The sequence below is a fragment of the Leucopleurus acutus genome, assembly GCF_964270905.1.
Source record: "Leucopleurus acutus genome assembly, chromosome: 5".
Taxonomy (NCBI): Eukaryota; Metazoa; Chordata; class Mammalia; order Artiodactyla; family Delphinidae; genus Leucopleurus; species Leucopleurus acutus.
The window spans coordinates 73,494,166-73,782,523 of record NC_139147.1 but is presented as its reverse complement, the minus strand read 5'-3'; the positions used below and the strand labels follow the sequence as shown (position 1 = coordinate 73,782,523).

At 46.3% G+C, this 288,358-nt stretch overlaps 2 protein-coding genes and 1 pseudogene across 3 annotated transcripts; 1 reads left to right on the top strand and 2 right to left on the bottom strand.

The window, feature by feature from the left end:
* Positions 1 to 92,529: 92,529 nt before the first annotated feature.
* On the bottom strand, positions 92,530 to 282,898 carry XXYLT1 (xyloside xylosyltransferase 1; the record flags this gene model as incomplete). Its single annotated transcript, XM_082839794.1, has 4 exons — positions 92,530 to 94,137; positions 167,383 to 167,515; positions 250,179 to 250,326; positions 282,395 to 282,898. 4 exons carry the CDS (start codon positions 282,896 to 282,898, stop codon positions 93,741 to 93,743), a joined length of 1,182 nt encoding a protein of 393 aa, XP_082695920.1. The 3' UTR covers positions 92,530 to 93,740.
* Positions 169,641 to 170,425, bottom strand: LOC309962018 (NADH dehydrogenase [ubiquinone] flavoprotein 2, mitochondrial-like; annotated as a pseudogene). Its single transcript has one exon. The product of its transcript is annotated as an NADH dehydrogenase [ubiquinone] flavoprotein 2, mitochondrial-like (transcript).
* Positions 282,899 to 285,023: 2,125 nt separating the features above from the next.
* LOC309961989 (heterogeneous nuclear ribonucleoprotein D-like) lies at positions 285,024 to 285,832 on the top strand (the record flags this gene model as incomplete). The annotated part of the gene is given in 3 exon segments (XM_082839499.1): positions 285,024 to 285,249; positions 285,252 to 285,733; positions 285,738 to 285,832. Coding segments are annotated over 3 exon segments (801 nt in total). The 3' UTR covers positions 285,831 to 285,832.
* Between the last annotated feature and the right edge of the window lie 2,526 nt (positions 285,833 to 288,358).

The following is a 288,358-nucleotide window of genomic DNA, read 5'->3' as shown; positions in this document are numbered from 1 at the left end:
GGGCCCAGCCGCTCCACGGCATGTGGGATCTTCCCGGACCGGGGCACGAACCCGTGTCCCCTGCATCAGCAGGCAGACTCTCAACCACTGCGCCACCAGGGAAGCCCTTGCTGGTATATTCTTTTGGCTAATACTTCATTTTGGATTTCTATGCATTGATAATCAAAAGTGAAACGGGTTTGCAGTTTTCTTTTTTGTGTGTGCTTTTTTGGGTTTTGGTATCAATGTTATGTGTCATAAAAAGAATTTCCCTGTGCTCTGGAATAACAAGTAGCATTACTGCTATCTATCCTTTTAGATTTTCATGGAATTCTCCTGTGAAACTATCTGAGTCTCCTGATATTTTTAGTAGCTGTTTGACAATATTTTCTCTCTGTTCTTTATTAATTTTTCCATTTACATGTTCTGTTTGGGGGTAAGTTTGGGCAATATATACTCTCTTATAAAATAATCTATTTCATCCAGATTTTCAAAATGATTTGCATAGAGTGGAACAAAGTAACATCATACAACCCTCTTAGTTTGCTCTGTATCTGAGAATATTACCCTCTTATCAAGAAATAAGTCAATAACTAAATACATTAAAGATTTTCTAATCTTTAGATTAGAAAAATAATAAAAATTAATAAATCTGAGAACTGCTTCTTTAAGGTAAAAAGAAGATGAACTATTGGCCAACCTGATTAACCACTAATCTTTTTACTATCTCCATAGTTTTGCTCTTTCCAGAATGTCATATAGTTAGAATCATTTGGTTGTGTAGCCTTTACAGGTTGACTTCTTTCACTTAGTGAGATGCATTTAAGATTTATGTGTCTTTTAGTGACTTGATATCTCATTTCTTTTTAGCACTGAATAATATTCTATTGTGTGGATGTACCACAGTTTATTTATCCATTCACCTACTGGAGGACATCTTTGTTGTTTCCACGTTTTAGCAATTATGAATAAAACTGCTATAAACTCTTGTTTGTAGATCTTCATGTGGACATCTTAGTCAGCTAGGGCTGATGTAACAAGATACCATAGACTGGGTGGTTTAAAAAACAGATATTGATTTCTCACAGTTCTGGAGGCTGGAATTCCACGGTCAGGGTGCTAGCATGGTCAGGTTCTGGTGAGAGCCCCCTTCCTGGCTTGTAGACAGCTGCCTTCTTCCTGAATCCTCACCAGTGGAGATCTGGTCTCTTCTTAAAAGGACACTAATCCCATCATGAGGACCCCACCATCATGACCACCTCTAAAACTAATCACCTCCCAAAAGTCGCATCTCAAAATACTGTCACATTGGGGATTAGGGCTTCAATACATGAATTTTTAAAGGACACAAATATTCAGTCCTTAACAGTAGACATCTGCTTTCAACTTATGTGGGTAAGTAGCAAGTAGTGTCATGCTGGCAAGAGTGTATTAGCCTGGTAAGAAACCCCCAAACTGTCTTCCAAGGTGGCTGTACCATTTTCCATTCCCACCAGCAATGAATGAGAGCTCCTGTTACACCACATCCTCACCAGCATGTGGTGTTGTCAGTGTTCTGGAGTTTGGCCATTCTAACTGGTATGTAGTGGTATCTCATTGTTGTTTCAGTTTGCTTTTCCCTAATGGTATATGGTGTGGAACATTTTTTCATATGCTTATTTACCATCTGTATATCTTTTTTTTTTTTTTTTTTTTTGGTGAGGTGTCTGTTTAGGTCTTTTGCCCACTTTTTAATCAAGTTGTTTGTTTCCTTATCATTGAGTTTTAAGAGTTCTTTGCATACTTTGGATAGCAGTCCTTTATGAGATATAATTTTTGCAAATATTTTTTCCCAGTCTATGTGTTGTCTTCTCATTCTCTTGTATCTTTCACAGAGTGGAAGTTTCTAACTCACAGAGTTGTCCACACTTAAGCCTTCAGCAATCGTTGATTACAATTCAGGTTTTCCTAACTTGGTACTGGTTCCCATGGAGGGTTCTGCTCTACTAAGTTGTGATTCTCTGTCTCTTCAGTTTTGGGGGCAGTGGTTTGCCCTGTGATCTCCCTTCTCTGACTGATCTAAGAAGAGTTGTTGATTTTTCAGTTTGTTCAGATTTTTACTTGTTATTAGGATCAATTGGCAAGTTCCAAGCTCTTACATGCTAGGCCAGGACCCAAAAGAACAAAATTTGGTTTTATTTTTTTAAATTTAAATAATAGGGATTTTTGCTTCTAGTTTTATCCATTTTTATTTGTATTGCATTGAGATCAAAGAAAGTCTATAGTAGTTCTACTTCCTGGAACTTACTGAGCTTGCCCTTGTGGGTAGCAATAAGGTTTGATCATAGCCATCATATTTTATGTTGATTTTTGTTTCAGCACAGTCTGGAGGAAGGCCTGAGTCAAGGTGGTGGGGAAATGTAAGGAGAGGTCTGGGTATAGTAACAATTCTGTTCTATTTAGCTGTGGAGAAGACAGTGCCAGCTATAATTTTTGTTTGCCCTGAGCCCTTTCACTTTCTCTTTTCTTCTGCTAATAGAACCCTTCCTTAAAAGTGGGAGCCCATGGAATTCCCTGGTGGCACAGTGGTTAAGAACCCGCTTGCCAATACAGGGACATGGGTTTGAGCCCTGGTCCAGGAAGATCCCACATGACACTGAGCAACTAAGCCTGTGTGCCACAACTACTGAGCATGCACTCTAGAGCCTGCGAGCCATACTGAGCCCATGTGACACAACTACTGAAGCCCACGCACCTAGAGCCCATACTCCACAAGAGAAGCCACCACGATAAGAAGCCCATGAACCACAACAAAGAGTAGCCCCTGCTCACCACAGCTAGAGAAAGACCACATGCAGCAACAAAGACCCAACACAGCCAAAAATTTTTAAATAACATAAAATAAATATTTTTTTTTAAAATGTAGCCTCATCCACCAGAAGGCAGACAGCAGAAGCAAGAAGAACAAAAATCCTGCAGCCTGTGGAATGAAAACCACATTCACAGAAAGACAGAGGAAATGAAAAGGCAGAGGACTATGATGAAGGAATGATGGAATAAGATAAAACCCCAGAAAAACAACTACATGAAGTGGAGACAGGGAACTTCCAGAAAAATAATTCATAATAATGATAGTGAAGATGATCCAGGACCTCGGAAAAGAATGGAGGTAAAGACTGAGAAGATGCAAGAAATGTTTAACAAAGACCTAGAAGAATTAAAGAACAAACAAATAGAGATCAACAATACAGTAACTGAAATGAAGAATACACTAGAAGGAAAAAATAGCAGAATAACTGAGGCAGAAGAATGGGTAAGTGACATGGAAGACAGAATGGTGGAATTCACTGCTGTCATAAAGAACAGAATAAAGACAAAAGAATGAAAAGAAATGAAGACAGCCTAAGAGACCTCTGGGACAATATTAAATGCACCAACATTCACATTATAAGGGTTCCAGAAGGTGAAGAGAGAGAGAGAAAGGACCCAAGAAAATATCTGAAGAGATTATAGTCAAAAACTTCCCTAACATGGGAAGGGAAACAGTCACCCAAGTCCAGGAAGTGCAGAGAGTCCCAGGCAGGATAAACCCAAGGAGAAACATGCCAAGACACAGAGTAATCAAATTGACAAAAGTTAAAGAGAAAGAAAAATTATTAAAAGCAACAAGGGAAAAATGACAACATACAAGGGAACTCCCGTAAGTTTAACAGCTGATTTCTCAGAAGAAACTCTACAAGCCAGAAGGGAGTGGCATGATATATTTAAAGTGATGAAAGGGAAGAATCTACAACCAAGATTACTCTACCCAGCAAGGTTCTCATTCAGATTCGACAGAGAAATCAAAAGCTTTACAAACAAGCAAAAGCTAAGAGAATTCAGAAGCACCAAACCAGCTCTACAACAAATGCTAAAGGAACTTCTCTAAGTGGGAAACACAACAGAAGAAAAGGACCTACAAAAACAAACCCAAAACAGTTAAGAAAATGGTAATAGGAACATACATATTGATAATTACCTTAAATGGGAATGGATTAAATGCTCCAATCAAAAGACACAGGCTCACTGAATGGATACAAAAACAAGACCTATATACATGCAGTCTACCAGAGACCAACTTCACACCGAGGGACACATACAGACTGAAAGTGAGGGGCTGGAAAAGAATTTTCCACACAAACTGAAATCAAAAGAAACCTGGAGTAGCAATACTCATATCAGATAAAATAGACTTTAAAATAAAGAATGTTACAAGAGACAGAGAAGGACACTACATAATGATCAATTGATCAGTCTGAGAAGAAGATATAAAAATTATAAATATATACACACCCAACGTAGGAGCACCTCAATATATAAAGCAAATGCTAACAGCTATAAAAGAGGAAATCAACAGTAACACAATAATAGTGGGGGACTTTAACACCTCACTTAAACCAATGGAAAGGTCAAGCAGACAGAAAATTAATAAGGAAACACAAGCTTTAAAGTACACAATAGACCAGATAGATTTAATTGATATTTATACAACATACCATCCAAAAACAGCAGATTACACTTTCTTCTCAAGAGCACAAAGAATATTCTCCAGGATAGATCACATCTTGGGTCACAAATCAAGTCTCAATAAATTTAAGAAAATTGAAATCATTTCAAGCATCGTTTCTGACCATGATGCTATGAGATTAGAAATAAATTACAGGAAAAAAACATAAAAAATACAAATACATGGAGGCTAAACCTTACATTACTAAATAACCAACAGATCACTGAAGAAATCAAAGAGGAAATCAAAAAATACCTAGAGACAAATGACAACAAAAACAAGACGATCCAAAACTTTTGGGATGTAGCAAAAGCAGTTCTAAGAGGGAAGTTTATAGCAATACAATCCTACCTCAAGAAACAAGAAAAATCTCAAAATGAACAATCTAACATTACACCTAAAGGAACTAGAGAAAGAAGAACAAACAAAACCCAAAGTTAGTAGAAGGAAAGAAATCATAAAGATCAGAGCAGAGATAAATGAAATAGAAACAAACAAAATAATAGCAAAGATCAATAAAACTAAAAGCTGGTTCTTTGAGAGATAAAATTGATAAAACTTTACCCAGACTCATCAAGAAAAAGAAGGCAATGACTGAAATCAATAAAATTAGAAATGAAAAAGGAGAAGTTACAACGGACACGGCAGAAATACAAAGCATCCTAAAAGACTACAACAAGCAACTCTATGCCAATCAAATGGACAACCTGGAAGAAATGGACAAAATATAGAAAGATATAGCCTTCCAAGATTGAACCAGGAAGAAATAGAAAATAGGAACAGACCAATCCCAAGTGATTAAATTGAAACTGTGATTAAATTGAAACTGTGATTAAAAAATCTTCTAACAAACAGAAGGCCAGGAACAGATGGTTTCACAGGTGAATTCTATCAAACATTTAGAGAAGAGCTAACACCCATCCTTCTCAAACTTTTCCAAAAAACTGCAGAGGAAGGAACACTCCCAAACTCGTTCTACGAGGCCACCATCACCCTTATACGAAAACCAGACAAGATACTACAAAAAAAATTACAGACCAATATCATTGATGAATATAGATACAAAAATCCTCAACAAAACATTATCAAACAGAATCCAGCAGCACATTAAAAGGATTATACACCATGATCAAGTGGGATTTATCCCAGGGATGCAAGGATTCTTCAATATATGCAAATCAATCAATGTGATACACCATATTAACAAATTGAAGAATAAAAACCATATGATCATCTCAGTAGATGCAGGACAAGCTTTTGACAAAATTCAACACCCATTTATGATAAAAACTCTCCAGAAAGTGGGCATTGAGGGAACCAACCTCAACATAATAAGAGCCATATACGACAAACCCACAGCAAACATCATTCTCAATGGTGAAAAAATTGAAAGCATTTCCTCTAAGATCAGGAACAAGACAAAGATGTCCACTCTTGCCACTATTATCCAACATAGTTTTGGAAGTCCTAGCCATCGCAATCAGAGAAGAAAAATAAATAAAAGGAATCCAAATCAGAAAAGAAGAAGTAAAACTGTCACTGTTTGCAGGTGACATGATACTATACATAGATAATCCTAAAGATGCGACCAGAAAACTACCAGAGCTAATGGATGAATTTGGTAAAGTTGCAGGATATAAAATTAATGCACAGAAATCTCTTGCATTTCTATATACTAACAATGAAAGATCAGAAAGAGAAATTAAGGAAACAATCCCATTGCAACAAAAAGAATAAAATACCCAGGAATAAACCTACCTAAGGAGGTAAAAGACCTGTACTCAGAAAACTATAAGACACTGATGAAAGAAATCAAAGATGACACAAACAGATGGAGAGATATACCATGTTCTTGGACTGGAAGAATCAATGTTGTGAAAATGAATATACTAAATCAATCTACAGATTCAATGAAGCCCTATCAAATTACCAATGGCATTTTTTACAGAACTAGAACAAAAAAAAGTCTTAAAATTTGTATGGAGACACAAAAGACCCTGAATACCATAAGGAAACTTGAGGGAAAAAACATAGCTGGAGAAATCAGACTCCCTGACTTCAGACTATACTACAAAGCTACAGTAATCAAGACAATCTGGTACTGGCATAAAAACAGAAATATAGATCAATGGAACATGATAGAAAGGCCAGAGATAAACCCACACACATGTGGTCACCTAATCTATGTCAAAGGAGGCAAGGGTATGCAATGGAGAAAACACGGCCTCTTCAATAAGTGGTGCTGGGAAAACTGGACAGCTACAAGTAAAAGAATGAAACTAGAACACTTCCTAACACCATACACAAAAATAAACTCAAAATGGATTAAAGACCTAAATGTAAGGCCAGACACTATCAAAGTCTTAGAGGAAAACATAGGAAGAACACTCTTTGACATAAATCACAGCAAGATCTTTTCTGACCCACCTTCTAGAGTAATGGAATTAAAAACAAAAATAAATAAATGGGACCTAATGAAACTTAAAAGCTTTTGCACAGCAAAGGAAACTATAAACAAGATGAAAAGACAACCCTCAGAATGGGAGAAAATATTTACCAATGAACCAACGGACAAAAGAGTAATCTCCAAAATATACAAACAGCTCATGCAGCTCAATATTAAAAAAGAAAAAAACCCAATCAAAAAAATAAACAGAAGACATAAATAGACATTTATCCAAAGAAGACATACAAATGGCCAAGTGGCACATAAAAAATGCTCAACATCACTAATTATTAGAGAAATGCAAATAAAAACTACAATTAGGTATCACCTCACACTGATCAGAATGGGCATCATAAGAAAATCTACAAACAGTAAATGCTGGAGAGGGTATGGAGAAAAGGGAACCCTCTTGCATTGTTGGTGGGAATGGAAATTGATACAGCCATTATGGAGAACAGTATGGAGGTTCCTTAAAAAACTAAAAATAGAATTATCATATGACCCAGCAATCCCACTGCTGGGCATATACTATGAGAAAACCATAATTCAAAAAGACACATGCACCACAATGTTCATGGCAGCAGTATTTACAATAGTCAGGACATGGAATCAACCTAAATGCCTATCGACAGACTAATGGATAAAGAAGATGTAGTACATATATACCAAGGAGTATTACTGAGCCATACAAAGGAAAGATATTGGGTCATTTGTATAGATGTGGATGGACCTAGAGACTGTCATACAGAGTGAAGTAAGTAAGAACAAGAAAAACAAATATTGTATATTAACGCATATATGTGGAATCTAGATAAATGGTACAGATGAACTGGTTTGCAAAGCAGAAGTAGAGACACAGATGTAGAGAACATATGTATGGACACCAAAAGGGAAAAGTGGGGTGGGGGTGGGGGTGTTATGAATTGGGAGATTGGAATTGACATATATGCACTGATACGTATGAAATAGATAACTAATAAGAACCAGCTGTATAAAAAAATAAATAAAATTTTTAACAAAAGCTATACATAAAAAAAGGAATAATTTCTATAGCCCTTGGGAGGAACTAAAGTTCCTTGACTTTGTTTAATAGCTAAATTATTATTTTTTTCTTTATTTTAAACATCTTTATTGGCCTATATTTGCTTTACAATGGTGTGTTAGTTTCTGCTTTATAACAAAGTAAATCAGTTATACATATACATATGTTCCCATATCTCTTCACTCTTGCATCTCCCTCCCTCCCACCCTCCCTATCCCACCCTTCTAGGTGGTCACAAACCACTGAGCTGATCTCCCTGTGCTATGCGGCTACTTCCCACTAGCTATCTATTTTACTTTGGTAGTGTATATATGTCCATGCCACTCTCTCACTTTGTCACAGCTTACCCTTCCCCCTCCCCATATCCTCAAGTCCATGCTCTAGTAGGTCTGTGTCTTTATTCCCATCTTACCCCTAGGTTTTTCATTTTTTTCACTTTTCATTTTTATATTTTCTTACATTCCATATAAATGTGTTAGCATACGGTATTTGTTTTTCTCTTTCTGACTTACTTCACTCTGTATGGCAGACTCTAGGTCCATCCACCTCACTACAAATAACTCAATTTCGTTTCTTTTTATGGCTGAGTAATATTCCATTGTATATATGTGCCACATCTTCTTTATCCATTCATCTGTTGATGGACACTTAGGTGGCTTCCATGTCTTGGCTGTTGTAAATAGAGCTACAATGACCATTTTGGTACATGACTTTTTTAATTTTTATTTTTGCTGTACGTGGGCCTCTCACTGCCGTGGCCCCTCCCGTTGTGGAGCACAGGCTCCGGACACGCAGGCTCAGCGGCCATGGCTAATGGGCCCAGCCACTCCGTGGCAGGTGGGGTCTACCCAGACCAGGGCACAAACCCGTGTCCCCTGCATCAGCAGGCGGACTCTCAACCACTGCTCCACCAGGGCAGTGACTCTTTTTGAATTATGGTTTTCTCAGGGTATATGCCCAGGAGTTGGTTTGCTGGGTCGTATGGTAGTTCTATTGGTAGTTTTCTAAGGAACCTCTATACTGTTATCCATAGTGGCTGTATCAATTTACATTCCCACCAACAGTGTAAGAGGGTTGGTTCCCTTATCTCCACACCCTCTCCGGCATTTATTGTTTCTAGATTTTTTGATGATGGCCATTCTGACCTGTGTGAGATGATATCTCATTGTAGTTTTGATTTCCATTTCTCTAATGATTAATGATGCTGAGCATTCTTTCATGTGTTTGTTGGCAATCTGTATATCTTCTTTGTAGAAATGTCTATTTAGGTCTTCTGCCCATTTTTGGATTGAGTTGTTTGTTTTTTTGTTATTGAGCTGCATGAGCTGCTTGTAAATCTTGGCGATTAATCCTTTGTCCATTGATTCATTGGCAAATATTTTCTCCCATTCTGAGGGTTGTCTTTTCATCTTGTGTATGGTTTCCTTTGCTGTGCAAAAGCTTTGAAGTTTCATTAGGTCCCATTTGTTTATTTTTGTTTTTATTTCCATTTCTCTAGGAGGTGAGTCAAAAAGAATCTTGCTGTGATTTATGTCATAGACTGTTCTACCTATGTTTTCCTCTAAGAGTTTGATAGTGTCTGGCCTTACATTTAGGTCTTTAATCCATTTTGAGTTTAGTTTTGTGTATGGTGTTAGGGAGTGTTCTAATTTCATACTTTTACATGTACCTGTCCAGTTTTCCCAGCACCACTTATTGAAGAGGCTGTCTTTTCTCCACTGTATATTCTTGCCTCCTTTATCAAAGATAATGTGACCATATGTGCGTGGGTTTATCTCTGGGCTTTCTATCATGTTCCATTGATCTATCTTTCTGTTTGTGTGTCAGTACCATACTGTCTTGATTCCTGTAGCTTTGTAGTATAGTCTGAAGTCAGGGAGCCTGATTCTTCCAGCCCCATTTTTCGTTCTGAAGATTGCTTTGGCTATTCGGGGTCTTTTGTGTTTCCATACAAATTGTGAAATTTTTTGTTCTAGTTCTGTGAAAAATGCCAGTGGTAGTTTGACAGGGATTGCATTGAATCTGTAGATTGCTTTGGGTAGTAGAGTCATTTTCACAATGTTGATTCTTCCAATGCAACAACATGGTATATCTCTCCATCTATTTGTATCATTCTTAATTTCTTTCATCAGTGTCATAATTTTCTGCATACATGTCTTTTGTCTCCTTAGGTAGGTTTATTCCTAGATATATTATTATTTTTCTTGCAGTGGTAAATGGAAGTGTTTTCTTAATTTCATTTTCAGATATTTCAGCATTAGTGTATAGGAAGGTCAGAGATTTCTGTGCATTAATTTTGTATCCTGCTACTTTACCAAATTCATTGATTAGCTCTAGTAGTTTTCTGGTAGCATCTTTAGGATTCTCTATGTATAGTATCATGTCATTGGCAAACAGTAACAGCTTTACTTCTTCTTTTCCAATTTGGATTTCTTTTATTTCTTTTTCTTCTCAGATTGCTGTGGCTAAAACTTCCAAAACTATGTTGCATAATAGTGGTGAGAGTGGGCAACCTTGTCTTGTTCCTGATCTTCGTGGAAATGCTTTCAGTTTTTCACCAGTAAGCATGATGTTGGCTGTGGGTTTGTCATATATGGCCTTTATTATGTTGAGGAAAGTTCCCTCTATGCCTACTTTCAGCAGGGTTTTTATCATAAATGGGTGTTGAATTTTGTCAAAAGCTTTCTCTGCATCTATTGAGATGATCATATGGTTTTTCTTCTTCAGTTTGTTAATATGGTGTATCACGTTGATTGATGTGTGTACATTGAAGAATCCTTGCATTCCTGGAATAAACCCCACTTGATCATGGTGTATGATCCTTTCAATGTGCTGTTGGATTCTGTTTGCTAGTATTTTGTTGAGGATTTTTGCATCTATGTTCATCAGAGACATTGGCCTGTAGTTTTCTTTCTTTGTGACATCCTTGTCTGGTTTTGGTATCAGGGTGATGGTGGCCTCGTAGAATGCATTTGGGAGTGTTCCTCCCTCTGCTATATTTTGGAAGAGTTTGAGAAGGATAGGTGTTAGCTCTTCTCTAAATGTTTGATAGAATTTGCCTGTGAAGCCATCTGGGCCTGGGCTTTTGTTTGTCAGAAGATTTTTAATCACAGTTTCAATTTCAGTGCTTGTGATTGGTCTGTTCATATTTTCTATTTCTTCCTGGTTCAGTCTCAGCAAGTTGTGCATTTCTAAGAATTTGTCCATTTCTTCTAGGTTGCCCATTTTATTGGCGTAGAGTTGCTTGTAGTAATCTCTCATGATCTTTTGTATTTCTGCAGTGTCAGTTGTTACTTCTCCTTTTTCATTTCTAATTCTATTGATTTGAGTCTTCTCCCTTTTTTTCTTGATGAGTTTGGCTAATGGTTTATCCATTTTGTTTATCTTCTCAAAGAACCAGCTTTTAGTTTTATTGATCTTTGCTATCATTTCCTTCATTTATTTCTGATCTGATCTTTATGATTTCTTTCCTTCTGCTCACTTTGGGGTTTTTTTGTTCTTCTTTCTCTAATTGCTTTACGTGCAAGGTTAGGTTGTTTATTTAACATGCTTCCAGTTTCTTAAGGTAGGATTGTATTGCTGTAAACTTCCCTCTTAGAACTGTTTTTGCTGCATCCCATAGGTTTTGGGTCGCCATGTCTCCATTGTCATTTGTTTCTAGGTATTTTTTGATTTCCTCTTTGATTTCTTCAGTGATCACTTCGTTATTAAGTAGTGTATTGTTTAGCCTCCATGTGTTTGTATTTTTGACAGATCTTTTCCTGTATTTGATATCTAGTCTCATAGTGTTGTGGTCGGAAAAGATACTTGATACGATTTCAATTTGCTTAAATTTACCAAGGCTAGATTTGTGACCCAAGATATGATCTATCCTGGAGAATGTTCCATGAGCACTTGAGAAAAATGTGTATTCTGTTGTTTTTGGATAGAATGTCCTATAAATATCAGTTAAGTCCACCTTGTTTAATGTATCATTTAAAGCTTGTGTTTCCTTATTTATTTTCATTTTGGATGATCTGTCCATTGGTGACAGTGGGGTGTTAAAGTCCCCTACTATGATTGTGTTACTGTCGATTTCCCCTTTTATGGCTGTTAGTATTTGCCTTATGTATTGAGGTGCTCCTATGTTGGGTGCATAAATATTTACAATTGTTATATCTTCTTGGATGGATCCCTTGATCATTAAGTAGTTTCCTTCTTTGTCTCTTTTAATAGTCTTTATTTTAAAGTCTCTTTTGTCTGATATGAGAATTGCTACTCCAGCTTTCTTCTGATTTCCGTTTGCATGGAATATCTTTTTCCATCCCCTCACTTTCAGTCTGTATGTGTCTCTAGGTCTGAAGTGGGTGTCTTGTAGACAGCATATATACGGGTCTTGTTTTTGTATCCATTCATCCAGTCTGTGTCTTTTGGTGGGAGCATTTAATCCTTTTACATTTAAGGTAATTATCGATATGTATTTTCCTATTCCCATTGTCTTAATTGTTTTGAGTTTGTTGTTATAGGTCTTTTCCTTCTCTTGTGTTTCTCGCCTAGAGAAGTTCCTTTAGCATTTGTTGTAAAGCTGGTTTGGTGGTGCTGAACTCTCTCAGCTTTTGCTTGTCTGTAAAGGTTTTAATTTCTCCATCAAATCTGAATGAGATGCTCGCTGAGTAGAGTAATCTTGGTTGCAGGTTTTTCTCCTTCATCACTTTATATATGTCCTGCCACTCCCTTCTTGCTTGCAGAGTTTCTGCTGAAAGATCAGCTGTTAACCTTGTGGGGATTCCCTTGTGTGTTATTTGTTGTTTTTCCCTTACTGCTTTTAATATGTTTTCTTTGTATTTAATTTTTGGCAGTTTGAATAATATGTGTCTTGGCATGTTTCTCCTTGGATTTATCCTGTATGGGACTCTCTGTGCTTCCTGGACTTGATTAAGTATTTCCTTTCCCATATTAGGGAAGTTTTCAACTATAATCTCTTTAAATATTTTCTCAGTCCCTTTCTTTTTCTCTTCTTCTTCTGGGACCCCTGTAATTTGAATGTTGGTGCATTTAATGTTGTCCCAGACGTCTCTGAGATTGTCCTCAGTTCTCTTCATTCTTTTTTCTTTATTCTGCTCTGCAGTAGTTATTTCCACTATTTTATCTTCCAGATCACTTATCCGTTCTTCTGCCTCAGTTATTCTGCTATTGATCCCTTCTAGAGTATTTTTCATTGCATTTATTGTGTTGTTCATCATTGCTTGCTTCCTCTTTAGTTCTTCTAGGTCCTTGTTAAATGTTTCTTGCATTTTGTCTATTCTATTTCCAAGATTTTGGATCATCTTTACTATCATTATTCTGAATTCTTTTTCAGGCAGACTGCCTATTTCCTCTTCATTTGTTAGGTCTGGTGGGTTTTTATCTTGCTCCTTCATCTGCTGTGTGTTTTTCTGTCTTCTCATTTTGCTTATCTTACTGTGTTTGGGGTCTCCTTTCTGCTGGCTGCAGGTTCGTAGCTCCTGTTGTTTTTGGTGTCTGTCCCCAGTGGCTTAGGTTGTTTCAGTGGGTTGTGTAGGTTTCCTGGTGGAGGGGACTAGTGCCTGTGTTCTGGTGGATGAGGCTGGACCTTGCCTTTCTGTGGGCACGTCCACGTCTAGTGGTGTGTTTTGGGGTGTCTTGGCCTTATTATGATTTTAGGCAGCCTCTCTGCTAATGGATGGGGCTGTGTTCCTGTCTTGCTACTTGTTTGGCATAGGGTATCCCACACTGTATGTTGCTGGTCATTGAGTGAAGCTGGGTCTTGGTGTTGAGATGGAGATCTCTGGGAGATTTTTGCTGTTTGATATTACATGGAGCTGGGAGATCTCTTGTGGACCAGTGTCCTGAAGTTGGCTCTCCCACCTCAGTGGCACATCCCTGATGCCTGGCTGGAGCACCAAGAGCCTCTCCTCCACACAGCATTTAGGGCAGTTCCTGTGGCAATATGCTGTGGAGTTACTAAATGTCAGCAATTCCCCTAAATATGTTATTCATCTCAAGTTCAACTGCATATCACCTGAGCACCTAAGCGCGGAGCCCGCTACAGCTTCGGGTGCGGCACCAGCACAGTCCGATTGTCCCAGTGTAGTGGCAAAAGGTTCCTACTTGCAACCAATCCTGGTGTTGAAGCCAGTGCTATGTCTCTATTACTTTTTCTTGCTTGAGTTTTTCCTTTGTTTCTTCATTTTTTCATTTCTCTGATTAAATTTGTCTTTTGGAACTCGAGGAAGGCCTAGGAGGCTAAAGTTTTCCTACGAACAAGAGGCAGGTGGAGGACATGGGGCATGGGGCTGTGGACCTTTGCACTGGGAAGGCCGCATAGGGTCCTGCTCAGTTACGCAAGTGCATCTGAGAGCAGGTGGTTGGGAGTACAGGAAAGAGAGGTGGTAGGTGTGCCACCCTGGCATTAAAAGACTGCTTATGCACCAGTAGAACACAGTTGTTTTGCAGAGAAACTTCCCTCCCTTCCAACCAGGAAGTGTGTTGATACTGTAGGCCTAACAACAAGAGCTAATGTTAAATGACTGTATGTGAGGGACCAGGCACAGTGCTAAGCACTTTGTATGCATGCACTGACTCATTTAACCCTCCCAATCCTGTGGGGTATGTGCTCTCATTATCCTCATTTTACAGATGAGGAAATTGAAGCACAGAGAGGTCATATAATATGCCCTGGGTCACGCAGCTGGGAAGCAATGGAGCTTCAGTTAACCCAAGAACTTTGCTTCCAGACACTATGTGATCAATTACTATTTTCAAAGGAGAGGCTGTTCAGTGGAGACAGTCACTCAACACTTGGTTTACAGTCATGTATAGGAGGATTTGGTGGGAGGAGACCATATTGGGAGCTGGGTGCTGCCTCCGCCATCTTCTCTCACAGGAGTTATGAGTTGGGAGTTGGCCCTTCTCCTGTCCTGCTCTCCATGACAGCTGGGTGAGTGGCTGGGAGAGATTACCCCTTCTATCCCCGTTTCCTTCCAGACCAGCACAGACTAGGTGGCCCCCAGATCTTTGCTCAACTGAAACTTGACTTTAATTTGCCAAAAATATGCAAAACCATGGGCAATTCATGCTCCTCCCTAGAAAGTTTCTTGACTTGGCAAACATAACCAATCCCATCCACTGACCTCAATGTTTTTTCTCCCTTTCCCTCCAGCTCAGGAGTCCCCAATCCTAGCTGTTTATTAAAGCCATTTGTGGCACTTTTAGAAATATCCATGTCTGGGCTCTCAAATCAGTTAGATCCCAATGTGGGTGGAGGGGCATCAGGTGATTCTACTGCAGAGCCAGGCTGAGAATCACTGCTCCCATCTCCTTACAACATCCCAATCAAAGCCACAGGCCAGGGTCATTTCTTTCTCTCCTCAAACAAGATAAATCAAGGGCACTATACTGAGAATGATTTTGGAAGCAATTGCTTCTCCAAAGGCCATTTTTACACAGACCAACACTACATAAGATATTCCAGGTTGGGCAGGCTGATCCTCAGGCCCCTGAGTGGTCTGTCAGGCTGGGGGGAGGCGTAGCACATGTTCTGGGGAAATTGCATGGCAATATGGCCCATTAAACTCAGTTGAACACCTGCCTCATCTGAGAGAGACCCAGGCTTTCCAGAAGAACTGGAGCAAAGCCCTTATCAGCCAGGAATGCCAGCTGGGACAGGGTCCAGGATTCGGTTGGAAGTAGGTCCAGAATTTATAAATTAAACAAGATAATTGCATTCTGTGAAGTGTTAGAACCCATCTCTTATAAGTAATGGAAAATGAGAAATTTTCCTCAGCAGAAACAGAGGGAGTTACAAGGAACCACGATTTAAGTTCTGGGCTCTCTTCAGCCCAGAGACAAGTTCCCCTTACACAGACATCTAATTCTCTAGTACCAGGACAAACGTGAAGTAACAGGATGGGCCCTAAATTTTCAGATAAAAAAAAAAAAACTGGATTTGAAGGCCAGTGCTGCCCTCCACTCACTCCTGGCTGGTGTGACCTGGCTTCCCCATTTCTCTGGCCTTTGTTCTCCCAATCTTTGCAAAGAGCGCATCAGACCCAAGAACACTCAGATTCCCCTAGCTCAAAGGCTCTGGGGTTTCTCCCTTCCTGTGGAAAGGACTTTTCCTCTCCTACTCTCTCATTCTGGAATAGCCAGCAAGCTTCATGGATAGTTCTTACTCCTGAGAAATTTACCCTGTGGACTTCAAGGGACAAGTTCTCTGGAGAATATGAACTTTGTTTAACATCTTTTAATTGCCAGTAGCCTGTGATCCTGAAGGAAAGGGTATGACTCCTCTGAGGTCCCTCCCCCATAGGAGTTCTGGGGTTCTGACCTTTATGATTGCTTTCTTTCTACTAACTTTGGGTTTTGCTTGTTCTTCTTTATGGAATTCCTTTAGGTGTAAGGTTAGGTTGGTTACTTGAGATTTTTCTTGTTTCCCAAGGTAAGCTTATACCACTATAAACTTCCCTCTTAGAACTGCTTTTGCTGCAGCCGATAGGTTTTGGATTGTTGTCTTTTTGTTTTCATTTGTCTCTAGGTAATTTTTAATTTACTGTTTGATTTCTTCAGTGATCCATTGGTTGTTCAGTAGCATATTGTTTAGCCTCCATGTGTTTGTGTTTTTTGCAGTTTTTTTCTTGTAGTTGATTTCTAGCCTCATAGCCTTGTGGTCAGGAAAGATGCCTGATATGATTTCAGTTTTCTTAAATTGACTCAGGCTTTCTTTGTTGTCCAGCATGTGATCTGTTTTGGACAATATTCCATGCGCACTTGAAAAGACTGTGTATTCTGCTGCTTTCAGATGGAATGCTCTATACGTATCACTTAAGTTCATCTGATCTAATGTGTCATTTAAGGTCAGTGTTTCCTTACTGATTTTCTGTCTGGATGATCTGTCCATTGATGTAAGTGGGGTGTTAAAGTCCCCCACAATTATTGTTACTGTCAATTTCTCCTTTTATGTCTTCTAACATTTGCCTTATATATTGAGATGCTCCTGTGTTGGGTGTATATATATTTACAATTGTTACATCTTCTTCTTGAATTGATTCCTTGATCATTATGTAGTGTCCTTTTTTGTCTCTTGTGACAGTCTTTACTTTAAAGTCTACTCTGTCTGATATAAGTATTGCTACTCCAGCTTTCATTTGATTTCCATTCACATGGAATACCTTTTTCCATCCCCTCACTTCCAGTGTGTAGGTGTCTCTAGGTCCGAAGTGAGTCTCTTGTAGCCAGCAAATATACAGGTCTTATTTTCGTATCCATTAAGCCAGTCTCTGTCTCTTGGTTGGAGCATTTAGTCCATTTACATTTAAGGTAATTATCAATATGTATGTTCCTCTTGCCATTTTGTTCATTGTTTTGGATTTGGTTTTGTAGGTCTTTTTTCTCCTTTCTTCTTTTGTTCTCTTCTCTTGTGATGTGATGAATATCTTTAATTTTATGTGTGGATTCCTTTATCTTTTTTATGTGTATAGCTGTTATAGATTTTTGTTTTGTGCTTACCATGAGGTTTTTGTATAGGAGTCTGTATTTATATATGCTTGTTTTAAGTTGCTGATCTCTTAATTTCAAACGCATTTTAATGACCCTGCATTTGTACTCTTCTCTTCTCACAATTGCTGTTTTTAATATTATATTTTACATCTAATTGTTTTATGTATCCCTTAACTGCTTATTGTGGACAAAAATGATTTTACTACTTTTGTCTTTTAACCTCCCTACTAGCTTTGTGGGTGGATGATTTCCTACCTTTATTGTATGTTTGCTTTTACCAGTGAGATTTTCCATTTTGTAATTTTCTTGTTTCTTGTTGTGGCCTTTTCTTTTCTATCTAGAGAAGTTCTTTTAGCATTTGCGTAAAGCTGGTTTGGTAGTGCCAAATTCTTTTAGCTTTTGCTTGCCTATATAGCTTTTTTTTTATTCACTCAGTAAACTGCAAGTTTTATTTCTAAGGAAGTAGGGAGAATAGCTATTGGCATCTATGCTCTGTTGGGATTTTGGGTAGTTCATGGAACTGAAGGTCAGGAACATCTCAGGGATTCACAGAAAGTCTCTTTAGGAAGCTGTTGTGGGATAATTTTCCCCTGCTTCTTCAATCCCTGGGAGCCCACTCAAGATTCAAATTCCCAGGAGAAAGAGTCTAAATTTAAGTTTGCCTTAGCTGCTCGCTGGGGGATCAGAAAAGTGGACCTCCGTTGTTGACTCTCCACCAATTATAAGGACTGGGCCAGGATCCTTCCTCAAAAGAAGGGATTCTGGGCAGAAAAATGTCACAAGTGTCTCCCAGGCTTCATTTGTTGTCTCATTTTGTTCTCTCTCTTCCAGCCCCAGATTCTTCTTAGCAGAGAGAAGGCATGGTAGGGTGTGGAGTGGAAACAACAGTGCTTTTGAAATTAACACACCTGGGTTTACTCACAGTTCTGCATTTACCAGGTGTATGACATTGGACCCGTATTACTTCACTTGGCTGAGCCTCAGTTTCCCCAGCTATTGGAAAGGGGATAATCTTACGTGCCTTAAAATTGGTTGTGAGTATTAACATAGTGGAATTGCCACAGTCTCAGTATCACTAGTCTTGAGGATGAATAGGGCCACTTTGACAGTGGTAATCTAAGTTTCACTGATTCTCCATGACCTGTGAACCCCCACTTTCGCTGCTTCAAGTATTTGTGAGGGCAGTTAGGGAATGCCCTACACTACATAGCTTTTGATATCTCCATCAAAACTGAACAAGAGTCTTCCTGGGTAGAGTATTCTTGGTTGTGGGTTTTTCTCTTCCATCACTTTAAGTATATCATTCCACTCCCTTCTGGCCTGCAGAGTTTCTGCTGAAAAATCAGCTGATAGCCTTATGGGAGTTCCCTTGTATGTTATTTGTTGCTTTTCCCTTGTTGCTGTTAATATCCTTTCTTTAACTTCCATTTTTATCATTTTGATTACAATGTGTCATGGTGTATTCCTCTGTGGGTTAATCCTGTATGGGATTCTGCATTTCCTGGACTCGAGTGACTGTTTCCTTCCATGGGATAAGGCAGTTTTCAGCTATTATGTCTTCAAATATGTTCTCAGGCCCTTTGTCTCTCTCTTCTCCTCTGGGACCCCTATAATATTAGCATGCTTGGTGTTGTCCCAAAGGTCTCTTAAACCGGCCTCATTTCTTTTCGTTCTTTTTTCTTTTTTCTGTTCAGTGGCGATTTCCTCTACTCTGTCTTCCAGCTCACTGATCCATTCTTCTGTATCACTAAGTCTACTACTGATTCCTTTACTGTATTTTTCATTTCAATTATTGTATTTTCATCTCTGTTTGGTTGTTCTTTACATTTTCTGACTCTTTGTTCAAAACTTCTAGCTTCTTCCTTTGTGCATCCATTCTTATCCCGAGTTCTTTGATCATCTTTATGATCCTCACTCTGAACTCTTCTTTGGATAGATTGCCTATTTCCTCTTCACTTAGTTCTTCTTCTGGGGTTTATCTTTTTCCTTCATCTGGAACATGTCCCTCTGACCCCTCATTTTGCCAAAGTTGCTGTTTGCATTTTTATGTATCTGGTATGTTAGTTAGAGTTCCTGACCTTGGAGAAGTGGCCTTTTATAGGAGATGTCCCATGTGCCCCATTAGAGCACTCCCCTCTCATCACCCAAGCTATGTGCCCTAGGGGTTCCCCCAATGAGGGCTTCATGTGTCCTTATGTTGTGGCAGGCTGACTATGTGGGTGATCTGGTATGCTTGTTTGGCCCCTAGTCCAGTTGGTTGCCAGACCCAGCCTTGTGCAGAGGCTGCCAGCTGCTGGTTGGCAGGGCCTGGTCATGAGACAGCTGACTGCAGAACCCCAGGGCTAGTGCTGTTCTCTGATTGGTGGAGTCAGGGTCCAGAAAACTCCAGGGCAGTTGCCTGCCCACTGGTGAGTGAAGCTTGGTTCTGGAGTTAGGACCAGACTACTGGCAAACAGAGCCAGAACCTGGAGGATGGCTAGAGAGCCCAAGGATCCCAGAGCTGGTGTCAGGTCGATTGGGGGCAGGGGGAGGTTTCTGACACATTTGGGTGAGAGGTATGGTGTGTTCCAATGCTTGTGTTGGTCTGCTAGTGGGCAGGGCCAGGGCCCAGCTGGTAATAGGGCAGGGCTGGTCCTACTGTGGGCAAGCTCAGTCCACATGCTGCTGGATTGTGGTTTTCTTGCATCTGTTGCTTGCCCACTAGTGGGTCAAGTTCAGTCCTGGCCCTCTGGTGGGCAGGGTCATGTCAAGAGGCAAGTCTAGGTAGCTGTGGGCTCAGGAAGACATTAGGCAGCCTGTCTTCTGATGGGTGGGGTTATATCCCCATTGAGTTACTTGCCCAGTCTGAGATGTCTAGCATTGGTGCCTACAGGCTGTTGGGTGGGGCCAGGCCTTTGTGATAATGAGCTACAGGGAGAACCACAATGGCATCCGCCAGTACCAGTGTCCATGCAGCAGAAGCAGCTCCCAAAAGTAGTTGCCACTAGTGTTTATGTCCCCAGGGTCAGCCACAGCTGCCCCCCACTTCTCTGGGAGACTCTCCAAGACCAGGAGGTAAGTCTGGCTTAGGCTCCTATCAAATTACTACTTTTACCCTGGGTTCTGGAGTGTGAGATTGTTTGTGTGCCCTTTAAGAGTAAGTCTTTATTTCTCCCAGTCCTTTGGGGCTCCTGAAATTAAGCCCCACTGGTCATCAAGGTCAAATACTCTGGGGAATCACCTTCTGGGTTCAGGACCCACAGGCTGGGGAGCCCAACATGGGACTCAGAACTCTCACTTCTCTGGAGAATCACTGCAATATAATAATTTTCCAGGTTGTGGGTCACCCACCCAGGGTTATGGGACTTGATTATATTGCAAGTCTGCTCCTCCTACCTGTCTCATTGTGGTTTGTTCTTTATGTCTTTAGTTATAGAAGATCTTTTCTGGTACGTTCTGTTCTTTTTCATTGATGGTTGTTCTGCAGATAATTGTGATTTTGGTATGTTTGTGAGAGGAGGTGAGCTCAGGATCTTTCTACTCTGTCACCTTAGCCAATTACCAAAAGATATTTTTGGTTGTTAACATATATTTGATTTACAATGTTGTATTAGTTTCAGGTGTACAGAAAAGTGATTTATTTATATATGTATTTTCAGATTTTTTTCATTATAGGTTATTACAAAATATAGAATACAGTACCCTGTGCTATACAGTAAATTGTTGATTATTTTATATATAGTATTTTGTATAATCCCAAACTCCTATTTATCCCTTGCCCACCCACCACTTTCCATTTCAGTAACCATAAGTTTGTTTTCTATGTCTGAGTCTGTTTCTGTTTCTGTAAATAAATACATGTATATTATTTCTTAGATTCTACATATAAGTGATATCATATATTTGTCTTTCTCTGTATGACTTATTTCACTTAATATGATAATCTCTAGGTCCAACCATGTTGCTGCAAATGGCAGTATTTCATTCTTTTCATAATGGAGAAGTATTCCATTGTATATATGTACCACATATTCTTTATCTATTCATCTGTTGATGCACACTTATATTGCTTCCATGTCTTGGCTATTGTAAAGATTGCTGCTATGAACATTGTGGTACATGTATCTTTTTGAATTAAAGTTTTCATTTTTTCTAGATATATGCCTAGGAGTGGGATTGCTGGATCATATGGTAGTTCTATTTTTAGTTTCTTTTTAAAGAACCTTGATACTGTTTTCCATAGTGGCTGCACCAATTTACATTCTCACCACCAGTGTAGTAGGGTTCCCTTCTCTCCACACCCTCTCCAGCATTTATTATTTGTAGACTTTTTAATGATAGTTATTCTAATTGGTGTGAGGTGATACCTCATTGTAGTTTTGATTTGCATTTCTCTAATAACTAGGAATTTTGAGCATCTTTTCAGGTGCCTGTTGGCCATCTGTATATCTTCTTTGGAGAAATGTCTATTTAGGACTTCTTCCCATTTCTTGGTTGGATTGTGGGGGTTTTTGATATTGAATTGCATGAGCTCTTTGTATATTTTAGAAATTAACCCTTTGTCAGCCATGTAGCTTGCAAATATTTTCTACCCCTTTTGTAGGTTGTCTTTTTGTTTTGTTTCCTTTGCTGTGCAAAAGTTTTTAAGTTTGATTAGATCCCATTTGGGTTTTCTTGCTTTTATTTCTTTTGCCTTGCCTGATCTAAGAAAATATTGCTACAATTTAGTCTGAAAATGTTTTACCTAAGTTTTCTTCTAGGAGTTTTCTGGTGTCATGGCTTTGATTTTTAAACCTAAATTTTGAGTTTATTTTTGTATATGGTATGAGGGAGTGTTCTAATTTCATTGATTTACATGTGGCTGTCCAGCTTTCCCAACACCACTTGTTCTCAGTTGTATACTCTTGCCTCCTTTGTCAAAGATTAACTGACCGTAGGTGTGTGGGTTGATTCTGGGCTCTCTATTCTCTTCCATAGATCTATATGTCTGTTTTTTGCCAATATCACATTGTTTTGATAACTGTAGATTTGTAGTATTGTCTGAAGTCTGGGAGTATTATGCCTCTAGTTTTGTTCTTTTTTCTCAGGATTGCTTTGGCAATTCTGGGTCTTCTGTGATTCTATATAAATTTTATGATTATTTGTTCTAGTTCTGTGAAAATATCATGGGTAATTTGATAGGGACAGTATTTCTGTAGATTGCTCTAGGTAGCTTGGCCATTTTAGCAATATTACTTCTTCCAATCCAAGAACATGGGATATCTTTCCATTGCAGTGAATCATTTTCAACTTCCTTTATCAGTGTTTTATAATTCTCACTATAAAGATCTTTCACTGCCTTGGTTAGTTTTATTCCTAGGTATTTTATTTTTTGATGCAATTTTAGATGGGATTTTTTTTTTACTTTCTCTTTCTGATATTTCATGGCTAATGTAAGTAAATGCAACAGATTTCTGTATATTAATCTTGTATCCTGCTATATTACTGAATTCATTTGTTACTTCTAATAGTTTTTGTGTGGCATCTTTAAGGTTTTCTATATAGAGTGTCTTGTCATCTACATATAATGACAATTTTACCTCTTCCTTCCAATTTGGATACATTTTATTTCTTTTTCTTATGTGATTGCTGTGGCTAGGACTTCCAATACTGCATTGAATAGAAGTGGTGAGAATGAGCATCCTTGTCTTGGAATCGTGAATTTAGTAAGACAGCTTTCAGTTTTTCACCATTTAGTATTATGTTGGCTATGATTTTGTCATAAAATAGCTTTTATTATGTTGAGAAATGTTCCACCTATACCCACTTTGGTGAGAGTTTTTATCATAAATGGATGTTGAATTTTATCAGATGCTCTTTCTTCACCTATTGATATGACCATGAGTTTTTGTTTTTCCTTTTGTTAATGTGGTGTATCACATTAATTGATTTGTGTATGTTGAATCACCCTGGATTGAATCCAACTTCATCATGGTGTATAATCCTTTTTATGTATTGTTGGCTTCAGTTTGCTCATATTTTGTTGAGGATTTTTGCATCTATATCCATCAAAGATATTGGCCTGTAATTTTCTTTTTTTCTTTTTTTTTGTAGGGTCTCTGTCTGGTTTTGTATCAAGTTGATGGTGGCTTCATAGAATGAATTTGGGAGTGTTCCCTCCTCTTCAGTCTTTTGGAAGAGTTTGAGAAGGATTGGTATAAGTTCTTCTTTGTATGTTTGATAGAATTCCCCAGTGAAGCCATCCCATCATGGACTTTTGTTTGCAGGGAGTTTTTTTTTTTTATTACAGATTCTATTTCACTTCTAGCAGTCAGTCTGTTCAAATTATCTGTTTCTTCTTGGCTCAGTTGTGGTTGGCTGTATTTTTCTAGAAACTTGTCCATTGCTTCTACATTGTCCAATTTTTTTGGCATATAACTATTTGTAGTATTTTCTTATTTTTTTTTTGTATTTCTGTGGTATCAGTTGTTGTTTCTCCTCTTTAATTTCTTATTTTGTTTATTTGGGTCCTCTCTTCTTTTTGGTGAGCCTGGTCAGAGGTTTGTTGATTTTGTTTATCCTTTCAAACAAACAGCTCTGGGATTTATTGATTTTTCTATGTTTTTATTTCTCTTTTATTTATTTCCTCTCCGATTTTATTGTTTTCTTCCTACTGTTGACTTTGGGTTTTGTTTGTTCTTCATTTTCTAATTCTTTTAGGTGTTAGGTTAGGTTGTTTATTTGAAATTTTTCTTGTTTCTCAATGAAGGCCTGTATCACTATGAACTTTCCTCTTAGAACTACTTTTGCTGTAACCCATAGATGTTGTAAGGTGGTGTTTTCATTATCTTTTTGTCTCAAGGTATATCTGATTTCCTCTTTGATTCCATCATTGACCCATTGTGTTTTTAGAAGCATGTTGTTTAGTCTTCATGTGTTCTTTTTTCCCCCATTTTTCTTTCTGTGGTTGATTTATAGTTTCATACCATTGTGGTCAGAAAAGATGCTTGAAACAATTTCTAGTCTCTTAAATTTGTTGAGGTTTGTTTTATGTCCTAGTATGTGGTCTATCCTAGAGAATGTTCCATGCATGCTTGAAAAGAATGTGCATTCTGTGTTTTTGTTTTTTGTTTTTGCTTGTTTGTTTGTTTGGGGTATATATTGTCCTGTAGATATCAATTATGTCCAACTGTTTTATTGTGTCATTTAGGATCTCTGTTACTTATTGATTTTCTGTCTGGAAGATCTGTCCTTTGATGTCAGGGGCTGTTAAAGTCTCCTACTATTGTGTTCTTGTCAACTTCTCACTTTATGTCTGTTAGTATTTGTTTTATGTATTTAGGTACTCCTATATTGGGTGCATATATGTTAACAAGTGTAATATCCTCTTCTTTTAATGCCTCCTTTATCATTATTTAGTGTCCTTCTTTGTCTTTCTTTATGGGCTTTTTAAAAAGTCTCTTTTGTCTGATATGAGTATTGTCTACCCCGACTTTCATGTCCTTTCCATTTGCATGAAATATCTATTTCCATCCCTTAACTTTCAATCTATATGTTTCTTTCAGCCTAAAGTGAGACTCTTGTAGGCAGCATGCTGTAGGTTCTTATTTTTTTATCCAATCGCCACTCAATGTCTTTTGATTGGGGCATTTAGTCCATTGATATTTAAAGTAATTATTGATAAGTATGTATTTATTGTCATTTTAAACCTTGTTTTCCAGTTGATTTTGTAGTTCTTTTTTCTTTCTTCTTCTTTTTTTTTTTTTACTTTTCTGGTTTTATAGTTTTCTTTTGTATTATAGTTGTGTTCCTTTCTTTTTGGTTTTTGTGACTCTTTTATTTTTTTGATTTGTGGTTATGCTGGTTTTCATGTATGTTAACCCATAACTATATCTACTTTTTGTAAACTGATAGTCATACAAGTTCAAACACATTCTAAAAGATCTACTTTTTTTACTCCCCTCCCCCCACTTTGTGACTTTGATATCCTATTTTACATCTTTATGTTTGTCCATTTGCTATTATTATAGTTACAATTGCTTTTACAAAAAATTTTAATTGGTTTTTAATCTATGTACTGGCTTAAGTTATCTTCAATTCTTTTACATATTTGCCTTTCCTATTATGTTTTTTCCTTTCCTATGGATTCTCTTTTCTGTTTAGAGAAGACCTTACAATATTTCTTTTAGGGTAGGTTTAGCACTGCTGCATTGTTTTGTTGTTCTTTGTTTCCCCTCCTATTCTAAATGATAATCTTGCTGGGTAGAGTATTCTAGGTTGCAGGCTTTTCCCTTTCAGAGCTTCAAATATATCATGCCACTCTCTTCTGGATGGCAAAGTTTCTGTACAGAAATTAGCTGATAGCCTTATTGGGACTCTCTTGTAAATGACTCTGATTTTTCTCTCACTGCCTTTAGAATACTCTCTTTTTCTTTAACTTTTTCCAATTTAATTATATGTTTTGCTGTGGGTCTGTTTGGGTTCATCTTCTTTGGGACCCTCTGTGCTTCCTATACCTAAATATCTGTTTCCTTCTTTAGGTTTGGGAAGTTTTTAGCCATAATTTCTTCAAATACATTTTTGATCCCCCTTTCTCTTTCTTTTCCTTCTGGAACCCCTATAGTTTGGTGTGCTTTATATTATCCCATAGATCTTGTATGTTGCTTTCATTTTTTTCATTTGTCTTTCTGTCTGCTGATTGGGTTATTTCCATTATTCCATCTTCCAGATCACTTATTCATTCTTCTGTACTATTTAGTCTGCTATTCATTGCTTCTAGATTGGTTTCTATCTCAGCAATTGTATTGTCTAATTTTGATTGGTTCCTCTTTATAGTTTCTAGTACCTTGTTACAGTGATCTGCACTTCTTTTGATAATCTTTCTTAATTCCTTTAGTATTTTTAGTACTTCCTTTTTGGACCTGGGGTCTGGTAGAATGGAGAGGTCTGTTTCATTGTTTGTTCTTTCAGGGGATTTCTCTTGCTCTTTTAATTGGCAGTAGTTCCTGTGCTTTTTCATTTTACTTAAGTTTCTCTGACTCTGTATTTAGGAGAAAAAGTTATCTACTGTAGTCTTGAAGGCTGTTTTTCTGTGGCAGCATCCCTGTGTAGACTGTGTGCATCCAAAATTTTTGGTGTGAGGACTGTTTTCGGTATGGATGCCAGCTATGTCTTTCCTCAGAGTGTGCTGGTCATTGTCCCCTTGGTAGGAGGTGTATTTTTTGTTGTGATGATTAGAGCCTGCACTGGTTGTTGGGCAAATCCTCCTCTTTGCTCTATGGCTGTCACAGCCCTGTCAGGGGCAGGGTCTGGTCCCCAGTTGTTGGAGTAGAAGCCCCCAGATCTGGCTGTAAGCTGTGGTGTGAGGTAGGTGGGACTGGAGCCCTCCCACTGGGAAATGAATCGCTGCATATTCCTCCCACAGGGCTTTTTACCATGAACATGAGATTCTGTTACACTGCCCACCACCCTCTGTGTGGATCAACAAAGTCCACTGCTCGTGGACCCGCCTCCAGACTTGGCTCCAATACCCTGCCTCCCATGAGTGAGCCCTCACAAAGCCTGCCATGGCCAGAGCTACATGCTACTATAAGAACAGTGACAGTGGGTATCTTATGGCAGACCCACATCCCACCCTGCATGTGCTGATAATGGGGCTCCTATGGCAGACCTGTACCATTTTGCACATGTTAACAATGGTGGCCTGGACCACACCCTAGGCCCTTCAGGCTGTCTCTGCACAGCTAAACTGAGTCTTCTCTCAGGGTCTGTACTCTGAAACCCGAGTTTCAGTACCTAGCCACTGCACGTACTAGCAGGCACGTGTTTCGGGCTGGGAGGTGTGGTGACCATGGCAGCCATTACTGCCAGTCTCTCTTTGCCCTGATTGCTAGCAAACCAGCACCTGCACACTCCTCTTGAGCAAAGTACAGGTGACTCCACCACCATATATGCCCAGGTGGACCTCCCTGCAAGTGAAGGTGATTCCCAGGGCAAGGGAACTTTTCCTCTTTCACAGCTTCCTCCCAGGGGCACAGGTTCCATTCCAATTCCTTCCTTTTTTTTTTTTTTCTTTTTTCATTCTACCTGGTTATGTGGGGATCTTTCTTGCAACTTTGGTTGTATAAAAGATCTTCTGCCAGCTTTCAGGTGGTTTTCTGTGAGAATTGTTCCACATGTAAATGTATTATTATGTGTTTGTGGAAGGAGGTGAGCTCCACGTCCTACTCCACCATCTTGATCTCTGCCCCTGAAAGATTTTTTTTAAGCTGGCAAGAGTTAAAATATCACCAAGACAATTATCCAAGGTATGTAGTGCTTTTTTATTTTGCAATATCTTAGATTCACAGAAAAGTTGTAGAGATAGTACAGAAAGTCTCCCTACACCCTTCACCCAGCTTCCCTCATGTTCATGTCTTACATAATAGATACATTTATCAAAACTGAGAGGTTAACGTTGGTACAATTAAATTATAGACTTTATTTGGATTTTACTAATGTCCTTTTTTTGTTCCAGCATCCAATCCAGGAGACCACATCATTATGTTTCCTCAGTGTCTTACCGTCTGTGACAATTTTTCAGAGCCTGCTGCTGTAAATCAGGGGTTCTCAGCCCTGACGGTCCACTAGAATCACTTAGGAAGCCTTTGAAGAGCACCAAGGCCAGAGCCACTCACCAATTACACCAGAGTTGCTGGGTGTGGCGGGGACCAGTATCAGTTTTTCTGTAGCTCCAGGTGATTCTGATGTGCAGCCAGCCAGAGTTAACATATCAGAATTCCTACTCATCCAGCCAAAGTTCTTCTTAGCATGAGCCAATGACTATTTATAACTTAATTTTTAATGACACATGAATATTTAAATACATTTCTTACATAGTGCTTACTAGTGCTTTATAACTATTTTATCACATCAGAACATTGCAGACAAAGGTTGTCTCTTTTAATTACCCCTCAGTTATAGGGATAATTAAAAGAGACTTCCCCTTCTCCAGAAACACAGACACTCACCCTTATGACTTTGGTTTGTATCTTTACTGACTTTTTTCTATGATTTTTCATCAAAACATTAGGAAACAAGATGGCACTGTGTGTTTATGGTTTTAAATGTGTTTATGGTTTTAAATGGTATCATATGTAACATTCTACAGTATGATTTTTCACTTGATATGTCTCAGAGATTTATCCACATTGTGATGTATAAGTCTAGCTCATTCATTTTAATAGTTTCATAGTATTTCATAGTATGAAAATACACTAACTTGTTTATTTATGGACATTTAACTTATATCTCTGTGTTTGCTCTTGCAAGCCCTGCTGCCATGTGCATCCTTTGGTATGTCACAGAATGCTCCTTACAGTATAGCATTTATGTCAATAAATACAACACCATCTGGTTTCCAGCATGTTTCTATGTAAAAGAATGAATATCTAGAAATAGAAGTGTTAGACCTCAAAGGGTGTGGAGTCTGCATGTTTTGTTTTAGTTGATATTATCTTATTCCCATCCTTACCAGCTTTCCCAATTGATTCTCACTTTATTCTCCCAGAAGCAGTGTATGAGAGTACCAGTTATCCCGACATCTTTGCCAACACTTAATTTATCAAACTTTTTAATGCTTGCCAACAAACTGGTAATAAATGTTATCTCATTCTTTTAATTTGCATTCAGTGACTATTTTAATAGAACTGTAAAACACCAGTGTTGAAAGAGACCTCATTGATCTTATAGTCCAACCCCTCTGTTTAAAGAAGAATTTTTTAAATTGCATGTAAGTAATACATGAACACATTATCATGATGAAAGTCTAAAATGAAAATTGCAATGTATTGAATAAAAATGAAAGTCCTATTTTGCATCTTCCTCTGACCCCCTTACTGAGAAGTAAACTACTGTTGATTTGTTGGTATATTATGATGGCTCATTTACTACATATGTATCAATACCTGCATATGTAAATGCACAAAAAATATAGCAGGTGGTGATGGTGTTTTATGTAAAAGGAATATAGCTCTGTGTATTTTTCTGTGGTTATCATTTTCTCAAAACAACATATCTTAGAAACCTTTCCATATCAGCACACAAAGTTTAGTCTATTTTTAAACTGTTGCATAAAATTCTATAGTATGGTGTGTATTAGCTATTTATTGCTGTGTAACAAATTATCCCCCAATTTAGCACTTTAAAACAACACACATTTATTATCTACTCAGTTCCTGAGACCAGGAATCTGGGAACAACTTATCCTGGTGGTTCTGGATCAGAGTCTCTCATGAGGTTGCAGTTGAGCTGTGGGCCAGGGCTACAGTCAACTGAAGACTTGGCTGGGAGTAAAACATTGGCGTATAAGGTATAAGCCATCACTTACATGGGTATTGGCAAGAAGACTCAGTCTTTCTGTGCATGGGGCTTTCTATAAGGCTGCTTACAGCAAGGCAGCTTCCTTAGTGATGAGAAAGAGGGAGAGAACCCAAGATGGAAGCTGATGTCTTTTTATAGCCTAAGTTCAAGAATGGCATGCCATCACTCTGCCATGTGCTATTGGCTATTGGTCATGCATAACAACCCTGGTTCAATGGGAGAGGACTACACCTGGGGCAATACCAGGAGGCGGGGTCATTGAGGGCCAACTTGGATGTTGGCTACCACATGAGGTTACTGTGGTGGTTTTCAGGTTTTCACAATCACATGCAGCGCTGCCATGAACATACTTGGGCATGCTTCTTGATGCACCTGTACTTCTCTCCAAGTCTTAAAGTAGAATTGTGTTCTTTTTCATTTTCAAATAGGGAAATTGAAACTAGAGAAAAGCGACTTCTCCAAGGTTACACTGCTAGTCCCCTGCTAGTCCAGGATTACAACTTCAATCACCTGACTTTCAGTCCATTCCACCTCCAGAGCCTTTCTGTGGGCAAGGTAAATATGGGCTGAGATTTCAAAACATAACCTGAGATAAAGCCTCGCTGGTAATTGTCAACAGTCAGTTCCCAGAATACCAGCAAACGTGTAATGGCGAATGTTGCTTTGTAGGTGCTAAATATACGTCACTGCACTCAAAGGCTAGCTTAGCCAATGTGTGAATCCCTGGTCTGCCTTGATTAAAAAGAAGCTGGTGGAAACAAGAAATCCTTTCTGTGCCATAATCAACAGAAACACTGGAGTCAGACAGACCTGTATTTGAATTCCAGCTCTAGCTCTATGACTGTGAGCCAGCCACATAATTCCTCTGATCCTGTTTTTTCACCTATAAAATGGGAATGTGCAGAGTACCTATTGCACAGGGTCGTGCTGAGGATTACTCGTGCTGATATATGTGATGCGCCAGCTCAGGGGCTGGCCTGCTCCATGGAGGAGCACCATGGGGCTGCTATTCTCTGTACTTTTCCTGATGGACCCACTTTAGCTATCCATCAAGCTTCCTGAATGAACTACAATTTTCTAACAATAAGTGATGCAGACAGAGCCTAGTTTATACCCTTTTCACATCTCCTGATTCTCTGCTGTTTACACTGACCACTATATTGTGGCCTGTGTTTCCTGTTGCAAGCGATCCAGATATTTGGTGAATGGGTGTGCAGTAAGCATGGAGCCCACTGAGGGCTGCCCCTCCAGCTCAGTACACAGTGCTCTTGCTGGCCCAGGTGTGGGTGGTAGTTGTCTATGCTACTCTCCCGTCAGGCCTAACCTGAATCTTCCTCACCTCTGCGACTCTAGCTCCAGCAGAGGGCCCCAGAACCTTAGAAGTGTCTGGAATGAATGAATGAATAATTGAATGAATGAAAAGAGATCAATTTAACCAAATCAAGTGAAATAGGGGTTGTCACAATGGACATCTTTGGGACATCAGATAATCACCTGGATTCTGATTTAAGATGTTAAGAGGTTTGGGGGATGTGGAATAACTTTGAGCTCTCAGATGTCCAGCAGAAGGAAGGAGGGTAGAGTAGGACAAGAAGATGGAAGAGGGGCAGGTGGGGAGCTAGTTTCTATGTGGTCATTTTATGGTGCCCTTGGGACTTACAGAATAGACATCATCTACTGGGTGGAGCTTGAGAGAGACACCATGACTTTTCACCAGCTGATAAGCAAATGGACTTTTGACCATAGGTCACTGGATTTCCTTGAGCTTCAGGAAAGGATTTCTGGGACCCCAACTGTTCTTTAGCATGTAAAGGACACACAGGGTTTCTGGCCAGTGCCAGACAAGGACAGGGATGTATAGATATAAAGGGGAAGTGACAAATGTCACAGGCAAGTGATTCCCAAGGCCATTACCAGAAGGACACAAGCATTCTCTCTCTTTTAGGATCCTGGAAGGTCCAATGACACCCCCACAGGGAACATGTGAGTTTGGCTTCCCAACCCTACCCCTCGCCCCAGCATTTCCTCCACAGCCCCGAAGAAGACCCAGCTCCTGGAGGGAGGCTGGCTCACTGGCTTCAGTGGCAAAGACTCATTTCCTCCTCTGCTTGGGAAGCTGCAGGGAGCCAGACTGGGCCCATCAGCTGCCCTCGCTGGCTCAGAGGGAGGTGCACCCCCGGAGGGGCCTAGGTGGGAAGGGCAGGGGCTCCAGGGTACCCATGCAGCGCTAGCGCTCAGCGCAGCCACAATGCCGCTCCTGGCGAGGCTCCGTGGGGCACGCCAGGCACTAACCCTGACAGGCAAAGGCCTGCACAGGCCAAGTCTCACACAGTGCTCTCGCTCCAAACCCCTCCACTGTTCTTCCTCGGGAAGCTTCCTGTTGAAAGATAAATGTTTTGCCCGTGACCAAATGGATTGATATTTATTTATTTTCCTTTCCTTCCAGGCCTGTGCCAGCCCAGACAGGCCAAAGGGCAGGATTCCAAGCAGCTGAGATGATCTTAGAGAAACCTGGAACTTCCCTGTGACACAAGTGTGGCAGAAAGAGGCAGGCCCAGGGGTTGCCAGCACCCCACGATCCCTTGGCAAGTGGGGCACCCCTCAGGGTGGGAAGGGGCCCCTACCTGTTTGGTGAACCTGGCCACTGGTTCCTGAATCTCTGCTTTCAAGGGCCTTGAGTGGCTTATGTCCCAGGAACATGGAGTCATCACAGAGCACTTACATCCAAACTCCATTTTCCTTCAAAAGAGTGCCCTGGTCAGAGTAAGTAAAGGCAACCCTGTACACTTTGGTAAATCAGTGATTGGTCCATACTGTAACTGGGCCTTTAGAACTGACAGTGAGCTTCCCGATGTGATTCTCACAGGAGAGCGCTACAGAGTTCCTGGAAAATCCCCTATCGACCCTGCCAGGAAACAGGTGTTCCACAGAGGTGACCGTGGCCGACAAGTAAAGACAATTCCAAAGTGTAAACATATTTTTTATAATTTAGATATAAAACGTCAGAAGAACACTGTACTCACCTTATACTCTGAAATAAATTGAACAAAACAGTGAAGTCAGACAAAGACAAATATTGTATGATACCACTTATGTGTGGAATCTAAAAAATAATACAATTGAATCTATGTACAAAACAAAAACAGACTCATGGACAGAAAACAAACTTATGGTTACCAAAGGGGAAAGAGGGCGGGGCAGGGATAAATTAGGAGTATGGGACTGACAGATACACACTACTAAACATAAAATAGATAAGCAACAAGGACTTGCTGTAATATGGCAACACAGGGAACTATATTCAATATCTTATAATAACCTGTAATGGAAAATAATCTGGAAATATATATATAACTGAAGCACTTTGCTGTCCACCTGAAACTAACACAATATTATAAATCAACTCTACTTCAGTTTTTTAAATTGAGCATAATTTGATAGCTCAGGCCCACTGGGGAGGGTGGAGCACGTGCCCCTACACAGGTGGCCCCCGCGAGTCCTGCATTTGAGTCCCTGCTGTTGTTGGCTTATTATAATTTTGTGACCTGCCCCTTTGTCAAGCTGTCAGCATGTGACCCTCAGCAGCTTCTCTACCTCCCTGAAGTTACTGCTTCCAGGATTGGAGCCAAAATGTGGTACATGGGGAGGGGCCGAGGGGGCAGGGGAGGGGGCGAGGAAGTGTGGTTCTGCCTTCGTCCTCCATCCTGGAGTGTGTAACTTCTCTGCTGTGGACCCCAGGCTCCCCATCTGAAATACAGGGAATTAGAAAAAGTGACTCCGTAAGGCTCTAAGCTTGGTAATTCCCATGAAGATGCTCTAAAGTGATCTCAAACTCAGCGTATCAACCCAAATGAGATTAAACTGTGGTTGTCTGTGTAGCTGCCTCACTCCTCCTGTAATCGGTGCCCTCCTATGGGCAGGGACCATCTTATAGTCATCCTCCAGCGCCTGGCAGGTAGCAGGGCTGTGATACACAAGGGTGGACAAGCAAATGGACCGACCAGCGGAGACCGAAGCACTGATTCTCTCCAGCTGTGAACCTCTCACCTGTCTCCTCAGCTCAGTCACAAGCTCTCTGGGAGCGAAGAATAGATCTTTTCTTCACGAGGTCTCCAAGCAGGGCTGATGGGCACTCAGGGTGCACTTGTGTGTCCAGGTCAGTTGTTAAAATACTGAAAAACTTCCGTACAGTTGCTGCCTGAGCCCTAGAGTGCCCCCCACCCCTAGATGCCCAGCACCTCATCCAATGCCCCCAGCCCCCTGTCTGGCTGCTAAAGGGTGATGTCTGGCCTAGCAGGGCCTCCAGGACTCTGCTCCAGCTCTATGGCTGCATCCTTCTCACTGGTCAGTGTATTGCCGTGCTATTGTTAAATGTCCGAGTGATGGACCAGCCCGATGCAGATGATGGGGATGCAGCAGATGCCTGGTAAATGCTACTTGTTACCTGAGAATCGATATATGTGGGCTGTGGTCTCCCAGTGGACTGACGGAGTTCTCAGCAAGGAAGTGGGCAGTGTGCTGCCTGATGCCCAAAGACAAGTTTACAGGTCCCTGGCTGGACAACATAAGGCCCTCCAAGGACACCCGCAGGGGAAGGAAAGTATAGACTTGCTGTCCTTGCCACTCTCATCCCTGTCAATCCATCCGTCCATCCATCCATCTGTCCACCCATCCACTGTTTGGGGCCCACACTTCAGGCACATCAGCTCCAGGAAGACCAGAGAGCAGGTCATGCCGTACAGTGAGCTGGGCCAGACGGGCAGGGGCAGTAGGAAGAGGTCAGACTTGGTGCTGGGGGTCGGAGTCGGGGTCGCTGGTCTGAGCCCCAGCCCTCTGACCAGCCTGGCGGCCAGACTCTCGGAGCCTGTATTTCCTCTTCTGCACAAGTAACAGAGTTAAACCTACTTTTAGCTTGTTGTGAGGCCTGGTGAGTCTAACAAAGGCTCTGATCTGGGCCCACAGTTGGGGCTTCTCCTCTAGATGGAATCTTATTTGGAGAAATCAGGACTTGAAAAATGACAGAGTGGTTACACAGGTATGTCTCGTTTGCAAAGACGCATCGAGCTGTACACTTATGTATGCCCTTCTATACGCAAAGTAGATACAGTAAAAAGCGAAAACACCAAACGTTCTCAGACATCGAAAATATTATCAGTAAAAAAGTTGAGATGCTAAAACAGATAGCTGAGAAAAATCTAGGATTTTAGTCGGTTTTAGTCGATTTAGTCGATTTTAGCCAGGGGGTCGGTACATTCCAGGCCAGGGATCATTATAAACAAAGGTAGGACAGGCTTTTTCACAAGGCTGTGGGAGGACAGGGGTAAGGCGGGCACGGGGCCAGGACAAGGCCCTGAGCTATGTGAGGAGGTCTGTGTAAGAAGCCATGCAGCAGTGGGCAGGGGAAATGAACGCCAAGAGCCTCTCAGGACCTCCCATGTTCCTGAAGCCTGGATGCCCCAAGGCAGGCAGAGATGGAATCCTCCGGACAACTTCTCTCTGCAACTCATCCAGCTCCTCTCCAGGCTTTCTCCTCTGCAGGTGGAGGGGCCCAGGGCCTGGCGAGGCCACCCCTGTCCACGTGGGAAAAGTGGAGGTAGGTCCAAGAGACAGAATCTCCTTCCTCACTGTGGGGAGAGGAGGGGTGTGTGTCTCCTTCAGCTCCTGGGTCAGCCTTCCCACCTGGGGCCTCAGAGAAGCCTCAGAGACAGGACCCCTCCTGTCCGGGGCCAAATCTTCAGATCAATGGGTTCATGCCACCGAGGTTGTGCAGACAATCCCCCACTACACCCCTCTGCTCCTGGAAGAGCTCTTTCTGGAGCAGCTGAAATGGTGTAGGTAACTTTCTGTGCTTTCCCAGGGAAGTCAGAAGTCAGAGACAGCCGGCCAAGCTCTTGTGGGTTCATTCATCTGGATACCAGATGGGAGGGGCAGAAAGAGGGCTCCTTAAAGCAAAAGGAAATGAGAGCTGAAGACAAAGTCTGCAAGCAGCCAGAGGCCCGCCCACCTGTAGCAGCCGAGGCTTTTTGGTCCCAAAATCTGTTCTCCACTGTTCCATGGGATATTCAGCTGAGAATATGGCCACTCAGAAGGAAGACTACATTTCCCAGCATTTCTTACAGTAGATATGGCCATGTGACTAACATCTAGTTAACAGGTAAGTGCCATTTCAGGGACGTTTATTTAAAGGGAAGAGATAGACCTTTCTCCTTTTCCTCCTTGGTGTCTGGAATGTGGGTTTAATGGCTGGAACTGGAGCAGCCATTTTGGACCATGAGGTAATCTTGGGACTGAAGCAATATATAGAAAAGCAACAAGGCAGAAGGATACTGTGGGTTCTTGATCTCATGGAGCTGCTATACTAGCACTAGGCCACCTACCTCTGGCTAGTTCTGTGAAAAGAAAGAGCCTTGTATTTTGCTTAAGTCATTTGCTATTTTGGATTTCTCTGGTACTAACAGTCAAACTTAATATTACACCATTTTTCAAGGTGCAAATCCAGCCTCCTCCAAGAAACGCTGCCAGATGGTGTGTTGCTACTTGCAAAGTCCTTTCACATGCATTTAAAAAAAATCCATTTCCTGTTTTCTGCACAATCACCTCTAGGTAAGTATTATTGCCAGCATACCACAGGTAAGGAGGAGGCAGCTCAGAGGGGTAAACGGTTTTCTGGTTTGGCAACTCTCTTCAGCTTAAATATGAATTACTAATGCCTGTGTTGATCTCCCCTCCTGCCCGTGATCTTCTCCGTGGCCCAGAGGGGGCTGATTCAACTCTGATTCCCTCCAGGGCTGAGGGCTCCACCCACAGCTGGTGCTCTGTAAATTTGTGCCAAATTGATTTACTGTGTATGCAGCAAGTTCTCCTCCATCCAAAGACATTGATTTCTTCTAAACTCCATTTCTCTCTTTGACATTCTCTAAGAAAGGGAGAAAAACTCCAAGGAGAGAAGAGCTTGGTCCTTTTGGGTGAATCTTTGGCCTGTAGAGGGCCAGGTGGCCAAGGCTTGGTAGTGTATGAAGGGACCTGCTCTGGGGTGTCAGAGGACCCAGGACAAAGTACCAGGGACCCGGAGCTGGGGCTGCAAGAGGAAAGTGTGGGGAGGAGGGGGGCCTCTGAAGCTGGGGGCCTGGCAAGGGTTCCACCCAGCTCCCTTTCTGGGGGCAGGGAGGTGGGCATGCAGAGCCCAGGGAAAGCAATGAAAGGAGCTGGTTTCATAGCCAGATGGTTTTTGCAAGTATTACTTCATTGAACCTCACAGCACTCCTCTGGAGTTGGGTGGCAGGCAATTTCATCTTTTGAAGGGGATGGAGAGCTGAAGGAGGAGAAAGAAAACGAAATCTGGTGACCCGGCTATGAGGAAAAAACACTGCCCCAGATTTGCAAATCTCCTGCGGGGAGGGAGGGACCCAAGGATTCTACCTCATGATGAAAATAACTGTTCTCCCCCCATATTCAACCAATGGCTCTTTACTGGGTTCATAGGCCAGCAACTTTGATCTGCCCAACAATTCTTGGAGGACAGAGGCAGGCATTGCCCCTTTCAACAGATGAGGAACCTGAAACCCAGAAAGGGAAAGTGACTTGCCCAAGGTCACACAGCAAGGGCAGGGGCAAAACCAGGACTGCAGTCACTTCTTGGTCTTAGCAATGGAGAAGGGGCCTTGTGTGCCACAGGCTCCCATAACCATGCACAGATGTAACCTGGGACTTCAGACTCCTTCTTCTGGCACCTTCTGTTGACAAGGGCTTATCTAGGAGACTGGCTTCCCTGGAGAGACAGTACTGCTTGTCCTAAGCATCCCAAGACCCTACTTGGATGCTACTTTCTTCATTCATTCATTCATTCATTCATTCATTCATTTATGGTTGCATTGGGTCTTCGTTGCTGTGCATGGGCTTTCTCTAGTTGCGGCGAGCGGGGGCTGCTCTTCATTGCGGTGCACGGGCTTCTCATTGTGGTGACTTCTTTTGTGGAGCACGGGCTCTAGGAGTGCAGGCTTCAGTAGTTGTGGCACGCGGGCTCAGTAGTTGTGGTGCACAGGCTTAGTTGCTCTGCACCACGTGGGATCTTCCCAGACCAGGGCTCGAACCCGTGTCCCCTGCACTGGCAGGCGGATTCTTAACCACTGTGCCACCAGGGAAGCCCCTCGGATGCTACTTTCTTCAAGGAGTTGTCATTCATCTTCCCCCACGGTCCTCCAATACTTGTGACGCACTGTCTGTGCCCTGTCACTCGTGTCACATATAATCCTTGACCCAGGTCTTGGCTGAATACTGGGTGCCCCCAGGGCGTGACCGCCATGCCTGGGTACCCCTCACGCTCCTTGGGTATGAGAGACAAGTTGGAGTGACCTCCTGATGGAATGAAGTCAGCTGTGGCTGTGAGACGCTGGGCTGGAGGATGCCGCTAAGTGCCTGTGGTATACACTGGGCCCTGGGAGGGCAGTCTCGAAGGCTGGGGGTATGCGAAGGAATGGCAGCCTCTCAGCAGTGCTCTAGGCCAGGCCTTTCCCTGAGGGGTGTGCAGAGCTAAGGAGGAGGATCCATGAAACAGCCCAGGGTCCGTCTCCCAGTGATTGTAGCTGCAGTCCTTTAAGAAACCTGCTAGTGGAGACTGTTTCAGATGCCCAGGAAGGGCCCCTTCTGCAAAGGAGAGGCGCCAAGCCAGACCCCTTCACCCAGATGGGCCTTCCTGAGCTGCCCTGGAGTCTGTCTGTCCGGGGGCGATGGGCTCAGCCCCGGCAGCCACAGTCCCATCACACTCTGCCGGGGCGCTGAGCAGTGTAACACCCTCCCCCAAATCCTGGGCTCCCACCTCCACACCGTGGTTGATAGCTGTAAGTGTAATTTAAATAAATAGCAGCATAAGGCCAACCACAACCAGTAATCTTATTTTATTTTTTTTTTGTGGTACACGGGCCTCTCACTGTTGTGGCCTCTCCTGTTGCGGAGCACAGGCTCCGGACGCGCAGGCTCAGCGGCCATGGCTCACGGGCCCAGCCGCTCCGCGGCATGTGGGATCTTCCCGGACCGGGGCACGAACCCGCGTCCCTGTATCAGCAGGCAGACTCTCAACCACTGCGCCACCAGGGAAGCCCCACAATGAGTAATCTTAAAACTAATAAGAACCTTAAGCCAAAAGGATCGTTTTCCCTCTTGTGTCTTAATGCTGCTTTCCGGGGTGGGGGCAGATGGCTGGCTGCTCAGGGGCTGGAGAGCAAACGAGGTGAGGGCACACGCCTCACCCTCACCCTTGGTCCTTCTCTGTCTTCCCAGACGTTTCTAAGTGTGATTTTTTTGTTTGTTTGTTTGTTTTTTAACATCTTTATTGGAGTATAATTGCTTTACAATGGTGTGTTAGTTTCTGCTTTATATCAAAGTGAATCAATTATACATATACATATGTTCCCATTATCTCTTCCCTCTTGCATCTCCCTCCCTCCCACCCTCCCTATCCCACCCATCTGGGTCACAAAGCACCGAGCTGATCTCCCTGTGCCATGCGGCTTCTTCCCACTAGCTATCTATTTTACGTTTGGTAGTTTTGAGGAACGCAAAAACGCTAGACACGCAGGCCCAGTCACATATATGAAAGAGATTATCTCTTCATTTCTTAGTAACTTCAGCCCACAACTTCCTCAAAGACATCTCCCAGGGCTGCAGCATCTAAATGCTTCTGCACATGAACTTTACCCCTTTGATTTCCCCTTCATGGTGTTTCAGCAGGATTTTGCAGCAGCATCCTCACTCTGCTCGGCTCCCTGCCCCCAGCCCTCCTTGGAGGGCCCCTCCTAAAACTCCAACAGGGTCTTCGCTCTCCTGCATCAAATTCTTCTATGGCTCTCCAATACCCAGAGCAGGCTCTCAGCCTACACAGCAGAATCACCTGGGAGCTTTAAAAAAAAATTGATGCTTAAGCCCCAACCAGACCAATTAAATCAGAATTTGGAGGGCAGGCACTAATCATTTCTTTTTTTTTAACATCTTTATTGGAGTGTAATTGCTTTACAATGGTGTGTTAGTTTCTGCTGTATAACAGTGAATCGGATATACATATACATATACATATATCCCTATATTTCCTCCCTCTTGCGTCTTCCTCCCACCCTCCCTATCCCACCCCTCTAGGTGGTCACAAAGTACTGAGCTGATCTCCCTGTGCTGTGCAGCTGCTTCCCACTAGCAATCTATTTTACATTTGGGAGTGTATATATGTCCATGCCACTCTCTCGCTTCAGCCCAGCTTACCCTTCCCCCTCCCTGTGTCCTCAAGTCCATTCTCTACGTCTGCATCTTTATTCCTGTCCTGCCCGTAGGTTCATCAGAACCATTTTTATTTTTTTTGATTCCATATATATGTGTTAGCATATGGTATTTGTTTTTCTCTTTCTGACTTACTTCACTCTGCATGACAGACTCTAGGTCCATCCACCTCACTACAAATAACTCAATTTCATTTCTTTTTATGGCTCAGTAATATTCCATTGTATATATGCAGGCACTAATCATTTTTAAAAGCTCGCAGGTAATTCAAATACAGAGCCATTGGTCTAAATGGTAAAGTAAAGAGAGAGAAAGCTCCTCTAATCCAGAAGGAATTAGAGAATTAGCAAAGCACCATTTGCAACCACTGATAGAATAATGGACACCTGCAAGTCAATAGATGCTAAAACCATTGGGTGAGAGGTCTTTGAGGAGCAGGATATTCACACAGTCCCCAAATAATACTCTGTGTGCCGGCTATAAAAAGATGACACTAGAACAGTGTGCTCAGAATGTGGTCCCCTGGGGTGGCAGCAGCATCACCACCTGGGAGCAAATTCTCGGGGCCACCTGGGACCCGCTGAATCAGCAACTCTAGCACTTGGGGCTCCAGTGATGGTTTAACACAGCCTCCAGGTGATGTGAGTTTGAGAACCACTTCGCTCAAGGACCTCTGGGGCGGGCATCACCAGGAGCTGCTCAGACCCCCTTAGGAAAGAAGGATTCATCATCCCTGGTGCCAAGAGCATGGTCAGACAGCAGCCTGCACGCGGCCCGTGAGGCTGGGCTGAGCTGAAGAAACCTGCCTGGAGCAAGATCTCCCCTCCCTCCGGGGCCGTCCCACAGTGGGTGAGTGATCAACTTAGTGGTATAAATGTCTGGGCCCTCCCCGCAACACAGGACAACACCGAAGCATCCCCGCCCCCAGCCCCTGGAGTCAGCTGAAGCCTCCACTTCTTCCCTTATGCAATCCTGCGTCCACCCTTCCCCCGCCCCCGCACAGGTGTGGCTCCTAACAGCTCTCGGCTGTACGACCCCGAGAGGCTGCTCTTCATCTCAGAGTCCATTTCCGAGGGAGGCTGTGCTGCAGCAGCTCCGGAGGGCTCTGCCCCGAGTCGTCATCGGCAGCGCCGTCTGCTTCCTCCTCACCACGCGTATCACTCGCTCACTGTGTGCAGAGCCGGCAGCGGAGAACGCTAAGAGCATTTTTCCGTTCAGTTCTCAGGCCCACCCTCGGTCTCCGTCTCACAGGTGAGGCTCAGAGAGGTGAAGGTGGAGGGCCAGGGCTGGTCTCTCTGACGCCAGTATCACTCTTCTATCTACCAAGCTTCCATCTACTTACTCTCCTGTCTCCCAGGGGTGCCCACACTCATGAGGGTCTGTGGGGTCAGGGTGGGGTGTAGAGGGGCCGGGAACAGGGTCCCAGAAGCTTGATACACTCGGGGAAGTGCTGGGCTGACCCCAGGCTTTCCACGGTAACCCCTGAGCCAGCAGCCAGGGCTCTTGAACCACTCAAACAAACAGTCCTGAGGGGGGGGCTTCCCTGGTGGCGCAGTGGTTGGGAGTCCACCTGCCGATGCAGGGGACACGGGTTCGTGCCCCGGTCCGGGAGGATCCCACGTGCCGCGGAGCGGCTGGGCCCGTGGGCCATGGCTGCTGGGCCTGCGCGTCTGGAGCCTGTGGTCCACAACAGGAGAGGCCACAACAGTGAGAGGCCCGCGTACCGCAAAAAAAAAAAAACCCAAAAAAACCAGTCGGGAGGGGAAGCAAGCACATGTATGTCTCTAATATAAAGCCGACTATGACGGGCACCAGGAATGAGAACGGGGAGGGGGTACAGAGAGGGCAACGGGAGAACTGGGGGAGACTTCCTGCGGCGGGTGAGGTGCTGGACACCAAGCAGAAACCCAGGAAGACCAAATACTTGGTGAGCCTGGGGTGTGGGGTGGCAGCCAGGCCACAGAGCAGCTGTGGCACAGAGACGGGGCCAGGGCCCAAACAGCTCTGCAGGGGCAGCTGCCCTGGGGGGCTGAGTGGAGGAGCTCCATGCGTGGGGAGGGCTTGCCCGGGCCCAGAAGGCGATGGGAACAGCTGCAGCTCATGCCCAGAAAGGGAGAAAGAACACAAGCCGATCCCAGGCCTCTCTACCCTCCTGGGAGATACACGGTGGGGAGGGAAGGGCAGGGGACTCAGAATCAGATGCTCTGGCCACATCTCAGCTCCGCCACTTGCTGACTGTGAAGCTTTGAGTCAGTAATTTAATATCAGTAAGCCTCATATTCCTCATCTGTTAAATTGGTGCAGTATGCCCTCCTCTCAGAGTTTTTCATTAGGTTTAAATAACATGAGAGATGTAAAAAGCGCCTGGAACACAGGAGGCCCATAATGTTTTTTCCATCCTGTTTTACTTTACCCTGTGGCCAGTGACTTGGAAATAAACATGAAATGACCACAATTATCCCTGGAATCAGCCAGGTCATACTGAATGGTCCCTATCTGCAAAAGGTTCTTACCCATCCTTGAAGATACTCTAAAACAGCAATTCTTTAAAAAGGATTCTGTGATGAAATAAAGTTGACACATCTTAGAATAAAAATAGACATAGTTCTCTCCTGCAGGACTTCTCAGAGCCTTTAATATGTACACAGAAACACTGCAAATCTCTGAGAAAGGGATCCAGTGTGGGGCTAGGGTTTTCCGAACATTTGTCCAAGAAACCTTCTGACTTCTGACCACAAATTTTTTTTTTTTTTTAAATAACCATTAACATGTTCTGCGAGATGCTGATCTAAGCTCATTCCATTCCTTTACAGATGGAAAATTGAGGCCCAGAGGGATGAATTAACGTACTCAGGGTCACAGAGAAACAGAGCTGGGATGAGAACCCAGCCCTCCACCATTTCCAGGAGCCCGGAAAACGGTAGGAGGTGTTTCCTGACATTCTTGAGCAAGATGGGGTGGGGGCGGGGGCAGGTACTGGGGGGTTAAGGGTGCCGTGCTTGGTTTCTCCAGTGGAAGCAGGTCACACAACAGCCCGCTGCCATTCACACCTGTCATTATTAGGGAGTTCCTGATTACGCCGGTCCCTTCATATTCTGTTGCACCAGTGACTGCCTGAGTTTACCAGCAATTTCTGTATAATCTGAGCTGTGTACCTAGCTCTTCACTTGCCTAGCTGCCAGCAAGGCTCCATGAAAGTAAGGAGTATGTCAGTGAGGCGTGGTGCTGTCAGCCTCCAGTGCTGCGTGTGTGGTGGGCAGCGAAACGGGCAGGGGACAGCTTGACACCAAGGCCACTTACAGGCATGAAGAGACTAAAAGGCAGCCTCTTCCCTCTGCATGGAAGGCTTTCCTTCTCCTAGCAATATGGGTGGAGATATCCCACTTCTCCAAGCAAGCTGCCACTTCTCCGTGTTTAGGCAAGACTGAGCCGACTGATGATACTTTTAGCTAAGAACAGACATTTGGCAGCTGGAGTCAGGCCCTCATGTTGCTCTGCTGTTCATGCACTGGGAATGTGGTCTTTAGGCTCCAGGGACTGTCAGAAAGGGAGGGGCCTTCCAATCGCACTGCCAGGTAGTGAACCAGCCACATAACCAACCAACCAACCAGCAATCGGCCCATTCATCCAACTGTATATCCAAGAGGAATATGCAAAGAATTGTATAAGTAGTGATATACTGGTATATGCTTAACCACTGGCAATCTGGGGGAAAAAGCCCTGGTTTGTGCTGTTTGCCACTTTCTGCAGTGTAAATATTCTCACTGTGGTCGAATTCAAACTACCAATGTGATGTCATCAATGCAGAGTCAAGAAAGATGCCCAGTAGCCTGATTTTATTTTTTTATTATTATTATTATTTTTTGCGATACGCGGGCCTCTCACTGTTGTGGCCTCTCCCGTTGCGGAGCACAGGCTCCAGATGCGCAGGCTCAGCGGCCATGGTTCACAGGCCCAGCTGCTCCGCAGCATGTGGGATCTTCCCGGACCGGGGCACTTTCTCGCGTCCCCTGCATCGGCAGGCAGACTCTCAACCACTGCGCCACCAGGGAAGCCCCCAGTAGCCTGATTTTAGATGGTATTTCCACCATACAGATACAGATAACTTCAAGAGCATAGATAATTATAAAATGGTGTAAAATCATTAGGAAGTGATGTTTTGAGTATCCGTTATTTTTGCTGTTAAGATAATTTAATTGAAAGTTTATATAGTGATGGTTGTATTTAACAACCTAAAAGGTAGTTCTGATCACTAATTCCAATGTATGGGTGTATGTGCATGGGGGTGGGGGACAGTTGTCCTGACACCAACCAGAAATTCTTAAGACACAACCTGACCATTCTACAGTTTAACTCAATTCTGACACTGTCTACCCAGAGACAGCATCAGATCCCCCAGGTTAAGGGCTCAGCACTACAAAACTGCCCCCTCCCCAACTTCAGATACCAGTCACAAGTCTAGACTGTCACCTGTGCTTGAGACTGACCAGCCATAGATCAGAGGTTCCCATGACCCCATTCTTGGGTTCAGTTAATTTGCTAGAGCAATTCAGGGAATTCAGAGAAATATTTTACTTACTAGATTACCAGGTTATATAAAAAGATATAACTTAGGACCAACAGATGGACGAGATGCATAGGGTGAGGTATGTGGGAGGGACTCCCATGTCCTCTCCAGGTGTGCCATTCTACCTGAATCTCTATGTGTTCAACCAGGAAACTCTCCAAATTCCATCCTTTTGGGGTTTTGTGGAGGCTTCATACATAGGCATGGTTCATTAAATCATTGGCCATTGGTGACTGATCCAACCTTCAGCCCCTCTCCCCTCCCCAGGGGTCAAAGGGTGGACAGGTGGCATTGAAAGTTCCAACCCCAGTCACAGGGTTGTTTCCTCTGGCAACCAGCCTCCATCCTTAGGTGACCTAGGGACATCCCGAAAGTCACCTCATTAACATAACAAAAGACACCTTTATCCCTCTGCCACTTAAGGGATTTAGAAGCTCTGTGCTAGTATTGTTATAAATCACAATATCACACAACCACATTGCAAAATTCCTGGCAAATTATCAGCTCTTGTAAGCTGATATGAGCCAGCCCCAGCACAAAGTAGATTTAGGGCACAGGGGAGAAAGTTGTTCGCTACTGGGGACAGGCATTGAAAAGGGATCGCTAGTGATATGACAGCCAAAAGTTTTAAATCTATACTGGAGGGAGAAGACCAGTCTGATTTAGCTGAGTCTGAGTTCATGTTGATTGCACTGATATAGTCCTTCTGGCATTCTTTGGATTGGGCATTATGTCCTCCAGTTCTGGGAACTTTTCTTATGTTATTTCTTCTATTTTCTTACATGTCTGTTATTATTCCTCTGGTAATGTCCTCCCAATTACTTTCTCTGATTTCTCTTTCTAGAGCTCCTATTGGACCTTCTGAAATTATATTCTAATTTATTATTTTTTATTGATGTATAGTTGATTTACAATGTTGTGTTAGTTTCTGCTGTACAGTAAAGTAATTCAGTTATACATATGTACACACTTTTTTATATTTTTTCCATTATGGTTTATCACAGGATATTGAATATAGTTCCCTGTGCTATACAGCAGGACCTTGTTGTTTATCCATTCTATATATAATAGTTTGCATCTGCTAACCCCAAACTCCCAATCCATCCCACTCCCATCCCTCCTCCCCCTTGGCAACCACAAGTCTGTTGGCTATGTCTGTGAGTCTGTTTCTGTTTTATAAATAAGTTCATTTATGTCATATTTTACATTCCACATATAAGTGATATCATATGGTATTTCTCTTTCTCTGTCTGACTTACTTCATTTAGTATGATAATATCTAGGTCTATCCATGTTGTTGCAAATGGAGTTATTTCATTCTTTTTTATGGCTGAGTAGTATTCCATTGTATGTATGTACCACATCTTTATCCATTCATCTGTTGATGGACATCCAGGTTGTTTCCATGTCTTGGCTATTGTGAATAGTGCTGCTATGAACATAGGGATACACGTATCTTTTTGAGTTATAGTTTTGTCTGGACATATGCTCAGAGGTAGGACTGCTGGATCATATGACAACTCTATTTTTAGTTTTTTGAGGAACCTCCATATTGCTTTTGCACCAATTTACATTCCCAAAAACAGTGTAGGAGGGTTCCCCTTTTTTGAACCCTCTCCATCATTTGTTATTTGTAGATTTTTAAATGATGGCCATTCTGACTGGTGTGAGGTGGTACCTCACTGTGGTTTTGATTTGCATTTCTCTAATAATTAATGATGTTGAGCATCCTTTCATGTAGTGGGATTGCTGGATCATATGGTAATTCTATTTTTAGTTTTCTAAGGACCCTCCATACTGTTCTCCATAGTGACTGTATCGATTTACATTCCCACCAACAGTGTAGGAGGGTTCCTTTTTCTCTACACCCTCTCCAGTAATAAACACCCTTTATTATTTGTAGACTTTTTGATGATGGCCATTCTGACTGGTGTGAGGTGATACCTCATTGTAGTTTTGATTTGCATTTATTTCTCTAATAATTAGTGATATTGAGCATTTCTTTTCAAGGGCCTTTTGGCCATCTGTCTTCTTTGGAGAAATGTCTATCTAGATCTTCTGCCCATTTTTTGAGTGGGTTGTTTGTCTTTTTGATATTGAGCTGCATGAGCTGTTTGTATATTTTGGAGATTAATCCCTGGTTGGCTGCATCATTTGCAAATATTTTCTCCCATAGGTGGTCTTTTTGTCGTGTTTATGGTTTCCTAGGCTGTGCAAAAACTTTTAAGTTTAATTAGGTCCCGATGATTAGGTTTTCAAGTATGTTAACCCATAACTAAATCTACCTGCTTTAGACTGGTAGTCATATAGGCTCAAACACATTATAAGAGGTCTACATTTTGTTACTCCCCTGCCCCACCCACATTCTGTGCTTTTGATGTCCTATTTTACATCTTCACATTTATCCTTTTGCTGCTAATGTAGTAGTTATAGCTTTTACAGTTTTTTGATTGTTTTTTAACATATGTACTGGCTTATTTAAGTGATCTTCAATCCTTTTATTTATTTGCCTTTCCTATTGTGATTTTCCCTTTCCTATAGATTCTTGTTTGTTTTCTATTTAGAAAAGATCTTTCAATATTTCTTCTAGGGTTGGTTTAGTATTGCTGTATTCTTTTAGTTTTTGCTTGTCTGAGAAATTCTTTATCTCTATGACTATTCTTCTTTTTTCTTTTTTTTTTTTGCGGTACGCGGGCCTCTCACTGTTGTGGCCTCTCCTGTTGTGGAGCAGAGGCTGCAGACGCGCAGGCTCAGCGGCCATGGCTCACGGGTCTAGCCGCTCTGCAGCATGTGGGATCTTCCCGGACCGGAGCACGAACCCGTGTCCGCTGCATTGGCAGGCGGACTGTCAACCACTGCGCCACCAGGGAAGCCCGTCTATGACCATTCTAAATGATAATCTTGCCGGGTAGAGTATCCCAGGTTGCCTTTTTGCCTTTCAGGATTTTGGATATACAGTGCCACTCCCTTCTGGCCTACAAAGTTTCTGTAGAGAAGTCATCTGATAGTTTTTTGGAGGATCCCTTGTAACTGATTCTTTGGTTTTCTCTTGCTGCCTTTAGAATCCACTCTTTAATTTTTGCCATTTTAAGTGTCCTGGTGTGGGTCTGTTTGGTTTCATCTTGTTTGGGACCCTCTGTACTTCCTTGATATCTCTTTCCTTCTTTAGCTTTGGGAGATTTTCAGCCATAATTTCTTCAAATACATTTTTGATCCCCCTTTCTCTTTTTTCCCCTTCTGGAACCCCTATTATATGTAGGTAGGCACTGCTTATATTATCCCATAGATCTCATATGTTGCTTTCACTTTTTTTTCCATTTGTCTTTCTGTCTGCTCTTCTGATTGGGTGATTTCCAGTATTCTATCTTCCAGATCACTTATTTGTTCTTCTGCATTATTTAGTGTGCTATTCATTGCTTCTCGATTGGTTTTTTTTTTTTTAACATCTTTATTGGAGTATAATTGCTTTACAATGGTGTGTTAGTTTCTGCTTTATAACAAAGTGAATCAGTTATACATATACATATGTTCCCATATCTCTTCCCTCTTGTGTCTCCTTCCCTCCCACCCTCCCTATCCCACCCCCCCAGGCGGTCACAAAGCACCCAGATGATCTCCCTGTGCTATGTGGCTGCTTCCCACTAGCTATCTACCTTACGTTTGGTAGTGTATATATGTCCATGCCTCTCTCTCGCTTTGGCACACTTTACCCTTCCCCCTCCCCATATCCTCAAGTCCATTCTCTAGTAGGTCTAGTAGGACACAGTCTTTATTCCTGTCTTACCCCTAGGTTCTTCATGACAATTTTTTTTCTTAAATTCCATATATATGTGTTAGCATACAGTATTTGTCTCTCTCTTTCTGACTTATTTCACTCTGTATGAAAGACTCTAGGTCTATCCATCTCATTACAAATAGCTCAATTTCATTTCTTTTTATGGCTGAGTAATATTCCATTGTATATATGTGCCACATCTTCTTTATCCATTCATCCAATGATAGACACTTAGGTTATTTCCATCTCCAGGCTATTGTAAATAGAGCGGCAATGAACATTGTAGTGTATGTCTCTTTTTGAATTATGGTTTTCTCAGGGTATATGCCCAGTAGTGGGATTGCTGGGTCATATGGTAGTTCTATTTGTAGTTTTTTAAGGAACCTCCATACTGTTCTCCACAGTGGCTGTATCAATTTACATTCCCACCAACAGTGCAAGAGGGTTCCCTTTTCTCCACACCCTCTCCAGCATTTATTGTTTCTAGATTTTTTGATGATGGCCATTCTGACCGGTGTGAGATGATATCCCATTGTACTTTTGATTTGCATTTCTCTAAATATTAGTGTTGTTGAGCATTCTTTCATGTGTTTGTTGGCAGTCTGTATATCTTCTTTGGAGAAATGTCTATTGAGGTCTTCTGCCCATTTTTGGTTTGGGTTGTTTGTTTTTTTGTTATTGAGCTGCATGAGCTGCTTATAAATTTTGGAGATTAATCCTTTGTCAGTTGCTTCATTTGCAAATATTTTTTCCCATTCTGAGGGTTGTCTTTTGATCTTGTTTATGGTTTCCTTTGCTGTGCAAAAGCTTTGAAGTTTCATTAGGTCCCATTTGTTTATTTTTGTTTTTATTTCCATTTCTCTAGGAGGTGGGTCAAAAAGGATCTTGCTGTGATTTATGTCATAGAGTGTGCTGCCTGTGTTTTCCTCTAAGAGTTTGATAGTTTCTGGCCTTACATTTAGGTCTTTAACCCATTTTGAGCTTATTTTTGTGTATGGTGTTAGGGAGTGATCTAATTTCATACTTTTACATGTACCTGTCCAGTTTTCCCAGCACCACTTATTGAAGAGGCTGTCCTTTCTCCACTGTACATTCCTGCCTCCGTTATCAAAGATAAGGTGACCATATGTGTGTGAGTTTATCTTTGGGCTTTCTATCCTGTTCCATTGATCTATCTTTCTGTTTTTGTGCCAGTACCACACTGTCTTGATTACTGTAGTTTTGTAGTATAGTCTGAAGTCAGGGAGCCTGATTCCTCCAGCTCCGTTTTTCATTCTCAAGATTGCTTTGGCTATTCGGGGTCTTTTGTGTTTCCATACACATTGTGAAATTTTTTGTTCTACTTCTGTGAAAAATGCCAGTGGTAGTTTGATAGGGATTGCATTGAATCTGTAGATTGCTTTGGGTAGTAGAGTCATTTTCACAATGTTGCTTCTTCCAATCCAAGAACATGGTATATCTCTCCATCTATTTGTATCATCTTTAATTTCTTTCATCAGTGTCTTATAATTTTCTGCATACAGTTCTTTTGTCTCCTTAGGTAGATTTATTCCTAGATATTTTATTCTCTTTGTTGCAGTGGTAAATGGGAGTGTTTTCTTGATTTCACTTTCAGATTTTTCTTCATTAGTGTATAGGAATGCCAGAGATTTCAGTGCATTAATTTTGTATCCTGCTACTTTACCAAATTCATTGATTAGCTCTAGTAGTTTTGTGGTAGCATCTTTAGGATTCTCTATGTATACTATCATGTCATCTGCAAACAGTGACAGCTTTACTTCTTCTTTTACCATTTGGATTCCTTTTCTTCTCTGATTGCTGTGGCTAAAACTTCCAAAACTATGTTGAATAAGAGTAGTGAGAGTCGGCAACCTTGTCTTGTTCCTGATCTTAGTGGAAATGCTTTCAGTTTTTCACCATTGACGACGATGTTGGCTGTGGGTTTGTCATATATGGCCTTTATTATGTTGAGGAAAGTTCCCTCTATACCTACTTTCTGCAGGGTTTTTATCATAAATGGGTGTTGAATTTTATCAAAAGCTTTTCTGCATCTATTGAGATGATCATATGGTTTTTCTCCTTCAGTTTGTTAATATGGTGTATCACGTTGATTGATATGCGTATATTGAAGAATCCTTGCATTCCTAAAGTAAACCACACTTGATCATGGTGTATGATCCTTTTTATGTGCTGTTGGATTCTGTTTGCTAGTATTTTTTTGTGTGTGTGTGTGCTGTACGCGGGCCTCTCACTGTTGTGGCCTCTACCGTTGAGGAACACAGGCTCCAGACGCGCAGGCTCAGCGGCCATGGCTCACGGGCCCAGCCTCTCCGCAGCATGTGGGTTCTTCCTGGACCGGGGCACGAACTTGTGTCCCCTGCATCGGCAGGCGGACTCCCAACCACTGCACCACCAGGGAAGCCCTGTTTGCTAGTATTTTGTTGAAGATTTTTGCATCTTTGTTCATCAGAGATATTGGCCTGTAGTTTTCTTTCTTTGTGACATCCTTGTCTGGTTTTGGTATCAGGGTGATGGTGGCCTCGTAGAATGAGTATGGAAGTGTTCCTCCCTCTGCTATATTTTGGAAGAGTTTGAGAAGGATACGTGTTAGCTCTTCTCTAAATGTTTGATAGAATTTGCCTGTGAAGCCATCTGGTCCTGGGCTTTTGTTTGTCGGAAGATTTTTAATCACAGTTTCAGTTTCAGTGCTTGTGATTGGTCTGTTCATATTTTCTATTTCTTCCTGGTTCAGTCTTGGCTTGTTGTGCATTTCTAAGAATTTGTCCGTTTCTTCCAGGTTGTCCATTTTATTGGCATAGCGTTGCTTGTAGTAATCTCTCATGATCTTTTGTATTTCTGCAGTGTCAGTTGTTACTTCTCCTTTTTCATTTCTAAATCTATTGATTTGAGTCTTCTCCCTTTTTTTCTTGATGAGTCTGGCTAATGGTTTATCCATTTTGTTTATCTTCTCAAAGAACCAGCTTTTAGTTTTATTGATCTTTGCTATTGTTTCCTTCATTTCTTTTTCATTTATTTCTGATCTGATTTTTATGATTTCTTTCCTTCTGCTAACTTTGGGGTTTTTTTGTTCTTCTTTCTCTAATTGCCTTAGGTGCAAGGTTAGGTTGTTTATTTGAGATGTTTCCTGTTTCTTAAGGTAGGATTGTATTGCTATAAACTTCCCTCTTAGAACTGCTTTTGCTGCATCCCATAAATTTTGGGTTGTCGTGTCTCCATTGTCATTTGTTTATAGGTATTTTTTAATTTCCTCTTTGATTTCTTCAGCGATCACTTCGTTATTAAGTAGTGTATTGTTTAGCCTCCATGTATTTGTATTTTTGACAGATCTTTTCCTGTAATTGATATCTAGTCTCATAGCGTTGTGGTCGGAAAAGATATTGATACAATTTCAATTTTCTTAAATTTACCAAGGCTTGATTTGTGACCCAAGATATGATCTATCCTGGAGAATGTTCCATGAGCACTTGAGAAAAATGTGTATTCTGTTGTTTTTGGATGGAATGTCCTATAAATATCAGTTAAGTCCGTCTTGTTTAATGTATCATTTAAAGCTTGTGTTTCCTTATTTATTTTCATTTTGGATGATCTGTCCATTGGTGAAAGTGGGGTGTTAAAGTCCCCTACTATGAATGTGTTACTGTCGATTTCCCCTTTTATGGCTGTTAGTATTTGCCTTATGTATTGAGGTGCTCCTATGTTGGGTGCATAAATATTTACAATTGTTATATCTTCTTCTTGGATCGATCCCTTGATCATTATGTAGTGTCCTTCTTTGTCTCTTCTAATAGTCTTTATTTTAAAGTCTATTTTGTGTGATATGAGGATTGCTACTCCAGCTTTCTTTTGGTTTCCATTTGCATGGAATATCTTTTTCCATCCCCTTACTTTCAGTCTGTATGTGTCTCTAGGTCTGAAGTGGGTCTCTTGTAGACAGCAAATATATGGGTCTTGATTTGTATCCATTCAGCCAATCTGTGTCTTTTGGTGGGAGCATTTAGTCCATTTACACTTAAGGTAATTATCGATATGTATGTTCCTATTCCCATTTTCTTAATTGTTTTGGGTTTGTTATTGTAGGTCTTTTCCTTCTCTTGTGTTTCTTGCCTAGAGAAGTCCTTTAGCAGTTGTTGTAGAGCTGGTTTGGTGGTGCTGAACTCTCTCAGCTTTTGCTTGTCTGTAAAGGTTTTAATTTCTCCATCAAATCTGAATGAGATCCTTGATGGGTAGAGTAATCTTGGTTGCAGATTTTTCTCCTTCATCACTTTAAATATGTCCTGCCAGTCTCTTCTGGCTTGCAGGGTTTCTGCTGAAAGATCAGCTGTTAACCTTATGGGGATTCCCTTGTGTGTTATTTGTTGTTTTTCCCTTGCTGCTTTTAATATGTTTTCTTTGTATTTAATTTTTGACAGTTTGATAACTATGTGTCTTGGCGTATTTCTCCTTGAATTTGTCCTGTATGGGACTCTCTGTGCTTCCTGGACTTGATTAACTATTTTCTTTCCCATATTAGGGAAGTTTTCAACTATAATCTCTTCAAATATTTTCTCAGTCCCTTTCTTTTTCTCTTCTTCTTCTGGGACCCCTAAAATTTGAATGTTCGTGTGTTTAATGTTGTCCCAGAGGTCTCTGAGACTGTCCTCAGTTCTTTTCATTCTTTTTTCTTTATTCTGCTCTGCAGTAGTTATTTCCACTATTTTATCTTCCAGGTCACTTATCCATTCTTCTGCCTCAGTTATTCTGCTATTGATCGCATCTAGAGTATTTTTCATTTCATTTATTGTGTTGTTCATCATTGTTTGTTTCATCTTTAGTTCTTCTAGGTCCTTGTTAAATGTTTCTTGCATTTTCTTTATTGTATTTCCTAGATTTGGATCATCTTTACTGTCATTATTCTGAATTCTTTTGCAGGTAGACTGCCTATTTCCTCTTCATTTGTTATGTCTGTTGGGTTTTTATGTTGCTCCTTCACCTGCTGTGTGTTTTTCTGTCTTCTCATTTTGCTTATCTTACTGTGTTTGGGGTCTCCTTTTTGCAGGCTGCGGGTTCATGGTTCCTGTTGTTTTTGGTGTCCCCAGTGGCTAAGGTTGGTTCAGTGGGTTTTGTAGGCTTCCTGGTCGAGGGGACTAGTGCCTGTGTTCTGGTGGATGAGGCTGGATCTTGTCTTTCTGGTGGGCAGGTCCACATCTGGTGGAGTGTTTTGGGGTGTCTGTGGACTTATTATGATTTTAGGCAGCTTCTCTGCTAATGGGTGGGGTTGTGTTCCTGTCTTGCTAGTTGTTTGGCATAGGATGTTCAGCACTGTAGCTTGCTGGTCGTTGAGTGAAGCTGGGTGCTGGTGTTGAGATGGAGATCTCTAGGAGATTTTCGCCATTTGATATTATGTGGAGCTGGGAGGTCTCTTGTGGACCAGTGTCCTGAAGTTGGCTCTCCCACCTCAGAGGCACAGCACTGACTCCTGGCTGCAGCACCATGAGCCTCTCTTTCTAGCAAAGATCCAGGCTTCTCCATGTGGGAATCTCCCTCTGGCTGTCCATGCACAGGGGTAGGGTGGGTGTGACCACCCACCGGTCCAATGTGGCAACCATGCTGGAGATGCTGGCTGGTCTCTTCTGCCTTTCCAGCCACGACCAGGGAGTGGACTGGGTCTCCTCCTCCAGCCCTCCCAAAGGGAAGGACCTCTCAGGTTTCTGGAAGGAAAGGGTGCAGGGGAGCTGGGTGGGTGTCTCTGGTCTTACTCTCTTCAGAGGGATGGTTCCCCAGGAAGTTCATGCCCCCTTTTAACCCCCAGCTTTAGACGGTTTCAACAGCATAGCTTTCTTGAGAAAATGCTTGTCATGGCAACAGCTCCAGCCAACTCAGGCAGACTCTGGCTCACCAGCCCAGCCGGAGTGGGAGGAGAAAGGGAAGGCTATTTTCTCTCATTCTGAGGGTTGTCTTTTCATCTTGTTTATATTTTCCTTTGCTGTGCAAAAGCTTTTAAGTTTCATTAGGTCCCATTTTTTAATTTTTGTTTTTATTTTCATTACTCTAGGAGATGGATCAAAAAAGATCTTGCTGTGATTTATGTCTAAGTGTGTTCTTCCTATGTTTTCCTCTAATAGTTTTATAGTGTCCAGTCTTACATTTAGGTCTTTAATCCATTTTGAGTTTATTTTTGTGCATGGTGTTAGGGAGTGTTCTAATTTCATTCTTTTACATGTAGCTGTCCAGTTTTCCCAGCACCACTCATTGAAGAGGCTGTCTTTTCTCCATTGTAAGTTCTTACATCCTTTGTCATAAATTAGGTGACCATATGTGTGTGAGTTTATCTCTGGGCTTTCTATCCTGTACCATTGATCTATATTTCTGTTTTTGTGCTAGCACCATACTGTCTTGATTATTGTAGACTTGTAGTATAATATGAAGTCAGGGAGCCTGATTCCTCCAGCTCTAATTTTCTTTCTCAAGATTGCTTTGGCTTTTCAGAGTCTTTGTGTTTCCATACAAATTGTAAAATATTTTTTTCTAATTCTGTAAAGAGTGCCATTGGTAATTTTATAGAGATTGCATTGAATCTGTAGTATAATACCCAACTGCTTTGGGTAGTATATTCATTTTCACAATATTGATTCTTCAATCCAAAAATGTGGTATGTCTCTCCATCTGTTTGTCATCTTTGATTTCTTTCATCAGTGTCTGATAGTTTTCTGAGTACAGGTGTTTTGCCTCCTTAGGTAGGTTTATTCCTAGGTATTTTATTCTTTTTGTTGTGATGGTAAACAGAATTGTTTCCTTAAGTTCTCTTTCTGATCTTTTGTTGTTAGTGTATAGGAATGCAAGAGATTTCTGTGCATTAGTTTTGTATCCTGCAACTTTTCCAAATTCATTAATTAGCTCTAGTAGTTTTCTGGTGGCATCTTTAGGATTTTCTATGTATAGAATCATGTTATATGCAAACAGTGACAGTTTTACTTCCTCTTTTCCAATTTGTATTTTTTATTTCCTTTTCTTCTCTGATTGCCGAGGCTAGGACTTCCATAACTATGTTGAGTAAGAGTGGTGATAGTGGACATCCTTCTCTTGTTCCTGATCTTAGTCGAAATGCTTTCAATTCTTCACCATTGAGAATGATGTTTGCTGTGGGTTTGTCATATATGGCCTTTATTACGTTGAGGTAGGTTCCCTCTATGCCCACTTTCTGGAGAGTTTTTATCACAACTGGGTGTTGAATTTTGTAAAAAGCTTTTTCTGCATCTATTGAGATGATCATACGGTTTTTATTCCTTAATTTGTTAATATGGTGTATCACATTGATTGATTTGCATATATTGAAGAATCCTTGCATTCCTGGAACAAATCCCACTTGATCATGGGGTATGATCCTTTTAATGTGTTGTTGGATTCTGTTTGCTAGTATTTTGTTGAGGATCTTTGCATCTATATTCATCAGTGATATTGGTCTGTAAGTTTCTTTTTTTGTGATATCTTTGTCTGGTTTTGGTATAATAGTGATGGTGGCCTCGTAGAACAAATTTGGGAGTGTTCCTCCCTCTGCAATTTTTTGGAAGATTTTGAGAAGGATGGGTGTTAGCTCTTCTCTAAATGTTTGATAGAATTCACCTGTGAAGCCATCTGGTCCTGGACTTTTGTTTGTTGGAAGATTTTTAATTACAGTTTCAATTTCATTACCTGTGATAGGTCTGTTTATATTTTCCAGTTCTTCTTGGTTCAGTCTTGGAAAATTGTACCTTTCCAAGAATTTGTCCATTTCTTCATTTTATTGGCGTATAGTTCCTTGTAGTAGTCTCTTATAATCCTTTGTATTTCTGCAGTGTCAGTTGTAATTTCTCCTTTTTCATGTCTAATTTTATTGAGTTAAGTCCCCTCCCTTTTTTTCTTGATGAGTCTGGCTAAAAGTTTATCAAATTTGTTTAACATCTCAATGAACCAGCTTTTAGTTTTATTGATCTTTGCTATCATCTTCTTCATTTCTATTTCATTTATTTCTGCTCTGATCTTTATGCTTTCTTTCCTACTACTGACTTTGGGTTTTCTTTGTTCTTCTTTCTCTAGTTGCTTTAGGTGTAAGGTTAGATTGTTTATTTGAGATTTTTCTTGTTTATTAAGGTGAGATTGAATTGCTATAAATTTCCCTCCTAGGACTGCTTTTGCAGGTTTTGGGTCATTGTGTTTCCACTGTCATTTGTTTCTATGTATTTTTTAAAATTTCCTCTTGGATTTCTCCAGTGATCTCTTGGTTATTTAGTAGCACACTATTTAGCCTCCATGTATTTGTGTTTTTTACTATTTTTTTTCCTGTAATTCATTTCTAATCTCATAGCATTGTGGTCAGAAAAGGTGCTTGATATGATTTCAATTTTCTTAAATTTTCTGAGGCTTTATTTGTGACCCAAGATGTGATCTATCCTGCACAATGTTCTGTGTGCACTTGAGAAGAAAGTGTATTCTGCCACTTGTGGGTGGAATGTCCTATAAATGTCAATCAAATCTATCTGGTCTATTGTGTCATTTAAAGCTTGTGTTTCCTTATTCATTTTGTTTGGATCTGTCCATTCGTGTAAGTGGGGTGTTAAAGTACCCCACTATTACTGTGTTGCTGTTGATTTCTCCTTTTATGGTTGTTGGTATTTGCCTTATGTATTGAGGTGCTCCTATGTTGGGTGCATAAATATTATAATTATTATATCTTCTCAGATTGATCCCTTGATCATTATGTAGTGTCCTTCCTTATCTCTCACAACAGTCTTTATTTTAACATCTATTTTATCTGATATGAGTATTGCTACTCCAGCTTTCTTTTGATTTCCATTTGCATGGAATATCTTTTTCCATCCTCTCACTTTCAGTCTGTATGTGTCCCTAGCACTGAAGTGGTCTCTTGTAGACAGCATATATATGGGTCTTGTTTTTGTATCCATTCAGCCAGTCTGAGTCTTTTGGTTGGAGCATTTAATCCATTTATATTTAAGGTAATTATCGATATGTATGTTCCTATTACCATTTTGTTAATTATTTTAGGTTTGTTTTTGTGTGTCTTTTTCTTCTCTGTGTTTCCCACCTAGAGAAGTTCCTTTAGCATTTGTTGTAAAGCTGGTTTGGGGATGCTGAATTCTCTTAGCTTTTTCTTGTCTGTAAAGCATTTGATTTCTCCATCAAATCTGAATGAGATCTTTGTTGGGTAGAGTAATCTTGGTTGCAGGTTCTTCTCTTTCATCACTTTGAATATATCCTGCCACTCCCTTCTGGCCTGCAGAGTTTCTGTTGAAAAATCAGCTGATAACCTTATGGGGATTCCCTTGTATGTTATTCTTTTGCTTTTCCCTTGCTGCTTTTAATATTTTTTCCTTGAATTTAATGTTTGTTAGTTTGATTAATATGTTTCTTGTTGTGTTTCTCCTTGGGTTTATCCTGTATGGGACTCTCTGCACTTCCTGGACTTGGGTGGCTATTTCCTTTCCCATGTTAGGGATGTTTTTGACTATAATCCCTTCAAATATTTTCTCAGACCCTTTCTTTTTCTCTTCTCCTTCTGGGACCCCTATAATTTGAATGTTGGTGTGTTTAGTGTTGTCCCAGAGGTCTCTGAGACTGTCTTCAATTCTTTTCATTCTTTTTACTTTATTCTGCTCCTCGGCAGTTATTTCCACCATTCTATCTGCCAGCTCACTTATTCATTCTTCTGCCTCAGTTATTCTCCTGTTGATTCCTTCTAGTGTATTTTTCATTTCAGTTATTGTGTTGTTCACCTCTGTTTGTTTGTTCTTTAGTTCTTCTAGGTCTTTGTTAAACATTTCTTGTATTTTCTCGATCTGTGCCTCCATTCTATTTCCAAGATTCTGGATCATCTTTATTATCATTACTCTGAATTCTTTTTCAGGTAGATTGCCTATTTCCTCTTCATTGGCTATTGTGAATAGGAAAGCAAGGCTTAGAGAGGTAGTGAATTTCCCAATTCAATAATGAATTTCCCATTCATTATTGGTTTTTACTTTGCTCCTTCATCTGTAACATATTTTTTTTGTCAGCTGTCTTTTTTTTTTTGATGGATGGGACTGTGTTGCTGTCTTACTGGTTGTTTGGCCTGAGGCTTTCAGCACTGGAGTTTGTAGGCTATTGGGTAGAGCTGGGTCTTGGTGCCAAGATGAGGACCTCTGGGAGACCTCACTCTGATTGATATTTCCTGGGGTTTGAGGTTCTCTGCAAGTCCAGTGGTTCAGACTCGGTGCTCCTACCACAGGAGCTCAGGCCCAGCCCCCAGCCCGTGAACCAAGATCCTTCAAGCTGTGCAGCGTGGCAATAAAAAAAAGGGCAGAACGATAACAGAGAGTAAAAAATAAAATAAGATTAGAAAACTAACAGATATGTTAGAAAAAATAAAATATAAATAAACAACAACCAGAAGGTAAACAGAACCACTTTAGCAAAAAAACAGAAGGAAAAAAAAAGCCAGAAAAGGCCTTGGCTGTGGGGGGCAGGGCTTAGGTGGGGGTGGGGCTTAGGCAGGGGTGGGAACTAGGCTTAGGACCCAGGTGCCAGAAAAGGCCTTGCGGGGTGGGGGTGGGCTGGGCTTAGGCTCAGCGTGGCCAGAGGGCCTCCGGAGTGCCTCTGGACTTGGAGTGCGAATGATCAGGCCCGGGACCTCAGCAGGGTCCCCGTTCACCTCTGCTCTTCTTACCCCCCTGCCATGCCCCTAGGACCCACATGGCGGAGGGGGCCACAGAGGGCAGAGGACCATGTCCAGGACACCAGCAGGCTCCCCGGGGCCCGAGTGGGCAGGGGAAATGCAAGCTGCATTCCCTCCCTGATCCTCCGATCCCCAAGGTTCCCTCCCCATTCATCTCTACTGTTCTTACCCCATCTCCCTCCCACACCCCTAGGACCCATGTGGCAGGAGGGGGCCCCTGAGGGTGGAGGACCTGGCCCAGGACCCCAGCAGGCTTCCCGGGGCCTCAGTGAGCAGGGGAAAGGCCAGCCGTGTTCCCACCCCCCACCCCTCCCCCATCCTCCAAACCTCCGAGGGTCCCTCCAGGCACGGGAACCCCTCCCCTCCCACGGCCACCCCTCAGGGGCACTGGTCCCATCTGACCTCCACTTCTCCTCCCCCCTTGCTTCCCCCCACATCCTACCTGGTCACTCTGTGGTTCCTCCCATCCCCTTGGGTGTCGAGGTTCCCCACCAGCATCTGGTAGGTGCCCTAGTTGTGGGGAGATGCTAACTCAGCATCAGCATTTCTCTAATAAATAGCAATGTTGAGCATCTTTTCCTGTGCCTGTTGGTCATCTGTATGTCTTCTTTGAAGAAATGTCTATTTAGGTCTTCTGCCCATTTTTTAATCAGGTTGTTTTTTGTTGTTGTTGAGTTGTATGAGCTCAACATACATGTTTTTATATTTTGGAAACTAAGCCCTTGTCAGTCACAACATTTGTAAATATTTTCTCCCAGTCTGTAGGTTGTCTTTTGATTTTATTTATGGTTTCCTTTGCTGTACAGAAGCTTGTAAATTTGATTAGGTCCCATTTGTTTATTTTTGCTTTTGTTTCTATTGCCTTGGGAGACTGACCTAAGAAAACATTGGTACAATTTATGTCAGAGAATGTTTTGCCTGAGTTTTTCTTCTAGGAGTTTCATGGTGTCATGTCTTATATTTAAGTCTTTAAACCATTTTGAGTTTATTTTTGTGTATGATGTGAGGGTGTGTTCTAACTTCATTGATATACATGCAGCTGTCCAACTATCCCAATACTACTTGTTGAAGAGACTCTTTTTTCCATTGTATACTGCCTCCTTTGTCTAGGATTAATTGACTGTAGGTGTGTGGGTTTATTTCTGGGCTCTCTGTTCTCTTGCATTGGTCAATATGTCTGTTTTTTGCCAATATCATGTTGTTTTGATAACTGTAGCCTTGTAGTGTTGTTTGAAGTCTGGGAGTCTTATGCCTCTAGTTTTGTTCTTTTTTCTCAGGATTACTTTGGCAATTCTGGGTCTTCTGGTTCTATATTAGGATTATTGGTTCTAGTTCTGTTAAAATTGTCATAGGTAATTTGATAGGAATCACATTAAATCTGTAGATTGCTCTGGGTAGCTTGGCCATTTTAACAATATTAATTCTTCCAATCCAACAGCATGGGGTATCTTTCCATTTCTGTGAATCATCTTCAATTTCAATTTCCTAAATATTTTATAGTTCTCACTGTATAGGTCTTTCACTGCCTTGGTTAAGTTTATTCCTAGGTATTTTATTTTTTGATGCAATTTTAAATGAGATTGTTTTCTTACTTTCTGATATTTCATGGCTAGTGTAAAGAAATGCAACAGTTTTCTGTATATTAATCTTGTATCCTGTTACATTACTGAATTCATTTATTACTTCTAATAGTTTTTGTGTGGAGTCTTTAGGGTTTTCGATATATAGTATCATGTCATCTGCATAGACCTTCTAATTAAAAAAAACTTTACTGCTTTCCACCTTTGTCCTCCACCCCGTTTTCCGGTGATCTTTCCCAAATTTATCATTCAACCCTATTATTAAATTTTTATTTAGTATCATTTCTAATTTCCAAGAATATGTTATGATCTCTGGCTGTTCCTTTTTTTAATAGCTTCTATTTGTGTCTCATGAATTTAATACCGTCTCTTCTTAGGATATTATCATTTATTTTGACATTTTCTTTATCTCTGGGTATTATCTACTTCTTCTGGGTGCCTTTTTTTGATTGTCTTGATCTGTGTTCTGTTGGAGGTTTTCCTCAAATATTTGATGGAACTTGACTGTGCCTTTGTGTCCAAATGTTATGGGAAACTAAGGCACTGGTGGGATGTAGGAGACTGGCGAGCTGCCTTGTGGGGTGAGCAGGTCCATGATATTTTCACTTGGGGTCCCAAAGTCAGTAGCTGTGGGTACTGGGCACTTCAGTTTCTCTAGAGAATAGAAAGCTCCTCCTCCTCCTGCCTGCCCAAGGATAGATGCCTAGCTTCTAGGGAAGAGGCTGGGGCAGGCTCATCTGTCAGGTTACAAATTCTTGTTTAGTCTGTTGTACTTAGGGCTTCGTCACTGCCCTCCCACTCTCAGGCCTCCCTGGTTCATTATTCAGAAACCAAAGTTCCAGTTTCCTGCCAGATTGGGGAAAGGGTACTCATTGGTGAGTATCTGGGCAAGGACTACTTTTCCTCACATGGATTTTCAAAATCCTCTCCCTGTTTTCAGCCCCCATTTCCCTGGCATCACCCCCATCTTTCTCATCTAGTGCCCCCTACTCCTGTGCTTCACAGGGGTTCTGCAAGGTGGACCAGATTCCTTCCTGCTGGTACCCCCTGACATCAGGTGCTTAGATTTGGGCTTTCTCCTCTCTGCTAAATCATTTCTCATCCCTCTGTCTACTTCCCATCTTCATATATTGTGGTTTGAAGTTACAGACTTCTCCTCACTTCATCAGACTTGGAGTTTTATTTTAGGTTTTTGTTTTATATTGTTTTGGAGGTGATTTTCAAGAGGATAAGGAGGCGGGTACAATATGGCCTCACTTAACCATCCTGAAACCACAAATCTGACTCTCAGATGGATAGCCCATAACCAATCTCTCCCCTGAACTCTGACAGTATGTTTGAAACTTCTACTTGGTTGTTTTTTTTTTTTTTAAAAATCTCACATTTGTTTTCAACAAGACACGATTTCTTCTCCCCTTTAAAAAAAAAAGGGGGGGGGCTGCTTCTCTCTAAGCCTTCTCTATCTTAATAAAGGCATGCATCAAATTGCTCGAGCTGAAAACACAGGAGAAAGCTGTAATCCCCCTCTTTTATTCATACCAGCCTGCCTGCAGCCCTTTTCCTTGGCAAGGCCTGGCTGCTACCCCTTCAAAATATATCCCGTTCTTTCATTTCTTATTCCACCTTAACTGGTCACCAGTTCAAGCCTACATCTTTCTATCACCTTTTGCCTAAACTGTTTTATCACCTCCTAACTAGTCTTCCTCCTGACACACTTGCCCACCTATACTCTACTTTCTATACAATGACCAGATCATGTCACTTCCCTAATTCAAATTCTCCAGTGTCTTCCCATCACACTTTGGATAAAGCCCCATTCCTTCCTGTGGAAGATGAGGCCCTCCTGATATGACCTCTCATTCTAACCCCACCTCCCTCCCTGGCCTTCCTCTCTGTCCTCAGGTACCCTGGCCCTCTGACAGTCTTTTTCTTTCCTTGGTGCCTTTGCTGTTGCTGTTCCCTCTGCCTGGCATCCTCTTCCCCCAGGGTTTCACAGGGCTGTCTCCTCCTTGTTCAGTTCTTGGTTCAAATGTCACCTACTTCCCTGACCATTAGTTCTAAAGCAGCACCTCCCACTCCAGTCACTATGAAATCACCTTTATACCACTCATCACTGTGTAAGATGATCTTGCTTGTTTATTGGTTTATTTCTTTGTTACCTGTCTCTTTTCATTAGAAGAGAGGGCAGGGGCCATGTCTCTCCTGATCACTGTTATATCTCTAGTGCCTTGAATAGTGTTTGATACACAGCAGGAACCAAATAAAGACTTGTTGAATGATAGAAAAGTTGGAAGCCAGGAGTCCTTTGCTATCGTACCAGTTCTACAACTTTCAGGCTAGGCAAGCTTAAGCAAAGAACTTGACCTCTGTGAGCTTCAGTTTATCTTATATGTACCATGGGGATAATGGTCCTTTCCTTTCCATCTTTGATGGCGGGGGGAGGTGGTTGGTACACTGTTGTAAGGCTAAATGAGGTTGTGAAAGTGAAGACCCTCTGCAAGAGCTTGTTTATGAGCTGTGAAGTCCTCTGAACATGTACAGGAAGGCTCCCATTTGCATACTTCCCCTGCCACTCCATTTATCCTAAGAGGGAGTGGAAGTGAAAGGAGGGCTGGAAAGGGAAGAGGGTAACTGGGTTTAATATTTAATACCCTTATTTCAGAGAGAAAGGCCCCACTGCCATTTGTACAGCAGGAAGCAGCTGGATGGTGTGTCTATAGTTGTTATACACTCCAGACCTGAGGCTAGTGGGGCTCCTGTGCTTCCCTGCAAGCTGAACCCAGAGAGGGCTTAAGCCAACCTGGTGTCAATCTGTGACCAGAGACTTCTTGGATTACACTCACTCAGCTGTAGTCCAGAGCATCTATAGTGTTTGTTGATGACCTCTATTTTTTTTCTTTTCTTTTTTTTTTTTGCGTTATGCGGGCCTCTCACTGTTGTGGCCTCTTCCGTTGCGGAGCACAGGCTCCGGACGCGCAGTCTCAGCGGCCATGGCTCACGGGCCTAGCCGCTCCACGGCATGTGGGATCCTCCCGGACCGGGGCACAAATTCGCGTCCCCTGCATTGGCAGGCGGACTCTCAACCACTGCGCCACCAGGGAAGCCCCCTTTTTCTTTTTTTTTTAAGAAAAAGAAATCACAGCAAGCACTGTCTGGTGCTGGTAAATGTTACCTTGGTTGGGTCAGGATGGTTCTTTCTCCATTTTGCTAAGATCATTAACCTTATTTTTAATGTTGGCTGTAATTTTTTTAAAGGATTTTTTTGCTTTCTGATGCAGCTTTAATTAATCCCCCTCCCTTCTCAGGGTTTTAGCCCACGTGTGTGGCTTGAACTGGGAGCTGAGCAGCACATGGGCTAGAACTACAAATCAAATCCCTGTGGCAGCATGAGTTTCCATCAAGCCCCTTTTCACCAACTTTCAAGCCAGACCCAGCCTGATTCCCCTTCCCCAAACCATCTCCTTCCCTTCCGGATCTCTGTTTGCCTGTGGGATGCCTAGTGTGACTTTCTGTAGTACTTCTTACAAGAAGTTAAGATTACCACATGGAAAGGGGGGAAGGGAGAGTGATGAGAGTATGGAAGGGATTTTCATAGGATCCTGGTCCTGTAGTTTTTAGACAGGAGTCTCCTTTCTAGAAGTAGGCAGAGCCTCTAGAACTGGAACCTGAAAATGCTCAGGTGTAGAGGGTAAATGTTTCTTAATGAGGTTAATTGTGGAGAAAAGGGCAGGGAATAGGCTTGGAAATCGAGAATCTCAGGGTCATCAGGAACACCAAGGTCAGGCCATTCGAGCTCCCATCTGTTGCTGAACATTCATCTCATGTTCTCTCACAAGAGGCTGTGCAGCCTCTGCTGGCATACCTTCAGTGACGTGGAGCTCACTACCTCTCTAAGCCTCTCTTTCCCACTCTACCTGCACCTCAGGATTATCCTCCTCGGTCCCACTGAGCAGGGCTAAGGGAACATTTGAGGGCATCCTCTAATCAGATACTGGAAATTTTATGGGCAAAACAATTGCCACAGGGACTGTCAAGTCCCAGGAATTAATTTAGCTTGAAGAAAGGACCAATGTGAGTGCAGAATATTCATTAAATGGGGACACAGAGGGAGCTTTCCTGGCATGAGTGTTGACTTCTGGGCCTCCACCCATCTCCCCCAATTTGGCTCTAATGCTACATCCTCCCAGTTACCCAGTGCTCTTCCATTGCCGCTCCTTTGGCCCTTACTGGGATTCTATGATGTGGGCAACTCTGGGCCTCTCTCCACTCTTCCCTCTTGCTCCGAAACCCACTGGTACCATTTCTCTTCTCTACTCAAGTTGTGAGCATGGTTTCCACTTATTCATGCAATCAAAATGACAAAGATTGAATGAGTGCCCACCATGTGTCAGGGTGCTGGGGGCACAAGGATGCAGGGGTTCCTGCCTTCGAGCTGTGCAGAGATTACCAGCAGAGTTGGAAGATTGGCAAGGCAGCAAGGTTACAGTGGTGTCTGGCCAACAAACCCGTGGGTTCCACGTGACCCAGTCCCAGCCTTCTGTGGCATCCAACATCATGTAGTCCAGCAGCCAAAGTTAAATGCAACAGCCATGTCAATCTCTATTTATGTTTTGTGAAAAAGGGGAAAGGTGATCTCATTCATAATGCCCTGCCACCAGTGTCATCATCTCTTATACTTCCTGGAAAACTCCTCATGTCTCCACATGCCCCCCATAGTCTGGATCCCTCACTCATGACTCTTTTCTTAAAGCAGGCCCTAGCACTTCTCTGTCCTTTCCCTCTGATGGTCCAGGCCTCACAGCCGCCTGTCAAGGGGCCCCTGGATTCCTGCTTCCCTCTGCAGGCCAGGCCGGAGACTATAGGATGCTACGAGTCAGAGGGTCCTGGACCTCCTAAATGCCTGCTGCGCAGGAGATGGAGCCTTTGCTCAGTGTGACTGCTTTCTCTTACAAGAAACCCTTGACACACGAAATTCTCCACACTGTTACAGAGGGATGCACAAGTGTTGTGGGTGACAGAGCAGGGATATCTAACCTCAGGTGGGAGTTCAGAGAAGGCTTCCTCTGGCCCTGAGCTGAGCAGTCATGGAGGAACAGGACCGGGCCATTTGTTCCTTCATCTTCAAAGGCTACTGACTAGAAAGACTGGATGTGGATCAAAGCGAGCTCTTCCCCTGAAGGCAGAGCCACAGATGTGAGGCAGCAGCCACTCTCTGCACTTCATACATTTTCCACTTTCTTGCCATTTGGTACCAAGTGACAGCAAGCACAGGTTTCAGACTCCCCCACTGAGTAGGTAGGTCAAGGGCAGTCATCCAGACTCCACTTGCCTCACCCAGACTATGTCTGGGGGGCTTCCCCACCCCATTGGTGACTCCCTAGAATACGAAGATGTCAGGTTGGATTTTATTTTTATTTAGTTATTTATTAAAGTATTGTTGATTTAAAATATTGTGTTAGTTTCAGGTGTACAGCAAAGTGATTCAGATATATATATTTCAGATTATTTTCTATTATAGGTTATTGCAAGACTGAATATAGTTCCCTGTGCTATACACTAAATCTTTGTTGCATATCTATTTTATGTATAGTATTTTGTATCTGTTAATCCCACACTCCTAATTTATTCCTCCCCCCTCCTTTTCCCTTTGGTAACCATAAGTTTGTTTTCTGTGTCTGTGTGTCTATTTCTGTTTTGTATATAAGTTCATTTCTATCATTGTCTTTTAGATTCCATGTATAAGTGATATCATATATTTGTCTTTCTCTGTCTGGCTTACTTCACTTAGTATGATAATCTCTAGGTTCATCCATGTTGCTGCAAACAGCAGTATTTCATTCTTTTTTATGGCTGAGTAATATTCCATTGTGTATATATATACCACATCTTTACATCTTTATCCATTCATCTGCTGATGGACATCTGAGTTGCTTGCATGTCTTGGCTATTGTAAATAGTACTTCTATGAACATTGGGGTGTATGTATCTTTTCAAATTAGAGTTTTCGTCTTTGCCAGACATATGCCCAGAAGTGGGATTGCTGGATCATGTGGTAGTTCAATTTTTAGCGTTTTAAGGAACTTCCATACTGTTTTCCATAGTGGCTGCACCAATTTACATTCCCACCAATAGTGTAGGAGGGTTTCCTTTTCTCCACACCCTCTCCAGCATTTATTATTTGTAGACTTTTTGACAATGGCCATTCTGACTGGTGTGAGATGATGCTTCATTGTGGTTTTTATTTGCATTTCTCTAATAATTAGTGATGTGAAACATCTCTTCATGTGCCTGTTGGCCACCTGTATGTCTTTGAAGAAATATCTATTTGAGTCTTCTGCCCATTTTTTGACTGTTTTTTGATACTGAGTTGTACGAGCTGTTTGTGTGTGTGTGTGTGTGTGTGTGTGTGTGTGTGTGTATGCATATATATGTATATACTTTTTTTTTGGCCATGCCACACAGCATGTGGGATCTTAGCTCCCCAACTAGGGATAGAACCTGAGCCCCCTGCATTGGAAGCATGGAGTCTTAACCACTGGAACACCAGAAAAGTCCCTGTATATCTTGGATATTAACCCCTTGTTGGTCATATCATTTACAAATATTTTCTCCCATTCCATAAGTGGTCTTTTCATTTTGTTGATGGTTTCTTTTGCTGTGCAAAAGCTTGTAAGTTTAATTAGGTCCCATTTGTTTATTATTGCTTTTAACTCTTTTTGTCTTGGGACACTGACCTATGAAAATATTGCTACAATTTATGTCTGAGAATGTTTTGCCTATGTTCTCTTCTAGGAGTTTTCTGGTGTCATGTCTTATATTTAGGTCTTATACCTAAATTTTGAGTTTACTTTTGTATATGGTGTGAGGGTGTGTTCTAATTTCATTGATTTACATGTAGCTGTCCAGGTTTCCCAACACCACTTGCTAAAGAGACTCTTTTCTCCATTGTATATTCTTGCCTATTTGTCAAAGATTAATTGACCATGGGTGTGTGGGTTTATTTCTGGGCTCTCTATTTCATTGATCTGTATGTCTGTTTTGGTCCAATACCATGCTGTTTTGATTACTGTAGCTTTGTAGTATTGTCTGAAGTCTGGGAGGAATATGCCTCCAGCTTTTTTCTCTTTCCTCAGGATTGCCTTAGCAATTTGAAGTCTTTTTGTGGTTCCATACACATTTTAGGATTATTTGTTCTAGTTCTGTGAAAAATGTCATGGGTATTTTGATAGGGATCACATTAAATCTGTAGATTGCTTTGGGTAGTATGGACATTTTAACAATATTAATTCTTCTAATCCAAGACCAAAGGATATCTCTCCATTTCTTTTCATCAACTTCAGTTTCCTTTATCAATGTTTTATAGTTTTCAGCAGATAGGTCTTTCACTTCCTTGGTTAAATGTATTCCTAGATATTTTATTGTTTTTTTCTGACATGATTTTGAATGGGATTGTTTTTTTACTTTCTCTTTCTGATATTATTTCATTGTTAGCATAAAGAAATGCAACAAATTTCTGTATATTAATCTTGTATCCTGCTACCTTGCTGAATTCATTTATTTCTTCTAATAGTTTTTGTGTGGCGCCTTTAGGGTTTTCTGTGTATAGAGGAGTATCATGTCATCTGCAAAGAGTGACTGTTTTACCTCTTCCCTTCCAATTTGAATAATTTTTTATTTATTTTTATTGTCTGATTGCTGTGGCTAGGACTTCCAATACTATGTGGGATAGAAGTGGTGAGAGTGGGATCCTTGTCTTGGAATCCTGAATTTAGCAGAATGGCTTTTAGCTTTTCACCACTGAGTACTATGTTGGCTATGGGTTCATCATAAATGGCCTTTATTATGTTGACATATGTTCCATCTATACCCACTCTGGTGAGAGTTTTTATCATGAATACATTTCATCAAATGCTTTTTCTGCATTGATCATATTGTTTTTGTCTTTCCTTTTATTGCTGTGGTGTATCAAATTGATTGATTTGTATATGATGAACAATCCTTGCAACCCTGGAATGAATCCAACTTTATCATGGTGTATGATCCTTTTTATATATTGTCGGATTTGGTTTGCTCATATTTTGTTGAGGATTTTTGCATCTATATTCATCAAAGATATTGGCCTGTAATTTTGGTTTTTTTGTAGTGTCTCTGGTCTTGTATCAGGGTGATGGTGGCTTCATAGAATGACTTTGGGAGTGTTTCCTCCTCTTCAATCTTTTGGAAGTGTTTGAGAAGGATCAGTATAAGTTTTTTGTATGTTTGATAGAATTCCCCAGTGAAGCCATCTGGTCCCGGACTTTTGTTTGCAGGGATTTTTTTTTTTTTTTAAACAGATTCTATTCACTTCTAGTGATTGGTCTGTTCAAATTACCTGTTTCTTCCTGACTCAGTTTTGGAAGACTGTATATTTCTAGAAACTTGTCCGTTTCTTCTAGGTTGTCCGATTTGTTGGTACATAACTGTTTGTCGTATTTTCTTATGGTTTTTTGTATTTCTGCGGTACTGATTGTTATTTCTCCTCTTTCATTTCTTATTTTGTTTATTTGTGTTCTCTTTCTTTTCTTTTTGGTGAGCCTAGCTAGAGTTTTATCAATTTTGTTTAAATTTTCAAAAATGACAGCTCTTGGTGTTATTGATCTTTCCTATTTTTTTTGATCTCTCTTTTATGTATTTCCTCTCTGATCTTCTTTCTTTCTTTCTGCTGACTTTGAGTTTTATTTGTTCTTCTTTTTACAATTATTTTAGGTAGTAGGTTAGGTTGTTTGAGATTTTTCTTGTGTTTTGAGGAAGGCATGTATCACTATGAACTTCCCTCTTAGAACCACTTTTGCTGCATCCCATAGATGCTGTGAGGTTCATTGTTATTTGTCTCGAGGTATTTTCTGATTTCCTCTTTGATTGTATTGTTGACCCACTTGATTTTTAGTAACATGCTGTTTAGTCTCCATGTGATCATTTTATTCCTGTTTTTCTCTCTGTGGTTGATGTCTAGTCTCATACCTTTGTGGTCAGAAAAGATGTTTGAAATGATTTCAGTCCTCTTAAATCTGTTGAGGATTGTTTTGTGTCTGAGTATGTGGTCAGTCCTAGAGAATGTTCCATGTGCACTTGAACAGAATGTGTATTCTGGGTTTTTTGGGATGTAGTGTCCTGTAGATACAATTAAGTCCAACTGTTCTATTATGTCATTTATGATCTCTGTTGTCTTACTGATTTTTCTGTCTGGAAGATATGTCCATTGATGTCAAAGGGATATTAAAATCTCCTGTTATAATTGTATTCCTGTTATTTCTCCCTTTATATCTGCTTGTATTTGTTCTGTGTATTTAAGTGTTCCTATATTGGGTGCATATATGTTAACCAGTGTAATATCCTCTTGTACTGATCCCTGTATCATTATATAGTGTCCTTCTTTGTCTTTCTTTATGGACTTTGTTTCAGAGTCTATTGTGTCTGATATGAGTATTGCCTCCCCTCACTTTCTTTTCATTTCCATTTGCATGAAATACCTTTTTCCATGCCCTCCCTTTCAATCTATGTGTGTCCTTCACCATAAAGTGGGTCTCTTACAGGCTGCGTATTGAAGGTCCATTTTTTTAAATCCAATCTGCCACTCAATGTCTTTTGATTGGGGCATGTAGGCCATTGACATTTAAAGTAATTACTGATAAGTATGTATTTATTGTCATTTTAAACCTTTTTTTTCCAGTTGACTTTGTAGTTCTTCTTTGTTCCTTTCTCCTTCTTTTTGTTTTTCCTTCTGTGGTTTGATGGGAGTGTTTTTGGTATTATGCTTGAGTCCCCTTTTTTTTTTTTCCGGTTTCTGTGAATCTATTTTAAGTTTCTGATTTGTGGTTACCCTGGTTTTCAAGTACATTAACCGATAACTGTATCTATTTGCATTAGACTGGTAGTCATATAGGTTCAAACACACTCTAAGAGGTCTACATTATTTTACCCCCCTCCCCCACATTCTATGATTTTGGTGTCCTATTTTACATCTTTTTTTCCCATTTTTTAAAAAATTATACTTGATTTACAATGTGTATTAGTTTCAGTTGTGTTAGTTTCAGGTGTATAGCAAAGTGATTCTGTTCTAAACACACATATATATCTATTTTTTTCAGATTCTTTTCCCTTCTAGGTTATTACAAAATATTGAGTATAGTTCCCTGTGCTATACAGGAGGTCCTTGTTGATGATCTACTTTATATATAATAGTGTATGTGTTAATCCCAAACTCCTAATTTATTCCTCCCCCCTCCTTTCCCCTTTGGTAACCATAAGTTTGTTTTCTGTGTCTGTGTGTCTATTTCTGTTTTGTATATAAGTTCATTTCTATCACTGTTTTTTAGATTCCATGTATAAGTGATATCATATATTTGTCTTTCTCTGGCTTACTTCACTTAGTATGATAATCTCTAGGTTCATCCATGTTGCTGCAAACAGCAGTATTTCATTCTTTTTTATGGCTGAGTAATATTCCATTGTATATATATATACCACATCTTTACATCTTCATCCATTCATCTGCTGATGGACATCTGAGTTGCTTCCATGTCTTGGCTATTGTAAATAGTGCTGCTATGAACACTAGGGTGCATGTATCTTTTCGAATTATGGTGTTCTCCAGATATATGCCCAGTAGTGGGACTGCTGGATCATATGGTAATTCTATTTTTAGTTTTCTAAGGACCCTCCATACTGTTCTCCATAGTGACTGTATCAATTTACATTCCCACCAACAGTGTAGGAGGATTCCTTTTTCTCTACACCCTCTCCAGTATTTATTATTTGTAGACTTTTTGATGATGGCCATTCTGACTGGTGTGAGGTGATACCTCATTGTAGTTTTGATTTGCATTTATTTCTCTAATAGTTAGTGATATTGAGCATTTCTTTTCAAGGGCCTTTTGGCCATCTGTTTGTCTTCTTTGGAGAAATGTCTATCTAGATCTTCTGCCCATTTTTTGAGTGGGTTGTTTGTCTTTTTGATATTGAGCTGCATGAGCTGTTTGTATATTTTGGAGATTAATCCCTGGTTGGCTGCATCATTTGCAAATATTTTCTCCCATAGGTGGTCTTTTTGTCGTGTTTATGGTTTTCTTTGCTGTGCAAAAACTTTTAAGTTTAATTAGGTCCCGATGATTAGGTTTTCAAGTATGTTAACCCATAACTAAATCTACCTGCTTTAGACTGGTAGTCATATAGGCTCAAACACATTATAAGAGGTCTACATTTTGTTACTCCCCTGCCCCACCCACATTCTGTGCTTTTGATGTTCTATTTTACATCTTCACATTTATCCTTTTGCTACTAATGTAGTAGTTATAGCTTTTACAGTTTTTTGATTTTTTTTAACATATATACTGGCTTATTTAAGTGATCTTCAATCCTTTTATTTATTTGCCTTTCCTATTGTGATTTTCCCTTTCCTATAGATTCTTGTTTGTTTTCTATTTAGAAAAGATCTTTCAATATTTCTTCTAGGGTTGGTTTAGTATTGCTGTATTCTTTTAGTTTTTGCTTGTCTGAGAAATTCTTTATCTCTATGACTATTCTTTTTTTTTTTTTTTTTTTTTTTTTTTGCGGTATGTGGGCCTCTCACTGTTGTGGCCTCTCCTGTTGCGGAGCAGAGGCTCCGGACGCGCAGGCTCAGCGGCCATGGCTTACGGGTCTAGCCGCTCTGCAGCATGTGGGATCTTCCCGGACCGGAGCACGAACCCGTGTCCCCTGCATCGGCAGGCAGACTGTCAACCACTGCGCCACCAGGGAAGCCCATCTATGATTATTCTAAATGATAATCTTGCTGGGTAGAGTACCGCAGTTGCCTTTTTGCCTTTCAAGATTTTGGATATACAGTGCCACTCCCTTCTGGCCTACAAAGTTTCTGTAGAGAAGTCATCTGATAGTTTTTTGGAGGATCCCTTGTAACTGATTCTTTGGTTTTCTCTTGCTGCCTTTAGAATCCCCTCTTTAATAGTGTCCTGGTGTGGGTCTGTTTGGTTTCATCTTGTTTGGGACCCTCTGTGCTTCCTTAATATCTCTTTCCTTCTATAGCTTTGGGAGATTTTCAGCCATAATTTCTTCAAATACATTTTTGATCCCCCTTTCTCTTTTTTCCCCTTCTGGAACCCCTATTATATGTAGGTTGGCACCGCTTATATTATCCCATAGATCTCATATGTTGCTTTCATTTTTTTTTTCCATTTGTCTTCTGTCTGCTTTTCTGATTGGGTGATTTCCAGTATTCTACCTTCCAGATCACTTATTTGTTCTTCTGCATTATTTAGTGTGCTATTCATTGCTTCTAGATTGGTTTTTTTTTTTTTACATCTTTTTTGGAGTATAATTGCTTTACAATGGTGTGTTAGTTTCTGCTTTATAACAAAGTGAATCAGTTATACATATACATATGTTCCCATATCTCTTCCCTCTTGTGTCTCCTTCCCTCCCACCCTCCCTATCCCACCCCCCCAGGCGGTCACAAAGCACCCAGATGATCTCCCTGTGCTATGTGGCTGCTTCCCACTAGCTATCTACCTTACGTTTGGTAGTGTATATATGTCCATGCCTCTCTCGCGCTTTGGCACACTTTACCCTTCCCCCTCCCCATATCCTCAAGTCCATTCTCTAGTAGGTCTAGTAGGACACAGTCTTTATTCCTGTCTTACCCCTAGGTTCTTCATGACAGTTTCTTTTTTCTTAAATTCCATATATATGTGTTAGCATACAGTATTTGTCTCTCTCTTTCTGACTGACTTCACTCTGTATGAAAGACTTAGATCTATCCACCTCATTACAAAAAGCTCAATTTCATTTCTTTTTATGGCTGAGTAATATTCCATTGTATACATGTGCCACATCTTCTTTATCCATTCATCTGATGATGGACACTTAGGTTGTTTCCATCTCCAGGCTATTGTAAATAGAGCTGCAATGAACATTTTGGTACATGACTCTTTTTGAATTATGATTTTCTCAGGGTATATGCCCAGTAGTGGGATTGCTGGGTCATATGGTAGTTCTATTTGTAGTTTTTTTAAGGAACCTCCATACTGTTCTCCACAGTGGCTGTATCAATTTACATTCCCACCAACAGTGCAAGAGGGTTCCCTTTTCTCCACACCCTCTCCAGCATTTCTTGTTTCTAGATTTTTTGATGATTACCATTCTGACTGGTGTGAGATGATAGCTCACTGTAGTTTTGATTTGCATTTCTCTAATGATTAGTGTTGTTGAGCATTCTTTCATGTGTTTGTTGGCAGTCTGTATATCTTCTTTGGAGAAATGTCTATTGAGGTCTTCTGCACATTTTTGGATTGGGTTGTTTGTTTTTTTTGTTATTAAGCTGCATGAGCTGCTTATAAATTTTGGAGATTAATCCTTTGTTAGTTGCTTCATTTGTAAATATTTACTCCCATTCTGAGGGTTGTCTTTTGATCTTGTTTATGGTTTCCTTTGCTGTGCAAAAGCTTTGAAGTTTCATTAGGTTCCATTTGTTTATTTTTGTTTTTATTTCTATTTCTCTAGGAGGTGGGTCAAAAATGATCTTGCTGTGATTTATGTCATAGAGTGTCCTGCCTATGTTTTCCTCTAAGAGTTTGATAGTTTCTGGCCTTACATTTAGGTCTTTAATACATTTTGAGCTTATTTTTGTGTATGGTGTTAGGGAGTGATGTAATTTCATACTTTTACGTGGACCTGTCCAGTTTTCCCAGCACCACTTATTGAAGAGGCTGTCCTTTCTCCACTGTACATTCCTGCCTCCTTTATCAAAGATAAGGTTACCATATGTGTGTGGGTTTATCTCTGGACTTTTTATCCTGTTCCACTGATCTATCTTTCTGTTTTTGTGCCAGTACCATACTGTCTTGATTACGGTAGCTTTGTAGTATAGTCTGAAGTCAGGGAGCCTGATTCCTCCAGCTCCGTTTTTCATTCTCAAGATTGCTTTGGCTATTCGGGGTTTTTTGTGTTTCCATAAAAATTGTGAAATTTTTTGTTCTAGTTCTGTGAAAAATGCCAGTGGTAGTTTGATAGGGATTACATTGAATCTGTAGATCGCTTTGGGTAGTAGAGACATTTTCACAATGTTGATTCTTCCAATCCAAGAACGTGGTGTATCTTTCGATCTATTTGTATCATCTTTAATTTCTTTCATCAGTGTCTTATAATTTTCTGCATACAGGTCTTTTGTCTCCTTAGGTAGGTTTATTCCTAGATATTTTATTCTTTTAGTTGCAGTGGTAAATGGGAGTGTTTTCTTGGTTTCACTTTCAGATTTTTCATCATTAGTGTATAGAAATGCCAGAGATTTCTGTGCATTAATTTTGTATCCTGCTACTTTACCAAATTCATTGATTAGCTCTAGTAGTTTTGTGGTAGCATCTTTAGGATTCTCTATGTATACTATCATGTCATCTGCAAACAGTGACAGCTTTACCTCCTCTTTTCCGATTTGGATTCCTTTTATTTCCTTTTCTTCTCTGATTGCTGTGGCTAAAACTTCCAAAACTATGTTGAATAAAAGTGGTGAGAGTCGGCAACCTTGTCTTGTTCCTGATCTTAGTGGAAATGCTTTCGGTTTTTCACCATTGAGGACGATGTTGGCTGTGGGTTGTGCATAATGGCCTTTATTATGTTGAGGAAAGTTCCCTCTATGCCTACTTTCTGCAGGGTTTTTATCATAAATGGGTGTTGAATTCTGTCGAAAGCTTTCTCTGCATCTATTGAGATGATCATATGGTTATAATCCTTCAATTTTTTAGTATGGTGTATTACGTTGATTGATTTGCGTGTATTGAAGAATCCTTGCATTCCTGGGATAAACCTCACTTGATCATGGTGTATGATCCTTTTAATGTGCTGTTGGATTCTGTTTGCTAGTATTTTGTTGAATATTTTTGCATCCATGTTCATCAGTGATATTGGCCTGTAGTTTTCTTTCTTTGTGACATCCTTGTCTGGTTTTGGTATCAGGGTGATGGTGGCCTCGTAGAATGAGTTTGGGAGTGTTCCTCCCTCTGCTATATTTTGGAAGAGTTTGAGAAGGATAGGTGTTAGCTCTTCTCTAAATGTTTGATAGAATTAGCCTGTGAAGCCGTCTGGGCCTGGGCTTTTGTTTGTCAGAAGATTTTTAATCACAGTTTCAATTTCAGTGCTTGTGATTGGTCTGTTCATATTTTCTATTTCTTCCTGGTTCAGTCTCAGCAGGTTGTGCATTTCTAAGAATTTGTCCATTTCTTCCAGGTTGTCCATATTATTGGCATAGAGTTGCTTGTAGTAATCTCTCATGATCTTGTGTCTTTCTGCAGTGTCAGTTGTTACTTCTCCTTTTTCATTTCTAATTCTGTTGATTTGAGTCTTCTCCCCTTTTTTTCTTGATGAGTCTGGCTAATGGTTTATCCATTTTGTTTATCTTCTCAAAGAACCACGTTTTAGTTTTATTGATCTTTGCTATCGTTTCCTTCATTTCTTTTTCATTTATTTCTGATCTGATCCTTATGCTTTCTTTCCTTCTGCTAACTTTGGGTTTTTTTTTGTTCTTTCTCTAATTGCTTTAGGTGCAAGGTTAGGTTGTTTATTCGAGATGTTTCCTGTTTCTTAAGGTAGGATTGTATTGCTATAAACTTCCCTCTTAGAACTGCTTTTGCTGCATCCCATAGATTTTGGGTCGTTGTGTCTCCATTGTCATTTGTTTCTAGGTATTTTTTGATTTCCTCTTTGATTCCTTCAGTGATCACTTCGTTATTAAGTAGTGTATTGTTTAGCCTCCATGTGTTTGTATTTTTGACATATCTTTTCCTGTAATTGATATCTAGTCTCATAGCGTTGTGGTCGGAAAAGATATTGATACAATTTCAATTTTCTTAAATTTACCAAGGCTTGATTTGTGACCCAAGATATGATCTATCCTGGAGAATGTTCCATGAGCACTTGAGAAAAATGTGTATTCTGTTGTTTTTGGATGGAATGTCCTATAAATATCAATTAAGTCCATCTTGTTTAATGTATCATTTAAAGCCTGTGTTTCCTTAGTTTCATTTTGGATGATCTGTCCATTGGTGAAAGTGGGGTGTTAAAGTCCCCTACTATGAATGTGTTACTGTCGATTTCCCCTTTTATGGCTGTTAGTATTTGCCTTATGTATTGAGGTGCTCCTTTGTTGGGTGCATATATATTTAGAATTGTTATATATTCTTCTTGGATCGATCCCTTGATCATTATGTAGTGTCCTTCTTTGTCTCTTCTAATAGTCTTTATTTTAAAGTCTATTTTGTCTGATATGAGAATTGCTCCTCCAGCTTTCTTTTGGTTTCCATTGCATGAAATATCTTTTTCCATCCCCTTACTTTCAGTCTGTATGTGTCTCTAGGTCTGAAGTGGGTCTCTTGTAGACAACAAATATATGGGTGTTGTTTTTGTATCCATTCAGCCAATCCTGTCTTTTGGTGGCAGCATTTTTATCTTGGCAGTTGAGTTAACTGATTTTGATTGGTTCTTCTTTATAGTTTCTAGTTTCTTGTTGCAGTGATCTGCATTTGTATCAGTAATCTTTCTTAATTCCGTCAGTATTTTTACTGCCTCCTTTTTGAACTTGGGGACTAGTAGATTGGTGACGTCTGTTTCCTTGTTCTTTCAAAGGATTTCTCTTGCTCTTTTAGTTGGGAGTAGTTCCTGTACTTTTCCATTTTACTTAGCTTTCTCTATCTCTATGAATTTAGGAGAAACTGTTATCTACTGTGGTCTTGAAGGGCTCTTTATGTGAGAGCATCCCTGTGTAGATGGTGTGAGTCCAATATTTTTGGTGCAAGGGCTGTTTTCGGTATGGATGCCATCTAGATCTTTCCTCAGAGTGTGTGGGCCATTATCCCCTTAATAGGGGGTGTGATTAGTGTTGTGGTGACCAGAGCCTGTACTGGATGTTGGGCAGAGCCTCCTCTGTGTTTTGGGGCTGTCATAGCACTGTCAGGAGTGAGGTCTGCTCCCCAGTTGTTGGAGTAGAAGCCTTGGGGGTCAGGTTTCATAAGCCTCCATTGCCCTTGAGTGCATGCTCTGTCCCAAAGGAGGTGATCACTGAAGCAAGTGAGGCTTGTGTGGTCACGGAGAACCTAGATGCTTGCACAGGTGGCGCATGTGTTTCTGCCCAGAAGTAGCCCAAGGTCATGTCAGTTTCTCTGTTGTGTTTGTCCCAAACCTCGTGCTAGGCTGTGGTGTGTGTGGGTCAGCACTGGGGGCCAGGAACTGTGGCTACAGGAATTGAAGTGGTTGTGCTACTGCCTGGGACCCGGGTTGCCTCTTTGGCAGGCTTCTCTCAGGACTTGTGAGCCCCAGATCTGGCTCCAAGCTGAGGTGTGGGGTGGGCAGAGCTGGAGCGCACTGAACCACTGTGTACTCCTCCCCAAGGGCTGTCCACCCGAGACGTGAGTTTCTGTGGCACCACCTGGTGTTCGCTCCGACAAAGTCAGATGTGGCCTGACCCGCCTTCACTGTGCACGCCAACGAAGTCTGTCCAGAGGACCTGCCCTGCCGTGCACGTGCTGACAGTGGGCTCTGAGGTTCAGACTGGACCACACTCATCGAGGGCAGAGTCCAGGCCCCTCCAGCCCCTTGATCTGTCCCAATGGACCACCCAGCAGATGAAGGGGCTTCCCAGGGCAAGGGCCTGCCCCTGTGGACCTTCTATCTTTTTTATTTATTTATTTTAGTTTTTTCTTTTTTGGCTGTGTTGGGTCTTCATTTCTGTGTGAGGGCTTTCTCTAGTTGTGGTGAGCAGGGGCCACTCTTCATCGTGGTGCGCGGGCCTCTCACTGTCGCGGCCTCTCTTGTTGCGGAGCACAGGCTCCAGACGCGCAGGCTGAGTAGTTGTGGCGCACAGGCCCAGTTGCTCCGCGGCATGTGGGATCTTCCCAGACCAGGGCTCAAACCCGTGTCCCCTGCATTGGCAGGCAGATTCTCAACCACTGCGCCACCAGGGAAGCCCTGGACCTTCTATCTTTCCATAGATCCCTCCCAGGGGTGCTGGCTCCACCCTTTTTTTTTTTTTTTTTGGTCCTACCTGGTTATGTGGAGATCTTTCTTACAGCTTTGTTTGTACAAGAGTTCTTCTGCCAGTTTCCAGTTTGTTTTCTCTGAGAATTGTTCCACATGTACATTTTCTTGGATGTGTTTGTGGGGGGAAGTGAGCTCCACTTCATCCTACTCTACCATCTTGATCCCTCCTTCCCAACGTGGATTTTAAATGTTTATTTCCAGCTAGGCCTTGAAGTACAGACTCTGATCCAACTCCTTTCTGTTACAAAGGATGCAGGTAAGGTTAGAGATGGGATGTAAGGTGCTCGGGGTCACACGGCAAGTCAGTGGCTGTAGCAGGGCAAGACTGAGAACCCTAGCAGCCCAAGTCCCACCCAGACCCTGGATAGAACAAAGTCCTTAGCTCACACTTATCCACAGAGCTCAGGGACTCATTCCCAGAAAATGGTAGCTCCCTTTATCTATCATAGTAATAGCCACCATGTGTTGGAACTCTGGTCCATGAGTTGGGACCAGAGACTATGATACTTATGTTATTTCACTTAGTCCTCACAATGGCCAGCAGGTGGGTATAACTGGGAGACTCAGAGAGGTCAAGTATGTGCCTCAAGGCCACACAGCCATGCTCTCTCCCACCAGGGGTTGGGGTTCTTGTCGCATACTCCAGGACACATCCCTCACCCCTAGTCCAGGTCCTAGGGTACCCCTCTATATGCACCCATAGCCCCTTCTCAGAGCACCCATGGTAGTGAGACTACCTCACTCTGTGAGAACTTCTGCTGGAGTAGGGATTGGCTCACATTCTTCACCACTGTGACCCCAGAATCTAAACCACAGCGGGGGCTTGGTAAATATCTATGACACACACAGATGAACAGTGTCACAGGTGGGGTATCAGCTTGGGTCCCCCTCCTCCAAAGCCTGTGCTCTCTGCACAGAATTATTCCTCTGTCCTTCTCCCTACAGTACACGGGAGGTAACCCCAGTAGAGGCTCACAACTTTAACATCAGCCCTGGCAACGGCAGATGCTCCCTTGTGTTTGGTGGGGTTCCTGACCTTTGGAGAGCACCCCACCTGTCAAGTTGGCCAAGGTGTTGCTCTTCCTGCCAACTGGAATCCCTACAGCCTGTCTGTGCGCGCTGGGCCACACACAGATCTTGGAGAGTGCAGAGGCAGGTAGGATCCAAGTCTGGAGGGAAGGGACAGCAGATAAGGCCTTGCTCCCTACAAACATCAGATGACCTTCCCTTGTGTTGCCAGTAGGACTGGCCTGGCACCTTGGGGTATGCTGGCTGTAAGAGCAGGACAGTGTCACCAGGGAGCCTGGGCCTGGACTCCTGCTCAAAGAAGGGGCCAGGAAACCCAGAAGAGGGCAGAGATGAAGCAGGAAATGCCCACAGCTGAAGGACTTTGAGAGAAAGAGCAAAGAGTAGTTCAGAGGAAAGCCAAGGAGGAAGATGCAGGAGGAGGGCTGTGGTGAGCTGGGCTGCAGGGCCAGGGCTTCCAGAGTGGACACTGGTGTGTTGCCCAGAATCCCCCTGGAGCAGCCTGTGTCATGACTGGACAGGAGAGGGTTGAAGGCCCTGCTGCCAGGCTCCATCCAGGGCTCCTCTGCAAGGCTGCCCCAGCTCTGGAGTTCTGTATGAGACTGGTTGAGGCCTTCGTCATGACTGCTTCACAGTTCAGCTTCTCTCTGCCCAGTCCTGCTCCCCTCCTCTCCCACAGAACCCTCCCCAGGAAGCCTCCTGCACATAAGTCACCTCAGAGCCTGCTTCCTGGGGGGGGGGGCAGCATAAGCCCTATAAGGAGACGTGGGGAGTGGTATGAGATCATAGCACAGAGTGGTTTGGACACAGGCTGAGATGGTGGGAGCCCCAGCTGGGAAGTTTCAAAGCACGTGGGGTGGTAGTAGGGGATCCTGGGGACCCCTGGGGAAGGAGGCTGGGCCAGGGAAGGCGGGCGGGAGAGGAGAGACCACAGGGCTCCCAGGGAGATGCTGCAGGGGAGGAGGGTTGTCATGGCTTCCTGGATTAGAGATAAGGTTAGTTTCCCTGAAAGGTGGGACAGGATGAGATGGACCCAAGTTGACACTGAAGCTGCCTGTGACTGTGAACAGGGACTTACCTCTTTTTTTTTTTTTTTTTTGCGGTACACGGGCCTCTCACTGCTGTGGCCTCTCCCGTCACGGAGCACAGGCTCCGGATGCGCAGGCTCAGTGGCCATGGCTCACGGGCTCAGGACCGGGACACGAACCCGTGTCCCCTGCATCGGCAGGTGGACTCTCAACCACTGCGCCACCAGGGAAGCCCTAGGACTTACATTTTTCAAAGCATGTGTTCACTTAGCCTTGGAAGATTATCGACATCTCTGCCACTTTAGGGCTCAGATTGTTGCTAACAAAAGAGGATTACTTACATCTCTGACAGCGCGCCTTCAAGCACAGAAGCTCTCCACACATCTAGCAGGAGCTCTTAGCCCAGCTTCGTGCTGTGGGTAAAAGCATTCTGTGCTTTGGGAAGTGCCAGGCCCAGGTTGGATGAGGGTTAGAGCGTTACAGCTTCCTGGCTGCCTGGGATGTGACAGAGGAGGCCTTCCTGAGAGAGGGCAGGATGACATAATGGGGGAACACTGCGTTCTACCTGGGGCAGCTTGGATGTGGTTCTTGTCTTTCCTTTTGTTGATGTGGTCTATCATAGGGATTGATTTGAATATATTGAACCATCCTTGCAACCCTGGAATGAATCCGACGAGATCATGGTGTATGATCCTTTCTATGTGTTGTTGGCTTCAGTTTGCTCAAATTTTGTTGAGGATTTTTGCATCTATATTCATCAAAGATATTGGCCTATAATTTTGTGTTTTTTTGTAGTGTCTCTGTCTGGTTTTGTAGCAGGGCGATAGTAGCTTCGTAGAATAACTTTGGGAATGTTCCCTCCTCCTCAGTCTTTTGGAGGAGTTTGAGAAGGATCAGTATAAGTTCTTTGTATGTTTGGTATAATTCCCCAGTGAAGCCATCGGGTCCTGGACTTCGGTTTGCAGGGAGTTCGTTTTTTTTTTTTTTTAAATTACAGATTCGATTTCACTTCTAGTGATCAGTCTGTTCATGTTATCTTCCTTCTTGACTCAGTTTTGGCACCCAGAGGGACTCCACACCAGGGCCAGAAACACCCCAGGCTCTGCTCTGTGTTGCATGGTCCTGCTCAGGCCTGTGTACAGGGAGCGGGGTTCAGAGGATTTGCCCCAGTCCTCCCATCAGGGAAGGGGGGCTGGAGATAGCAGCTGGCCTCGAAGGCGCTGAGAATGTGGGGTGCTCGCGAGGCTGCAGGGTCTGCATGGAGCAGACAGGTCTCCCTCAGAATGCGGGTACACCTGGAGACACTCTGGGAGCTGAGCCAGCCCCAGTTAAAGAAGCCTTCACGCCGGAAGTGTTTTTGATCTGTACAAGCACCTTAGGGAGTGACTGGCCAGTCCGCTCAATGTGTCCTGCAGGGCATCTCTACTGGCTGGGGGACTCAAGGCTCAGGCCTCCCCAGGGTGAGACCCATGGTGGTGTGGGTCCATCTGTCAAGCAGCTCGCCTGGGAGGCACTCGGGCTGGTCACATAAGCTGAAAGCTCAGACAAGATTTTTGGTTCTCTCTCGATTTTAAAATACCACTCCCAGCCCCCCCGTTTGTCTGTATTCCTCACTTTGCCTATCCTGTTTGAGGGGAAGGGAGTGTGCTAACAGTACACTTTGAGTGAGTTTCCATTTGAACGGTCATAAATTCCAAGTTGGTGACTGGTGAGTGAAAGTCTGAAGGTTCTGCATTTGATTTCAACTCCCTGCCATGTGCACCCCAATGGATGCAGAAAAACATGTTACTTCCAACAGAGCCAGGGCGGGGGGCTGCTTGGAGATCTAGGCCAGTCCACGTATCCCCTTGTTTTCACAAATGAAGAAACTGATCCTAGAGAGGGGTGAGGGTTTACCCAAGGACCCCCAACCTCCTGGGCACACCCAGGCCTCTGCAGAGTGGCATGGCTAACAAAAACTCAGACAGCCGACAGGCGAGTGTCTGGTCATCCAGTGAGTTTAGGGATGACATTTAATGTGCCCCAAATGGCTCATTTATTATTTTAAAACAGTGTTTTCAGTAGTAACTCTAAGAATTCCCTTGCATCTGTGTGTTATTTCTCAGCCTACCAAGCCCTTACACAACTCTTTGCTTCCGACAACACTGCCTTGAAGGAGTTCTCGTTACTTGTGTCTAGAAATGAGGAAAGAGGTGATCTTGCTTGTCCAAGATTGCCCAGGTAGTGAGGGCAGAACGTGGACTCAAAGCCAGGCCTGTCTCAGGTGAGAGGTTCTCTCTGTGGTACCACCTTGCTTACTCAGAAATCTCTGCTCGCCCTGCCAAACTCCATGTTCAGCCCAACCTCGGGGCTCCATGCTGAGATCAGGTCTTAGGATAAGTAGAGGTTTGGCCTTTGGTTAAAACGTGCCAAGTCACGGCTGCACTTGCCCCCTTAGCCCGTGAGCCCCCGGGGTATCCTACGTTGGGCCCACTGAACCAGCACGTCACTCCTTAGCTTGATGAGATGTTATGGAAAGGGGGATGCTGTAGTTTGGTTTTGACACATATACAAGAATAAATCTCTTCAACGAGGCCGCAAGCCTTCCAAAGGCCATTTGTGTACACACAAAAGATGACGGTATCAGAAATGAAAGCAGTCTAGAGATGCTATTATTAGGTCCTTTTTATGTGGAGAACTAGGGCATCCATAGGGAAAGTTGAAAACCCAGAGCCTATTTAACCAAGATTATGTTTTCTTATCGATGATGGTAACCATGGCCAACTGTGAGCTGTAAAGTGGCTGGGATGATGCTTACCTGTAATCGGAGGGAAAGCGGGTTGGCTAGAATTTTATAGCCTTTATTGTTTATCTTTAAAAGTAGTTTTCACTATGGAAAATATAGAAGTAAATACAGATGAAAATTAAAAAGCACTTAATCCTACTACCCAGAAAGGTTCTCTTTTTGGATTTCTGTTCAATTCATACTACAGGCATATGTTCCACTCACACAGCACAATTAATTATGTTTGTGTTGCATTGATTATAACAGGATCCCAATCAGGAACCAGCCTTCCAGGATTTGTCAAAAAGTTGCTTGTGGAAAAGCACAGGAGCACATGATGGCTTTGTTAGTCTGGCTGGGTTTCCTGTTGAGTTATTTTGCTGTTCACCATGGAGTTGTAAGGTCAAGGTTACTTGTGACAGAGAAGGGGGAAACTCCTGAGTAGGTGACCTCAAAGGTCACCTACTGTTTGGCTTTTGCCCATTTTGATCAATCAGTTTATTGCTTTTTCCTTGTAATGACAAAATTCATTCATAGCTAAAGAAATACTGTAACTACTGAAATTATTGCAGGAAAAATACCTTTGCTATTGTGAGTCTAAAATGCTCCAGTGTTTCACTCACTTTTTTCCCCGTTAAAATAATTGGTTTTTTTAATGTGGTGTTTGAAACACATGATTATTTTTAGGAGTTAAACTAATGAAATACAGCGGAACAGGCAAGCTTTCTGTCTCTTTATATATTTACATACACATATACATAATTTAAAAAATAAAATTAGGATCATACTATGCATATAATCTTGTATTTTGCATTCGTTACTGAATAGCATATTATAAGCATTTTCCAAGGCATTTGTCAAAACTATGACTTTTCTTTTACATCTTTATTGGAGTATAATTGCTTTACAATGGTGTGTTAGTTTCTGCTTTATAACAAAGGGAATCAGTTATACATATATTCCCATATCTCTTCCCTCTTGCGGCTCCCTCCCACCATCCCTATCACACCCCTCTAGGTCACAAAGCACTGAGCTGATCTCCCTGTGCTATGCGGCTGCTTCCCACTAGCTATCTATTTTACGTTTGGTAGTGTACACATGTCCATGCCACTCTCTCGCTTTGTCACAGCTTACCCTTCCCCCTCCCCATATCCTCAAGTCCATTCTCTAGTAGGTCTGTGTCTTTATTCCTGTCTTACCCCTAGGTTCTTCATGACAGTTTTTGCTTTCTTAAATTCCATATATATGTGTTAGCATACGGTATTTGTCTTTCTCTTTCTGACTTACTTCACTCTGTATGACAGACTCTAGGACCATCCACCTCATTACAAATAGCTCAATTTCGTTTCCTTTTATGGCTGAGTAATATTACATTGTATATACATGCCACATCTTCTTTATCCATTCATCTGATGATGGACACAGGTTGTTTCCATCTCCGGGCTATTGTAAATAGAGCTGCAATGAACATTTTGGTACATGACTCTTTGAATTATGGTTTTTCAGGGTATATGCCCAGTAGTGGGACTGCTGGGTCATATGGTAGTTCTACTTGTAGTTTTTTAAGGAACCTCCATACTGTTTTCCGTAGTGGCTGTACCAATTCACATTCCCACCAGCAGTGCAAGAGTGTTCCCTTTTCTCCACACCCTCTCCAATTTATTGTTTCTAGATTTTTTGATGATGGCCATTCTGACCAGTGTGAGATGATATCTCATTGTAGTTTTGATTTGCATTTCTCTAATGGTTAATGATGTTGAGCATTCTTTCATGTGTTTGTTGGCAGTCTGTATATCTTCTTTGGAGAAATGTCTATTGAGGTCTTCTGCCCATTTTTGGATTGGGTTGTTTGTATTTTTCTTATTGAGCTGCATGAGCTCCTTAAAATTCTGGAGATTAATCCTTTGTCAGTTGATTTGTCCTTTGTCAGTTCATTTGCAAATATTTTCTCCCATTCTGAGGGTTGTCTTTGGTCTTGTTTATGGTTTCCTTTGCTGTGCAAAAGCTTTGAAGTTTCATTAGGTCCCATTTGTTTATTTTTGTTTTTATTTCCATTTCTCTAGGAGGTGGGTCAAAAAGAACCTTGCTGTGATTTATGTCATAGAGTGTTCTGCCTGTGTTTTCCTCTAAGAGTTTGATAGTTTCTGGCCTTACATTTAGGTCTTTAATCCATTTTGAGCTTATTTTTGTGTATGGTGTTAGGGAGTGATCTAATCTCATACTTTTACATGTACCTGTCCAGTTTTCCCAGCACCACTTATTGAAGAGGCTATCCTTTCTCCACTGTACATTCCTGCCTCCTTTATCAAAGATAAGGTGACCATATGTGCGTGGGTGTATCTCTGGGCTTTCTATCCTGTTCCATTGATCTATATTTCTGTTTTTGTGCCAGTACCATACTGTCTTGATTACAGTAGCTTTGTAGTATAGTCTGAAGTCAGGGAGCCTGATTCCTCTAGTTCCGTTTTTTGTTCTCAAGATTGCTTTGGCTATTCGGGGTCTTTTGTGTTTCCATACAAATTGTGAAATTTTTTGTTCTAGTTCTGTGAAAAATGCCAGTGGTAGTTTGATAGGGATTGCATTGAATCTGTAGATTGCTTTGGGTAGTAGAGTCATTTTCACAATGTTGATTCTTCCAATCCAAGAACATGGTATATCTCTCCATCTATTTGTATCATCTTTAATTTCTTTCAAAAGTGTCTTATAATTTTCTGCATACAGTTCTTTCGTCTCCTTAGGTAGGTTTATTCCTAGATATTTTATTCTTTTTGTTGCAATGGTAAATGGGAGTGTTTTCTTGATTTCACTTTCAGATTTTTCATCATTAGTGTATAGGAAGGTCAGAGATTTCTGTGCATTAATTTTGTATCCTGCTACTTTACCAAATTCATTGATTAGCTCTAGTAGTTTCTGGTAGCATCTTTAGGATTCTCTATGTATAGTATCATGTCATCTGCAAACAGTGACAGCTTTACTTCTTCTTTTCTGATTTGGATTCCTTTTATTTCCTTTTCTTCTCTGATTACTGTGGCTAAAACTTCCAAAACTATGTTGAATAAGAGTGGTGAGAGTGGGCAACCTTGTCTTGCTCCTGATCTTAGTGGAAATGCTTTCAGTTTTTCACCATTGAGGATGATGTTGGCTGTGGGTTTGTCATATATGGCCTTTATTATGTTGAGGAAAGTTCCTTCTTTGCCTACTTTCTGCAGGGTTTTTATCATAAATGGGTGTTGAATTCTGTCGAAAGCTTTCTCTGCATCTATTGAGATCATCATATGGTTTTTCTCCTTCAATTTGTTAATATGGTGTATCACGTTGATTGATTTGCGTATATTGAAGAATCCTTGCATTCCTAGAATAAACCCCACTTGATCATGGTGTATGATCCTTTTAATGTGCTGTTGGATTCTGTTTGCTAGTATTTTGTTGAGGATTTTTGCATCTATGTTCATCAGTGATATTGGCCTGTCGGTTTCTTTCTTTGTGACATCCTTGTCTGGTTTTGGTATCAGAGTGATGGTGGCCTCGTAGAATGAGTTTGGGAGTGTTCCTCCCTCTGCTGTATTTTGGAAGAGTTTGAGAAGGATAGGTGTTAGCTCTTCTCTAAATGTTTGATAGAATTCATCTGTGAAGCCATCTGGTCCTGGGCTTTTGTTTGTTGGAAGATTTTTAATCACAGTTTCAATTTCAGTGCTTGTGATTGGTCTGTTCATATTTTCTATTTCTTCCTGGTTCAGTCTCAGCAGGTTGTGCATTTCTAAGAATTTGTCCATTTCTTCCAGGTTGTCCATTTTATTGGCATAGAGCTGCTTGTAGTAATCTCTCATGATCTTTTGTCTTTCTGCAGTGTCAGTTGTTACTTCTCCTTTTTCATTTCTAATTCTATTGATTTGAGTCTTCTCCCTTTTTTTCTTGATGAGTTTGGCTAATGGTTTATCCATTCTGTTTATCTTCTCAAAGAACCACCTTTTAGTTTTATTGATCTTTGCTATCGTTTCCTTCATTTCTTTTTCATTTATTTCTGATCTGATTTTTATGATTTCTTTCCTTCTGTTAACGTTGGGTTTTTTTTGTTCTTCTTTCTCTAATTGCTTTAGGTGCAAGGTTAGGTTGTTTATTCGAGATGTTTCCTGTTTCTTAAGGTAGGATTGTATTGTTATAAACCTCCCTCTTAGAACTGCTTTTGCTGCATCCCATAGATTTTGGGTCGTCGTGTCTCCATTTTCATTTGTTTCTAGGTATTTTTTGATTTCCTCTTTGATTCCTTCAGTGATCACTTCGTTATTAAGTAGTGTATTGTTTAGCCTCCATGTGTTTGTATTTTTGACATATCTTTTCCTGTAATTGATATCTAGTCTCATAGCGTTGTGGTCGGAAAAGATATTGATACAATTTCAATTTTCTTAAATTTACCAAGACTTGATTTATGACCCAGGATATGATCTATCCTGGAGAATGTTCCATGAACACTTGAGAAAAATGTGTATTCTGTTGTTTTTGGATGGAATGTCCTATAAATATCAATTAAGTCCATCTTGTTTAATGTATCATTTAAAGCTTGTGTTTCCTTATTTATTTTCATCTTGGATGATCTGTCCATTGGTGAAAGTGGGGTGTTAAAGTCCCCTACTATGATTGTGTTACTGTTGATTTCCCCTTTTATGGCTGTTAGTATTTGCCTTATGTATTGAGGTGCTCCTATGTTGGGTGCATAAATATTTACAATTGTTATATCTTCTTCTTGGATTGATCCCTTGATCATTATGTAGTGTCCTTCTTTGTCTCTTCTAATAGTCTTTATTTTAAAGTCTCTTTCGTCTGATATGAGAATTGCTACTCCAGCTTTCTTTTGGTTTCCATTTGCATGGAATATCTTTTTCCATCCCCTTACCTTCAGTCTGTATGTGTCTCTAGGTCTGAAGTGGGTCTCTTGTAGACAGCAAATATATGGGTCTTGTTTTTGTATCCATTCAGCCAGTCTGTGTCTTTTGGTGGGAGCATTTAGTCCATTTACATTCAAGGTAATTATCGATATGTATGTTCCTATTCCCATTTGCTTAATTGTTTTGGGTTCGTTATTGTAGGTCTTTTCCTTCTCTTGTGTTTCTTGCCTAGAGAAGTTCCTTTAGCAGTTGTTATAAAGCTGGTTTGGTGGTGCTGAACTCTCTCAGCTTTTGCTTGTCTTAAAGGTTTTAATTTCTCCATCAAATCTGAATGAGATCCTTGCTGGATAGAGTAATCTTGGTTGCAGTTTTTTGTCCCTCATCACTTTAAATATGTCCTGCCAGTCCCTTGTGGCTTGCAGAGTTTCTGCTGAAAGATCAGCTGTTAACCTTATGGGGATTCCTTTGTGTGTTATTTGTTGTTTTTCTCTTGCTGCTTTTAATGTGTTTTCTTTGTATTTAATTTTTGACAGTTTGATTAATATGTGTCTTTGCGTATTTCTCCTTGGATTTATCCTGTATGGGACTCTCTGTGCTTCCTGGACTTGATTAACTATTTCCTTTCCCATATTAGAGAAGTTTTCAACTATAATCTCTTCAAATATTTTCTCAGTCCCTTTCTTTTTCTCTTCTTCTGGAACCCCTATAATTCGAATGTTCGTGCGTTTAATGTTGTCCCAGAGGTCTCTGAGACTGTCCTCAGTTCTTTTCATTCTTTTTTCTTTATTCTGCTCTGCAGTAGTTATTTCCACTATATTATCTTCCAGGTCACTTATCCGTTCTTCTGCCTCTGCTATTGATCCCATCTAAAGTATCTGTAATTTCATTTATTGTGTTGTTCATCGTTGCTTGTTTCATCCTTCGTTCTTCTAGGTCCTTGTTAAATGTTTCTTGCATTTTCTGTATTCTATTTCCTAGATTTTGGATCATCTTTACTATCATTATTCTGAATTCTTTTTCAGGCAGACTGCCTATTTCCTCTTTATTTGTTAGTTCTGGTGGGTTTTTATCTTGCTCCTTCATCTGCTGTGTGTTTTTCTGTCTTCTCATTTTGCTTATCTTACTGTGTTTGGGGTCTCCTTGTTGCAGGCTGCAGGTTCGTAGTTCCCGTTGTTTCTGGTGTCTGTCCCCAGTGGCTAAAGTTGTTTCAGTGGGTTGTGTAGGTTTCCTGGTGGAGGGGACTAGTGCCTGTGTTCTAGTGGATGGGGATGGAGCTTGTCTTTCTGGTGGGCAGGTCCACGTCTGGTGGTGTGTTTTGGGGTGTCTGTGGACTTATTATGATTTTAGGCAGCCTCTCTGCTAATGGGTGGGGTTGTGTTCCTGTCTTTCTAGTTGTTTGGCATAGGGTGTCCAGCACTGTAGCTTGCTGGTCGTTGAGTGAAGCTGGGTGCTGGTGTTGAGATGGAGATCTCTGGGAGATTTTCCCCGTTTGATATTATGTGGAGCTGGGAGGTCTCTGGTGGACCCGTGTCCTGAACTTGGCTCTCCCACCTCAGAGGAACAGAACTGAGTCCTGGCTGCAGCACCAAGAGCCTTTCATCCACACAGCTCAGAATAAAAGGGAGAAAAAGTAGAAAGGAAGGAAGGAAGGAAAGGAGGGAGGAAGGGAGGAAGGAGGGAAGGAAGGAAGGAAAGAAAGAAAGAAAGAAGATAAAATAAAATAAGATAAAGTTATTAAAATAAAAAATAATTATTAAGAAAAAAAATTTTTTTAAAGAAAGAAACGGACGGATAGAACCCTAGGACAAATGGTGGAAGCAAAGCTATACAGACAAAATGTCACACAGAAGCATACACATACACAGTCACAAAAAGAGGAAAAGGGGAAAAAATAATAAATCTTGCTCTCAAAGTCCACCTCCTTAATTTGGGATGATTCGTTGTCTATTCATGTATTCCACAGATGCAGGGTACATCAAGTTGATTGTGGAGCTTTAATCCGGTGCTTCTGAGGCTGCTGGGAGAGATTTCCCTTTCTCTTCTTTGTTCTCACAGCTCCCAGGGCTCAGTTTTGGATTTGGCCCCGCCTCTGCATGTAGGTCGCCTCAGGGCGTCTGTTCTTCGCTCAGATAGGACGGGGTTAAAGAAGCAGCTGCTTCGGGGACTCTGGCTCACTCAGGCTGGGGGGAGGGAGAGGTACAGAGTGCGGGGTGAGCCTGCGGCAGCAGAGGCCAGCATGACGTTGCACCAGCCTGAGGCGCACCATGTGTTCTCCCGGGGAAGTTGTCCCTGGATCCCAGGACCCTGGCAGTGGCGGTCTGCACAGGCTCCCCGGAAGGGGGGTGTTGATAGTGACCTGTGCTGGCACACAGGCTTCTTGGTGGCGGCAGCAGCAGCCTTATTGTCTCATGCCCGTCTCTGGGGTCCGCGCTTTTAGCCGTAGCTTGCGCCCGTCTCTGGAGCGCCCGTCTCTTAAGCAGCGCTCTGAATCCCCTCTCCTCGCGCACCAGGAAACAAAGAGGGAAGAAAAAGTCTCTTGCCTCTTTGGCAGGTCCAGACTTTTCCCCGGACTCCCTCCCGGCTAGCCATGGTGCACTAACCCCCTGCAGGCTGTGTTCACGCCACCAACCCCAGTCCTCTCCCTGTGCTCCGACCGACTGAAGCCCGAGCCTCAGCTCCCAGCCCCGCCCGCCCGGGCTGGTGAGTGCTGGTCGGCACTGATCCTCTGTGCCGGAATCTCTCCGCTTTGCCCTCCGCACCCGTCGCTGTGCTCTCCTCTGAGGCTCCGAAGCTTCCCCCCTCCACCACCTGCAGTCTCCGCCCGCAAAGGGGCTTCCTAGTGTGTGGAAACCTTTCCTCCTTCACAGCTCCCTCCCACTGGTGCAGGTCCCGTCCCTATCCTTTTGTCTCTGTTTTTTCTTTTTTCTTTTGCCCTACCCAGGTACGTGGGGACTTTCTTGCCTTTTGGGAGGTCTGAGGTCTTCTGCCAGCGTTCAGTAGGTGTTCTGTAGGAGTTGTTCCACGTGTAGATGTATTTCTAGTGTATCTGTGGGGAGGACGGTGATCTCCGCGTCTTACTCTTCCGCCATCTTCCCCTCCCACCCAAAAATATGATTTTTAATGCCTAAAGTATTCCATTATATAGCTGTAACACACATTATTTATCCACTCCCCTATTCAGCATTTTGTTGCTCCCAATTTTTTTCTATTATAAAGAAGACTGTGATAAACAGTGACTCTGTCCACATCTCTTATTTTATTCCAATAAATTTTAGAATCTGAATTACCTTAATGAGGTTTTCACAAGTATCAGTGATAGTGTGTCACTATCACACATAACACAATGCTAGGCACACAGCAGACATTCAATAATTGGTAGCAGTTGGACTTCCCTGGTGGCGCAGTGGTTAAGAATCCGCCTGCCAGTGCAGGGGACACAGGTTCAATCCCTGGTCCAGGAAGGTCCCACATGCCACGGAGCAACTGAGCCCATGCACCACAACTACTGAGCCTGTGCTCTAGATCCCACGAGCCACAACTACTGAAGCCCGTGCACCCAGAGCCCATGCTCGGCAATAAGAGAAGCCACCGCAATGAGAAGCCCGCGCACTGCAACAGTAGCTCCTCACTTGCTGCAACCAGAGAAAGCCTGCACGCAGCCACAAAGACCCAACACAGCCAATAAATAAGTAAGTAAGCAAGTAAGTAAGATTGCCGTCTCTCAAAAACCACTAAAAAATAATTGGTAGCAATAAATAGGAAATCAAGTCCCTAAGCGGACAGACCTGTTCTGTCAGAGCTGAGAGTTAGGAGAGACGTGTGTTCCGTTTCATCAGGGGATGATGTAGGCGGACAGTTGGGGTAAGCAGATGAGAAGGGATGCGGTGGTGGGTTTTGCTCCCAGAATTAGACCGGCCTGTCAATACCTGAAATGAAATAATTCTCCATTTTGAGCCCAATATAACCTTCTCAGATGTGTTCCCCCTTAGGCCCCAGAGACCCACTGTGAGCACACTTACTAGCTTAATCATGTGGGGAGGCAGACTCTGAACGACATTGACCACACTCTTGATTCAGATCCTTCAGGTAGCTGGAAACTGTGATCAGAGAGCAAACAACATAAATCATTGTGTTCTCAAAGATTATTTATTAGCTATTCTCACTCACGGTGGAAAAAAATAAAATAAATGAAGTTGAATTAAAATAAGATGAAAATCCAATAATACTTCTTTCCCGAGGACCCCAGGTGGATTATACAAAATGGACCAATAGAGGCTTCGTATTTGTAGCTCACTTACAGGAGAACTCATTAAAGCAGAAATCAAGTAATGACAGCCTAATTTCTTGTAAGGTATAGGGTCTGACCTGGTGCGATAAAGTCACACGGATGATTCTTCCAAATAAAGAGACTAGAATGCTTATAAGTCTAAGAGCGACACCCCTTCCAAGCTGCACGGTTACACTAGGGCACTGCTGGGCTCCTCTTTGGAATGAGTCTTCCCAATCCAGACAATTCCATCACCTGTCCTTGCGGGTGGCCAGTCTCTTTGATGGCAGATTTGATTTCAGAGCAGAGTCTGGTCACCTGGAGCTGGATCAGATGAATAAGGGATAATGAGGTTCTGTGATGCAGTTGGGAGGTAAATGCTGTGAAGGTTAAAATAATGAGACCAGTTTTCTTACGTGGGCCACAGGTGCTGTTGAGGGCCCTCCCCAAAGAGGTGGGATCTTTACATCTCCACCAGGCGCCACGAGCATCGTGAGACTAACCACACAGCCTCCTAGGACGCGCGTGTGGAAGGCCAGCATTCCTTTGGATGCTTAAACTCTGGGCTGGTTGTTAAAACCCTGGCTCACGCATTTAGAGCTCACTGGGAGCTACAGCAGTACTGTTTGCTCTGTCTCGCCTGTCGATTTAAAATAAGTTTATATTTGGTCTAAGAAAGCCCAGTTCTTAAAAGGATTTCCATTCTTTGGGGGCTGAAGGCAAGAGGCACCGTTTTGTTTTTCTTCCTTCTTTTCAGATGCTCGCTTCCCAGCCCACCGGAAGAGGTCTATGTGTTTGTCCTTCATGACGCCTGGTCCTTGGAGGCAGAGGGTCCAGAGCACCAGTGGGGGCAAAGGGTCCAGTCGTCATGGGATGGCTTCAGGACAGCAATGCGTGCTGGGAGAGCTGCAGCACCTGATCACAAGGACGTCCTTGCCGTGTCTCTCTAGGAGTTCAGACACTGCCCCAGGCCTGTCCGAGAGGCGCCCCTCTCCTTCCCCAGATCGGGCGAGGAGGTGCCTAGGCCTCTGGGATAGGGGTGTTGCAATTCCCATGGTAGATCCTGACGTGGCCCTCACACCGGAAGTAGGCATCGAAGACGTCGCTGTAGCCATGGTCCCTCCACCAGGTGCAAAGCTGCCGGTTCCAGGTACAGTCCAGCACGTGGAAGAGCTCAGGGTGCTCCATGCCTATCATGGTGAAGAAGTCCTGGTCCCCGAGGTGACCCCGGAAGTGGTACTTGTCGGCCAGCTGCTGCACCTGTGCTGGCTCCAGCAGGCGGCCGTACAGTGGGGACTGGCGCATGGCCTCCAGGTTGAGCAGCATCACCCCGCTGTTGAAGCCGGGGAGCCCCTCAGGGGGAGGGCCCCCGACCCGGGTCTTGGGGTTCTCATGACGGAACTGCCAGAATGTGTGCCTGGGAAGGGGAAAGAGAACAGATTTAGCCTGACGTGTGTGTGTGTGTGTGTGGGAACAGTCTGCCAGTCCTGTTCCTCTGGGTCCTCACAACCACCCAGGAGGGAGGTTCCATTTTCACTCGTTTTACAGCTACAAGGACTGAGACATTCTGAGGCTCAGAAGCTGTATCACACTGCCAGCAAGAGGCAGAGCCGGTCTGAGTCTCCCAAGTCCAAGCCTCACGTTCTTCCCACCACCCTCAGGATGACATCATCATCTCCATCAATCACATCTGTACAGACTTCGTGAGCACCAGGCACTACATCCTATGAGACGGGTGTTCTCAGAGGCAATATGTCACCTCACGCCTGAGGAAACTGCACAGAGAGGTTCAGAGACTTCCCCAAAGCCACACAATCAGCAAATAGCACAAGCAGGGACTCAACCCAGGCATCCGGCTCCAGCGTCCACCTCTGAGGTTAGTAACAATCTAGGTGGAACTTTCCACCCCCTTGTTTTTGTCTGTGATCTTGAAAAGGAGAGGAGAGAGAAAAGTTGGGAAACAGTTCTGAATGGTGATCAGGTAAAGACATAGGGAGCTAAACACAGGCTGAATCAAAATCATTTTTTTGCTTCAGAACAAGTCTCATTCATTAAAACCCCATGCCTAGCATTTCTGAAACAGCTCAGGTCCACCGGTGGGTCAAGTGAAAGTGGCTATGGGACAGCCAAGTAGAATTATAGCAATTTTAGAGAGCAGGTCCACTCAATTTCAGTTTCTCTCTAGGCAGATTTAGAAATCTGCTCTAAGTCCACTGGATGTTAGAGCCAAGGGGCCCCTCCTAGGTCCTTTATCCAGATGTTTCCATCTGGAGACAGGAAGTCAGATCCAGAAACCTCCCCGTGGGTGACAAGGTTAGAGCATGAGCCATTCTGTTCTCTAGCCTCTTTAACAGCAAGTTCCTGCACAGGAAGGGGCAAAGAGAGACCCAGGCTCCATTCCTGCAGAGATGCCGTCACAGCAGAGTGGCCTTCGACTTGGAGGAAGGAGGAAAGACGGAGGACCCTCTGTCGTGGGCAAGGGCAGGAGTGGGCTGGGGCGTGTCCTGCATCAGGCTCCATCCCACCTGTTTTACCAGCTTTGCCTCTTCCCTAGAGTCCGTAGGATGGGGATGCAGCATAGCAAAACCAGCTCTGCCCCCGGCCTGGAAATGCCACCCTCTGGCCTCCCACAGAGCAGCTTCCCGACCAACGACAGGGAGGAGCTGTGCAGTGAAGTGGGCAGTGCAGGGGAAAGAAAACCAGAGGCCTGACCCGGGGTGGGCCACCCTGATGCATTTTCCAGTTCAACACATTTCTCCAGGTCTGGGAATAGAGAAAGCTTCCTTGAGGTCTCGCATATCACAAGGGGGCCGAGAGTTTGCTCCTGGCTAGGGTAAAGCATTCCATTTGGACATTCTTACAAGTGGAATACACAGGTTCATTGTCTGAATTTCACCGTAATTGGACTGTGAGTGGAACAGAGCTCTGGTGCCTACTTGGTGATAACAACCTTGGCAAAAATAAGCTTCCAAAGCAAACGGAGATGCTAGATCTTTCTAGCCACTAAAGCCTGCAGTGATGGGATCATAGCAGGGTTAGAATGCCGTTTGACAACTGTTAGTTCATTTTACCATATTTCTTCCAAATAGTTAATTTCAGGAACAGGTTGCAAACCAGCTAAAATTCTACCAAATAGACCTGGGCTACCACAGCATGGTAGAGGAGGGACCCTCAAACCAGGCGAGGTTTTGTTTTTTTTTTTTTTCCACTATTCTAGTTGGAAATTTTATTACCCCGCTCTCAGTAACTGATAGAGCAACTAGACAAAGGATGTGGAAGATCTGAATAAAGCTATCAACCAACTTGACCTAGTCGACATCTGTGGAACTCTCTAATTCTTTTCTCCTGCAAATGGAACATTCACCAAGATAGACCATACGCTGGAGGACAAAACAAGTCTCAGTACATTGAAAAAAGTTAAAAGTCACATAAAGAATGCTCCCTAACCAAAATGGAACTGCACTTGAAATAAACTAGATAGAGAAAATTTCTAAATATTTAGAAATTAAGCAACACACCTTTAAAACAATCCACTGGCCAAAGAAGAAATCATAAGGAAAATCAAAGTATTGCAAATTGAATGAATAGTCATGTACCCTTTCATTTTCAAAAGCAGGTGACCAGCTGTCCTAGTCTCAGGCAAACCTGGACGGTTGGTCATCCATTGAAATGTTTGGGTTCAGACGACAAGTTATGTGTCACCTTAGGCACAGGGCTTCTCGCTCCCGCTATCATTTTTAAGGGGAGGGCTGTTCTATTGCCAAAGCACTGGATTCATTCTCCAGAGAGGAGAGACCCGGGGGAAAGGAGAAGATGGCAGCAAAGAGGCAGCGTCGGTGCTCGTGGAGCCCCTGGACACCTCATGCCCCATCAAGCCCACCGGTCCTTCTGTACTTCCCCCACGGTCTGTCTTCCCCTCCCAGAGGACGGGCGGGGGAACGTGGCACGGGCTGGTGGTGTGGGCGCGGCGGCCACGTCTGTGAGGTCCCCCAGCACCGCCATCGCCTCTGCCTGCTCAGCACCTGGCACAGTAGCGCCTCAGGAACCATGAAGTGATGACAAGGACTGAGGAAAAGGTCAGTGCAGCTCAGGCTACATGGCCTTCGATGTCACCTGGCACCAGGGGCAGGAAGAGGTCAGGACAGTTGCCGCTGCCGAGAAAAAACCTGCTGCTTCTCTGAGCCCTGGATCCACCGCTGCCAGGTCTACTTTGGGGGAGAGGAACAGGGACCCACGAGAGGGTGCTCAGATGTTTGAGAAAGGTTCAGAAGGGTTTCAACCCTTGAGCAAGCTGGGAGCAGAGGGGCCATCGGCAGCCCCGGGACGCCCTTACCAACCTCAGCAGGGAAGCTCCCCCAGCTCTTCTTGTCTACACAAGAGTGACCTGGCACCAGACTTGCTGGGCTCCGGAGGGCAGGGCCAGAGGCAGAGAGGTAGGTGGAATCCTTCCAGGCGGAGACCATGACCTAGGTGGCTCTTAGGGAACGTGCTGCCTAGGACCCCTGCTTAATCAAGACATAAGAGGCATTTTACAACAAAGAGCCAGAAAGAACCACGTCTGGGACATCAGTACATTATGATTTGTAAGGAGAAGCCAGGGAGGGAAAGGAAATTGGAAATGCAAGCTGCCTGGGGTGTCTGAAGCAGAAACACAGCCTGAAAATGAACCAACGATTCTCTAAGGACAAAATTACTGCCGTTATTTAAAGTGTTCCTACTACCCCAAGACGCACCCAGAAAAACCGAGCAGCTGCCTAGGGGAATGGTGGGTTTCTCAGGCTTCCACGGCAGCTGGTCCTTGTGGAGGAGCTGTGCTAGGCTTGGGGTAGAGAGTGATAGAGGGACGTGGAAGGGATGAGAACTCACGTTAGGGCCTCTGATCCCACATGGAGCGGCCTAACGGGGCGGGGTCCCCACTTCCACAGCCGCGGCAGCACGTGCGGGCTGCAAAGCCCTCTTACAGTTCTCTACCTCACTCCTCTCCCAGCAGTGCAGGGACATTGTTGCCTGCATTTTGACAGAGGGAACAGAGGCCCTCGGTTGTGAGGGGCAGGGCCCCGACTCGGATCCAGGGCCTCTGACCTCCAAGGTCCCTTTAATCTCTGACTACTTCAGATTCCACCACAGGCTAATGTTCCAAGGAGCAGCACTTGGATTCCAATATTATTTCTGACTTTGGTTGGCAGACCCCAAGGCCACGGGTGCTGGGGACCAGGCCATCAGGTGAGGCAGCCGCTGCTGGCTTGGAGGGTGGTGGTCAGAGAGCACCCCAGACCCTTGCCTTCCTCACGGGGCCTGGGCTGACCACGTATATTCACAGGGCACTGCCAGTAGCACGTGCTGAGGCTGCAGGAAACGTCTGTATGAATGAAGGAATCCCATTCTGAGAGCTTCCAGAAGTTTCTCAGATTAACCTCCATGGCCACAGCCCAGCCATGTGGTGCTAATTGTTTCATTTGGGCCTGTGTGCAGTCTTGTTCCCACCCCCATGGTCCCCTGGAGACCCACACTAGAGGGGATAAGGTTTCTTCCCCCTTAGAAATAAACTTAACTGTAAAACGAGGCCTAGTGCAGATGGTCCGTTGTAAATACCGAGTCCTTCCAGAGGTCGACGAGGCTTGCTGGGAGAGCACAAGTGAGGAGCCTTCAAGCACATTCTACTAGTTATGGGTGATGCATTTTCTAATTTTTTTATATCGAATACATCCTAATTAATAATCATAAAAAGGACTATTAAAAGCTAGTGGACTAGTTCTAGTGAGGAAAACCCATCCTTACAGGAAGGGGTGTTTGAAGTATTATAGTTTTGAAAAAGCAGAGCCATCTCCTCCCTCCGGTCTTTTCTCTGATGATCATTGCTAAGGTCACTCCAAAAAGGCTCTCAACCAGAGGCCCTGGCTGAGAACCTAAAGCTCACGTTCTCCAGAAAAGGACTCACGTTGCCGTGAATCGTCCCTTCCTCCTCCCCACACACCACCCCAAATCACAGACTCTCTTGCCTCCCTGTTTCTTCATGATTTTTTTCTCCTGGGTTGGCCTTTCGCAGCTCCTAAGGCTCAGTTTTCTACTTTCACTTCCAAGAGGGGAGAAGCAAAGATGGGAACACACACTGGGCCCAGGCAGTCTGCACAACACCCCCCAGGAAGGTTCTGGAAGCCTGTGCCGACTCAGGTTGAGTTCAAGCCGTAGGTTCTCAGGCTGAGAAGGCCCTGTTGTAGGTCTGGGATTCACAAGGACGGCCTCACACGCGGCACATCTCACCATGCCTCACCCCTTGAGTGTGCCTCAGAGTCAAGGGCAAAGTCTCTAAGGAGCAAGGGAGGCCGGCCTCTACCCGGGGAAAGCTCGCCGTCTAATCAGCAAAGACTGGAATCAGGAAACACTACTTCCCTCATGCCCGTGCTTGTGTACCAGGCCCAATCAGCTCTTGTTTGACTTGGAAGGGACCCTGTTTTCCAGTCGTCCGAGAGGAAAGGCCAGGAGTGAAGAGCCATGCTCAGAGGCAGCCCAGCGTTCCACCCAGCCCCGGTCCTGCGAGGTGACGGGACAGTTCTAGGGGATGATTTCACAGCAGCGGCACTGTCTCTCCATCCTGCCTTGGGCTGAGGCTGAGGTTCTGCGCGACGGGCGCTGACCCTTCATTCTCTAGGTATCCAACTGGAGAGGGCGTGGACCGCGTGGGGCTGTGGGCCCCGCGAAGCTTTAAACTGCCTGTTGCCCTAGGGCATTTCTTACCACCGAGAGTCACAGCTGACCCTTGTTAGGATCTCCTGCTGGCAAGGCCTGAAGCAGGGAGGTCTCTGACTCCGCTGGTCAGAGAGGGTAAGAAATGTTCCCAAAGTCACACAGGTTATCTATCAGTGGTAGGACTGACAGGGGCCCCTCATCGGCACTGGTCAGTCAGCAGAGAGATGCCCAAAAGTCCACTCTCCCGTGTCTCCTAGTTCTTCATGAGACGAACAGGAAGAACAGAGAGCACACTGAACTGAGAAGATCAATTGCCGATCACTCAGCTATTTAACAGACCCAACCCATACGGAGGTGAGTGGAACATCCCTGCCCTCAGGAAACAGGCAGTGCAGCGTGGAGCTGAGACCTGGGTGTGAACACACCAGCGGTGGTGGTCCTGGGGTGGGGCTGGGGGGCTGCGCCTGGACCCTGGACGCCTGGGCTAGGGACCAGTGGGGTGAGCCCCTGGGCCTCTCAGGGCCTTGGTTTGCTCAGCGGTCGCGTAGGGATGGGGATGAGACACCCCTTAGGGCCGTCCTGGACTCCAGGAGCAAACACATGCCAGACCCTGCCCAGCGCCAGGCCCCTAGGAGTGGTCGTGGCCGTCACCATGGGTGCTCAGCCACCGAAGGCAGACGCCCTTCCTGCCCAGGCTCTTCTCAGGGTGTGGTGGTATCTCAGGGACCAGCCCTCGTCCACCAGCCAGGCGTCTGCAGGTTTTTGTTTAGACACGGCTTCCTGCTCCAGGGAGTCTGGAATGACTGTCTGTCTCGTTACCAAAGCAGCACCGGCTATGATCTGTCCACCTCTGTGGGACTCTGAAACCTGGCAGAGCACTGGAATCATGGAGCGTGAACACCCCTGCTGGCAAGGCTCTGACCTGCTGCAGGACAGCTCTCCTAACGCCCCCAGTCCTCCTTTGCTCTGGAGCCCTATGGGCGGCTTCAGTGGACCTGAGGCCTCCCCTGGCACAGCACCACCAGGGCGCCAGCTGCTCCCCCGTGCCCTCAGGAGGGGTGGGATGCCCCTTCCTAAAGCATCCATCCCCATCCCTGGCCCGCCGGCCGGACGTCTCGGCTTTCCTCCCACACCTGCTGTCCCAGAGCTGTGAACAGGTGGGTGGGGCTGGGGAACCCATCACCACTCAATCTGACAAATGGCTGTAGAGCACTGAGGTGCCGGCACTGGGCTGGGCCCTGGAGGGCTGCATGGCAAGGAACTGGGGGAGGCACAAGGGACAGAGATGATGGAGGAAGAGGCATTGCAGGGTTCAGCCAGGCAGACGGAGCTCGGAGGGGCTTCAGGCCTAGGCTACTACAGGGGTGGCGGAGCTGCCAACAGCACGGCGGGGCTGGGAGGATGCAGAGGGGAGTGACCCCGTTCAGTCTCAAACAGATGCCCAGCAGGGAGCTGGACACAGGTGTGTCACAAGCACAGTGCAAAGCAGGCAGGACAGAATTCTGGAGAGTGCTGACATTTAGGGAATGGAGGAGGAGGAGTGAGGACACAGGTAGGACCTCTGAGTAGCCGAGCCGCCTTTCCCCCACACTGACGCGGGCCGTGGGGCCCCCTGAGGAGCTGCACCGACCTCCAACTGGACCTGCAGGCCCACTGTGTGCACTTTAACCCTGCATGCCCCAGCCCTGTGTCCCAGGTGCCCGAAGTGCCCCCAGCCTTCCTCCTTCACCTTCATCCCCATCCAATCCAGTGGCCTCCAGGCCTCTCCCCAGGTGCTGCCCTCCAAACCCTCTTACTGACAGCAACTGCCCATTCTCTGCCTCCCATCTGAACAAACACGGATCAGGACAGAATGACACCCCAGACAGCACTAAGTATCTCCAGCCCTCCCTCCCCAAGTAGAAGCCAATCCTGCTGCCACTCCCCCAGACTGCAGGGATGCACGCTGCCTCCCCTGACACACCCTTCCAGAGCTGTCCCCCCACCATGCACCGCAGCCACACCATCAGTCTAGCTGCCTCCTCGCCTCCCTGCTCATCACCTCTGCCCACCACCCATACTCTCTTCTTCTCTGCTCCATCCCTAGGGCAGCCTCAATAATTTCAACAGCCGTGATAAGAGCTTCACCTTGGCCTCAGGGTTCTTCAAGCCCTAACTGAGCTAGCCACTTGGCTCCCCCTTCTGTGCACCTTGCCACCAGAAGGCACTCTCCTCCAGATTTAATGTGATTCTTATCAAATTACCCATGACTTTTTTTCCACAGAATTAGAACAAGCAATCCTAAAATTTATATGAAACCATAAAAGACCCAGACTTGCCAAAGCAATTCTGAGGAAAAAGAACAAAGCAGGAGGCATAAGACTCCCAGACTTCAGACAATACTACAAAGCTACAGTAATCAAAACAGCATGGTACTGGCACAAAAACAGACATACGGATTGATGGAACAGAATAGAGAGCCCAGAAATAAACTCACACACCTATGGTCAATTAGTCTTCGACAAGGGTGGCAAGAATATGCAATGGAAAAAAAACCAGTCTCTTCAACAAGTAGTGTTGGGATAGTTGGACAGCCGGATGTAAATCAATGAAGTTAGAACACACCCTCACACCATACACAAAAATAAACTCAAAATGGCGTAAAGAATTATAAGACATGACACCATACAATTCTTAGAAGAGTACACAGGCAAAACATTCTCTGACATAATCATACCAATGTTTTCTTAGGTCAGTCTCCCAAGGCAATAGAAATAAAAGCAAAAACAAACAAATGGGACCTAATCAAACTTACAAGCTTTTGTATAGCAAAGGAAACCATAATCAAAATGAAAAGAGAACCTATGGACTGGGAGAAAATATTTGCAAGCGATGCAACCAACAAGGGCTTAATTTTCAAAATACAGAAACAGCTCATACAACTCAATAACAGAAAAACAAACAACCCAATCAAAAAATGGGCACAAGACCCAGACAGACATTTCTCCAAAGAAGACATACAGATGGCCAACAGGCACATGGAAAGATGCTCAACGTAGCTAATTATTAGATAAATGCAAATAAAAATAACAATAAGGTATCACCTCATACGGGTCAGAATGGCCATCATTAAAAAATCTACAAATAACAAATGCTAGAGAGGGTATGGAGAAAAGGGAACCCTCCCACACTGCTGGTGGGAATGTAAGTAGGTGCAGCCACTATGGAAAACAGTATGGAGGTTCCTCAAAAAACTAAAAATAGAGTTGCCATATGATCCAGCAATCCCCACTCCTGGGTGTACATCCAGACAAAACTATAGTTCAAAAAGATACATGCACCTCTATGTTCACAGCAGTACTATTCACAACAGCCAAGACATGGCGACAACCTAAATGTCCATCAACAGATGAATGGATAAAGATGTGGTACATATATACAATGGACTACTACTTAGCCATAAAAAAGAATGAACTAATGCCATTTGCAGAAACATGGGTGGACATAGAGATGATCCTAAGTGAAGTCAGAAAGAGAAAGACAAATACCATATGATATCACTTACGTGTGGAATCTAAAATATGACACAAACGAATTTCTCTATGAAACAGAAATAGACTCACAGACATAGAGAACAGACTTCTTGTTGCCAAGAGGGAGGAGGAGATGGGGCGAGATGGACTGGGCGTTTGGGATTAGCAAACGCAAACTATTATACATAGGATGGATAAAACAACAAGGTCCTACAGTATAGCACAGGGAACTATATTCAACTACTGTATAGCACAGGGAACTATTCAATACCCTGTGATAGACCATAATGGAAAAGAATATGAAAAAGAATGTATATATATGTATAACTGAATCATTTTGCTATGCAGCATTAATTAACACATCACTGTTTATCAACTATACTTAATAAAATTAAAAAAAAAAAAAGGCACTCTCCTCCAGGGACAGGGAGCTGAGATAGATCCCCTCTGACCACATACCCATGGAAGCTACCAGTCGGCCCCTTGGGAGTCTCTGGGGCCCACCTCTCCTTATTTTCTAGATTGTCAGTCTTTCCTGGCTCCCCTGGTTCCCCCCCCCCACAGTCTGAACTGCCCCCCAGCACCTCACCACATGCCTGGAACGTGACAGTGTTGAAAGCCGTAGAGAATGAAGACCCAGAAATGCTGCAGGAGGTGCCCGAGACCTTTGAGAGGTGAGTGATGGAGCCTAAGAGGCCAGACACTTGGCCCTGGGGACACAAGAGCAGGGGGAGCAGAGGCAGGGCAGGCAGACACACCAGCAGCAAAGAGAGGGCAGAGGGAAGCGTATTTACAGAGAGGGAAGCGAAGCCACATGTCGAGGGAAAGGGATGCGTGTGCCAGACTGAAGAGAAAGGAAACAGGATGAATGGCAGGGTGGTACTTTGAGGAACGATAATCATGATAATGGCTAATATTCAGTGAGTACTATGTGCCAGGCCGTTTTAAGTTCTCATTTAACGTTTGTAAGAAACCCATGAGGTAAGAACTATTATCGCCATTTTATAGATAAGTGTGAAAAGAAGATATAAAACATTTGCCCAAGGTCAGAGGAGCCAGGCAGAAGAGTTTGCCAAGAAGAGGGAAATCCTGGGACGCATCTGAGCCTGAAGGAGGGACAGAAGTAAGAAGGTGCAGTGGCTCTGAGGTGGGAGCAAGGGATATTTTAAAAGCTCATTTTTGGTCAACTCTAAATCTTGGGAAGGTAAGAGGTGAAGTCATCTCAGAAGATAGAGGAGCTGGGGTGCAAGAAGGGCCTGAGAAAGAGAAATCGTCTATGAGGGCCCCTTGGAAATGCAATAAGGAATCAATAAAAGATGAATGAAAGAATTTGCTGGAGTAGCGAGGGCGTGAGGAAGCTCTGGGTTGATAACCAGGGTATGCCTTATTCACCTTTATGTCTTGAGAGCCTAGCATGGGCATTTGATTCCCAGCACACCCGTGAGAACTGCTAAGTTTCAAATGAATGGATGGATGAATGGATTAAAGAATGAATGAACAAAAGAATAAGGGACTGCAAGATCAGATAGCAGAAATTCAAAAGAGGAGAATGTTGATGAAGGTGGTGGAACAAAAGTTCAGAAAGGCAGTTGGGAGACAGTGCGCCCTGGACCCTGTGAGCTGGGGCCATGCGGGTCTTCACCCGGGGAAGCCAGGTCTCCTCCAGGGTGAGGACAGAGAAGGCAAGGGAGAAAAGGTGGTCCCATGAGCTCTAGAATCCACACCTGTGATGAGATGCGGGTGTGACAAAGGTGAGCCACGAAGAGCCGCAGATGGTAACCTGACCCAGTGGCGCCCACAGCCCTGTGGACAGTGTCCTTCCCAGCGCTGGCTCTGGAAGAGCCCCTAGCTTCCAAGTAGCGGGGCTTGTACATCACTGCTAGGGAGCAGCTCAGATCTGGTGTGAGCCCTGGGACCAACCAGGAGACTGCGGGGCCTGCAGCCAGCAGGCTGGGTTGGTCACAACCCACGTGCAGGGGGCCCCAGCTCAGCTCCACAATCCTGCCCTTTCCCAGAAGTCGGGCTGAGGGAGGGACTTTCATCAGGGTGAAGACAAAGCCAGAGAGAGTCACCTTCAGAATTGGCTCACTGCTCCCACCAGCCCCGTGGCACTAGGGGACACAGGAGAGAAGTGCCCAGGACACATGCCGGGTGTTTTCCGGGGCAGTCAGCAGAGCGTAGGCGTGTGCAGTAAGGGTGATGGGGAGGACCACGGGTGGAATTTAACCTTGTGCCCGAACTAAGCTCAACACCAGTCCAGCCCGGTGTCCTTCACCCTGGTGTGGCTGAGCCGGGCACAAAGGCAACCGAGCTCCAGGAAAATGTGTTACTTCCCAAGCCCAGAAGCAGTCTGTGAGCTGTCCCACTTCATCTCAGCTGACCTCTGCCTGCCCCTGCTCGCTGTCCCACACACTGTGGCATGGGTCTCGGTCAAGGGTAAAACAAGTGATCGGCATGTTGACACAAACACTGGGGATCTCCTCTCACCTGTCGGGCACACGGCAAGGCACCGTGGGGGGACAGCGACGGGCCAGACACAGGCCCTGCCCCACGGGAGCCTATCACGGGCAACAGCACTTCTCAGATGTCACCATGCCAGGGACTCACCTGGGATCTTGTTAAAATGCAGATTCTCATTCAGATGCTGCATTTCTGACAAGCTCCCAGGTAATGCTGATGCTGCTGGCCCGACGATCATACTCAGAGGGGAAAAAGGAGGTATTTTTAATAATCTCATAAAGAAATGAAAACCACATGAGTAGCAGTGATATTTTATCATGAAAATGGCCATGAAATAGGTGGCTCGGCCACTTGCAAATTTTTATGCTAATATTTGCTGAGCCTTCTCACGTTGCACAGTCCTGGGGGGCTGCTGGGGAGATGCTTCCTGGAAGCAGGGCGCTTATGGTGCCAGGAGGGAGGGCCCAGGTCTGCCGCCTTCCATCCCCAGGGATTAGCAGTCAGTCTGGGGTGGAGGGGAGGCAGGTATGTATTAGCTGTCCACTGACTTGAAAAAAGGTGCCGGTGCCTGACGGGGTTACGAGGTTCTGAGGCAGACAGTCTGCGTTCAAATCCCGGTGCTTTGCTCACTACCCTGCACAAGGTGCTACAGTGCTTTGTGCTTCAGTCTTCCCGTATGGAAACAGGGTTGTTGTGAGGATTTTATGAGATAACGCAGGTAAAACAATCCCATCAGATGAGATGATGGAAGCCAAAGACACACATCACCTTCAGTGGGAAGCAGTGTGGATTCTCTGTGGCTCTGTTCCCACCCCTGCCCCATTGAGATGACCCCTGGGGTCTCTCCTCCAGTTTCCCCAGCACCAGAGGCCTCTGTCCTCATCAACTCCTTCTCACCCATATCCCTAAGTCTTCAGTAAATGTTCAAAGCCTGGTACAGACCAAGCGCCGCACCTGAAATAATGAGGAGGAGGAAGAGGAGTTGCCATCACTCGGGCAGCCCTTACTCAGCTTTACATACACTCTCTCAATCCCTCACGACAACGTCTATGGTCAGTAAGGATGAGGAAGTGAAGGCTCAGAGAGGTTAAGCAATGTGCTTATGGTCACACAGCCCTCTTGCGAGGCTAAGCCCAGAGGTGAGGCTGCGGGGCAGGAGGAAGTGCCCTCCCTGCTCAGTGTTGCGCTCCCAGAGGGGCCCATGAAGTTGTGGAGCCTACAGGGTGGGCTCTCAATCTCCTGTGCTCTCACCAAGTTCAGAGCTGGAGTGAGAAAGAACTCAGAGAATGGATTCTCAGGGGAGGTCTGGTTGGTAGAGCAGAAGACAGGATAGGGGATTCCACACACCAAGACTGGGGGTGGGGTCTGAATTTCGTCAGACCAGTTCCAACCGTGGAGCAGGCTATGTAAGGGTAGAGGGATAGCAGGAGTGAGCCAGTGTGCTCCCTGCCCCAGGTGCACTTAGATAGAGGCAGGAAGCCTGGTTTCAGTCGTGGCTCTGGCCCTGGAACCAAAATCCCGTAGGTGAAAAAACCTATAGAGATCACCCAGGAACACAGAGAGTGGAAGCAACTTGCACAAGATCCCCCAGCCGAGACGTAACAGCTCACATGCCCGGGCACCGCAAAGCTGCCTGAGGGCCCTCCCACACCAGCAAGACGGCAGCCTCAGCTTTTGTCTCATGCTTTTCCAGATTCTGACCAAGGAAAACCACACACTTTTTTAGGGTCATAGGACATCAGTTCTTTCCCTAAAATACTTAGGTCAGCCCTTGCTGCCTGTTCTTCACTTGCCGTCATCTAGTAAGTTTAATCACCCAAGGATGCTCTCTGCAAACCCCCCACCCCTGCACACAATCCCAGGACCCCAACAGCCTTCGGAACCCAACCGCAGGGACCCATCCCAGCGGCCTAGAGTGTGCAGGGCACTGAGGACACAAAGGTGAATCACACAGAGACCTCTGTCCCGCAGGAACCACTCAGGATGGGACAAGTAGTCACCACACTGGGGACGGCTCACCTTGGCTCTGGGCAGGGAAGTCTCTCTGGCAATGCCGGAGACGGGCATCCTGCCAGCCAAAGGAGCTCAGGGTAAGAAAGGGAGGCCACAGAGGCAGCCACTCCCAAATTCTCTCAAAACACTGAAACCCTCCAGAGTCCACGCTTCATCTGTGTGGCCGCAATGTCTTCATGTGGACAAAGGGCCATCCCCATGAGACTTAAATTATTCAAGCATTCTGAATCCTCCTGCATGAGGTCAAGTAGGCAAAGAAACTATTGTCACTTGGCAGTTCAGGTTGAGGACAAAAGGAGGCTCAGTGGGGTCCCTGCAGGATGGTTCAGAGAAGGGGTGTGTGCTCTGGAGAGAGAATATCTAGGTTTGCCCCCAAGGCTCCACCCCTTTCCAGCCTCTCTGCAAGGGACAGTGACTTGGGACCAGTGTCAGAGAGTCCCATCCCCAGCCCTGGCCCCGCAGTGAAGTCAGAGAGAAAGGGAGCAGGCGTTCACCTCCCTGTGCCCCTCACATCCCAAGAGCCCTGGCCTGCCTGTGGGCTGTGGTGGGCGTTTATGAGCCACCATCTGTGCATGGTGACAAGCTGACAGAGTCCAGGACGGATGAAGGGAGACCACCCCCATCCTGGGCTCATTCTGACCATTCCCCCGGCGGCTGGCCCGCTTTAGTTCATGCTCTTGGGCCCCTGAGAGCCTCGTCCTTTGCGGGTGGTGATGGCACAACCAATGTGCTCAGCACAGGAAAGAGGCCCTGGATGGCGGGGCTGGCCCGGAGGCAGCCATGCCTTCACCTCTGCCTTCTGTGCTGTGTGGGCCTCCTGCAACTCCGTGGTGGCCCAGATACAGAAGGACTCTGGGGCTCTTTAAGCCTCTCCTCACGCAAGGGCAGCACGGGGGCCGTGTGCAGGGCGGGGTGGGGCGGCAGCATTAGAGGTCGTCTGTACAGAGCACACCTGAGCCACACAGGCCTGGCCTCCAGCCCACCCAGACACCCAGCTTGTTCCTGGCCTGCCAGCGTCCCCTCACGGCTGGCTGCCTTCTGCGGCCCGAAGCCCCGCGGCTTGGCCCTCCACTGCGCTGTCTTCTCTGTTTCCTTTCTTTTAAAGAAGGAAAGAAGAAGAAATTCCACAAAACAAGCTGTCCTCCTGACAGGCCAGCTCAGATCGCAGTTGAGCGAGGCTGAATCAAAGAGCAACGTTACCAGGGGGTTATCAGAACTGTCTGGCTCAGAAAATAAACAACTCCTCAAAGATGGCCTGGAATCTTGGCAGCTCCCTGTGCGTGGGTTGCTGGGACTGAGGCCCCTCCCGGTCTCTAAACATGCCAGGGGGTCCAGCAGAGACCGCAGACCTGCAGTTCCATTCAACAAGCACAGGGATTCAGAGCAGGGGCTGTGGAGTCAGGCCTGGGCTGCAGTCTCAGGGCTGCCCCTTCCCAGAGGCAGGGCCTCCAGCCAGTTACTTAACTCTCTTGAGTGTGGTCATCTGTAAACCTGAGAGAATGAGATCTCTTTGAGGCTTAAGTTGAAGTGCCAGGGGAGAGCCTGGCACGTTTATTAATTGAAGAAATACTTACTGAAGACCTACTATGTGCTAGACACCATTCTAGGCCCTGGGATACAACCATAAACAGGAAAGACAACTATGATTCCTACCCTCGTGGAGCTCAGTGTCTGGGAAGGATGCAGACCAGCCAACAGGCAATCACAATTCTGGGTGATAAGAGACAGGATGGCACAGCAATGGGGAGTTTTAAGACCCCCAAAGAGAGGCTCCTCACCCAGTCTGGAGGGGTTCAAGGAAGCCTTCTTGGAGAAACTGGTATGTGAGCCCCGATGTGAAGACTCAGGCAGGTGAAGAGCAGAGGTGGGCCACAGTGCACCCGGCCTGGGGAACTGAGCACAGTCCAGCCTGGCTGGACTGAGCCTGGCTGGACTGAGCCTGGCTGGCGGGCAGGGGCCAGACTAGGAAGGGTCCTGTGAGGAAGGTCAGGGAGGCTGACCTTGATGCCGAGGATAACAAAGGGTTAAAGCAGCCTGTGTATGACGAAGGTCACCGGCTGGGCGAGGGATGGCCTGGAGAAGGCAGGGCTGGAAGCAGCCAGACAGCTGGGGGCTGCCGCAGTGACCCAGGGGAGCATGGCGGCGGTGTCAGGGCAGGAGGGAAGCGGAGCATTCAGGAGATGGTCAGCAGGCGCGGGACAGGACCTGAGGACTGACGGGTGGATAGAGGGACTGATGGAGGGTAGGAGCTCCGAGCCGGGGTTTCTGTCCTGAGCACTCTGGGCGTGGCATAAATGGCAACAGCTACATAACCATGATCACCGACTGGCGCAGGGACACGGGCCAGGTCATTGCCCTGTCTGGGCCTCGTTCTCCTGCCTGTACAGCAAGGAGACGCGCCCAGCTCAGACCTGTGTGTCTCTGTGCCACCCCCAACAACCGCCTGAGTGCCGGCACATGCTCACTCCTCCCGCCTTTGTGCACTTCTCCAAACACAGGACCAGGCCGGGAGGACGCAGACGGGGACAGCTGTGAGACGCTGGCCGGCGTGGCCCATTAAATGCCGACTTCTTTGCAGACGACGTAGAGCAAACCTGCCTTTCCCCTGCTTCTTCTGGACCACAGTCACCCTCACCTCGTCCGGGGCTGGTGAGCGTCCCTTGCTTCCCTGCCACATGGGGCCGATTTCCTAGGGAGATGTTCTCCCCTTTAATCTGGAAGCGTGCCCCTTAGCTGCCTCCTTGGATCTGATCTGCTCAAGTCTCTTCTCTATGCCTTCTAGATGGATCACCAGAATCTTGCCGAGCCTGGGGTCTCCCTCTAAAGGCAGAGAAGGATGGGAACTACCCTGGCCCTCTGTCCCCACCCAGCTCTCTACTCAGGTGCCCACAGGAATGCCTGGGGCTCCTGGAGCTGGAAGAGCACTGTGGAGAGGAACTGCAGCCCCACAGCACTCAGGGCCTGGGACTTCTCAGCTCTCTCTGCGGTGGAGGGCCGGAGCCTAGCCTGAACCAGAACCGCCAACTGGATTTGAGTGCACATGAAGAGGGGAATTAAAAAAAGACAGATCAAAACTGGCCTTAAAATTAGACGCTCGTCCAAGCCACTACCTGCGGAGAGTGATTAGAATCCTCTGCAACGACAGCAGGCTGCTGGACACCACTCCTGGAGCCGTTCTTCTGGAATTCTCTGGCTGTTCAGGGGGCAGCTCTTCCTCCCCCAGGGCTCCTAGCCACCCTCTCCCTGCCTTTCTCCCCATGGCCGTTCAGGCTGCCCAGTTGCTGACTGAGGAAGAAGCGTCCTGACTAGAACCACAGCCCAAAGAATCAGGTGCTTATTTGCACCCCAGGGGGCCCTCATCCTGAAAATTCTGGTACTGCCAAGGGTCAGGGGGGTGCTGAGCTGCTCTGCTCTCCGCCCTGTGTGGAACCTGCAGGGCCGTTTTGCTGGGGAGGCCCCAAGTTCCCAACTAGTTCCCAGCCTGAGAAAAAGCAAGAAACCTGGGCTGCGGACACACCTTGGGAAGGAGGCAAAGAAGACAAGGAATGAACCCACACAGCAGAGCCGGGCCAGGCCCCACGGAGCCCAGCGCCAGCACCCTGCCCACAGCTGCACCATACCACGGGTGGGCCTGCATCTTCAACACTCCCTTTCCCTGCCAGACCTCCTCCTTCCCCTCCCCAGAGCCACCTGGCTTCTCGCCCAAGACCTAGACACCTGCCCACACGCACAGAGCCCACAGGGGCCCGACCAGGTGTCCTGCCGTTCATTCCGCCCAGACGCACGTGCGCAGGGCTGCTGACCCAGGATGCTCCCCCTCCTCGCTCAGAGACGGACTCCTCGTGGGATCTCAGGAAACTTCTACCAAACGAAGCCCTTCTAGCCTCTGCCCTCCTCCTCAGAGGCCATCCAGGTGCAGATGTCTCAAGGAGCCGGCTCCGAGTTGCCCGCTTCTCCCAGCAGCCCCAGTCTCCGGATGCAGATGCATGGGGCCACAAGGCCCGTGAAGGTGCCGATTCTTCCCTCTTCACGCCGTCTGCTCGTCCACATGGGCAGGAACCGCGAGGCTGCACGGTCAGGGGCCCCTCTTGCATGGGCTGGGCAGGTATTGCTGATGCCGTTCTGAGCAGACAGTGCTGCCTCTCCTCCGTGGCACTCCCGTGTGACTCGGCTCAAGTCTACCCCTAGGAAGGTTTTCTCAGCTAAGTCCGCTCTTCCTCTTCCCGGCTCAGGCTTCTCTTCCCTAAGAGCTGTGTGGTGAATGGCAGGGCTGTGCAAACCTTACTGTGCACACAAAATGTCTGTCTGGAGATCCAGTTAAATGGAGCTGGGGTTCAGCAGGTGAGAGGAGTGGGATCCTGCATTTCTGACAAGCTCCCAGGTGATGCTGCTGTGGTCCACAGGCAACACTTTGGGGAGTGAGAAAGTAGAGGAAAGAGACTTGGGATGTCTGCAGTGTTCCTGCATTACGTGAGGTAATGCAGAGCCGAGAGCCCCTGAAGCCACGGGTGCCCACAAATGCAAGTTCTGCTCCTTTTGCTTCAGTTTTCTCCCTGTAATAGTAGGAACGAGAGACCTCGCGAGAGGTATTGCCAGAGAATTAAATGAAATAACATCTGAAGACCGTGGTGCACAGCAGGTGACAGATGATGAGAGTTCTCCCTCCTTTCCTTCTGCTGTTAGTCCTGTGTCTGGCACATAACCTGTGTCCCATATGATCAGGGAGGGGGCTGGGAGGGCCCGAAGGCCTGTCTCTTAGACGAAGGGTCTCCACACCCAGCTCTGAGTGCCTGCGCGCGTGGTACTGGAGAAGTGGGTTGTTCAGGTCATGCTGAAGGGTGATTCCTCAAGTGATTTTGTTACCTGGATACATGTGCATGAGCAAGAACGCCTGCTAACACGTGGAAGGGGTCATACAGAGCAAGGACCTACAGATGGCAGCCAGCCTGGAGAGCCCTGGGTAAGGCCCCAAGCCCTGCTGCCTCTTGGTCGGGGCAGCGACCACTGGAGACTTGGTCTGATTCTCACTGCAGGTCAGCAGCTCAATAGAAGAAAGGTAGGTGCTTTTAGAATCTGCATTAACCAGTCTGGCCAGGGAAAGGACCATTCATCAGAACCCCTCCTTTTTCCTGGCCTATAGGTACTCAAGCTGCTTCAGAGATCTTGCTTGTTTCCAGAAAAAGGCTAGGGGCTCAGGGAACCAAGCTCAATATGTGATATATAGCAGTGTTGCTTCTAAGATTTAAGGCAAAGGCAAGAGGAGAAGTTAGACTGATGGCCAATTCATCTTCAGTAAGCATTTACTGACAGCCAGTCTGCATCGTAGCCTCCCTTGCCCCCCCCCCCACATATACTTAATCTTTTCTGATTAAGATCAAAAGTAAACCCCTTTGATCTTAATCAGAAAATGATGCTGTTTCAGCTCATACAACTCAATATCAAAAGAACAAACAACCCAATCGAAAATGGGCAGAAGACCTAAATAGACATTTCTCCAAAGAAGACATGCAAATAGCCAACAGGCACTTGAAAAGATACTCAACATTGCTAATTATTAGAGAAATGCAAATCAAAACCACACTGAAGCAGCCCCTCACACCGGTCAGAATGGCCATCATCAAAAAGTCTACAAAGATTAAATGCTGGAGAGGGTGTGGAGAAAAGGGAACCCTCCTGCACTGTTGGTGGGAATGTAATTTCGTACAACCACTATGGAGAATAGTATGGAGGTTCCTTAAAAAACTAAAAATAGAGCTACCATATAATCCTGCAATCCCACTCCTGGGTATATATGTGGAAAAGATGAAAAGTCTAATTTGAAGAGATATATGCACCCCAATGTTCATAACAGCATTATTTACAATAGCCAAGACATGGAAACAACCCAAATGCCCATCAACAGATGATTGGCTTAAGAAGATGTGGTACATATGCACAATGGAATGCCACTCAGCCATAAAAAGAATGAAATATTGCCATTTGCAGCAACATGGATGGACCTAGATAATATCATATTAAGTGAAGTCAGTCAGACAGAAAAAGACAAATATTGTAGATATCACATATATGTGGAAACTAAAAAATAATACCAATGAGTCTATATACAAAACAGAAAGAGACTCACAGACATAGAAAACAAACATGTTTACCAAAAGGGAAAGGGCGGGGAACAGGGATAAATTAGGAGTATGGGATTAACAGATACAAACTACTATGCATAAAATGGATAGGCAACAGGAATTTACTGTATAGCACAGGAGCTATATTCAATATCTTATAATAACCTATAATGGAAAATAATCTGAAAAATACATAAATGAATCACTTTGCTGTATACCTGAAACTAACATGATATTGTAAATCAGCTGTACTTTAATTCAAAAAGAATAATGCTGTTTCATCATACTTGTAGAGGGTACCTGCTGAGACTGGGGGATCCCTCTGGCATGGTACCAGCCCACAGCCAGTGCAGAGGGACACATGTGGCCAGAGAGGGAGCACTGAAAGTGATGGTGGTGCAAACACAGAGGTCAAGGGCTCTGAGTAGCAGAGATGACATGTGAGCCCCAGAAACCATGCTCTGTTCCCAGAGTGCATCCCTAATATACATACACACATGTGCACGTGCACACACATACACACATGTATTTCCTCTGCCTTCGGGAAGCTGAGGTTCAACTTCCCAGCTAGTTCTGAGTTCTGCTTTCTTCAGAAAGAGGTACAAATTTGCCAGGAGGCCATTCCTTCTCTAGCCCCAGCCCTTCTCCATGCCCTGATAACATTTCACACAGCTATTTAAGAAGCAGGGTTAAGGTTTCTTTTAACTGGCTATTAAAATCAGAGCACAGAGACAAGTTTTGTAAAGCTTGGTTTCCATAAAGGATAACTTTTCTTCTGTGGGTTTAAAAAAATGAGAATCTTGATGGAAAAACTGTAGGCAGCCACATAAACAGTAAAGCCCACTCAGTCTTCCAGATGCAGACAGAATGTGAGGATCTTTTCCCTGAGGTTAAAAGGAATGCAAATTCATATGATTTGTTTCCAAATTTTTAAGAAAGGTGAAAATGCTAGTAAGACTGCTGTGAACTCAGATGACACCTCCAAGTGCAGGCTGTACTGATTTTTACCTCGCCACACTCCTAAGAAGACCTTCCCTTGGCATCCAGCTTCTGAGGCTTCCTCTTTCTCTGTTCTTGTCTTCAAAAGAACAGGAAATGCCAGCAGGTTTGTTTTTCTCTGCCCCCGGGGTGCTCCCATCCCTTTTATCGGAACAGTGGAAACTTCAAGTTAGAGGCAGCCCCTGGGACTAGTTTCAGAGCTGAGCTGGTTTTGTTGTAAAAATACATACATACATATGCTCACATGCACGCGCGCGCGCACACACACACACACACATATACTGGTAGCTGACATTTACTAAATGCTTATTACATGCCAGCCACTTTAAAAACAACTTACATGAATTATTTCATCCTCACAACTTTGTGACGTAGGTTACAACAATGGCAATGATAATGGCAAACACGTATAAAGCAGCACGTGTCAGCACACGTAAGCACGTTCTAAGTGCTTCACACACTTGACGCATTTACTCTTCACAAGCTTGTAAGGTAGGCGCTATTATTATCCTCACTTTATAGGTGAGGAACCTGAGGCTTACAGAGGTTAAGAAATTTAGCTGAAGCCACTCACCTAATAAGTGGTGAAGCCTGGGTTCAAACACAGGCAGCCAGGCCCCAGCGCCCCTCTGACAATTCCATCCTCACCGCCCCTCAGTGGACAGGAGCGCCCTGGGGTCATTCCATCTAGACAGGCACAGCCCTGAGCATCTACTCTGTGCAGTCCTGCTGCTCACTCCAGGGGCTCCTTGTTCAGCAAGGGAGTGTGGGTGCATTAAAGACCTTTACACATAGAGCCTCACACAGAGCAGTCAGCTGGGCTGAAAGACATCTTCAAACCAAATGTTCCAGACAGAGAAAGATCAGATTAGTGGAGGGAAATCAAGAAAGTCCCATGGAAAAAGAGATAAGCAACAAAGATATACTGTATATCCTTGTTTTGTTTTTTAATTCATATATATACTTTAAAATCAAACACAATTAAATAGAATATGGCTTAAGTACATGAATACTTCGCTTTAGAATAACAGAGGTGGTACATAGTACCAAAAACTCACACACAGCCTTTCCACTTCTTCTGTTGATGAAACAGTGTGCATCTATACAATCAAATATTGCAGTGGAGTAAATTCTCTATTCATTCAAGACTTTCTCAGAGACAGAGGTGATTAATAATTATACATTCATATGTACATATATATACAGAGAATTATAGCCACTATCTTCTAATAACCTATAATGGAGTATAATCAGCAAAAATACTAAATCACTATGTTGTACACCTGAAACTAAATAATATAATCTTGTAAATCAACTATAATTAATTTAAAAACAAAGAAAGAAAGGCCCATGGAGAGTACAGTGAATGAGGAGGAAGGACTGACAGAGGCCCGGTGTTGGGGGTGGAGGGGTGAGTGCTCCAGGGGCCTGGAGACGACAGAGTGGCGGAGGAGACAAATACTGTGAGTCCACACGTATGAACCACCTAGAACAGGTCAATTCACAGGCACAGAAAGGAGACTAGAGGGTACTAGAGGCGGAGGGCGGGGGGATACGGAGCTATTGCTTAACAGGTACAGAGCTTCTGTCTGGGGGTTATGAAAATATTTCGGAAAGAGTGGTGATGGTTGCACAACACTGTGAATGGAATTAATGCCAATGACGGGACACTTAAAAACACCTAAAATGGCAAATTTTATGTTATATATATTTTAACACACACACACACACACACACACACACGAGCTGAGGAGAAGCAGCCAGTGGGCCCAGACTGTCAAGGTCCCGGGAACCACCCTGTCACTGCGCTGCCCCGCTGCTGAGCCCAGGTGCCAGGGCTGCCATTCCTTCCCTTCGGGATCTGAGAGCTGGAGCCCTGGTGCCCGGCGATAGAATCCGACGGCCTGACAGCCTTGCTCTTTGCCTGAGTCCCTAAGGCCAGCTGCTCACTGGACCCCACCCGGGGCCTCTCTGCCCTCAGGCTGCCAGTCTCCAAGCCGCCTCAGGGCCCTCGGGCCCGCAGAGCTGTGGCTTTCCTTTTCTCACCGCTTCAAGTTCTGCAATCACAATCTGTTTTCCAAAGCCGTGGCAGCGGCAGACTGTAATTAACATGGAACGTTCTGAGGGAGCAGAGGCCATGTGGGACAGAGGTCAGGCTCTCCAACAACAACGCTTTCTGCTGCAAGAGGACTGTTTTCTCCTCTCCTTCTCCCTTCCCGGGATGTCAAAACAATAAACCTCTGGGAGACAAAGAAATAAACCTGTCCTGCTTCACACGTACAAAGCAGGCCCTGGTGCAGGTGCGGGGACCCGCATACGGGGCAACAGTTGGACAGACGGCGCTCTGCCTCGCTCACCACCTGGGCCTCCTGACCGCAGAGACACACCTACAAACATACACCATCGAAGCTCCCATCAACCCAGCAGGGCCATATGGGGCCTGCACTGTCAGTCTGCATGCAGTCAAGTCACTAGAAGGAAAGTCCACTTTTTAAAAAAATAATAAACTGGTTCATAAGCCCCTTTTCCTGTGAAAGTGAGCAAAGACAGAACTATTGAATAGAGAAATAAATGCACTAACTGTATTTGAAATCCTGTCCAGTATAGAGGTTCTTGAGAAAAATTTCTGTTTTTCAGGTGTAGCTTTGGTGACATTTGGGATCTGTTTATTGCCGGGCACAAAAAGGAGAGGGAAGAAAAAAAGTCTCACTTATCTATACTTAAAAAAAAAAAAGGAAGCCAGATTAAATAAAGTACCATAAATAATTCTCCAGAAGAAAAGTTCGGTGGAATCTGGAATTTCGAACTCCTATATAAAATCTTCTGAGAGGCTGCCTTTGAAATGAATCTTTGCCACTGCTTCATATCACTGCTATATGACTGCTCACAACATGTGGTCCAGCCATGTCCGTCCCCCTCTCCCCCCGTGGCCTGTGGACCTCTGACAGACAGGGCAGGTGGACAGGGCTAGTTTCCTATTCATCTCTGAATCTCTGGTCTGCAACTAGCTTGGGATCTTGCTCAGAAAGTGTGGCCTATACCCATACATGGAAGTGAGTTACAACTCAGCATTCTGACTGCCAAAATAACAAGGTGGCATGATTTAGCTAGGACGGCGTCAGGGTTCAACCCCTCTCGCAGAAGGCAGATGTCTACAGAGTCTTTTGTGTTGACCCTGGGGTGACGTCATGCTCCTCACTGCCTCTGGAATTAACTGCAACTCCTTAGCACAACACACGAGACTCCCACGACCCAGCCCCTGCCTGTGTCTGACCACATCCTCTGCTGCCCCCCAGCCCTGCCCCTTGTGCTCATCCAGCCCGGAGCACCTGGAGTCCCTGCACGTGCCACCTACCAAGGCCTCTGTGCTGCTGTTCGTCTCGGCCGCAGTGTCCTTATCCCTCCTCTTCATTAAATCCCAGCTCAGAGGCCACAGCCTCTGTGTAGTTCCTTCCTCCGGGCCTTGGACACGTCCGTGGTTACGGTGTCTATAATCATCCTGTGTGCCTCTCTGACCGATCAAGCTGGGAGTTCTTGGAGGACAGGGCCTGTGTCTCTTTATATCTGAATCCCTGCTGCCTAGCCCAGTGCCTGGCAGGCAGTAGGGACTCAGTCTATATTTATTAAAGTGAATTTTTCTAGACAGGCACACTCTCACCACCACATAGTAAGGATAAAACATGCCTTTTCCGCAATGGCTAGACTGCACATTGTGGTCACCCAGCCAAGGCCGTGGCCAGTGTCTGTGAAGGGCTTTGGGAGCAACGGACGCCACACCCAGGGGTAGCCACAGAGCACCTCACAGCATAAGATATGAGGCCGCAACCAATAAATACCTCATTAGCTTCAGAGCCTGCTGGGCCACTTGCCAGGGCCGTGCTATACCCTTTCAGAGCCTGGACATGCACCACCAGACTGAATGTAATCTACTTAATTAACTTACAGCACAGAATAAACACTGTACCCCCAGTGCTGCCCTCATTCAAGCTGCTCAAATCACATTGGGAAAAACCCACAGTGTCTCCCTGGCAGGTTAGCACCATCACTCCCAGGGCATCACCATGGTGAAACTGGTAAACGCACCCCCTTTTGCAAAACCTCTCCCTTTCCTCTTATTAATTTTTCTAGAAATGTATACAACTTTCATCTGCTTTAAGTAAATGTTTGCAAACGCTAATTAGCCCCAGGGATACTCCCTTTGTACACTATACATTTCAGTGAGATTTGGGCAAAATATGGTGGTCCTACATGTATTTCTGATTAGCATATGTTCTGAATGAAAATGAGAGCACCTGGCCCTTAACTAAGATGAAATATATGAAATTGGGATGTGTCAGAAAACATGCCTGCAGGTCTGGTTCTGATCCTACATTTTTCGAACAGTGAAGTTAGACTGAATGTTTTCTGATTTGGCTACTTTTTACATCTCTAAGGAATGAAAAGCCAGTACCTGATGGGGACAACGGGGGCTAAAGCTAGTGACCATCAGTGCTCCAGGCAGCGGATGGAAGGTGAGGCTTAGAATCTTTCTTACATGGAAATGGCGATTTCCTCAGGACAAGAGACTGGGATTTGGGGCCATGAAGGTGGGCCTCGTTTCTCAATGCCAGCCATCCATCCGGTGGTTTGGTTGCAAGAAAGGCAATTCCACCCAGCAGCCTCTATTCATCATTTCTGGAATAGTAAGGCATACACGCTGTCAGGGCCCAGAGAGAATCGATCCAGGTAAGGCAAGAGAAGGGTTAGATTTTAAAAGGAAAATGTTCTTTGCCTTTCAAAGCCTTTCAAGGGTTACTGACATTCACCATCTCTGTGCTCTTACCTACTCAGATAAATGAGGGAAGAGGCGATGCTCTGTGACACCTCTGGAATCCACCAAGGGGCAAGTTGCTAGGCAAGAGAACTGTGATTCAGGGCTTGGGCCACTAGAATAAAAACTGAGAGAAACAATGCAGTCCTGTCAAGTAGCCAATCTGAATGGCATCCTTTGACCTCATGGAATAAAAGAGAGCCCCTGTAATATCTCAGAAGAAAACAGGAGCAGGGGTCATGCCTCTGACTGCTGAGCAGGGCCAGCAGAGGCCGACGGTACCCCCCGTTCCTGCCAAGCCGTGTGTTCAGACACGGCCATCCAACAAGCGTACAGAAATACCACGCTCTAAAGGCACATAGCTTCCAGTCTGTTGTTTGGAATTCTGAACACGACTTCCTATAAAAACTATCTCCTCATGGTGTTCGGGCTCCTTCTTATACACGAAACACGGAATGACCTAGAGTTTAGAATGGGAGGACCAATGGTGAAGGGAAAAGGGGCGTTCATGGCCATGAAACTGACTGGTCAGCAGGGGCACTCTGGGACCACAGTCCCATGATGATGGCCAGGAGGGATCCACGTGTGTGCGCGCGCGTGTGTGTTTTGTGGGAGAGCACGTCTGTGAGAGAAACATGGGGCTCCAGAAACAGAAACTCAGGGAAGGAACTGAAAGACAAGGAGAAGTACCAAGCAGAGGTGAGGATTCTGAGTCCCCGTAACTCCTCAGTTGAAATCTTTCTCTCTAAAAGGACTCATTTCCCAGGTGGGAACAAGGGTGAGCTGTTTCGCTGAGGCCAGGAGAGGGGAGGGGGGGTAGCAACAGACTCCCGCTGTTTGCTGGACCGGGATGCCCGTAACTCAGCTGTTCGCTATGATTAAGGAACACTATGCAGGACCACGTGTTCACCGAGCAGGGTCAAGACCTCCAGCGCCCATAGGGCCAGACGGTGACGTGAGCCAGTGAGACTGGGGCAGCGTGTGTGGCGGAGGTGCTGGGGAGGGCTGGAGAGCATGGGCCATCAACACAGCCGCCACGCCTCAGTCCTGGCCATGGCACCGGGAGAGAAGGCACACACAGGGCTGTCCTGCCTTCTGAGTTTTAAATAAAAGTATAAAATACCCTGATTTTAAATGGTGGCAACTAATGCACATTAAGAAAAGAATGCCACAGGAAAACAAAAAACAAAACCCTCTTCTGCCTGGTTGGTGGGATACTAGTTTGCAGCCCCTTTCCCAGTGCCTATAGTCAGAAAAAACTGTTTGGTTCTTCGGTTCCCAAAGCTAGTTACAGACCAGAATCACTTAGGGTGTAGGTCCAAAATGCAGATTTAGAGACCCACCGTAGACCAACTGAATCCGAATCCCTCTGGGAGAAACCTAGGAACCTGTATCTTGAGGTTGTGATTATGATGTGGCCGCACTGACTCTGAGGAACCCCTGACATGTTTGTGTTACTTTCCTTGGCTTCATAGGTATAACCAAACCCTCACTCTTGTCTCATACCTCTAGCTCATAATGAGAAAATAATATTATAAGAAAAATAAAATAACACCACAAAAAATACCGACCAAGGCTTCTAACACTTCTCTCCAGGGAAAGGACAGAGGCCAGCGTATGGGAGACCTGGGACACAGCTGTTGCCGAGTGTGTAAAATTGTGTCTTCTCTAAAAGCTTTATAAAACTTTAATATTCTACTCTATAATATACCCATATATATTTTATTAATATTCTACTCTATAATACACCCATATATATTTTAATAGACCAATTTTCCCCCTACCAAATCTTTGAGAAAAACTGACTCTGGAGGAAGATGCAGTATGTTTATCCTGTGATTTGGAGGGCCCCCAAGAATTCCCCCAGCACAAGTGTTTCAGGATATTTACCAAAGTTTGAGAAGCACACACATATCTACATATCTATAATCCATACTATTTCATTTCATCTAGGCCCACTGGCAAAATGCCACAGTAAGTCCACAGGTGGGAGGCTACATGCAGAATTATTTGGCTTCTACTAAGACTTCTATTTAAATTTCTGCTCCAAAAAAAGGCATGTGTGTACGTTAGAAATGTGTTAGATGGGGGAGAAAATGATGACATAATAACAAGAAATCATCCTTCAACAACATACAGCTTTCAAAGGTTAATGGCTTAAGAGTGCTTTATTTACATTTTTTTTTTTTTTAATAAAAAGTAGCAGTCAAAGGAAATTAGGCGCTTAAACTGCTCTAAAGGCCCTGCTCATCTGGGCAGCGAGAGTCACTCTTGGAGGATTTGCTCACTGTGTGGCTTTGTGGTGTGGGCAGCTCAGACTCCTTGGGAAATAACAATCCATCCCGGAAGCTCCAGCCACGTGTATGTACCTCCTGTCTACACACAGGCCCCTGAGCAATGGCCTGCAGACCTGTTTCAGCCCCCCAGTGGGGTCTGAGGGACCTGAGTGCTATCTACAGGCAGCAGAGTCCCTGCAGGCATTCTGCCATTGTCTGCATTGTGAGGCTTCAAGGAAACCAAGGTATTCCTGCTGGGCTTAACTTTTCCTTTCTTGGTGACATCGCCAACTGCCACCAGCCTTTAAAGTCACACCTCCTGTTTTCCTACCTTCTCTTACCCTAATATCATTACTTCTTAGTAAGTTTAAAGCTAGGTTCCCTGGAGATATTACATTTTAGTAAGTGTGAGAATTCCTGATTAATTTCGAGCAGCATTTCACTGCTGTGTAGCGCTTAACTATTGATCTGAATGCCCCAGGCATTCAGATTCAGGTGTTGATTCCTGAATCAATTCAGGTGTTGATTCCTATGGAAAAGATGCTTTAAATTAAATGTGGGCTCTTTATGTCACAGTGCCCAACTCGTCATGAATAAAGTGATGATCACACAATCAATAACGTTACTTCATATTATTAGACTAAGGAAAGTGATAAAAGCTCTTTGTGGAAGCCAAATATACACCGTCATTCCCTCAGTCACTAATGTTCACGATGGAGAGATGCTCTGGCTTTATTCTCACCCTCACCCCACCCCCAAGAAAGTTCTGCCCCAGCTGGGACCCAAACCCACCTTCTCTCAAGGGATCAGCCACTTCCCCTCTGGGAGCCTCAAAATGGTGTCTAAGTCCCCTCAGCTGGAACGTTCCAGAGCTCAGTGCTTCTAAGCTGTTGTGAGGGAGGAGCCTCGAGAAGGTTCTCCCACCTGCATGCAGCCCCGGGAGTGGCACAGGCGAGACCCCTGCTGGCGAGGCGTGACCCTGCACCCACACCGAGGGGAGGGGGGCCTCCCAGCAAAGAAGCTCTCAGGGTGCCGCATCCTCTTTCCAGCTTTCTTTCACCACTGTCTCCTCTGACTCAGGATATAATCCACTCCCCCTCCTATACCGACACGCTGGACAGCCCACTCCCCAGACAGGCGACAGAACCCAACCGTCAGCACTTACCCCTCCTGGGCCTCAGCTGAATTCTCAGACCACCCCCTAGAAGGACGGGGGCGGGGAGGGGAGAACACACTTGGAGCCCTGGATACCTGGCCAGGGTGCCCACACATGACAAACTTCCTGCTCCCGATGGTAATAAAATCAGGGGCTCCTCGGAGTCTTCTGTTGCTAACAGGATTAGAAAATAAAAATAAATCCCAAACACACAGAGGCACGCTGCCTCTGCCTTGTGGAGAGAGAACATTAGTTCTGTTTTGCCTAGAACGACCTTCCACCTTCCGATGACAGCTTCCCTTCAACAGGACTAAAAGCTGCCTCCAAACCCCTTTCAAAAAGAAGCAAGGGGGCCACAAGGTGCCAGGGCGCAAAACTGACAACAGCAATCTGTACTCTCCCCACCGTTAACCCCTTCCCAGTGTTTCCCACTTGGAGTGGATCTGATGATCAAGCTCGGTCAGGGCTTTAACCCTCCGGGCCTCAGGAGGCAGGCGTGGTGGAGAAGGCCACCTCACACCTTAAAGGGACACGTCGCCCTCCAGCCACGGCCTCCTGGGCAGCAGGACCCTTCTTCCACGCCGGCTGCTTGACACGACACAACAAACAAAAACAGTCCCGTCGCGGTGACACAGCTCTAACGCCATTCAGCTCTCACAAAATCGAGCTCTGTCCCATTTGAAGTATGGTGACAACATCCCTCCCCCGCTGACCCGGCTTCAGCAGCCCTCTGTCCTCACCCCGCCCACACGGGGGAGCCGAGCCTCTCATCTCACCGGCCTGCAGGGGGCGCCCTGGGTCGCCGGCTCGGACTTCCAGTTCTGGGCCACGTCAACCACAGCCTACCGTCTCTCCCTCCGCTCTTGTTTTTCTTTGCTAAATATAACTGCATATTCAACCAACCAGGCATAAACATTAATTAGAAGTGCAAGTCACTACATTTACAAAAGCATGCCATCTGAGTAGACATTAAAAAAGCCTAAGAACTAGGTGTAAGTGGAACCTTTCTCAAAAACCTTCAACTGTCATCGAATCGCTGACTTTAACTCTTGTTTTACTCATCTGAGACTTAGTAAAGCCTTTCTCCTTTAAAAAAATCAATTTCTTGTTTGTAAAATACATGTTCAAAATAAAAAAGCTGGAAAACTCTATAAACCATAAAGAGAGAATAACACACACAACAATCTCTCTCTCATACACACGCACAGAGACCCAAAGCTAGAATTCAGGGTGTTTCAGCAAAGCAAACCCCAGGATTGCCCTCTACCACATGCTACTGTTACAGTCATTTCCCACAAAGTGTTTATCGATAATAAGTAAGGCAGCTATCATCTTGTAAGTCAAGCATCACGCTCAGAGTTTTACCTGCGTTTTCTTTAGTTCTCAAAACAACCCCAAAGGTAGTAGTATTATTTCCAATATATCAACAAGGTAGCAAAGTCTCAGGGAAGTGAAATAAACTAGAAAATGGCACAGTTGGGATTTTAGATCACCGCAGTCCATCTACCCTAAAAACACATGCTCTCTGCATCACACCAGATGCTTTCTCTTTTGTTTTTACAGACCTCCACTCCTGAGCACGAGCAGTTTTAAAAAGGAAGGCACATGCATGGTGCTTCCATATGAGAGGCCAACACCTCCACAGTCACCTTCATTACAATTAAGAAGTTGAGAGAGAGAGAGAGAGAGAGAGAGAGAGATCGTCGTTTGCTAGGGCTGCTGTAACAAAGTACCACAAACTGGGTAGCTAAACAACAGACATTTCTTGTCCCACAGTTTTAGAGGCTAGAAGTCTGAGATCAAGGTGTCAACAGGGTTGTTCCTCCTGGGTGCTGTGAGAACCCCATCTGCTGCCCGCCTCTCCCCTGGCTTCTGGTGGTTTGTTAGCGATCTTTGGTGTCCTTCGCTTATAGAAGCAAAGCCCGATCTCTGCCTTCACGTCCACATGGCATTCTCCCTGTGTAAGTATGCCTGTGTCCCGATTTCCCCTTTTAATAAGGACATCAATCATATTGTATTAGGACGCACCCTCATGATCCCACCTTAACTAATTATATCTGAAATGACCCTATTTCTAAATAAGGTCACATTCTGAGGCACTGGGGGTTAGGACTCCAACATATGAATTTGTGGGGGGACACAATTCAACCCATAACAGTGAGTGAGAAAGAGAGACATATATGGGGCAGGGAGGCAGAGGATGGAAGGGAGGGTCGAAGGGAGAGAGTAAGAGAGGGAGGAGGGGAGGGAGAGGGAGGGAGAGCTGGAAAGGAGAGGAGGGGGCTGGGCTGACTGGGGCTGGGCTGTGTGCACTCCCTCTGGCCAGGACACGTCCCCAGGGCGGGTGTGGGATGTGGGATGGTGTCGGTGTTTCTTATGAAAGGGGTGCCCCGTCATTGTGAACATCTGTAAGCAGTAGGTAAGGGACATGCTAATTGTGACCAAGTTTGAATACCACTGTGCCATCTCTGGCCCACCCACTGTCCACCACTGGTAGTGACTCTTGAATCATATATTGTCCCACAGAATTCTTCAAGCTGGTAAGGCTGACAGATGGGCTTTGAATATAAGCTGCCTCAGAGAACCTTGGGGTGAACTTACCTGTCAAGACAGAATAGAATTTTCAAAAATACAAACTCAACTTAAAGATTTAAAATAGAGGTAAGGTGTCCTTATCCCATGCCTCCTGCAGGGAAAAAAATGCGTAAATATAAGACATCATTTGCTCACCCCAATGGTGAAAGCTTGCTTCAAATAGAGCAGGCATGCTATATATGCGAAGTGTACATTAAGATGGACTGTAAACGCCATAGGAACTCATTTCTTCTGGTTTACTTGGCGTTACTGTCGCTGCATAAATGTTGTGCAAATGATGTTGGTGCTAGTGTCAATCAGCAAATTGGTATACCACATCAGCTGAAGTGAGAAAAAATGGTTGTCATTATTCTTAAAACCAACAGGACCTTTTCTAACAAAGAAGAGAAGCCATAGACTAAGAAACCGAAACAAGGCTTGCTGACACCTCAGTGACATTTTGGCAAAAGGATACAGGAATCCAGGTCAGATTCTGTGAACTGTTACAGCTCAACACGGGGCAACTGATAAACACCGGTTTAATGGATGCCAGTGGGTTTTCCAGGCCCGGGAAGATCTGCACACACCATCCACTCTTCCCACTCCCGGCACCTGTACTGCTCCCCTGTGAGGCAACACGGGGCAGGGCCGATACACCCACCCTGCGCCCGCTGGGACCACGCACATACTCATCGCCAGGCCCCAGGAGGTGGGGGAACCACACAAGGCAGCCAAGAGAACACAGGTTTTGGAGCCTGATCTGCTCTTCAGCTGCAAGCCACGCCACTCACTAGCTGAGCTCTTTGAGCTTCAGCTTCCTGTAAGATGGGAATATTATTACACGTCTAGAGGCTGCTGTAAAGATTAAACAGCATTTTGTACAAGTAGCCGTCGCACAGAGCCTGGCCATAGAGCCAGTCCTCGGTCAGTGGAACTTTCTGCCCTTCTTCCCTTCCAGGAGAAGGATGGAGCCCTCTCAGGGAACAATCTCCATCTGACTGGACTGCAAGTATGAGATTTAAACAGAGGTGGAGATCCAGCGGGAGCTCAGAAGACCCCCAACATCTGGCACTGTCTTCTGACAAGCAAGTAAGAAAGTTTCGAAAGTGTATTTGGGGAAGAGGGGTGTACTAACATACATTTACACTTCTTATGTGCCAGGCACTGTTCTAAGAACTTTATATACTTTATAATAGTTGAATTCTCACAACAGCCCTGTGAGGTAGGTTTTATCCTTATCCTTACTTAACAGATGAGGAAACTGAGGCACAGAGAGGTTAAGTGGCTTGCCTAAGGTCACAGAATAAGTGGTGGAGTCAGGACCAAAGCCAGGCAGTGTGGACCTAGCACCCATGAGCTTAACCACACTACCATGCCGCCCTTTCTTGTCCGAATCCTTTCTCTGCAGCTGGTTTGGGATTTCCCCCTCAGTTTAATGGATGTTTTGCTCCACTTTTTGCTGTTGTTGTTGGAGCTAGATATAATTTTTTATTGACGTATAGGTGATTTACAATGCTGTATTAATTTTCCCTTCACTTTTTTTTTTAACATCTTTATTGGAGTATAATTGCTTTACAATGGTGTGTTAGTTTCTGCTTTGTAACAAAGTGAATCAGTTACACATTCCCTTCACTTTTTTTTTTTTTTTTTTGCGGTACGCGGGCCTCTCACTGTTGTGGCCTCTCCCGTTGCGGACCACAGGCTCCGGATGCGCAGGCTCTGCGGCCATGGCTCACGGGTCCAGCCGCTCCGCGGCATGTGGGATCCTCCCGGACCGGGGCACGAACCCGTGTCCCCGGCATCGGCAGGCGAACTCTCAACCACTGCGCCGCCAGGGAAGCCCCTCCCTTCACATTTTTTTTTTGCGGTACGTGGGCCTTTCACTGTTGTGGCCTCTCCTGTTGCGGAGCACAGGCTCCGGACGCGCAGGCTCAGCGGCCATGGCTCACGGGCCCAGCCGCTTCGCGGCATGTGGGATCTTCCCGGACCAGGGCACGAACCCGTGTCCCCTGCATCGGCAGGCAGACTCTCAACCACTGCGCCACCAGGGAAGCCCTCCCTTCACTTTTTAATCATTCACTCCACAAACAATTGTTGACACTGACTCTGAGCCAGAAGCTGGGAAGACGCAGCTGGGCTGGGAGGGAGGCCTGTAGGGCATCCACAGGCCTAATGAATGGGCAGAAAGGGGCGAGGGCCAGGAGAGAAGGAGAGAAAAGTGCTCTGGGTGTTCAGATAGGGCGAGAGTGGGCTCCTGTGGCTGATGGTCACAGGATGCTATGGAGAAGGTGTGATCGAGCTGGCCGTGAAAGACAGAGAGGGTTTCGCAAGGGGGAGACAAGTGAAGAGAAGCCCCCCGGGAGGCAGGGGGGTGCTCAAGCAAAGATAAGAAGGTGAGTGCCTGGCACAGCAGTTAAGGAAGCATGAGCGTCCAATCTGACTGGAGCGCAAGGGGCCAGTCACAAAGGCCTTGGATGCCAGGCCCCCCAGGGGCTAAAATTCACAGTGCATCCCAGCACTCAGTTATGGAAGCAGGGTGAGGATCTGCTGTAGAACTCCCTCTGGATTCTGCTCCATAAGGCTGGTAACCCATCCTCCTGCAAAAACCGTGCCCCATTCCAAACGCTCTCCAGGAAAGCTACAGGGGGCCACCTTCTCTCTCCTCAACCTGGAGCCCTGAATACAGCTGCCCTGATTTGTCCCCCCAAAACAGGGGGCCTGAGGGATGATTACTGCCTGCAGAGCTGGGAGAAGCCGAGAATCATGAGCCTCCTAACTCCTACCCACATTGAATCTCTTTTTATTTTCTTGCATGTAATAAATAAACCGTTTTGAGCACCTCCTCTGCATAAGGTGCTGTGTCAGGATCTGAGAGGAGGTCAAGAGGCTTCTGCCCAGGGCACACGATAGCTCCTGAATTCCATTTTGCCCCCTTTTCAAATCACCCCTTGCCTCCAGGCACTAAACTCCCTGCCAGTTCTGCAGCCACAAGTTGCTTTCAGCTTTCACACCCCCAAACTCAGAACTCTCCCACAGGCCCCTTTGAGACCCAAATCATTGTCATTTCTCTGACACCTAAAACACATCCCCCCTCCCCCGCCCCCGCAAGGCCCACAGGCAGTCATGTTACACAACCATGTCATGAGCAGGAAAAAGTGCTTGCTAATTACAAGGGCTTGCTAATTACAGGGCTGGGAGAACATCCCTTTACATGTTTAATAATGAGGACCAGAATTGGACATGAAATCCTAACGACCCACAACAAACACCGTCTCATACTGAAGCTGGCATGACTTAGTTCAGTCATATTTCCTGCACCTCTATCGAGCTTGTCACTCTGGAATCAGGCAAAACTAGGTAAAAATAAAAATATAAAGCTTTTGGAGCACTCAGGAAGGCAGCAATGCTTTATGTGCGTAGAACGGCAGAGAGACGTGAAGGAACTCTCCCTGTCGGCGCAGTGGAAACACGTCCCTGGGGAGAGAAGAACCTACCCACAGAGGGGGCCACCACCTGCAGAAGGCACTGCAGCCCGGTCTGGGAAGAAGCCGGGGTCTGGTCTCTGTGCCGTCATTCCCTGGGGCTGGGTGGAGGCTGAATTCTGGACTGTGAGTGCAGAATGCCCCCACCCATCCCCACCGGTCAAAATCCTACCTGTCTGAGGTAGACATGCAGTTGGTTCTCCCCAGACCTCCTTCTCACTCTCCTCTCAGGAGATCAGACCTGGGGAAACTACGTTTCGCAGACTCCCAGGCAGCCGGAGCTCTGCATGTAAGTCAGGGTCTGCCGAGCACAAGTCCATGAGATGTGGAGGGAGGGAATGCAGCTCCTGGCTGTCACTGCTGGTCACCCCGAAACCAGATGTCCTGCTGCCGCTTCCAGGTATCCAAGAAGCAGGGCAGTGGAGGCAGCTTCTTGTCCAAACTCTAATCCCTGGACCTCACCTTAGGGCTGAGATCCTTCAGCTTCCTGGAGAGTCCAGAAACAGCTGTGGGGCTGGCAGCTGTACAATCTAGGAGTCACTCAAAAGGCCCAGTCTAGAACCAGCCCCTTCACCGATGCTATAAGCACCGAATTGCCAGTACTAAACCCCTTCTGCTTAGAATACCTGGAGTGGATTCTGTTTCCAGCGCTGACCCCTGGTGGATAAACCACCTGGGTAAACCGAGCAAGTTCGAATGCCACGGAACCATAGTAGAAATGCTCCTGGGAGCACTGCTATTTAAACTAGTCAGTCCCCAGGGCAGCTCTGGAGGAAGGCCCTAGGTATTCTCACCTTGGAGCTGAGACAGAGGGCGGGGGAAATGGGGGGCATGTCTGTGTGGAGGTAGATGGCGGAAAGCGCAGGCCAAGTGTGTCAGTGCCAGGACCGGGGCTCCGTTATCTAGAGGCTGACGAGGTCTGAACTCAGTGTGAAAACTGGAGAAGTGGAGCCAGTAGCCAGGCTCAAAGGAGAAAGGCTGAAGCTGGGTGACAGAGCCAGTGGTGAGCAGCTGGGAACACAGAAGTGTGCACGGGACTGAGAGTCAAGGCAGCTGAAGCATCCAGGGTCTGCCAGGCAGGCAGCTGGGGTGCTGGAGCAGCCTGGTGATTAGTGGGAGCCCGGGGTTCCCATAAGGCTCAACGACAGGGAGAACCAATTGGATTTGGGTGCGTTGAGTTTTCTTAAACTGAGGTATCCCTGTCACCAAGGGAGAGGGGTGCTGCATTCTGTTAGGTGACATTACTAAGAGACCTCACGGTCAAGAGGCAAGAACTTGTGCTACTGTGAGACGTCTAGTCCATACTATACTGGATCTACTGGTGCATCTCAAAAGTGTGCAATGGCAGCAACATTTCTGGGCAAGTTGTACTGTTTTTTTTTTTCTCACAGCTTTAATCAATGTGCTTTAAGCCAGTGCTTCTCAACCTTTAATGTGCATCCGAATCACTTGCGGGGGGGGGGGTCTTTTGAAAATGCAGGGTCTGATTCAGTGGGTCTGGGTGCAGTCCAAGATTCTGTATTTCTGGTGCAGACCACACTATGAGTAGCCAGACTTGAAGCTTGGTAAGCATCAGTCAACATGTGAACTACTTACAGATGCATTACCAAGTGCCAAGTGTCTGTTCCCTATTTCACGGATGCAGATTTCACATCAGCAAAAAGTTAAGGAGCTAGCCCAGGGCCTCTCAAGGGATAGGGAGCAACTAACCCACACACCAGCCTGCCAGCTCTCACCTGCTTACAGCTCTGTTTTCTGCTTTCCCTTACCCTACCCTGCGCCCTTGGGAGAATGTGATTTAATTTCTCATTTCTGTGGACTCTAAAACCTGTGCCAGGGCAGAGAGGTGGGGAAGAGAAGGGAGGGGGAGGGGAGGGAGACAGAGATGGAGGAGGGAGGGGAGGGGAGGGGGAAGGGCACTGAGAGCCGACTGTCACCCAGGACCAGGTGAAGGCTGTTGAAACCGTTTCTTGCCAGTTGACCCAAGTCTTGTTGGTCCCTTCCCCTGGGATCCTAGGAGGCAATTCATGGCAGAACAAGGCAAATGGCAAATAATCGTATGAAGGATGCTCAGACTCGACAGGAGTCAGAGAAATGAAAATCAAAGTAACAATGAGATATTACTGTTTACCCATCAGAAGGCTAACACTAACAAGGAAGTAAGCATGCTGTGGGGATGGGGAAACAGGTACTCTCACCAACTGCTAATGGAAATGAGAACTGTTGTAGTTTTTTGGGAACACAATCTGGAAACGTCTATCAAAAATAAAAATACTGGGTTCCCTAGTGGCGCAGTGATTGAGAATCCGCCTGCCAATGCAGGGGACACAGGTTCGAGCCCTGGTCCAGGAAGATCCCACATGCTGCGGAGTAACTGAGCCCATGCGCTACAACTACTGAGCCTGTGCTCTAGAGCCCGTGAGCCACAACTACTGAGCCCGCGAGCCACAACTACTGAAGCCTGCACGCCTAGAGCCTCTGCTCCGTAACAAGAGAAGCCACCGCAATGAGAAGCCCGTGCACCACGACGAAGAGTAGCCCCCGCTCGCCACAACTAGAGAAAGCCCATGCACAGCAACAAAGACCCAACACAGCCAAAACTAAATAAAATAAATTTATAAAAATAAATAAAATAAAATAAAAATACTATACCCTTCAGCTCAGCGCTCCTACTCTTGGGAATCTACCCCTGGGCAATAAAAGCAGTAGTTCGTAAGGATACACACACACATATACAAGGATGTTTATGGACGCAGTTTATGGATGTCTATGGAGGTAGTTATTTGTAAAAAAAACAAAAAACAAAACTGCAGACAAAGTGAATACCCATCAATATAAGAATGGTTGAATAAAATAAAGACCATCCCTTCCAGGGAATAAAAAGAATGAAATAGGAGGTATACCAGCTGGCTTGGAGGGATTTTTCTATGAATTATTGATGAATAAGAAAAGCAGTATGCAGTGAATGTGATTAATTTTATAAAAAATTACTTAAAAAATCTTGCAGACATATGTATATGTTTATGTGTGTGTCTAACTGTATAATTTTTATAAGCATAGTTAAAAGTATGGAAAGATGCCAAGTTATTTAAATGAGCTATTTATGTGGAGCTCACACAGGGAAACAACGAACACAAAACCAGTGCGTCTCTCCCTATGTCATTCTGTGTGTGTGTATGTGTCTCTCTCTTTCTCTCTCACACACACACACATGTTCCTGCATTGAAGAATGATGAAGTACGAAAAGGTCACAATGTGTGGAGTCCTTGCTGTCCTCCATCCACGCTGCCAGCTTACAAGGCTGCTGGAAGGGCAGACCTGCCGCTCTGCCACACTGCTGTTTCCAGCAGATTTCCTCCATTGCCTGCAAGGTGTGAATCTGGAAGGTGTCGTGCCAGCAGTCACGACAGCCCAGCTACATGCCAACTAAGCTCTTTTTTCTACAGAAGAGGCCCATGTTTTCACTGATAGGCTCTTGCTGCTACCGCTACCACCATCACCATCCTGCTCACCCAGAGAAATGAAGGCTAAGACCAAAAGCATGGGCCGCACATGGGGAGAGAGGCCAGTGGCCTCCCCTTTCCCTGATCCTCTTCATCCTTTGGGGTGCCTCCTGGAGCCCGAGCCTGGATTGGCTCAGTCCTTGTGGGCAGCTGTCCCTAAGGACACCGTGGAGGGCGCCATCACAGGCCAATAGGTGTAGAGGTAAATGGCCGTCTCATTCTCCACTCAGGGCTGGAGTTGTCACTCCCTAAAGCCCACGTCACAGCCTCCTCATCAGAGGAACACAAATTTCCAGGCAGAGGAAATTCACTCTGCTCTGGACAACATATTCTATTTTCTGAAAACTCTCCTTTTAGTGAGTTCCTTTTTACATTGTGCTGAATGTCACCCCGTCCAAGCTTCTACTCTCTGGTCTAAGTCCTGCCCCTCCCCCCCGCCCCCGGAGACATAAGGAACAAGCGTATTTCCTCTCTCACATGAAGACAGGGATCATATCCCCATGGGCTCTCTCTTATCTTGACTAAACATCCCCAGTTCCTCAGACTGGTGCTGAGCATACATCTCAGGAATTTCCTGATGGCAGGTCAAGTTGTTACTCCTCCAGTGAAGCCCAGGGATTTTGATAGGATACGAGCAAAGATGCCATGAGTCCAAGCCCTCCAAAGGAACAACCCTGCACCATCTCTAGCAGAAGAAATCTGAAGGAGCAGGCTGGGGAGGAAGGCAGTTCCAAAGGCCCTTCTAATTCCCCAAGAGCCTTCATCTGAAGAACGTGAAAGAAGCCCACCACTGGTGTTCCAACACAAATCACTGCAACCCAGCTTCCACGCTCAGTCCCAAGTGCAACCCGCTGAGCTTGTCTGGCTGTGACTTACACAGGGAAGCCTGCACAGATTAAACCAGGCATGGACAGGAGGAACGGGGAGAGGCAATTAAGCTGTGTGTCCTCGAGAAGGCAATGAGCGTCTTGGCTCCCTTACAACTGCCTGCTGAAGGGCTGTGGGCCGGAGCGAGGGCGCTGGGCACAGCAGGCCCACTGGCTGGCTGTGGGCGCCTGGGCCACCACAGGAGAAATGAACCAATTCAGATTTAGAGAGACCTGGGCCTGGGATTTTAGAGCTTCAATCCTAGAAAGAGCTTTCAAGGATAAAGACAACAGTGGGTCCACGGTGTTTTAGAACTTCCCAAGAAGCGGAGGCAGTAAGCTTTCAAAATTTAGTTCCTTGAAGAAGGAATCTTAGTAGGGTTCTAAGAGCACTGTGTTCATCAGGGATCGGTGTTATTAGCTGAGCAACATCGGGCAGGTCACTTCCCTGCTTCGAACCTCAGTCCTGCCTTTGATAAAATAGGTATCACTTCCAGGCAATGAAACAGAAATAAAGATCCAATAAGGAAAATTACTATGTACACTGGATTGCTATGTGACTGGCAGTTAAAGGTATCCAGTAAGAGACAGGGTAGCTAGTAACTAGTATGAAACTATGGTGACCAGGTGATAACTTGGAGCCGCTTTTCCCAACAAGATGAAAAAAATGGACTAGATAGAAACTGAGTGAGCATTAAAGCTGATTACAAGTATAAATGTGTCCCTAGCTCAGGTCCCGCACAGAGGAGGAGGAGGCTGCCACTGGGAGACGGTCTAAGGACATTCCACAGCCATCGGATGGATGCTCCCAAGGGGAGGGGAGAAGGGGCAGTTTCAACCCCACTCCCCCGGAACAGTGCTGAGTCTCCTGAATGCCTCTTTTGTTCCACGCAGCACAAAAATCACAAATATTTTCTAACTACCCTGTGTTTTTGTAGCTGTTTGTTCTTTTCTCAAAGGTCCTAAGATCACAGAAAGGCTTCCAAGAACAATAGCTAGTAACCTGCTCTATGCAGTTGAAACAACAAAGCTGAGGGTTTCTGGCTGAAGAAGGGAAGGCTGGCAGAAGGGTCCAGGCTGGGCCAGTGGGGTGCAGCCCTGTCCCTGTGCTCCCCCTGGAACGGGAAGTTCTCACTGGGTCTGCAGGATTCCTGTGGGATGATTGGGGCACTTGCTGCATTTCTCCAGGATCAGGTTCCAGTCAAAACTCACATGGTCTCTCTGCTCTCTGAAAATGAAAAGCTTAGGTTTCTACCCTGTTTTCTGTCTAAGGCCTCCATCAAGTCCCCAGGAAGGGGATGATCTGCTCAAAGAAGTAAAGAGCGTAGACGTCCAGCGGAGGGCCTCCCCCCTGCCACTCTGCTGCTGTAGCTGTCCCATCCTCTTGGGGTGTCCTCCCTTCAAACACCACTGTCGCCCCTCGCTGCTCAAATGCCCCCACACAGACCACGGAGAAGGACAGCTTAGTAAAGAGCCTCAGACTGTGCGTGGAATCATGGCTCCACTATTTCTTGGCTCTGAGGCTGACCTTGAATGAGCATGTCAACGATCTGTGCCTCAGTGGTCTCATCTGGAAAATGGGGGTAATAATAATGATTTCACAGAATTGCTGTGAGGATTAAATAACATTCCATATAAAGTGCTTGGCACAGTGCCTGGCGTAGGGTGTGCACCCATAAACGTTAACTTTATCATTCCCATCAGCAGTAACAGTATAAGTACAAGCATCTCTGCATTCCTATTAGCGTCACTAGCATTAGTAATACTTCATCAGTGTTCTCCTCAGAGGAGTTGGGGTCCGTGAAGAGTGCTTGGTAATTGCTAAAAAGCAAAAGCTCAGCCCCTGTTTCCACCTGGTTCTGATTTCACTCAAGACGTCCCTTCTCTGCGGCTCAGTCACTGGAGGGGAGGACAAGGTGAGCCCCATGCCAGCCCTTAGGGTGCTTACTGGAAGAATGGCGTGGGGGTGAGGCCCTGGGCCATACAGCTCCTGCACCCCGTGCCCTGCCCCGCACCCGAGTTTCCGCAGAGCCAAGGCTCCAGGACTTGTTTCCCGGAACCCTCACCTGCCACGGGGTCTGGGCAGTGCTCCCTGCTCCGTAGTCACAGGCAGGGCTGCGCAAGTCGCGGGTTAAGGGTGGCCAAGGTTGGAGTCGGGGGGCGGGGGGCCCATGAGCTATGTCTGTCCGCTGCCACCTCCTCCTTGAGCCCCTCCCCTGCGGCCCCCAAACCTGAACCCACATACCTGCATCATGGCATCCTCAGTTCAGCTGACACGCTGCCCTTGGAAACACTACACTTACTGAAAGTCTCACTGAGCTACGTGGAGGCCTTGGAGTCACCAGCGGGTCTGAGGCTGCCGGGCCAGCCAGGTTCTGTCTTTCCACCTGAGGACGTGGTCAACCCTACCCTCAGGCCGGCCTGGGCCCTGTCTGGCTGCAGCTGCCCACGACTTCCAGGCAGAAACTTAGCCAAGTACTGCCCCAGCTTAAAATTCAGAACGGACAGGTTAGGAGAGAAGGGGGTCCCTCTAGTGCAGAGAGGAAGTGAAGGAAGTCTGGGTCCCTGTGTCAGAACTGGTGCGGAGAGGCACCCGGGACCCCCTGGCTTGTCCCAGCTCTGCTCCTTTACCTCCTACTGGCCCTCACACGCTCCTGAGCGCCCTCAGAGCACAGATTCCCTGGGCATTCGTTCCTCTACTGAACAGCCCCTGAAGGCCCGTTGGCTGCCCGGCCCAGCCAACTCTTATCTGTCTCTACACCTCACTATCAAACTCCCATGGACCACAGCAGAGTGCTCTCTCCTCCCTAAACCTGCTCTGTACTTTCTAACCACTGGGGTTTGGGGCTGAGACACGCTGGTTGCGCACTGGAAAACGACACCCCAAACTAGAAAGGCGGAAGGCCTATAGCTGAGACTCCAGGAAAAACAGGGTAGAAATCTAAGGTTCACCCCAGTTCTGCCATCAACTGGCCCTGCAACCTTAAACGAGGCTGACCCCTCTCCAGGCCTCGGGGTCCTTAATATAAATAGCAGGTACAGGACCCAGTCATCTCCAAAGGTACTTCTGGCACTGAGACTCCATGAGAAACTCAAGACCCCAGGGCCCTTGTTCGTAATCCTTGCTCCCCATGCAGACAGGGGAGGTAGGCTCTCTGATCTCCCCCTTCCTGCCCCTCCTCTCCAGGCTCCAGGGGAAGGTGGGAAAACCAGCTCAGTGTCTAGCCAGGAAGTAGCCCATGGCTGAGCACCGGCAGCCAGGCCCAGCAGTCTCCACAAGAGGATGAGAAGGGCTGGCTCCCAGGCCCTGCTTCCCCTGAGCAGCCAGGCTCAACTCCCCTGGAGGCAAGTCTCTCCAAGGGGAGAGGGGACTTGAAGAGGTGACAGCCAGCGCTAATGACCACAAATTAGCAGGGAAGCTGAGAGAAGGAGAGACGAGAGCCCAGCTTCTTTGTTAACCTTATCGAGGGCACATAAACCTGCCTCACAGCCCCATCAGCGTGACAGCCAGGATGGATGTGCTACCCTCGGCATCACAGCGCCTGAGAAGGAAAAGAGCATCTGGTGTCCCAACATCACTGTGCCTGGGACTGCTTGCAGCACTCCAAGAAGAACGCTCTGCACACTGTGCTCAGAGCAGGGCGTGTGACACGCTGGAAAGGACATGGGGCTGTAAGCCAGGAGGCCCGGGTACCGGGCAGGCTCTGCACGAACCAGCTGGGTAACCTTGACAGTCACTTTCCTCTGGTCTCATTTTCCTACACTGAGAAATGAAGGAGCTGGGTGAGATGACTTCTATGTTCCCATTCAGCTGTGACATTCTAGAAGTCTACTAAATGGGAATGAGAATCAGTGCTAATCAGCTAGAACGAATTCAACCAATATTTTTAGGTATCTCTAACTTGCAAAAAAAACAAAGATCCTACATAATATTTTCTGAATGGCTGGGGATGCTACAGACAGAAGAAGGAATCTATCGCAGTGGATATAAGCCCACCACCACCCCAGCACAAGAGGCTTTTTGCCTGAAGCCTGCGGTGGGCATCTACTCCCTAGAACCTCACTGTCCACAAGCCCACCCAACCCTCTGAGCTGGCTGATATAATTAGAGTGGGATTAACCTGTATCAATATTCCCTCTTCCGACTGATGAGGCTTTGGGGACTCTGGGACAGCATCGAAGTACTACTGTCTGAGTCATTAACATCTGTAACATAACAGAGAACTCTCCCTGGAACATCTCTGGAGGCAGAAGACAAGTGAGTCCCAAGGGTTAGAAGGCCTGTGTCTGGAGAAGCTCGTCCACTGAATTATTAATGAAACCCTGAACGCTGCTCAAGTTTCCCATGACAGATGGCTTTGCAAGCTGATGGTTCTGAGGCCAATTAAGAACGATTGTGGATTCCGAGGCAGTGCCGCCAACAGTGAGTGTCTTCAAATGTCTCCAGAATCTGCTGCAGAACATTTGGTCAGCTGTCTCCTCGAACACAGACATGATAATCGCAAAGGAGGAAGGGGTGCCAGATGCTATGGGCTCTGGGACCACCGCCCCACACCAACTCCTGTCCTACAGCACAGAGCATCACCAGAGCCCTAGTTACAGAGTGCCAGAGCAGAAGGGGCCTTCAGAGGTCTCTGCATAAGCAGGCTCTGTGGAGTAGCAAAGCCTCGGGAAAGTAGGCGCCGTGTGAAAAAAGGAATCTGGGTCCAAAAGTTTAAAAAAGGTTGCACTCAACGAAGCCAGGCCAGATTGCATACTCTAGAACTTCTCAGAGCCTTTAATGTGCTCTGTGAATTGAGAAAAGGGGAATATATATATATATATACACACACACATATATATTTACATAAAATATTCAATTTCTCAAACTTATCTCGTCATGAGATCCTTTTCTCCAGGACATGTTCCGAGATTGGTTTTCCACGGAGCTCACCTTGAGAAATGTAACCCTAGACCACACAGCCCTCATTTCACAGACGAAGAGACTGAGGATCAGAGCAGTCACAGTGAGCCGGAGCCTAAGCAGAGTGCTTCATGCTAAATGGTCATGTTCCAGGTGCTTGGCACTGCTTTAGGGTAAACGTCAAGGCTTTCTCCAGGAGCTGACAAAAGAGCTGGGGGCCGAAATGCTTCTGGGAAAACAATGGGCGTGAATCTAAGCCCTAGGACCAACCTGGAGGGAAATGGTTTGTATTAACAGTGTGAGAGAGCTCTGATACCTTCTGGCTTGGTACAGAAGAACACTTTCTTCCCTGTTAATAATTTGCTTAATGTTTCTATGTCTGCCCTGCTAGACTGTGAGCTCCAAGGGGTAGGGACCATGCCTATTTTATTCATGAATGCAGCCCCTACCGCTGGCACAGGGCCTGGCAAGCAGACAGCGCTCGGTAAATATTTGCTGACCGATGGACTAATGAACACGTGCCTTAATATCTACTTCCAAGGACTCAAGACACCTTGACGATGAGCCCTCTTGCTTCCAGATGCAAGAGCCCCATGGAGAAATGAATACAGACTGTTCCCCAGCACCATGGGCCTGCCCCTGCTGCTTGGGGATGTGGTCAGCCAGGCTCTCACTAAAGCCGACCAGAGTACAGAAAGGGCTTGACTCCAGAAAGGCTGGAGTCAGAGCCAGCATTGGAACCATCTTCACGGATGCAAGACACATCTGTATTTCCTAACAATGATGCAGGGTAAGCAAGGTAGCCACGAGTTTCCTGAAATATGTGGGAGAAAGCAGATGCAGTAGGAATATACGGTACCCAACTTCCTTCAAGCCAACCCAGGATCCATTCATTTATTACCTATTTACTGACCAGTTACTCACGAGGAAAAAGAAAGAAATGAAAGGCTTGGTCTCCGCCCTCAAGAAGCTTATAGCCTAGAACGAGAAAAAAGATGTGTGTAGAAGTAACCACAGAACAAAGACGACAGTTACCAGAGATACACAGAGAAACTCTTTCCCTAAGAATAGGACAAAGAGTCTGATTTTGACAGAAAGCTGCAGTGATATTAAATTTGGGGCCTGAAAAAGGATGCTTGTAGCCTCCACTCCTCCCTTTGACTACAACAGTCCCAAAAATGTAAGGGATGAGGTGAAGGTGGGGAAAGCCTGGGTCCCGGATTCCTTTCATTCCCATCCCCTTCCTCTGGAGGCCTCAGGAGTTAGGACGCAGCCCAGGGCAGGCCTCCTTAGGAAGTGCCATGAAATAGCAGGGGCCTAGCCAGCAGGGTCCTAACCAAGAGGGGTGTGGGAGGGAGCTTCCAGGAGGGGCGGAGTAGCAGACCCCAGGGTGAGCAGAGGAGGGCTGTGACAGCCATCCTCCAGGCTGGCCACCTGCTTTAAACCTCTTGGGGTGGGGAGTGGTTCCCAATGAGAATCTAAGCTCAGTGAATTTCCTGGTGTAGTACTGGGTGGCCCTCAGGCTTCCAAATACAAATTATCCCAACAACGTCGAGAAACCACATTGCTTTTCAACCGAAATCCAGTCTGAAATAAGCTGAAATGTCCACAATCAGGATCTGCGGCCAGCAGTGGGGTCAGACCGCAAGGCCCTGATGGTGCCAGTCTGGAAGCAGGGGCTGAGCCCTGCATGGGGACAACCCCAGGAGTCAGGGGCTTTCAGTCCACACACACCCATCTTCCACAACAGCGGAGCTCGATCAGACGACAGCGCCCACTATCGGGGAAAGTGGGCAGAGGGCAGTTCTGGGCAAGACAGACAAAGGAGAGCCTTGTCCGTGAGTCCTTTCCTTCGCCCTTGTCACGAAACGGTCTCCTCTGAGAAGTGACGGTGAAAACAGGAGAGAGGATGTCTGGAGATGGAAATGGAAATATGGGGGCTGCTGTTCCTTGAGGGGGCCCCTGAGCTCAACTAAGGGTGGCCTTAATATGCACATGCCCACTGAGCCTCCCTGAATGGGAGAGACGCAGAGGAAACAGTGCTACCCAGGAATCACGGTAGTGGGGCCTGAGAGGGGCCAGGAAGACAAGGGACACCGTGAAACCAACATGAGGGTGCGTTATCTAGACTGCAGCTGGAGGCATGGGTGCTCGGTCTAGCCAGGACCCAGACGAACGTACAGGGGCCTCCCAGAACTGCTCTCCAAATGGCCAGGAGGTTGGCGCCTTCGCCCCCAGTTCCCATGCCCTACAGATGCCCCAGGGCGTGTCTGAGCTCTCATGAGACCGCTCACTACCACTGGAGCTGAAATCTGAGCTGGCCGAGGGCATGTGACTCCACAGGCTTCTGCTGCAAAATGTATCACGTATTTCACCATATCTATTTTTTTTCTTGGTCTCCAAGAAGCTAAGTGCTGACTGAATCCTCAATAAAAGCAATTAAAATATCGTACTTTTTACTTCCTCTTCCTAGATTAAAAAAAATCTTTTTTCTATTTTAACATTACCTATAATATCTCCTTTATTAGATGCCACCTTAAAAATCTTTGCAAGTAGTTGGGGGTCTGAGGTATAAATAAATCAATAAAAATACGTGAATTAAAATTTTGATTCAAGCAACTTTTTGGCAAGTTCATGACAGCCCTTGAGATCACAGAGCAAGATAGCAGGGAGGACTATAAAACCATATCTAGGAATTACTGCTCTGCAGTCAGCAAATGAAAACTGTCAACACTGACAAACGGCCACATCACATACACACTCTGTAAGGTTATTTTTAAATTTCTCTTTTGTCGTAGACCTTCCTTGAGCAAGCTGATGCAGTCTTCCTTTCCTTTCCTTTTATTTTTTAATGGGTTGCGTTCCACTCCTAATTCACGGAGGTGGAAACCCACTCCCACTGTCAGCCTGAGGCAGGGTAAGGCCCCGCCCAAAGGCCATCAGACTCCGTCTGAAGAAGCTGCACCAGCATCATAGCAATGGGGGGCGGGGGGAGGTATTTATTCATCCACCCACCCTCCCGGTGCTGGGCTGGCCTATGGGTGCAGATGAGGCCGAGACACCACCTGTGCTTGAGAACGCACAGTCCAACAGGCGCTAACAGAATCACATCCCCCCTGGTGGAGGAAGGTCAGAGTTGCCCCCTCATTGGTCACCCAGATCTGTCATTCTGCAGTTCCTTCATTCACTTAGCGAATGTTCTCAGAGACCCTGCGTGCCAAGCACTGTGTCAAGTACTGGAGACACAGAGGTGATGAAGACACAAGTCCTGTCCTCTAGGAAGGAGCTCATGGATTTAGACTGGACCTTCCAACTCTGACATTCCTCAGTCCTGTTCAGTCTTGACAAAGACCCCACAGGACAAGAGACTTCCAGGGAAACAAACATGCAGGAACAGAACGTCCATTCTTGAGAAAGAGATGATACAGGAAAACAGACAGTCCTGAAGGGCTCCTCCTCCTTCTCTCAACCTGATCCCACCCCCCCAGGCCCCGACCCAGAGAAAACAGTCAACAACAAGGCCACATGTCTGTCAGCTGGCGTGGGGGTGGGGGTGGGGGTGGGGGTGGTGTGGGGGGGTGACTCCGCCTCTCAGAAGCCCTCGTTCTGCCTTGGTCGCCTAGTGGAAAAACACTGGAAATCTGGTGGGAGGTGATTTGATTTTCTTGCCTGGTTGTGATGCAATTATAATGCTATAAAGCAGAGGGGCCAAAACACTCTCAGAGGGAAACAGAAAGAAAGAGTCCTTTCATCTTCGTCTGTACCTTTCTGCAACTCGAGGACAGCAACCAACACCTGCTCTCCTTGTGGATTTTCAGGACCAGGCTAAGAAATTAAAAGAAGAGGGTCTGAGGGGTAAGGGTGGGAAGAACTTGAGCTACCCGGGAGGGGAATCGTCTTTTGGAAGAGTCCTTGGGAAAAGACTCAGCTCCCAAGTAAATCTGAATGTTCAGAGATTAGTGCTTGAAAGAGAGGCCTTGGGAAGGCAGGGACAGCAAAACCGAAATCTAAGCTTTTGGAATTCTCTCCCAGTGGACAGATGATCAGAAAGGAATCTGAAGTGTCTCTGAAATGATTATGTAAATCATCAAAAGAGGTGATTGTGCAAATGTATAATCTCCCATCACACAGAATGATACACTATCAGAACTGGAAGGGAGCGTAAAGATCAGTAAATCCACCTCCCGTTGGACAGACCATTAGTGAACCCAGAGTCCAGAGAAGTGAAAGAGCCTGGCATGCCAGGAGCCCAGACCCCACGGGGACCACGACCTGTAACTGCGCGTGGGCACACCGCTGGCTGCTGGCTGACTCAGGGACACATGTGTTCCAGGCCTGCTAATGCCAACATGGATAGCTCAGACCCAGTGCGGCCCCCAGGAGGCAAATGACCAACCAAAGCCTGCATGTCCCCCAGTGCCTCCAACCTCACAAACAGACACCATCACCCACCAGAATGTCCAAGCCAGAACTCTGAGTAGCATCCTTGACCCCACGGTGCCCTCACCCTCCCACCCAACTCTCCCTCCCTAAATCTCACCCCCGGCCCAGGCATTCATGCTCTCACTCCTCTCCAGACTAATTTCCATCATGCAGCCAACCTGACCTTCCTAAAATGAAATGAAATCAGGCCTCCCCATCCCCCCACAGGACAAAGAACAAATGCACTCCATGTCTGACCCTGCCCCTGCCCACCTTGGCACCCGGGACTGAACTCCCACAGTTCCCTGAAGCCCCTTGGCCGCTGCCGGTGCAGCAGTAAAACTCTCTTTACCTAAAATGTCCTTTCTTCTTGGCCAATTCCTATTTGTCTTCCAATAAGTCACCTTCTCCTGATGCCTGCCCTGATTACCCCTAGTTGAGTTCAGGAGCCTCTCGATGTGTTTACAGAGCCCCCATCACAATACTGATATCCATTCATTATTTGCTTACGTGAATGTCTCACCCATTGTACTGTAAGCTCCTTGATGGGGGAAACTTTTATTTCTGTCTCTTCAGATACCAAAACACTGGCACACAATAAATGTTTGCAGTGAAAGAAAGAATGAATGAATGAACGAATGAGTGAAAGCAACCACCAACACCGAAAGATTAGCCAAGCTGTCTTGTCCCAGTGGCCAAGAAAGGAATCCAAATGCAAGCTGAGTCATTTTAATTCTCTTGGAAAATAAAAGGGCAGCTCGATCATAAAAGTGAAAAGAATTTTTCATCTTAAAAAAAATGACTTTATACAGATTTGTCAGTTACTTATGTGTGTTCCATTCTGGAAAAAATATTGCGTGGGGGGAAGGTGATAGGATACAGATAGACAGGGAGAGCATTAAAAGATGTCTCCTTCCGTGAAAAACAAAGTTTAGCACATACATTGACGTCTACACTTAAATTGCAGCAGTATATCTACTCCCACCCTTATTTTTTTTATAACATTTTTATCGACACATAATTCACACACCATACAAATCATCCATTTAAAGTATAAAATTCAGTGGTCTTTAGTATATTTACAGAGTTGTGCAGCTATCACCACAATCAATTTTAGACCATTTTCATCACCTCAAAAAGAAAGCCAGTACCCTTTAGCTATCACTACCACAAACTAACCAAATCCAACTGCCCCAGCCCTAAGCAACTATTTTGGCCTATTCAGGACATTTCATACAAATGAAAGCATAGAATACGCGGTCTTTTGTGACTGGCTTCTTTCATTAAGCATAATGTTTTCATTTCATCCATGTTGCAGCATGTGTCAACACTTCATTCCTTTTTATGGCCGAATAATATTCCCTTATATGGATATACCACATTTTATTTATACATCATCAGTTGATGGACATTTGGGATGTTTCCACCGTGTGCCTCTCATGAATAATGCTGCTGTGAGCACTCATGTACAAGCTTTTGAGTGGACATATATTTTCAATTTCTTGGGCACATATACATAGGAGGAGAATGGCTGGGTTATGTGGCTAACTATGTTTAACTTTCTGAGGAACAGCCAGGCTGTTTTCCAAAGTGACTGCACCATTTTATGTTCCCATCAGCAGTGCGTGAGGGTTCCAATTTCTCCATATCCTTGCCAACACTTGTTACTGTCTGTCTTTTTCATTACAGTCATCCCAGTAGGTGTGTAGTGGTATCTCACTGTGGTTCTGATTTCCATTTCTCTGATGACTAATGATGCCGAGCATCTTCTCTTGTGCTTTTTGGCCATTTGTATATCTCTCCTGCTTTCTTTCCAGGCTCAGCAAATACTCAGTGTAACGCACTTTTCCCAGGACTTCCTGGTAGATCTCTGGGTCCCTCTCTGAGGAACACTGGGTACAGCTCCTGCAGCTCCTCTGTGGAAAGGACTCACTCACTAGCCCTTTAGAGATGACTCTGGAGCTGACTTTGAAGTGACAATGATTCAACTCAATAGACAGGGGACCGTGCAGCCTGATGTCTTCTAGAAACTACTAGGAGGGGCTTGGCTGGGAGTGAAAGGTTCAGAGATGAGTGAGGATAGAACTTGCTTGCTTTCAAAAACTTTACATTCGAGCTGTGGTAACACCATAGCCATAAGCAAGGAGCTTCAGAAGCAAAGGGAAAGGGAGATGTGCTTCCACCTTACGGGGGATGCGTAGATCAGGGAAGCCTTCGTGCAAGTAGCTATGCTTGAGCTCAGCTTACAAAACAAGTAGGATTTCAACAGCTGGAGTTGGGGAAGGGCATGCCACGCCGAGGACAGGCATGCGCAAAGCCTTGGAGGGAAAGGACAACAGAGGTAACAGGCGATCTTGAGGGGCTGGACTCAGGCCAGCACCTTTGAGAATCTAAACAGATGCACCCAGACCCACACACAGCTCACTGTGCATACAGCTTCAGGGCAGGGGGAGGGGAGTGGATGGAAATGGGTCTGAAAGATCAGGTTGAAGCCAGATCAAAAGGGGCCTTCACACCATACTGTATGTGGCTTTGTCCTGCAAGCCACAGGAAGGGAGGCCAACAGGGCCCCATGGTGGCAGGGTCCCCAAGGGTCTGCGCAGCTCAGGACCTGCAAATGCAATGCCACGGCCAAGACCTGCAAGCGGCAACATTCAGGCGCCTCCCTCCATGATGCCATGCGGCCCCCTCCCCTGCAGCCTGCCCTCAGAAATGAATCACAAAAGCGCCCTCCCTCTTGCTGACTTGTTCCTCCACCACTGCTGGGAGCAGCAGCCTCTCTCTGGCACAAGCATCCTAACTGCCAAAGCTCTGACCCCCATGTGGCTCAATCACCCTAGAATCAGAACCCGAGCCAGCTGGAGAAGGTCTCTCTTCTCACCTCCTTCCCCATCCCCACTCATTTCTAAACACACACAGTCATCACCCATGAAAGGGCCATGCAGGCCACTGCCAGCACGACACGTGCTCTGACTTGGTCTTCCACAATGCAGGTGGGTTTTTCAGCCCTAGCTCCACGTTCTCACCTGCACCATGCAAGCAAGGGCAGGCCTTGGCTTTGCAGCTACCTGTCCTGCAGCAAACTAGATATATAGCATTTGGCTTGTTATCTCATGGCTATTTCCGCTACTGCAGCAAAATGCACGCGTCAGCAGTCATGAAGAATGGCTTGGAATCTGCTGCAGCAGGAAAATGCATCTACAGAAAGCCCCACACCATTTGTAAGACACTTTTTCTACTCTCTTTCCTCCACGGTGGTTACAAGTCAATGACGCAGTGACGCTTCAAACTGCGAGGTGAGAATCTCCTTCTGAGAAGACTGTTCTCTGAGCGTGAGCTGGGTAGGGCTGGGCTGGCAGAGCAGCCAGCAGGTGACAAAATGCTATGGTAAGTGTTTATCAGTGGCCCGGCATAGCAGGCTGTTTTCACCACACAGGATGCAATGTTACGATACAGTAAAAAGAATACCGGATTACGCTTCAGGCCTGGGGCCTCCATTTTCTAGTTTTATGACTTCGGGTAAATTCTGTAAAATGGGGACACTAACTCCCTGGTTCTCCCCTAAGGGGCTCAGCGACTACCTGTGGCAATAAAGAAGTCTGGGCAGGTGGTCAGCATCTGGGAGGGCCAACAGGAAGATACCAGAAGCCAGCCAAGCCAGCAAGACTTCAGAGAGCGAAGCAGGGCCTCCCTCCTAAAGAGCTAAGGAATCCAACAGGGCTGAGGCAGTAGGAACTCAGGCATGGGGGCTGAGGCTGGAGCCTGGCTGTTGGGCCGGAGGCTGCGGGCCCAGGGCCTGCCTGGTGCTGTCGCTGGGCCATGTCTGCACCGTACACATTCAGCCTCAGGAGCTCTCCCCCACCTTCAGGGTCCTCAACCTCAGTACCACGAGGGCAGCTGGGCCACGTCTGACTCCTTTCTGTGTCCCCAGTGCCCGTGGCTGCCTCGACAGAGCAGGCCCCAAACACCAGCGATAAGCTTCATTCTTATTTCAACTTTAAGGAAAAGGTACCAGACGAACCACATGGGTCCTTGGCACCTTCAGGTGACCACATACTCCACGGTCAGAGCGTCAGCCCGAGCCCAGGGCTCAACACTGGGGCCCCAGGGAAGGGGACGGCCTCCGCCACAGGTTAATGAGGGAGCAGCTGCAAAACCCGGATGCCGATTCTCACGTTGTCAGTGCCTGCCCTCAATTTCTGTCTAAACAGACCCAACAGCACAGGACACAATGCTTCCTTCGCATCCTCTCAGAAACACAGACCACCACCACCGTCCCCCCCCCGCCCCCCCCCAAGCAGGAAACAGACTGAGATTCTCGCAGGCAGCTAAGCATAGCGAGTCATCTCAGGACAGCGTTCCTTCTTTGGGGGCTGGACAACCACAAAGGGGCACCCCTGGGGCCCATCAGTGCCAACCTGCACACCCAGGGAACAAGGGCAGCACAGGGGTCAGGGGCGGTGTCAAGGTCTGAACCCGGTCTCCACATTTACAGGCTGTAACACCCTGGGCGTGAGTTTTGCCTTTCTGGGCCTCTATTCCATCATCTGTAAAATGGGGAGAGAAACAGTACTGACCTCATGGAGCTGGGATAATTAAACAACCAAACACTTTGAACGGTGCTTGACACATGACCCACGTTCACTAATTATGAATTATTATTGTTATTACACAGTCTACTTCTGTTCCCCCTTAATTTAAACTGCAACAAAGGGGAAAAAAAGCTTCAGAGGCGCCAAAGACATCGGCCTCGCTGGGGAGAGGATGTATAGCCTTCTTGATGTACCAAGTCAGAGCTGAAGAGGCAAGGAGTGATGCCACATTTTTATTCTTCATTTACATAGAGGAGACCCCGATGAAGCTGGATGCTTAAAGTCTAATAATAAATTAATCTTTCAGAGACGTATGTAGCACTGTAAGGTTTCGCAGATTTTCTAACTCTATGAGACACACAATATGACTCTCATTTTACCACTGAAGAAAGTGTAGAAGACAATTCAGTTTGCTTAATTTCACGCATAATCCTCTATCAAAACCGTATATTCCGACAAACTGGATTCTCTAGTTTAACAAAGGCAGAAGTAGCGACATTCTGTAAACTGAATCTTCCGGTTAATGGAGTTCCAGGGAAACAGAATCTTACAGCATCTTATCCAGAAAGACCTTTTTTGGGGTGGAGGTGGTGATGGTCTCAGGGGCCATGGAATGCGGACAGTGCAGACAAGGAATCAGGCAGATCAAGGAGCATGAAACGGGGAGAGAGAGGCAGCTGAAGCTTGAAATGCAACTCCTGCTACACAGGAAGGCGGCTGCCAGGCTGTGACGAGCAGCGGAAAGTTAACGTTTCCCGAATGGCATCGGAGTCACAGCAGCTACATCTGCAGGTAGACAGCTTTGCCAGCTCTGTGGAGGGAGAAGAAGGGAGGGGCCTTTCTCCCAAAGTAGGAAGAAGAAAACATGCTGGCGCGTCCAATAGGTGCCCAACAGTTCTAGAAGGACTGCAGGCAAACACGTGACCAAAGACCGCCTAGAGAAATTGTCCCATAAGTGACAGCATCTACCGGGCCCTAAAAGAATGTGTCGGCCCCCAGAAAACCAGATTTTCAGCCTCTCAAATGATAACGTTCCATATTTTAACCACCTCTGCTGGAAGAACCACCACAAGGAGACGATCTGCTGTTTAAACCTCTCGGATGCGTTTTCCTTGCGAAGTCACCATGTGCCGCGTTGCGTATTTAGCACAACTGCTTTACTAATTTTACAAATACTCACACAGCACTTGTACCTGGCGTTGTTCTAGGCACTGGACAAGCATTAACTTGTTCAATCCTCACAGTTCCATCCCTACCCACGAGGAAGGTACTGTTTTACAGATGATGCCCCCAGGCACAGTGAGGTCAAGGGGCCAGTTCAAGGTCACTCAGGCAGTGAGTGGCAGAGCCAGAATTCAAACCCAGTCCGGCCTGTGCCCTGAACCTCTCCACTAGGCTGCCTCGTGAGCATCACCCTCAGCCCAGTTCTGAGAGACAGGAATGAAGTGACCCAGCTTCCCGAACCTTCCTCTCCGCAAATGCTGGGACCCCCTGCTCCCCAGAACCTCCTGGCCGGCTGCACAGTCAGAGCCCTGGATGCCAGGGCAGAACGACAGCTGCACACCAGCATCCCCTGCGTGCGAAGCTTAAGCTTTTCAAAACCCCTGGAGATCAGCCCAGATGTGTACCAGAGACATCTAGGGGTTCAGTGCACTTTTATCCCCATATAAAATTTAAGCTGATTTTTAGGTGATGATAGAAGCAGTATGGTCTCAAAGCTGCCTTAGAGAAATCCCCCAAAGCTGTGACTAACGCCCCATGGCCATGAAATCCAGCTGTCAGGAAGCTCCAGGGAGCAGAGGCCCTTGGAGCTAACAGCTGTGAAAATGTACTGTCCTCACCTGGCGGGAACACCAGAAGGGGCAGGCCCCACCCAGACGGCAGGAAGAAAGAGCAGGTCTTTAGGACAGCATGGTTTGGAAAAGAGTGACAGACTGTGCTCGTCCCTGCTTGAAGCTGCTAACATCCATCTCACCCTGGTTCTCTGGCCTGAGACGGCCAAGTCAGCCCACCCGTCAGGAGAAATGACACAAACACAGAGAATCTATTTTTTCCTTAAAATGGAGACGGGAGACTATAAGTGAAGAGGGGAAAGCAAGAGAAAGTGGTCTGCGCAGCCACATCTGGGTAAGTCCCTGCAGGCCCTGAAGTCCTTCCAGGCGACTCCCAACAAACTGAAACATTTCTTCCAGACCCTGGCTGTCCCAAAGCTTTCTTCTTTGTCCCTTTCTTCTTTGAATAGCTCCAGACATCCTGAAAACCTTGCTGGTCCCTGTGCTCAGAACATGAGCATGACCCCTGCTGATCATTATGCCCCTGGGCTGCGTGCAAGGCCCGGGAACGGGGTCCTGTAGGGAGTCGGCACACACATTTGTATCCCTGCAGCAGTCAGTCAACCCTTGGAGGCTGGGTGGGACTCAGGGAAAGCTACAAGCGGGGGCCCTGGTTTCCCAGGTAAGAAAAGCGTGCCCACGGAGCCTTGCTCCAGAGCGGCCTCCTTCCTGCTGCTTGGTGCCTGGGCCAAGATGGAAGGCTTTTCCGTCCGTATTTCCAACTTGCTGATGTTCAGAAGTGGAATGACCTTCCTTGTGTGAGGGAAGGGCTATTAGCCACACAAAAGATCACTCAGAGGAAATGAGAGTTTCTCTGCACATCTGAATATCTGAAGGACTTTTGTGGGGAAGAGTACACACACACACACACACACACACACATCTTTGTGTGGCCCGAGTACCAAAGTGAGGACGATGGGTAGAAACCACAGGGAAGCAATTTTTATTTAACTTTATATACAGAGAAACATTCCAATGAACTTGACCAGCAATAAAATAATGGGCTGCTCTGGAAGTGGCAAGTTCCCCATCACGGGAGGTAATCAAGCTGAGACCTAATAAGTCAGGGACGCTTTAGGGAGAATTTAAACACAGGAAAAGATGCCCTCAGCTGTTTCTCCTATTCTTGAGATTCTGTAATTATTTTAACAGAATCTATAATTGTCTGTTTGAGTTAGGAGAGACATTTCAATTCATCCTTCTCAGGTTATAAAAGAGGAACCCAGGGCAGGTAGAGAGGAGGTGACTTGACTGGAGCCACCCAGGGCTGTCTCTCCATCCCCTCATCCAGCAACCATTCAGCAGGATGAGGCAGGCTTGTTAAGCATGTCAGTGAGAGCAAAGAGGCAGCAAGGAGATGGGAGGGAAGGAGGTAAAGTACAGGTGGATTAAATTTCCAAGAGCTGGTGACACTCTGAGCACCTTCACACCACCCTGGAGACCCCAGGCTGGCTCTGTACACAGTCCCCAGGCCTCAGCACCAGGAGGTTGAGACAACAGGAGAGATACTATAGTAGAAACGGGCTGCTCTTGCAGTAAAGAGCAGGAAGGGATTTCTGTAAATTAAGGGGTAGGTGCTGAAACTCATCAGATTCAAAGACACCCACAGTAAATCTTTCCTATCATCTTACATGGGTCACAGATGAGGGAGGAATGGATGGATGGAGGGAGGGAAGGAAAGAAGGAAGAAAGGAAAATGCTCTAATGCTTCCCTAACAGTAAGAGATATTTAATCCAAGTCAAGCTGCAGACTAACACAAAAATGAAGCCCATGCCCTCTAATAACTAAAAACATTCCCTCTTTGGTATAAAAGCTATGAGTGGCCTGACTGGACACAATTCACACTAAAACCTACACCACTGAGATTCCCCCAAAACCCCAAATCCCAAGAAACAGACTGAGAATAGCCATCCCCAAGTCTCTTTAATTACACACTCATCACAGCATCCATCACCAGGGACATCACTGTGCTGTGAGGAAAAGTGATAAAACTATTTTTGCCAGAGGGACCTGTACAGGTCAGAGCAGAAATCCAGCCTTTACCAAATATAACTGTGAACAGAGGTAGGAGGGCAGTTTGCACGGGGCTCAAACACTAAGGAGGAACTTGAGTGCTCTTAAAGTTTTTAATGGAGAGACTGTGCGTCTTTAACATGCAAGTAAGTACAGTCTTTCCTGGGTATGTGTGGGGCATTGGTGCCAGGACCCCCCCAGGAATACCAAAATCTGTGGATGCTCGAGTTCTTTATATAAAATGGAGTAGTACTTGCATATAAACTACATATATCCTCCCATATACTTTAAATCATCTCTAGATTACTTATCATATCTAACACAATGTAAATAGTTGTAAATACAATAAAATTCTATGTTAATAGTTGCCAGTGTGTGGCAAATTCAAGTTTCGCTTTTTGGAATTTTCTGGATTTTTTTTTGACCTGTGTTTGATTGAATCACGGATGTAGAACCTGGGAATAGCAGTTGGAGGGGTGCAACTGCATATGCTGTAAATTCCAAAAAAGGGGACTCAGGCTGGGAGATGGCTGGGCGTGAGGCTGCAAAACCTCTCCAGATCTGCTGTCTCATAATTCAGGAAACAGAGGGCAGGGGCCAGGAACGAGCCCTCTGGGACCTCAGGCACAGAGGAGACAGGGACCCGAGCTCTAGTCCTGACCATGTGACTGAGTGACGCTGGGCAAATCTAACCCACGCCCAAATCAGTCTCTTCTGCACAACAGGGATAAAACTATCTGCCTTCCCACTTTGCTGAGTTAGTATGAGGAGCAGATGTGAAACCAACCTGGAAACAGTTGAGCCCTGCTCAAGCCTAAGGGACTGCAGTGCTGTTCCAACCACTGGCAGGAACTAAGAAGCTGCGGCGGGAAGCTCACAGCTCACAGCACGCACCTGAGCTGCCAGCAAGGAGACTACATGGCTGTCCAAGGACCTGGACAAGAAAGGATCAAACAGAGGTCTGAGGAAGCAAATAGCTTATTCTTTGCCTCTGAACAAAAGCCTTCGTCACACGAGTCTAGATGCAGAAGACAGGTTCTCAAACTGAGACATGACCCCAGGGAACAAGTGTCTAGAAGGAGGTGGACAGACTTCAACTCGGTCAAGTACCGGGAGGCTGTCCATAAGCTCAGGCTTAGCTGTGGGCAGCCCTGGTCACCCCGCACGGTTATGCCAGGCCATGGTGCCCATGCGCCTCAGAGACCGTGCTCGTATCAGCCAGCTTGGAGAAGCCGGGGCAGAGAAGGGGCCCTGAGACAGTGGAGTGAGAGAGAGAGTGGAGTGTGACACTCCTCTGGGGTATGGGGGTGGAGTGGCACGCAGGGATGGTCACATTATAAGGAGAAGCTTGAAAGGCTTTAATACTGGTACTTCGAAAACCCTTGACACCGTATGCTGTGAGCTGTTTTCAGTCTGTAATTTCCAAAACACAGATGGCTACTCACGGTCAGCTCCAATCTGGCCAGTTTCTGCACCTTTGCCATTGGGCTTTCCACACTGGTCTCTGGACCACGGAATAGAAAAGCAAAGTCATATTTTTGATCATGGCCAAGGGCATGCAACTGGCCTGGAACCCCAAAGACTGTGAAAAGAAAAGGGTCAGCGGCAGCTTCGTATAATACAGGATGCAGCCTCTTCCTGCACAGCATGCTGCCTTTCCAAGCCCGGACAAAGTCCTCCTGGCTTCAAAAGGAGGCCCCACCTCCCGCTCTGCAGTATCCCCTCTGGGGACATTGTCCACTACTGACCAGCACCAAGGGAAGATGTGGATTGTGTAGGACGGCGGGCTGGGGGGGGGGGGCACGTTGCTCACTGAGCACCTCTGTGCCTGGTGTTGTGTGATGTGTATATGACATCACTTCATTCTCAACTGTTCATTGAGCACCCACAGGACTGAGCCAGTGATGCTCAAACAGGGGAAAGTGAAGGCAGAAACTCCAACATCAGGATCACCAAGAAGGCTTTTCCAAACACATCCTTTCACCTGCATTGCAACACGCGAGTCACATATCTCAAATATGCCATGGCACAGGGAGCAGAAATCACTTTATAGCCAATATGCTGGGCATATCCCCATTTCACAGATGAGGAAACTGAGGCTTTAAAAGGTTTCAATATATTATGCAAAGTAATATGACTAGCAAAGTGGTGGAACCAGGAGTCTACCCAGCTCTGTCTGACTTCAAGGTCGGATAATTTCCCGACATTCTAGTCTATCTTCACAATGCAATGAGAGCATGTACAATATAATCCCAGAAAACCGAGTGATTTGGTTTTATCCCTATGGCTAAAGTTCAGTCTCCTCTACTTCCTTGATCCTTCATGCCATTATTTGAAAATAATAACCAAGCCTTAAAACTCCAAGATGTTCTTAGAGGACCAGAGTTGGACGATGGCTACAGGAATGGTTTCAGTTCAAGGCTTCCAAATTGTACTTGTGAGACTGGGAGAGAGAATGGTAATGTTTTATCAGCCAAGGGCCCCGTCTGCAAAGAGTTCATACCTTTGTCGGGGGAGACACACACAGACACACAGACACACAGACACACAGACACACACACACACACACACACACACGAAGCATCTGGCCTCCAAGTTATGACCTGCTGAACGATCTCAGGGCAGTTAGCGCAGAGGAGTGGGGTTTACAGCTGGGAGCAAGGAGGCCCTTGGTGGGCCCTCTGGAAGTGGGGGCTTCCCACGTGGGCCTTGAAGGACGACTGGGGCGAAGAGCAGGATGGAGGGAGAGCATCCTAGGCAGAGGGAAGGTCATCCCCAAAGGCCACACATGTGGGTGAGCACCTGTTTGGGAGATAGCAGGGGTTCAGGGTTCCTGTACAAAAGGTACAGGGAGCTGGTGGGATGGGGGAAGGTGGGGATGTGGGGAAAGGCAGACTGCAAAGGTCCCCGAGTGGCGGGCTAAGGCGTGTGGACTTTAGAATTAGCACAACGCCTGGCATACAGGAGGTGGTCAAGAGAGTGTGTGAGAGTTAAGTCATCAGTTAATTTGGGGCCAGGGAGGACAGGGATGGGGTAGGCTGCCCCTTGGCTGCAAAACACGCAGCTGTCAGTGAGCCAAGACACGGTGTCCAGCGTGAAATGAAACTGAAAGTCAAGTGGACACTCTGGCTAAGGAGCTTCTAGGCAGCAGATAACGGTGTGAGTGATGCAGAGGGAACCAGGGCCTTCAGCATCAGAAAGAGCAGCAGGAAGGAAGCAAGGTCCGGAGGTACCTCTGAGTTACGGGAGTGCGACCGCTGAGAACTTTACAGGGTGCTCAGTCCCTCGGCTGCAGGCAGGGCCTGCTGTCCAGACTGTATGCCCTTAAGGGTGGGGCCTGTGGCTTGTCCACTGAGCCTGGTGTAGAGAAGGCCCTCAACAGATACCTGTGGAATCCTTAACAGCTAAGCTACTAGTCACCAAGTTAGCATGGATCAACTCAAACGTCCTGGGATGACAGGACAAGGGCCACCTCCCCAAAATGCACCCAAGACCGAAATGTCCAGCTCTCGTTAATTGCCTGAGGTCTTCATCTTGGGTGAAGCCAGGGCCAGCCCCGTGAAATCCGCAGAGTCTGAGTTTCCACTCCATTCCCCTCCTGCAGTTGGGCTGTGCTGGGCTGGGCTGCCCTCACCTACAGCCCCAGCTGGTTGCTCCCAGACGAGGACCCCTCCCAGCTTCTGGAGATTCTGCTCTAGATGTAATACAAGTCCATGCAGGAGGCAGAGGCGACATTTCCTGAGCCCTCCTCCCGCATCTGGGAGTGCACAGAAGCACAGGGTCAGCCTTTCCCAGTCACAGGCTGAAAGAGTGCAGCCCTGGCGAAATTCTGACATGCGGCGAGTGCACACTAAAAGCTCTTGGGAATTTTTGAGACCAGCCAAGAATCAATAGTGAAAACAAAGCATTTACACTTTTGAGAGGCAGTCGTCTCACCTTCACTTCTTTCCTCTGATTCCTTCCACATGGAATTATGGCCAAATCCCAGCGGTTAGTTCCCAAGTTAGTATCTACATAGTCTGAGCACTACCCAAAAGGGAAGCTCAACCTTCCCATTAAATCCAGGGCCAATCACAACTCCCACAATGACACGGAAACTCAGGAGAAGTGGGGGCAGGCCTGGTAAGACGCATTCACAGAGATGGGCTGCTTTCACTCTTCACCTTGGAAGTCCAGTCAATAGCCAAATTCCAGCCCAAGAATGGCCCAACATCCCCTTCCTGGTTCTAACAGATGGTGACTCCAGATACACTGCCAACCTCAGCAGTCTTTCTGACCCTAACTACCTCAGCCTCTCACAGCTTCCTCCCCCTGCCTCATTCCTGGCCCAGTCTTTTTTTTTTTTTTTTTTTTTTTTTTGCGGTACGCGGGCCTCTCACTGTTGTGGCCTCTCCTCGTTGCTGAGCACAGGCTCTGGACGCGCAGGCCCAGCGGCCACGGCTCACGGGCCCAGACGCTCCACGGCACGTGGGGTTTTCCCCGACCGGGGCACGAACCCGTGTCCCCTGCATCGGCAGGCGGACTCTCAACCACTGCGCCACCAGGGAAGCCCGTCCGGCCCAGTCTTTTTCCTTACATCCTTCCCTGATCTGCCGCCTCGAGCTTAGAGTGGTAACACATCCTCGGGTGGCCCAGGACAGACTTGGTTTGCCGTTGAGGTCCTGGGGTGATTATGAACAGCATTCCCTTTTCACCCTCAAAGTATTCTAGTTTAAACAATAAATTAATGGTGAAATTAAATGGTCACCCCACCCATGCTGCACTTCCTCCAGGACTACTTCTCACAATGTTTATCTTTAATTACAACAGTCAGCCGGATCTAGAAAGTGGAGACTAATCCAGACTACATCCAGCTTCCTTCCCTCCTTCTCTCCTTTCCTTTAAATTTTAACCCCCATTTTGTTCCAAAAGGATTTACCTTAGCGAGCAAAGATGCCAGCAGGCATCCTATGGAGAGCCACAAGCTTACTACAGGTGTACCCAAGTTTGGCTCTAAGATTTCTGTTAGTGAACTGAAAGCAAAGGACATCTAAACAGTTGTACAGAAGGGGAAACCAATTCATTATCCAGGAGAAATAGGACTATTCGTGACTCTAAGACCAGGGAGAAGAGTCTCCAGCTGGGCCGTCAAGGAGGCCACTCTGTGTGTATTGACAACATCCCAACATCCTCACTTCCATGCCTGTGCAGACAGCAAGGCCCAGGGGCTGGAGTCTCCGTGGGCCATCACTTCCCTGGCTTGTTCACGGGGCAGCACCGAACAGACAGGATGGTGGATGAGAAGCAGTGAATGTACAACTGCCGCATGACTCCAGGCCTCTCCTCCTTCCCTCTTGCCTTGGGTTTCTCTCCTCCTCTCCTCCCCGTCTAGACCTTCAAGCTCCTCAAAGCACCTTCAGACACTGAGAGTAGTTCAAAGATGTTCGCATACACATTAAAGTAGTTGCCCACTCTGATAAATCGTAAGTCTGGGGATCTTTTTATTTTCTTCCCAAATTACACTTCTGGACGAGAATTATGATTGGCCTTGGCATTTTATGATTAGGTTAAGTGTGAGGTCAATTAGAAAAATCATTTGATGGAATTTTAAATTACAAATAAAAATCAACTATTTCAAGTATAGGGAGAAAATATTTGAGGAAAAGTTTGAGCACCCAAAAACTTTTGCCATCAGCCTCCAAGGACCAGCCAACGACCGACCAAAGCCTTCGGAAGGTCCAGGCCAACCGGAGGAGGCATTTGGTCAATTTTTTGCCTCAATGAACTTTCAGACCCAAGTCTCAAACTGGCAGTTCTTGGGCTGAATCTGGTGCACCATTTTGTTTTGTTTGGCCAGCAGACTGTTTGCTTAATTGCCACTATTTTAAAATCAGGAGATTTAACATTAATAACACATATTTCTGGCTTTTTTTAGAAAAAAAAAATCAAAACACCAGGCAACACTGGGCCCATATTCATGTAAAATAAACAAGATAATCAAAAACACCAGTTAAGGGCTTCCCTGGTGGCGCAGTGGTTGAGAGTCTGCCTGCCGATGCAGGGGACACAGGTTCGTGCCCCGGTCCGGGAGGATCCTACATGCCGCAGAGCGGCTGGGCCCGTGAGCCATGGCCGCTGAGCCTGCGCGTCCGGAGCCTGTGCTCCGCAACGGGAGAGGCCACAACAGTGAGAGGCCTGCGTACCGCAAAAAAAAAAAAAAACACACCAGTTAAGAACCAGGGCATAGATGGGTTTTCAATCAACGGCTCTCCTTCCTTCTGTGTCACAATCCATCTTTAAACCTTCAAAAACTTGTATTACTTCCTGGAGGCATTTACCTGAAACTAAACTGCTACAGGCTGGATCCTGAGTTCCTGAATCACAAATGATTCTTGTGCCTGTTACAAGATATTATGTTCACTGGATGATCCTCTTTTCTTTTAAGAGCCTAACCAGATGTTCTCTCATTTTACACTTTTTAAAACAAAAAGCCACTCAGTATCTGATCCTGAATGTGACATGGCACGTGGACTGGAGACTGAGGCTCCTTTGCTCTGGTCTGTGCAGGTGGCTGGTGGGCACCTATCCTCACAGATATTCCATTTACCCACACATCTCTCCTACGTTCCAGCTGGCTGTTTCAGCCCCCTCTGCACCAACAAGGCCTCAAAGGCTCTCTCTACTCCTTTTATACAAAATGTATTGCTTGATCATCTGTCTGATGCATTTAACCTTTGACAGCAGCTGAAAGGATGTGAGGTGTCGGTGGAAAGGGGGCCTGAAGGACCAAGGTCACGCCGTATTCTTCCCAAACCCTGCTGACATCTTGGCAGGAAAGAGGAGGCAGAAGAAATGCGGATGCTTCTCCTCTCCTCTAGTCATTCCTTCTAAACACACGACTCAACTTTATGCTTTTACCTTGCTTACACACCAACTTCCAGGCTGAGAGCTGAATACCAATGAACTACAGTTACATTATTAGGAACATGAAAACCTTGTTCGCTGCTGAGCCAAGTTAGAGCACTAGAATTAGACTGTCTTCTTTATAGTTCCAAGCTCATGATCCTTGGGTCCAACAAGGTAAGATGGTCCTAGCAGTTAGGGAAAGGGTTGCCCTTGCTTATACTCTGTGTAGACACCGGGCTTCATGTTATTAAGGGAGACAGTGTTTCCTTACAGGACCAAGCGGTCAAGGAGAACCAGAGAAGCACCCAAATGCACTGGCACGCACTCCACGCTGCCTGGCAGTAATGAGGCCCCATGAGCATCTCCATGACCTCACGTTTCTGAAAACCCATCAGGAGCAGCACGCCTCATAATGAGTGCTCGTCTGCAGAGGTGGGGACAGGCAGATTATTATATAGGAAGCAATTCTGGTTCCTAAATATGCAGCTCCTTTTACAAACAGTGATAGCAAAGTCTTGAAGATAAGCACGCCAGGGACGGCTAGGTGCCTGGATCAACACGCTCCTACGGGCAGCTCCTTGATATGGGGGTCAGTTCTGCCCCCTCCAAACAGAAGATCATGGGAACGCTCTACGACCAACAGCAAATGGCTTGTTTAAAGAAGTCCCTCAACGCAGGAGTTGGAGGTAAGGCGTTCAGTTCAAACTCAAGTCCCGTTTAAAAGGGGGACTTGATATTTCTGCAATATCAATTCTGCAGCTAACCTAGTGGCAGAGGCCTGGGGACTGAATATCCATCACACTTAATCACCTGCAGAAATGCAGTCATGTGGCTGAAATGTGTACCCGAGGTAGCCACGGAGCCATATTGAAATTCTCCTCACGTGGAGCCAGCCATGCCTAACTTAGCCCTTTTCACACACTGTTTGTCACAGCAAGTCCCTCTTGTACCTACGTCACTGTGATTCAACTCTATTTTGCCTCTTCTCCCCAGGAAGATGCTTACAGATAAGTCTTTTTTGCCGCCTAGATTACAAATGAGGTTCTCTCAACAAGATGTTTATTTGGCAAAAGAAACAAGTTGTAATGCAAAAGAAGGATAGTCCTCCCGGGCCTGTCATCCTTTGCTGGGCCTCCGTTGGAGCACCTGCCCAGGCCCACCCCCCAGGGAAGCCATCCAGGGCGGCAGTCCCTCCAGCTAGGCTGCCAGCTCCCGGAGGACAGGGTCTAGTTTCTCTCTCCTGCTCAGCCAGGCTCACAGTAAAAGCCCGCTGGGGGAGTCTTCTATTTGTGCACAGGGCCAGGTCCGTCCTAAGCACGCTTCCTGGAGGCTATACCCACATAGCAAATCCAAGGGCCCTTCCAAGAGACCTTTCAGAAGAAAGAAGCATCACACACACACACACACACACACACACACACACACACACACATACACCCCTTAGAATTCTGAAGGCAGAATATTAAACTGAGGATGACGTTGGCCACACAGTGAAGTTCTCAGTCCCACGTATTTGTGGCTCATCCAAGGGAAACAACAGCAGCACTGACTTGGCGTTTGCACCTTTGGCATTTGTGTCTTTACTGAATTTCATCTGCCCTCTCTCCCTCACATTATAATCTCCTTGAAAGCAGGAACCATGTGTTCTACCTCGTAATTCCTCAAAGCACCTAATCTTACGGTTCACACGCGATGAACCCAATAAAAATTAAGAATAACAACGTTTCCTGTGGATTGTCGTTAAAAAGAAAAATGTGAAAGCAGTTTCTATAAAAACACCAGTGATGGACTATAGAGCCTTACTTAACAGCTGGCCAACACACTGTTGAGGGAGCATCCTCTGATTAAACGATGGTTCCTTCATGTGTTCAATCAACAGCTGCTACGTGCCTGGCACTCGGTCTGCACACCCTCAAGTTAGCATGCAACCTGGCCTCACCCCATCCGCTCCTTCATTCCCTCACTCATTCTTCCAATGACATCTGTGTCAGTCAGGCACCATGCCATGGATCTTACTTATTGATTCAGTAGTGCCAGAGGACTCATAATGCACAGGATGACAGAAGAGCTGAAATGAGTAGTGTTTTCAGAGGAGGGAAGCCCCTCACATGGTCCCCACCAGGGCCTCATCTCAGCCTGAGCATTCAGCCTTTGGGAGCCTCCCTGACTCCCATGGCCTTCAGATGACAGCAGATGTTCACAGCTTCCCTGGCGGGCACAGCCATCAGAGAGGAAATAATTACATTAACAGTAACAGAATTCCACTCAGGTTTTCTGTATGCAGCTTTTTCCTTTTAAAATATATTTTCCCAGCGGGGTCATTAAAAAATAATGAGCTTCTAATAGATATTTTTATCTCCACCGCAGGGCAGGTATTTCTCTCCCCTTTTGCTAGTGATTCCTGGAGGGGCTACAACACTGCCTGCAGGTTACACGGGCTCCGCAAAAGCAGTCAGCCCTGTCTTCTAAATCCCAGGGAAGAAGGAATACGGGGCTTCTTTATCAGTCACTAGTTTAAAAGCTGGCAAGCTTTTTTCTCTTTACTCAGATTTAACTCTAATAGAAACTGACAGGTTCAATCTTGGTTAATTTTTTAAAAAACACGAGAACAAAGAGGCAAGAAGTTGATCCTCAGGTGTCAGGAGAAAATCTACTACCTTTCACCTCCAAGCCCCATGCTTACTTATCCTGGAACGACGGCGGGGACAGGTTCTCTTACAAGCAGAGCTTCATGCCTAGTGAGCAATGGACCTGAATTTATATTGGCCATAGAATCTTCAAGACACTACTGCTACATTAACATCCTGACATAAGACAATCTGGGGAGTGATGGAAGATGCTGCTTGGCTAGATGTTAGAGCCGTGTCTGTCTGTTTTCCTCCCTCATACAAACTGATTTCAGACAGAGAAACTTGAAGACAAAATGACACCATGAGTTCACACAACCTCTCAGCTCCAAACCCAGAAACAAGCACACAGAATTGTTTTTTTTAAAAAATAATGGATTTTAAATGACATTTACTGATGAAATGGTATGCTGTCTGGGTTTGCTTCAAAATAATGGGGGTGGCTGGGGAGGAGGGAAGAGGGAAAGTGGATGGGGGTAAAGATGAAACAAGGTTGGCTCAGAGTTGATAATTACTGAAGCTCCATGAACATTACAATACTGAAGCACCCAGAATACTAGACTCTAGACAGATACATGATTCTGTCTACCTCTATGTTGGAAGTTTTCCAAAATAAAACGTAAAAAAAAAAAAAAAATTATATTGGGAGACTAGCAATGTTTAATAAAGGAATACTGAGTTAGGTATAAGGATGGCCAAGATACACTGTTTAGCAAATAAAAAAAGATGCACAAGGGTATATAAAGTATGAGTCCACTTATACACACCACGCACACACACACACACACACACACACACACACACAACTGATAAATCTGTAGAAAATTTCTGGAAAAATAATAATCCTCGCATACTGTTTGAATTTTTAATGAAAATGTATTACTCTTATATAATAATTTTTTAAATTCAAGGAATGTAGCAGGGGAAGGGAAATAATAGGGGTGAAAAATGATATGAACATCTCCATGAACCAGAAACCACTAGAGCCAAGGGCTGGAGTCCAGAAGCAGGTAGTGACCGGAAGGTCATGCTCTGGAGGGCACTGAAATACCGCAGGCCCCCAGCCAGGCTCACGGTGTGAAACAGGGGACCGTTGCCTGCCTCAGGCACAGTCTGTCCTCCTCACGTCCCCCGCCCCCCCTTTTCCTTCCTCCTCTGCTGCGATCTTCTGTATGCCTACCTTCCGCCTCTCTGAGCTCTTGGTTTCTGATAGAGGCATGTTAACATGTCACTCCGTCATTGTGGACTCATTGTTTTCTCCTTGTAATACTGTCAGTTTCTGTTCTGCAAGTACCTTATATTGCTTAGGGTATATAGTAAAAGTATAAAACAAGCCTGCATAGATGCTAAATTGCTGAGGGTGCTTTCCTCAGGGGAGGGAGTGAAGAAGGGGAACACAGCGACAACACCCTAGCTGCAAGGAGTCCAGGAAAGAGAGTCTCCAGCCTGTTTGTCTTCCATAAAGGGAGGCAGGCTTCTATGGCAGGACATTCCTCAAACATGGGAAGGGGGTTCAGATGCTGAGAAGCCAAAGTATCAGCACTAATTATGCTAAATTATCAGTTGCTCCAGTTTCACATACCATGAGGAAGCTGAACCTCAGAGGTTAAATGATTTCCCTAAGGTCACAGAACCAAGTGGCTGAGTGGGACTGGATAAAATTGCTACCACCAGTAGGAAGTGCTACTCTGCACCAGGCACACTGTTTAATTTAGCCTCCAGTCAACTCCACCATATACAGTACTGTACAGTGCTATAATCTCCAGGTCTCAGCTAAAGAAACTGAAGCTCAGAGAGATCAAGAAACTTCCCCAAGGTCACACAGCCTTGAGTGGCAGAGGTGGTATCAGTCCACTTCCTCCCCTCCTACTTCTGTGCTAGTCCTCACCTCCTTCCCAATGTCCCGGAGAGCCCTTCTCCAGTCCCAGGAGTGGGATACAGCAGCCTGCAAATACGCTGGACATTTTCATTCCAAGCATCTGGAAAGAGGTTAGGCTGGCACAAATGCTATCAATAAAAAGCACATGACCTAAAAAGGTAAAAGAGTGGACACTATTCAAATATTTACCACAAAGCAAATTCCTGCCTGGTGGGGTTATCAGCAGCTGACAGGATTAGCCTGCTGCTTCCACCTCATGGTGGGTTTGGGCTCAAACCAGCACACAGCCAGCCTGTGGAGCCAAGAGAGAATGAACCGGAAGCCCACGGCCCCCACCAACAAAGCTGCCATTCAGCAGCTCCTCAGGCGGCAGCTTCAAGACAGAGTGACCATGACCAATGGCTGTGACCCCAGCTCCTCAACACACAGACAGACAGACACACACACACATTCACACACTCACTCATTCCAGGCTCAGCAGGGGCCCTGTGACCTGGCTAAGCCACTGCCAGGCTTCCTAGCCCCAGGGGCCTCCCCTGACGACCCAAGCCACAGTCTGGGCCCCCTGCAGGGGGTGGGTGGTGGACCTCAGGCCTGGTGCCTCACGGAGACTTTAAGGGCTGCCTCCCAGCCTCCCACCCTCCCAGCCTCCCTCCCAGCCTCCCAGCCTCCCTCCCTCCGAGCCTCCCACCCTCCCAGCCTCCCTCCTTCCCAGCCTCCCACCCTCCCACCTTCCCAGCCTCCCACCCTCCCAGCCTCCCTCCCTCCCTCCCTCCCAGCCTCCCAGCCTTCCTCCCTCCCAGCCTCCCACCCTCCCACCCGTTTCCCTCATAAGCTCCAGTTCCATACCCTTTGTTCCTGCTCACTCAAGGATCTTATAAAAAAGCCAGCTCACAGTCCTCTGCTGAAAAGGGAGGGTTTAACACTTTGGCAGGGGTAGAACTGCCAGATTTAGCCAAGAAAGAAGGGAAGAAAGGGAAGGGAGAGAGGGAGAGAAGGGAGGAAGGGAACCCAACAGGATACCCAGTTAAATTTAAATTTCAGATAAACAACAAATACTTGTGTAAGTATAACCCTATACAATATTTGGGATATACTTACCTAAAACAAGTATTCGTTGTTTATCTGAAATTTGATTTAACTGGGTATCCTGCATTTTAACTGGCAATCCTATATGGTTGGGAGTGGGGTAGAAGAGGAGGTATACAGAAAAACACATCAGCAGGAAAGGAAAACACAGATGCAGTTGCGATGATTAAGGAAGGAGGGAGACAACGCCTTTACTGAGAGTCTCTTCTACACCAGAAACTTGCATGTGCATTATTTCATTTGAGTGTTCCAGTAATTCTGTGTATTAGCCATACTTATCCCCACTTACAGATGAAAACACAGAAGTTCAGAGAATCAGCTGACTTGCAAAGTGTCACATGGGTAATTCGTGAAAGACAGGACTATAATCCACGGCTTCTGAGTATAATCTGAGCGCTATTTCTTCTACATATGGCTGCTTTGCCTGCTGATACACCCTTATAATTTTTATAGGTTGTACACAGAGCAGATCCAACAGTTTTCTTTACTTTTCCAATACATTCATAAGGAAGTAAATTCTAAACGGCATCCTGGACTAACACATATTTGCAAAATACAGCCGTCTACTTACAGAGATCATTCTATTTACAGAGAAAGCACTAGACCCTTCTCTCCTTGGGGCCACTAATCCCAACTAACCATATTGCCCAGCTAACCATAGTTCCCTGACAAAGAGGCAGAGAAAGATCAAGACAAGAAGGACAATGTTCCACCCAAGATGACCACTGCTCCCCAGTTTTCAGATGAGGAAGGTCATGAGATATTTGAGTCAACAAAATCTTACAGGGACCCAAGAGGAAAAGGCTCCTCTATTCCTATGCTAGCATCCCACGAGCCATCATTTTCCCGAAAACACAGTTGATTTGGGGTTATGTTCTGGGGGGGGAAATTGTTTTTTAAAAAGCTATCTGTCAAAAGGACAGTGGGAAATACTTTCTCCTCCAGCCCCCCAAGCCTCTAACATCTGTGGCACACAATCGAAGGGAAACAGCCATAAAAATGACTTAATATGTGCCTTTTTTGAAGTACAGTAACTGTCGGACAAGTGACTATAAAAAGAACACAGCTGAGACGGTCTAGATTTATTTCTGCTTAGTGAGTTTCCAGATCAGAATGTGCTCTGTTCATCAGTTGTTTTGCTTTTGTGCTGTTTGGTTTCTAAATTTTCCTTTCTTTTCACAGATGCTAGCAGCTTCTGTTTATGATAAAATCCTGCCCATCTCACAGTCCACACTCAGGGAGACCATGTGGCAGTCAGGCCCCACTGCCAGTTCCTGGGGGAGGGTGGTGCCCACACAGGTGGGCAGACAGCCGCGGGGATTCCCCACCAGCTACGATGGCCAAGTCCATGGAGATGGGGCTGAGCCTGTTCACAAGGGCTCCGCTCTGCCTACCCTTGCTCAGGCCCTGTTTACTCCCCTGCCTTCACCCCTCCTCTTGCTTCTCCCACCCCTCCCTACAAACACACAGGCACAGACTCCAAAGTGGCAGACAACTAACACTTGATCTTTTGGGCCACTGGAGCCTCCAGTTTTCTGTGGAAGATGGCAAAAAACCACACTCTGTTTCCACCCCAGCCAGCACCATTCTCAGCCTGAAACAAATACCCAAAGGCAATTATCCAGAACCCCGGGGCGCAGATTAGCTCAGGGCAGTCATTTGCAGACTTAATTATCAGAGGTGTTTAGAAACACTTCAGCTGGAGGGGGGTGGAAGCGGGGGGGGGGGGGGGGGGGGGGGGTAGAACATGGACGGACTTTTAATTTCTGCTGATTCTGAGGGCGCAAGCCCTACAAACAAGGCATCTTTTGGACTCTACCAGCTGCCCTGACGCAGGGGTCTCTTCTGTCTCATCGTAGAGAATGATAATTAAAGATTCTGAAGGTGAGAAAAACTCAACTTCATTTTGGATCTAAAATCTTTCCAAGATTTCTCTTGAAAAAAGCCAATTAAATTGATTTAAGTTTCACTGTTTTTAAAATCCTCAAGGTACAGAAAACATGAATTCTGGCCAACACCATTTAAATAAGTGTGATCAGGTTTCCATATATATTACATGAGAAGATTCCAAACGGAGGCTTGGAGGCCTCAGGGCCCTAACTGCACTTAATAGCAAGCCTGGTTTAAGGATCCCTGGGGCACTGGCCCTACGGAGCAGTGAGGATCTCACCAGCTGACAAGCAACCTCAGGCCAAGGAAAGACTGTGCGGAAATGGTGAGGGTTGGAAGGGCTGGGATCACAAATGCCAGGGCTGAAAGAGGGAGGTCTCGGAGCCCACCTGCTCCCATTCCCAGACGGAGGAGCCCAAGCATGGTGGCTGGGCAGGCACCAGCACATAGCATATCAGACTCTGAGTGCTTCGTCCATCTCCTCCCAGGATCTTCGTTCCCTGACCAGGGACCTAACCCGTGTCCCCTTGCAGTGGAAGCGTGGAGTCTTAACCACTGGACTGCCAAGGAAGTCCCTCCTCTCTCTGTTAAATCAAGACCCCCAGACATAAGATACACCTTGTATGAAGGTGAGGGAATGAGGCAGGGAGGCTGCTATGAGTACAAGGGCAGATGTTTGCCCAAACCTCCCCCTTCCCCACACACAGCAGAGTAAAGGGCTCCACTCTGTCACTCTGGGGCAACCTGCAAGAGGATTACGTAAGGGAGAACAGCCCACCAGGCCCAGGAGTTATCGACTCATTCAGAGGCCTTGCAGGAATTTCCTGTTGTGTGATCTGGGTCTTGCAAATAACTACAACCAAGCCGAGGCTGTCACTCGAGGCTGTCACTCTCCTTCGTCTTAGAGGAAATGCATGTCCTTGAGTCACCAGTTGCCGGTGCCCTGCAGCTCTCCAAAGACTGGGCCTAGCTCTGAGAATGCCCACAGGGAGCCAGCAGGAGGGTGTGCACTGAGAACGAAGGGTGGGCCAGCCCAGGGGGCAGTGAAATCCCAGGCCGTGGGCCTAGTTTTTAACAAAAACCTACATGTGTTTCTGCTTTTCCTTTCCTTTTTAAATTTTTTTAAATTGTAAGACATATATTACGTACAAAGGAGTATATGCAAACACAGACACACTCCCTCAAGTGCGGCACAGAAGAAATGCAGCCCTCCAGCGGCAATCCCCACCCGTGTCTGTGTCCCCACCAGTCCTCCGCTCCCTCCAGAGGCAACGGTCATGCTGGCTTTGGGAACCATCGTTTCCTTGGTTTTCCTTATGATGTTCACCACTTGCGTATATATCCCTAAAGATTACATTTCCATTTTGCCTATCAATGCACATAGCTAGCTCCCCCTCTGCTCGTTTTATCTTTATATAATACTCAGTTAGATGAATATGTTATAGTTATCCATTCTGCTGTCTATGAGCATTTAGGTTGTTTTCAGTTTGGGCTACTACAAATAATGCCGCGACGAACACTCTTTAATGTGTCTCCTGGTCCTCAGGTGCTGGAGTTTCTTTATGCTGCACACCTGACAGGGAAACACTGCAGCACCAGAACGCGCGTTTCACTAGCAGATGCCAATCTGTGTTCCAAAATTATGCTGCCTCTCCCTCCCTGAAAGACACTGATAAACCCACTCCACTTATACAGAGGAGGGGTCACGGTGACTCGAGGCCAAGAAAACCTAGTTCATCACCAGACTGGCAATTTAAAGCTGTATCTTGATACCTTCTCTGTAAGACAAAGCCCAAGATTTTAAAATTCTGAGCTGAGCCAGAACCAACAATCCAAATGGCTGGGCTTTCCACAAGAAAAAATGTCACAAACTCCGCCAAATGAATGCAGTAACATCTATGGATTCGGTGCAGACCCACCTGCCCACACTACTAAATATAAGCAATAAGTACAAACGTGTCCCTGAGATATTCAGCACAGAAAGACTGCAGACGGATCAGTCCCCATCTGCCGAGGGTGGAGGGGGAGTGAGGAGGGGTCCTGGAGGCCCCCCACCAGCTGCTGCCACATACCTGTATACTGGCTGCATCTCCCTTGCTATGCCAATGACGGCGCCGGGCAGGAAGTTATCGAACTCCTCAAACAATTCCCGGATGTTGGTCTTGTACTTTAGGTCTAGGTCCAGCTGAATTATCCGCAGGATCTCTGGAGGAAAGAACAATACAATAATGAGACAGACACACATCCTGGGAGGCTCAGCCACTGACAGAAAATGAAGTGGAAGGTGCAGAAAAGGGTACTGGATTATTCTTGCTGTCACTGAATAATGCAAAGACACTGCCTGAAACAAAGGCCCTTCAGCTACCAGCAAGCCCCCACTCACTAGAAGCCTTCATAAAAAACAGCGGCCCTGGAGATTTCCTTCCAATTGCAGACATACAGTTTCTGTAAAACTAGGCAACCAGATCCTCCAGTTTAGGCCACTGCCCTGGGGTAATTGTCAACAGGGCACCATTTCACTCTCAGAAGTATCTGATTTAGATGACACAGTACACGGACACCCTACTGAAAACTCAAAGCATACAGGTGTTTCTCTTTGGGGTACAGGTAGTAAGTGACCCACAGAAGCCATTATTGCTTCAGGTTCTTATTCCTATACATTTCTGCAAACCTAGGTATGTGTGGAGTTAGGATGCTGACCCAGAGAAAAACAGCTAAAAGACCTCAGATACTGTTTTTTGGGTTTTTTTTTTTTTTAACATCTTTATTGGAGTATAATTGCTTTACAGTGTTGTGTTAGTTTCTGCTTTATAACAAAGTGAATCAGTTACGCATATACATATGTCCCCATATCCCCTCCCCTCTTGCGTCTCCCTCCCACCCTCCCTATCCCACCCCTCTAGGCGGTCACAAAGCAGGGAGCGATCTCCCTGTGCTATGCGGCTGCTTCCCACTAGCTATCTATTTTACGTTTGGTAGTATATATAAGTCCATGCCACTCCCTCACTTCGTCCCAGCTTACCCTTCCCCCTCCCCATGTCTTCAAGTCCATTCCCTACGTCTGTGTCTTTATTCCTGTCCTGCCCCTAGGATCATAAGAACCTTTTTTTTTTTAGATTCCATATATATGTGTTAGCATACGGTATTTGTTTTTCTCTTTCTGACTTAGCTCACTCTGTATGACAGACTCTAGGTCCATCCACCTCAGTACAAATTACTCAATTTCTCAAAAACTAGTTTTTAAAGACAGGCTTAAAAATAATCATATTCATAAGCATCATAGTTACTAGTCTGTCATAAGATCAAGGCCAAACAGTGACTCTGAGAAATCCTGGAACAACTGGATTAGTTTAGATCTATCCCTGAATTAAAGCTGGCTGTTCATTTTTTATTCCAGCTTGTAAAACTCGTATCTAGTTTCTTGAATTGGACATTGTACATCTTCTAAGTTGTAATATGCATTCAGCTGAGGAGTATATTTCCCATATCCACTGAACTTTCCAACTCAAGTTCCACTTCGTTTCCTCCCCCAATTAGTTTTTGTATACTTGCAGGGTCAGGTTTTGTTTTGTACCTTCCTTCTTTAAAAACGATAAACAGTACTTCTAGAGACAACTACCCTGTCCTCGTCACACCTACAGTCTGCTTGATGTGTCATTTACCAGTTGAAATTACAGTAACAATTGTGTGCCGTAAATATAAAAACGTTTAAAGAGAATACTGACAAATAAGGTTTATAGAAATATCATATTAACTTAAGACTTGGCTATGACTAAAGATGGGAGAGCAAAATGTATTTGAAATTTGACAGAATTTTTACTTCACAATAACCTAATATTACTGATAAAAGTGAAGGGGCGGGCTTCCCTGGTGGCGCAGTGGTTGAGAGTCCACCTGCCGATGCAGGGGACACGGGTTCGTGCGCCGGTCCGGGAAGATCCCATGTGCCGCGGAGCGGCTGGGCCCATGAGCCATGGCCGCTGAGCCTGCGCGTCCGGAGCCTGTGCTCCGCAACGGGAGAGGCCGCAACAGTGAGGGGCCCGCGTATCGCCAAAAAAAAAAAAAAAAAAAAAAGTGAAGGGGCAGTTGAAAATGGGTAATATTGAAATAACTGTTAACTAGCTTATGGAATAATGTGTTCATAGTTAGCCAAAGACAGCAGACGACTAAAATGGTGCTCTGAAGTTCTGACGTGGCACTTACAGCTGCAAGTTGCTAGGTTACGAGCAAGGTGTACACAGACGGAAATGAACAAATAATATAAAAAGTCTATGTAGATAGGAGATTCGTATTTTATTTCTCCAGTGACATATTTACAGTTGAATATAAATTAAAGGCGTGCTTGCACACCAAAGCCAGGTCCTTTAGGTGGTTCAGTCAAAGAGGTAAGACCTCTGGCTGGCTCACATGAGAAACGTCCACTCCTTGGCCCAGGTTTTGGGATTCTGCCAGCCTTGAGTTCATCAATAATTTTTTCAATATCCTTAGGTGTCAGATCCTCAAAGTAGCTGTCATTTATTTGAACCACTGGTGTGTTTACACAGGCCCCTGAACATTCCACTTCTATAAGAGTGAAAAGTTTGTCTGGTGTAGTCTCTCCAACCTTTATACCAAGCTTTTTCTGAATGACCTCCAACCTCCAGTATGCTGTCGGAGTTACGAGGCCCGCAAGGGAAGCACGCAAGGCGTAGTAGTGCAGACTTGAACATGTTTTCCAACGGGCTTTCGGTTATACACTGTATAAAAAGTTGCTACTTCATACACTCTCATTGGAGGTACTTGTAAAACTTCTGCAACCTTGTTCATAGCAGAGATGGGCAGCCATCCAGTCTGTCTTTGGGCTAAATCCAGGACTGGAAGCACAGCTGCTGCCTTATGCCCTTCTGGGTAGTTTTTTACAATTGCCTCTATCCTCTTATAGTTTTCCGGTGTGAAATCAAATGGAGCATCTGGGTTATTCTCAGGAGTATCTCTCTGCACAAATAAGAGCTCCAGAGAGCTGGAGTTCTCTCCGGCTCCATTCTGCACAGCTGTCTTATGCAAATTCCTTATATGTCTTCCCCACTGGGCAGCGAAGCCAGCCGCGCGGGCCCAGAGCACCACGGAGAGGAACATGGCAGGCCAAACTGTGGGCCTTCGGGCCGCGCCAGGCCTACTGTTATGTTTTTAATCCACTGTCTGAAAGACTAACTGAGCTATAATTAGACAGACCGACTCTCACAATCACCTGGCTCTTAAGAACTGTTTGCTTCCATTGCCCCCAGATGACTCAGGGGCGAGAAGGGAGGAGAGAGGCACTGAGATCGTTCTCCATCCTTCATCCAACAGGACTGTCTGAGCTCCTGGGCCAGTGGTGGCAGCAGGGGACCACACACCAAGCTGACTGGGCCCTGCCCTCAGGGAGGGACACTCAGGTGACTGAAAACGGTAAGGGGGGACCTAGTGCTGATGTGACATGGAAGAGGGTTAAGTGATGAAGGAGAAAGAGCAGTACTAAGAGAAGGCCTGGCCTGGGAATCAGACCACAGGGAGCAGATTCCAGTTCTGCTGCTGATTAATTCTGTGACCCTGGGGAAATTATTTCACTTCTCTAAACCTTAGTTTTTTCATTTGTTAGTGCAGATGATACAGTGTGCCTCATGAGGTTGTGATGCCGAGAAGACGAGGTAACAGGTGGGAAACATCATCCAGGCTGTAGGCACCACAGGAACCCAGGGTCTGGAGAGTAGGGAACACTCACTAGAGCCTGAGGCAGGTGAGGAAGACTGAACGGAAGAAGGGGACTTGGGCAGGCGAGGAGCAGTGAGGTAACAGCACCACCTACCCAGAATGCCGGGCTCCCCCCTCAACTCTCCACCACCCTTTCACGGCGGCCCAGCTGCAGAGCACGGCGCTGTCAGGACCCACTGCCCGTGGAAGCCCCCTGAAGACAGGGACCCCATCTTCGGCATCTTGGCCTCCATCTACTCATAGTGCGGGGCTTGGCATTCAGTAAATACTCAGGAACGTTTGTGGAATTCAACAGTCATTCTCTAGATTAGTTTATGAAGAAATCACAAGAAAACTGATTCATTTGCCTCTGTTCTACTTTCCTTTGTGATGCAGAAACAAATCAGTAATTGATATCCCATATGAGTTTTCTGGAAAAAAAAAAGTGCCAGTAGGTGAGAATCCAGCTGCCCAGGCCAGAGGGGAGCAGGCTGCTTCTTGGGCCCCTGTGGGAAGGGGGTAGATGAGAATGGGCCCCAGGCCAGTTCGGACCCGGCGGCCTGCCTGCCTGCCTTCGCACTGCCCACCCCACACGTAAATGTGAGCAAAACTGCCACTTCCCCTCCTGCACTAAAGACAATAATCACAACTACCTAGAAACTAGGAAGGGTGATGAGCCAGGAGCCTGGAGGTCAGCAAGCCCATGTGCTGACGTGGCTGCCTCCTAGACGCTACCCTAAACCGGGAAGGAGAAGAGAAACAGGCCACAAGGTGGAGTCTCGGGGCAGAGGTGGCCCTGGAGAACAGAGGTAAGGAACCTGATGGTGACCTTAGGGAAGGCCACTGTGTCCCAGGAGAGAATGTCCAGGCATGAGTTGCAGCCATCAAGAAGTCATGACGGGGAGGCCCCACCGCACACACCCCTCCAGCCATTTCTCTCTTTCAGTCCATCTCCTGCGTCCCGAGCTCCCAAATCCAGGGTTTCAGGCAGCTCTCACACACGGTAGAGCAGAGCCCTCATGAGACAGGGACAGAATGGCACCATCATCCCAAACAGAGAAATCACATCATCGCCGGGGGTGGGGATGGTGAGAGGACAAAAGGGTGTTTGACCTGGAGATGGGAGGCCTCAAGGAAGTATGGTGGTAGTTCTGTGGCACCGTCAGGGCTATGAAAGAAAGGGAACTCTCATCCTCACGGCCCTGGGAGTACTTCCAATAATACCAGCGAGTGCCACATGAGAAGCACCCTTTCTCTGAGTGGTTTATAAGTGTCTGGTATTATTATACAGGCAACAGTTTTATTTCTCATAACCACCTGACATGTTAAGTGGAGCTATTCCCATGTTTAAATGAAGAACCAGAGGCTTAGAAAGGTTAAAAACAATAGCTCAAGGTCCCACAACCAACAAGTCTCGGAGCTGGGATCTGAACCCAGGTCTGCTTGACTTGAAAGCCCAGCATGCTCTTCCCAGTAGACCCTGATTCTGCTTGTGACGGGAGAGGAGCTCCTGGGAGGTAAGTTTTAGCTCCACCGCTACCCACACAGGAGGCCTGGGAGCACGGAGAAGTGCCAAAGACCTTGATAGACAAAAAGCAGAGCGACAGCCTGGTCAGATGAGAATTATGAGGAAGCCCTCTATATAAAGGCGGTAATTTCACTATAATTAGAGAAATTCCTGATCGAGGGGCCATGCGGTCTGTCAGTCATCATTCTTCCTTGAAGGCTTACCATGTGCTATGTGTACTCTCTGGTCTTTCAAGATCATCTAAATCCTACTTAATCTGCCTGAAGCAACCCGAATACCTCCTTCCCTGGCCTGCCTGGACAGGACCTGGGCAGAGGGCCGAGCTCAAGGACATCAGATTCCCCTGAGGAGAACCAGTTAATGCATTTGGGCAGAGCCTGGCCTTGTCTTAATATGCCCCTCAGTCAATCTGAGCACTTTCCCAGACCTTTAGGGACTGGCTGGGAGTGAACCTGGGAAGGTGACGTGCAGCCCTAAGACACAGGACTTTGAGATGCTTTAATATTTTTTATAACTCCTCCTTGGTAAAGCACCTTTCAGGAAGGATTTGCTTAAGCTTGGGAAGACTTCTTTCGAGAGAGAGCCTTCGCCACACAAGGTTAACTGATTAGGAAGGAAAGAGGCAGCAGCTCCAGCATGAAGTGACCCCTTCACACCAATGTGAAAGGACTGACCCAGTTGTCAACTTTCAGGCTGAGGCAGGAGGACACTCCCTTCTGTTCAGGGAGGCCGACAGCTCCCAGCACAGCCTGCACTAACACGCAGGCATCTGTCCAGACGGTTATCCTTTTATGTAATTGTGAAATAAGATGCCAAGTTGTAAATGTCGCTGCTGAAAAGAGGAAGAAGCTTACCAGGAAGGCTGGAATTCATTAGGATGAGATTTTTTAAAGGGCCCTGTTCCTCTGGTCCTTGATACAGTCATTTCTGTGGGAACTACATCCGGCGCGTTTTATACCTAATGCTGAAAGACTGTTTTGAGGATGAAACAAGGTTGCTATGTGGAAGTAGCAGCCACAGGGATGGCCCAGAGAAGATGCTGGTTGGAGGACAGCTGTAATGACAGCGAGTAAGACCACTGAAATGTAAGGAATAAATGAATGAGATAACTGCTCCCAAAGAAAAGAGGAGATGAAATCTATAAAGCACTGGGGAGAATGTTTGAGCAAAAGGAGGAGGAGGAGTCTACAAAACGCAAAAAAATGTCTCGCATCTCAGGCTGGTTGAATGTCCACCATGTCACAATCCCATGAGAAGAAAGCAGAAAAGGTAGTGGACAGAATAATCTAGGATAATGCATTTGAAAAGGGAACCTGATAATAACTGAGGCCAATATACCCATTTACAGATGGGGAAACCGAGGACCAAAGAAGCAGAAGGACTTGCCAGGTATTACACAGTCCAGCTAAGTGGCCAAGCTGATCCCAGAACTCAGGTCTTCTGACTCCCTAGCCAATGGTCTCATGTTAACTAGCCCCCCTGCCACCACCCACTCCCAGCATGGACCATGAACCCCTAGGGAGCAGAAGATATTGTGTAATGGCCCAAAGGGTTGTGCACAAGACTTGCCAGGCACCCAACACAACTAGCTCATGGAGGATCCGCAAATTACCCATGAAAATGTAAACGTGCAGATTAATAAATAGTAGCCAAAGAAAAGAAAGACTTCCATGACCCACACAGTTTGTAGTCAACTTTTGGAAACGGGAAAATGGCTCTCTGTATTCTCACATTAACCTCAGGCAGAGATGTTAAAAAAACAAACAAATCTTTACATTCCTCTAAGAACACACCTTGAGCTGTGCTAAATTCAAAGGGAGGCAGGAACCTGACTTAGCATCTCAGAGCCACCCATGGGGACTCGAGCTAAGCGCCCCGTGCGAGAGCCACAGCGACCAGCAACCAAGCAATGTCCTCCCCGTGCCCACCATCCTCTGTTCTAGGCAGACCTGTGCATTCCCAGGAATGTGTCTGCTGCTACATTCAATCAGTTGGGTGAGGGGCATTCCGACCAGCCCCTCAGGCTTAAAATCTTCTCACAGACGTGTTTAAATCACAAAAGCAAGAACTGAAGTATCAGTGTGTGCCTAGGTCACGTTCTCAGGTAGAAGGAAGCTTGGCTCACGTGTTAGGAAGAGACCTGTGTGTGCACCTGGTATTTGAGGAACACACTTGTGGCTGGTCAACCTCCTCAGGTGAGTTCAACTCCCTGATGCTGGTTGCCCAGGCCTCTTGGTAAACGACGGAACCTGGAAGAGCTTCCGGCATTCCCACCTCATGGCTCAGCAACCGGAGCTTTAAACGCTGGTTTCCACGGAGGACAATAGCTTGGCAAGAGCTCAGAAAAGCTGACCTGGGCTATTTCAGGAAATGCAAGAATTGCTGCCTACAAGGTATAGAAGGTGGTTCAGGGTTCACACAGGACTGGTGAATGTGTGATCACAAGATAGGATCCACTGAAGTATGTCAACTCAAACTGGGAAAAGATGCTCAGGACCTAGGTGGGCTTTCTGGTCTAAGACATACTTCCTCTTGAGCTTCAACTCCAGGGGATAAAGTAAAACATGTGGCGCCGTCTTCACAAGAGGAGGTCAGCTCGCCTCGTCCTCTCATGCTCCAGTTTCAGGCTGACAACATGGTGCCACTCGGTTCGAACAAGTTGGAAAAGGAAAGACAAGATCCCAAGTGCCGGCTCAAAATGCGCTTTCCAGACCTTCAAATCCCCATTACCATCATCACCGCCCCTGACCCTGGATGGCACTGAGGAGGTTCCAACTGCCCGGGTGATTGCTCTTGGGGTTCAGAAAGCCCACCCCCGCTGCTGCGTCTGAGGCCCTGAGCACCAGCCTGGCTGGGCTGTAGGGTTGATGCCTCTGCACAAGTGCACTGCAGAAGGTAATGTCCACGGCCTTAAAACCAGCTGGGAGGTTCCCAAGTCAACATTCCCCGATGGAAAGAGGCTTGAGACAGCTCATCATCAGCCTCCAATTAAACCAGCCACAAGGCATGCCATCTGACCATGGATGGAATTACAATCCGGAGTGAGTAATTAAGGATACCCCCAAACAAACAAAAGGATTTAAAAAAACCTCCTTTCCTCTCCCCTCCCTTCTCCTATCCCCAGAAACCACAGACACATCTTAACACACACAAAACAACACAAAACATAATAGGTCAGGAAATGATGAGAAGGTAAGACTCACTTAGGTGAGCCCTGAGCCCCCCATCCTGGGCAGCAGACGGGCCTTCTCCAGAGGCAGATGAACCATGCAAGCACCTTCTCTCCCTTTGTGTTTTGAAAGAGCATCAGAGCTTCCCAGAGATAAATATTTATAAAACATTAGAAGGCCCTCACCTCTGAACATCAGCCCAAGCTTTCCACTAACCCGGAGGGGGCTTGGGGAGGAAGGGGAATGATGACAGCTCCAAGCAATGCGGGGCATCACGAGGCTGAGGACCTGGAAGCAGCTGCTTAGAAAGGGAGCTCACTTTCTCATTGTCCGCTTGGCAAGATCGCAGCAATTTGCCACCTGCTTTATCATCATCTGGAGCTTGTTAATTGCTGCTCAGCGGCACCTCTGGCCTGTAGGACCCAAAGGGCACCTGAAAGGGGTGGAGACTTCCTCTAAGGGTAAGAGGCTCCTGACCGGGGAGGAGACAGTCCCGACGTGCCACACCAGCCACACCAGCCCAGCATTTCCTGCTAGAGGGCTTCAGGCTGGGTGTGACGGAGGGCCCGCCATTCCACTGCACAGACCCAAGCTGTGTCCCCGAGGGGGTCCGAGGGTGGAATGCGCCGGGGCGGTTCTCACATCCAACAGGGAACTTGGGTCGCCTCCCAGCTGCGCTTCTCCATTCCCTTCCCCGTGCAAGGCCCAGCTGCAGGACAGCTGGCTAACTGTGGGAATAGCTGGCACGAAGGAACACAGTGGAACATGCCAAGCGTCCAAGGGGCTCCTCCAGCCTGCTCAGAAACGCTCCTTCCCTCGGAGCAGAGAGAGTGTGTCTGTGCCAGGCCCATTGCTGGGGCTTTACAGCTACTGACCCAGCGCACGAACCTCCACTCTGCTCTGCTGGGGGGGTATCAGGACCCCCCATCTTCAAATGAGGAAGTTGAGGCTCAGAGAGTTTTGGCGACTCACCTAGGACAACCTGGCAAGGAAGCGTCAGAGTTGAGAGCACGCACAGATTTGCCTCATACAGGTTTCTGAGAAAACCCTTCAGACATCTCTGAAGTCCCTTTTCAAATTCCGTTATCTTTAAAAACAAGAAATGCTGCCACACCAAGAGCAAAAATACCAGACAGATGCAGAGCATCTCAGGCAGAGACTGGGTTTCCCACAGCCACTTCCCTCAAGGCCCCCGCCCCCAAGGAACTTGAAGACTATTGGGGTACCCTTTCATTGAACAAGGGCCAATGGAGAAGTTTCGGGAAAAAGAGGCTTCATGCCACAAAATTAAGTCGAAAGGAAGTTCTGAAGCCCCATACTTGCTCGGAAGCCCCGCGCTTCCCTGCCTTGCAGGTCCCTGGATGGCCAGGATACAGCAGTGCTCGGGTCTGCAGGCTCAGCGCAGCCAGAAGTCCCCCAGGCTAATCTATGCTTTCCACATCAGCAGCCGGGCCCCCCCGGGGGAGGAGGGGAAGGGAAAGGAAACTGAGTTCACAAGAGTGATTAACACAACCTGTTAGCAGCTCTGGTGAAAGGCTTTGGGGCCAAGAGGTTGAAATTAATGACCAGAGTCAGTTTTATGTATTAACTACAAAGCAAATTCTTTCTTCTAGCCCTACTCAACCCTCTCAAAATTAAGCGTGGAGTGTTAGCTATGGCTCAGCCGTAACATTTTTTACAACTATCAGCTCCTGTTTTGTGGACAAAACAAGGTATTATGAAAAGACACGGTTTTCGCTTCAGCAACAGTGCAACGGGAGTCTCCTCCCTCATCCTTAGCACCTTCTGCGACTTGGTATAAATCATATCCTTTAGGATAGGACAGAATTTATTTTGAACTTGGCTGAAAAACTTCAGGAACATATATAAGAAGACAACACATAAAACACCCAGCCTCAATTTTCCTCCCACTTATACTGCCAACATGAAATTACAGCTCATGTACTTCTTTATGAAGTTCAATATGCAGGGGAAATTGAATTTTAGATTTGAAAAGCAGAAGAGCAGAATATCCCACTTTCTTTCATTTCTATGGTATGGATGTCCATGGTCCCTGCTGGCCTCTCCACAGCTTACAGCTCTCTGATGTCTGCTATAGACTTTATTTCTTGTCTCTCGTGTAAACTCTCCTTCCTGTTGGGGGCAGGACCACACTGCGACTTTGTTCACCAACACTGAGTCTATGCCTGGTCTCTGCTCTTTTCACGGCTTTTTTCACGGACCCCTAGGGATGGCAGCTGTAGAAAGCAGTCCTCTCTGGGCAGAATTAATAGGTATTTTCTGGAAATAGCGATACAGCAGTTACCATGGGTCTGCCCAAACGGCCAAAGCAGGACTCTGCAAATTCCTCATTCTGAGGTTTTTACTGGAAGTGTGTGGCTCTTGCTTCTAATCCCATCTGCCCTCTCTCTTTCCATCTTCCAGCCACTCTCTTCCTCTGCACTGGCATTTGAACCTACCCCAGACCCACAGATTCCATTCAGAATTAGGGAAACTAACAAAGGTTTTGTCCCATTGCCTCGCAGTTCCTCATCCCCAAGCTCTGGCCGGACACACGCTCCTGTCCCTGGGCCTGGCCAGCACCCCCCGCCCCCTTCGGTTCACTCAGATGACAATGACAATAACAGGACTGATTCCTTATATTTTACAGCACATAGCGATGTTCAAAGTGCATTCCCAGATCACAAAACTCTTTCCCATGCTTTGGCTCATTTAATCTTTACAACAACCCTAGGGGGCAGGTGCATCTCTGTGGGTTGGGTCCAACTGCACATAGCAGAAGACCTAAAGTAACAATGGTTTAAACACACATAAGATCATAGCTAAGCCATCCAGGGATGGGATGTCTGCTTTGTGAAGTTATCAAGGGTCCAGGCTCCTCCTACCTTTTCATTCTGCTATCCTAGGTCTGGTTTCCATCCTCAAGGTCACCTCATGGTTCAAGATGGCTACTGATACTCCAGCCAACCTGGCTGCATTCCAGGCAACAGAAAGGAGGAAGGAGGAAAGGCCCTCCTTCTTCTTTGCCCCCTGCCATAAGGCAGACCTTTTAGCAACCTTCCTGGAAGTCCTTAACAATTCTTCTTATATCACACCCGACAAAATTTAGTCACATGGCCACACCTAGCTGCAAGGGAAGCTGTGGAATATATTCTTTTACTGGGCATAATGCTGCTCCCAAATAAATGGGATTCAGTTAAAAATGAAACAGGAGAGAATAGAGCAGCAACTAGCAGTTCTACAGCAAGCAAGTATTCATTCCACCCACTCTGGAGATGAAGAAGTAGAGGCTCAAGGAGATTAGGTTTCGCTAAGGTCACATGGTCAATAATGGCAACACAGGAACTAAGTCCACATCATCTGACCCATGTCCAGACTCTTTTTCCTTGTTCACAAAGTCCCTGTGGCTGCAGTGGAGCCACTAGCGTGTTCCTGCCTGGACTCCTGTCTGCTCACCTTCCAGACCGTTGCTCAGTCCTCACCTGTTCCGTGATGGCCTACCATCGCCTACCTACCTACCTACCTACTGAGATCTGCGCCTGCCAGTCCTGGATGCCATCGTGAAGGATGCCTGTCCTTCATCGCCTGCCTCTCACTTCCCTCCCTGCCTGGCTCCTTGCCCTGTGCCCCAACGTGTGCCTTCAAATCTGGGCATGGTCACTAGTAAGGTGAGCCAAGCCAGCGCCAACCCAGACCCCCGCAAGCTGGAGCACACCCCAAAACTCTGTAATGCCCGTGGAGTTCTGTGAGAAGGATGCCTCACCTGGGCCCTGCCCCGCAAGGATCGTTGGCATCTCCTAACACTGTTTCCGGTGGTGAACCTCTTGTGTGGCCGGCGCCTTGTTCCATTCTGACACTGAAATCACATTCCTGCACGCTGCGTGGCTGTGCGCTAGAGCAGAGACCTTCAGGTCTCTGACAACAACACCTAAGCAAGCACAGGCAGTTTTGCTTTCAAGGTCCCAGCACCCTGGCCACTTCTTTCACTTCACAAAAAACAAAGGCTTCTGATTTGGGCAGCAGTTCTTCCTGCTGTGAACAATGGATCCGTCCCTCTTTCCTGGGGCTGAACTGCCTGAGTCCCTTTCACCCAGCAGACTCATCCTTCTCCAACGGGGCTTACAGCTCACCACCACCCTCAGACTCAAGGCTGTGGGTCTCCTTCAGCATCCTCTCTAGCTGATACAGTGGGAGGACCTGCAAGAGAGGGATGGGCACCACCGAGATGCTTACACCAGGAGGGAAAGTGGATCAGGCAGAGAACAGCCAACACTTCCCCAAGGGGAGAAAGCCTGCCCTCGGGCACACGCCTGACTTCTCCCTGGCATCATGGAGGAGTTGAGGAAAGAGAGGCCCCCATCATTCCTTGTGCCCAGAAAGCCACATTATGGCAACTTGCAAGGAGAAAAACCAGTTTCTCTACTTTATGAACCCAGAAATACCTCTCTGAGACAGGTGAAGATCTACCCATCCCCTTACCTTTTGAAGCAGGAGAAAAAAATCTGTTTTTCTTTCTAAATCATTAAAAGGTTTTAGTCTTTTCAGGAGGAAAACCTGTGACGGTTTGCAAACTGACTTGGCTATGGACAAATTGCTCTCCAGTTTTCCTGCCTCCTGAGAAAATGTTACATTATTTTGACTTTTATGCTACATTACAAAAAGAAAGATGGAAACCATAGCAAAATGAATAGACAAACTACAGACTGAGAGAAAATATTTGCAAATGATGCTACCGACAAGGGTTTAATTTCCAAAATATGCAAACAGCTCATACAACTCAATAACAAAAAAACCACACAACCCAATTAAAAAAAAAAAAAAAATGGGCAGAAGACCTAAATAGACATTTCTCCAAAGAAGACATACAGATGGCCAAAAGGTACATGAAACGATGCTGAACATTACTAATTATCAGAGAAATGCAAATCAAAACTACAGTGAGGTACCACCTCACACCTGTCAGAATGCCCATCGTCAAAAAGTCTACAAATGGGCTTCCCTGGTGGCGCAGTAGTTGAGAGTCCGCCTGCTGATGCAGGGGACACGGGTTCATGCCCCAGTTCAGGAGGATCCCACATGCCGCGGAGCAGCTGGGCCCGTGAGCCATGGCCCCTGAGCCTGCGCGTCCGGAGCCTGTGTTCCACAACGCGAGAGGCCACAACAGTGAGAGGCCCGGTTACCGCAAAAAAAAAAAAAAGTCTACAAATAACAAATGCTGCAGAGGGAGAAAAGCAAAGGAAAAATTTACACTTCTACACTGTTGGTGGGAATATAAATTTGTGCAGCCACTATGGAGAACAGTACGGAGGTGCCTTAAAAAACTAAAATAGTCGCCATATGATCCAGCAATCCCGCTCCTGAGCATACATCTGGAGAAAACTCTAATTCGAAAAGACACATGCACCCCTATGTTCACTGCAGCACTATTTACAGTAGCCAAGACATGGAAGCAACCTAAATGTCCATCAACAGATGAATGGATAAAGAAGATGTGGTACATATATACAATGGAACACTACTCGGCCATAAAAAAGAATGAAATAATGCCATTTGCAGCAACATGGATGGACCTAGAGATTATCATACTAAGTGAAGTAAATCAGAAAGAGAAAGACAAATATTATATGACATCACTTATATGTGGAATGTAAAATATGATACAAATGAACTTATTTCCAAAACAGAAAGAGACTCACAGACATAGAAAACACACCTTACCAAAGGGTAAGGGGGGAGGGAGGGAGAGATAAATTAGATGTTTGGGATTAACAGATACACACTACTGTATATAAAATAGATAACCAACAAGGACCTACTGTATAGCCACAGGGAACTATATTTAATATCCTGCAATAAACCATAACGGAAAAGAATATGAAAAAGAATACACACACACATATATACACACACACATATATATAACTCAATCACTTTGCTATACACCAGAAACTAATATAAAACCGTAAATCAACCATACATACTTCAGTAAGAAATAAAATGAACTATCTATCATCATCTATAAAATGATGAGGTTCCCATATGCCTGGGAACAAGGTACTGGGCTAGCTCATTTTTATATATTTTACCTAATTTAATCCTTACAAGTAGGGTTTATTGTCCCCATTTTATAGTTTTCTCCCATCCAGAATACAGTCTATGTTTCATTGCTTTCATCCTTGTTTACCAAGGTTAAGAGGAGCCCCTCCTACTATGAATCTAAGAAGAATTACCCAAGAATGTGGAGTAGTCAAAAGACTGGCCCCTAGGCTGGGAGTCCAGATTCCAATTTTCATTCGAAATCCTTTTTATAAATTGTTCCCATCACAGACGCAACAATTGAAAAGATTCTACCAAATTGTACTTATGCACTGATTGATTCATTCACTTGTTTTAATTTTAATTTCATTTAATTAATTTAGTTTCTGGTTTTTAATTAAATCAAATTATTTGTTTTAATTTTTAAATTAAAGACATAAAATATAATGCCAAATTGACATCATTGCCGATGAAAGCAAAGAAAAAAAAATTTAACCTCTAAATATTTTAGTAGGTACTTCCTACCAAACAAGGACACTCTCATCATAACAGCACAACCATCAAACCCAGGAAATTAACATTAATACATCACTACCACTTAATCTACAGCCCCATTCAAAATTTGTCAATTGTCCAAAAACAAAAAGAAAATTTATGGTCCAGGATGGCATATGGTTGTCATGTATCTTCAATATGAAATAGTTCCTTAGTCTTTTCTTGTCTTCTGGGACCTGGGACAATTTGAGGAGCACAGGCCAATGATTTAGTAAAATCTCCCTAAATTTGGGTTTGCCAACGTTTCCTTCTGATTCGATTCAGGTTATGCATCTTTGTCAGGAACAGCACAGAAGTGACGCTGGGTTCTTCTCACTCCATCTTATCAGGAGGCACAACATGTCAATTTATCCCATTATTGGTGACGTTAGTTTTGATCCCCTGTTTTTTTAAAACAAGTAATGAAATGTGCTCTGCCTTATTTAATGAAATGTGGACTTAGGAACTCTGGGCAAGTGTGAGTAGGCAGGGTGCTAGGTTACAGCCCTGGCTCACAGGCCTGACTCTGCCACTGTGTCTGGCCTTGGACGAGCCACTTCTCTGAACATCAGTTTTCCCAGACTGTAAAGACAAGGGCACTGGAGCAGATGCTCTCCCAACCCCTCCCAGCCCTGCATCCTTGTGACTCTGAATAGAGGTGGCCTTTTCCCCTCACTCATAGCCCAGCTGCTTGTCCTCAGAATAGCACAGATATATTAGGCACAGAAGATACTCCTCACTGTGTTGACCTTAGCCATGCCAAGCCAAGCAAGCCATAGTCCCTACTGTGTGCCCAGTACTATGTTAAGTGTGGAGGAGGTTCAGAAATGAATGACATTGTTCATAGCCGCAAAATATCCAAATATAGTAGCATTTTCATTATATATTCTCTGCTGCTGCCACTGCTGTTTCCAATGTTTCCCTATACCCATTCTCCATGACTATTCAACATGACCATATGGAAACTAACACTTACTTAGTACCTACTGGGTGCCTGACGCTGGAATACTTTTAAATCCCCCAATTTCCATTTAACAAACGGAAATAACTTGCCTAAGGTCACACAGCTAGAGAGTGACAGAGCAGGAACGCACATCAGGCCTTTCTAGCCCTAGAGTCTGAGCTATTTGGCCACATCATACTCCCTTTAAACGTGTTTACTTTGAAACTATCCCACACCCTGTGCCAGTTACCTGTAGCTGCGTAACAAACCACCCCAAAACTTAGTGGTTTAAAACAGTGTACGATTATCCCCTACAGTTCTGTGGGTCAGCTAGGCTCAGCTGGGCTGTCCTCAGCTGGGGTCTCCCATATGGACACCGGGAGATGGTGGCCGAGGCTACAGTCTTCCAAAGACTCAGCCAGGCTGGACGGCCACATCACACATTTTGCTTGCGGTTGATGCTGGCTGTTGGCAAAGAGCACAGCTGGGGCTGTCAACCAGAGCACTTTCATGTGGGCTACCCCTGGGGTCTTGGCTTCTCCCAGCAGGGCAGCTGGATTCCAAAAGGGAGCTTGCCAAGACCAAGTGTTCCAAGAGACCCAGGCTGAAACTGCACAGAGCTTAGAAGTCAGGCTGCATCACTTCCGCTGGGTCTTATCCACCAAAAACAAGCTACAGAGCCCACCCAAATTCCAGGAGAGGGGGCTGCACACAGGTGTGAACGCTGGGAGGCGTGGCTCCTTAGGAGGTTGTCTTTGGGGACCAGCTACCACATTCCCTCACCCCATAGTGGAATTACAGATTATTTTAAATTTCTTCTTTATGCTATTCTAAATATCCTACCATATATATGTATGTATTTTTGTAATGACAAAAATAAATATATTAAAACATCTAATATTGTAATTATAATGTTATCAGTATGTCAAATATACACTAATGTATTATATATTTATGTGTGTGTGTGTATATATATACACACACACATATGCAACTAGAAGAAAATGTGTATTTTAAAAATACTTGTCCATCTTTTCAAAAAGGACATGTATTGCTTTTAAATTAAAAGCATTTGTAAAGGGATTAATTAACTACCTCACAGAAAATACCCATTTTCTGGCAAAGTCGATCACATTTAAGGCATTTTGCCATGGCCTCAAGTTACTTTAAGATTCTTCTCAAGGTGGCCAGTTACCCATTTTTATAACCTTTTTCCTAAGGCAGGTCCATCTAGAACTTCCGCCTTCCTCCTAGTTCACCACAAGGTGGTTTTCTGAGCTTCCGAATGCATTTTTTTAAAGAAAAAGCAAACAACAAGCTGGGAGTCACTCTCAACTGGTCTCTTTTTCCTGTTATTTATCTCATTGTATTTGTGCTACATTTTCCCCAACTCCTCTTGCCAAGTAAATCTTGGAAGTTCAAGGCAAATGGCAGGTGCTTTGGGTACCTGAGCAGCTTAGAAAGACCCTCAAGTCTATTGGGATGAGTCTCTCAGAGGCCAGGTTGCATTCTCAGAGCTCCAGGCCTAGAGGAATCCCCAAAAGAAAGATCAGCCTTAGAGATACATGAGGACGCAAGATCACAGACGGGAAAGTTCAGTCAACCCTCAGCGGCAAGGAAGGTAGCCTGAGGCAGAGCAACCCCCCTCCCGCCAGGTGAGTGACTGTGTACCCCTGTGGACAATGATGGCTGAAGGCAATAAAGCTGTCACTGCCCCAGATGTAGAGACCCTCTAAACCCAACATCCAAGCAGCCAGGGGGCCTCCCTCCGAATCATGTCTGCCAAAGGACACTGCTGAGCCTGGACTGGAAACTTCTGAAATTGAGTATGGAGAGAGCAGGGAACCCAGGCAGGAGGTGACAAGAGTGGGACTGAATTCCCCTGCTGGCCTGCCTTCCCAAAGGAGGGCAGGCTCTGACCAGCCAAGCACGGGCATCTGTGAGCAGAGTCCGCATGCATCAGCGGCTCTGGGAGCCGGAGGACGCTGATTTGTTGAGTCAGTCAGTGCTATTTTTACCCAGTCACTTTCCAACCATAAACCCACACTTCAGATTTCATTGTTTGGGGTGGATTAAGAAATTCGACTTGGCCTTTCTTGTGGTTTCATTTCCTGAATGCCTGCATGAAGGAAAAACTTCAGCATTCCTATGGAAACATATGACGTTTTAACCTTTTCTTGGCAGGAGGGTGTCGGTGATTGGTGTCTTGCCTGCTCTCTAAACCTACACCGCTCTGATTAAGCAGGGAGGCCATGGCCTGCCCCTTCTCTCCTCTACCCAGGCAGGTGGAGTCCTACAGGTTAGTGTTTATGGTCTGGCTCCTGGAATGCTAGGTCAGGGCAAATCTGCCTTACGAATATTCCAGTCCAACATTAGGAGAGGAAGTTGCCTCTGTGCAATTCATGTAACAGTTAATTGTGACATCATTAGAGTCCTTGGTGATAAACATCCAGGTACAGAGTTTGTAACTGCCGGTGATGGAGGAGTTGAACAATCTTAAAACTATTCCCAAACGATTTCAATTATAAAGCCAGGCGTGACTGTGTGGTCACAGAAACAACGAACACGTACCAAAAGAAAAAAGAATGTTTCTTTTCTGTGGAAGCCAGGACGAGTCTTATTTTCTTTATAAAATACTTCCACTTGCACTTATATCTGAAGTACAGTCGTGATGCTGGGTAACTTTAATTCCTTGAATATAAACAAGGTTTCTACAACTTCAGGGTCTTCCTGACTGACAAAAACACTTCTAGCTCAGGCAGAGCTATGAGCTTCTATTCAAGGATAGAGCTTTCTCCTTTTCGAAAGAAAAATCTGGAACCGCACCAAATTTTCCTTCTGCATCTAATGAGAGGCTTCAGATGCTGTAATAAAAATGGAAACTCAATACTGCTAGAAATAAATCAAGCACTCAGGAGGAAAAATGCTGCCCCAGGAAACTGATCACTAGGCACTGCCGGGCATGAGCACGGCCCTGCATTCCCGCCCAGGAGAAGCGCCACGCCAGCCCCTCCGAGGGACCATCCCACCAGCAGCACACGCGGCCGGCGCGCACTGCACAGAGTTCTAAGACACCGGATGCTTCCCTGTTCGTGACGAACAACTCTGCATTCTTTCGATCATTCAACAAATATTTATTACCCCCCAACTGTATGCCAGGCACTGTTCTCGCCACTGCAGATATATCAGGGAAGCGACAGGCAAGGGCTCTGCTTCTGTGTCACTCTCTGTCTGCACGTGATGACTACAGACAGCAGTAGGTGCTGTGGAGAAGAGAAACAGTGACGGGGGCAACATGGCACTGTGAAGGGCTACAAAAGTTGCGGAAACAGACAGGGTCTTTGGGACAAGCAGCACTTGAGCTGAGACCTGCAAGATGGGGAAACAGAAATGCAAAGACCTGGGGGAAGCAAAGGCAAAGGGAGCCACTAGTGAAAAATCAGGGAACATCTTTAGTGCATCTGAGTGAAAGAAGGCGAGAGAGGTATGAAAGTCGTGGCAAGGCAGGCAGCAGACCTGCAGGGCAGGGGAGCAGCCTGATTTGGCAACGTCCCTGCTCTGTAGACTCGGCACCTCTCTGTGTCTCCGGCCCCGCCCAGCTGTCCTGGTGCCTAACTGGATGTGCCCCTTGGCACCCTGCTGTCTGGGCTATGCTCCTAGCAGCTCAACTCGAGAGATGTAATCCCCCCACCATCACCCACTTAGGGAGCCGCTTCTCTCCATCACATAACCTTTGGGAGGCTGGGGTCCAAAGACAGAGGCTTGGAGGCTATTCCTAGAAGCAGACAATACCAGGAAGACTTAGGGGCACGTGTGCTCTCTTTCCTCGTCATTATGGGCTGGTCTGGTCCTGGCCTCGGCTCTCTTCTGTGCTATCACCAAAACAATTCCTGTCCTCTCACCAACCGAGCTGGGGGAGGCTGCACATTCAGGCAAACCAAGGCATGATGAGGGTGGGAAAATAACACCGCGGCTCCTTACCCCTTCCACACGTTAACACCCGGGCGAGATCAGGTTAAGTGATCACCAGGAGCAGAAAGAGCTGAAAAGCAGCCATAAAAGGGCTCTCCGCAGCCGAACAGCCAACTGGCAAGGAGTAGGGGGTGAGTATCTGTGTACTTCATTCATTCAATTATTAGTTGAATAAACATGTAATACCTGGCACTCTGATGAGGATAAGCAAAACGAGGTGCCTGCCCTCAAACTGCTGATAGGCTAGGGATGGAAATTAACTAACAAAAATAATAACCTCAGGAAGCCTGTGATAAGTGCTCAGGAAGGGAGGGGCAGTGCTGCAGGGACAGTGAGGGGACAGTGAGAAGAGATGGGATTCAGCGGGGCCTCGTCTTAGCCTGCTCCAGCTGCCGTAACAAAAGGCCACAATCTGGGTGGCTTAAACCGCACTGATCTTCTCTCAGTTCTGGAGGCTGGAGTCCATGATCAAGGTGCTGGCAAATTCGGTTTCTGACAAGAGCTCTCGCCCCAACTTGCAGATGCCACCTTCCCGCTGTCCTTCCACGGCCTTCCATCTGTGCTCACTCAGAGACAGTACTGTGCTGTTGCTCTCTCTTTGCTAAGGACAGCAATCCCGCGGGGCCAGAGCCCCACCCTTATGACCTCATTTAACCCTAATAAATCCCAAGGGCCCCATCTCCAAATACCAGCGCCCTGGAAGCTAAGCTTCAACATAGGAATTTGGGGGGATACAATCCAGTCCATAATAGGCTTTGAAAGACGCATATGAACCAGAGTCTGTCTATGTGGGAAATGGCATTACAGAAAAGCAAAGGCAGAGACGTGAGAGCCTGGAAGACTTCTGGAGAAAGCAGAAAGCAAGCCAGTTTGGCTGGAGTAAAGGATATGTGAGGGACACAGGGGGAGATGAGGCCGGAAAGACAGTCTGGGGGCACGTTATGGAGGATTCCAGTGCCACATCCCGGCAGGGAACCAGGGAAGTTACCGATCATAAGACTGACAGGATCAGGCCTGCAGACTGCATGGCTCTCCCCATCCAGGCTGGGGAGGGGGACAGTTAAAAGGCAGCTGCAGTAGGCAAGACGAGAGGTCTCTGCTTTGAAGCAGAGGCTCTACTTTAAAGCCCTGGCTCAGAAGGGTGTGCTGCTGAGGACACGTGAGCTCGAGCTTTTCTGGGACTGGCCAACTGGAGCCCACCCAGGGTGGTGGGGAGCAAAGCTGAGGTCCTTATACCCGGGGCTGCGTACCCCAAACTCCCCTCTGGGCGGCAAGAAACCGCACAAGTCCCTTGACAGAAACACTTCTCTTCTCTCAAGCTGCCCAGTGGGGAGCCCTGGCACAGCACAGCACGGCACGGCCAGCTAGGAGGCAGGACCACGCACAGCTACTTGTGGCCACAGAGGGCTGGGCTCCAAAGGGAGCATTCCAAAGGGATGTAAAACGTGGGGGCTCTCTCCAGTGAGGCTGAAGTCAACCGCTTCCCACCAGATCAAACCTCCCTGTGCCCTTCCGGGCTGACTCTGGAGATAGGAAAACTGCAAGAACAGGACCAGAGCTGCCCGAGCCACCCACTGCCCTGCCCCCCAAAGGGCCCACTGGTGGAAGGAAGGAAGAGGGGCCTCCAGAGGTTCCAGGGAGCTAGACATACCCTGTGAGCCACGGGCGGTAGTCCTGACAGCACAGATGAGACGCTGTGGTTTCCTGGTGAGGCTAGGAAGCCGGCGTCGCTCACAAGGTGTCAGTCACACGTGGTGTGCCTCGCTGTGGCCTCTGAGTCCACTTGCTCATCTGCAGAACAAGGGGCTAGGCCTAGGTGGTCCCCCAGACCCCTGTGGGTTCTAACCCTAGGACCACCATCACAGCACACACACCACGGAGGCAGCCGACCTAGGCGGCTCCTGATGCCAAACAACATTCTGAGTTTCATGAGACCTGGCAGAAGAACATCTCCCAGGGGGCCCTCAATATGCGACTAAAAACTGGCATGGAACTGTACTGTATTAACTGGATCCTATTTTCTCAATGATTAAAAGCATCATTTCAAAGCTCTTTCATTTTCCTGTCTGGTTTTCAAATATCCAGTGAGCTTCCTATTTCTCCCAATTACCTTCCCCCACCATCCCTGCTACAGCAGTCAAACAACTCAGGCTAAAGGGAATCATATTTTAAAGGATGCAGGAACTGCCCCTCCCCACTCAGCACCTGCTTGCCATCCAGGGGGGGCATCAGCTCCCACCACAGAGCCATTCTTATTGTCTATCAGAGGCCACGACCACCCTTCCCTGAAGGAAAGGGACCAGGTGTCACTCTCGGGGTGTCTTCCACAGGTGGCGAGTAGATCACAGAACCTGTGTCTGCAGGGATGCTGTTGACACAGCCCTTGGCTTTCTCACTTTGCAGGGGGCAGAGTCACCTAGCTTGGCAGAAAGACAGGAAACCCATGGCACAAAGAGGACCCAAGTCACACGGATGCTGCTCTGGTGATCTTTTTTTTTAATGCAGATTGTGGATGATCCCATCCGTCAGTTTCTTAAAAACCAAGTCTCAGGGCTTCCCTGGTGGTGCAGTGGTTAAGAATCCGCCTGCCAATGCAGGGGACACGGGTTCAATCCCTGGTCTGGGAAGATCCCACATGCCGCGGAGCAACTAAGCCCGTGAGCCACAACTACTGAGCCCACGTGCCACAACTACTGAAGCCCGTGCGCCTAAAGCCCATGCTCCGCAACAAGAGAAACCTGCGCACCTCAACGAAGAGTAGCCCCCGCTCACTGCAACTAGAGAAAGCCCACACACAGCAACAAATACCCAACACAGCCAAAAATAAATAAAATAAAATAAATTAATTAAAAAAAAAAAAACTTTAAAAAACCAAGTTTCAGAGTAGCCAGGAAACACCCTTGCCACTGGCGGTCAGGAAAAGCTCATTCTCCCTACCCCATTTCTGTCTCAAGTCCCCAGCCCTTCAAAAAAGGATAAGCCTTTCACCTATGAGGGGCTGAGAAGAAGGATCCTGGACTGAGGACCCCCATGGACCCAGTCCAAGGACTTGCCTGGGCTCTGTTGCTCTAGGCACTCCTCTTAGGACTTCTGTACCATTTGCAATTATACATTTAATTGTTTACTTATTTAGGGTCGGCCCCTCCAGGGAGACTGTATGCTCCATGAGGATTTATAATGTTAGCACCGAGCACAGCATTTGACACATTCAACAACTGCTGTTTTGAAAAAGAGGAAATACAAGATGTTCCCAGAACCAGACTCACTTGCGGGGGAGCTACCCATTTAAGAAGCTCAGTGTCTGGTGGAGGCGACTATAAAACAGTCATTCCTCAGAGCCAGCAGGGCTGGGCCCTAAGGGTCACAGAGGTGGACAGCAAATTCTGCTGGGGAGGAAGGTCAGAGAAAGACACCCAGGAGGTAAGGCTCAACCCACCTTCTTAGAGGACAAGTGGCAAGACCTCACAGGGAACAGGAGGGGCCTCAGGTTGACAGAGCACAAGGCAAAGCTGACCGATGGGAAAGGAAGCCGCCTGGAGGACTGGAGTAGGATCCTGGAGGCCCACAGGTCAGTGTCGCTGGGCACTGGGGGGGATAACGATTTACCAACCAGAATGTAAGTATTTCAGATTTTTTACAGCCGGATGGTCATGCAGTACGCACTGACGGAGCCCCAGCCCTGTGGACAGGAACAGGGGGCAGAAGCCATCAAGACGTATGTATGAGGTATTTCATGATGTATGTAAGTTAAATCATCATGCTGCACACCTTAAACTTGTACAGGGCTGTGTGTCGATTATATCTCAATAAAACTGGAAGAGAAAAAAAGAAAATTGTACATATAATTTTGCCTACTGCCAAACAAATAAAATCATTTAATATCTAAAAGTAGAGGTCGGGGTATAAGGGAGAACTGGTGAGACTTTGTGACAATCTAAGGGGGAAGGAGGAAGGAAGGGAATCTAAGATGAGTCTGTTGCTTCTGGCTCAGGCAACCTATCATTTGCCAGGATACGAAACGGCAAATCTGGGGAAAGGAAGACAGACAGTTCTGGGTTACCTGTTGATTTTGCTGTATCTATGGGTATTCAGATGCGGATTGCCAGGGCCAGTGCTAACTGAGACTTTTTTTTTTTTTTTTTTTTTTTTTTTTTTTGCGGTATGCGGGCCTCTCACTGTTGTGGTCTCTCCCGTTGCGGAGCATAGGCTCCGGGCGCACAGGCTCAGCGGCCATGGCTCACGGGCCTAGCCGCTCCGCGGCATGTGGGATCCTCCTGGACCGGGGCACGAACCCGTGTCCCCTGCATCGGCAGGCGGACTCTCAACCATTGCGCCACCAGGGAAGCCCCTAACTGAGACTTTTTAAAACAGGTATCCAGTGGACATGGTGGTAAGAACATTACCAGTGCTCACCCACACCCTGTTCTCCTGGCTCCTTGCAGTTGGGTGGCCGTATGACTAGTACCTGGCTGATGGACTGTGAGCAGAGGTGATGGGTGTTACTTCTAAACAGTAACAGTGAAAGCCACTGCACCGCCCTATCCCCTCTCCCTTTGCAAGCCTGTGTTCCAGGGGGGCGTGGCTATAGGATGGAAGTAGTCTGAATCCCTGGGTTGTTGCTTGAAAGGAAGTTACCCTAGAGAGTGGCTACACCCAGAGTGAAATTTTCTTGGGAAAAAAACAAATATATATTAAGGCACTGAGATTTCAGGGCGAGTTTGTTACTGCAGCCCAGTCTAGCCTAGCCTTCCTACTGCAAGAGTCATCAGTGTTCAGTGTACAGGCAGCAGCTGAGGTCAAGCCATGGACCAGTTAAGTGTGCACAATCTTTCATCTGCCCACACACCTGAAGGGAGAAGAGGCACCCCTGCCCCACTCTGGGGTACAGATCATAATCTTGGGTGGAAGGGGGCTATACAGACTGTCTAAATCCCCTCCAGGCAACTCTGATATTTGCATTCATCCTCCACCCCCATGATCTGAGCATAACTGGATGAAATAAGGAGAGAAGCAGATCTTGGGAACATGAATCCCAGTTCTAGGCCTCAGTCTCAACACAACAATCCATGCTTGTGAACCATCAGTGTGCACCACCTCTCTCATATGCCAGGATAACTCGATTGATTTATCACGTCTATTAAGCTCCCTTGGCTTCCCCAGCCCCTCACATTTGGAGAAGCACTGACATTGAGGAGGCTGGAGAAGTGGAGGAGAGTGACATTAGTTTGTATCTCGCAGTACAGCCTGCATGCGCTACCTCCCTTTTGCCCACCTAGGGACTCAACACGCAAAAGGCAGAAGTCTGGGGCTGGAACTGACAATGTGAATAGCTCAGTAAGAAGATGCAAGTCACTGTTCCCATAGCAACACTCCTGACCTCACAGAACATATGCCTACAGTGTCTGCTGAAAATGTGATTTTAGACGTAGGACATGGTCAATTACTCAGAACCAATGGGAAGGAACTCTCAAATCCCTCACAGCTGATGTCCCCTCTCCAGCACATCAGTGACCACGTACCACATCCTCTCTCTGGGCCTTCACACTAGCACAACCAGCCAGGAGTCCCTGCTCGCGGCAGCTCTGCCCCTTCCTCAGGCTGGCGCAGGTGTCCTCCTGCCAAACTCCTCACCCTCGTATCCATGCAGAAATATCTGCTCCCTGACAGTATTCGTCTATACGGTTCTACTCTCTGCTCGTGGAATTATTTAGGCATTCGTGTGTCTGTATGGTATGTGCTGTGTCTCACCCTTTTATCCCCAGCCCAGGGAACAGGATCTGAAGGAGGCCCTCGACTGCAAGAGGACCTCAAGTGCATGAATTCAGGACACTCTCTTCAGACTTACTCTGTTAAATATTTCCACCAAGGACTTGTTAGAAGGTAGAGAAGCAGACCCATCAGACTCAAGGTCAGGAAGCAGAGACAAAGAATGGTCGTGTGACTCCAGTTTTTGATATTTCACTGCTGACAGCTTTCAAGCCTCATGCCTCCTCTTCCCCTTCTGCCCCACACCTGGGCAAGCTGACAAGAAAGACCGGGGGCTCCCTCCTTTGATGCTGGTGGGATGTTCAAACCACACCATCCCTGGCCTGTGCAGAACCTTCACCCCAACCGCACCCCACAACCACCATAAAAACCCCACACCGGTCTCCTTTCCCTACTCTTGCAAGTCGTCTCAGACCAGTTTGGGAAGTCTGCCCTGCTCTCCCCAGGAAGTCTCATTATGTGCTCTCAAATTTGGGGGGGGCTCTATTCTGGTATACGCGGGTGGCCACAAAAAGGGGATACACAGGGATTTGCTGTGTCTGCAAGCACTGCATCTCCAGCAGGATGCAGCCATCAACTAAGAACCCCTGTGCAGCTCCGTCAACAGAGGCATACGAGAATACCGCCTTGCTCTGTCCTCCAGTTTGCATCCGTCCCTCTCACAGTGCCCACCTCTGAAGTACTGTGTTCCAATCTGGACCCCATATTTGAAGGGGGGCAGAGACCAACTGAAGCATCCCCAGAAGCAGGCATCTGGGCTGTGAGCAGTCTAGAAATACTTCCTTTGGGGAACACACGAGGAAACCGGGGCTGTTTCCCCTGATTGAAAGTTGCCTTTGATTTTCTAAAAGAAAGGAACTAGGCTTCTTCACCGAGGTCAAGAGTTGGTATAAGCGTCAACATATAAAAGCAGGTTTTGGACAATGTAAAAAAGAACTTTCTAAAACCAAAACATGTCTGAAGATGAAAGAGGCTGCTTCTGGCGGCGGCAGTTCCCTGTCATTAGGAGTCCAAGCAGGTTGTACTGCACAACCTCATGCTTCAGGATGCCACGGGGATAATTCAAGAACTGACGAAAGAATCGAACCTTCCAGTTTTTTCCAACCTTGAAATTCTCTGACCCCAACGTAGCTACTCCCGTATCCCCATTAAAAACTGCAATGTTCAATAGTCTGACCAGAAAAAGGATAGGGAAGTTCAAGGACTGGTTTGTAGTCACGTCCTATTTAAACCGAACCTGAATCTCAGCCAAAGAACCAGTGAGCTAAAGAGATGTGTGTGTGTGTCTGTGTATGTGCGTGCCCACGCGCACGCGCTCATGGAAACAGGTGGGGGGTAGGGAGAAATGGTGACGAGATACAAACTCCAGAGTGGACACTATCAGGTTACAAATGGATAATCAATCCCAAGAAACAGAAACAAACTAGCCTGATATACCCAGAGGAAAGCAGTTTCTAAAGGGGAGCTCAATTTCATCCTTCCTGGGAGCGAAACACTAAAAGGCGATTTCCCAAATTTCACTCAGAGTAAGTAATAAAGATGTGGCACAAATTTTAAAGCAAGCCACGATTACCAAATGATTTCCTAAGTGTGGCTTCTGCCCCGGGAAGCCCTGTGCGTGCTGTGTGACTGGTGTGCGCCTCTGAGAACGCTGTGCTCCCCACGCGGCATCTCGTTTCCCCTCCCTCCCACTTTGTCTCCCTCACACGTGGGCAGCCCCAGGCCAGGACAGAACAGGACGGGGGTGAAGTGGAGAGACAGAGCCGCTGGTGAGCAGCACCATGGAGAGATGGGGCTCTGGGGTCCCTGGGAAAGCACTCTTGACCTTGCAGAGAAAGGAGGGGAGCAGAAGAGGTGCACGGAGGGGAGGGAGACATGCAGCACATCTGGGAGGGTTTGACTCAGATGGGCAGATTCATTCCTGTAACTCCAGATCCCCAGATCTGTGCTGATGCTGGGGGAGGGGGTGGCACAGACAGTCCCTCAGTAATCAGAGAGGTTACTTCCATCCTGGAGACCTGGCTGGTCAGGGCCAACAAGGAAGGAGTCTCAAAGGTTTGGGGATGATTTATTCCTCTGGCCCGCCTGGTCCTCAAAACTTCTTTCCTTTGCCTGATGCCTCCCCTGATTCCCAAGCCATTTCCTGTTGCTTTTCTCGTTTCATCATTCCCTTTTGAACAATTTCCTCTTCCTTTTTCTTTCTATGGGGGCTGTATTCCTCTTCCTGGCTCTGTAGCCCTTGGAAACAAGCAAACAGATAAGGGTCAGCCTCTGGGGACAGTCCCAGTGGCCCCCTCCAGAGCATGATGTGGCCCCATCTGGCCAAGAGGACCAGGCGGCAGCGGTGGCCGGAGCAGCCAGCGCCACTGCAAACGCAACCAAGCTCAAGGCCACCCCCGGCTCCCGGCTCCACACACACCAAAGGCAGACTAGAAAGGCATCCGCTGCTCCTACACCCCACAATGGCACATCTGCTCTCCAAGAGCAACAGCAGTACCGGCACTCCTTAGGAGAAACCACAAGAACTCTACTGCTATCACAGGATTCTGTTCATAAGAGGTTTTCACAGACAAAGTGGTATAAGACCTTTAGCTGTAAGGAAAAAGCAAGTGACATGGTTCATCCCTGCTTGGCTAATGAGGGCTGACCACAAACCAAAATATGAAATGCCCAGTTGATTCCAAAGAATTAAGTTTACACAAAACACTTGGGGTGAAGGTTTCCCATGTGTCTGATGGGCAGTGAACAGAAATGGGCCAGGTGTTTAGAACTTAGAGTCCATTTTCTCTAATAAAAGACATAAAAGCGTTCATTTATTTCAGAAGTCAATGCTTGGTAAAGCTCTGCCTCCTCCTCTCTGAAGAGGACACCTATGTGAATGAAAACAATTTCCCTCTTCGCACTGGCCACCAGGCTGAAGAGCTGCTTCTGCAGCTATGCATGTCTTTACATCTTTCTCTATGGGACCTAAGCTTTCATTTTCTGTATATTTACTCCCTGGCCCTGGATCTCTATTTGCTTTTATCTTTTTAACTTTGTTGTCTTAGTGAGCACCTCAAATGCTCTGAGGAATAAAGCAAGGGATTAAGTAAGAAGATGGTAATAGATATCAACGATAATAGTACATTATCATTGTTTGTATGCCTACTGTGTTCCAGATACTGTTGTAAAGTCTTCCTGTTATATACACTCATTTGGTTGCCACAACAACCCTGGAGATAAGTATATTATTATTATCCTCCCTTCGCAAAGGAGGAAATCTGGGCCTGGAGTGGTTATGTGCCCACAGGCGGTATCCGGCAAAGCTAGGGTTTGAACCATTGAAGTTTTCCTCCACAGGCCACACCCCTACGCAATGTGCTCTACATTGGAAATATGAGGGGGAGGTGAATGAATTGTAATAATTAACTCACAGACAATGGTTAAACTCTCAGGCTAAATTCTGAAGTTAGTTCCAAATGAGCTGCAGTATTTTTCTTCATGGCCCTGGTCCCCCAAGATCTCCAGTGAAATGAGCTACTACACTTTCTATCTAAGGGACGCCCCACTCCTCCAGGCCAATTCCAGACCGGCATGACTAAAAACTGCCATATGCTGAGGTCCCGCCTCGTGCCAGACACGGTGAAGAGCACGTTAAGTAATTAATCCAAATCCCCTGATTCTTAGTTATCATGTTCCCGAATACTGTGCCAGCCACTAAACCAGGTATGTGCTCATGGGCAAGTCACCTAATCTCTCCGTGCTGGACTTTTTCATGTTTAAGATGGGAAAGCTACAGTACCTGCTTTCTGATCTCACATGGTGGCTGTGTGGATTAGGGGTGAGCACCCATAAAGCACTTAGAGCAGTGGCTAGCATCTGGTAATCGCTCAGTTAACGTCAGCTCTTGCTGCTGCTGCTGCCGCTGTTACCTGATAATGACAACTACATAAAGCAACCTGTTTATCTATCAAAGCAATAAGAGTAGCTGTCACTCTACAAGGGACTGGAACGCAGCCTCTTCATTCTAAAAGTTCTAAGTCTCAAATCACTCTCCAAATAAATCAGTCAGCCCTGTATGCAAGTGGTCAAGCCTCAGGCCAGAGAGCCAGACCCACTAGATGAGCAGAGTATGTCACTCCCAAGGCCAAAACTTGTAAACAGCTCTGCAGAGGAGAAAACCATCCTGCTGGTGTTTCATTCTCCTTCCTCCTCCTGGAAACCTAGCAATAAGCCAAGGTCTGCTTTCACCATGAAGAGGTGAAGATAATATGAAAAGTCTTGGTGGAAGGAAGGAAATTTAAAAAAAGAACAAAAGACCTTACATTTTTCATCCCTTTATGTGAAATCTATTTTTTTTTTCTCCCAACAAGAATAACTACCTCCCTATAGAAGGTCAGAATTTAAACCATTAAGTTGGGGCTGCCAAAACAGCTCCGTAAACACAAAAAGCTCTACTGAGAATTTCTAGCATGCTTGCTGCTAAAGCATGTACTGAGGATACAAGAACTTCCCAACCTAGAGAACAAGTAGAAAAAATTAACTATGTTACTAAAGCTTACATCATGTTTTCATTTACTTCATCTCCTTTATTTTCTATAAAACCCTGTGAGGTACATATGATCCTCCTCATTTACAAATAAAGAAACGGAGGCTCAGGCATGATAGATAAATGAAGACGTTCACACAACCAGTGGGCAGCAAAGCTAGGCTGGGGTTCAGGTTTGGGAACTCTAAACTCATCACTCTGTTCCCCCTACTGTCTGCCTCCCACTGAACTCTTGGATTCCGACTGGGATTGGCCTGCTCTGAGGCTCTCTGAGAAACCAGTTTCAACTGTTGTAGCCACAGAAGAAGGTCGAGTCATTTCCAGGAATCCAGAGGACTCAGGCCTCTCCACACGGGGATCAGGACTCTGCTGGGTTTGTGAACAAGAAGGAAGTGAAACTGCCCAAAACCCAATTGTTACCTCAGTCCACAGGAAAGGGGTAATTTGGAAGCAATTCAGATTCCAGCCCTCAAAACCCCAAGAGCTGAAGGGAACTAGTGTGAGGGTTGAATAGCCAGAAAAAGGTTGAAGGCCTGAGACTTCCCAGAGTCAAGGAGTTCCGTGACCCACCTGGTGGACCTAGGTCATCTGTGAGGCATCTCATTTTAAGAGAGAAGCACCATCCTACATTCTGGAATAAAAATCCTCTGTTAGAAGACAGGCTGAGTTTATCATCTTGAGAGGGGGAGAAGGAAAAAAACAAAGATAAAAATTAATGGCCAAATTTGTGCAACACTACCTGGCATATATAAATGCATTTAATCTTTATGATGGCCCTGTGAGGTCCACCAGAGACAGTCAGAGCAAGATACACAGATGAGCCCTGCACCGAGGCCACCTATGGAGAACCCCATCTTTTATTAACAGTGAGTTAATCCAGTGCAAAGGAACAAAGGACAAGCTTGGTGATTGCTTCATTCCCACAATGACACTACACGAATTTTTCAGATAACACCTTCCAAAAAATGCTAGGTGTAGAATGCAGACTGGTTGTTAACACAGCGTGTGGAGCCCTCCACACTTCAGCTGATTTCCTTTTGTATTTCAAACTGTCAAATGCCACTTGATCATAACAAGGGGCTAACAGAACAGCAGCCATCTTCCCTGTCTTTGCCTTTAAACTGAAAACACGACTGAAATCCCAGCTCCCCTCAGTGGCTATCACCATATCCCCAGACCAGCTTAAAAGAAATGGCCTCCTAAAACGTAAGGTAGATAGCTAGTGGGAAGCAGCCGCATAGCACAGGGAGATCAGCTCAGTGCTTTGTGACCGCCTGGAGGGGTGGGATAGGGAGGGTGGGAGGGAGGGAGACGCAAGAGGGAAGAGATATGGGAACATACGTATATGTATAACTGATTCACTTTGTTATAATGCAGAAACTAACACACCATTGTAAAGCAATTATACTCCAATAAAGATGTAAAAAAAAAAAAAAAAGAAATGGCCTCCTAATTCTGGAAATTTAACAAAATCCTTGACCTTGGATTGAGTGTCGTGTGCAGCGTGTGCACACGGCCCACCGAGCTGAGGTGTCAGGTGCAGCCAGTGGCCCTGGGGACTCTGTCTGAAGTGCCGGGTGTGAGGCCTCTGCTTGAGGCACCCTTTGAGCAAGTGACACCAGACTAAGCACAAAGGAAAAGAGAAGGGGAAAAAAGATTTCCCTGCTCTGCATTTTCACGAGTTGGATCATATGATATGTGGACTTTTGTGAGCGGCTTCTTCCATTTAGCATAAGGTCTTCCATTTCGCATAAGGTGAAAACTTCTCTCTCAAGGGGACTTCCACAGAATCTCTCCACCATCCCAGTGCACCCCACCCGCCCATCCCCACCCCTCCATTGGTGGGGACCCTGAGTGAATGTGTCTTTTCCCTCTGGAGCCTCCAAGCTGGGAAGAGCTGAGGAACCACTAGTTCAAGGGAAGCAATCACAGCTTGCGGGATCTTGGTTCCCAGGCCAGAGGTCAGGCCCAAGCTCCTGTGGTAGGAGCTCCAAGTCCAAACTGCTGGACTAACAAACAACCATGAAACCCAGGGAATAATATTAACCGGAGTGAGACCTCCCGGAGGTCCTCCTCTCAGCACCAAGACCCGGCTCTATCCAACTGCCTGCAATCTCCAGTGCTGGATGTCTCAGGCCAAGCAACCAGTAAGACAGGAATACAGCACAATCCTTCAAAAAAAAAAAAAAAAAAGAAACAACAAAAGACTGTGATACAGACAAAGGAGCAAAGGTAAAAACCTACAGGACCAAATAAATGAAGATGAAATAGGCAGCCTACCTGAAAAGGAATTCACAGTAATGATAGTAAAGATGATCCAAAATCTTGGAAACAGAATGGAGAAAATACAAGAAACATTTAACAAGGATCTAGAGGAACTACAGAGCAAACAGTGATGAACAACACAATAACTGAAATGAAAAACACTCTAGAAGGAAGCAACAGCAGAATAACTGAGGCAGAAGAATGGATAAGTGAGATGGAAGATAAAATGGTGGAGATAACTGCCAGGGAGCAGAATAAAGAAAAAAGAATGGAAAGAATTGAGGACAGTCTCAGAGACCTCTGGGACAACATTAAACGCACCAACATTCAAATTATAGGGGTCTGAGAAGAAAAAGAGAAAAAGAAAGGGTCTGAGAAAATATTTGAAGAGATTATCATTGAAAACTTCCCTAGCATGGGAAAGGAAATAATCAAGTCCAGGAAGTGCAGAGAGTACCATTACAGGATAAACACAAAGAGAAACACACCAAGGCACATATTAATCAAACTATCAAAAATTAAACACAAAGAAAAAATACTGAAAGCAGCAAGGGAAAAGCAACAAATAACATACAAGGGACTACACATAAGGTTAACAGCTGATCTCTCAGCAGAAACTCTGCAAGCCAGAAGGGAGTGGTGGGACATATATAAAGTGATGAAAGGGAAGAACCTGCAACCAAGAGTACTCTACCCAGAAAGGATCTCATTCACATTCGATGGAGAAATTAAAACCTTTACAGACAAGCAAAAGTTAAGAGAATTCAGCACCACCAAACCAGCTTTACAACAACTGCTAAAGGAACTTCTCTAGGCAGGAAACACAAGACAAGGAAAAGACCTACAAAAACAAACCCCAAACAATTAAGAAAATGGAAATAGGAACATATATATCGATAATACCTTAAATGTACATGGATTAAATGCTCCCACCAAAAGACACAGACTGGCTGAATGGATATACAAACAAGACCATATATACACTGTCTGCAAGAGACCCACTTCAGACCTAGGGACACATACAGACTGAAAGTGAGGGGATGGAAAAAGATATTCCATGCAAATGGAAACCAAAAGAAAGTTGGAGTAGCAATCCTCATATCAAACAAAACAGACTTTAAAATAAAGACTATTACAAGAGACAAAGAAGGACACTACATGATAATCAAGGGATCAATCCAAGAAGAAGATATAACAATTGTAAACATTTATGCACCCAAAATAGGAGCACCTCAATACATAAGGCAAATGCTAACAGCCATAAAAGAGGAAATAAACAGTAACACACTAATAGTAGGGGACTTTAACACCCCACTTTCACCAATGGACAGATCATCCAAAATGAAAATAAATAAACACAAGCTTTAAATGACACATTAAACAAGATGGACTTAATTGATATTTATAGGACATTCCATCCAAAAACAACAGAATACACTTTCTTCTCAAGTGCTCATGGAATATTCTCCAGGATAGACCATATCTTGTGTCACAAATCTAGCCTTGGTAAATTTAAGAAAATTGAAATCATATCAAGTATCTTTTCCGACCACAACACTATGAGATATCAATTACAGGAAAAACCTGTAAAAAATACAAACACATGGAGGCTAAACAATACACTACTAAATAACCAAGAGATCACTGAAGAAATCAAAGAGGAAGTCAAAAAATAGCAAGAAACAAATGACAATGAAAACACAATGACCCAAAACCTATGGGATGCAGCAAAAGCAGTTCTAAGAGGGAAGTTTACAGCAGTACAATTCTACCTCAAAAAACAAGAAAAATCTCAAATAAACAACCTAACCTAACACCTAAAGCAATTAGAGAAAGAAGAAGAGAAAACACCTGAAGTTAGCAGAAGGAAAGAAATCATAAAGATCAAATCAGAAATAAATGAAAAAGAAATGAAGGAAAGAATAGCAAAGATCAATAAAACTAAAAGCTGGTTCTTGGAGAAGATAAACAAAATTGATAAACCATTAGCCAGACTCATGAAGAAAAAAAGGGACAAGACTCAAATCAACAGAATTAGAAATTAAAAAGGAGAAGTAACAACTGACACTGCAGAAATACAAAGGCTCATGAGAGATTACTACAAGCAACTATGCCAATAAAATGGACAACCTGGAAGAAAAAGACAAATTCTTAGAAAAGCACAACCTTCCCAGACTGAACCAGGAAAAAAGAGAAAATATAAACAGACCAATCACAAGCACTGAAATTGAAACTGTGATTAAAAATCTTCCAACAAACAGAAGTCCGAGACCAGATGGCTTCACAGGCAAATTCTCCCAAACATTTAGAGAAGAGCTAACACCTATCCTTCTCAAACTCTTCCAAAATATAGCAGACTGGCTGAATGGATACACAAACAAGACCATATATACGCTGTCTGCAAGAGACCCACTTCAGACCTAGGGACACATACAGACTGAAAGGGAGGGGATGGAAAAAGATATTCCATGCAAATGGAAACCAAAAGAAAGCTGGAGTAGCAATCCTCATATCAAACAAAACAGACTTTAAAATAAAGACTATTACAAGAGACAAAGAAGGACACTACATAATGATCAAGGGATCGATCCAAGAAGAAGATATAACAATTCTAAATATTTATGCACCCAACATAGGAGCACCTCAATACATAAAGCACCTCAATACATAATGATGAAGGGATCAACCCAAGAAGATATAACAATTGTAAACATTTATGCACCCAAAATAGGAGCACCTCAATACATAAAGCACCTCAATACATAATGATCAAGGGATCAACCCAAGAAGAAGATATAACAATTGTAAACATTTATGCACCCAAAATAGGAGCACCTCAATACATAAGGCCTCATTCTACGAGGCCACCATCACCCTCATACCAAAACCAGACAGAGATGTCACAAAAAAAGAAAACTACAGGCCAATATCTCTGATGAACACAGATGCAAAAATTCTCAACAAAATACTAGCAAACAAAATCCAACAGCACATTAAAAGGATCATACACCATGATCAAGTGGGGTTTATCCCAGGAATGAAAGGATTCTTCAATATATGCAAATCAATCAATGTGATATACCATATTAACAAACTGAAGGAAAAAAACCATATGATCATCTCAATAGATGCAGAAAATGCTTCTGACAAAATTCAACACCCATTTATGATAAAAGCCCTCCAGAAAGTAGGCACAGAGGGAACTTACCTCAACATAATAAAGGCCATATTAGAGAAACCCACAGCCAACATCGTTCTCAATGGTGAAAAACTGAAACCATTTCCTCTTAGATCAGGAACAAGACAAGGTTGCCTGCTCTCACCACTATTATTCAACATAGTTTTGGAAGTTTTAACCACAGCAATCAGAGAAGAAAAAGAAATTAAAGGAATCCAAATCAAAAAAGAAGAAGTAACACTGTCATTGTTTGCAGATGACAGGATACTATACATAGAGAATCCTAAAGATGCTACCAGAAAACTACTAGAGCTAATCGATGAATTTGATAGAGTAGCAGGATACAAAATTAATGCACAGAAATCTCTGGCATTCCTATACACTAATGATGAAAAATCTGAAAGAGAAATTAAGGAAACACTCCCATTTATCATTACAACAGAAAGAATAAAATACCTAGGAATAAACCTACCTCAGGAGACAAAAGACCTGTATGCAGAAAACCATAAGATGCTGATGAAAGAATTTAAAGATGATACAAACAGATGGAGAAATATACTATGTTCTTGGATTGGAAGAATCAACATTGTGAAAATGACTCTACTACCCAAAGCAATCTACAGATTCAATGCAATCCCTATCAAACTACCACTGGCATTTTTCACAGAACTAGAACAAAAAATTTCACAATGTGTATGGAAACACAAAAGACCCCAAATAGCCAAAGTAATCTTGAGAAAGAAAAATGGAGCTGGAGGAATGAGGCTCCCTGGCTTCAGACTATACTACAAAGCTACAGGAATCAAGACAGTATGGTACTGGCACACAAACAGAAATATAGATCAATGGAACAGGATAGAAAGCCCAGAGATAAACCCATGCACACATGGTCACCTTACCTTTGATAAAGGAGGCAAGAATATACAATGGAGAAAAAACCAGCCTCCTCAATAAGTGGTCTTGGGAAAACTGGACAGCTACATGTAAAAGAATGAAATTAGAACACTTCCTAATACCATACACAAAAATAAACTCAAAATGGATTAAAGACCTAAATGTAAGGCCAGACACAATAAAACTCTTAGAGGAAAACATAGGCAGAACACTCTATGACACAAATCACAGCAAGATCCTTTTTTGACCCACCTCCTAGAGAAATGGAAATTAAAACAAAAATATACAAATGGGACCTAATGAAACTTAAAACTTTTACAGAGCAAAGGAAACCATAAACAAGACGAAAAGACAACCCTCAGAATGGGAGAAAATATTTGCAAACAAAGCGACTGACAAAGGGTTAATCTCCAAAACTTACAAGCAGCTCATGCAGCTCAATATGAAAAAGCCAAACAACCCAACCCAAAAATGGTCAGAAGACCTAAATAGACATTTTTCCAAAGAAGATATACAGATTGCCAACAAACACATGAAAGGATGCTCAACATCACTAATCACTAGAGAAATGCAAATCAAAAGTACAATGAGGTATCACCTCACACCAGTCAGAATGGCCATCATCAAAAAAATCTACAAACAAACAAACAAACAAAAATCTACAAACAATGGGGCTTCCCTGGTGGCACAGTGGTTGAGAGTCCGCCTGCCGATGCAGGGGACACGGGTTCGTGCCCGGTCCAGGAAGATCCCACATGCCGTGGAGCAGCTGGGCCCTTGAGCCATGGCCACTAAGCCTGCGCGTCCGGAGCCTGTGCTCCGCAACGGAAGAGGCCACAACAGTGAGAGGCCCACGTACGGCTGAAAAAAAAAAAAAAAAATCTACAAACAATAAATGCTGGAGAGGGTGTTGAGAAAAGGGAACCCTCTTGCACTGTTGGTGGGAATGTAAATTGATACAGCCACTAGGGAGAACAGTATGGAGGTTGCTTAAAGAAGTAAAAATAGAATTACCATATGACCCAGCAATCCCACTACTGGGCATATACCCTGAGAAAACTATAATTCAAAAAGAGACATACACCACAATGTTCATTGCAGCACTATTTACAATAGCCAGGACATGGAAGCAACCTAAGTGTCCATCGACAGATGAATGGATAAAGAAGATGTGGCACATGTATACAATGGAATATTATTCAGCCATAAAACGAAACGAAACTGAGTTATTTGTAGTGAGGTGGACAGACCTAGAGTCTGTCATATAGAGTGAAGTAAGTCAGAAAGAGAAAAACAAATACCGTATGCTAACACATATATATAGAATCTAAAAAAAAAAAAATGGTTCTGATGAACCTAGGGGGCAGTACAGGAATAACAACATAGACATAGAGAATGGACTTTAGGACATGGGGCAGGGGCATGGTAAACTGGGATGAAGTGAGAGAGTAACACTGACATATATACACTACCAAATGTGAAATAGATAGCTAGTGGGAAGCAGCTGCTTAGCACAGGGAGATCAGTTAGAGGAGTGGGATAGAGAAGGTGGGAGGGAGACGCAAGAGGGAAGGGATATAAGGATATACATATGCATAAGGCTGGTTCACTTTGCTGTGCAGCGGAGACTGGCACAACATTGTAAAGCAATTATACTCCAATAAAGATGTTAAAAAAAAAAAAAGAAAATCCTCAAAATGATTCAGAAGAACCCCTCCCCCCAAGACACCTCATGAGTCTATCTGATTCAGGTCTGTTTACCCAGAAACAAGGTCACTCCCTCTTTGGTCTCACTGGACAATCAACACAACCCCTCCAACTCCCACACAGCTTGTAAAATTTCCAATATTCAAATTAGCACAGATGCTGTGGGCTGAGAAAATATTCTGGGGAAATCACCAATCCTGAAGGAAGTGTCTACAATTCAGTTAAGGAAAAAATCTGAAGTTCCCCCCTCATGTCAAATCACTCTTATCTTCACCAAGAAAATGGACTACATTAAAAAGAAGAGTTTTATATAGTCCTGTATCTTAAACAATCCCTTCAGTTTCATTTTCTCAAATGCTGGGTATTTTCTTTGGCTCACTTTACAGGCTGTACACATCAGAAGTCGTAGCAAGGAAGGCTTGGTGTCCCTTCTGGCTACCCTTCCACAAAGCATCAACAGCTCCGCAAATGACCTCACTCCAGTTAAAGAGAAAGACGAGAGAAGGGAAAAGCAAAGAAAAAAGGGGAGAAAGGAATGAAAGGACGGGGAGCCCTGGAGTATTGAGAAGAAAGACTGTTCTGAGAAATACAGAATAAGCCGGGTTTTGGAAAGCTCATGGTGTCAGAACTTAGAAGACTAAAGAATGGAAAAAGCAGCTTGGGTGGGGAATGTTCCATCATGATAATGTGACTGGTAGAACACGAAACTGTAAGCACACCTACAGGGAACGGGGAGGAATAACAGCCTGGAAGGGACCTTCCCCAGAACCAGCACCGGGAGGAGAGGCACACCAGAGCAGAAAGCCAGCCGCTGGTATCTTTGTTTGGGTCCTGCTTCCGGAGGAAAGCTGTGGTCTGGAGGAGTTTTTGATCTGTTTTTGTTTTTTCACTTTGATCTCTGAAGTTCCTTAATGACCATGGGTAATGAGGTCAATTTGTGCTAATTTATAAAAAGCAGCTTTCTGACTTTAGAGCTGTGGCACAAATGACTCTAGCCCTCCGCTCTGAGGTCGTGGAGTTACCGGGATAGGCTGACCTGGCCGGAGAGGCAGGTCGACCCGCCCGCTGGATGCTGAGGGACACAGTGGGGACAGTGGCTTCACTATCTTCTTTCAGTGCCCTCCTGAATGTTGAAAATGAGCCCTGGCTCTTATTCCTCTCACAGGGGGCTCATATCCCTACTCTGCACCTGGATACCCACCTCTCCTTTCACAACAAGCCCAGAAGCCCCTCCAGCCCCTCTTCTCTCCTCTCCTCAGTCGCTTTCACTCAGATCTGTAACCTCTATATTTTCCTGTGAAGGCCTTCTCCTCCCTTAGCATCTGAAGACTTCAGACTATAGAGCTTTTCCAGCTCCACCATCCCTGACACCTGCCCTGAGGGCTAAACTCCCCCCTTACTTAAAAATTCCAAGCCACTTCCCTCCTAAATGCCTGGACTGGCTTCTTCAGCGCCTTCTGGTACATACTATGTTTCCCTGAACTTGAAAGCCACCGCAGAGCTGCTCCCCAGACTATGTCATCCTCCTCTTCAAAACCTTCCAAAGCTGGCTCCTTGACCACATGCCACAAACAGAACTCTTCTTTGGGCTTTGATGTGCTCCATGGAGATCTTCAAATCCAGGCCACTCTCCAGTCCATCCCACAGAAGAATGCATGAAAAAGCACTTAAGTCACTAGTTGAAAATGCAAACCATGTTTCTCCCTTGCTGAAAACTCCATCAACGGTCACAAATCCCACTGTCCACAGGATAAAGTCCCCAGCTCTCAATCCTGCATGGCCCGGCCCCACTCACCCCTCTAGTCTGCAGTGCCCTGGGCTCCAGCAACACTGGTTAGGCCTCCGTGTTTAGGGCACATCAAACACCTTCCATCCCCAAAGACTCTATTTCCCCTGTACTCTCAGGCTGTACCCCTCCTGCTCTGCTTTCTGGCCCAGCTAAATCCCACCCATCCGTCAGTCTCACCTTAAATGTCACCCTCTCAAGGAAGCCTTTCTAGCACCCCCCACACACAAACCCCAAATCCCCACTAACACAGCACCTGCAGCTCCCCTCACTGCCCTTCTCACAACTGCATCTAATTAACCACCTGCTCAATTATTGATTAATGTCTATTTGCACTGTGCGCTCCATGAGGACAGAGGTCACATCTGTTTTTCTAAACCCTGTATCCCTAGCACTTAGGGCAGGATTTGGCTCACAGCTGGAATTCAATAAATCTTTGCTGAATGAAGGAGGGAATGAAGTCTGGTGACAGCTCCTCCATCTACCTGAGTCCGCTTACTGGCAATACTGGCTGAAGATTTGCTTCTGATTCCCCCAAATTCCTCTACTGTGTTACTTCTTTCGATATCTTCTCCACAGGCATTACCCCATCCAATTTTTTCAGGAAATTTCAAATTATCTATGTAGCACTGTGAGGAACCATAAGAAGACAGTCAATCAGTCAGAGAGGCAATCTCCCCCAATATCTTGACCTAATATTTACTGGTGTGACTTAACTCAAGAGCTGCGGCATATAGAAGGAGAAAGAAATGGGATTCCGCCTCTGGAAACTATTCCACTAAGCTTCTGAGATTGTAATTGCATTGCACGCAAACTGAAGTAGAATCCCAGTTGCCTGGAACTTTTCATTTGTAGCCAGAAGTGAATGATGCAGGCTGCATTCCAGTGAACACACTCTTAATATTATGGCAAGACTTGAGGCTAAGGACATGCCAGGACATGATTAACAAAGTTGTGTACTTGTAAATTAGATGAATGCCAGGAAACATTTAAAACTTCCCTATCTCACTAAACACTTCAAAGATACGTCCTTGTTTACTGTCAACCTTTTACCCCCCAATTAAAAAAAGAAAGGGCAAATTCTTTCTCTCTGACAAAGGCCCTACTAAAGAAATTCACTGTGATATTAAATGCATCCAAAGGACGCGAGTTCAACTAACGCCTCAACTAGTTTCCTTGGCTCTAAATTTAGATGTAAGAATAAAGCCCTGTCCTTAGGAAAGGTTCGATTCCAGAGATACCACCTCTAGACAGGAAAAACGTCTAAAGGACAGAATTAAATTAGCGTACCTCCCAAAGGTGTAGTTAATAGAAACAGTCTCTAGCTAGCTAGCCACAAATGTAGGACTTGCCCTTTACTCTCTGGGGAAGGAAATCCAGGAAGCGAGACTGAAACAATCCTCTGTGCTGGCTGGAGAAGACTGTGGGGCGGCAGGACCACAGGGACGTGCATTCCAGCAATGCTATATCTGATCTGCAAACTTTCTTCTGCAGTTTCCTCTCATTTCCTAAGCTGGGCAGGCAGTGAGGTAAGGTATGCTGGCCCCAGGGAACTCTCCAGAAATCCAGATTCCTGCAAAGGCCCCAGTGAGGTGAGCTCTGCCAGGCACTTTCCAGACTAAGGGCCAAAGATGCCTCCCGGGTGCACGTGGTCTTTCCAACCTCAGACCCTCAGGAGTCTGAGGCCCCAGTCACCAGCCAGCACTGGGTGATCATAGAGGCCTATCCAGCTCAAGGTTCAACATCCAAACCTGCTTGCTCCCATTTCTGTCCACAATGCACTATCTCAGAACCACAGAATCTTGGGGTTGGAGGGTCAGAATTTCTTCCAATCCTTTTACTCCATCAAGCGCTTACTCAGACATTTTATGACTTAACTTGACGGAGACATCTCAGAGCCAGGAGGTGCAGCCTGCAAGAACAGCATCGACTGACCTGAGTTCAAGTTCTGCTCTAGCTCTCACCAGATGTGTGATCTTGAGTCACTTCATCTCCGACCCTTACTTTCCTCACACAATAACAGTCAGCAATAATTATGCTCACATCCACTGAGCACTTACTATATACTAGTCACTGTGCTGAGTACTTTACACTGATTAGGTAATTCAAACCACCCGAGAACCTTATGAGTTGAGTACTATGTTATTCCCATTTTAAGTAAGAAACCAAGATCTAAAACATATGTGACTTGCCCACTATGCTACACAGACAGAGGGGCAACCTCTAGTGATCCAAGCTTAAAAATTAAAAAATTAAATTAAAAGAATATATACTGAGCAAAGACATCAGAGGCCACACACTGGAGACGAGACAGATTTCACAGATTTACTCCAGGCAACTACTAAACAAAGAAAAGAACAAATAAATAGAAACAACAACAATTGGGGGAAAATATCAGAAACCAGAGTTGCTACAATATATTATCAAAATGTTGTTTTCAACAAAAATCATGAGACATGCAAAGAAACAGTAAAGTGCGACCCATACAAAGGAAATGTAGCAGTTAATAGAAACTATTAAAAATGTATCCAGATGTTGGATTTAGCAGACAAAAAATTCAAAGCATATATTATAAATATGTCCAAAGAACTAAATGAAAGCATGTTTAAAGAATTATAAGAAAATGTGATAAGAATGAATCAACAAATAAAGATTTTTAATAAAGATAAAAAAAAATTTTAAGAACCAAATGAAAATTCTGGAGTTGAAGAGTTCAATAATTGAAATGAAAAGGTACTAGAGGGGCTCAACATAAGATTCAAGATGGCAAAAGACAGAATCAGTGAACTTGGATATAAAGAAACTGAAATTATCCAATCTGAAGAATAGACAGAAAATATTATAGAAAAATGAACCAGAGTCTCAGGGACCTGTGGGACAACATCAAATATACCCTATACATGTAATGAGAGTCTCAGAAGGAGTAGGCAAGGGGAGATAGAAGAAAAACTATTTGTATGAATAATGACTGAAAATTTCCTAAACTTGATGAAAAACATCAATCTACACATGCAAGAAGCTGAACGAACGCCAGGAAGGATAAATACTAGGAATTCTATAGCTAGACAAAGCATAATCAAACTCTTCAAAGAGACAGAGAAAATCTTGAAAGCAGTAAAAGAAAAATATCTAGCAAAGGTGAAAACAAGATAAAGCATTGCCAGATAAATAACAACACAGAAACTCATCGTTCAGACTAGCCATGTAAGTAAGAAATACTAAAAGAAGTCCTTCGGGCTAAAAGGAAATGATGTCAGATGCTAATCTGACTCCACAGGAAGAAATGAAGAGCACCATATTAAAGATGTGTTAATATAAAATATATAAAATTTTTTCTCATTTCTTTCCTTAACTTAAAAAACATAAAATTGTATGAAGCAAAATGATAACATTGTATTGTTGGAATTATAACATATATACATATAATTAATATGGCAAGAGTCGCACAAAAGGAGGGAAAGAGAACGCAGCTTCACTGGAGCAAAGTTTGATTTTACAGGAATTAAGTTCCTATGAGTCTGAAGTAGATAGTGAGGAGTTGAGATGCACACTGTAAGCCCTAGAGCAACCACTAAGAAAATAACTCAAAAAATACAGTAAAAATATCAAAAGAATTGAGATGCTACACTAAAATATTTTTATTTAACATAGAAAGAAGGCAATCACAGAAGAACACAGGTACAAAAAAAGACAGAAGACACACAGAAAACAAATAGCAAAATGGTAAACGTAAATCCAACCATATCAATCAATTATATGAACGTCCTAAACAAAGGCAGGAATTGCCAGATGGATAAAAAGCAAGATCCAAACTATGTGTTGTCAATAAATGACACACGTTAGATTCAAAGACACAAACTGGTTAAAAGTAAAATGGGATGAGCTGTACCATGCAAACAATAACCGTAAGAAAGCTGGAGTGGCCAAGTTAATAAGAGACAAAATAGACTTTAACACAAGCATTATTATCAGAGATAAGGAGGAACATTCCAAAATGATAAAAGGGCCAATACATCAGGAAGATGTAACGATTATACATGCATATGCACCTAAAAACAGATCCCCAAAATACATGAAGCAACAACTAACAGACCTGAAAGGAGAAATAGAGGATTCAACAACTATAGTTGGAAATTTAAATACTCCATTCTTGCTAACTGATAGAAAAACTACACAAAATATTAGCAAGGATCTGGAAGCCTTGAATAATACAATCAACCAGCTTCACCTAATTGATATATATAGAACACTCCATCCAGTGATTGCAGAATATACAATGCATAGACTCAGCACACTGAAGTACACATGGAAGATTCCCTGGGATAGATTATACGCTAGTCCATAAACAAGTCTTAATAAATTTAAAAGGTCTGAAATTCTATCAAGTATGTTCTCTGTTTACAAGTAGAAATCAACAACAGAAAGAACCTGGGAAATCTCCAAATGTTTAGAAATTATACACTTCTAAATAACCCACTGGTCAAAAAAGAAATGACAAAAGAAATCAGAAAACATTTTCAACTCAGTGAAAATGAAAACACAGCATGTCAAAATATGTGAGATACTGGACTTCCCTGGTGGTGCAGTGGTTAAGAATCCGCCTGCCAATGCAGGGGACATGGGTTCAAGCCCTGGTCCTGGAAGATACTACATGCCACAGAGCAACTAAGCCCGTGCGCCACAACTACTGAGCCTGAACTCTAGAGCCCATGAGCCACAACTACTGAGCCCTCATGCCACAACTACTGAAGCCCGCATGCCTAGAGCCCATGGTCCACAACAAAAGAAGCCACCTCACTGAGAAACCTGTGCACCACAACTAAGAGTAGCCCCTGCTCACTGCAACTAGAGAAAGCCTGCGTGCAGCAATGAAGACCCAACGCAGCCAAAATTAAATAACTTAATTAATTTTTTTAAAATATGTGGGATACAGCTAAAGCAATGCTTACAGGAAAATGTATAACTTTAAATGCCTGTATCAGAAAAGAAGGATCTCAAACAAATAACCTAATCTTCACCTTAAGAAACAAGAAACAGAAGAACAAACTAAAAACCAAAGCAATCAGAGGAAAGTAAATCAAAAAGAGTTGAGTAGAAATCAACTAAAGAGAAAACAGAAAAACTCTAGAGAAAACAAGAAACAAAAAGTTGGTTCTTTCTAAAGATCAAAAAAAATGACAAATCCTTGACTAGACTGATGAGGGAGAGAGAAAAAATGAAAGAGAGAGAAAGGAGATAAATATTACAAAATGATGAATGAAAGAAGGGACACCATTATCAATCCTAAAGAACAACTGTATGCCAACAAATTAGACAGCTTAGATAAAATGGAAATCTATAGAAAGACAAATTACCAAAACTGACTCAAGAAGAAATAGATGATATGAATAGGTCGATAATAAGAAACTTATTTCATAACTTAAAATCTTCCCACAAAAAAAAGCACAAGCCCAGATGATTTCACAGGTGAATCCTATTAAATATTTAAAGAAGAAATAATACGAACCCTTTGCAAAATCTTTCAGAAAATAGGAGAAAGAGACACTTCCCAACTCATTCTATGAGACCAAAAACACCACAAGGGAAGAAAATGTTAATTCTTAACAAAATATTAGTAAACCCTACCTACCAACATATAAAAAATATTATATAGGATAACCAAGTGGGGATTTACTTCAGGAATGCAAGGTTGGTGTAACATCCAAAATTAATTAATGCAGTACATCATACTGATAGAATAAAGGACAAAACCACTGATCATCTCAAAATATAAGATAAAAACTCTCAATAAACTGGGAAAATAAGGGAATTTCTTCAACCTGATAAAGGGCATCTATCAGTTTTTTTAAAAACCTATAGGTAACCATAATACATAAATGGTGAGAGACTGAATGCTTTCCTCCTAGGATTGGGAACAGGGCAAGAATGCCTGCTTTTGCCACTTCTATACAACGCTGTACTGGAGGTTCTAGCTAGTGCAATAAGGCAAAAGGATAATATTAAAAATTCTAATCGTCATCATCATCTAATTAATTAAAGGCATCCAGATTGGAAAGGAAGAATTGAAACTGTCTTTATTCACAGATGACATTATCCTGCATGTTAAAAATCCCAAGGAATCCATACAGAAAAACTACTAGAATTGATCACCTCCCAGAAGTCCAACCTCCAAATGCTACCACATTTGGGGATTAGAATTTCAACATGTGAATTGTGGGCAGACATAAATAGTCAGTCCACTGCACCTAAGAATTTACCCAACAAAAATGAAAACATATGTTCACACAAAACACACACATGAATGTTCATAATAGCATTATTCATAATAACACAAAATGGAAACAATCCAAATGTCTATCAACTTGTGAATACATGAACAAAATGTAGTATATCAACACAATGGAATACTACTCAACAATTAAAAGGAATGAACTACCAATACATACTACAACATGAATGAACCTCAAAAAGATTATGCTAAGAAGCCAGATGCAAAAGATAACATATTGTATGATTCCCTACATATGAAATTTTCAAAAAAGGTAAATTTATAGAGAAAGAAAGATCAGTGATTGCCTATGGCTAAGGGTAGGAACAGGGATTAACTACAAACAAGCACAAGGTAACTTTTTGGAGTGATGGAAAGGTTCTAAAACTGAATTGCAGTGATAGCCGCATAACTCTAAAAATTTACCGATCACTGAACTGTGCATTTACAACGGCTAAAATTTATGGTATGTAAATTGTACCTCAACAAAACTGGGAGGAAAAAAAGACAATGTATGTGTAAAAAAGTTTTTTAACCTTAAAATATAGCAGCTGCTATTACAACGGTTACTGATGCTATTAAATGTTGTGGTGTTGGGCCTTTCCAAGTGGAAGCCCTCCAGTGATAAACTTTGCTACTGTCTCATGAATGTCCTCTTAAATGAATTTAAATAAATCACGTAGAACAGTGCCTGGGTCTTAGTAAGCATTATGTAAATACAGGCATATCTCGGGGATATTGTGGGTTCTGCTCCAGGCCAGTGCAATAAAGCAAATATCACAGAAAAGCAAGCCACATGCGTTTTTTGGTTTTCCAGCACATATAAAAGTTATGTTTACACTATACTACAGTCTATTAAGTATGCAATAGCATTATGTCTTAAAAGTATACATACTTTAGTTAAAAAAAATACTTTATTGCTAAAAAAAATCTGAGCCTTCTGCGAGTCATAATCTTTTTGCTGGTGGAGGGTCTAGATAGCTGCTGACTGATCAGGGTGGCTGAGGCAATTTCTTAAAATAAGACGACAATAAAGTTTCCCACACTGACTGACTCTTCCTTTCATGAACAATTTCTCTGGAGCATGCAATGTCATTTGACAGCGTTTTACCCACAGTAGTTATTTCTTTCAAAATTGGAGTCAATCCTCTCAAATCCTACTGCTGCTTCATCTACTAAGTTGATGTGGTATTCTACACCTTTTGTTGTTATTTCGACAATCTTCACAGCTTCTTTACCAGGAGTAGATTCCATCTCAAGAAACAACTTTCTCTTCTAGAAGAAGCAACTCCTCATCTCTTCAAGTTTTATCATAAGATTGCAGCAATTCACTCACATCTTTAGGTTCCACTTTTAATTCTAGTTCTCTGGCTATTTCTACCACACGTGCAGTTACTTCCTCCACTGAAGCCTTGAACCCCTCAAAGTCATCCACAAGGGTTAGAATCAACTTCTTCCCGACTCCTGTTAATGTTGATATTTTGACCTCTTCCCATGATTCATGAATGTTCTTAATTACGTCTAGAATGGTAAATCCTTTCCGGAAGGTTGTCAGTTGACTTTTCCCTGATCCATCAAAGGAATCACTATCTATGGCAGCTATAGCCTTACAAAATGTCTTTCCTGTTTTTAAAAATTGAAGTATAGTTGATTGACAATGTTGTGTTAGTTGCAGGTGTAGAGCAAAGCGATACAGACATATATACATATATATATATATATATATATATATATATATATATATATTCTTTTTCAGAGTCTTTTCCCTTATGGGTTATTATAAAATATCGAGTATAGTTCCCTGTGCTATATAGTAGGTCCTTGTTGGTTATCTATTTTATATATAGCAGTGTGTATACGTTAATCCCAAACTCCTTATTTATCCCACTCCCTTTACTCTTTGGCAACCATAAGTTTGTTTTCTACGTGTGTGAGTCTGTTCTCATTTCGCAGATAAGTGCATTTGTGTCATGTTTTAGATTCCACATATAAGCGATATCATATGATATTTGTTGTTCTCTGTCTGACCTACTTCACTTAGTATGATAATCTCTATGTTAAGTCTTTTTTTTAACATCTTTATTGGAGTATAATTGCTTTACAATGGTGTGTTTCTGCTTTATAACAAAGTGAATCAGTTATACATATACATATATCCCCATATCTCTTCCCTCTTGTGTCTCCCTCCCTCCCACCCTCCCTATCCCACCCCTCTAGGTGGTCATAAAGCACCGAGCTGATCTCCCTGTGGTATGCAGCTGCTTCCCACTAGCTATCTATTTTACATTTGGTAGAGTATATATGTCCATGCCACTCTCTCACTTCGTCCCAGCTTACCCTTCCCCTCCCCACCCGTATCCTCAAGTCCATTCTCTAGTAGGTCTGCGTCTTTATTCCCGTCTTGCCCCTAGGTTCTTCATGACCACTTTTTTTTTTTTTTAGATTCCATATATGTGTGTTAGCATACGGTATTTGTCTTTCTCTTTCTGACTTACTTCACTCTGTATGACAGACTCTAGGTCCATCCACCTCACTACAAATAACTCAATTTTGTTTCTTTTTATGGCTGAGTAATATTCCATTGTATATATGTGCCACATCTTCTTTATCCATTCATCTGTTGATGGACACTTAGGTTGCTTCCATGTCCTAGCTATTGTAAATAGAACAGCAATGAACATTGTGGTACATGACTCTTTTTGAATTATGGTTTTCTCTGGGTATATGCTCAGTAGTGGGATTGCTGGGTGGTATGGTAGTTCTATTTTCAGTTTTTTAAGGAACCTCCATAATGTTCTCCATAGTGGCTGTATCAATTTACATTCCCACCAACAGTGCAAGAGGGTTCCCTTTTCTCCACACTCTCTCCAGCATTTATTGTTTGTAGATTTTTTGATGATGGCCATTCTGAACCGGTGTGAGATGATACCTCATTGTAGTTTTGATTTGCATTTCTCTAATGATTAATGATGTTGAGCATTCTTTCATGTGTTTGTTAGCAATCTGTATATCTTCTTTGGAGAAATGTCTATTTAGGTCTTCTGCCCATTTTTGGATTGGGTTTTTTTTTTTGATATTGAGTTGCATGAGCTGCTTGTAAATTTTAGAGATTAAACCTCTGTCAGTTGCTTCATTTGTAAATATTTTCTCCCATTCTGAGGGTTGTCTTTTCGTCTTGTTTATGGTTTCCTTTGCTGTGCAAAAGCTCTTAAGTCTTTCTTAAATAATAAGACTTGAAGGTCAAAATTACTCCTGATCCATGGGCTACAGAGCAGATGTTGTGTTAGCAGGCATGAAAACAACATTAGTCTCATTGTACATCTCCATCAAAGTTCTTCGATGAACAGGTGCATTTTCAAGGAGCAGTAATATATTTTTTTTAATATATAGATATATTTATTTATTTATATTTTTGGCTGTGTTGGGTCTTCATTGCGGTGTGTGGTCTTCTCATGGCGGGCTTTTCTTATTGAGCACGGGCTCTGGGCGTGCAGGCTTCAGTAGTTGTGGCATGTGGCTCAGTAGTTGTGGCTCATGGGCTCTACAGCACAGGCTCAGTAGTTGTGACCCACGGGCTTAGTTGCCCTGCATCATGTGGGATCTTCCCGGACCAGGGCTCGAACCTGTGTCCCCTGAATTGGCAGGCAGATTCAACCATTGCACCACCAGGGAAGCCCAGCAGCAATATTTTGAAAGGGATCCTTTTGTCTGAGGAGTAGGTCTCAATGGTGTGCTTAAAATGTTCTGTAAACCATGTTATAAACAGATGTGCTGTCACTGAGGCTTTGTTGTTCCATTTCTAGAACACAGGCAGAGTAGATTTAGCATAATTCTTAAGGGCCCTAGGATTTTCAACATTAAACAAGCATTGTCTTCAATTTAAAGTCACCAGCTGCATGAGCCCCTAACAAGGAAGTCAGCCTGGCTTCTGAAGCTTTGAAGCCAGGCATTGATTTCTCCTCTCCAGCTATGAAAGTGCTAGACGGCATCTACTTCCAATATAAGGCTGTTTCATCTACATGGAAAATCTGTTGTTTAGGATAGCCACCTTCATTAGTTATCTTAGCTAGATCTTCTGGATAACTTGCTGCAGCTTCTACCTCAGCACTTGCTGTTTCACCTTGTACTTTTATGTTACGGAGATGTCTTCCTTCCAAAAACCTCATGAACCAACCTCTGCTAGCTTCGAACTTCTTTTCTGCAGCTTCCTCCCCTCTCTCAGCCTTTATAGAACTGAAGAGAGTTCGAGCCTTGCTCTGGATTATGCTTTGGCTTGGAATACGTGGCTGATTTGATCTTCTAGCCAGACCACTAAAACTTTCTCCATATCAGCAACAAGGCTGTTTCACTTTCTTATCATTCTTGTATTCACTGGAGCAGCCCTTTTAATTTCCTTTAAGAGCTTTTCCTTTGCAATCACAACTTGGCTAACTGGTGTAAGAGGCCTAGCTTTCATCCCATCCGGGCATTCACCATGTCTTCTTCACTAAATTTAATCATTTCTAGCTTTGATTGAAAGTAAAATGTGTGACTCTTCCTTTCACCTGAACACATAGAGGCCATTGTAGGGTTATTATTTGGCCTAAATTCAATATCGTTGTCTCAGGGACAGAGAGGCCCGAGGAGAGGGAGAGAGACAGGGAAACGGTTGGTGGGGCAGTCAAAATGCATACAACATTCATCAAGTTCACCATCTTATACGGGTGCGGTTCATGGTGCCCCAAAACAACTACAATAGTAACATGGAAGATCACTGATCACAGATCACCATACCAAAATGTGACACAGAGACATGAAGTGAGCAAATGCTGTTGGAAAAATGGTGCCAGTAGACCTGGAGGATGTAGGGTTGCCACAGGCCTTCAATTTGTAAAAAACCAAAAAACAGAAAACAGCAAAAAAAAAAAAAAAGGGGCTTCCCTGGTGGCTCAGTGGTTGAGAGTCCGCCTGCCGATGCAGGGGACACAGGTTCGTGCCCCGGTCCGGGAAGATCCCACATGCCGCAGAGCGGATAGGCCCGTGAGTCATGGCCACTGAGCCTGCAAGTCTGGAGCCTGTGCTCCGCAACGGGAGAGGCCACAATAGTGAAAGGCCCACATACCGAAAAAAAAAAATGCAGCATCTGCAAAGCACAATAAAGCAAAGTGCAATAAAACAAGTTCGGTCTATATTCACTACAGTCTACCCTTGAACAACACAGGTCTGAACTGTGCAATTGCACTTACATGCAGTTTTTCAATAAATACGTACTACAGCACTACCTGATCTGAGGTTGGTTGAATCCGCAGAAGTGGAACCACAGATATGGTGGGCTGACTATAAAGTTACAGCAGATTTTCAACTGCTTGGAGGGTTGGCGCCCCTAACCTCTGCATTATTCAAGGATCAACTATATTATCATTATTATTATTATCATCCTCAATGTCCTTATTATTAATGTGACAGGCATGCCTTGAAGTGCTCTGAGAAGGTGATCCTGAGCCCTCCAGGGGTGGCCATTGTGGACTCCTTCCCCAGAGGCTCTAGGGCAGCCAGAATTGTTCCTAAAAGGAGTCCCACTGAAAAGTGGCCACATTTCTTCCATTGGATAGAGCCTCTTTTAGCTTAAAAAAAAAAAAAAGCCATCTGTTTCTCATTTGTTCCTTTGTTCTTGGAACCATTCAGATGCCTGAGGAAAGGCCACTCCTAGTGTATTGTAAAAGAAAAAGATCCAGGAATGACAAGCCTTTGTGTCCCATTTGCTCAGCTCTTAAAGCACCCCCTTCTGCCCACCCCACCAACTCGGCTCACAGAGCTCTCTGGAACAGCTCTGAGGGGCAGGGCAGTGCTGTACTGGGAGCCCTGCCTTCCATGCACCCCAGCTGAGCCCCTCCTGGCAGGCCCAACCTCTCCGGAGGGCAGGATTTCAGCAATCCCAGACACAGCTGCAGGCTTTCGGCTCGGTAAGCCATCCAGGGTGCTTAAGTGAGCCTGAGACTTGCCCTGACCTCCAAGTCACAGTCCCTTTTCTTCCTCACTGGAGGTGACCCAGTGTGTGTCTGGGATTCTGTCTCAGTTTCCTTGCCTAGCACTGCTGTTCCTCCCGGCCCAAGGCCACAGCCTGCTTTCCCAGATCACCTACAACTTCCCTTCTTCAGAAAGCTGAACCCCATCCCCTGTACCAGGGCCTTGGCCAAAAAGTACCCTAAACATCGGCCTCTCAAAACACCCGGTAGGTTGCCATGCCCTCTAGAGCAGTGCTGTCTAATAGAAATTTCTACAGTGATGGAAATGTTCCCTATCTGTGCTGTTCAATGCAGTACCTACTAATCACATTTGGCTATTAAGCACATCAAATATGACTAGTGTGACAAGGAACTGAATTTTTAACTTCATTTACTTTTAATTAATTTTTAAATAGCCACATGTGTCCAGTGGCTACTGATTCAGACAGCACAGCTCTAGATACTGAACACTGGCCTAGCAATCCCCTTGGGTGCTCCCTAACCTCATCCACTGACCCTGTCCCATTCCCCGACAGCACACACGGGCGCTGGCTTCCCCTGCATCCCTTCCAGCATTGTCACAGGACCGGCAACCCAGACATATACAGATACTCCCCCGGGGCAACAGGTGTGCTCATGGGGGTCTGAGAACTGTTCCTTTAATATTTCAGCAAAGCATCTTAGGGGAAAAAGACACACACAGAGGGAGAGACCACACAAATGAGTCAGACCGGTGACGCAAACATGAAGGATGGATGAGGCCCCTGCTTTCTCTTTTGAAATCTGAATAAATAATGTGCCTGGAATTTTGTCATAATTTCACTATTATACTAAGAGTTGGGGCCCAGATTATGTAAAACAAAATCGTAAGAGTCACATCAGACAGGAAAAAGAGATTATTATAAAATGCATTGCAGGAACTAAAATACCAATGTAATGAATAATATTAGAATGAGATAAGACTAAATCAACTATAATTTCAAGTCCTTAGTTGTCTTTTCATGCAAATTTTTAAAAAAGTAGCAGGTTTCAAGACAGGCAGAGCAACTAGCAGAAGGGAAATCCTTTGTTTTGCGAGTGTTGGTCAATTTTTAAAAAGCCAGTGTTGGTCAATTATCTCACAGCATAACCACCTTGGATTGAAAAAAATCAATATGCATCGAGGCAATTATTTTCTGCACCTCCTGCTACTGAACTGGCAATGAGTTTTCATGGCTCAATTAGTTTTTAGCTTAAAACAATAGCAGCCAGTCTATTTCTATCTGAGATATTTACAGCAAAAATGAATGCTGGGCTTCCCTGGTGGCACAGTGGTTGAGAGTCCGCCTGCCGATGCAGGGGACACGGGTTCGTGCCCCGGTCCGGGAAGATCCCACGTGCCGCGGAGCCGCTGGGCCCGTGAGCCATGGCCGCTGAGCCTGCGCGTCCGGAGCCTGTGCTCCGCAACTGGAGAGGCCACAACAGTGAGAGGCCCGTGTACAGCACAAAAAAAAAAAAAAAAAAAAATGGAATGCTATTACAAATTGTTTTAGGGAAAAGACAGACTGAGAGTCAAATATGAGCGGTATAATATTAAAATGTTTTAATCCTTTGGTTCAGTAATCTTACTGTGATGATTTGTGAAATAATATTCAAAAAGAAAAACTATATACCTGAAGATATTCACAAGCATCATAATCTAAAATGGCAAAAACTGAAACAATCTAAATAAATTAACTGTCCTATAAAAAGGGAAATGATTAAATATCCACTTCACTCAGGCTCACACTTGTCCGTGATCCAGTGAGACAGCCCGTCAAGGTCACAGATGATATCCACGTTGCTAAATCCAGCCCTCATCATACTAACCAGTCATCAGCATTCGACACAAGTGATCACTCTCCCTCTCTAGAAATGCTCTGCTCATTTGGCCTCAAACATTTCCCTAACCCAGACCAGGAGCTTATAGAAAAGCAAACCCAGAGGCTTCCCTGCAAGGACCTGCAGGCTCAAAACTGGGGGGGAAGCTTAACACTGGCCCCACCCACTCATTACCTTCCATTCAAGTTGGAGACAGAAGCCAACCTGGGCTGCACCTGGCTCCAGTGCTAATCACAGGCTTCACCTCAGCTCTCCCTTACCCGTAAGATCACACTAGCCAAACTGAGACGAATTCATAACGGCAGGTAATCCAATAACTGTTCAACTGGGGCTTGGAGATAGAAAGCGTATGCCAGGTTCACCCAATTCTGTCTGACTTGGATTATAAAAACTAAGTTGCATTTCCTGACTGTGGAGTAATTATTGGGGAAAACATCCCAGAAGTATGCTTCACAAGGGAGGGATGCAAACTAAGGAGGTCATAATTGGCACAGCTGATTCATATAAAGGATGAGTAACTCTAAGAAGGAAATAGGCTCCTAGAGAGGAGTGGTGCAGTGTAGAACATCTCCTCTCACTCCCCCCAGAGTTTTAAAAAAGAGCCAACCAGGAGCAAGCTGCCCAGGCGTTTCATCCTGGGGAAGGCCAAGTGCCTGAAGAAGGAGTCCTAGGACTCCTTGATAACCTTAACTTACTCCATAGTAAGTAAAGGTTATCAAGTACAGCGACTCCAGGGCCTGGGTGTCAGGAGAGCCAGGCTGTAGGGATGTCCCAACCGGAGCCACACGAACAAGAGCAGGAAGAGTGAGCACCCATATAACAGTTGTTGTGCGCCCCGTATCATCCAAGCACGGTAAATATATTAACTCAATCATCTTCAAAGCAGATACTATTATTTTCATAACTAAGTGACAGAGCTGCCTTTAAATCCAGGCAGTGTTGTTCCAGTGCTCTTAACTATTATGTAACACATAACAAAACCTTTAACACAAACACCCCAGTCATCAGAGAAAAGTTTCATGGTGTTCGCAAGGTCAGGGCACCCACAGTTCTTGATACCCAATTTGGGGAGTGACTCTTCTGTCAAGGGAGCAAAACACTCCCTCCACTCCCCACAGAGAACATTGATCACTACAGAAAATTCAGATAAAAGCCGCAGAGTCCTCAGATGGGAGCACAAACACCAGTTCTCGAGTTAATAAGTAAATATTGATAGGCATTTTGCCAAGCACACTGGAAAAAATAAATCTCTATAAAAATCAACTGATAGAGGCTGCTGCTTGGAAATAAATTTTTTAAAATAGATTTGTTTGTTTATTTATTGTTGTGTTGGGTCTTCATTGATGCGCGCAGGCTTTCTTTAGTTGCGATGCGCGGGCTTCTCATTGCAGTGGCTTCTTTTGCTGTGGACCATGGGCTCTGGCATGCGGCTTCAGTAGTTGTGGCACGTGGGCTCAGTAGCTGTGGCTCACGGGCTCTAGAGCACAGGCTCAGTAGTTGTGGCGCACGGGCTTAGTTGCTCCACAGCATGTGGGATCTTCCCAGACCAGGGCTCGAACCCGTGTCCCCAGCATTGGCAGGTGGATTCTTAACCACTGAGCCACCAGGGAAGTCCCGGAAATAAATTTTGATCAATCGCATTACCAGGGATGGAAATTAATCTGCAACGTGAATGAAGAGTTGGGATATGTGGATGCTGCCCTTGGGCCCGGGCACCGGTGCGGGAGCAGAACAAGGGCCCACGAAGAGGCCCCATTGGTGGGAACAGAAGCAGAAAACATCCACAGTCTGTTCCCTTAGCCCCTGGCTCAGGGGTCCCATCACAACCTTGGGAGAGAGGAAGTGGGATTTTATCCAAAACCCCTCAAAATATAACCTCTGTGGCTCTGTATACCTATGGATAGAACTAATCATTTCCAACAGATCTTGTTGCCACCTTCATAAAGGTCCAAGCTAAAGGGTCTCTCTAGGGGTTATCATCCACCTGTCTCCCACCAGGACTCAAGGTGTCCCCTTAAAGATGGACATCCTGGCAAAGCTCAGACTGCAGACATCCCCAGCCCCATGACACACTCATGTTGGATGTTAGATAAGTCCTTGCCCTTCTGTGTTCACTGAAAATGAGAGAATTGGACTTATCGACCATGAACGTGTTTCCCAAACTAGTGTTTGAGGAACAGTAGCCTGAAAGCCATTTAGGATGATGTGGAAAGAAGTGTTCCATGAGTGCATCAATCTGGGAACTGCTGCTTAATCAAAGTTAAATAGATTTCCTTGTTGCCGTTCTCCAAGTCTCCAGTATGAGGAAGCACACTATCATTCTCCAAGGAGGGACTGAATGCTGTGTTTGCACATATTTTTCCATCACTGCTTTTCACATTTCCTGTAACGGTCTTCCCTGGAGCATGCAGTTTAGGGAATGCTGTTCTGCAAGATTTGTTTCAGATCCAGTGCTCTGGAAGACCATGGAGCAGCCAGGGTAGCAGCCCAGGGCTGGAGTCACTATGCCTGTCCTTGAACTCCAGCTCCAACCCAGCCAGCTGGGTAACACTGGCCATGTTACTTAACCGGCTTCCTTAGCCATAAAATGGGATAAATGACCCATTCCCAAGGGTGGGTCACGTGAGATAATTCATCAAAGTGCATAGCACAGTTCACTGGAAGCAGTAGTGGAAACAGTGGTAGTGGAATTCCATTAACTCCTTTGGAATCAAGCCTGGAAAATGCTTTTCCCGGTGCTTACCAAGAGACGTGCACCAGGACACAGAACTTGCCTTTTGTCCTTACAACCTGGCTCCTGCCAAGTAAGAGTTTTTTGTTTTTTGTTTTTAACATCTTTATTGGAGTATAATTGCTTTACAATATTGTGTTAGTTTCTGCTGTATAACAAAGTGAATCATCTGTATGTATACATATATCCCCATAACCCCTCCCTCTCACGTTTCCTTCCCACCTCCCTAACCCACCCCACTAGGTGGTCACAAAGCACGGAGCTGATCTCCCTGTGCGATGCAGCTGCTTCCCACTAGCTATTTTACATTTGGTAGTGTATATATGTCAACGCTACTCTCTCACCTCGTCCCAGTTTACCATTCCCCCTCCCTGTGTCTTCAAGTCCATTCTCTACATCTGTGTCTTTATTCGCATCCTGCCCATAGGTTCATCAGAACCATTTTTTTTTTTAGATTCCATATATATGTGTTAGCATACGGTATTTGTTTTTCTCTTTCTGACTTACTTCACTCTGTATGACAAACTCTAGGTCCGTCCACCTCACTACAAATAACTCAATTTCGTTTCTTTTTACAGCTGAGTAATATTCCATTGTATATGTGCCATATCTTCTTTATCCATCATCTGTCAATGGACACTTGGTTGCTTCCAAGTCCTGGCTATTGTAAATAGTGCTGCAATGAACATTGCGGTACATGTCTCTTTTTGAATTATGGTTTTCTCAGGGTATATGCCCAGTAATGCGATTGCTGGTCATATGGTAGTTCTATTTTTAGTTTTTTAAGGAACCTCCATATTGTTCTCCATAGTGGCTGTATCAATTTACATTTCCACCAACAATGCAAGAGGGTTCCCTTTTCTCCACACCCTCTCTAGCATTTATTGTTTGTAGATTTTTTGATGATGGCCATTCTGACCCGTGTGAGGTGATACCTCATTGTAGCTTTGATTTGCATTTCTCTAATGGTTAGTGAGGCTGAGCATCCTTTCATGTGTTTGTTGGCAATCTGTATATCTTCTTTGGAGAAATGTCTATTTAGATCTTCTGCCCTTTTTTGGTTTGGGTTGTTTGTTGTTTTTGATACTGAGCTGCATGAGCTCCTTGTATATTTTGGAGATTAAGCCTTTGTCAGTTGCTTCGTTTGCAAATATTTTCTCCCATTCTGAGGGTTGCCTTTCGTCTTCTTTATGGTTTCCTTTGCTGTGCAAAAGCTTTCAAGTTTCATTAGGTCCCATTTGTTTATTTTTGTTTTTATTTCCATTTCACTAGGAGGTGGGTCAAAAAGGATCTTGTCAAAGAGTGTTCTGCCTATGTTTTCCGCTAAGAGTTTTATAGTGTCTGGCCTTACATTTAGGTCTTTAATCCATTTTGAGTTTATTTTTGTGTATGGCGTTAGGAAATGTTCTAATTTCATACATTTAGGTCTTTAATCCATTTTGAGTTTATTTTTGTGGATGGTGTTAGGAAGTGTTCTAATTTCATTCTTTTACATGTAGCTGTCCAGTTTTCCCAGCACCACTTATTGAGGAGGCTGGTTTTTTCTCCATTGTATATTCTTGCCTCCTTTATGAAAGATAAGGTGACCATAGGTGCATGGGTTTAGCTCTGGCCTTCCTATCCTGTTCCATTGATCTATATTTCTGTTTGTGTGCCAGTACCATACTGTCTTGATTCCTGTAGCTTTGTAGTATAGTCTGAAGCCAGGGAGCCTCATTCCTCCAGCTCCATTTTTCTTTCTCAAGATTACTTTGGCTATTTGGGGTCTTTTGTGTTTCCATACAAATTGTGAAATTTTTTGTTCTAGTTCTGTGAAAAATGCCATTGGTAGTTTGATAGGGATTGCATTGAATCTGTAGATTGCTTTGGGTAGTAGAGTCATTTTCACAATGTTGATTCTTCCAATCCAAGAACATGGTATATCTCTCCGTCTGTTTGTATCATCTTTAATTTCTTTCATCACTGTCTTATAATTTTCTGCATACAGGTCTTTTGTCTCCTGAGGTAGGTTTATTCCTAGGTATTTTATTCTTTTTGTTGCAATGGTAAATGGGAGTGTTTCCTTAATTTCTCTTTCAGATTTTTCATCGTTAGTGTATAGGAATGCCAGAGATTTCTGTGCATTAATTTTGTATCCTGCTACTCTACCAAATTCATTGATTAGCTCTAGTAGTTTTCTGGTAGCATCTTTAGGATTCTCTATGTACAGGTATAGTATCCTGTCATCTGCAAACAGTGACAGTTTTACTTCTTCTTTTCTGATTTATATTCCTTTTATTTCTTTTTCTTCTCTGATTGCTGTGGCTAAAACTTCCAAAACTATGTTGAATAACAGTGGCGAGAGCGGGCAACCTCATCTTGTTCCTGATTTTAGAGGAAATGGTCTCAGTTTTTCACCACTGAGAATGATGTTGGTGTGGGTTTGTCACATATGGCCTTTATTATGTTGAGGTAAGTTCCCTCTATGCCTACTTTCTGGAGGTTTTTTATCAAAAATCGGTGTTGAATTTTGTTGAAAGTATTTTCTGCATCTATTGAGATGATCATATGGTGTTTATCCTTCAGTTTGTTAATACGGTATATCACATTGATTGATTTGCATATATTGAAGAATCCTTTCATTCCTGGGATAAACCCCACTTGATCATGGTGTATGATCCTTTCAATGTGCTGTTGGATTCTGTTTGCTAGTTTTTGTTGAGGATTTTTGCATCTATGTTCATCAGTGATATAGGCCTGTAGTTTTCTTTTTTTGTGACATCTCTGTCTGGTTTTGGTATCAGGGTGATGGTGGCCTCGTAGAATGAGTTTGGGAGTGTTCCTCTCTCTGCTATATTTTGGAAGAGTTTCAGAAGGATAGGTGTTAGCTCTTCTCTAAACGTTTGATAGAATTCGCCTGTGAAGCCATCTGGTCCTGGGCTTTTGTATGCTGGAAGATTTTTAATCACAGTTTCCCAAGTAAGAGCTTTGGTGACCAGTGCTCACTGACCTGCAGTCAACTGACTCATGTGAACCCCCTCCTGGACTCTGTAGGGCAGATCCATGACTACATTGTGACATGCAGTAAACCTGGAAATATCTGTTTAGACTGGGCTGGGAAGAGGGGGTCAAACAACCTTGTCCCATTCTGACTTCATCAGCCACTCGTTTAAGGATAAAAGTCACTTGGTGGAAAGAGCCCTCGACCACAAGAAGGAAATCTGGGTTCCCATCCCTGGTCCAATATGAGCCCCAGGGTCTAATGTGCTCCTGTGCTCCACCACTAGCCACCTCTCTGGACCTCAGTCTCCCCATCAGTAATATTTAGGGATGAAGTGAACATAGGTTCTCAATTGGAGATGAACATTAGACTTATTCAGGGCACTCTCTGGAAATAATCCTGTCTAGACCCAACCCCAGAGCTACTGAGTCAAAACTTTCTATTTTCACTACATATAAAAATCACCTCGGGCTTCCCTGGTGGCGCAGTGGTTGAGAGTCCGCCTGCCCATGCAGGGGACACGGGCTCGTGCCCCGGTCTGGGAAGATTCCACGTGCCGCAGATCGGCTGGGCCTGTGAGCCATGGCCGCTGAGCCTGCGCGTCCGGAGCCTGTGCTCCGCAACTGGAGAGGCCACAACAGTGAGAGGCCCACGTACCGCCAAAAAAAAAAAAAAAAAAAAAAAAAAAATCACCTCAATTTTTAAAAAAAAATCTCTGAGTGTTGGAACCCAGGCAAAGTATTTTGAAAAAAAACTCCCTGGGTGACTCCAATCCAAAAAACTTGCCTGCATGATCACAAGCATCCCTTCAAGCATCTTATAAAAGGCCACCCGACTTCTGGGTTCCTCTACGAAAAAGGTGTCGAACATACTGCCTTTCAAATCATTGGCTGGACGAGGTCAGGATTGTTGGGAAGGGCCCTCAGTTCCTGCAGAGAGAGGTGCTCTGTATATCCTGGGAAGCCCAGCACACATTTTACCCAGCTGCTTCTGAGACATTCCATACAGCTACCTATCTCTGCAAGTCCAGCTCAACCCTCTGCCTTTAAGCCATCCTAACACTCTTTCAAACCATGTGCCAAAAAAAGCAAGCATCAAGTATCCCAGATCCTCCTCCCCAATTCTATACTCACTTCATTCCAAGTCTTGTCTTGGGGCTGTTCCTTGTTGATGATCCCATTTCTGCCCTTCTGGACTCCGACTCTGTACTGGAGTCTCAGGCTTCCCTTCCACAAGGACCCTTGCTTGGGTTCACTCCACTGGCTTGTCACACTTTGGGCTATCTCAGGTAGAACACCTATCCTGGCTGGCCCCATACACATCCCAGGGACCATCTAAAGCTCACAGAACCTGACTGGCCAAGGGATAAAGGCATCATAACCTGAGGCCCAGAGGGACCCAAAGCCTTGGCATTCTGTTTAATTCTGAGTTTGGGCCTTAGCCACCTCTCTGCCCCTCTCCTCCATCCACACAGGTAACTGAGTGCTGACTAAGAGCCAAGAGTACAAAGGAATTGGATGAGGCCAATTTCATACTTGGAACAAGTTTCTGGAGTGTTGAATCTCACTCTGTTCCAGTTGTCAGCACAAAGGGCTATAGAGAGACATAATAACGTGAAAACAAAAGAAATAAATGTAAGTGTTTAGAACTAATCCTAAAATCAACACACAATGGAATAGAGCAGAGATTGCAATGTAACCTTAAGGAGACCAACTAGGTCCCTGGCCAAGAAAATTGGCAGTAACCTGATAGAATACCTTAATAAGTCTTAAAATATAAACTGTCAATCAAAAGACTGAGACTCTCAGAAGCGAATGTGACGGCGCCCATCTGAGCCCTGTTTTGGGAGGAGGAAACCACAGGCATGGGCTTTAGAGCACATGGTTTCACTGCCCACCATCCCGTCCATCTTCCCTTACATTTCTATATACACACTCCCATATGTATAGCCTGACATGTCTACCGGCAGCCCCAAAGATGAAAACCTAGGAATCCTGAGAACACTGTCAATTTGGCGTCCACAAGCACAAGCTAAAAGGATATCCTCAGACTATCAGCTCCCTAGCTTCTAAACTTCTGTATCCAGAGTCACTCACTTGAGTCACCTCGAAAGAAGAGTTGCTTTAGATGAATTCAGAGAAGAAAGTAGGCCAGAACAATTCTTAAGGATGACAATAGTTCATTTCTCTATTAACACTACAATTTACAGACTGCTTCATCAGAAATCATGAAATAATGTTTTTTATAATCTTGAAGTGAAGAAGGCTTTTCTAGGTGGGACACAAAATCTAAAAGTCACAAAGGACTGACACATCTGAGAACACAATTATTTTTAGACTTCATGGGAGAAAAAAGAGTCAAAAGGTAACGAACTGGGCTTCCCTGGTGGCGCATTGGTTGAGAGTCCGCCTGCCGACGCAGGGGACACGGGTTCATGCCCCGGTCCGGGAAGATCCCACATGCTGCAGAGCGGCTGGGCCTGTGAGCCATGGCCGCTGAGCCTGCGCATCCAGAGCCTGTGCTCCGCAACAGGAGAGCCCACAGCGGTGAGAGGCCCGCGTACCGCAAAAAAAAAAAAAAAAAAAAGGTAACGAACTATAAAAAAAATATTTTCAATGTATATCAGGGACAAAGAAAAAACCCTAATTTCCTTAATAAATAAAGAGCTCCTTGAAATCAGTAAGAAAAAGTCAACAACTCAACAGAAAAATGGGCTAAGGATATAAATAGTTCCAAGAAAAGTAAATGCAGTGGTTCTTACCATATTCAAGGAGATCCAATTTCACTCAAAATAAGAGCAAGAAAAATTAATATTCCATTAGATACAATTTTTCACCTATAAAATTGGCAAAGATCAAATAGTTTGCTTAACATTCTGAGCTGGGTATGGAGAAACAGACAATCTCATTCATGCTGGTGGATTTAGAAATTGATATAAACATGATGGAGGGCCATTTGGCAACATCTATCAAAATTTTAAATGCACACACCTTTGACTCAGCAATTTCACTTTTAAGGATTCATCCAACAAAATCCTACATATGTGTAAAATCACTGGTGAACAAGGTAGTAACTGCAGCATTGTTTTTAATTATAAAATTTGGAAATGATCTAAAGGTACATCAACAAGGGACTAGTTAAGTAAATTAAATTCCATACAATAAAATACTCTGTAGGGTGGGGGAGGGATGGATTGGGAGTTTGGGATTAGCAGATGCAAACTGTTATATATAGAATGGATAAACAACAAGGTCCTACTGTATAGCACAGGGAATTATATTCAATATCCTGTGATAAACCATGAGAAAAAATATGAAAAAGAATGTATATACATGTATAACTGAATCTCTTTGCTGTACAGAAGAAATTAACACAACATTGTAAATCAACTCTACTTCAAAAAAATAAACTTCTAAAAATAAAATACTCTATAGCTATAAAAAGAATGAGGCACCCCTAAAAACACTGATTTGAAAATATCAACAAGACATTAAGTGAAAAAGAAATAAGGTGCAGAACCTCTCCAGGGAGTTGAGAACTTGGTGGCAGGAATGAGGGTAAGAAGACTTATTTTCTCTGTATACCCTTCTGTGTTTTCTGAATTTTCTACCATGTGGCGGTGCTTGAAAATAAGACAACAAAAATTGAAAATGAGTTTCATCAATGTAGTAAATCTATATGCATCGATATCTAGACGTCTATCATATTATTAAGTGGGGGAAAAAACATATCTCGTTTATATTAAAAAAAACCTCTTTTGGGGCTTCCCTGGTGGCGCAGTGGTTGAGAATCTGCCTGCTAATGCAGGGGACACAGGTTCGAGCCCTGGTCTGGGAGGATCCCACATGCCGCGGAGCAACTGGGCCCATGAGCCACAACTACTGAGGCTGCGCGTCTGGAGCCTGTGCTCCGCAACAAGAGAGGCTGCGCTAGTGAGAGGCCCGCACACCGTGATGAAGAGTGGCCCCCGCTTGCCACAACTAGAGAAAGCCCTACGCACAGAAATGAAGATCCAACACAGCAAAAATAAATAAATTAATTAATAAACTCCTATCCCCCCTTAAAAAAACCCCTCTTTTGTTGTCTGTTGACATATGTATGTTCATAAGCGCATAGAAAAAGGCTTAAAATGAAACATACAATCTATTTACAGTGCTCACCCTTGAGGAGGGGAGTAGAATTGGGGTAGGAAAGAGGGAACCAAGGAATGTGTGCACTGGTTACCTTTAAAAATCTGCATTTTAAAGATTTTTCTAATTGACCACCCATAACTTTTTGTTTTGACTACTGTATTCTTTATTTCCAGAAGTTCTATTTGGTTGTTCTTCAAATATGTTAGGTCATTTTTTAAAGTTCCCTTCAAGTATTCTCAGGCTTGTCTTTTGTTTCTTTAAACACGGTTAGTATACATACTTTATGATCCAAATCTGATAATTCCAACATCTGAAGTCTTAAAGGGTCTACTTCTGCTGTTTCTTGTTTTTGCTGGTTCTCACTCATTGTACCTTATTTTCTTTGTGTTTGGTTCTTTTGAGCTGGGAACTGTTCATCGTTCTTGAAAGCTATTTGTGAGAAAGTAGGTGGCCAGGGCAACGTTCAACTAAGGTCCTGCCAGGTTTATGGATCATCCAGACCCCCTTTTAGTTGTAAAAAGCAGGCCCTGGAGTCAGGCAGTCCATGTTCTGTCCAGCTGTCCCATCAGTGTGGTGTCTTGGGACAATTTACCTGATCCCCCTGGGCCCAGTTTTCTCACCTGTAAAGTAGGGAACTGTACCTCCCTCTGAGCTAATGGGAGATAATACAATGTAGTAAGGCACTCAGCACATGCCTGGCACAAGGTGAGGCTTCTCTAAATCATGGCATCTATCATCACTGTAACACTGTACAACAAGGATCTGACCCAAGGAGATGGCAGCAAGAATATGGAGAAGGGGAGGGCAGCTGGGAGGGAACAACTGGGAATGGGGTCTCCCCCTAAGGAGCCTGTAGGCTTTGCGGGACCAAGAGCCATGCAGGCTGCATCTCAGCGCTTCTCACAGGCCACCTAGTCCACAGCAGGTGTTAACAAAAGTGTTATAGAAAGTAAGACGCGCGTGAAAGGGACTGTGTGATAAACAGTGTGCCCCCTGGGCCCTCAGGTCCACCAAGCTTGCTACCCAGAGAGTGATCGCCCACAGAAAGGCCACTTGGAAGTCACAGAGGCCCAAAGAAGAGGGGCAGAGTGCCACCAAGGCAACACCCTGGCTCCTAGAGCCCCCGCCCCCAAAGAGGGACGACGTGTCAGCGACAATTAGACAGGAACGGACAGCAGGTTCCGTGCAGAGCAGCCCCAAAGAAACTCTAACTGCCCTCTGGCTGCAATTCCTGCTCACACCTCTGTGCTGCTTGGATATGAACGTTCACACAAGTGTCCTCCACTGCCGGACCTTCATGACCATTACTTGTTAATTCAATGACTTGTACCCACCACTGCACCTCACTGAAAACCCTTTTGAGTCCACATATCCTTCAAGAGAGCAGCAGACGCAACTCCAACCCCAGGCCTGGGACAGATAGCAATACAAAAGGGGAGCATGCTGGCACTAGAGAAAACCCACAAAAGAAGCGAGTCTAACAACACTGAAATCTCATTTTCTACAATACAAGGAACAGAGATCTGGCAATCCCTTGGCATTTAAAGTAAGGTACAAGGGCTTCCCTGGTGGCGCAGTGGTTGAGAATCTGCCTGCTAATGCAGGGGACACGGGTTCGAGCCCTGGTCTGGGAGGATCCCACATTCCGCGGAGCAAATAAGCCCATGAGCCACAACTACTGAGCCTGCGCATCTGGAGCCTGTGCTCTGCAACAAGAGAGGCCACGATAGTGAGAGGCCCGCGCACCGCGATGAAGAGTGGCCCCTGCTTGCCACAACTAGAGAAAGCCCTCGCACAGAAACTAAGACCCAACACAGCAAAAATAAATTAATTAATTAATACCCTGTCTTGAAAAACCTCACAGAGACCCCCAGAGTTACCCTATAAAAAAAAAAAAAAAAAGTAAGGTGCAAACAGCCTGACAAAACCATCCTCTCTGCTGTTAGTGTCTCTTCAACACAATTCCTCTGTACAGTGTTTTTCTGTAAATCTATTACCGATTCTTCACAGCCCCCCGCTGCGGAACGCTGGGACTGTCATTCTTGATGCCGAAGGGGCTGGAGGCCAGGTAACTGCTGTGCTTCTTGTCTGAAGTCACCCAGGAACCTGGGACATTTAGTCAGGTCAGCCCCTGGAACAGAAGCTGCCACTAACATCAGGGACATCGGTCAACAGCTCAGCAAGTGATGGGGGAGGATTACGACCCTGAGGAAGTTACATGTGTGGCAGACACAGCACAAGGGAGGAGACGAGGAAAGTGCTTTGAAAATCCTCACATTTTAATTTCTAATAGAACCTGGAATTTGCTGCACACAGGGTTCTAGAAAACTGTCATCATCTTAAGCAAATCTGGTGCGAACCTGTGGCTAAAAGGGCAGCATGCGCATACGTGTACACTCACACGCTTGCACCTCCACCTTCCGGTCAGCAGAACTGCCAGCCAGGTCAAAAAAGATGAAAGGTGACTGGACGACCCATCCTAGCAGGCAGGGTGGTGGGCGGGGACTACAGTCTCATGGGTCACTCAGGCAACCTGAGTATCTCATTCCCACCCCACCCCCCATGTTCTTTAAAAACCAAGCTGTACTAAACATGCTTGATGTACGGCTACCCTGGTGATCCAGCTGCCCTGCAGAATCTAGCCAGGCTGGGAAACGCAGGCGCGGATAGTCAGGAAGCATCTACCGTACTTCCCGAAGGTGCTGTGATGCCATTTTCAGATATCCCACAAAAGAGAAGCACCAATAATCTCAGTTAGGGAGAGTTTATAAAGCAGTTTCACATGTATCATCGCAATCATCCAAGACAATCAGGACATGGGTTTCTATGCCAAGTTGGTAGGGCAGAAAAGAGGGGAAGAAGGAGAGAAGACCTATAGACTAAGACTCAAGCAACACTCACACATTGCTGGTAGGCATGTAAAATGGTACGGCCACTCTGGAAAAGCCTGGCAATTTCTTATAAAACTAAGCATGGAACTACTCTAAGACCAAGCTACCGTTCTTTCAGGCATTTATTCCAGAGAAATAACAATTTATGTTCACACAAAAACCTGTATGCAAATGTCCTAGCAGCTTTTTTCATAATAACCCCAAACTGGAAACAACCCAGATGTCCTTAAATGTGTGGATGGTGAAACACACTGGGGCATATCTATACTACTGAATTCTACTCAGCAATAAAAAGGAATGGATTTTGATACACGTAACAACTTGAAAGAGTCTCCAGAGGATTATGTTGAGTGAAAAAAAAGTCAGTCTTAAAAGGTTACATACTTTATGATTCCATTTATATAGCATTCTTGAAATGACAAAAGTATAGAAAATGGAAAACAGATGAGTGCTTGCCAGGGGTGGGGTGGGGAGTGTGAGGAGTGGATGTGGCTCTACAAGGGCAACACGAAGGAGGAGCCTTGTGGTGACGGAATGCTCTGTATCTTGACTACATCAATGTCAGTATCGTAGTTGTCATGTACTGTAGTCTTGCAAGATGGTACCACTGGGTGAAAGTTGGTAAAGGATCTCTATATTCTTTCTTAGAACTACATATTCATCTACAAATATCTCAAGTTTAATTTACAAAAAGAGAGACAGTAAGACTTAAGAGACATGTAGCCCTTGTCTGAATCCCGATTTGAACAACCCTATGAAAACACATTTCTAAGACAACTGAAGAATGTGAACACTGCTTGGATATTAGACGGTAATAAGGAATTGTTCATTTTGTTAAATGTAATAAAGATACTGTGTTTATGTTAAAAAAAAAAAGGTACTTATCTGTCAGAGATACTTATCAAAGAATAAAATAATATGATATCTGGTGTGTGCTTTGAAATAACCCAGGGTTGAGGGAGAAGGCAGTGGGTGGGAGTAGAGATGAAATAAGATAGGCCATGAGTTGATAACTATTGAAGCTGGGTGATGGGTATGAGAGAGTTCATTATGTTATTCTACTTTTGTATATATTTGAATTTTTCATAATAAAAGGTGCGGGAAAAGTCCCAGAGAGGACACTCACTGCCTTGCCTAAGGCCACACCATCAGTAAGAAAGAGAAATAGATGTCAGAGGCACCCAGCTAAGCTGTGAGCTCAGAGCTGTGGCTCTCTACTCAGGGTCGGGCACTAAGCAGCCCGGCAGCGCCATCGTGGAGGCCTCAGGGGCCCAGGAGACCCAACCTTCATCAGAGATGCCACGTGTCAGGCTGAGCGGGAGGCTCGAGCCTATCCTGCCCTTCTTCAACAGAAGATACAGACGTTCTCAGAGGCCACGCACCAGAAGAACCATGTGTTCATCTGATCCACCTTGGAAAATGGCCAGATCAGCCCTCCCTGCCCTCTGTACGTACAGATGGCCCACCCTGCACAAGAGGCCACTCCAGGGAGAAAAGGCAGGCCACACCCAAATGCCACCTTCTTCTCAAAGCCTTGCCCAAATTCCTTGGCCAAAGGTGCGCCCTCCTTTATCCTCTCACAGCTCTGTGCTTACACCCCCTGATCAGTTACCTGTTGCCGCGTAACAGGCTAATCCCAAACTCTGCGGCTGAAAACGGCAAACATTTAGGATCTCACAGCTCTTGAGACACCTCAGCCACAGCTTAGTAGATGCACAGGCGGCAACCGTCTCAGAGTTCACTCGTGTGGCTGTTGGTGGGCCTCAGGTGCTCTGGGCTGCCGGCCAGAGACCTCAATTCCTGACCATGCAGGCCACTCCACAGGGCAGCTCATAACATGGCAGCCGGCTTCCTCCAGGGCAAGGGCTCAGAGAGAAAAAAGATCTCCAAGATGGAGGCCACAGTCTGTAGTAACATGACCTCAGAATCTTTGCCATATTCTACACACTAGGAGTCAGTAAGTCCAGCTCACACTCAAGTGAAGGGCATGAACCCCAGGAGGTGGGGCTCAGTGGGAGGCAGCTTAGAGGCTGCCTACGACACCCCCCAAAGTCCATGCCTCTATGACAGGAATTTTAAATTCCTTCACTAGAAAAGTCATGAGGGCAAGACCCACATCTGATGCACGCCTTTTCCCTTCCCCTCCCCTCCAGGGCCACCTCAGACAGCTGCTCTGTGTCTTGAGAGCGGCAATCACACACCTGTCCCCTCTCACACTCTTGCTGAAGGGGTAGGCACCGGTGGCCGGGTTTGGGACTACATGGGCCCACCTGCGCTGGTCCCAGCTGACTGGATCAATGACAAAAAATGTCAACAATTCACGGCCTGCAGGCTGGCCAGAAGATTCTCTTTCAGGCTCTGAAATGGAAACTACCAAGAGATGATGCCTGTTGTGGGTAAGTTATAACAAACCAAAGCCCCACGCAAGCTTCAGTTCTGTGGGAACAGAAAAAAACACGTTTTAAAAAAGCAGTATAGGGCTTCCCTGGTGGCGCAGCGGTTGAGAGTCCACATGCCGATGCAGGGGACGCGGGTTCGTGCCCCGGTCCAGGAGGATCCCATATGCCGCGGAGCGGCTGGGCCCGTGAGCCATGGCCGCTGAGCCTGCGCGTCCGGAGCCTGTGCTCCGCAACGGGAGAGGCCACAACAGTGAGAGGCCCACGTACCGCAAAAAAAATAATAATAATAATAAAAATAAATAAAAGAAGTCAGTCCTGAAGTAAGGCAAGAAGCTGGTGTGAGGCAGAGAAGCCACAAAGCCAAGGTTTAAGGCCACCATTAGAGCGACCTGAGATAGCTCCCTGAGTGACAACCAGCTCTAGAACAGTATCTTATCACCGGAACTCCACACCCACGTGGCTGACTCTGTTCACTTCGTGGAATCCCTCGCCTGCTGAGAGTGCTTATCCACACGTGATGGGAATCATCCCCACCCATCCACCAAGGGCTTTCAGATTTTACAAAGAAGTTCAGGTTCACGTCATGTCCCATCCACTTGACTTAGGACTCTCAAGAGGTTTTCGCCCCCCAAAGGTCCAGGTCCAGAGGCTGCCCTGCGGACACCCTGAGTGCTTGCAGAGCCTGCCCTCTGGAAGCCCTTCTGCTAGGCAGCGCGGTGACTGGGGGTTACGTGGGGAGGCATTACGCGCCAAAGGAAGAGCTGAGCAAGGCCAGGAAGTAGGAAAGCCGAGGGCACGTTTGACCACAAACTATTTCAGGCAGCCACTCGGGCTGGAAAACAGCACGGCTATGGGGAGCAGCCAGAAACTCTGCTGAAGGGAGTGGGTAAGGCGGCTAACAGGGGCAGCGAGGCTTCAATCCCTGCAGCGCTCTCTCTCTCTGGAGGCCCAGGCACAGCCGGGCACATTCCAAAGGACGCCTGGAGCCAGAGTAAGTGGGTGGGGAAAAGGAAGGAAGAGCAGGCCTGAGATTCATTCCAAGATGCTTAACCAAGAGGACCTGGTCATCAGCAATTACACACACGGCTTGCGTAGAGAAATAGAGTCTTCTCCTGCCAGGGGACGATGCACAAAGACAGGGACAAGGAGAAGATGCTCGTTAATGTACTTAATGTCAACCCCAGAGGTGCTTGCTGGACACGCTGGACTGATGGATTTGGGATCTGCTGCCACCTGAAGAGACAGCATCCCTAGAGCACGATGGCCTCCGCCCAGGCTGAGAGGCAGGCTGCCCAGCACCACCCTCACCCAGAATACCTGCCCTTCTCCTCCCTCACCCTCAACCTCACAGCCTTCAAGGCCTGGCAGAAACCCACCTCATCCTCCTCAACGAAGCATCCCCTCTGAACGCTGGCAGAACTGATGGTATCTGGTCCATTCTCCACGCAAATGATCTGACACCATCTCCCCAGACCAGCCCCAGGGCTGCTGACCTCCAACCTCTGGCTCTGCGAGCACCCATTCACTTGGGCTCTCTCCCAACCAGAAGGCAAGCACCCGGAGGGCAGGGCAGCTGCACCCACTCAGCGCCCAGTGTATGGCAAGAGATAGCCACCCCTTCACAGGTGACAAGTTACCGAGAATAAACGCTGCTTAACCTCTTGACATCAATAAATGTTGGCTGATACCTTTGACTGGTAGCCAAGAATTTAAAAGAGGATCTTGAAAAGTCAAAAGGCAGAATCTAATAGGGGGACCAAAATGGAAGGTACTACTGTTCGATTTGGCAATTGTCTTCATTAGCCTGCAAAGAGCCCCTGGCATTAAGTTAATAGAAAGTGGTCTGTGTCACCTTATTACTTTTAGCATTTTATGAGAAATCTGCTCAGTCACCCCTCTCAGAATAAGAAGACTGAAATGCCTCAAACTTGTTCCATAGGAGCTGCCAGAAAACGGTTTTCACTGCAACCACTGGACACATGTGCATAACCTTTGTTCAGTATTTACTCAGATGTTTTCACCCAGGCAAGCTCCTGAGTATCTGTTTTTCCTTTTGCTTTCCTCCACAGGAGAACTCCTGCCCCTCATGCCACGCTGAACACTGGCAGTCAGGGCACCATAGGCTGCAGCAGGCAATCAGGACCCACGGTGCTTCCTCAAGGCTTGAGGGGACCCATCAAGAAGTGGTCGTCCAGAAAACCCAAGCTCGTGGTTGTGACTAACTCACAAAGAACATCCAGTTTCTCTGCAATTTATCAGAAGCTGCTGGACTTCATCCCCAGGCAGTTCCAAATGGGCTTAAGAAAATGTGCTGAGGCAATGAGTCGGCTCTGTCATACGAAGGTGACCCACAAAACAGGCTAATTCAAGATACACGCTTAGGGGCTTCCCTGGTGGCGCAGTGGTTAAGAATCCACCTGCCGATGCAGGGGACACGGGTTCGAGCCCTGGCCCGGGAAGATCCCACATGCCGCGGAGCAACTAAGCCCGTGCGCCACAACTACTGAGCCTGCGCTCTAGAGCCCGCGAGCCACAACTACTGAGCCTGCGCACCTAGAGCCCGTGCTCCACAAGAAAAGCCACCACAGTAAGAAGCCCGCGCACCGCAACGAAGAACAGCCCTCGCTCGCCACAACTAGAGAAAGCCCACGCACAGCAACGAAGACCCAACGCAGCCAAAAATAAACAATAAATTAATTAATTTTTTAAAAAAGATACATGGCTAACAGAAACGTATTCATTTAATTCACTTGACAGAGGTTTCCTGAATGCCCACTATGTGCGTGGTATTATTCTAGGCACCCGGAGCAGAGCAATGAACGAAACACGTAAGCCGCGCTGCCCTCGCGGAAACTACATTTGGGTACGGGAGACAGACGATCAAAGAAGAAAGTAGAATACTTCTCTGTCAGACGGGATAAGGACTGTGAAGAGAAATAAAGCCCTGTGGGGTCACAGCAGGGTGCTCCACAGGGAGTGAGCACACTGTTAACACAGGATGGCTCAGGGATGCCTCACCAAGGAGCTGACAACTGGACAAAGATCTGAAGGAGGTGAGGGAGCAAAGCCCTGAGGATCCCTGGGGGGGCTGGTCCAGGCAGAGGGGGCAGGGAAGCTGGTGCGGCTGCAGGAGGATGAACAAAGCAGAGCTCCGGAGGAGAGGAGCAGAGTGGAGCTGACCGGCAGACCCTTAAACAGGACTTCAACCCACAGGCATCGTAGGCAACGTAAAGACAGGGAACCAAGAGCGGTGAGGCTAGAACGGCTGGCTTCCAGCTACGATGCCACTGAAAGCCCCTGCGAGGATGCTAAAATGGCCAGATTGTGGTCCATAGCCATAAGCGGCCAGTCTACACTCTGGATCTTATCCAACCCCTCAGGCTGTAGGTGAGGACCTGCACCCTGGCCAGGGAAAGGCCTTGCCCACGGGGCTCACAGAAAGGTGGCAACAGAGTTAGAAATTGCAGTCAGCTGTACCTGGGGTGGCCTTCAGGGCCTCACAGAACGGGCCGGCTTCCTCTTTCCCAGGACGGCCCTTCAGAAGGCATCGCGTCTTCACAGACTTAGAGAACAGACTTATGGTTGCCAAGGGGGAGGGATGGAGGGGGAGTTTGCGGTCAGCAGAAGCAAAGTATTACACATAGAATGGATAAACAAGGTCCTACTGTCTAGCGCAGGGAACTATATTCAATATCCTGTGATAAACCATAATGGAAAAAAAATATGAAAAAGAATGTGTATATATGTGTATAAGTGAATCACTTTGCTGTACAGCAGAAACTAACACAACATCGTGAATCGACTCTACTTCAATAAAGAAAAAGAAGGTAGCAAGTCTTCCCCGGTGCGCAGGTACGGTTCCCTCAAGGGTCCGTTTCGAGACGGCACGGCCGCCCTTTGGGTCCCCCTGCCCTGAAACCAGCTCGTCACTGCCACAAAGGGTGCCCTGCTTGCGGAAGGGCACCAGACTTACATCGCCCTCCTTCTAAACGACTCTGTTCCCCATGGCCCCACCACGTTTCGTGACCCAGAGAAAGTTTTCCTCACACTTCTAGGTCTGAGGCAGACTTTGGGCAGCCCCAAAGCTACTTCAGACCTGCTCAGGAAGTCGTTGTGGTATAAGCAACAAAGAAGCGAGTAATTAAAGTGCCAGGCCCAGCCGGAGGCTCCCCGGGCGGCGCTGCAGGGAGAAGAGGAAAGTCTGACAGGAAGTGCCTTTCCCTGCGGGCTGAGGCGTCCTGCACCGCTTGCCCACCCCCCCACCCCCCACCCCGAGAGAGCTAGAGCTACGCCACTGTGGTGTGTTTACTACTCTAGTTCGAGGGCAGCATTTCTTAAAGTGAGTGCCGTGAAACAGCCCTGCCTCAGAATGTGAATAAGGATTCCTCAGAAAGGGGTTCTGTGATAAGTTACATTTGAGAAATACTGGGTGAAACTAAGTTAAACTTTTTTTTTTTTTCAACTTCAGCACTTACCAGAGCTTTTGATGTGCTGCTATGCACTGGACCCGCCGAGAGGAGAGGTACTAGTGACATATGTTATTAGTCCCAGGGACTATGACTCTGCAGACGCCATCTCAGTCCCCGTCCAACCCTATGACGTCTGTACAGTCATTTATCCCCATTTTCTAAACAGAGTGTCAGCGGTACGGAGAAGCGAGGCTGTTCACCCAGAGCCTCTGTTAGGAGTCAGGAGGGGGTTAGGCAGTCCGAGATGTTATCTTGACCAGAGAACTCGGAGAAGCCCAGTGAGCCCTCCTGAGGAGGCTTCTGAGACATCTAGGCACCCCAGCAGTCATGGCGGGTGGGAAAGTCAAGTACCACCTTGTTATCAGCTGGGCTGCGATGCAGGACTCCCTGGCAAACCAGGCTGGAGAACGTGGCTGAGGCCCAAAGTCTCAGCAGGACCTCACTCTCCTCCCGCACAGGTAAGCCTGAGGGGTGCGGGAGAGAGAGGGCAACGGTGCTCCCCACCCCGCCCTGCTGAGGCAGCCCTGTTCCCACCACATCTCCCGTCTCAGGAGCGAGCAGAAAACTCCAGAGAGAAGGGAAGCCACACTCATGCATGAGACCTCTTACGCAGTGACCGTGCCCACTAGTAAACAGGGTCCTCAAGCCAGTCTACATCACTGTCCCCTGGAGAGGAATCGGGGAACGGAGAGAGGCCCCCTCACCACAGCCAATTCCACATCACACTAAACCACCCCTCGGGTCCCTTCATCCCTGGAGTACGCAGAGGCCGTGGGACTAACTGTGGGTACAGCTGCCGCCTTTCCCATTAAGGATTTCAGGAACTGGCAAACCAGTTAAAACAGCATCAATGAGTTTAGGGGGCCCCTTGCTTCTGCTTTCTCCCGATACTGAGCCTGATGGGGTAGGGGCAGAGAAGAGGCCACCCCCAGGATCCCCACCCCTTCTCCACTGCACCCCAGGTTCCAGAATGTATGTACATCCTGCTGCAAGACCCCTCCTACCAGACACATGTCTGCCTCACTGAGGGATGATTAAACATTGGTTATAGACTAGCTTCCTGATTTGGGTTCTACCTGAGCGAAATTATAAAGTTCCAAAACCCAGCCTTAAAAGCCTTCTCTGTTTATAAAACTGCTATGAGACAACAGTGGAGAATATTAATGACCCCCACGGTAGTGAGCAAAAGCACAAAAAGCACAGAACAAAGAAGCCCACACTGGATATAGCTTCTACTACATTTGTCAAATTTCACCCAAGGAAAGAAGAAAAACAGGAGATGGAATTTTAAAGGTTTTCTGCAAAAGACTGCACACTGATTCAGTGTTTCAAAGCAGGAATGAATGAATGAGAGCTGCCCGTGTGGATTTTCCCATTTTGGTTTTATCTCCAGCCTGGAGGCTTCCTAGCCCTGACTCCATTCTTTCTCACGTGGGCCTGTAAACCTGGGCTGAGATGCACCCGTGCACGAATTACCTGAGATTCACACCAGCTTTTTCCATCCAGCGCCGCCAACCCAAAGTAGGTCCAAGAATGTCCTCACAAGAGTCCAATCGTCTGCCTCTGGCCTCAGGACAGACACCAAGGCCCCAGGGACAGATCGCTGAAAGAAGGGTGCTCAGGGGTGATGGCACCCATGATGCCAGGAGAAAGGGTGCTGGGAGCAGGACTGAGCCACCCTCTACTCATCACCAGTTGCCTTTTCATTCTGTTCTACAACAGCAAGCATCACATGTGTCTTCAAGAATGTGACTCTGGGGCAGAGGACACTCAGGGCCCAAGTCCTACATTTTCAGGGAGTTTACAACATTTTGCATTTGCCTGATTTTTTTTTTTGCGGTACACAGGCCTCTCACTATTGTGGCCTCTCCCGTTGCGGAGCACAGGCTCCGGACGCGCAGGCTCAGCGGCCATGGCTCACGGGCTCAGCCGCTATGCAGCATGTGGGATCTTCCGGGACCGGGGCACAAACCCACGTCCCCTGCATCAGCAGGCAGACTCTCAACCACTGCGCCACCAGGGAAGCCCCTGCCTGATCTTTTTACTCACAAATCTCCTTAGGAAGCATGAGCAGGATGGGGCTGACCGTGTTGGTAATAATAATGTGCTATGATTGCACAGATTTCAAGTACTCTGATTCTGGGAGCTGGTCTTGGGAGGTGGGGGGGAGAAGCATTTTAAGCTGCATTACTCTATTTCCGGCTCACAGTAACCCTGAGGGGAAGGCAGGTCAGGGATGGCAATCCTCACCTGGGAGACAAGAGGTCACATGACTTGCCCAGGATCATCCAGAAAATCTCCTTCTCCCATATCAGAGGCTCTTTCCAAAAGGCAAAAGTGGGTGGCCTAAGTCTGAGAATAACTCCAGCCCCACACCCTTCAGTGCTGTGTCTGGAGGCACGTCTCATACTGCCACAATTACTGGGCACTCACCACGTGCCAGGCACAGTACTGAGGGCTATCGGAGGTATCATCTCATTAATTCTCGGAATGCCCTGACCACAGGCCAAGTCAGGAGAGGCTGTGACACTCGAACCCACCCCTCCTCTGTGTAGACACAGGATTGTAACAGAACTTCAGTCCTCAACTGCAGGTCGGGAAACCAACAGAAACACAAGGCGCCTGGAAACATGACCCTGTAACGTGCACAAACCAGAGCGGGCAGCTGCCCAGGCTCCACTGGGGCCCAAGGTCTATAAACGCCCATCTCCCATGGAGCCGGTTTTGCCCACGGCTCGTCAAGAAGCCGGAAGTTTTCGCTTGGAAGCTTCTATACCCCTAGCTCAACAGACAGCAGGGTAAAAATGGTCAGGCGCCCAGGCTAGCCTACAGAAGCCAAGTAGATACACAGCTGAAGCCGAGCTCTACGGCCCAGGCCTGGGTTCCAGGGCCCAGGAGCCAGACTCATGGGGTCTGGGAAGGAAAGTACTAGAAGAGGAGAGGAGGGTCTCCTCGACCTTTCCAGGACTGAGACCTCATCAAGGTCTAATCAGGCAGTTGGCCTCCTTCCTCCCAACCTCCTTCTGCCTAGACTCAGGGGTTTCTCAAGACATGCCTGAGCCTATCTCCAAAAGACCCCAGGAGAACACCAGGCTCCAAAATCCTTTTTTCCTCCTTCCTTCCACCTTTCCCTCAACCTCATTTGTCATATTCATCCCATTCCCTTGGGCCATCTATCTCCATTCAGTGTCAGAGGAAAGCAACCAGACTGGAGGCTAATTCACACCAAGTTTAGTCAGCACTTGCAAAGGACTGACTGCGCAAGAGGTTCCACGGCAGAAATAGCTGCCTTGGTTTTACGGGGGTTTAGGAGCTCAGAGTGGAAGACCGTCTGCTCTGCCTACTCTCATAAACTCTTCACTTCCTTTTGTTCCTAACCCACAGAGTTGCTAAAAGCTGAAGTTAGTTCGTAACTGTTCCCACAGCAGCCAGTGTCACAACATCTGCAGCCCCTCTCATGGAAAGAGGGAGGCAGTGCAAAAGCTGGGATGCCTGTCAGGTCTCACCCGGCACCGCAGTTCACCTTCTAGATGTGACATGCTTGGTACACACGTGCACATGCACATACACACACACTCCAGATTAGCTGCTGCTTGAGGCCAGGGAGTCCACCTGTGGGTCTCTCACAGCCTGTCCAGCCAATGGACACCCAGAAAAGATATGCAGCTGGACACCAACAGCTCCCCCGGTAATCCACTCCCAGCCTCAGACCCATCGTAACGCATGGATCTGGTCAAGTTCCTCCCTGCCGGAATGTTCACAAAGGCTCTGTCCCCTGTGTTCAGAGCAAGCCCCCCGTCTGGCATCCAAGCCCCTATACACATGCAAACCCCCTTCGCCCATCTCTTCCATCACTGCTTCCCAACACGTGCCCTAATGTGTTTGTCAAAAGCGGTGGTGTGCGGTCTCCCAAACACTCACCACACTCTTCCCACCTGCCTGCACTGCTCACTACCTGTTTCCACAATGACATCTTACCCACCCTTCAAAGGCTACCTCAAGTACCACCTTCCCCTATGAAGTCCTCCTACTTCCTGCCAAATGCCTGGGACTCATCCTCTCCTGAATGCTCAGCACGGTGTGGATCTCCCTGGTGGTCTTCGTGACGTCCTGCCTAATTGTTGGACCATGCCACCCATCCCACCACCAGGAGCCCACCAAGCGGCAACCCAGCAAACATCTCTGGGACACCCGGAGAGTGCCCAGCGCCATGTCGTGCAAACATCAGACCCTTGGCAAAGGATGTCTATTGCCGAAGGGTTGACCGCAGGACAGGAGAGCCTTCCAAGAAAGTCTCCCGGGGCCTGTGGCCAACCCTACCCACTGCTGACTGTCTGGGCACCTGCCTTCCCTGCCCAGGGGATCCCCACCTCAGCCATGGACCAGGCATCGTGGCTCAATCTGGGTCAGGGCTGTTTTTACGGTCCGTGTCTCTAAGCCGGGGCCAATAGCTCCTTGGAGCTGTGTGACAAGGAGAGGGAAGCTGCTCTTTGCACCCTCCAGCTCCAGTTGGGAAAAAAATATTTTCTTTTCCATTGCGTAATGCTTCCAGTGGCGACAAACCCAACACCACTGACAGGAGATAAAAGCCCTGTGGGTGTGAGTGAGGAGAGAGAGAGGCTGCGTGTCTGTGTAGGGTACGTGGGCAGGCAAGTGTGAGCGGCAGGGCCAGCCAGCCACACGTGGCTCCCCCAACAAGCAATGGAAGGAAAAACAAGGTCTGACTAAAATCAGAGCCAGTGCGTTCCACCAGCAAGGCCCCTTCATTTGTCTCTGAGGATGTGGTCTGAGCCGAAGGGGACAGTCGGGGCAAAACACAAGGGGTTAACCATCGCCCACCCAGCCCAGCCAGGCCCCCTCCACAGGGCTGCAGCAAGGGGCCCAGAAGAGGAGAGGAGGCCACGCTTTGGAAGCCTCGAGGGGCTGCGCGGGTATGAGAGGCTGGCACGCAGGTCTCACCGTCAGAACGAGCGCGGTTGGCCAAGGCCTCAGGAACGTGCGGGGAGGCCCAGCTCACCCTAGAACTCGGAGAAGTGGCCTGCCCTCAGCTCCTAGCTTCCTCTCCTGTCATGTGGGGACAGCAACTGAAGCTCGAATACAGCTGCCTCAGGTCCCCCTGAGAGGCCAGACATCAACGGGCTTAGCAAACCGTACAGAACCTGGCAGGTGCAGGCTGAGACTGTGGGGCTGGGGCAGTTGACACAGGCTGGCTCTGTAAGGCTCACCTTTGGCCCACGAATTCCACCTGAGGGGAGCTAGCCTAAGGAAATAACCCTAAGTAAAGAAAAGAATCTCTATGCATGAGGGTATTCATCACAGTGCAATTGATGATTGTAGGAAAAAACAGAAAGCATCTAGGTGGCTGAGAACACAGAAATGATAAGATGAACTAAGGTTCATCTACTCAATGGAATCGGTCCAAACATTTTCAAACACTGTGATTACACAGAAAACGGTGATGAGTGACATTAACTGAAAAAGTCATAATACAGATCCACTTGCACTACTTCTTTCATTTTTGAGCTTAAGCTGAAATGAAGGTTCGATTTCATAGGCTGATATATAAAAAAGACTCACTCAAAATGCTTTAAATATGTAGTATAACTCCTACTTTGCTTAAATTTTCAAAAAGCTACGTGCTGGGAAGATATTAGAAGATAATCAGAGAATTAACAGTAATGATATTTATGTAGTAATAAAGGGATAACTTTTTTTCTATTTTAATGTAGTTTTCAGATTTTTTTTTATGAATGACTGTTACTTTAAAAATAGAAAAATAAGTAAACGTACTGTAACGGCAGTTTGAGTACAGAAGGGTAACACTTATGCTTCAGAAAGGGGAGGGGAAAACAGGCTTCAATGCACAGAAAGAAACAACCTGGAGTTTGGGGGCAAACACCTGACAGGACCTCCTGAGACATGACTCAGGGGAACACAAGCTTTTCTGACCCAGCTCTCCTGGGCAAGACCAAGGGTTTATGATCCACCCACATCCCATTCTCACTTTCCCAGAGGAAAAAGAACACTGTAAAAGAAACAAAATAAACCCAAATAGCAAGAATGCAGCAATTACACGAGAACAAAACAATCAACAAAGCACAAAACAGGGGCTCCCCTGGTGGCCCAGTGGTTAAGAATCCACCTGCCAATTCAGGGGACACGGGTTCGAGCCCTGATTCGGGAAGATCCCACATGCCGTGAGGCAATTAAGCCCATTTGCCACACTACTGAGCCTGCGCTCTAGCGCCCACAAGCCACAACTATTGAGCCTGTGCTCTAGAGCCCGCGAGCCACAACTACTGAGCCCGCATGCTGCAACTGCTGAAGCCCGTGCGCCTGGAGCCCATGCTCTACAACAAGAGCAGCCACTGCAATGAGAAGCCTGCGCACCGCAACAAAGAGTAGCCCCTGCTTGCCACAACTAGAGAAAGCCTGCACGCAGCAACGAAGACCCAACACAGCCAAAAATAAAAACAAATAAATTAATTTAGAAAAAAAAGCACAAAACAACAGCAATTTCTATGATTGAAAACAATGAATACAAAAAAGGCAGCAATAAAGAGCCATGACACACTCAAGACAGCACTAATGGTGCTGGAAAACAAAGCATCCTTCCGAAAATTGCAAGAATTCCAAAAGATCTGCCTGGTAGGAGCTCTGCAACACTGCCAAGTGTTGTGCAGCAGCCAGACTGCTCGGTGGAAACACCCAAACTCCGAGGGGAACTCCAGGACTGTGCGTTTTATTTTATGATTATCAAACTTTAGTTAACTCCTAATAACGTGCTTCTTAGGAAGTGGACTTTGAGTGGATGTAAAAATGAACCTCTGGCAGTGAATCATTTGCCTAAAGAACCCAAGAAAAGAGTCCGTGTTTGGGTCGGCACATCTCACACAGCTCCTTCCCCACCCCCTGACATCGGGCCCTCAGAGCCCACAGATCACCTCGAGGGACACCTATGATCTGATCTACTGCATGGACAGCAAAGCTCCAGGCAAAGCCTCTTCTCCGCAGACATGGCCCCAGGGGCAAGGCCAGGCTCTGGGGCAGGGCAGAGTGAGTGAGGCAGAGGGGCAGCGAGCTGGGTCCCTAACTCTTGTCATCTGCACTTACAGTTCACAGCGTGGTCCACGCCAGGGCTGTGAGGCAGAACTATCTTCTCTGTCCTGACAACCCTCTCCCTCTGGGTGCCCCAAAGCAAAACCTGGCCTAGAGTTTAGCACATGATGGGCAGAGACCTACCAGCTGATGAGGAAAGGAGAGAGAAAGAGGGAAAGGAAGGTCAGGCGCGCCTCCTCCCAGATCTCCCAGTCCTTTGCCAGTTCTTCTGTCACAGAGCTTCATTCAAGGCCAATTGTGCGTGCAAGACAACAGGACTGGGCAGCCCCTAAGGCCCACCTAGTCAAGACATTTCAAAGTGCAAGTTTAACCACGAAACCTTTTGCCCAAATAGAATCCTGCTCCCAAGCCTGATCTACAGAGCGATCAAGATGGACCGCTAGGAGTGAGGTGGGGATGGGAGAGAGAGGCAGGGAAAGGGTAGAACCCTCTTCCTTCTCTCCCCAGAACTACAGAATCCCATAGGAGATTCCCGTAACCCTGGACTCTTCACTAGTTCAGACTCCTCATTTCTAGGTGGGGAAACTGAGGCCTCAGCAAAGACACACAGGGGTTAGAGGGAGAGCTGGGACCAGCACCCACGTCTGTCTTCTCCCCTGGAATCCAGGAGAGGAGGAGCCACACCTTCCTCCAGTCTGAGAGGCCCACGGCACCTGCACAGGGCCTGCCCAGAGAGATCACACCTGCCCACCTGAGGGGAGAGAAATAACTGCTCATCACTCAACTCCTCGGTCAGCTCTCATGTGTAACCTCCAGGGCTATGGCAGAGGGGGGGGAGACTTGGGGAGCTGACCGAGCTGCACCTGGTCTCCTCACAGAATCACAAATGCCAGCTCTCCTCCCCGTGCCCTTTAGGTGAGTTTGTCCCCCATCTCCTTCAGACCTGAGCTCACTGAAGTTCCCTGAGCTCTTACCTTACAGCTAAGAGAACAATCAGAGGCCTGGGTGGTGCAGGAACTTGCCCTACGGAGACAAAGTCCCAGCCAAAACGGCGGGCTAGATCTTCCTGTGCTCTGACAACCTGCCAACAGGAGCCCAGCCTCATCCTCTGACTCCTGGGTTCCTGCTTCACCAGGAATTCAAATGGTGGTGCTCCTGACTCCTCTCCCACCCTGGGCTGCTGGGCTTGAGCAGCGGGCCTCCACCAAGCGGCCGGGCTGCCCCCTCAGCTGTCAGGTCCCGCCTGGTCTGGGAACCGCAGAAAACTCAACTAGTCACAGTTTGGATAGCTGCTACCCCAAGACCCCAGAACTCCCCTCGTCACCCCTAAAATGCTCAGCTCATGGTTCACCGCAGCCAGAAATGGGGGCTGGGGGCAACACCCAGTGCTCCAGAATCAATCATGGGCAATTCAGAGGAAATGAACCCAGAAGTCTGGAACACCCCATGAATAAGACCCTCACCCCCTTCAAGTCTTCTAATCCAAGGATAACCTGCCAGCACTTCCCACACAAGGCCAACCTACCACAGATCAGACAACCACATCTCTTCTGTCCTGGAGGGACTAAAGCCCAGAAAATGCTTTAATCACGCATCAGCGTTTCAGAAAAAGTCTTATTACTAAGTCATAATTTGCACCTCTAACACCTATAGATTTGATATTTTAAAGTCAGGTAAGTACAGGTTCAAATCAGAAAAAGCAGGATCAACAGACTGGGATGGAGGGTTATCTAGTCCAACCTGCCATTTTACAGATAAGCAAACTGAGTCCCAGAGCAGGCTGCATATAAGGAGCAGAATCCGAGCTGGAGCCCAGAAGCCCCGATCCAGGGACTCCACACTGCACAACTCACACCGTGAACTTGTGAATGGACTCCAGGAGCTGTGCAGCCCAGGGCCCTGCCCTAGAGTCTCTGTGCAGGAAACTCTGCACATAGAGGGCTTGGCTGGCCCCCTCGCCCTCTCCCTCGTGTTGGAGTGGAGCTCTTCTCTCTGATACGGGACACCAGCAGTACTGGGGCCAGGAAAACAGATGCAAAGTCACACCCCAGGGGCTACTGCCCCGCAGCTCAGGTTACCTTTGGGCATGATCTGATGCATGGCGACTGAAAGGAAGAAGATGGAGTCGCTGTAGTAGGTCCCGGAGCCGGCACTGAAGTGCTTCTGCATGGCCTCCACGACGGGGAAGAGCCTGTCCGTCAGCACACCGACGTCATGGAAGACAACCTGCAGAAGGGCACGGGAAATGGCGGAAGTGAGTACCCTACCCGGGCACCCGGCACGTGTGCCGGCTGAGGAGGGGGCAGACCTCTCCAGGGCCCACGAGCAGGGGGCCCACGAGCATAGGACTTGGAATCCCTAAGAGCTAACAAAACAGGGAGCAGTGGGGAGTCCGCAGAGGCTGGCTATGGGGACGGGGATGCCGAGTGTGAGCGTGTGCAGGCAGGCACGTGGGGTGTAGTGGAAGAGGACTGCGAGCCTGAATGGGGAATGGGAGCAGCTTCTGAACTTCAAACTGGGCCACGCTGGAGGAAGCTCTGTGCCCAGACTGGAAACCAGGTTAAAGCACGCTCCAATGCACACAAGAGGCGTTCAATAAACGCACCCAGTCTTCAACGCTCACAGACATCTGCTGATGACCTTCCACCTCCCTCTTCCCTGGTGGCTAACAGGACAGGAGGAGCCTGCGAAACGGCCATGAGCTGCTCGGCCGCCACCACCCAGACTCCAGGGCCAAGAACCTGCCTGAACAGGGCACCGACAGTGAAAGGAGGGGCCGTGCGAGGCCCCATCTGGCTAGCCTACACTCTCAGTGGCCCTGCCCGCAGGAGAAAAGACAGGTGTGGGTGGTGCCCGAGAAGTCCCCAAAGCAGTTAGGCTCCATTTTGTCGCTTACCTCTGCCCTTTCCCTCGACTCTGCCCGGGCCAGCCCACGGTGTCACCCACCCAGCCCACAGTCCCAGAGCCATCAGTGGTCAGACGGTTGGAATAAGCACCTCTGAAGGCCCTGCAGTGGCCAGCTGCCCCGTCTGCTTCTTCCTAGTTTAGGTTCTGCTTTTGGCCAGAAATCTGTTTTTGTCTTAACTCACTTAAGTGTTTGCTTTTTATCCTCAGATCCACTTAAATTTCTAAAACACTTAGAAAAGTGTTTTAGAAAAGTGTTTTAAAAACTTAAAAAAGAAATATTTTAGGGCTTCCCTGGTGGCACAGTGGTTGAGAGTCTGCCAACCGATGCAGGGGACACGGGTTCGTGCCCCGGTCCGGGAGGATCCCACATGCCGCGGAGCGGCTGGGCCCGTGAGCCATGGCTGCTGAGCCTGCGCTCCGCAATAGGAGAGGCCACACAGTGAGAGGCCCGTGTACAGCAAAAAAAAAAAAAAAAGAAAGAAATCTTTCATATTCTGTTAGTCCTCATCATTCCCTAGCTGGAACTCTTTAAATTTTTTATCTCTTCATAAAAGTCTTTTTACAACTTATTGACATTTCCCTTCTAATGCATTATTTTCCTTTATCCTTTTACTGACTGCTTTTTTTCTTCTATTTGACTTTTTCCTTTTTTGTGATCTCTCAGCCTGGGATGGGGACTCCAGACCTGTTCTGCTGTTTCTCAACACAGGTACCAAACTATGGCTTTGGCCTCGTACACCCCACACACCTCATGCACCTGACATCCTGGCTGCACGGGAATCACAAACCCCACAAGCTTTCCCACCTCCTGCCTTGCCCCCCTCCAAGCCAGACTCTGTTGTGCCCCTTGAGTAATTTTCCAAACATACAAATTCATTTCTCTCTCTCCTTGGCTTCAAAACTTCATATGGCTCCTCAGTGCCCTGGGTTACAGTCCAAATGCCCCAGCAAGGCCCCGCACTAGTGGCTCTGGCTACCCCTCAGCTCCCCCTCCCCTGGGGACTGAGCAGAACTGAACCAGGCAGCCCTTACCCTGCCCACCACACCTTGGTGTCCTTTGTCCTTACGTGTTGCACCTGTCCTTTGCATTGTCTGGAACTCATTCTCCCAGCCACCAGCTGCCGGGTGAACTCCCATCCAGTCTTCCAGCCTTGGTAGGCACCCACTCCGGCCTCCCCACGGCCTCCCACAATTCGTCACGCTGCCCTGCACGCCCTGTGTCATAGGGAGGAAGGCGCCATTTCCTTGTCCGTCTCCTCTGCAGGTCCTGTTTCTGCATCGGTAGGATGGGGCACTCCTGGAGGCCAGGGGCTGTGACTGCTCTTTGCCCTGGGCCCAACCCCAAGCCATCAGGACAGGCTCACTGAATTAAATGAGCTGCATTTTGCACAAGTTACTAGACCTCTCGGAGACTCAATTTCTTCATGGATAACACAGTAATGATGACACCTCCATCCCAGGTGGCTGTTAGGACCACTTGGGACAAGCAGATAAAACACCTAGCCCACAGCCTCTTCAATAAGTGGTGCTGGGAAAACTGGACAGCTACATGTAAAAGGATGAATGAACACTCCCTAACACCATACACAAAAATAAACTCAAAATGGATTAAAGACCTAAATGTAAGGCCAGACACTATAAAACTATAAAACTCTTAGAGGAAAACATAGGCAGAACACTCTATGACATAAACCATAGCAAGATCCTTTTGACCCACCTCCTAGAGAAATGGAAATAAAAACGAAAATTAAAAAATGGGACCTAATGAAACTTAAAAGCTTTTGCACAGCAAAGGAAACCATAAACAAGACGAAAAGACAACCCTCAGAATGGGAGAAAATATCTGCAAACGAAGCAACTGACAGAGGATTAATCTCCGAAATTTACAAGCAGCTCATGCAGGTCAATATCAAAAAAACAAAGAGCCCAATCCAAAAATGGGCAGAAGACCTAAATAGACATTTCTCCAAAGAAGATATACAGATTGCCAACAAACACATGAAAGGATGCTCAACAACACTAATCATTAGAGAAATGCAAATCAAAACTACAATGAGATCTCATCTCACAACGGTCAGAATGGCCATCATCAAAAACTCTACAAACAATAAATGCTGGAGAGGGTGTGGAGAAAAGGGAACCCTCTTGCACTGTTGGTGGGAATGTAAATTGATACAGCCACTATGGAGAACAGTATGGAGGTTCCTTAAAAAACTAAAAATAGAACCACCATACAATACAGCAATGCCACTACTGGGCATATACCCTGAGAAAACCATAATTCAAAAAGAGTCATGTACCACAATGTTCATTGCAGCTCTATTTACAATAGCCAGGACATGGAAGCAACCTAAAAGTGTCCATCGACAGATGAATGGATAAAGAAGATGTGGCACATATATACAATGGAATATTACTCAGCCATAAAAGGAAACGGATTTGAGTTATTTGTAGTGAGGTGGATGGACCTAGAGTCTGTCATACAGAGTGAAGTAAGTCAGAAAGAGAAAAACAAATACCGTATGCTAACACATATATACGGAATCTAATTAAAAAAAAAAAGTTTCTGAAGAACCTAGGGGCAGGACAGGAATAAAGACACAGACGTAGAGAATGGACTTGAGGACACGGGGAGGGGGAAGGGTAAGCTGGGACAAAGTGAGAGAGTGGCATGGACATATACACTACCAAATGTAAAATAGATAGCTAGTGGGAAGCAGCCGCATAGCACAGGGAGATCAGCTCCATGCTCTGTGACCACCTAGAGGGCTGGGATAGGGAGGGTGGGAGGGAGACACAAGAGGGAGGGGATATGAGGGTATATGTATAGTTGATTCACTTTGTTATAAAGCAGAAACTAACACACCACTGTAAAGAAATTATACTCCAATAAAGATGTTAAAAAAAAAAAATAGGGGCTTCCCTGGTGGCGCAGTGGTTGAGAGTCTGCCTGCCGATGCAGGGAACATGGGTTTGTGCCCCGGTCTGGGAGGATCCCACATGCCGCGGAGTGGCTGGGCCCGGGAGCCATGGCCACTGAGCCTGCGCGTCTGGAGCCTGTGCTCCGCAACGGGAGAGGCCACAATAGTTAGAGGCCTGCGTACCGCAAAAATAAATAAATAAATAGATAGATAGATAGATAGATAAATAGAGATAACCATAAAAAAAAAATTTTAAAAAAAACCTAGCCCAGGGGTTTCCACGCTGCACTTATTCCTAAATGTTAGCATCCTGTGCCCACCCTCACCCCCTCCTCGGTCCCCTGAATTCCCTCAGTTCACAGATCAGTCTTCACTCATGAGCCAGCTTTTCCCTCTGAGGCTCATTACACCTCCAACCACTGCTAGAAGCTGGAATTTGACAAGAAGCTGGAAGCTGACAAGAGGGCCTTCAGAAATGGAAGCCTCTGTATTCATTAAAAAGGAAGATATGTACATATGGATATGTACAAACACACACATGCACGCACACGCGCGCACACATACACACACGCACCCACAGACACACTGAGCAGGGCCTGCCACAGCTAAGTTACGAGGGAGAGAGAGAGAAGCAGCCAGCTTCCTCCCCTACCTGGGCCCCCATCTCACCCCAGAGCTTCACAGGAGACAATTACATCCCATCAGCATTAATAGATTTATGAGGACAAAGTGTACTAGGTACGTTGTTCCAAACACTGTACGGCAGAGCCCGCTCCAATGAATATTTCAGAAAATAGATCTACTTAAAGATAAATTAATATGTTCCATGGAATATACTTTCTGCAGCAAGAAGCAAACCACAGACACTGCAAGTGTGAATCAAAACACCCAGGCCTGCCAGTGTCTAAAACAGGTTTGCAAACTGTGGTCTCCTAAGGGCAGGGATGGAGTCTGGCACTCTCTGAAGCCCCCAGCCCAGCCAGGGGCTGGTGTCTGGCAGGCAGAAGCGAAGCAAGAGTGATGGAAAGAGAGGAAAAAAGAGGGGGGAGGGGAACATGGCACCCCTCCCTCTGCTCCTCCTCCTTTTCAAATCCCTCACTTCAGAGGGCGCAGGAAGAAGTACCACATAACCTAGAAACCCAGGACCACAAGGTGACGCCCATATTGAAGGCAACTGACCAAAGAGAAGAACCAAGACAACGGTTTGCACCGAGCATATTTTTTTAGGGATGTAGATTTAAAAGCCAAATCATTACTTGTAACTTTTATTAATAAATTTATACATATTTTAAATTAAAAATCCTATCCGTTATTATTTCCACCCCCCACCCTGCTTGCAAACTGACTTTTTTCAAACGCTTCACGTGCCTCCTCAACATGAATGCCTTCGTCAATCCCAGAGTCGAGCTGAGTCATCCAGAGTAGTTTTTCAGCACACGTCATCCTCGGCACCCATTCAAGATGTTTTGGATCCAGCCCCTTATAAATGTTTTTGTGAGCTCTTTAAAAGGCTTGCTCATATCAATATTCCACATTTATAATTATGAGATCAAAATCCCAGAAGCAGTGGCTAAATCTGTGTGAAGTTGCTTTGCCTCCTTTTACCTTTAAGGAATGCTGTCAAGTACATCCTAGAAGCGTCCCCATTCAATAATGACTGAGGGGCTTCCCTGGTGGCGCAGTGGTTGAGAGTCCGCCTGCCGATGCAGGGGACACGGGTTCGTGCCCCGGTCCGGGAAGATCCCACATACCGCGGAGCGGCTGGGCCCGTGAGCCATGGCCGCTGAGCCTGCGCGTCCAGAGCCTGTGCTCCGCAATGGGAGAGGCCACAACAGTGAGAGGCCCGCGTACCGCAAAAAAGAAAAAAAAAATAATGACTGAGGCTGCTTCGGGCTAAGGTGGTCTCAAGCTGATTGTTCGAAATAAAGCATGTAGTTCAGAGAGTGCCGTGTAAAATAAGAGACTGGAAAGACTCATCTCTCTTGCAAAGGACAGTCTGGGGATGGGCGGAGAGGTGAAGCTTGCCTCACAACCACCACGCACAGCACCTTCTCAACACTTCCTACACGGGAGGCCAGAGCCCCCAGAACGGCAGAGCCTGGTGCCCGGCAGGGGCAGAGGTCTAGGCCCTGATCTCGTTGGCACAGACAGGCCTAAAGAGCCAGACCACTGCTCTGCTGCACAGCCACTGGGGACATAAGCCATGCCAAGCCGCAGCTGAACGTGGTAGAGAAAACTCATGTAGCACTTGGTGTGCCCACTGGGAATCAGGACACACTGAGCTCTTGGAGCCAAGGAGGGAGGCAGTGGGGCTGGTCCTGCACAAAGGGAGACGCCAGGCTTCCAGGAAACGTCAAGGTCTGCCTGAAGAGCAGCAGCTCCTCCAGCGGCAGGCACAGGGCCACGGGGCGGCCACAGCACCTCCCCGTGCTCGGATGTCCCTGGAGGAGCTGTTGAAGGACAGAGTGCCAGCGCAGCGCTCTGGGAAGCCTATTCAAATCGCCGGGGTCCACGCACCGCAGGAACAGCAAATAGGCGTCCGCTTCTCCCGAGGGGCTGCCAGGGCACTCGGCAGGAGGGCTGCGTGCCAACATCTGGACTCGGCAGGAAAGTGCCGACGGCAACGTCCTCCAGGGGGTTGGCAAAGTTGCCGCCCACAGGGCTATCACCCTGCTCTGTGGGCACCAGTTTTGGGTGGAATCACACCTGTGCTGGGCAGTCCAGTCGGCGCTGGAGCAGGCAGTTCTGGGTTCAGATGGGAACTCCACCACTTCATCACCTGGCAACCCTGGTCAAAATACCGAAACTACCTCGTCTACAAAATGGGAGAGAATCACGGCGGTGGTCTCACAGGCTTTGGTGAGGAATGTAGGAGGAGCTCAATAAAGGAGAGTTGACACTATCACCCCCTTCCTCCCACTATAGCTAGAATGTCTTTCCCATGCAAGAATACCTAGATTTGATAAAAGAACACACTCTGTAATCAACAGCCCAAGATACGATACGGCAAGAATCGGAGCTGCCTGGCTCTGCAGCCCTCGGCCGGCGTGGGGTGTCGGGGGGGTTACCGAGTGGACCCCACCACAGGCCGGTCAGCTCCCACAAGCACATTCCTCGTTTGTGTAATCTGAGTAATCAATTTCAACAACAGTTGGAGGGGAAATGATTTCCTGGGGAAAAAAATTTGTTTTCTCATTGATGTGCACTATGAATGCGAAGGCATATTTTTACAACGGAAAGAAAAACCTGCTAACAGACTGGCAGTCTTTCCATCCTACAAACATGCCAAAGACATTTATTACACCTCAGGGTTTTGCACCAGCTGTTCCCTCTGTCAGAACGCTCGCCCCCAGAATCATCGCATGCCTAGGTCCTTCTAGCTCTTCTGGTGCCGGTTCAAATGTCACCCCGAGAGCTTCCCCGACCAAACAAGGAGCTGCTCCCCCCAGCCCCCCAGCCCCCCAACACACAACCAGTCCTGGCTATTCAATTATCAGATTTCTTTTCTCCAGAGCATGTATTACCACCTGACATGTTAATTTTTAAGTATTTAGTCATTTTTTGCTGTCTCTCCCCAGGCCCCAACCAGCCTAGGAGGCACCATGAAGGGAGGACCTCGTCTTTCCTGCTCATCGCTATGCACCCAGCTCTTAGCAAACCGCTTCATGCCCTGTAGAAGTTGAGCAACTGCTTGTTGTAGGAAGGAATGAGCAAATGGATGAGCAGAGATAAAGGCATTCAGGAGGGGTGACAATGACAACCTGCCCCAGGACGCAAAGCGGTGGCCCTGCAGGCCTGGAGAACTTGAAGGCTCCTTCTTAACCCCAGGATCTCTCCCGGGCCTGTCACGTGCTTCCCCACTTCCAGCCAGGCTCTTCTCCCAAAGGAGAGGAGTTTCTTCCCCATGGGACTTATTCTAAACCATCAGGAATATGGGTCTTCTTTGCACCTTTAGCCTGCTGGTTAGAATGTCAGGCAGGCCTGGGCTGCAATATCTCACTTTGTCAGAAGGAGAGCTGTTGCCCATTACATTTTGTACCCAACCTGCAAGCTGCTTCAGAATAACTATGCCCTAGCTTTTAATTTTATGTCAGAAATGATATCAAAGGTGTCTCCTTAAATGAATGAACGTCCTGGACAAAGGAGCTATAGAGAGATGACTGAAAGATGGGTAGAGCAACAGAGAGATATACTGATTTCTTTTTTTCAAATCACTACAAAGTCCTAAAAACACTATCAGTTATCAGTGGCTGCATGTCGTCCCCCTCCAATAACTTTAGCTCCCTTTGAAAACAAAGATCTCCCAGGATAAGTGAAAAACACCGTAAATTTATTAGTTTTAAACGAAAAAAACAAAAATTATCATTGATGAGCAGTTTTCATGAGAAAAGAAAACTGTAAATCCCCAGGTTGCCCCCCCCATGCCACCTGTCCTGTTGTTCATCTTCTGCAAGATGTCCTAGATATAATTCGATTGTGTCAGGCAGAACCGCAAGCAGCTGAAGAGGAAAAAAGAAGCCAGCCCACCTAATTTCCAAAGTAATTTCTAACACCATTCTCATGACCCAGTTTACTAACAGCGCAAAAGCTACCGCCCCTCCCGCTACCCTCACTACAGGGCGTCCTTGTCCAGTTCCTTCCCCGCCCCCACGTCCACCTCACACTTACTGCGCCATCAGCAGTGTCTGGATAACCAGGTGTACAGTTAATGTTCTGGGACCCCTACAAGATTCCCAACATTGCAGCAGAGATGGGCCGCGTTCCAGTTCTCCAAAACCTCGGTATGACCGAGGTAGGATAAGACGAGGAAGAAGCAGAACATAAGACGGGAAGGCCTGGCACCCGTAGAGAAGGCCCCCTGGATGGTGGGTGACTGACAGCAGAACAACCTCACCAGGGCGGATGTGTCCAGCAAGCCTGTGAGCTCCAGCCGTACTGCCAGGAGGGTGGTCTGGACCCGAGGTCCCGCATCTTCAGTGCGTGCAGGCCCTCCCTGGGGAGTCTGGTAAAAAGGCAGACTCCTGGGTCCTGACCCCAGACATTGAGGCTCAGGACTCTTTATTTAAAAGCCACCCCAAGTGATTCTACTGCAGGCGGCCCCTAGACGATTTGCGAAAGGGGGTGACAGAGGGCCCCACTCGACTCAGTGCCAGTCGGCCTGCCTCAGGGAACTGGATGGGTTCAGCTCTGGATACACGTGCAGCATGGCCCTGAGCAACCTCCAGAGTCTGTCCAAAGGAGAAGACCAAGGTGGCAAAAGCGTGAGGAGCAGCTGAAGGACCTGTGGGTGTCTGCCCAGGGGCAAGGGTGGGAGGGACTTATATAATCTCACACACATGCCAAGTCGTTCTCTCCAGCCCCGCCCTCTATCCCCGCTCATGTTTCCACCATGTTTCATTTTCTGGCCTGTAATGGAGGATAAATGGCAACGATTAACCCCATCCCCCTTTGAGACCTCAACTGTCTGTTGACTCAGGAGCCCTAACAAGGAATCAAGGAAGAGCAGGCCATCACGTCTGGAGGAGAGGAGGCCCCAGGCTCAGGACCTGGACCCGGTGCCCTCTGTGTGTCCAGCTGGCTACACCAACTTTGCTTCCCCCTTACCCAGAGCTCGTCCACCTCACCTCCAGTGGTGGGACAGTCTTGGGCAAGCAGATAAGAGATGAAGACCTTGTTGGCACAGCAAGGTGTAAACGTTATATATACAAAAACAAGCAAGAAAAAGGTTGGTCTGTCTCACAGGTGCTCCACTCTTAGACCTTGAAACACCTGGGCCTTCCCAGTGGATTTCCAGGAGGACCACCAGGAACTACAGCAAATCACTGGGACGGAGGGTGAGCAAGGATCCAAGAAAACACGAACCCGCCGAGAGGAGTAGAGGAGACAGAGGGACGGGCCCAGACGCCCCTCCGGGGCTACTCCAACGACAAGGCGACTCCAACGGAAAAGTGGGGGCAAAAAAAAAGAAAAGGTGCGTGCTATCTTTCCGGGGTCTGCGCGTGTCCATGACCAGCTGACAAACAGTGCCGTCGGACGGGCCACAAGCCCTTGCTGAGATTCGTGACACAGCTGTGGGGTTCCATGAGCATAAACCTATAATTTCTACAGCGCAGTCCATCCAACTCCCACAGCCCCACGGCCGTCCCACCACCCGCTGTCCCGCCTCCCACTCCCAGGGCCGGTCTCTCAGCACTGAGCAGTCTTTCTTAAATGCACCCAGTCGGCCCCCACCTTTTCCAGCACTCACTGAAGAATCTGTTTAGTGATCTCAAATAATCTGTACCTAGTGGGTATAAACATTCCTTAATTCACTTCTTTTATAAATTATGAGGTTTGGATTGTTTAGATTTAATACTGCATTTTCCTGACAGTTGGAACCAGTTTTCTACAGAATAATGTTTTCCACCCCATAAGAAAAGAAAAGGTATGAAAGAGAAAGAAAGTAGGGAAGGGAGAAGAGATGGAAGGAGAGTAGTGACCCTGTAGTAAAAGGACTTTATTGTGAAATCTTAGGGTAAGTGTCCCAGCCCACCCACCAAGGAGTTGGGCTGTCAGGTCTTCTTCACCAGATTCCTTGATTTGTCCTTTTTTGTGTGGTCATCTCCCATGACCTATGACCTCCCAAGGAACACTGCCATTGTACACAAGTGACATCCAAAAGGATGCACTTAGCCAGCTTCCTGCTTCCACTGGGCAGGCGGGAAGGTGGCCTCAGCCAGGCCTCCCACACCCCCTCCTCAGTCCACACTACCCCCCTCCCTTCCTGGCTCTCTGGGATGGGGACATAGCGGGCGCCCAAGCAGGGGATCCGTGGCCCGCAGAGCACCCTGCCGACCTCAGACTAGCCAGCCAGGACAGCGTCCATCGTTTTCTGAGGCTGCCTGCTCTCCTAGGTTTCCTGAAACCCCCTCGTCCCATGCCCCTTGAGATGTGGTACACACCTCTGGAGGGGTACAAAAGGGATTTCTAAAGAGGCAAAGGGACCAACCACTTTAATGCTCATAGACTTACTTTGATATGTAAAATACTAGAAAAATTAATTTGAAAAACACTTTAGAACTATGATTTCACAGATATTACCTAAGGAGAGGCTAAGGAAAAAAAAAGGTGAATCAGTTTAAAATACATATTAAGCAGCTAACGTTGCAGGCAGTTCTAGGATATTAGCAAAAACAGTGAAGGAGGGCTTCCCTGGTGGCGCAGTGGTTGAGAGTCCGCCTGCCGATGCAGGGGACACGGGTTCGTGCCCGGTCCAGGAAGATCCCACATGCCGCGGAGCGGCTGGGCCCGTGAGCCATGGCCGCTGAGCCTGCGCGTCCGGAGCCTGTGCTCCGCAACGGGAGAGGCCACAGCAGTGAGAGGCCCGCGTACCGCAAAAAAAAAAAACAAAAAAAAAAAACAGCGAAGGAAACAATCAACGGCCCGACTCTGGGGACACTGCTCATGCCCATCACTTCCTTTCGAGGGTGAGATGATGTGTTTAAAATGCTGAGCGCAACACGGGCAGCCAGGAGGCGCCCACAGGCTGAGTCCCTGCATTCCCCAAGGTCACACATGCTGACGTCAGGACCGGATCTCCTGACGCCCCGTCTGCAGCCTGTCCACTAAGTCCCCGCCTTAACCTCAAGCTGAGACTGTCTCTCCCCCGGCCACATCCCATTCCCAGCACTGCTCTGAGCCCTGCCACACGAGGTACTGGCACCTGCTCATCGAGGGGCCACAAAGAAACAAAAGGAAACAAGGGTCAGGCAGCAATGTGGACAGCCAGGAGTCCATCCGACCCTCACCAATACCATGCCCTTCATGAAGAAGGTAGCCATGGCCCTCGGAGAGGCGGAGCCACCCGCCCCAGGTGACCTGGTGGATGGCAGAGGCCCAGATTTGAGGCCAGGCCTTTCTGACTCCAGAATGTGAACAACCTCCGTGGCCTGCCCTCACATCACTTTTCTTATTTTATCCCCTCGCCGAGGGGCAGAGCCCCGCTGAGTGTGCACACTACAACCCCAGCTCTGTCAAAGAGGTACACGTCGTTTACAGCCCTCTCGAGGCCACAAGCCCGTGTCTGAATAAACTCTTCTCCTGGATGGGCCCAGCATCCCCCCACCTCTCCCCAGACCCCCAGCTTCCACCTGCTCCCCTAGGCTAGGACACTGGCCTCCTAACGGTCTCCACTTCATTCTGTCCAGGGTGACCCTTCTCTGCTCAAAACCCAGAAGTGGCCCCTCCCATTACTCCAACAAAGCCAGAACCCTCACTGGAACCGGCCTGGACCTGCCCTCCTCCCGCTAAGCTTGCCCCCGTCCTACCACGCCCTCCCGTGACTCCCACGGCTGCAGCCCACGGCCCCCCTGCTGCTCCTCAAACATGCCAGGCACCTGCCACCCATCCTGCCACCCGAACACTCTTCCTCCGTAGCTGCCTGGCCAGCACCCTCACTCCTCCAGGCCTCTGCTCCAACGCCACCTTCTCAGTGACGGACCCCTGCCTGTCCAACTAAAGATCGTGACAGCCCTGCACCCCTCATCCTGCTAACATCCTAACTCACCTCGGAGGACGCGGTACAGTTTACTCATCTGCTTCTCAAGGAACAACAAAAAGATGAAATGAACCCCACCCTTTGTGAGCCCTTACTACACCGTGTCCCAGGCAGCAAAGCAGACATATTATTGGCTCGTTTACTCCTCTTCCTGCCAGAAGGTAAGCTCCACAAGGGCAGGGGTTTCGACTCTTCCTCTGTTCACTGACACACCCAGTGTGTCTCAGTGTCCTGGGACAGTGTGGCCACCTCTCAGGCACACAGTAAATTCTGGTTCCATGGAGGTTTCACGCGGCAGCAATGCCGCAGGGGCTCACACGGGCCTTAGAAAGAAAGCAGCACTCCTCTGCCGCTGGCTTCCGTGAGGTCCCCGACCTGCTGACAGGTCCCCTCTGTCAGCATTAATCTGCTTTGGCCTCCAGCCCTGGGATCTGAGGCCCTTCCCCCAAGTTGTATGAGAGCACAGACCGTTCTACTGAGGGGACAGCCAGGTCACTGGTGAGCGCCGGGCCCCTGCCGCCCTGCAAAGCAGCCACCCAGCCTCCACCCCGACCTGCCAGCTGCCCACGGCTCAGGCCCAGCAGCTGTGGCTATAGGATCGTGGAGACCCCTCCGCTGGTTGCAAAAGCCAAAGTGGGTGAGCAACACGGGCAGAGCCAGGAGGCCACGTGTACAAGTCACTGACTCGACCCCTCATGCCTCAGAGAGGGAAAGTGAGGGCCGCTGAGGGCGGCAGGGCTCTCCCCAGGTTACATGGCCAGTCACGGGCACAGCCAGCCCCAAAGCCAGGCCCTGCACCTCCCAGACAAAGGCACTCCACCTGCAGCTGGAAGCACCCTCCTCTACAGAGATTCGGGAAACACCGGGGAAGCCGGGGTCAGGTCTCCACACAGCCAGAGAGCCTGCAGTGGCACTGAGGAACACTCGAGTCTGCCCTCAAAACTTCCCTCCTTCCCTATGCCCAAAGTTGTCCTCAAGCTTCCACCCCCTGTCACAAAGGCAGCCGGACTCACACCAGGAAAAGGGAGGCTACGCCAAGTGCTCGGCAGAACTCGGGGTGGGCAGGGAGACCGCTGCCCTGGAGAAGAGCTTGGCCGGATCTGGGAAAGATGCACCTGGACCAGGAAAAGCCCTTCCAGCTGTGGAGTCTGGAGAAACTCAAGCACATACGCGTATGCAGATGTGCACCCAGATGTTCACTGCAGCAATGATTGTGAAGACAAAAAAGTAGGGGTAACCAGAGGGAAAATGGATAAACTGATGTCTCCCCAAAATGAAATCCTATATGGCAGTTAAAATGGCCAAACAAGACCTGCCTGTATCAACACGAATACATCTCAAACCTATAATGTCGAGTGAAAAAAGAAATAGCAAGAGGATATAGAATGGGAGCATTTATATAACTGTTTAAGATATACAAAGCAATATATATATTTTACATATATGTGTATATATGTGTGTGTGCATGAACACATACGTATGGGGTAAAAGTATAAAGACAAATTCCACAAAGCATACCACCTCCTTGTGTGTGATAGTGAACACCGCTGAGGCAGCGGGGAGACATGGGGGTGGGGTTTAGCTAGATCTATAATATTTTATTTCTTTAAAAAAAGAATCTAAGCAAAGAGAGCAAACTGTTAGCCCCTATTTAACTTATATAGTAGGAAAATAGGTATCATATTTTTTCTCAATTTTTCTATATTTTGATACTTCATAATTTAATGTATAAGGATAAAATGTTTAAAAAAATTTTTATTGACGTATAGTTGATTTACAATATTGTGCTAGTTTCAGGTGGACAGCAAAGTGATTCAGTTATATATATGTTTTTTCAGACTATTTTCCATTGTAGGTTATTACAAGACAGTGAATACAGTTCCCTGTGTTATACAGTAAATCCTTGTTGCTTAAGAAACATTTTTTTAATAAAATACCACATAAGAGGAGAGAAAGCAAGCCTGTGCCATGTAAATTAGCTGGCAAACCCTTTATTATAGAAAAGCCAAGAGAGTGAGCTTGAGGAGCACCACTGCTGGGCCCTGACTTTCTAATATTAATTTGTAGACAGGACCATTTAGGACTGTAAAGTGTTCCTTGTAAGGAGTCAAGAAAGTGTTCCTGGGAACAATTCAAAAGAAGTAAAAAAACAAACAAACAAAAAAAGCACATACGGAGATGTTCTCTGTGGTGTTATTTATGGTGTGAAAAATCAGGAACTTACAGAACTACTTACAAAAGAAATAGGACAGTAACTTATACTATACCCATACAAACAAAAAGGGCAAGATGAGACAGAAAATGGGAAGATGTTTACGAGATGCACCGCCACGTGTGGGTCCCGTATTAAGTGAAATGAGCAGAAAACCCCTTCTCCGGCTACAAAAAAGGTACCCGGCCAGTGGACAAGGCTCGAAGGGAACCTGGACAAATGAAGACGGTACATCCGATCTACAGTTTTATACTCTTAGTAGAAGCCGGGCGCAAAGGGGCTGCTGTCACTGCTCCCGCCTGCCCACCTTTCTCTAAGCCCTTCCTCCTCACTCCCCTCCCCAGGTCCAGGGCTCTGATTTCTCAGAGCTGAAGACTCATGGGGGGCAGCAAGAAACCCCTCGCATTTTTTCCAGGCCCTAAAAGATCCCCCAAAGATTTCCAGAAATCCATTCCAGATGCTGCGCACGTCACAGAACAGGGCTCCAAGTCAACAGCTCCAGAGACAGCAAGGTCCTACCTCACCTCCCAGAGCCAGGGGCTTGAGAAAGAGCTTTCCCCTGAGTAAAGAGAAATGCTTTCAGTCTGCATCTGCCCTCAAAGCGTTACGGCTCTGTGAGAGCCACACCGGTGACTGACTTCAGTTGCTCATGTTTCTGATCAAAGCAAAAGCTGTTCGGGGAGCCAGAAGAACAGAGGAGGAACCGCAGCTGACCCCCTAACACCCCACTTCTCCTGCAAACACTGCTCTCCACACTCTCTGAGCTATTTAACAGGCCAGTCTCCACAGCTGAAGGAAGTCACTAGCCAGGGTGGGTCTTAGGCGGGAACACGTGGAAGAAGTGAGGCTCGCAGACAAGCCCACACCAGGGAGCCCCTTCCACTGGAGACTGCAGGTGACTGGTGCCCCTGAGGCTGGGCAGCATGTAGCTGGGCACCCCATGCCCCGTCCATCGCCTGCTCCTGGCTGAGTGAGCCACAGCACAGCCAGACCCCGAGTGGCCGGGCGATCAGGGATCTGAGGCTTTGGCCAAGACTCAGGCGTCAGCAGTGCCCAACCCCGGGGACCCAGGACCGAAGTCTCACCCTACACGGACCACAGGTTAAAATCACCTTGAAACAGACAGACAGCAGCCAAAATCGCAAGCATCTCGCCCTGCCAACCGCAGGCGCGCAGGTCCATCTCCCTCCAGGGGTACTCCCATATCAAGGTCTCCTCCCCAGCAGCCGTTCTCCCAAGAAGAAAGCTTCCTCCTTCCCCGCTGTGAGAGAGCTGGAGACCACAGGCTGTAACGCTGCTGGGCGGACCCCAGGCCTCAGTCACCCTCTCACTCTTACTCAGCACATACGCCAACTGTAATAAAGTGTGCAGACCGGGCCGCCTCTGTGCCAAACTTGCTCTTTTATAAGACAGACCTGAGCATTCAAGCGGCCGGCTCGCACAGCCCAGGCTGGGGGGTGGCCACCTGCACCAGGATCTGACCTGGGACACAGGATGAGCAGGTGCACACCAGCAGGGCAGGGCCACGAGGTGGTATTCTCAGGGTGGACCCAGACAGGGCACTGCCGCTGGGAGGCAGAAAGCACACCTGGACGGCCTTCACTGAGGATGGGGCCACCGTGCCTCAGGTCCACAGCAGACCCCTCGTATGTGCTGGGCACAAACAGGTCCTGTAGACACATTGCATCACTGCATTTCATCCCCATGCCAACATCTTGAGGTGGGTGATGGTATTGTGCCCCTTGTGCAGATGAGGAAGGAGGTCAGAGAAGGCAAACAGCTACCCACCGCCTCCCAGAGGGATGAAGTGGACCTGGAACCTGCCCAGGTCCATCTGTAGCCAACACCACGCTCATTCGAGAAGCTCCTGCCCACCCCTGCGCCAGGCCACACCGAGAGGGACAGAAAGCCAACCCGGAGCCTGGCCTCAAGGCCTCCCATCTGGCAGCTTCACCATCACTGCAGACAGCACAGGGGAGAAAAGAGGCATCAGAAGACAGGCTCAGGCAACAGGTCTCCAGAGAGAGTGGACTCTCCAGGCAGGGCGAGTGGGATGGTAAATCAGAAAAAGGTACCAGAGAGCCTCCTGCGTCACGTGCATCACCTCACATATGGGGAGCCCACTCCCCGGCGTCCGGAGATCCTTGTGATACAGCAGGACTGGGTTTAATGGGGGTGCAGACCAAGGCAGGAGACAGCAGCGGGGTCCTTATACCTCCACCCCACACATACACACACAGGCTCAGCCCCCCTCCAGCCCCGCGTGCGCTGCGCCTTTCAGAAGGCTCTGGGGCCTGCGCCTGAGGAGCCCAATCAACTGGATTCTGGAGCAGCTGCTCAGCGGGCAGGAAGCCAGCAAGGCCATTCGATGTACACAAAACGCAGGAGACCGCAGGGCAGTCACAGGGGGGTGAGATCTGAAAAATGTGTCAGGCTAGGGACAAAACCAGGAGACAAGCACACAGAGACCAGCACAGCCCAGAACCGGCTTCAGAACAAACGAAACGGACAGCAGGCAGGGAGGCGGTGTGGGCAGGAGACCTGGTCCCAGGCCCCTGTCCGCGGACTAGCTGTGTAGCCTTGAGCAAGTCATTTGGCGTCTCTGGGCCCGTTTCCTCACGGGTAACATGAGGGGACGGGACTACGTGGCCTTTCCAGTTTCCCCTGCTCCAACCTCTTGTACCTGCTGCCCTATGAGGGAAGTGGGGCTCCAAACACCACGGTCCTCTAAGATCCCACATCCTCGACAGAGGCTCCCAGCTGGTTCTCAGGGCAGAACTTGGAGGAGAAATGAGAGAGCCGCTCTGAGCAGGCTGAAGTTCCCCTGCTCTTCTCACACCACCCGGTGACAAGGGAGAGAGGACACGTGTGTGAGGCCCCAGGGAGCAGCAGGCACCAGGGAACTGTGGGAGCCCTCCTGGGGGAACCCCAGCTCTCCCAGAGCACCCCCTGCTTGGAGGGCCTGGAACGAACCACCAAAACAAACAGACATCACAGGCATTAGGGCACAGAGCTTACGAGTCCGCAAGGTCGGCTCCCATCCAGGCTCCACCACTTCAGGATCCTCAGACAGACTCAGGATCCTCATCTGGGAAACCTCTTCCTAGGGAAGAATCCCTCCCTCCTCACGGGACTGCTCACTCTAAGGTTAATAAGAGCACCAAGGTGGAATCCAGCAGGGGGCCCACCACTTAAATGGCGGCAGCTGTGCGATAACAGCACTGATGCTGCGAGACCCCTGAGAGAGTCTGGGCGCTTCCACACCCAGCCCCCTGTTCCTGAGGTGCAGCCTGGCTCGGGGCAGAGGCTGGGAAATGAACCAACATCTCCCAGAGGGACAAAGCAGAGTCGGCAAGCAGGACTTGGGAGGCTATCCCAGAGAGAGAGAAACAATGGCTTCAAGACCCCCCAGTCTCCTACCCTCCCACTCGGGAAAAGTCTGGAAAGGACACGTGTTTTACAGCTTGCCAAGTCCAGTTTCAACATGCCAGTAAGAGAGCTATGGAATATCACTCAGGCTAGAATGTCCCTGCCCATCTTACAGATAAGAAACTGAGGTTCAGAGACACTGAAAGCCTTGCCAGTGGAAGCCGAGGTCAGGGAGAGCCCTGGAACCCAGGATCACGATACCTGGGCAGGACTCTGAGAGTGAGCCGATGGGCAGGGGCTGGGCTGCTTACGGGAGAGGCTGAAAAGCAGCCCCAGGCACTGCTCACCAGCTGGGGGCTTCGGGCAGATCAGTGGCCATTGCAGCCCCATCCTCCCTGTTTGCATAAGGTGAGAGAGAAGCCAAGCCCCTCCCACCTCCTCCAGACGCCCATCAGTATCTCTGCATAGTAATACACGGCGGGGGGGAGGGATCGTTTTGAGACCCAGGAAGAAGTCTCCAAACACACACCTGGATCTTCCAAGCTGGTTTCAGACTGGACAACTTCCTGTCTGGAGGACCTGCGTTAAAAGGTGCAAGGAAGACTTTATTTAAATCAAGAGGCCTCTCTAGAGGGCAAGGACTCCCAGTGTTGCCATCCACACCCTAAGGTGTGAGAGCAAACTCACAGAACGTCTGATGGAGCCGCGTGCTCTGCAGCCCACCTGCACCAGCTCGGGTCTGACTCTACGCCAGGCCCTGTAGTGCACCATATCTTGAGACACAGAAGGAAACAAGACAGCCCTGCCCCCAGCAGCTTGCACAGGGGCCAACTTCAGCACAGCGGGACTCAGAAGAGAAGGGCTAATGCAGGGTGAGGCGGTCAAGGACGGCCTCCTCACGTAGTTGGCACCCACCGGAGCCTAATCTTGAAGGGCAAAAAGAATTAACCAGATAAAGGTGGGCTGGGTGTTCAGGAGAGGAAGCACCTGAGCTAAGTCCCAGAGGCATGGAGAGGCTCCCACAATTACGGGCAGCTCGGTAAGCAGAGACACACGACAGCCAGCCACTCCCCGAGATGGCCAGCCTCACAGGCGCTGCAGCTCCCTCCACCTGGTTCTGGAGCCCTGACGGCCCACCAGCCAGATGGCCCCTCCGTCCCGCGCTCTCCTCCCCCATCTTCTGGTCATGACTCTCCTCCCAGGTACAGGAGACAAAGCCGGCCTATTGCCCAAGCTGCCTCCATTCCCTCCTCTGCAAGATTGGGAGAGTCCCACCCCAACTTACAATGGATGCACATCCCCAAAGCTCCCTGACTCCTACAGCCCCTCCTCCACGCTCACAAAGCCAGCCCCAGTCCACCTGGAATCCCCCACCTGGTGTCTTCCTGCCCCCCAGACAGTGGCGGCCAGGGGCGCCCGGAACAAAGCTTGCACTCTACCTGATCCTGTACGGGTTATCAAACAATATCAACTAATCCACCTGTCCACCTGCCAGAGCTGGTGAAGCCCCTCCAGAATCCTACAGTGACCAGGACTCGAGGAGCCCGACCGTCTGGGCAGGTCTCACGGAGCCCATGTGATCTGGTAAGCACCGGGCCCCTTCAGAGCAGTTGGTGGGGTATGAGCCACAGAGGGTGAGGCCCAAGACCCCACTCAGAGGGATGGGTGGGAAAGGGAAATGAGCAAGCTCTGGGGGTGTGGGTCTCCCCTGTAGCCTGGCTTTTTAAAATCGCTTACAGGTTATACTTCGCTGAATTCCCAAAAAGATTATGAACAACTGCTGTGTGCAATGAGACCGAGAAAACAAACACCATTAAGAAGAGGTAAGCAAAACAGGAAACAGTCTCACTTTACTAGCAACAAGTTTGAACTGGAACCTTCTAGAAACTTCTAGAATTGGAACTTCTAGACAGGAACATTCACAAAGAAGATGCAGCAAAGCACAGTCCAGCTTCCCCATCCTGATAAGAAACAGTGGCACCTGCTGCAGACCACAGGCCAAAGCAAGCTAGCATTTGCTGAGCCTCTGCCCAGAGTAAGGCGCATGTTAGGCACGGTGGGCAAGGGAGAGCTGGTGGTCAGGCCCTCTTCCTTCTAGCAGAAGAGAGAAAGCATGGACACATCTGAGCACCAAATGAGGCCACAGCCTGGGGTGCTTTCAGAGAGAGGCAAACAGGGCACTGTTAAGGGAAACGGGGGACGGAGGAGGGTCAGAGAAGGAGAGAACACTGTAGTTTGGGGAACTGAGGAAGACTTGAAAGAACATGAGAACACCCTGTGCTACGGTCTGATTGTTTGTGTCCCCCCCAAAATTCGTATGTTGACATACGAACCCCCAATGGGATGGTACGAGGAGGTGAGGGCTTTGGGAGGTGCTTAGGTCATGAGGGTGGAACCCTCATGAGTGGGATTCGTGCTCTTATAAATGAGGCTCCAGAGAGCATCCTAGCCCCTTCCACCACATGAGGACGCAGTGAGAAGTCGGCAGTCTGCAAACAGGAAGAGGGCCTTTGGCAGAGCCCAACCGTGCTGGCATCCAATCTTGGGCTTCCAGCCTTCAGCACTTGTGAGAAATAAACTTCTATTGTTTAGAAGCCACCCAGTCTGTGGTATTTTGTCATAACAACCTGAACAGTCTAAGACACCCTGAAATACACCTGGGCATAACGGTGATTTCTGAGCTCAATTCACGGCTCTCCAGTTGAATCAAAGGTGCCGTGCCTTCCGAAATGATGAGAAAAGGGTCCTCCCCCCAACACCTACTCAGGTACCATTTGTGGCAGTCACCACTAATTGGCCACCTGCCATGTTCCAGGGTCCCGGTGGTGCCTCACTTTTGCCTTACAGCCACTCTGGGAAGGTCCTGTGTGAAGGGTCAGAGGCTCAGAGGGCTTACATCCAGGGTCCCCCTGTTCCCAAATGCCACAGACTGCATTTGGGCCCAGGTCCCAGGCTCCAAGCCACACGCTCCTGCCCTGGGGCCTCTCCGTGGCAGGAACAGGACAGACTCCTCTGGTGCGGGAAGGGTGGTGAACCCCATCGAGGAGAGAAGAGGAGGCCGAGGGAGAACAGTGTGCGCCCACCAGGGACCAGTGCAGGGCAACAGAGGCCAGCCTCTCGGACACACTGTCCCACCAGCAGGTGGATCACTTAATCACGGCTGCTTAACAGTAATTACCCCAATAAAGAAAACAAATGGCTTTAATTTAAAAGACATTACGTTAACAGCAGGCTTTGTGCCAGCCAACGGGGCCTGGCTCAGCTGCTCAGAACAGGCACCTGAAACGGGAATGGGAGCACACAGAGCTGCCTCTTGGGGCCAGGCCTGACCATCCTGACCAGCCATCCTGACTGCCCTGAGCGACCCACAGGCCAGTGTGAGCGGCCCCAAGGCCAAAGGCAAGAGGCCTGGACCAGGAAGGGTGTGAGGAGGGGAAGCAGGGAGTTCTCCTGCCCTGCCAGGTACCCTGAGAGCCTGCCTGCTGCCACGGGGATGGGCGGCTTCCCTTCCGCCCCTCCAGTCACAGCTGGGCTCCTCCTCTCCGATGGCGACCTCACTCAGCCAGAGACAGACTGGGGAAGCTGCCACTCACCATGGGGACATGGCTGGAGGTGGGGATCCGAGCCCCTCTGACTGCTGAGGACGCGGAGGCTCCAGGCAGTTAGGCAACAAGGGGCCTTCCAGGCCCAGCACCCAGGTCACAGCACCCTCCCCACCATGCTGTCCTCTTGCCCAAGTCCTCACCAAGAGCCAGGATACCCGGGGCCGCTGACAGAACGCAAACCCTGCGACTCTGGCGAACTCACCGTAGGTGAGGGTCTCCACCTTCAAGCTGCTCCAGGAGGCACAGTTCCCCTTGTTAAGCGGAAGCGTGCCTCCCTTTACCGGAGGGCGCGTGCTAGGTGTGCTGGGGACCCCACAGGAAAGGATGTGCCCTGGGGAGCTGCGAGGCCCGTGGGCAGCGCCCAGCTGGGGTCATAGGGCAGGGAAACAAGGAGGGGCGAGGAGGATCGGGATGCGCAGAGACCCACCCCGCACCCCATCCACGCTCTTCTCTCCGACTGTGCTGCAGAGAAGCACTGAAGCCTTCTCCATCCAGGATCCAACCATCCCAGCTTGTTTTCCATCCACCTTTTTCTAAGGGCCTCATCAAAACAGCTTTACACCTCCCCCCACCGCCACCCCCACCCCACCCCCGTTCAGGAAGGAAATGACCGCCCATAATCGCCAGGCAGATTCCCTTTCATTTCAGTCTTCCTTTCTAAAACCCGGGGCGGGGGGGTGGTCAGTGAGAAAGGGAACGCTCGTGGAGCATGAACAAAAACAGCGCTGCTTGCGCCCCAGGCTTCCGTGGAGGGAGAGGCAGAGCGGGCTCCAGCCGAGCAAACGCGGTGCAGCGGCGCCCTCCACTGGCCGCGCGGAGCGCCGCACACGACTCGATGCGCAGGGGACGTGACCCCGCCTGGGAGCAGCAGGGCAAGCTCTCCCCCTACTGGGTGTCAGCGAGGATGCGGTGACCACAAAGGAGGGCAGGCCCAGTGTGGGCTGCACTCCTGCAGCTCCTCCTCCATCGGCCTGGGAGCACCGCGCGGATTCTAGCCCTGGAGCTCCCTCCAGCGCTCAGCCCCAAGCAGAGGACAAACCACGTGGTTTCCCTCGGAAGAATACAGCTCCCCCAGTACTAACTCCCTGGTCGTCTCAGGCACTGGACAGCTGGAAAGCTGGCCCCAGGGAACAGCAGAGGTTTGGTCCCCTAGAGATCAGGGCGGTGTCGCCCCTCCCCTTCCCAAGCCAGAGGGCTCCTTGGAGACACAGGAAGAGGCTCCGCTGGGATGGGTGAAAGCGACCCTGCATCCTGTCCACTCTGCTGTGGGGTTTAGGGTGAGCTGGCTCTCACCCACCCTCCCTAAAGGGCCAGAGTCTGCTGAAAACACTGACAAACAGAAGAGGGAAGGGCTTGGGCTGCGTCTAACCCCAGCGCTGTGCACACTGCATAAATCACTGCCTTGCCGCCCAGGATCTATCAGCTCACCGGGAGGACGCTGCACCCAGAGGTTCAGAGTTTCCTTCCCGCTCCAATGCTTGGTGATTCTGCAAGGCTCTGGCAGCAAGCAGTCTTTATTCGGAGTGAATGTTTATTGGGGGCATCCGGGCAGGAGGATGATACAGATTGCACACCTCAATGGCTCCCTGTTTTGTCCTGTCCTCCTACTCCCCAAAGCATGTGATACAGTCCAGCCCCAAGGCTTAGTGTGGGAGCTCAAGTATGTCACCGGATCTCTCAGCCTTGAAGGCTCCTTCACGGGTCGCAGTGATGCTCAAGTGAGACATTTCTGCAAGCACTTTCATAAGCTCTAAGTGCTGAACAAATATTGTTACTATTCTCCTAATCCAGTCTTCATACTAATAACACCTCCTCATTGATTTTAGGCATATTATTACTGTACACATCAGAAATCTCCAAACTGTGCTCTTCAGAAACAAGTGTTTCCAGAGATGTTACAACATCTTTCAGGATGGGGAGGGGAGTCAAGATACCTGGATTTTCTTGTAAAATGTATTTTGGTAAATATGTAAGAAATATACCAAATACATTTAGTTGGCTGTCCTTATCAGTACCTAATCATCTCACCTTTAGTCATTAGGGAAATGCAAATCAAAACCACAACGAGGACTTCCCTGGTGGCGCAGTGGTTAAGAATCCGCCTGCCAATTCAGTGGACATGGGTTCAATCCCTGGTCCAGGAAGATCCCACATGCCGCGGAGCAACTAAGCACATGTGCCACAACTACTGAGCCTGTGCTCTAGAACCCGCGTGCCACAACTACTGAGCCCACATGCCACAACTACTAAAGCTCGTGTGCCTAGAGCCCGTGCTCCACAAGAGAAGCCACCGCAATGAGAAGCCCGCACACCGCAACTAGAGAAAGTGCAGGTGCAGCAACAAAGATCCTACCCAGCCAAAAATAAAATAAATAAATAAATTTATATTTAAAAAAACACAATAGATGCTACCTCACACCCACTAGGATGGCTAGAATCAAGACAGACAACAAGTGCTGGCAAAGATGTGGAGAAATCAGAACCCTCACACATTGCTGATGAGAATGTAAAATAATAATACAGCTACTCTGGAGAAGTCTGGCAGTTCCTCACACTTACTATATGACTGAGCTATTCCATGCCCAGGTATATATATACCCAAGAGATCTGAAAACATATATCCTCACAAAAAGTTGTAAATGAATGTTCACAGCAAATTATTCACAATAGCCAATAAGTGGAAACTCAAATGTCCATCAACAAATGAATGAATGAACAAAATGTGGTATAGCTGTACAATGGAGTATTATTCACCCATATAAAGGCATGAAGTACTGACACAGGCTGCAACATGAACTTAAAAACATTACGCTAAGCGAAAGAAGCCAGACACAAAAGGTCCGTTTATATGAAATGTTCAGAATAGGCAAATTTACAGAAAGCGGGTTAGTGGTTGCCAGGGCTGAGAGAAAAGGGGGAATGGGAATGACTGCTGATGCATATGGAGTTTCTTTTTGGAGTGATGAAATGTTCTGGAATAACTGAACAACCTTGTGAATATATTAAAAACCACTGAATTGTATATTTTTGATATTAAGCAATCTGTCTACAAAGCCAATAATAAGATATATTTCTGATTCTAATGACATCATGAAAGAACTGTATTTCAATGATCTGTGACAATGTTACAGTAAGGGAGATCTCAAATTTTTCTAGTTTTGTTGAACTGTATATTTTATTTTATTATTATTTTTTTTTTTTTTGCAGTATGTGGGCCTCTCACTGCTGTGGCCTCTCCCGTTGCGGAGCACAGGCTCCGGACGCGCAGGCTCAGCGGCCATGGCTCAGGGGCCCAGCCGCTCTGCGGCATGTGGGATCCTCGCGGAACGGGGCACGAACCCGTGTCCCCTGCATCGGCAGGCGGACTCTCAACCACTGCGCCACCAGGGAAGCCCCCGAACTGTATATTTTAAAAGGGTGAATTTCATGGGATGTGAATTACATCTCAGGTTTTTTTAACCGCAAGAAAATGTAATCATCTGTCTTTCAAAAGAATGACCTATTGGAACAGAGAACAGTCAAGTAATCATAAACAATGACTGTTACCCAAAGCTAGAACACTTCATACATGCACTGAAGCCCCACAGCAAAATCACCCAGGTGTCAGTGTATTTCGTCTACATGATGATCGCTGGTCTTATGTTATGGGTTTGCCTTATAATTTCAACAAATACCTGTGAAATTATCCAGAGTATAGTGTACATGATACAATAATGCCATACAAAGGCCTTCCCTACAGATCCATGACTAAAGCTTTCCATGAGAAACATGCACTGGTACACAAACTACTACAGTTGTATTATGAGCATATTATAATTTAAAAGAGTTCCATTGCATTTGGTAAATTCTCCAAATTCTATAGTATAAAATGTCAGTCAATCTTTTCAAAGAGCCTCTCGCTTCAGGATACATTTCTTTGATCACCTCTTTCCCAGACGGTCATAACTTAGTCAAAAGGTTCCTTCTGGTCAAGGTTCCTGCTGCTGTGACATGCCGGAGAAGCTGCACAGCTATGTCACCTGTTTGTCATTAGCTTAATTGAGACAGCCAGCATCGAGGTCTTTACCCTCAGGCTTCTTTCAAGCCCCGACTGTGAGCTGAGGCTTTGCAAAGCCACTCACAGTTTTGCTCTTGCAGTAAAAGAAACTGCAAATTCCGAAGAGGTGTGCAAAGAGCTTTAACACTTTTCTTGTTAGCCCAGTCCTCAGCACACGCTCCTCCTGAAATCCAACAGTCTCTTTTAAGTGTGGAAAGCACAAGGCCTCCTTCTTGTTCCTACGTGTCATCTGGAGACAAAGCAACCCAGCCTCGTGCTCTGAGGAGGCTGAAATTTCATGTACGAGGGGCAGATCCCCGAGGACTCTTCTATGATTTCTTGGGTTGAATTAATATAGCTATCAATCAGTCGACTATAAAATATTACTGAGAGCCTAGAAAGTGCCAGGAACTGTGCTAAAAATATAATGGTGATGGAGGAGGAGGGAACACCTCTGTTTCCATTGTTTCGCACCATCCATATGGAGGACCCCCCTAACTCGACCAGCACTCCCCGCCTCCTGCCCCCTCCTCAGCCCTCCTTCCCGACCTGTGCACACTACCACCTCCCTTAGGGAAGGAAGAGAAACTGCTGCGATGGGCGAGTTTGGGAGGCAGGCTGCCCCATCCTCCTCTCCTCTCCTCTGGAATTAGCCTCCGAGAGACTGCCCTCCCTGCAAGGCGGCCAGCGGCCGTCCAGAGCTGCCTGTCCTTTCAGAAGTCTGTCTGGTCTGTACCCCGGGTTGGGAGGCGCCTGTCCCTGTGTCTGCCACTCCCAACTCAGGCCAGAAACAGGGCTGACATTTACGGGGTGCCTGTCCACTTCAGCAGATGAAGAAGGTAAGTAATGCTCTGCCCCCCATGGAGATGATACTCTAGTAGGGAGCGGCAGAATGCAAACTAGGAAACGGGGTAGTGACTTTCCAAACTTGCTTCCTGATGTCCAAAGAGCTCTCGCTCTCACTTCCTTCAGCCCCTGCTCAGAGGTCACTAAATCCATGGGGCCTTCCCTGACCAGCTGTACAAAACAGCCCACAACTCCGCGCCCCAACACAGGAACGCTCCCTGTGTCCTTATCCACCTTTACTTTTGTCTATACAATGGATCACGATCTGACTCACTCTACGTGGACAGGTTTGTTTGTTTAAAGTCGATCTCCCACACACCCCCAGAACCTCAGAATGGAAGCTCCATGAGGGCAGGGACTGGTTCTCTTCCTACTGGCACAGGCACCTAAAACAGGGCCTGGTGCCAGGGAAGCACCCAAGAACATCTGCTGAATGAATGAGCACATGAGTACGTGCTACAAACAAGGTGATGGGAAAGATAACGAGGGCTAGGGTGGCTGCTGCTTTAGAAAAGGGGTTCGGGGAAGGCCTTTCTGAGTCGTTACCATCTGAGTGATAACACAGTGACGGCACGAGAGAAGCAGCACAAGAAGCAATCCTGCTGTACCCCTGAGGGTGTCCGCACAGTGCTGGGTAAGCTCCCCCAGGCCTCTGCAAGGGGCTGGCCACCCCGAAAAGGAGAGAGGAGATGGCTACAGGGTCCCGTCAGTGCTGAGTCCCCAGAAGTCAGCAGAGTAGAACCGTGTTGTGAGGCTGGACACACAACAACGGATGCATTAGCACTGGACTCCCTGCACAGTACAGCAAGGCTGCGTTTAATCCTTACCGCCCCGTGGGGGATGGGTGTGTAATCCTCATTTTACCGGAGGCCCGGGAGGCCCTGAGAGGCGAGGGGGGTTGCCCACAGTCACCAGCTAGTAACTGGCCACTGGGGTTTAAACTCAGTGCTGTTTCCCTCCCTCAGGACCACGTTATGCCCAACCCAGCAGGTTTAGCAACAGGACAGGCTGTACGTGGGGGTGATGCTAAGCGACACAGGTACCTGGGTGGCAGGGAGCTGTGCCTGTGCCCCCTCTGTGTCCCTTGCATTTGTGCATTCAGGGTCCAACACACGACAGGTGCTTAGTCATTCATAGGGCTTCGACATGCATGGTAGCCTCCTGAGGGAGATGACTGGTTGCCTACCCCAAAGCTTCCCCTCCTCTCCTTACTAACTATTTTTAACGGGAACTCTGCTTTGGTTCTTCCTCCATCCTGCGGCTGCAACACAGATGTGATGACTAAAGCTCTAGCAGCCATTCTGGCCCATGAGGACAAGGGCCACCCTGTGGGGATGGTAAAACAGAGCTGGAGGGGCCTAGGACCCTGATGATGTCATGAAGCTCCTGGGCCAGCCCGGAACGCCTCCTACTCTGGACTCCATTTAGATGAGAAATAAAGCTCCACGTTGCTTAAGCTACCACTATGCGGGATTCCCATGGCATATTCTATCAAACTTAATGCAAAAGGAAGCCTTATGGAACACAAGTCTGGACCTAAGTTTTAGAAGGGTGAGATCCCACTGGACAGACAGAATGAGACAATAGATGGCTCGGAAGCAAAGCGAGCAAAGCTCCAGGAGAAGGGACAGCGTCTCCTGCAGCTTAGTGGGGAAAGGCTGGACAAGGAAGCTGCAGCCAACTGCTGTGGGGCTAGAATGTTGGAATGACCTGGATGACAGGGAGCCGGGAGCCAGGGGGTTCTGAGTGGTGTGATAAAAGCCCCATTTTAACAAGATGACAGCAGAGCCAGGATAGCTTGAATGAAAGGCAAATGCTCCCTGAAGGTCTACCATGTGTCAGGCATTGTGCTCCCAGGGCAGGCTGCACAGGGGCAAGGATGCCTGAGCTGGGTCTGAAGGTGGGCAGGAAAGCATCAGGCCCTCCTGTATCCCTTTTACAGCAGGGACTTCCATGCCTGCTGCCACAGCCTCGTACAAATTCAGATTTCCAGGCCCCATCAGGAGATTCTGACCCACAGGCTGGGGCAGGGTCCATGAGTCTGTATTTTGAATAACTGTCCCCAGGAGATTCTGATGCAGTTAGTCCATAGACTTATTAAATGAGCTAGAAGCAGCTCCTATCCTGGTACCTCGAACATAACAGGTTTGGATGTTTATTAAATTAGTGAACAAATAATATATTTCCATACTGTTAGGAGATAACAAACCAGTGGATTTTGAAAGACTTTCAATAATAAGTCGAAACAAGATTTTTCTGTTTAAGTGAATAGCTTTTTAGCTAGTATTTAATTAACCAAAATGTAATCTAAAGTCACTAGTAATATTCTGTGATCAATTTCTGCAACCATTTCGGCTCAACCATTTCTGTGGCACTTGAAAATGGCCTGAGAAGAGACCTCTGAGTGTGAGCACGAGTCCTAGGCCGGCTCAATGCAGCCCTGCCCTGCATCCCGCACACCTGGCGGAGTCCCAGATCCCACCCTGAGGGAGGAAGAGCTTTCAGGCTGTCTCCAGACAGCCGGGTGGGCCAGGAGCTGCCTTCCTCTTCCCAAGGTGTTCTTACACACTTTAGGGCAACTCTCCCTGGGAGTGGACTGTTCTTTTACCTTATCTTACAAGAGAGAAGTGCTCCTTAAAGGCGGAACATGGTACAAAGAGAAAAACATTGGCCTAGGACTTGAGTCTAGCCCCCAGCCTTGCCAGTAACTCCCCAAGTGGCCTTAGGCAAGTTTCCTCACCTGGGTTGCTATATGCTCTTGAAGATCCCTTCCAGCTGTGATGCAACTGGGGTGAGAATTTCTAGTGTCATTCTTCCTAATTAATACTGAAAAAATAATTCTCATATAAGATGCACTGCCATATGTAAGACATGATGCTCGCTGCTAAGAATACACTTAAGAGAGGTCAGGGTCCAAGCCCTTAAGGAGTTTACAGTCTAGCAAGGTAGACAAATAACTCATTCAATAATTACATAACGACAAGTGTGAGAAATGTTACTAAGGAAAAGTCCTTGGTGCGATGAGAATGTACAATGGGGGCTCAGGAAAGGTTTACCAAGGAAATAACATTTTGCTGAGACCTGAAAGCAGAGTACCAGTTAAGGAAGTGGGGGTGGGGTGGGAGGTACTCCAGGTAGAGGGAAAGGCATGTGTGAAGTGGTACCAGAAGACACATTCCAAACCTGAGGAAGAATTAAATGACAACTAAAATCAGGCAAACCTTTTAGGACTACATATTTAAAGAAAAAAATAAAACAAAAAGAGCACCTTTTGTCACAAACAGAAAACAGATTCACAAAAAATCATTCAAAAGAACAGGAGCAATTTTAGCTAGAACTGAGAAACCCTTATCTGAACACAGCCATCCGGCTGAAAGCCCCCAGACCCTCATTCCTCATGCCTCAGTAGGGGTGGTGTCAATTCCCTCAGGTCATCTGCAGCTGCCTCAGGCCTTGGGTGATGGCTAAGGCTGTCAGAACTGGGCCCAGCAGAGGGAAGGAGTCAAAGCATGAAACACAGACTCCAAGAAGGGAAGCTGGCCCTGAGACTGGACCTGCCCTGGACAAGTATTTCCAGTGCCCACTATGTGCCAGGCATAGGGGTGGGAGATAAGACGTCGTAGGGTCTACAGCACCAGGGAGGTACACGAGGAAGAGGAAGATGTGCCTTTTGAATGGGGGTTCCTTGGACGGCTCCAAGGAGGGGATGGTAACCAAAGATGGGCAAGACTCGGCGACGCACACAGAAAGGGTATCCTGACAGTGGAATGAAAGAAGCAGAGGCATGTAGGCTGGAAAGCACTGAGTTTGCAACAAGATACTGTGGCTGGAGCTCGAGAAGGGGACAGTAGGGCCCTAGCAATGGAGGAGATAGGCCTGAGTTGTGACCTCTGACTCAGAAAGTGAAGAGATGACATGCCGGTCTTCAAGGCAGTGTCTGGAGAGCCGGTCAAATCCCAGCTCTGCCCAGACTGGCCCTATGATCAAGGGCCCTTGGTTTTCTCCCTTGGACTAGCACAGAATTTCTCAAACATTAAAGTCCCAAGGACCACCTGGAACAGGTTGCCAGGCCCTACTTCCAGAGACTGCAGTTAGGGCAAATGCGATGGGCCCCAGGCTGAAAAACCCCAGGTCAGACAGTGGGTGTCAAGGGCCTGGCCAGCCACAAGCTCCAGGACCTGGATTCTTGGCCTCCTGTACCATGGAATCCAGGCCCAGGTACCTCTCCCTGACTATGGTGGGTGTTCCAGATGGGCTCATTTGTTCTGGGCAGAGGACAGACTTTTGACGCTATGGGGGGAAGCTGGAAAGGAGAGCTGTGGAGGGCTGGGCACAGATTGTCCCCAAGTCTATGGACATTCCTGGGGGAAGGTGAAAACTAAGTAAAGAGTGGCCAAGGGCCCAGGAAGGAAGGAAGGAAGGACATTCTGGGTGAAAAGTATAGCTTATGTAAACGCACATTCAGTACAGTTAAGATCTAAGGTGCACGTAGTGGGAGGACAAGAAGGTAGGCAGAAGAGGAGAGGCAGGGCCACAACACAGACAGCCTTACCAAGAAATTAGAACTTGATTCTGAAGACAACAAACAACAGACCCCTGAACCCTGCAGGATCCTGGCATCAGCTCCCCTTAGTCACTCATCGGGCACAAACACATGGAACACAACTCTTGCCTCACCGCCTGTCCCCCCACCATCAGGCTCCATCCTTTAAGATCACCTACTATTTCTATCCCAAAATCAGACCGTGGATCCCCTCTGTGCAACTGTTAGGTCAAAACGAGGCAAGCAATTTAACTGAGACCATTAACTCTAAGTTAGGAATCCAATCTCTGACAAGCAGAGCCAGGAGGTGAAGCGAGATAATGGGGATGCAGGTGGGTCCAGCCTGGGACAAGGTGACTAGCTCTGCTCTCCCCAGATCTTATCTGTTCCTCCTGGGAGGAACCCGGTGCTTCTCTAAATGGGTTCAGGACCCTTGAGGGTAGGGGAGAAGGGGGCACACAGAGGAGATGAGATGGTTCACACTGGCTGGGCTTGGGCTTGACTAGTTCTGACTGAAATACCTTAGAGAAATGAGCTATGAGAAATGTCACTGTAACCTGAACAATTCAAGCGGCCGAAGACCCTGTCCAGCAGACTCTGCACCAGAAGCATTTCGGTACGTTCAAATGACCTGCTCCATCCTCAAAAGTAAAAGACTGAGGCGCTTCCCTGGTGGCACAGTGGTTAAGAAGCCGCCTGCCAATGAAGGAGACACGGGTTCGAGCCCTGGTCCGGGAAGATCCCACATGCCACGGAGCAACTAAGCCCGTGAGCCACACCTACTGAAGCCCGCGCACCTGGAGCCCGTGTTCCCAACAAGAGAAGCCACCACAATGAGAAGCCTGCGCACCACAAGGAAGAGTAGCCCCCGCTCGCCGCAACCAGAGAAAAGCCCGCGCGCAGCAACGAAGACCCATCGCAGCCAAAAATAAAATAAACAAAATAAATTTATTAAAAAAAAAGTCAAAGACTGAGAAGAATAAAAAGAGGGGCAGGCTCTGAAGGCACTGACTGCTGAATCCTGTAACGCTAGCAAAGACGGGGAGTGCCAATTCTCAAGGAGGCCGCAGTTAAAGGGGGAGAGGCCGTCAGGGGAGTCGGCTAACAACTAGGCTCCCGGACACGCCCCCGGACGACGCCTCCAGCGTGCTGTGAATGCACACTTCAGCCAAGGGGATCGGGTTGAGAGGTTAGGCTTCTACTGGCGTTGGCAGTGGGCAGCGCAACGAAGACACCTCCCTCCTGACCCCTGGAGCCTGGCCGGGCGCGCGCGCTGACCGAGCCACCCGCCCGGAACCTCCGGCTGAGGCCCCGCTCACCTTGCACTTGAAGCCGGCGGCGGGCGGTAGCAGCTCCCGCAGCAGGGCCTTGGCCACCTCGCGGCTGGTCTCCTCGCTCACGAAGTGCAGGTTAAGCACCTCGTGCGCCTCGAACTTAGCGAGGCGCAACAGGGAGCGGATCGCGACGCGGGCCTTGGCCTGCAGCGCGGCATTGTGTTCCGCCTTGGTGAACATCATCAGCAGGTGGTAGTCCACCGGCCCGGCCCCGCCGCCCTCCAGGCTCTTGGCCTTAGCACCCGGGGCCGGCGCCACGGAGCCCTGCGCCAGCTCCGGCACCAGCGGCGAGGGCGCGGCGGGGGCTCCGGCGCGGGCCTCCTTCAGCCTCTTGGTGGCGCTGGAGAAGGTCTCCCGGCCGGAGCCGAGGTAGTAGAAGGCACAGACGGCAAGCGCCGCAGCCAGCAGCAGCGCGCAGTAGTGGGAGCGCACAGCGCCCAGACGCGCCATGGCCCGAGCGCATGGAGGCGCGCCTCGGAGGAGACCCATGCGCCACCCTCCCGCGGACAGGGCGGCCGGGGAGCCGCAGCGGAGAACAGTACCCCTGCAGCTACTTAGTAGCCCCGGCGGCGGGCGGCAGCCATGGCGGAGGCGGAGCCGCGCTGCCAATCCGCGGGCGCTGATGCGCCGAGAGGCGGGGCCAGGGCTGCCCGGCAGCCGCTGGGTCCTAGGCTCAGAAGGATTACATCGGGGATGTGCCGCGGGTCCGCAGGAGCCGCCCCAGAGTGGTCAGAGAAGCCGGTGAGGACTCGGGCATACCGTCTGTGAAAAATGGCCCTCTTAAGTGCCCAGCCCCAGACGCTAGAAACCGAAGCTAAGACTTTGGTAGCAAAAAGACTAAACTGGACTCACAAAGAAAAATTTTCTCTATATACCTTTTCCACCCTAATTTCTTGAAGGCTTTAAGTCCTCTCCCCGACTCCTTTCACACCTTGGAGACTATCTGGGGCTAAAGAATTTAAACTAGCAACTCCCTCCCTATTCTCGGTGAAGTAGGATTGACACCCGAGGTGTAAATGGCCTGCTCACCTCACTTGGCACCTCTGAGGCGGACCAGAGGCAATCTAAAGGATACTTTTTTTTTTTTTTAACTTTAACACTTTAAAAGAGGCTTAATATGTACCCGGTAGTTTTGCAAATTCTTAACTGAAGCATAACTGAGGTCACTTGCCCCGGGTCACACAGTGGCAGGTTTGGCAATATAGCTGGACACTGCCGACTACATAAAAACCCATTAACTTGAGTCTTCTGAGGACCAATGACACACTACAGTGTTTACGTAAACATGTACAAGTTGTCTGCATGCTTGAAAGAGGTGCAGGTGAAAACGCAGGCACAAATGCAATCACAAATTCTCTCACCCGTTTACTGTGCCATGCCATTATTTCTCAAAGTGTGGTTGGTCCCCAGAACCACAATTCATCTCGTTTTTAACTCTTCTTCTTTTCAGTTGGAGCAACACTTCTCTGAAAAACCTTGGACCGCTAAAGAATGCTTAGCAACAAGTTCAATACATGCTACTCACCTTGGGGCGGTGGGGAACAATAGCAGAATTATCTCACTTTAGTAACACGTATTACTTTAGTTCATTTAATCCACATAGCTGTAAGAGGTAGAGGTATTATTTGCTTATTTGCACTTTACAATTGAGGAAATTGAGCTTTAGAGAAGTGAACTGCCCAAATCTAGTTGGCTAGTAAATAATGGATCCCCGCTCAAGCCATACCACTTCCAAAGCCCAAACTTCCTGCCAAGATTAGCACTGAAAGTGATAACTCAGACTCTGAGTTGCGTGTATTTTACCACAAGCTTCAGCAGATGACACTGTGGTTAAGAGAGCTGGATTTGGGCATGTGCCGGGGGGAAGCCAGATGGCAGAGTAGGAAGACCCTGAGCACAGCTGCTCCCACAGGCACCAGAGAGCTGGATTTACAGCTAACTAGGAGTTGTTAGACTTCAAGGGAGGTAATCTCTCTGAGCTGCAATCATACCCCTATGTAACATGGGGCTAATATTAGTACTTATGCCTCATAGGGTTATGAGAGATAATAGATAAAAAGCAGTTAGAATAGTGTCTGACACTTAGTAAACAATAAATATAAACTATGCTAGAAACACCAAACTCTAAAACAAAGTCTACATATCCAACAAGTACAAAATACAGTTTAGCAACCATAGCTTTTCTAGAGTGTTTACAAATTCTAAACCCCAAATATCCATTAAGACTTTATTACATGTACCACAGAATCTCCACCACTGTGTGCTACCATTGTATTATTACATTCTAATTATTGTTCATTAATAAGGGGGAAATAATGCTGGAATTGTACCTTTTAGTCCACCCACCTACACAATCAATAAGGTGGATTTTTCCTCTGCCATTTATTCTGGAATTTATTCAACACATATATTTTTTCAGACCTTTATAAGATCACTACTCCTGGAATTTATGGATAACAAATGAAGAACAAGATAATTTAAATTTTACATAGGAAGTCAGTAGACACAGGAAAATACTCAAGAGACTGGTCTTTTCTCCAAGCTTCTTCATCCTCAATTCTTTGACCATAAAGAAAAATTAATGTGTTATGTGAATCAGCAGGATGACGGTAAAATGTTTATTGGAGGCTTGAGCTGGGATACAAGCAAGAAAGATCTGACTGAATATTTGTCTCGATTTGGAGAAGTTGTAGACCGCACAATGAAAACAGATACAGTCGCTGGAAGATCAAGAGGATTTGGATTTGTGCATTTCAAAGATGCTGCTAGTGTTGATAAGGTTTTGAAACTGAAAGAACACAAGCTGGATGGCAAATTGATAGACCCTAATAGGGCCAAAGCTTGGGGAAGGAACCCCCCAAAAAGGTTTTTGTGGGTGGATTGAGCCCAGATACTTTGGAAGAACAAATTAAAGAATATTTTGGAGCCTTTGGAGAGACTGAAAATATTGAACTTCCCATGGATACAAAAACAAATGAAAGAAGAGGATTTTGTTTTATTACATATACAGACGGACAGCCAGTAAAGAAATTGGTAGAAAGCAGATATCAGATTGGTTCTGGGAAGTGTGACATCAAAGTTGCACAACCCAAAGAGGTATATAGGCAGCAACAGCAACAACAAAAAGGAGGAAGAGGTGCTGCAGCTGGTGGACGAGGAGGTACTAGGGGTCGTGGCCAAGGTCAGGGCCAAAACTGGAACCAAGGATTTAATAATTATTATGATCAAGGATATGGAAATGACAATAGTGCTTATGGTGGTGATCAAAACTATAGTGGCTATGGCGGCTATGGTTATACTGGGTATAACTATGGGAACTATGGATATGCATGGATATGCAGACTACAGTGGCCAACAGAGCACTTACAGCAAGGCATCTCGAGGGGATGGCAATCACCAAAATAATTACCAGCCATATTAAAAAGGAACGTTGGAGAAAACAGGAAGAGATTGCTAAAGCAGCCCATCTTGCAAGGACAACATTGAAGTTTGGTCTTCTATTGATCTAAGATGATAATTTTGTAAAAGACTTTCTAGTGTACAAGACACAACTGTGTCCAACTGTATGTAGCCGCCAATTAGTTTTGTTTTTACTTTGTCTTTTGCTATCTGTGTTATGACTCGATGTGGATTTGTGTTTATACAAATTTTATTTGTATGATTTCATGTAAACCTCAAATAAATGCGATTGTTTTTCTGAGTCAGGTACTAAATAGCTCTGTAAAAGTGTAATTTTAAATAAGTTATAATTAAGGTAGTTTATTTTGTAGGAAGTGTTGATCCATAGGGAGAAACTGTGGTCCTTTACGAATAGCCAGCTACAGTGTCTACTCTGTTCCCCGTATTTGTTAGATGTATTCTGTCCTCTAAGGCTTCATTTCCCTGTTAACTGAGGTTTCCACGTAACTTTAAGTAATGTTTTCTCTCTATATATCTGGAGCCTTTGTCATGAAAGTTTCTGTGGCTTAGTTATAGTGTGTGATTAGTGGAAGCTTTCCAGTAGACCATAAGTCTTCTGGTTATATTTTGAAAAGTAGCTTTTTAATGGCACAAAGCATGCTGTTAGCTCCTTTTATGAATAGAAAATATTTTGCCTTGTTCTTGTCTCTGGAAAGGCATTTGTTATGACTTGCTGTATTCAGTGGTCTGCTGGAAAGAGCTTTGGCTAATCATAATAGCATAACTTTGTTTTCTTGATTAAAATGTCTAGATATACCCAGGGGAAAAAAACACTTGAACTGTGTTACAGGAGCTACAGTTTAAGAATATCAGATGTAGTTACATTTAACACAAGGATTTTGGCAAATAGGTACGAAGTTATTAAAGTCTGAACAAAAGTTAGATTAAAATATTTGAAGTAGCAGCTGAGTAACTAAAGTAGTTGTACACTATTCTGTTGGTATTATGTCACAGCAAGCACCAAACTGAACAAAATGTTTTCTGTTGGGGCATTTTTAGGAAGCTATATTGGGTGTTAGCTGTTATGTGGTGTGAGTTCTTACAAAAAGTCATGGTACTAAGTTTCATCATTTTTAGCGCAGTTAGTACATGAGCTGCGTAGTTACGCATATCCATATTCAGACATAAGGAATAGTGGGGAAAGGTATCCCTTAAATCTTATATAAATGCAAATCTAAGTGTGACCAACTCATGTCATTACAACAGATCTTCCTGGTGCATTAAAAAGAAAAACAGTTTTAGCTATAGATTTTGGAGGATGACCTGGGTAAATTCCAGTTTTGAATTTTACATTGTGTAGTTACTGAATTTAAGGTCTCTGTTTTTGTTTCTGTGGTTCCATGTTAGCCATTAGGATTGGCATACATGTTAACGTGTGGAATAGCTGACCTCACCTTCAACCAAGTGTAATTTTTTTTATGCTAATGAACCTGCCTTTTTTATCTGGTGCCTGCAACTTTCTTTGTTCCAATGATGTTTGTACTCGCTGGACAATCAAGTTATGCTTTCAGCCTTCTTTTGCTCCTGTTTTGCTCTTTGATCTTACACCTAGGCCAAGTACCAATGCTGACTATTGCAAAGGACTGTTTAATTCTTTCAACATGCAACCTTAGGGAACAGAAAGGAGATTTTCATTTTAAGTTATGTTGTCAGTCAGTAGATACAGTGTCTTTAGGGCAGTGAATCCTGTAAATTCAAATTTATGATTAGATGACAAGTTGACATTGAGATTGTCCTTTCCCTTATCAAAAATGAATAAAGTCTTTTTAAAGAAAAAGAGAAAGTATGTAGTGTGTCAGATGTTATGCGCTATTTTCTCAGCTTAAAATAGATATATCTGGGTGTATAACAATATGACTAAATAGACAAGAACTTGGTCGGCAAGTGACCCTTCAGTTCTAACTTTAACTGTGGTCACGTTCTCTGACTTCTAGCCAGGGGAGACGGTTTTTCCTGTTGTATGATTTTTACATCTGTAATGTAACGTAGAAATCTGATAGTTTAGCAGGCTTTTTTCTTTATTGACCACTACCCAATATTGTCAAAGATACAGAGAAAAAGACACTCCTCTACAGTAGATGGGGGTGTGTATATTGACACAACTTTCCTGGAGGGAACTCTGGCAATACTAAAATCTTTCTAAGAGAACTTTCAGTTCTCTCTCCTATCCAGATGAATGTTTCTTTCTGAGACAAGGGTCTCAAATTTTGATTGGCATTGGAAACCGTGGGGAGCTTGGTAAAAACACAATGGCTCAGGCCCTATTATCTTCAATGAGCCTGGGCCTCGACGGTGATTCTTTTACAAGCCAAAGTTTGAAAAGTACTGCCCTAGCTCTTCACCGGGCCAACCGCTCTGGCTTCAGACCTTGGCTTAGATGTCACTGCCTTGAGGAATGGTCTCTAAACACCAACGCGTCCAGTGTCCAGAGGAGGCACCATCCTCAGGGATCCCATGAGGGCCACCTATGAACTGCCCAGTGCTATCTTT